Source organism: Mytilus trossulus, unplaced genomic scaffold, assembly GCF_036588685.1.
Source record: "Mytilus trossulus isolate FHL-02 unplaced genomic scaffold, PNRI_Mtr1.1.1.hap1 h1tg000070l__unscaffolded, whole genome shotgun sequence".
Taxonomy (NCBI): Eukaryota; Metazoa; Mollusca; class Bivalvia; order Mytilida; family Mytilidae; genus Mytilus; species Mytilus trossulus.
This window is the reverse complement of record NW_026963294.1, coordinates 5,578,900-5,862,730: the sequence shown is the minus strand read 5'-3', so window position 1 is coordinate 5,862,730 and position 283,831 is coordinate 5,578,900. Positions and strand designations below refer to the sequence as shown.

The following is a 283,831-nucleotide window of genomic DNA, read 5'->3' as shown; positions in this document are numbered from 1 at the left end:
CTATTTTTGACATTTTTACTCTTTGAGTATGTTTGTTTTGTTCATGCATCGTTGACAATGTAATGGAATTTGATGCGACTGTCATACAAGTGAGAGGTTTAGCTAGCTATAAAACCAGGTTAAATCCACCATTTCCTACATTAGAAAATGCCTGTACCAAGTCAGGAATATGACAGTTGTTATCCATTCGTTTGATAAGTTTGGACTTTTGATTTTGCCTTTTGATTTTTGACCTTCCTTTTTGAATTTTCCTCGGAGTTCAGTATTTTTGTGTGTTTACTTTTTATTTCAAATTCTCTCCCCTTATCCTGGTCGACACAATTTGCAATCGACGTTTGATAATTCGTTCTCATCCATAATAAAATTTGCAGTAAGATGTACAACAAACACTGACTGCGCGACACTAGGATTTAAAGATAGAGAGATGGTGACCGTAAAAGAGTTTGAAAAAAGATCCACCGATTTCAGGGGGTGCGCCCCCTCATCCTTAGTAAATTGTTCCCATCTAAATTGGTTTAAATGAGCATTGTTTGACATGATGTTGTATAATCTTGTTTCTTACAACAATAAATTTTGATTTAATTTTATCTTCGTTTCCTGACATACAAATGCACATGCTTTTTAATTACACTGTGATTCATTTCAACATGCACGAGGATCTAAATGGGGTTTACAGAACAAAAAGTAAATGACCAATACAACAGAAAAGGGGAAGAGAAATTCGGTATAATTGAGAAAATCAGGTCAATAAAATAAAGAATGTTAGATAGTGAGCGTTAGTACAAAAAACAAAAACAAATATAAAGAAAAATTACCATAAATTTCAAGATTATAGAAATGAAAGACCTCCCACTCGGATCCCCATGCATGCATCATGCAGGATGCACTCCTCTAATTCAAAAATTAATTGCTGCATATCTGTTCGACAAGTTTCTTGATACATTTCTAACATTTTTCAACCAAATTGGTTTACAACAGAACAAAATGAGGCATTTTTAGCTTGTAATAGCTTCCGGTTTCCGCCTTTTGAAAAGATAACTGCAAACATGCCCGTCTTTAATCATTTTACCAATTTCAAATAGTGACACGTGTTCGTTATAAATATTACACTAAAAATCAGGTTTTAATCATGAAAATAATTAGTTTGTAATATTTCCATTATTTATATAATTATTTTTTTACATCTAATAAATATTTTTCTTTATCTGAAGCAAACAAAAACCTTGACACTCGGACAACAAAGCAGAAAATCGTACCAAACTATACCAATGTCAAGATCCAAAAAAAAAGAACCCCCAAAAATCTTTTTTTTTTCACAATGAGACGTAAGTATTGTTTTAGTACAATAGCATTGCCCTGAAAATTTGATTAAACAGAAAATATTAGGTATATACGTAAAGGGGAAATAACCCAACATAATACTCCCACTCCCCCACAAAATAATAAAAATAAAAAAACATCATCAAACAATCATTCAAAAAACATAAAAATGCATGCTCTTCACGTCCAAGAAGGGCTATGAAAAAACATTTATTTGTCTATCATATCGATAATTGGTTTTATTCAACACTTTTAAAAAATACCGTGTTTTGCCCGCAAAAAAAATATATGGTGGACGGAAGACTGGGCGGACACAGTTCGTCCCTGTTCTTTTCCCATGGACATCGACAATAATCTACAAGTAAAGATGACAGATGACGAGAGGAAATTTTAGGCGCAAGGCTAACATTTATTTCCGTATAAGGATCTGCTATTCGATATGTCAATTTCATTTTAATTCTTTTCATGGACAATGAATTAATAAAAAAAATAATAATTTAGATATAAATTTATATATGAAAAGCAATTTTCCTGTCGGAAATGCACTTAAATTTACCAGTGCGTTTGATAAAACGAATTAATCAATTTGACAAATCTTGCGATCTCAATTTAAAATTAAGGTGAATTTGAACCCTTTTATATACCTTATAATTTTCTGAAATAAATTTATGGAAAAAATTATGCTTTAATTGACTTTATAATGATCGTATCAAATTTAAATTAATTCCGGCTTGTACCTTTCACAAAGCTGAGAATAAGGAGACCATTTTATACAGTTTTACGGATGAAAGGCGAACACACGAGTTCATTCAAGTGAAATGCGAATAAGACTCGATCTATAGTGAGATAGATTGTAATAACAAATTTCATCTTTGAAAGGGACACTATTGTGTTCTCCGTCACCGTTCCTTGTGCTCTTATAGATTCGTATTCAGATTGGCTGGTAGAGTTCAGATTTCTCTGAAAACAGTCTTATATGCTTCTATATGTTCCTTGTAATTAGAAAATGTGCTTTTGGCAGGATTGGATATGCACCTTATTAGAACTATATTTTTATCTGATGCACCGTGTATGGGTATAGAATGCCATATTTCTCTTATATATATATATATTTTAAAAAACGTGACATTTTCATGTCTTAACTATAGGATACCTTATACAATTTCCATCGATGGTCAAGTATCCAATTTACAAAAGTTTACCATGACAAACTGATAAAAACGGTATCGAAATAGCTACGGCTGCCTGATACGACCGGGCAGCCCTTTGTTGGCGACCTGAACTAAACATTATATCAATATGAAGGTTTAGTTGATATTCCTTTTCATAAAATTGTGTATTAGTATTTGCGTCAGTTTATATGTAAGAGTCCACTGTCAAGATGTTATCTAACACGGAAAACTTTTGAAGACAAGTTTTCAAACAAAAACTGATTTAAAGTCAGACTATATCAAGACTTATAATGAAGATCAACTTCATCAAATTTCAAAAGTCTTTTATATGGCTTTTAACTAAGTAATTGGGCCATCCATCATTTTGATGCATTTTAAACTTTTAAAAAGAAAATACTTAAGTTAGGGAAGGTCAGATTTTTAAATTTTGACAGTCAAATTACCAGTGTTATAAAAATGACGAATATGCTTGTCCCGGAAATGTTTGTCATTTCGTTTTAATCATAGTGTCTTGTTACTTGGTTCAAGGTTCGTCAACTTCTTTGTAAAATCAAAATTCGAGAGGTTTCAGTATACGATGCAATCTTTCTGGTTTTTCTTCTTCTTCCCCTAAAACCACATGGTTTGACTGGGGTACAGAAATATTGTTATATTTGGACCTCAATATTCTCCGGCAAAACCATTGCTAAAATAAACGGATTTTACATTTGGCTATGCAGGATCTATAAATACGCAGCCACGTTCAGTTTGAATAGGGATGTTATAGTCAGATGCATCGTGTAATTTAAGTGTCCCGTTCTATGGACGTTAAAGAATCATTGCAAAAGATCTTTAAAGGTTCATGGGTTGCCTTATACAAGGCAAAAGTTTTTTCACATCTAACATGTCCTCGTTTCCGTTCAATTTCAATTTCTAGTCTTTAGTCCCCGTAACATACTTTTAGAATCTACATTATTATACTAATTTTGTTACTAAACAATTTGCTCTCTTATCTGAATATGCATAAAATATGTTACTGCACATTTAAGCAAGGAACATCAATCTATCAATTCTTCTTAAGCAGAAGCACATATTTTCAATTCCACAAATGTGCAGGAGTTGAGATATGCCCACACTTATTTTACTCAGACAAACGTCATTTTCCAATGAATGACAATTCTTTTTTCAAACCAAGGCAGCCAAAAACGAACAAAACAAAATCGGTAATAATGAAAGAGGCATTGGATCTGTTCTGCATGTGCTTTCCTTTAGTTTACGAGTGTTGGGATCCCATTGGTTGACTTGGGTATAAAAATAGGGTAATCTCTGATCTTCTCTCCCCCCCCCCCCCCCCCGCACCCCGGTCGTAAAATCCTTGTTAACTTTAAGTGTCTGTTTGATTGTGCTAGATGTTTAAATACGCAGCCACCTCCGATCAAAATGGGTATGTGATTTCAACGATTTCCCGTCTAGAATGAGTTCGACTGTGTGCCTGTTGCCCTCCTAAATTTCTGCCAATATATATATATCCAATGTAACATGCTCTAGTTTATATTGGTCCTTCACCCCGGTCGACATACTATTTTGTCACCAGACGTTACGGTGGCTCTGAGTATCGTCTAATCCCGTTACGTCAAGTAGCGCTGTAATAAATTCAAGGTCTCTAGGTTGAGCTGGATTCGCATTTTTGGTGGAAACTTTGAAATGAAACTTTTCTCACAACATAAGGTTTCAATCTGTTGAAATCTACCTTTTCAACAATTATATCATTCTAAATTAAAAACAGAATCAAAATGCAAAACATTTAAAAGCAATAGGCTTCCCATAAGCATCGGATGAAAAATGAAGTAAACCACGTAATGTAGACTCATGTTCGTATGTATAAATGTAAAATTGTAAACAGATATTGAAAAGTAATTATGACACAGATGGATATATATATGTTTGCTGTAAACAGATTAAGTTTGTGTGAAAAGTTATCCAGGACTTTTCTCACAGGCAATCCAGTGTAACAGATGCAACAAATACAACCATGTCCGGGTGCCCTCTGCTGCGATCGAAAAAGCCAGATGTACTCCATATGTTCTTAGTCTCGTCTGCTGCAAAGTCGTATGGGTTATGTAAATTATGATTTGCTTCATTAATAATTATGTTTCTAATTTGTTGGAATGTTCAAGGCCTTTGAGGAAAATAAAATTAGTCGGGCCATTGCATATATGATGTAACTATAGGAACAGTAGTATTTGTTTTTAAATGTCGACTTTAATCTCGATATTATCAACTTTAATTTCGTAATTATCGACTTTGAAATGAATAATTATCGACTTTAATGCTGAAAATTGCGATTCTTGATACAGCATTTATTTTTACTCTGATATGTAACCAGAAGTATCGACACAGTGCAGTGATGAGAACAACACGTTAAAAATGTCATGCTTCCGACGTGCTTTTCTGGAAAAAACATAATTAGGAACGCCAAAAGGTCGAATAATTGAAAGTCAAAAACGTATAAGAACCGAAACAGTTGAAGAGCTATATGACGAAGAATTACAAAATTTTAGCCAATTTCATCTACGCACGGTCAACTTTTCCTGAGTGAGTTGAAACCTCATTTTCTTGATGATTACAAAATTTATAAACGTTCAGTATTAGAAAGGTTTTTGTATACATCATGTCAAAGTACCGAATACTGAGCTGATGATACACACAGGGATTGATAGTTCACCAGCATTGGTATCGATCCATTGCATTCGGCAATCCTCGGTTAGATGAGTGTACGGAATCGGCCGAGTTGAGACGAATGCGATCCATTGCTGTTCAAAACGAACACCACGCGTTATAAATTTGTGACGTCCAAAGTGCTTCTCGGGATTTACCTCCATCAGGAACGTTGAAACCCGTAAAACAAAATGCGATTAAAAATAAGTTGTTGGAGACATCAACAAACAATTGAAGACAAAAATAAAGTGCAAAGAAGTTTACACGACAAATGGAGCATTAAACCCTCGTCTGAAATTGTAATTTATTACCATAGGCTAAATACATCAAAATGTCACATCAAAAAGTTGATAGATAGAATACTACTTATACATAGAGATGTGATACTCTTATATGCATCCGTACCACCCACGAGGGTTTAGATTAATAATCTTGTACATTATGATGTAAATATTTGTATAAAGGTTGTATCAATAAAGAGTCTCTGATAAAAATAATAAAATGAACATCTGTTGAAAAAAAGTGCACTCAGGTGATAACAAAAACATAAAGATTGAAACACTTTCCGGGGGCTCTTGTTTTCATTTTTCTATAGCTTGTCTTCAGTTCGCAAGAAATAATTGCTACTTTTTTCCTAATCACGCAACAATCAATTTATCCAGCCCTTTTTTCAAAACGTTCTAACCAAGGATACAAAGGGGATCCAATCATATGTTCCCTTTCAAAAGCGTTGATCGTATAACAAAGGCGATCCCGATCCCCTAGATTCTCTACTGATTTTAATAGTCTTTAGCAGCTACGAGTATCACATCTCTTAACGTACGATTTTATCATAAAGAAGACTTATTGGTTTCACAAGATCAGTTTGTAGGGGTTGTTCTAGTATAGTGAATACCACTGATGATATATGCTTGATGTTCGCTGGCAAATATTATGTGCTTGTCTATTCCCTTGTTTGGACTATACGAACCGATCAAATGTTGCTTGTGTATACTGGTAGCAGAAAAATTTAAAGCAAATAACGAACACTCTATGAACAACTTAAAGACCACACATGTGATAGTATAAAAAAGAAGATGATTGCCAATGAGAAAACTATCCACAAAAGACCAAAATGACAGAGACATTAATAACTATAGGTCACCGTACGGCATTCAATAATGAGTAAAGCAAATTATTCATTTGAAATAGCATGTTTGTAAGATCTTGTAGAAGGGAATTATTTTAAAGCAATACTAACAATATATGTGTAATGTTTTTCAAAGACCGTAAAACTGATTGTCAGTACAATGTTTATTTTTTACATCTCCGTCATTTGTTCTTTGGTGGATAGAGTTGTCCAGTCATGTCTCCTTAATTTTTTTTTATATTATTCACTGCATAAATAAGCAGACTTTTTTTATTGAGTTAAGTCATTCTAATTGATATTTTATAGTGGGTCCTTCTATGTTAGGTTTAACTATTGTTTCAGAAAAGGTTTATGAAATGTTTATAATCCCGCTGCAATTTTTTGCAATTGCAAGAGGAATCTGAGGTTCAGTGGCTGTCGTCTGTTTATGTAGTTCATATTGTTTCTCGTTTTTCGTGTTTACATAGATTAGACCGTTGGCTTTCCTGTTTGACAGGTTTTACACTAGTAATTTTGGGGCCCTTTATAGCTTGTTGTTCGGTGTGACCTTGACCTATAATGGTTTACTTTTATAAATTGTTACTTTGATGGAGGGTTGTCTCATTGGCACTTCTACCACATCTTCCTAAATCTTTTTACCAAAAAGGCTTATGATCGGATACGCCCTAAAAGATATAAATATGTCATATTGTTCAATATTGTTTATTTTTTAGAAAAAGAAAAAAAACGTCAAGAAATATGGACGGACTAATTTATGATTTGAGTTCCAGGTAGAGCAAGAGTGTTTAGAAATAAAACATACTTCAAATAAAACTAGATATAAATATTTACAATAAATTGTTCCGTTTAAGAACTGCTAGACAAAGAATGCATCACCTATGCTCTTTCTTAAAAAGAATTACTTTTTCAATCTTAATAATATTGACAGACGTGGAAACATGAAATAAAAGATACACCAAATAAAAGCGATGTTTGTTTATATTACTATTATATATGAGAGCCATCATCTGGGTTTTTTGCACTTAAAAGCAGCTTAAAATGACTCATTGAACGCACTCTGGAAAACTTCAATTTTAGTTAATATGAATTATATGTCAGTCTTCGTCAAGTTTTTGACAAGAAGGTAGACATAAGAAATTGTTTTATGCAGATCTCTCAATTTAATCATTGTATTGCTAACAAATAAGTAATTTAAAACAATGGAGTTAAAATCTAAGAAATTTGATTGATTGGATGGTGTTTAACGCCATTTCCAACATTATTCGTCTTTTTCGATAGGATCAGTTCTAAATGACGGAGGAAGTCTAAATGTCCGGAGCTTAGAGAGAGAGGCCGGAGAGGACCACCGACCTTCTTTATAAGCGATTTGACCAGATGATACTGATACATGCAGGGTAATCAATGCCATTTAACAACATCTTGGTGTAAATAAATAAATATTTGAAAGGGTGTCATTGTTGCTATCTTTTCTTCTTTTGAAGGCTAATCATTTCCTTTTCTTAATTTTTATCCACTTTGGTCTCGATTCTTAATTTTATCCACTTTACTCTCGATTCTCAATTCAATCCACTTTACTACTCTCGATTTTCAATTTTATACACTTAACTCTCGATTATTAATTTTATATCCATTTTACTTTCGATTCTCAATTTTATACACTTTACTCTTGATTCTTAATTTTATCCATTTTACTCTCGATTCTTAATTTTATCCACTTTACTCTCGATTCTCAATTTAATCCACTTTACTACTCTCGATTCTCAATTTTATCCACTTTACTCTCGATTCTTAATTTTATCCATTTTACTCTCGATTCTTAATTTTATCGACTTTACTCTCGATTCTTAATTTTATCCACTTTACTACTTTCGATTCTCTATTTTATCCACTTTACTCTCGATTCTTAATTTTATCGATATTACTCTCGATTCTTAATTTTATCGACTTTACTCTCGATTCTTACTTTTTATCCATTTTACTCTCAATTCCTATTTTTGTTTTGGCGTCTTTCTCTATTCTTCTTTTCAGTCAAGTATTTTCCTAAAGAAATATAATAAAACCATCAAGATAAATGCACGAATTGAAACACAGTCTAAGAATCATTCAAAAGTAATAAAAATCATGAATAAAATATCTGTCATTGTAATTCTAAATAGATCTTAATGTAGATATCTTGGCTGTTCGGAACTCCTCTCGCACTTCCAGACAATAACTTCAAAAGAATTCCAGTTGCCTTTGCGCCAAAAGCCCGCTGTATTTTTTGGCGCCAAATGAAATGATAGACGTATCATATACCTAATATTTTATGATATATTATAAACTTTGACATTTTATCTGGCGAGGGCTTGCATGGAGTATTTAGTACTCCATCTTTAAAAGAAATTTTAACCATTTTTCAATCTCGAAAATGACATATGTGTTAAGAAGCAATAATATAGTAATTAACCCTCCCCGAAAACAGCTGCAAATAAATTTTATTATACATTATTTAATACCCCTGGAATGATAAGCTGAAGAGATATATAAATGCCAGCTTCAAAACGCATAACTCAGAGAAATATGTGTTATATTTTTATTAATTGTAATTCAACACCCCACTTGGTTAGCCAGCATATAAGGCGAACTGATTTTAAAAGTTATACTGAAATTTTAATATTTCTGAATCAAAATAACATACGTCTAGTAACTTGACAAAAATGTTTTTTACTTTGGTTTTTCTATTCATCAATTTTGTAATTTCTGGAAATGTACGAAATGATTCAATTTGGGTGCCACTGCTTATCCTTATGAAGACAAAATACGTGTCTTTAGTACACAATTATATAAGCTTCCTATTATAGACAGCTAGTATCATGCATTTATTCCGGCAAACCATCTCCAGGGGTTGGACATAAAATATGACATTTTCTGTAGGTTCTTGTGACGACATGTAATAATGACACAAAATAATATTGATAACGACCTGACATGACTATTAACAATCTACAGGAAATGTAAAATTAAATTCTTCTCCCCTTCGAAGATAAATTGAAAAAAAAACTATTTGTATTTCTCTGGTGTCGCTTAGTTCGTCTTCGTCCATTGCAATTAATTATAAATAATAACAATTTAAAAGAGTACAGGATACCCGATTTTTGAAGAAGACTTTATAAGTATGATGCAACTTGAGTGTCATCCGTTTTACACAATAAAGCAAATAAAATTTATCTGAACTAAGCACGATTTTTCCAATATTTAAAATTTTTGTTTAGAATACTAGCATTCTGTTGTATGTTTTATGTATTTAGAAATTTAAGGTTACCAAAATCCCATATTATGCCACATTGAAATTCTGTCAATTCTGTCAATTGTTTTTGCCTTTTCTTAATAATTGTTTTGGATAGTTTGTTTCCTAAAAGCTAGTTATTTTTGGTATCTTAGAAATGTTTCATTTCACTCACATAACTAATTAAAGTGGTCAAAATAACACGTGAACATCTGTTTTGATGAAATATAAACAACACACACCATAAAATCATTAAAAACATTTTCTTACACTTTTCACTAAGACCAACTGTAAAATATTGTCACGCTAACTGGAATGAGAACCCAATTACAAAAAATAGAATACCTCTAAAATCCAACTTGATACAAGATCAGAATATGAATATACTTGCTAAATCGAACAGTTGTTTTATTTATGAACCACGAGTTTTGCGTTATAAATCAAATTAAATAATCCTCAAAACTGATACACTGATACAACCAAAAGCAGGGAAACTGATGTGTGGACGTTTAGCGATTACAGAAAATGTCAACACAATTTAGTTTATACCAGAAAAAAAACCAACAGAATTGAAACGTAAAAATCAGTGGCGGATTCAGCCATTTTAAAAAAAGGGGGGGGGGTCCAACTATATGTCCCCATTCAAATGCATTGATCGGCCAAAAAAAAGGGGGGTTCCAACCCCCAGACTCCCCCCCCCCCCTTTGGATCCGCCACTGAAAATCCATATCTTTTGGAAGCTAAAAATGCAGTGTAGTAGAAGAAAAATCGTGACACCACTCAGTTATAGTAGTCGGAATTAGGACAAAAGGAAGAATGTCCAACTAGCAAACCAAATTATTATAAGATGGCTCCACATGACAGTTTCAAAAGAATAAATTTCTGAACCATATTTATTTTGAGTTTAGATATTATATTCCCATTTTAAACCGTCGCAAAATAAACAGTTAAAAAAGTGATTGTTGCACAAGCAAACAAAGCAAACGATTCGGTTGAGGGTTAATGTGAACGCTCCGAAAGGGTCACACCATATTTTAGAGTATTCCCTGGTATATGGATAACTAATTAAGATGGACGTGCAAGTCGTATCTGAGCTAATCTACTAAATATAATATATAAACGTGGGAAAATTTCTCAAATTCTCGTACAAAAACATATGCATCTTATCTGACTGTGTAGACATTATAATTTTGTTGATTGACAAGTAATAACAACAAAATCGGTCCTGGTAACAAGCAAGGGTAGTGAACAACAAGGTTACGGAATTATAAAAACATTGACCTGTCAGAATTGTTTCGGAGCAGTAACCCTAAACAAGCAATTTGTTTAAATTAATTTAACTTTTTTTGCTAAATTGGTTTTAAGCCGATGTATGTGCGTGCTGACGAAAAAGTCAGAAGTAGCTCATGGTGGCTGAAATGTTGCCAAACTATTAGGGGACAACAATTTAACTACAAAAAGAGGGATATGTTGTTTTTTTGTCTGCGTCAGAATTTTCTAGCTATAAAATATTTTTTTCCACCAAAATATAACTCTTTAAGATATGAGAAAATCTGGATTCAGTATACTTTTTGTATAGCATCTGCTTGACCACAATAACTTTTTGCATCAAATTGGGGATCACTTTTTTTTGGGTAAAAACCATAGCCCCCCCCACCCACCCCCCCCTTTAAGGTTAAATATTCGTTCCCTTAGTCTATTGTATTGTATTCGTGTTTTACTGTGACAATGGTATTTGAAAAACATAAACAAAACAAAAATTTAAACGAAACGTATATAGACCCTAATCCATCGGAATGTTGGTGCTTAGTGTCAACATGATTCAGCGTCAAAATAAAGCGAAAATATCTGTCTTCAAGTTCCCTTACACTGTTTTAATAACCTTGAACAATTTGTCGATAGAACGATAGCACAAATCTGAGAGAGCCCGTGCACTACAACCGGTGTGAAAATACCATTGAAATGAATTAGGACTATTGCTGCTAGTGTCAACATTATTCAGCGTCAACATAAAACGTAAATATCTGTCTTTCCCTTACAGTGTTGTTATAACCTTGAACAATTTGTCGATAGAATGATAGCACAAATCTGAGAGAGCACCGTGCACTACAACCGGTTTGAAAATACAATGGAAATGAATTATTGTGCTCTCTCTCTCTCGCTCTTTGTTGTGGTCTGTGCTATAGAGTTTGCAGTTATGTTTGATAAAAATAATTTCAGTCTACTTTTCTTTATTATATGTGTTCTATTCTAGCTGATGTCTACTTTTTTTTTATAGGGAAACCCGTTTAAAGTTGATTCCCTTTACTTTATTGTCCTCCATCAAATGGTGTTGGTGTAACAATATTGGGTTGAAAAAATAGGAGAATATCATGCAGTGCAATCTTTTTATTTTATTTTACTTGTATATATATAGATATGTGCGTGTTAACTCAGTTATTTTATTGTTGTTGTTACTTTTGTTTATGTCACAAGTATAATGTTACTTATATGACAAATAAAGATTATTATTATTATTTTCATAAGAGATTTCATTGAAAATAACTGTTTATATAGAAAATAATCATGAAAATAGGAATTTATTCAATAGAGTGCTGATTGTCTTGGTAAAAATAACCGAATATCTTTTCTCTGTAGTCATAATGCCGGGCTCGAACCAATGTTCTTTTTATGGAGGTTTATAACGGGAAAACGAAATTTTAAAGTTTTATTAAGACGCAATTTTTCTTGAATTGGGAGGAAGGGGTCTTAATTCCTGGTTTTTTTTTTTATAGTTTTCATGGATTTTTTTTTAATCTTTGAAATAATGCTTATTCTATAAAATTCGCATGAAGTTGATTTCACTGTTAAACATCTTCTTTAAATAGATGCATTTTTATTCTGTACATCGATCATTTCTGTAATCAGTATTGCATTACCGAGTTATTATATTTTCCTGTTATTCTGTATATGTTTTTTTCTCATTTTTCTCTATTCATTATTTATTTGCCATTATTTTCTATTCTACAAACCCAATCCTTACCTATCATGATATGTCAAAAACGTGTTATGTAAGTCTATGATATAAATCAAAAGGTTCGGACAATAAAACAGTTTTACCTGTTATCTTTCAATGTTAAGTTTAAAGATAGTATATCCATAAATAAACTCTCATTGTGTTTTATTTATAGTTGTGATGAAAACTAACCTAAATCTTATCCTGATGATTTAGTGCATGGACAATTTTGTTCACATACGTTTTCAACGCTATCCGGACATGATTCTTCTTTTTATATAACCGTAGAAGTTTGGGTGAAACCCAGTCCCATTCTTTTATGAATTACTTGTTATAATTTTCTTAATTTGTTTTTAAAATTCGAAAAAAGACAAGACACTGTTGTTTTCTTATAATCATTAATGTGAAAAGAGAGACAACTCCCTATAAATTTCAGGAGCTAGTTAAAAGAAAAGAATAAAGTTCTACAAAACCCTGAATATGCGCGAAATATTTGCCACTAAAAGTTAAGCACCCAACAATAAAATGAACCAAACTATAAACTACGCCATTTTTTTAAGATTATGTCTTCAAGAAACTCAGTACGAGATGGCCTACACTATTTACTCAGTCCTCGTTGCATTTTGTATATATGAGCTTAAATATAAACTTTCATATACACTTCAACCAAGGTAAATATAGCAGCTATGAAACTGAGTCAAATTTTCTGACTGCACATTCAATTATCCATCGACAGATATCTTTCAGTTATTTTTCATTTGGGTTGCTGTCTCATAGGCATATGGACGTATACCTCATGTTTCATATTTGATTTATGATTATTCATCATATTTGATGAAACTTTGATCTACACTTAATAACTGACACTTGTCAAATAAAAGTTATACGCATTTCAAAGCGTACAAGTTTTTAATTAAGACATATTCTATTTGAAAAATACCACAAAAAGGATTAGACACAAAGTAAGTCAAACCTAGATCTCCTTCTCTTTAAAGAATTTGAAAAAATGGGAAAATTTGGAAGAAAGTGAATAAAAAAATATGCATGTGTGTGTCTGAATTATTACACACAGGGATATTTTGGTCTTTTCAATATAGTCCAAAATGGTTTCATTTTTCAAAATATTTTTTTTTTTTCAAAGTTAAAAAAAAACCACATTTACCTTTACCAGGAAAATACTTCATCAGTTACGATGCAGCCAGCTTTGAAAACTCCATACCAGTCGGAAGTGTCCCATTTGGCGGGAATAGACAAAGCGTACAGATATCAGAAGATTGATCTCCAGGTAACATTAAAGGGCAACTCGACCAACCAAGACCCCCAAAGTACCCATTTTAGTTTTGTCTCCGGTTTGTGTACAAGAGAAATGTGTAGGAGGGTGAATATCACAGGTGTGATGTACTGAAATGTTCAGCGCCCAGAGTCCAAATCGAACCCGGGACTTGAGTACCATAAACTTTGGTCTGAACAACCTAAACAACGAACCCACACTTTGAGTTTTTAATACCCAAGAAATTCTTACACTATGGCACTAGTGGAGCAAACACTGCTTAGTTTTCTTCAGATGGGTGTTACTATAGTGGAACAAAACCTGCTTATTCTTTCTCCAGATGGGTGGCACTGAATGGAGCAAAAACTGATTATAAACTTATGTCTGTCTCAAGTCAGGGTTCATTAATTCAGTGGTTTCTGTTAAAAAACTTTTTTTTTTAATTTTTATGGTAAAATTTTCATTCTACTTTGTTTCGGAAGTCATAGTTGCATGATCAATGACCTTTCTGTGAATTTCTAAAAATTGGAAAACGAAATTTCCAAATTATTTTATGACGTGTTGTATTATGATATAAAACTCTGACATAATAGATCAAAAGTTGAGATGTTCGGACAATAAAACAGTTTTACCTGTTATCCTTCAATGTTAAGTTTAAAGATATTATATCCGTAAATAAACTCTTATACTGTTTTATTTATAGTTTTGATGAAAGCTAACCTAATTCTAACTCATAGACTATAGCGGTTTTCTTGACACGCATTGTCATCGATTTTAGGGCAAAAATAAGGAGTTTTAATAAAAAAAAAAATCAGACTGATATTATGTAAATATTCACTACAAAAAACTAAGTTAATCTATTAGAAAATGCCTGTACCAAGTCAGGAATATGACAGTTGTTTTCCATTCGTTTGATGTGTTTGGACTTTCCTTTTTGAATTTTCCTCGGAGTTCAGTATTTTTGTGTTTTTACTTTTTAGTAAAATACCGAAAAAGCAAATGATCCCGCTAACATGTTTGACTTTGTCATATTCTGTATGTATGCGCCTGTCCCAAGTCAGGAGCCTGTAATTCAGTGGTTATCATTTGTCTATGTATGCGCCTGTCCCAAGTCAGGAGCCTGTAATTCAGTAGTTTTCATTTGTCTATGTATGTGCCTGTCCCAAGTCAGGAGCCTGTAATTCAGTAGTTTTCATTTGTCTATGTTTGTGCCTGTCCCATGTCAGGAGCCTGTAATTCAGGGGTTGTCATTTGTCTATGTATGCGCCTGTTCCATACCAGGAGCCTGTAATTCAGTGGTTGTCATTTGTCTATGTATGCGCCTGTCCCATGTCAGGAGCCTGTAATTCAGTGGTTGTCATTTGTCTATGTATGCGCCTGTCCCAATCCAGGAGCCTGTAATTCAGTGGTTGTCATTTGTCTATGTATGCGCCTGTCCCATGTCAGGAGCCTGTAATTCAGTGGCTTTCATTTGTCTATGTATGCGCCTGTCCCATGTCAGGAACCTGTAATTCAGTGGTTGTCATTTGTTTATGTATATATGCGCCTGTCACATGTCAGGAGCCTGTAATTCAGTGGTTGTCATTTGTCTATGTATGCGCCTGTCCCAATCCAGGAGCCTGTAATTCAGTGGTTGTCATTTGTCTATGTATGCGCCTGTCCCATGTGAGGAGCCTGTAATTCAGTGGCTTTCATTTGTCTATGTATGCGCCTGTCCCATGTCAGGAGCCTGTAATTCAGTGGTTGTCATTTGTTTATGTATATATGCGCCTGTCACATGTCAGGAGCCTGTAATTCAGTGGTTGTCATTTGTCTATGTATGCGCTTCTCCCATGTCAGGAGCCTGTAATTCAGGGGTTGTCATTTGTCTATGTATGCGCCTGTCCCATGTCAGTAGCCTGTAATTCAGTGGTTGTCATTTGTCTATGTATGTGCCTGTCCCATATCAGGAGCCTGTAATTCAGTGGTTGTCATTTGTCTATGTATGCGCTTGTCCCATGTCAGGAGCCTGTAATTCAGGGGTTGTCATTTGTCTATGTATGCGCATGTCCCATGGCAGTAGCCTGTAATTCAGTGGTTGTCATTTGTCTATGTATGTGCCTGTCCCATGTCAGGATCCTGTAATTCAGTGATTGTCATTTGTCTATGTATGCGCCTGTTTCATGTCAGGAGCCTGTAATTCAGTGGTTGTCATTTGTCTATGTATGCGCCTGTCCCATGTCAGGAGCCTGTAATTCAGTGGTTGTCATTTGTCTATGTATGCGCCTGTCCCAAGTCAGGAGCCTGTAATTCAGTGGTTGTCATTTGTCTATGTATGCGCCTGTCCCATGTCAGGAGCCTGTAATTCAGTGGTTGTCATTTGTTTATGTATATATGCGCCTGTCACATGTCAGGAGCCTGTAATTCAGTGGTTGTCATTTGTCTATGTATGCGCTTCTCCCATGTCAGGAGCCTGTAATTCAGGGGTTGTCATTTGTCTATGTATGCGCATGTCCCATGTCAGTAGCCTGTAATTCAGTGGTTGTCATTTGTCTATGTATGTGCCTGTCCAATGTCAGGAGCCTGTAATTCAGTGGTTTTCATTTGTCTTTGTATGCGCTTGTCCCATGCCAGGAGCCTGTAATTCAGTGGTTTTCATTTGTCTATGTATGCGCCTATCCCATGTCAGGAGCCTGTAATTCAGTGGTTGTCATTTGTCTATGTATGCGCCTGTCCCATGTCAGGAGCCTGTAATTCAGTGGTTGTAATTTGTCTATGGATATATGCGCCTGTCGCATGTCAGGAGCCGGTAATTCAGTGGTTGTCATTTGTCTTTGTATGCGCTTGTCCCATGTCAGGAGCCTGTAATTCAGGGGTTGTCATTTGTCTATGTATGCGCATGTCCCATGGCAGTAGCCTGTAATTCAGTGGTTGTCATTTATCTATGTATGTGCCTGTCCCATGTCAGGAGCCTGTAATTCAGTGATTGTCATTTGTCTATGTATGCGCCTGTTCCATACCAGGAGCCTGTAATTCAGTGGTTGTCATTTGTCTATGTATGCGCCTGTCCCATGTCAGGAGCCTGTAATTTAGTGGTTGTCATTTGTCTATGTATGCGCCTGTCCCATGTCAGGAGCCTGTAATTCAGTGGTGATCATTTGTCTATGTATGTGCCTGTCCGATGTCAGGAGCCTATAATTCAGTGGTTGTCATTTGTCTATGTATGCGCTTGTCCCATGTCAGGAGCCTGTAATTCAGGGGTTGTCATTTGTCTATGTATGCGCCTGTCCCATGGCAGTAGCCTGTAATTCAGTGGTTGTCATTTGTCTATGTATGTGCCTGTCCCATGTCAGGAGCCTGTAATTCAGTGATTGTCATTTGTCTATGTATGCGCCTGTCCCATGTCAGTAGCCTGTAATTCAGTGGTTGTCATTTGTCTATGTATGTGCCTGTCCCATGTCAGGAGCCTGTAATTCAGTGGTTGTCATTTGTCTTTGTATGCGCTTGTCCCATGCCAGGAGCCTGTAATTCAGTGGTTTTCGTTTGTCTATGTATGCGCCTATCCCATGTCAGGAGCCTGTAATTCAGTGGTTGTCATTTGTCTATGTATGCGCCTGTCCCATGTCAGGAGCCTGTAATTCAGTGGTTGTCATTTGTCTATGGATATATGCGCCTGTCACATGTCAGGAGCCTGTAATTCAGTGGTTGTCATTTGTCTTTGTATGCGCTTGTCCCATGTCAGGAGCCTGTAATTCAGGGGTTGTCATTTGTCTATGTATGCGCATGTCCCATGGCAGTAGCCTGTAATTCAGTGGTTGTCATTTGTCTATGTATGTGCCTGTCCCATGTCAGGAGCCTGTAATTCAGTGATTGTCATTTGTCTATGTATGCGCCTGTTCCATACCAGGAGCCTGTAATTCAGTGGTTGTCATTTGTCTATGTATGCGCCTGTCCCATGTCAGGAGCCTGTAATTCAGTGGTTGTCATTTGTCTATGTATGCGCCTGTCCCCCCAAGTCAGGAGCCTGTAATTCAGTGGTTATCATTTGTCTATGTATGTGCCTGTCCGATGTCAGGAGCCTATAATTCAGTGGTTATCATTTGTCTATGTATTTGCCTGTCCCATGTCAGGAGCCTGTAATTCAGTGGTTGTCATTTGTCTATGTATGCGCCTGTCCTAAGTCAGGAGCCAAATTCAGTGGTTGTCATTTGTTGATGTGTTACAAAGTTGAGGAGGGTATAATGTTTTCGACCCTACATTCTGTCCGTTTGTCTTTCCGTCCTTACGTCAGTCCTGTTTTTTTCATCGCATCTCCTCTGAAACCGCTCAACGGAATTTCTTAAATTTTTGTTCCTTATAAGGACATAATATGTAGATGTGCATATCAATTATTTTTTTTCTAGGAGTTATGCCCCTTTGAACTTAGAATGTTGGCCTTATAATGCTACTCCAACAGTTGAAACTCTGTAGAGTTATCAGTCTTTGAACTTAATAGGAATCTGGTGAGATTTTGTTTTTCAAGTGACAATGTGGGGGTGTGGGGTATGTGAGCATGCTCAAAAAGATTCTTTTATTGTTTATATCTTGTTTTGTATAGTAGAGGAGCCTTATCTGTTTTGGTCTGTACATCCCATATCAGTTTACAAATCTTGCTAATGGAAGATAACAGTTATACTATAATGTTGGTATATTTAACAGGCTAAATGTGCAATTTAAATCACAGCAGTACCACAGAACTAGGTTCAATGTGGGTTTTGCTCATTGTTGAAGGCAAGCCGGTGACCTATAATATTTAGTATCTGATAGATAGTTGTCTCATTACAACCATTATATTCTTATATTCGTATTTTACATATTATAAACTTCATCAAACTCTTTCATAACCAAAATATTATTAGTTACATAGTGTGCTAGTGACCTAATACGAAATATATGGGGTCAGTAAATTCCATATGGGGTGAGAGCGAAGCTCGAATCCCCATATGGAATTTACTGACCCCATATATATCGTATTAGGTCACTAGCACACTATGTAACGAATTTATCTTACCGACTATCTTAACATGTGATATTTAGACTAGGGGCCTATAAAAGTGATCACGTCTTCAATACTGATAGTCTTATAAACCAACTTCTATAGGTGTATTCAAAAACAAATACCAACATAAAAACTTGTTAGCTTTAAATGTGTTGTATGGAATTAATTTCAATCGTTCATTATCCATTTAATCGTCTGTTGAAACTTTTAAGATTTTTCTCTCACCACCGTGTTGTTTGTATAAAGGGATAAAAACTCCACTACTAACCTGATATGGATCCTTACTAACCTAATATGGAATATACACGGTCACCACGTGGTTGCTCTTAACCAATCATATTCGTAGAAATGTATAGGAGGTAAGATAATGTAAATTCTTCAATCATATTGAAAGAAGATATTCGTTGTTCTAAGGAGGTTTTGCTGTGTATAGTTCAATTGAACTGTAAGACTAGATTATCATTCTTTTAGAAACTAGCCAGTTTAAAAACCTTTTCAGAAATAATGCAAAAAATTACATAATTAGATGCCCCCGCCATAGTTTACTTTTACCCTTGTTCATCTATCGGTACACCCTTCTGTTCCATAGGTGGTTTGCCTTCTCTAACTTTAGTTTGCCTCGCCCAAATGTTATAAAACTTATACACAATGCTTATTACCACAAAATAAAAATCAACTTTGAATTTTGTGAGGTGTCACTTTTATTGTTCTAAAGTTATGCCCCATTACAAATGGAAAAATTTACGATTTTTTGGTTTCTGTTTTTTTTTTAACTGAAGTTAGCCTCAACCAAATTTTATAAAACATATACACAATGCTTATTACCACAAAATAAAAATCAAGTTTGAATTTTGTAAGGTGTCACTTTTATTGTTCTAAAGTTATGCCCCATTACAAATGGAAAAATTTACGATTTTTTGGTTTCTGTTTTTTTTTTAACTGAAGTTAACCTCAACCAAATTTTATAAAACATATACACAATGCTTATTACCACAAAATACAGATCAAGTTTGAATTTTGTTGGGGTGTCACTTTTTTTGTTCTAGAGTTATGCCCCATTACAAATGGAAACATTTATGATTTTTTTTTTTTTTTTTCTAACTGAAGTTGGCCTCAATCAAATGTAATAAAACTTATACACAATGCTTAATACCACAAAATACAGATCAAATTTTAATTTTGGGGGTATAAATTTTATTGTTCTAGAGTTATGCCCCTTTACCCATAAACAAATTCCTGAATTTTGCATTTCGGTTCTCTAAATTTGTCTCAACCAAATTTTATGAAACTTATACACAAAATTCAGTACCACAAAACTCAGATCAAGTCTAAATTTGGGTAGCGTCACTTTTATCGCTCATAAATTATGTCTCTTAATTATATCACATGATATACAAGTGACATATATACATGGGGCATCATCTGTGTCCCATGGACACATTCCACATTTATTTGGACTCTGAAAGGACAATGAGCTACCATCAACAAAAATTGTAAGTCTACTGAAAAAGTTTACCGGAACTTCAGACATTTTACAAAGCTACGACATTAAGAAATATAATTCATACAAATATATTAACATACTAGTTGTTTGTTATCTTTTGTAGAAATCAGAAGAATCATCAGATAAAAAGAATAACGTAGACAGTTCTAAAAATAAACTCAAAGATAAATCAAAAAGTGAAAGTGAAAGTAGTAAAAAGTCCACCAAAGTGAAAGATATTGATGATAACAGAACAGGAAGGAAAAAGACAGAGTTATGAATTTGTTTGTAAATTTAAAGTTGTCTTCCAAAGAGGAAAAAAAGGATGATTTTTTATTTTTATTTTTGATAGAATTATTAATTCAGCTGGTTTCTGAAAACAAAAGCTGGGTTTTCTTGGGAGAGATCCGTTTGCTGCTGCATGGGTACTTCCCAATTTAATGTATGTAGTAGCTTTTAACTTCTTTTTATTGTCCAAAAACACAAACATTAAAGGATGAAATCCATAAAATAGTTAATATTAGTTCATAATAATAAAAAAAAGTCCATACGCATGGTGGGAACAAAGCTCTGTGTCATCAACATATGTGGCTAAAACATAAAGAGCAAACACTTCTATTTTCTATATTGGCATATCTTTGTTAAGCAAAGCAATACGTTTTATTCTCTCTCTGTACATTGACTATCCAGTGCTGCTTAAGTCATTTAATTCTCTTCAGAAACTCGTCTTTATGGTGAAATATCTCCTAACATGTGATATCTTTTGAGGCAAAAATAAGAATAAAGATATAGTAATCATTAATATTTATGATAGATATATGTACAGGTAAATTTGCGCAAATGAGTTCCGAATATTGGCGCAATTAATACATTTTGAAAATAAAATTTGGCGCAAATGATACCCCTGAAAAACAGTAATTGGCGCAAAAGGACTGCTGCCGTTTTCTGCTTCATTTTTATTTCTTGAGCCACCACATTATACAATATATAAGAAGAAGGATGTTTTATTAGACAAGTATATTAAGTAATAATTCATATTACTTGTCAATTCTGTAGCCATTGATTTTTTTCTAAACGTAAAATCAATAATTTACACAAAAGGCGATTTTTATAGTGCTGAACATTTAAAACAGAATTGATTATAAATCTGTTAAACATTATCTACTTATTAAAATGCAGTAATTTGGGATTTAAAAAAAAAAAGGAAATATGTTCATGTCTGAATGTCCTATAGCATGTTATCCTTAAATGACCCCTGTCAAAATGAGAAGGTTTTTTTTTGTCTTTTAAAAAGAAGGAAATTAGAAACTCCTCTATTTAGCAAATTGAATTTGATCATTTGAAGTCTCTTTTAAAAATAGACATTATGAGTATATCTAAGAAAAAAAGGCAGCAACAAAAAAAAAATAATTCAAATTAGCTGACAATTGCTTATTAATTACATCAAGGATTTGTATAGTTAGTCTAACTATACATAATTATCCTTGATTATATTTATTAAGCCAAAGCATTGGCGGGGTGTTCCGGGTGTTGGAACCTCCACTTTTTTTGGCCGATCAATGCATTTGAATGGGAACCTATAGTTGGAACCTCCCCTTTGTCAGGCCTGGGTTTGGACCCCCTTTTAGCTGTTAATGAGGTTTATATTTTAAACATTCCCGGGGGCACACGAGAAACCCTAATTTTTAGTATAATTCGTGTTGATCTTTAGTGATCTTTAGTGATCTATGTCGAGTTTTGTAAAAATGTGTTGGTCATTTACGTCGTTCTTCGACTTTTACCATGCGGTTTTGATATTTTGGTCGACTATTATGTTTGAATATATACCTTTGAAATTTGCGGCCTGTTTTAATTAGTCAGGGGTACATCGCTGTTCATTAAGTCGATCTGCATTGACTTAACATGCACGAGCGGAAGGTATCATATGAGATACGTGCACATTATACGATAGTGCGGGTGAGTGTACTTACATTGAGACATGATGGGACAATTGACAATTGAGAAGTTAAATTTGGCCTCTAAAGTACAGATTTTGTTTGTCGTCGTCAATCTGTCTCAATATCAACGAGCAGGTCAAGATATGAAGCAAACATTCTAGTTTCTGTAGTATCCTTTATCACAAGTTGACTGGGGAAATGTAAGTACTGACTTACAGATATGTAAGCAAAGGACATCTGAATTTAAATTCAAAGAACTAAGCAAAATGGTTTTCTTTAGGTCGTTGAAAACAGGTTCTGCATTTCAAATTGCAGTGCGATTTAACCATAGATATCCATCTTTGAATAAACTAAAGTCACAATCACCCACGCAATAGAAGCATTGTCGGGTAAATATCATTACACCCAAAATACCTCGATTTACTGTAAGCGGTATAATAAATTAATTATTCTATTTCTGCATTTAAGAAAATAACAATATGTGAGGGATTTAACAACTGAATGTTTGCTTACTTTGAATATTCAAGCCAAGTTTCAACGGACTTTATAGTTTTGTTATCTTTTGGGGGATTTTGTCGGATCCCTATTTCTTAAATAAACAGCTGAAACACTTATTTTGCCTCTTATATAGATAAAATCATATCAACATAACATTAAAAAATAATAATGGACACCACAATCATTCACCAAAACAACTAAACATGAACAGAAATAAGTTATATCATGTCCAAATTTTTACAGGAAAACTATGTATTCAGCCCAATCATGGACGAGACACAACTAACACAACTATCCGGAATGTTCTTAAGTAAATGCTTGAATAGTAGAGGTTGTTGAAAGTTTAAAAAATATCGTTTTAAACAATCTTACCTCATAAAACATGTTTTATTACTGTATAGTAAATACGATATAATCCATTCACCAGCGATATATTGTATGATGTTGGAATCAGGTAAAACACTAAATGTCCCCTTTAACAGTAGTTTCAACCTTCATAATTTGTGAGGCCCCTCATGGGGGGGTCCTAGTAATCACATAATCACCATTTTTTTGCCAATATAATCACATAATCATTAAATATTTGCTTATCTTTAGTAATCAAATAATCATAAACTAAAAATACAGTCCTAGGTAATCAAATAATCATGAAATATTTGGCTTAATAATCAAATAATCATTAAAAAAACGGCCAAGTAATCACATAATCAAAAACCCCATGAGGGCCCTCATTTGTCATCAAAAGGCTTGTAGGATATTATCTTTTTCGCCCAATGCATAGAGCATTATGTCTGGTGTCTAAATAAAACAGAAAAGAAAAATATTCGAGGGCAGCTTCTGAATAAAAAGCAAAACCGCATGCCACTAATGATCTGCATTTAAGGTCAAATTTGCTGACTAAAAGCTTAAATAAAAAAAGCTGCACCATACGACTTGTTGACGACCAATCTTAAATTCAAGTAAAATCATTTTTCCAGGACTGTGCCAATTCTTAGCGGTATACCATTTAGTGAAATTAAACTCTTTTAATAATCGACTTTTTCCTATTCTGTCACCGCACTATTAGGCCGTAGCACATATTTACATTTAGAAATGCATACTGAAGCTATAGGAAATAATTTTTTTTGTCTTTTTTATCATTTCTATACTCAGGTTACATGATACAATAGATATGAGCACAGAAGGACTCTTAGAACTCAACTTTTTTGGCAGACAGTATATTCAGATAAAAACATTTTAAATTTTAGTGAAAAACTTGCATGCACTTTTAGGCGCAATAGGTTTATACTTGAACCACTAGCTATCCTACAGAAGAAAAGAAAGATATTATACGAAATGAAACAGGTACAAAAGACATTATAAAGTGCTTTTTATACAAATTTAGTGAAATCTTTATTATGGACTTTAACTTTTATGTACCAAGCTCCTCACATTTAACTTAATCCAAAAAGGACTGTAGACGAGGGTCATTTATTCAACACATTTTACACAAATTACCTGAGTTAATCATCTTTTCTGTAGATTCAGAGTTCACAAATAAATTATACAACTGGATTAAATTATAGAAATACACAAATATTGACTCATGAAAACCTGTCAGATAGGAAGTCAGAATGCCACTTGTGCATCAAAATTGAAAAGTTTTGAAATGATCATTTTGACCATGTAATGCCAAAATTGGTAATTTTTGCATAATTTCTATCAAATAAAAGTTTAAATCCTTTAGTTTATGCTATTTGGCATATTGAAACCATTTAATCATTCAGGGAAGTTGCCAAAGTACAGATTCTATTTTTCCTGATTCCACCTCTCTAAGGTCCGACCTCTCTAAGGTTCGAGTACACAGTTATATCGTAGTGCGAGGATTTCTTTTAGACAATAAATGGAAATTAAAAAAAAAACACCTGCGCTTTCTCAATAATATTTTTAGTGTTATGTACTACTTTTGGGACAAATTATATCAAAATTACAGAAAACTTCATCAGCTCTAACTCAAAATATGGACAATTTTATGTTAAGGGGGTCTTAAAATCTTTTGACAGCTTCCGAAGTGCTATTTTTTTTAACCTTTTTCAACTGGACCAAATACTTCTTTACTCTAAAATTCATTACCCAATTATTTTTACAATGTCATTTCATCCCTTGACTTACTATATGAGGCATAACACATGGAGAAATACATTTGGAAGGGGTATAAACCAGTGGCGGATCCAGGATTTTTCATAAGTGGGGGCCCACTGACTGACCTAAGAGGGGGCCCGCTCCAGTCACGCTTCAGTGATTCCCTATATAAGCAACCAAATTTTTTCCAAAAAAGGGGGGCCCGGCCCCCCCCCTTCTGTAAACAAAATTGGCAAGTAACATATATTGGCCACACTTCATTCGTGGACAACGAAAATCAAGGGAAGATAACTCTGTACTCTGACCAGTTGATAGATATTATTGATTATATAATTGGTCTAGTCAATGTACAAGGGAGACATTTTAAATATCATTTCTTATTGTATTTCTACATGAACACTGGCCAAGTGGATTTCATACAGAGCTCCAGTTAAAAATTTAACAATTAAGAGTTTTTAATCATCATTTTAAATGTAATTGAGTGAAATATTTCGTCCTTATGCGTTTATAGTTCCAAGTTCAACCCTCAGACAAATGATTTAAAGATTCATATTAGGACTCGGTTCTACCATTTGTTATTTCTTGACCCATATTGTTTCGGTTACATTAACGTTAATGTAAGTTACTAATTGTTACTATTGCTTTTTGTACTCACTTTTAATGACGAAAGTATCTTTCTTAAAATTACAAATATAACAATAAATTAATGAATTACGCCAAAAAATGCATAAGATAGGGTAAATAACTTTCTTGGTAGTGGCTTATAGGGTTGGAAAGGCATAGTTTTAATAAATAATTGGGTTCTCCTTCGAATGAATTGGATTTTAAACACAAAGGAAAATTGAATTGGGTTTTCTTAATAACTGCATGTTTTAATTGCATAATAATGCAAGAAACAAAGCTGATTAGGAGCTCTATAGATAGGTTTATCTTACCGGTAATCACAATAATAATTTGTTTTCATTTATCAGTGGCATTTTCTTCTTAACATTATGATCATTTCAAACTTTTTTTTATAACATATGTCTTTTTTACTTATCAATACAGTATAACAGTGTACTCATCGTGTAACAGGTAGCAACTTGCACTATTTGCATCAGATTTCAAGCATACATGTACATCAGAGCTAAAAATATTCTAAGCATAGTTTTACTAACTATCTAATTTTATTTTATATTCTCAACCAAAACACATGTTTGGCAAACTTAAGGGTGTACTAAGGGGATCTAAGGTCAAATCAAATAAATAAGGGCCGTCATGGGGTTTTTGATTATGTGATTACTTGGCCGTTTTTTAAATGATTATTTGATTATTAAGCCAAATATTTCATGATTATTTGATTACCTAGGACTGTATTTTTAGTTTATGATTATTTGATTACTAAAGATAAGCAAATATTTAATGATTATGTGATTATATTGGCAAAAAAATGGTGATTATGTGATTACTAGGACCCTCCCATGAGGGGCCTCATAAATCAAGAATTCAAAATCTGGAAGAGTATTACATGTAGTTAAGAATCAAAATAGGCTAAAAATATTGATAGGTCATGGAGCTCCTTTTCCAGATATTTGATTTGACTTTTACCTTTTGGTTCAATTGGTATTATTTGGGTTTCAAATCAAAAGAAAGAAAATCAAGAATCTGCTTAAATTTTGTCAAATAACCTTTTTATGATCTATTTATTCTTATTTTGAAAAAAAATAGGTGTTATGGGGCAAAATATTTTACCTAAATCATTGTATTGTATGGGAAAAAACCAACGAGTCTGAACATTTGACACTTATTACAAAACTTCACCTGAGGACATCCTCAAATTAAAGAAAGGAAATCAATGTGAGACTGGCAGGACTGTCAAATTAGGTAACATGCAAAACCTGATGGCTTATTCTCATTTCGCCTTAGCTGTCAAAATCTATATATAAAAATAATCCCAGTTTGCCTTAGTACAAATTTTACAGGTACACAAGAATTAACTAAGGCGAAATGGGAGCTTCTGTAAACAATGTAATTAAGTTATGTTTTGTTTGTATTGCAATTAGTTGATATTTGTTCTTTTGATGTCAAGTTCTACCATGAAATACTTTTTAAAAGAAAGTATTTTTTATAATTTTTGGTGTCCCACTTTTTATAGTTGCTCTTTTTTTTCTGAAAGTGTTTCTTTTTTTACTCATGTGTTATATTTTGTAAATAAAGTCTTATTAGAGATGACACACTGGATAGGAACATTTCATATATTAATGAATAAATGAAGACACATGCTAGGCACTGATATACACATTTGAATGTTCAAGGTTAATTTAGTTTCCAATTTTGAGGATGTAAGATGCTGCATCACCATACTGAATATAGTCAATTGTACCATTGTGTAGGGTTTCCTCCAAAGTGGTGAATCTTTCTTCTATTTATCTATATTTCTTTGCTTTCCCTGTCATCTTGCCACCTCCCGTACACTGTACTTTCTTTGCCTCGTAAACTGATTGCTCTTTCTTGAACACATTCATAATTTAAAAATATGTTTCGATGTGCTGTTTTTGGCTTTCTTTTTGAGCTTGTTATGTCAGCCCCCTAAATGCTTATTTGTCCTGTGTCCCTCTATCTAGTGGTGGTTCAAGGTTGGTTGTGGATATCTGTCCTCTCTTCATATCACAAATATACGTTTACTTGGTGCAGGCATCAATCTGTGGTGCGTTTTCCAAGGTTTGTATTCTTGGTTAAGTATTTGGTAAACGTGATTGCAGTTTTGTCTGGTAGATTGCATATCATGATAAACTAGTCATTGGTAAATTGTTCAAATCTTGAAGAAGTCAAGTCATTGAATACCGTGTATTTTGCTTAATATATACATTTGTATAATTAGCGCAGTTTTGAAGATTTTTCAATATTTTTTTTATTAAAGTTTTTGTTATGTAATTTAAATCAAGTCTGTGGGAAAACATGTGATTTTTTTCTATTCAACTTTTTTGTGTTGCATAATGTAAAGGATAATTGAATTATTTTGATTTTTCCAAGGATTTGTAGATACAAATCATCTACAAATCCTTGATTTTTCTAACTACATGAATAAAAAAAAGTTGCAACTTTTATTAAATATGAAACAAACAATGTTTCAAGAGAAGCAACTTTCCAACTACTTTTTTTTTTATTGTAGATTATTACTGATTTCACAACTTTGAAATCATAAAAATGGTCACTTTTATTAAAAATAATAATTCAAGAGAACAAAATCTCATAATTACATGTTGTTTAAATTGTTATAAAAGCACAGAGGTGTAATTTGTTTATTTAAGATTTTTATCTAAATTCACATTTCGCCTTAGTTCAATTCCCATCTGGCCTTATATATTTTTTACCTTTTTTACCTGGAATTCACTGCTAAGGCGAAATGGGAACACACCAACCTGATCAGTGACACGGGCATGAAACATAGCAGAAACACAATAAATTGTAAATCAGAAACAAAGAAACAACACTTCATCAGCATCTCATAAGGAACATTTTTGACATGTTTAGTTTCATTCCAAGTAGTGGTTCTCTAAAAGAAGAAATTTATATGTATTTCTCGTAGGGTCCTAATTGTTAAACTAAGTCCCCCACTTGTGGCCATCTTGGATAATGGATCAGCTACAAGGTAACAACACTTGGTAAGCACCTCATAGGAATATGTATGCTATGTTTGGTTTCATTCCATTCAGTGCTTCTCTAAAAGTAGACATTTGTATGCATTTCCCATAAGGTTCTATGTTAAACTAAGTCCTCCGCTGGCAGCCATCTTGGATGTTGGATAGACTACAATGTAACAGCACTTGGTCATCACCTCATTGGGAACATTCATGCCATGTTTGGTTCTATTCTATTCAGTGGTTCTCTTAAAGAAGACATTTGTATGTATTTCCTAGTTGAGTCCTATCTTTACCTTAGTCAACTGCTAATGACCATCTTGGATGTTGGATAGACTACAAAGTAACAACACATGATTATCACCACAAAAGGTACATTCATACCATGTTTGGTTCCATTCCATTCAGTGGTTCTCAAGAACGCTGATAATGACGGTCAACTACAATGCCGGATGCTAAGTGATGAGAATAGCTCACTTTGTCGTGTGGGTCAGGTGAGCTTAAAAAGGAATAACTTTTAATCTAAAAGTCACTTAGTCAAAGTAACTAATTGTCTTTTGTGGAAAAAAAATAATATTGATTATTTAGGAAATTCTAAACACATGACTAGAGTAGCCCCCTTGAAGTGCATTCTTTACTGTTCTTATTATTTGGCCACTGATACAACTAATCAGGGGTCCACGGTAAGATACTCACAAACCATGTTTAACATGTTTTTTTTCAATTGAAAGAAGGCATTTTGTAGTTCATGAATATGATCTACAAAACATTCATTCTGTTAAAGGTTTTAATAATATAACTGAAAACTAATTTGTTCAAACATGCTTTTAAATTCATAATTCTTAAAATATTTCTTTCTAATGGTAATTTCTAATTTTTGAATTTATATTTAAACATTTTTAATTAGTACAGTTTATTGTTTAACCCCATTTTTCTAAAACGATCAATGCATTAGAATGGGAACATATGGTTGGAACCCCCCTCCCCTCCGCTTTTGAAAATGGCTGGATCTGCACATGAGTTCACTACAGGTCTAGTTCTTTGCTTAAATCTGTAAATTTTAGCTCATACTCTAGTAATAAATCATTTTCAATCAACATTAAAAAAAAACAATCAACTATATCTGCTGAGAATATAAAAACTACTAAGAAATACAATCTATTTGTTAGTCTTGTATTATCTTAATTTTAGTTTCTTGTGTACAATTTGGAAATTAGCATGGCGTTCATTATCACTGAACTAGTATACATTTGTTTAGGGGCCAGCTGAAGGACTCCTCCGGGTGCAGGAATTTCTTGCTACATTGAAGACCTGTTGGTGACCTTCTGCTGTTGTTTTTTTATTTGGTCGGGTTGTTGTCTCTTTGACACATTCCCCATTTCCATTCTCAATTTTATTGAATACCTTTCTTTTTTCTAAAAGTAAAAAATAAAGCTTACTGAATATCTTTAATAATTTAGGTAATATAAAAAGAAACTATAAGCAAAATAACAATGATACATAAATTAACAAGGGACTACTAGCAGTTACTGACATGTCAGCCCTGGACCTCAATTAAACTGATTGAAAGATTGTATTCATCATATGAAAATAAAGTAGAATCCCTCCCGTTTGAGGTTTATTATCATACACCACAAAATAAAATATATGAGAAGAACATAACAGGAATCATGCCAACAACTGGTTTTAGAATTAATGTGATTATTTCCAATGCCAATGACCTATTTTACTTTCATACTTTTTACTGGAAATATACCACTCAAAGAAAGGTTTGCAACACTTTCATAGAGATAAATGGGGTCAAACTTTGAGGGCGCATATCTTTGAAGAAAATGCTCAAAATCAAATTTTATAATAGTTACTTTCTTGTGTTCATAAAAAATCTACAATCAGATTCAACATCTTGACAATTTTGTGTGTAGAAACTAGGTCATGAGAAAAGAATAGTTAAAATGTGACAGTGTAGCTGTCTTAAAATTTGATCAATTACACAACTGTTGTATTTTTGAATACACAAATGATTGAATAGACCGACTGTGCAAGGGCTGTATAGCCAGTCAAGGTCGTGAAACTTCCATTTGTTGATTGAAGAGGGGGGATAGGACCTTTATCGGGACTCCGGGATCGGGTGTTTTTAAGCTCGGGATTTCGGGATATACCCCTTCGGGATCCGTGAATTCTTTTTTTCGAATTTCGGGATCCGGGATTTTTATTTATTTAAATTCGGGACCTCGGGATTTCGTGTTTTTAAGCCCGGGATTTTGGGATCATGACCCCTCCTATCCCTCATTGAGGATAAAGAGAAAGAAAACACAAACTATGAAGACAAATTGAGATTTTGTTCTACTTTGGTTTCATTCAGAAATTGTGCTGCTAAACCTGTTGTTAGTATTATATATGTATATCAATTACCGTTAAACATATGGCAAAGTCTGTAGCGTCTCTTCTTGTTCCACAACGATCATGAAGATAGAAAAGATTTTCACGTACTTGATATTGATAAGCTGCACACCTGATAAATAAATAATATTTTTATACCATACATCTATTATAAACAATTCTATTTGGTAACACCTTATCATGTGACATGGAACAATTCAGTTATTTTTCATTTGATTGCAAGGAAGACAAATAACCCTTGAAATTTACACCAGTGGTGAATGACCCTATTATTCACTGCCGAATAACCTTTTGAGTTTCTAGATTTGCACTTAGAGTTATCTCCCATGAAAATAACGTCAAAGACGTAAATAAACAAAATAGCAGCGTTCACATTACACTTGCCAGTTATAAGGCAAAAACTCTTACCCTATACAGATGAAAAAAAAACAGGGGTCCAAAACATTTGACAAAAAATCCTAACCTTCACCCAAATTCATCCTGAAATTGTACTTAACACTTTCAGTACCCATTTTTTTAGCACTTTCCTATAGCCAGAGATTTATTAGCACGAGTGGTTTCTACCAGGATTAATTTAACATTTGCACTTAAAAAAAATGCCTCGGAACTTCAAACCACAATTACTGCTATTTGTGTTGATTTTCCTAAAAACATTTTGAGGCTGAGTCGTACCCTATATGTTATGAGTTGTGGTGTGGTTAGAGCAAAATGGAAAGAAAGCAATCTTTCAAATCAATAACATACTATGGTAACATATGCTTGACAGATTTACGTAATTGATCTGATATTAAAACTGACAGTAGTCTTGTGCATTTTTCATTGTCCATGATGCATTCAGGCATCATCACACCATACAGCGATACCAAGCTGATTCCATGAATTGGTTTAAACAACAGAAAGTTATTATTTAAAAAAAGCTAGAAGTGACAAACAAAATAGGATAACCAGTAAACATTTACAGTGGCGTAGCTGGGTCATTTTTACGTGTACGCCCGAACCTTGGCGAGGAATATGAGATGTGCCAAGCGCTCAATATTAAAGCACCTGCTGGTAGTGGGTTCGAAAGGGACGATGCCCCCGAAAGCTATCGATAATGAGATACCGTAATGATTCCTGTCAGTAAAAAAATCATTGATAGCAACATACTTTTGAATCTATATGGTTTATTTGTTTTGGTTAAATTTTGTAATATGTTAACTTATTTATCGTGTTAAACTGGAAGCTAGCCTAATGGAAATTGGTTTAAGAGAAAACGTCCTAACCAATATTACTTTTGAATAAGTTTAAAGGGTACCGTGAGAGAGATTACAATCGACAGTATCACCTTTTAATGAACACGAACAAAAATATTTCTAAAATATGCAATATAAAAAAAATTTGGAACACCTAGGATTTCTTCCCTCAAAAAGTGAATCAATTTATCATTCCTTTAAAGGGATTTTAAAAAAATCAAAAATTTTCTTTTATTATTTTCTCTTGATCTGGAATATTTCACGACAACCTATGAAGGTTTATAAATTGAGCATGTAAAACAATTAATTGCGTAAAGAAGAGTCCGGCTATCTGTCTATCAGAAAAGAACAGAAAAATTAACGTAAACAAATGCTTTCAAAATTTAAGCTTTAGACATTAGTCATAGAAAAAGCTTCTTCGGCATTGCCGCAATTTCATAAAATTCGATGAATGCTCGACAAGTAGTTAATATAATTCAGAAATAACAAAATGTAGGCCCAAACTGCGACCACTTATTAATTGCAGAAAGAAAAACATTTTGTCCTTAAAATGCGGGAAAATTAAAGATATAATTGCATTATTATATTGCTCTGAATATACTCTTTTGATCATAAACAGTTTCTGTCCAACTTTCGTAAAATTTCAAGGAGAGTCATTTTAAAAATAGACTTTATCCACATTCGGAACCTAAATATTGACGCCGCTTTGTCTCGCTTTTGGGATATAAATCGCAGACTCGACAAAAAAACAGACGGCATATCGAATCTTTACAGATAGTGAATTGCTTTAAATATAAGAAGTACGTAAAATACATAGTAGATTCAGACTTTTACAAAAATTCGAACAAATATATTAAATGATCTATTTGAGTAAGTTAAGTCCCTTTTTATTCAAAATTACAATCCATTGAAAAAAAAAAGTACAAGATTGATGTGCTTTTGACCAGTTTTTCTTATTCTATGTCGATTATTTGTTTTATTTTCAAAATTCAAGTGTACGCCCGGGCGTTTTGACGTAAACGTAGCTACGCACATGAATTTATCAGAAAATTTATCATTGGATTTAACACAAATTTTTCAAAATCCAAACTTTTAATGTATACAATAAATTAAGAAAGAAGTAAAGCATTTTATCTTTATGAAGCTTTGTTTACCTTTTTGTTGAAAAAAATCCAATAATTTGAGATCAAAAACAATGTATTTGCACCTATATATCACTTACTGATATGGCTCATTCCACCGTGTGTTACCTCCATAAAAAGCCCACACAAAGAATCGTTCAGGTAATCTGTATGGTAACTTTGGGAAAAAACCTCCCCAATTGTCTAAATCTAAAAATAGGATATTGGTCATTGTTTTTAGGTAGGCAGGATCAATTATACTGCTGTAATCACTAAGAGCCAAATCCATTCTAAATGATGTCTCTGTTTCACCAGAATATTCATTTTTCTTTATTCTTTTGGAATGCTTATTTGATTTATATTCATCTTCAATTTCATTATTTTTGGACTGATTTGTAAACTTGTCATCAGATTTTCGTTTAAAAGACTTTGAATTATTGGAGAGTCCAGGTTTTTCACATGAATAAGAAAGATTGTTAGAAGGTCCAGGGTTTACACATGAATATGCCACTTTATTAGATGCCATAACTTTTTCACATTTCTGCAACTTAGTCATGTTAGTTCTAACATTTTGAAGGTCCAATTCCATTGCTCTGTTTGATGCCTCACTTATTCTAATTTCATCTTCGGTGATATTATCCTGTTCTAACCTAACACAATGACCCAGCACCAAGGCTTTGAATGAGTTACAACCATCAGTTACAATTTTCCCTGCTATTTCTTTATTACAACTATGAAATCCACCATTTATTTTGGGATTTTCCACAGCTGCATGACATGTTGAACATTTGTGAGTATATAAATAACCAGTAAAAATATCCATCTAAAAAATATTAGTTCATTCAATATTATTTAAATAATGAGGGTAATATTACACATTCTGTGAGTGAACCTTATATAAAGCAAAACTGACATAAACTGACATAGATTAAATTTTAATCAAACATTATGTATGAATATTGTTTACTATCAATGTCAACTCTCTAACATTCTAAACAAAGGGTGAAGCCTCCAAATATATATAACAGATATATAGATTCCAACACTGTTACTGTGTATTACGATATTTCTCCACTGGAGACAGTTAAATTTTATTATTTAAAGCGCAAGGCTTGCCGAGCTTTTTAAATAATTAAAATTTAACTGTCGAAATTGGAGAAATATCATAATACACAAGTTATGGTGTTGAAATCTGTTTCTCTGATGAAATTATCAGATTTTTAGAAATTTGTGTTCTTTATATATGCGACGTCATCAAGCAAGGCAACCTTTTTTCATGACGTCACAATTTAGGAAAATTCAGAAGAAAACAAAACATTTTGACGTCATAATCAAATTTCGTTTGACGTCATAATCAAATTTCGACTAATCATTTTCCGAGGACAGATGTTTCACTAGTGAGGATTTTTCTCACACTGGTCAGGAAATGTTAGAGAAATGGAAATCTTCTTTACAAGACGATAAATCAACCACTCTTCCAAAAAGTCTCTAAAATTTCTCGAATTTTTGTAGAAGATTGTAGATCAAGAAATTAACTAATGCTTATCAAAACATTGCTTGGTGGCTCATTATAAGCTGTGTGAAGTGATGCTTTGGTCAAACATTTGTACCTCTATGTATTTGAGGGCCCTCATGGGTTTTTTGATTATGTGATTACTTGGCCTTTTTTTAATGATTATTTGATTATTAAGCCAAATATTTCATGATTATTTGATTACCTAGGACTGTATTTTTAGTTTATGATTATTTGATTACTAAAGATAAGCAAATATTTAATGATTATGTGATTATATTGGCAAAAAAATGGTGATTATGTGATTACTAGGACCCCCCCCCCCCCCATGAGGGGCCTCGTATTTGAATGTTGCATGGCTGAAAGAACTTTAACCATTAGAAATGTTATAACAAATAGTAAAATAAGAAAGCAAAACAACATAGCTCAATGGAAAACCTCCCACTACTTTTTTAATTTTAACTAAGTTTTGAGAATAACATTTGGATAATTTACCAGTGTCATTTCAGTTAGTGCCATAAAACTGTGCCCAAGTCTAGTTTCATCCAAGTGCTGCTGCAGTTCTCTGTGTCCATTAATAGGTATTTCACAATCAAAACAAACTATATGGAAATCAGCCGACATACATTTTTTATAATAATCTTCTACTAATTTCTTTGAAACTGGTATTCCTGTAAGTCTAGTAAACATGCCTTTCATGTCATCTATGAAAGAAAAGAAAATTATTTAAATTTTATAATGTGAAATAACTTTGAATAAACAAATGGTGTCTTGAACCTATGTGAACATTTAATAATAATGTTCACATGTTATAACAACACCTATTATATTTTGTTTGTAGGCATAGGTTGAATATATTTAATAATAATATATCCAACCTATGCCTACAAACAAAATATAATAGGTGTTGTTATAACAATTATTAATTGATAAAAGGTAAAATACAGTATTTGCAAAATTATGTTGTAGTTAAATTTGGAATTGTAAATAAACAAATTCTAAAAAGACAAAAATTGTAAAATAGAACCCTTGATAATAGCAAAATATAGTTGAAATAAATATTAAATTATTATAAAAATAAGATAAGACCAAATTTCTAAAATTAATCACACAATAAAATTGAGAATGGAAATCGGGAATGTGTCAAAGAGACAACAACCCGACCAAATGAAAAAACACAACAGCAGAAGGTCACCAACAGGTCTTCAATGTAGCGAGAAATTCCCGCACACGGAGGCGTCCTTCAGCTGGCCCCTAAACAAATATATATTAGTTCAATGATAATGAACGCCATACTTATTTCCAAATTGTACACAAGAAACTAAAATTAAAATAATACAAGACTAACAAAGGCCAGAGGGTCCTGACTTGGGACAGGCGCAAAAATGCGGCGGGGTTAAACATGTTTGTGAGATCTCAACCCTCCCCCTATAACTCTAACCAATGTAGAAAAGTAAACGCATAACAATACGCACATTAAAATTCATTTCAAGAGAAGTCCGAGTCTGATGTCAACAATACTTGAGAAAAAGAGACAAAAACAAGAATGTGTCCTCAGTACACGAATGTCCCACTCGCATTTTGATTTTCTATGTTCAGTGGACCGTGACATTGGGATAAAAACTCTAATTTGGCATTAAAATTAGAAATATCATATCATAGGGAACATGTGTACTAAGTTTGAAGTTGATTGGACTTCAACTTCATCAAAAACTACCTTGACCAAAAACTTTAACCTGAAGCGGGACAGACGGACAGACGAACGGACGAACAGACGAACGGACGCACAGACCAGAAAACATAATGCCCCTCTACTATCGTAGGTGGGGCATAAAAATGTTTCAATTAATTGAGAAAAAAGAGACAAAAAATGTTTCAATTGTGCAATTTTTTAAAATTTTAATTTTTCATTATTTTGTTGTATTAAATATGAAACATACTTTAACAAGCAAGAAAATATACAAATATAACATACTTCAACAGAAACTTTTTTTTAAATCAAATTAATTTTGCAATATAAAATTTGAAATAAATTAGATTTTTTGGTTCATTTATAGGCAGCAACTTTCGAGTTGGACACTGAACTATTTATTTACTTTGTTTTACAGGTAGTTTTAGAAAATTCAAGTACTCTGTGTTTGATTTTATTCATTATATATGGAGTTGTGAGCTTCTGTCCAAGTTTGGTACAAATCCAGGATAGTATAAGAAAGTTGTTAAAATTTTAAAAACTTTAACAATGGAGTGAATTTATTGCATCCTGGCAGAAAAACTAAGTCCTTTTATAAGTAAAATTCAGTAAAAAATGGATTTTTTGTTTTACAAAATTTACTTCTGGATACTATCTAACGATCATAAACAAGCTTCTGTTCAAGTTTGGTACAAATCCAAGATATTTGAAGAAAGTTATTCATTTTTAAATCTCAGTTTAACCATAGAGCGAATGTTATGTTTCCCGATAAAAATCGCTCATAGATTTACTTAATAATAGTTTTTTCGAAAAATATCGATTTTAGTTGAAATGATAGGAAATTTTTTTGAGTGGGAACTCACTTTTGTCCTATGACTGTATAATGATAATACATATTAATAAGTTCTTAATGAGCTCTTTTAACTGGAATACAACATCCTCTTATAAACGCTTTGTCGATAACCACTGTGCCTGAAGTGAAATATTTATAAATAGATATCATAACGCGGACGTGATAGAAAGCCTAAATTAGAACATTGTCTAGTCTAAAAAAAGCCAGGAAGGAAATAAGATGAGTAAAAAGTATACGTAAGTTCGCCAGTTCTTATAGGAACAACATCCCCTCTTTACTTTTAAGTATAGATCAGTATACTTAGCGCAGTAGCGCGTCTCAGTGTATCTGACATAATCTGAAAATAATATCCATTTCGTTTCAAATTTATCAAACGAAGAAAGACTTAGTGTGGTTCCAATATTAAGATTCGTCTTCGTCTTTTCACATTTGCAGCATCTTTATACTACAGTAGAGAATAATGAACGCTGCGTCATCTTAGATATGGTTTAATTCATATTCACGGACAATTTCAAACTACGAGCGATATACGACTGTATATATAGCATTGGAGTATAAAGTTATGCCAGGATTTACGTAATATTCACGATTATTAATTACGACGGCTTTGTGAAACGGCTGTAAAACCTACGATTTATTTACGATGGTTGTAGTTATAGATCTAATGACACGTAGACTTAGGAAGGCTTTGTAAAACGGTGGCCAGGTTTATGAACAAAAGATGACACTGCTTCCTTTACTAATTAAAAACGTTTAGAATTATGTGGATATCGGAATATTGTCGATTAAAATTATGAGCTTGCTTTTTCAATCGACTAACAAACTAAGTCGATTTGGCGTTTACACGATCCGATTCCAGTCAAAACGTTGAATGGAAATAGCGCACGTTTCGATTTCAAAACGACGTTTCGACTTGACATTCGACTTCAGATTTTAGTGTTCATACGGTACGATTTTAGTCAAAAGCAGGTGCACAGGTAAAAATCGAATGGAAATCGAATGGAAAATCGTATCGTGTGAATGCACATTTAAAGACGGGCGTATAAAAATCATAAAGTCCTTTCCCTACCCATTATTTCATTATACTAATTTTAAACTTATTCCTTTGTGAAATAGAGATCCTCAACACAAACAATTACCTATATTTTCACTAGTACTTGTAAAAGAAATTGTGTATTGAGTAAACATTAACACTAGGTTTAAACTGGTTGTAGATTGATAAGCCCCTAATTAATTTATGTTTTTCTAACACTTAATCTGTAACAAATTATTCAACCTATGCCAACATTTTTTCACACAATTTTATACCTAAATTTCAAAATATTGGCATAGGTTGAACGACCCAAACAAAAGTCATGTTTCCTATCTAATAGACAGTCTGGAGGCTTGTCATATGTTTTGTTTCGAAGGATTTCATTTGCCTTTCAAATCTAAAAAAATTATTTCAATGACAGTTGTTATCCGATTCAGATGCTCTTACCTTTATGTTGCTTCTTTTATTTTTCAATAGACCACTTTCGAGTTCATCCGTCACCTGAAAAACTCGTCAATTATACACGCCTAAAGTTATGACGTCATTTACCAAATAGAGGGGGTCGCCTGTATCCCTGCACTATTTACGCTCATCAAGTGTCTTAGTGATCGTCATTGTGCAGGATAAACTAGAAATAATGGTTGTTCTGTAGGTACTTAATGACAATTTCCTAATGACAGCAATGCTGATTGTCAATTTTGAGAATTCAATTTGCCAAATAATTCGTACAATATAAAATTATAGTATTCCAACCACTCGCTTAACATTGGAATGGAAGTGACAACGCCCCTAAACGCACAAATGACATTCACTAAAACCAGAGTTTTTGACGGAAATGCATCGAACTCGAAAGTTGTCTATTGTGCCTGCAAATGGCCACGGCAAACATTTATTCAGTCCTAAAAAGAAGACTGCATGCAAATCTTTATTTGAGTTTTGTTTTTTAATTTTATTCTATAAATAAATTGATTTTTGACTATAGTTGACCAATAAAAATGGGGATTCCTTTTCGTACATTGTAATATCATGTGAGATGATTACTGAGATGTCATGTGCTTGCAGTCAAAGTAATGTGCACGTCATGTCATGTGCTTGCAGTAAAAGTAATGTGCACGTCCATTTAGTGGGATTAATTTTCTGATCCTTAGGAGCTTATCCTCACAACAAAGTGGTGATAGAAACTGACAGGTAAAGGGAAAAAAGCATTCTTTAATCTGCAATTCAATTTTTTGGTTTGAAACTAGGACTATTAATTTTGTAAACATACATATCAAGACTATAAACTGAAGAAAACATTCCATATTTACCAGAAAATGGAAAAGCTGTAGAGTTATGATTGAGAGTAGTTATGTGAGATACACATTCTTCATCTGTAGGGAACAACATGAGGCATGACCGACAGAGGTATCCATGTACTGGTAGGGGAGTCAGTGGATAAACATGCTTCTTATCTTTTATATGGTGTAAACAGGCTTCTCTTTGCTGAAATGAAATGTAATTTTTTTTCTATAGCCAGTCATAAACTGTACTCAGTATTAGGAGTACAAAATTGTGAACAACAAGAATGTGCCCATACTACATTGATGCCCCACTTTCCCTATCATTTTCTATGTTCAGTGGACCATGAAATAGAGTCAAAACTCTAATTTGGCATTAAAATTAGACAGATCAAATCATATGGAACATGTGTACTAAGTTTCAAGTTGATTGGACTACAACTTCATCCAAAACTAACTCGACTAAAAACTTTTACCTGAAATGAGATAGACTGACCAACGAATAGATGCACTCACATCCATTATGTCCTTATATGGGTGTGTAAAAAAATTCAAATCCAGTATTTTGATAGGTTGATTCCTGAGTCTAAGTATGGTTATCAAAACTTTTATGTCTGTACTCCTTTATAATTTCTACAATGTTTTTTTCACATCCACAGTATGGTTTTTACCAAAATTTTATGTTTTGGGTCTGAATAAACTTTAACAAGAGGCTCTCAAGAGCCTGAATCGCTCACCTTCATTTTTTTGGTTAAATCTCTCATCAATGATTATTTTGGCTTTTCAATTTATTTAAATGTTCTTTGAATTGTCTTATTTTCTTCAAAAGCAAAAAAAAAATCATTTTTTCCTATGTTCTATTTCAGCCATAGGAGCTATGTTTCTTGACATACAAGGAAATGAAATATAAAATTTATACTAGATACTCTGAAACTCATTAAGCCTAAGTTTGGCTGAAATTGATCTAAATGCTTTCGTTTTTGAGATATAAGCCAAAAACTGCATTTGACCCCTATGTTCTATTTTAAGTAACGGCGGCCATGTTTTTTGACGGATCCAAAATCGAAGCACACACTTTGTGCAGGATAATCTAAGGAACAATCATGCTAAGTTTCATCCAAATCCATTCAGTAGTTTCAGAGGAGAAGATTTTTTAAAGTTAGCAAATATGATGAACAAATTGTGAAAAATTGTCATTAAAGGACAATAACCCCTTAAGGGGTCAATTGACAATTTTGGTCATATTAACTTATTTGTAGATCTTAATTTTCTGATAATTTTTGCTGTTTACAGTTTATCTTTATCTATAATAATATTCAAGATAATGACCAAAAACTGCAAAATTTCCTTAAAATTACCAATTAAGTGGCAGCAACCCAACAATGGGTTGTTTGATTCATTTGAAAATTTCAGGGCTGATAGATTTTGACCTAATGAACATTTTTACTGCTGTCAGATTTGTTCTAAATGCTTTCGTTTTTGAGATATAAGCAAAAAATTTGTAAGGGTTCCGCGGAACCCAGCGTCTCGCCTATTTTTGCTGTAAATCGCAGGCTCAACAACAATGAGGAAAAAAATCAATAAAAATATTCCTCTTGTTACTATTTTATGATTGTAAGCAAATGTAAGTCCAATTAAAAGTAAATTACAGAAAAAAACGGAGTAATCTTTTTACAAACTTTACTTCTGGATACAATCTTATGATCATAAATAAGCTTCTGTCCAAGTTTTGTACAAACTCAGGATAGTTTAAGAAAGTTATTAAAATTTTAAAAACTTTAACCACAGAGTGAATGTAATGGTTCCCCGCAGAAAAACTAAGTCCATTTAAAAGTAAAATATGGAAAAAATGGATTTATTTATTTACAAAATTTACTTCTGGATACTATCTAATGATCATAAACAAGCTTCTGTCCAAATTTGGTACAAACCCAGGATAGTTTAAGAAAGTTATTAAAATTCTAAAAACTTTAACCACAGAGTGAATGTAATGTTTCCCTGCAGAAAAATCTAAGTCCATTTATAAGTAAAATACGGAAAAAATAAAATTTTATTTTTACAAAATTTACTTCTGGATATTATCTTATGATCATAAACCAGCTTCTGTCCAAGTTTGGTACAAACCCAGGATAGTTGGAGAACGTTATTAAAATTCTAAAAACTTTAACCACAGAGTGAATGTTTTGTTTCCCCGCAGAAAAAACTAAGTCCATTTATAGTAAAATACGGAAAAAATGGAATTTTATTTTTACAAAATTTACTTCTGGATACTATCTTATGATCATAAACAAGCTTCTGTCAAAGTTTGGTAGAAATCCAGTATAGTTTAAGAAAGTTATTAAAATTTCAAAAACTTTAACCACAGAGTGAATATTTGTTGACGACGCCGACGACGCCGACGGAATGTAGGATCGCTTAGTCTCGCTTTTTCGACTAAAGTCGAAGGCTCGACAAAAACTGCATTTGACCCCTATGTTCTATTTAAAGTAACGGCGGCCATGTTTTTTAACGAATCAAAAATCGAAGCACACACTTTGTGCAGGATAATCTAAGGAACAATCATGCTAAGTTTCATCCAAATCCATTCAGTAGTTTCAGAGGAGAAGATTTTTTAAAGTTAGCAAATATGATGAACAAATTGTGAAAAATTGTCATTAAAGGACAATAACCCCTTAAGGGGTCAATTGACAATTTTGGTCATTTAACTTATTTGTAGATCTTACTTTGCTGATCATTTTTGCTGTTTACAGTTTATCTTTATCTATAATAATATTCAAGATAATGACCAAAAACTGCAAAATTTCCTTAAAATTACCAATTAAGTGGCAGCAACCCAACAATGGTTTGTTTGATTCATCTGAAAATGTCAGGGCTGATAGATCTTGACCTTATGAACATTTTTACCCCATGTCAGATTTGCTCTAAATGCTTTCATTTTTGAGATATAAGCCAAAAACTGCATTTGACCCATATGTTCTATTTAAAGTAACGGCGGCCATGTTTTTTGACGAATCAAAAATCGAAGCACACACTTTGTGCAGGATATACTAAGTAACAATTATATTAAGTTTCAATCAAATCCATTCAGTAGTTTCAGAGGAGAAGATGTTTGAAAAATTGTTAACGACGACGATGTCGACGACGGACGCCAACTGATGAGAAAAGCTCACATGGCCTTTTAGGCCAGGTGAGCTAAAAATGAAGGGTGGACATTTTTTATTATTGGTGTGACTGTAAAGCAAAATTCATTAATAAAAATAAGAAAAATTAGTATGATTGTGAATGAGACAACTCTGTATCAGAGACCATATGACGTACAAGTATACAACTATAGGCCACTGCATTGCCATCAGATACTTCAGTGACTATGTTTTTTTCTTCTCAATTTAGTAACTCTATAGTGTTTTATACTGACAAATTTTAATGAAAAGGAAGAGGTATGAGAAAAGTCTTTATTTTACCTCTAAAAAGTGTTTCTTCACATGTTTAAAACTCTTGTTAATTCCATTGTCTTATGTTAATCATTTACCTCAAATACTTTTCCACATTCAGGACACATCACAATGTCACTTGAGATATCTTTATTTTCACTGTGTTCACCCCATGGATCCATTGGAGAATGTTCAAAGTTATTCATGTGTCTATCAAACAATTCTGTGGAATCAAATATACCATTACAATTCAGAACAGGACACCTGACATGATCTTTTGGCCTCACTGATTGGTCAATGGTATTTGATGCATCATTTGAATTATCAGTTGAAGACAAATCATGGTCACTAATATGTAGAACACTGTTTTCTTCATCTGAAATCTCAACTACAGAAACGTTTGATCTATTTGGTTGAATGTTCCTCAAATTATTTTCTTTTTTTTCAGAATTTTTTCCAGAGTTAACATTTTGTTCTTCTCCTCCCAATGCAGAGACTGGAATAAAATCTGCTGCACTAGATGTTGTATAAGATGGTTTTGAATTCTTTGACTGCTGGTAAACATTAATATAAGGTTCATGACATCTCCACGTTGTTTCCAACTTTGAAATAAGTGTTTTTATTTTCATACCTAGTAATACAAAATATATATTTACTACAAAAATTAGTAATCAAAAGTAAAAAAAATCACATCATTTTGACAAATCTTCTTTACAAAACCCTACACAATACAAATATATTTGAACAAAAAATATTATTCAAAGCATTACAAGCATTTTAATTGGTTAACAATATGTGAAATAATAGATATTTAACCAATGTCATATTATACCATAAATTTAATATTATGTTTAATGTGCAAAAAATGTAGTTATCAAAAAAACAGTCTTCTTGCTAATGAATAAGGAATTTGCTCCTATAAACCAGATATAGTCATTATGAAAATTATATAAACTGCTGCATGCATATAAGAGTTGATGAACTTTTTCCAATGAATCATGAATCTTAACAGTCAAGGCAAGGCACAGCTTTATACGACAGCAGAGGTTGAACCCTGAATGGTTGGGGCAAGTATGGACACAACATTCAAGCTGGATTCAGCTCTTAATTTGGATATTGATTAAATAGTTGACACAGCATAGGTTTCTGACACAGAATGAATGTGGTCTAATGAACTTAAAATTTTTGTTTTGCCTTTGAGCAATTCACTATGCTGTTGAATACTAATCCTCTCAAAAAAATGTTTGAAGAAATTTTCTCTTTATTTATGAAATTTCATATGAGAACCAGATGCTCCGCAGGGCGTAGCTTTATACGACCGCAGAGGTTGAACCCTGAACGGTTTGGGCAAGTATGGACACAACATTCAAGCTGGATTCAGCTCTAAATTTGGATAGTGATTAAATAGTTGACACAGCATAGGTTTCTGACACAGAATGAATGTGTTCTAATGAACTTATTTTTTTTATTTTCTCTTAGAGCAATTCACTATGCTGTTGAATATTAATCCTCTCAAAAAAAGAAATTTTCTTTTTATTTATGAAATTTCAAATGAGAAAAATTGAACCCATTTTTTTTAATCACATCCCCCTTTCCCTTATTCCAAAACTAATCTCAATTAAAATTTCTAATGGAGTTTGCAACAATAACTACTCATTTAAATACATCATAAAATGTAAAAAAAAAACTGCTTGTTATCACTGAATGGTAAAGATTATTTTAATTAATCAGTTGGTAGTAAAAAGTGAATATACATTGTATATTGTATATAACAAAGATTTAAGTTGATTCTGGACAAAGAAAGATAACTCCAATTAAAAAAAAACTTGCTATTGCACAATATTGTGCAATTAGATATTTCTTGCTTACTATTCTGGACAAAGAAAGATAACTCTAATTAAAAAAAAATTGCTATTTCACAATATTGTGCAATTAGATATTTCTTGACATTGCGCAATACTGTGCAATTGAAAAGACTTGCTATTGCACAATACTTAATATAATAATTTTAGATCCTGATTTGGACCAACTTGAAAACTGGGCCCATAATCAAAAATCTAAGTTCATGTTTGGATTCAGCATATCAAAGAACCCCAAGATTTCAATTTTTGTTAAAATCAAACCTTATTCTGTTGGGACCAAAACTCCCAAAATCAATACCAACCTTCCTTTTATGGTCATAAACCTTGTGTTTAAATTTCATAGATTTCTATTTCCTTATACTAACGTTATGGTGCGAAAACCAAGAAAAATGCTTATTTGGGTCCCTTTTTGGCCCCTAATTCCTTAACTGATGAAACCAAAACTCCCAAAATCAATCCCAACCTTTCTTTTGTGGTCATAAACCTTGTGTAAAAATTTCATAGATTTCTATTAACTTAAAGTAAAGTTATAGTGCGAAAACCAGGAAAATGCTTATTTGGGCCCTTTTTGGCCCCTAATTCCTAAAATGTTGGGACCAAAACTCCCAAAATCAATACCAACCTTCATTTTGTGGTCATAAACCTTGTATTAAAATTTCAAAGATTTCTATTCACTTTTACTAAAGTTAGAGTGCGATAACTAAAAGTATTCGGACGACGACGACAACGCAGACGACGACGCCAACGTGATAGCAATATCCGACGAAATTTTTCAAATTTTGCGGTCGTATAAAAATTGAACCCAATTTTTTAATCACATCCCCCTTTCCCTTATTCCAAAACTAATCTCAATTAAAATATTCTAATGGAGTTTGCAACAATAACTACTCATTTAAATACATCATAAAATATTTGGTCGAATGGAATATTGCTTGCTCAATCATCTGTATATTACTACAATGCGGATTTATAAATGTTTGTATGTGATGTGGTGTAATTACTAGTAATATTTATAAATGCAATAAATATCCTTAAAGTATTTAGCAAGGAAAGTGGACACTGTAGTTAACTATATATAGATATTTAGAATATTTAAAGTTTAACAAATTGCCGTTGAAGGAGAGTTTTGTCTTATTGAAACCGGAAATGACTAGTTCTACTTATTTCAAAAGATCGAAAGGTTTTCGGACTGACATGGCATGGTGGATATTTCAGATCTGCTCAGCGTATCAATATTTTATTATATTACAGACTAATAATACTCGTACATTTATACTGTAACATACATTATAGTTATCCTGTTATGGTAATATTATAGTTTATCACATTGTTATTGGTGCTGTTGAAATATGTTCAATGATGCTTTTTTGAAAAAGCAAATACAAACGAAAATGATATCTATGACATCTATCCCTCACACAAAAGCTGTTGAGATAATTTCACTCACGCTTTTTTGAAAAGCAAACACAAAGGATAATTGATATCAATTTCTGACACAAAATCAGTTCATGAACATCAAAAAACAAATGAACAAATGAACAGTGCATTTATTGCTGTTCTTCATCTTAAAGTCACAGTGAGACAACCAACAGGGAGTTAAAAAAACTCGTCTCATTGCAAGTTAAGGACGCCCCTTCTTTTCAAAATGATTCGACGGAGTCGATTTAGAGCTTGGCATGTAATATTTACTCTTGTTTATACTTAAAGTTGGTTTTTATTAGCGACATTAATTGCCGAAATATGTCTAACACGGTCGATGGTTGAAGGATTTTTGTTGAAGTTCGAATGTTGACAACAATTAAGTTACCTTTTTTTAATTTTTGGTTTTTGGTTTGTTGCTGCTTCATGTTTAATTGCTTGTTTTCCTCTTCCAACGACCCGCGAACAGTTAATGCAAAAGGTAGGTTCTGTAAAGGTGTCGACAGGGATGCAGTTGGAACATTTGGACTGGCACTGTAAAACAATAGTATGTTGGTTAGGGACATACATTTTACTTTTCAACAGGCAAACATCGAACCACTCAAAAGAGTTTTTGTAAATAATTCTAAATGTATACGTGGCAGAGAGCGATGCGTATATATGATACAAGAATATAAGACATGTAAGAGAATGTATACAGAAACATGTATGTAAAATAAAACATTGAAAAGTAGTAAAAGATGTAAAAAAAACTGCTTGTTATCACTGAATGGTAAAGATTATTTAAATTTATCAGTTGGTAGTAAAAAGTGAATATACATTGTATATTGTATATAACAAAGATTTAAGTTGATTCTGGACAAAGAAAGATAACTCCAATTAAAAAAAATTCTTGCAATAAGATATTTCTTGCTTACTATTTTGGACAAAGAAAGATAACTCTAATAAAAAAAAATCTATTTCACAATATTGTGAAATTAGATATTTCTTGCCATTGCACAATACTGTGCAATTGAAAAGACTTGCTATTGCACAATACTTAATATAATAATTTTAGATCCTGATTTGGACCAACTTGAAAACTGGGCCCATAATCAAAAATCTAAGTACATGTTTAGATTCAGCATATCAAAGAGGCCCTAGAATTTATTTTTTGTTAAAATCAAACTTAGTTTAATTTTGGACCCTTTGGACCTTAATGTAGGCCAATTTGAAAACAGGACCAAAAATGAAGAATCTACATACACAGTTAAATTTGGCATATCAAAGAACCCCATTTATTCAATTTTTGATGAAATCAAAAAAGTTAAATTTTGGACCCAGATTTGGACCAACTTGAAAACTTGGCCAATAATCAAGAATCTAAGTACATTTTTAGATTCAACATATCAAAGAACCCAACCGATTAATTTTTTGTCAAAATCAAACTAAGTTTCATTTTGGACCCTTTGGACCTTAATGTAGACCAATTTGAAAACATGACCAAAAGTTAAGAATCTACATACACAGTTACATTCAGCATAGCAAAGAACCCCATTTATTCAATTTTGATGAAATCAAACAAAGTTTAATTTTGGACCCTTTGGGCTCCTCTTTCCTAAACTGTTGGGACCAAACCTCCCAAAATCAATACCAACCTTCCTTTTATGGTCATTAACCTTGTGTTTAAATTTCACAGATTTCTATTAACTTATACTAACGTTATGGTGCGAAAACCAAGAAAATGCTTATTTGGGTCCTTTTTTGGCCCCTAATTCCTAAACTGTTGGGACCTAAACTCCCAAAATCAATACCTATCTTCCTTTTGTGGTCATAAACATTGTGTTTAAATTTCATTGATTTCTATTTACTTAAACTTAAGTTATTGTGCAAAAACCAAGAATAATGCTTATTTGGGCCCTTTTTGGCCCCTACTTCCTAATCTGTTGAAACCAAAACTCCCAAAATCAATCCCAACCTTTCTTTAGTGGTCATCAACCTTGTGTCAAAATTTCATAGATTTCTATTAACTTAAACTAAAGTTATGGTGCGAAAACTAAAAGTATTTGGACGACGACGACGACGACGACGACGCAGACGACGACGCCAACGTGATAGCAATATACGACGAAATTTTTTTCAAAATTTGTGGTCGTATAAAAATTTACCCCCCCCCCCCCCCATTTTTTTCACATCCCCCTTTCTTTATTCCAAAACCGATCTCAATTCAAATTTCTAATGGAGTTTGCAACAATAATTACTCATTTAAATACATCATTAAATATTAAAATGTAAAAAAGTGCCTGTTATCACTGAATGGTAAAGATTGTTTTAATTTATCAGTTGATAGTAAAAGTGAAAATACATTGTATATTGTATAAAACAATGATTTAAGTTGATTCAACTACTATTCTGGATAAAGAAAGACAACTCTAATTGAAATTTCTTGCTATTGCACAATATTGTGCAATTAGATATTTTTGCTATTGCACAATACTGTGCAATTGAAAATACTTGCTATTGCACAATACTGTGCAATTGAAGATTTCTTGCTATTGCGCAATACTGTGCAATTGAAAATTTCTTGCTATTGCACAATACTTAATATAATAATTTTGGATGCTGATTTGGACCAACTTGAAAACTGGGCCCATAATCAAAAATCTAAGTACCGGTACATGTTTGGATTCAGCATATCAAAGAACCCCAAGATTTCAATTTTTGTTAAAATCAAACTAAGTTTAATTTTGGACACTTTGGACTTTAATGTAGACCAATTTGAAAACAGGACCAAAAATTAAGAATCTACATACACAGTTAGATTTAGCAAATCAAAGAACCCCATTTATTCATTTTTTTATGAAATCAAACAAAGTTTAATTTTGGACCCTTTGGGCCCCTTATTCCTAAACTGTTGGGATCAAAACTCCCAAAATCAATACCAACCTTCCTTTTATGGTCATAAACCTGGTGTTTAAATTTCATAGATTTTTATTTACTTATACTAAGGTCATGGTGCAAAAAACAAGAAAAATGCTTATTTGGGCCCCCTTTTGGGACCCTTATTCCTAAACTGTTCGGACCTCAACTCCCACGATCAATACAAACCTTCCTTTTGTGGTTATAAACCTTGTGTTTAAATTTCATTGATTTCTATTTACTTAAACTAAAGTTATTGTGCAAAGAAACCAAAAAATGCTTATTTGGGCCCTTTTTTGGCCCCTAATATTCCTAAACTGTTTGAACCAAAACTCCCAAAATCAATCCCAACCTTCCTTTTATGGTCATTAACCTTGTGTCAAAATTCCATAGATTTCTATTTACTTAAACTAAAGTTATTGTGCGAAAACCAAGAAAAAACTTATTTGGGCCCTTTTTGGCCCCTTATTCCTAAAATGTTGGGATAAAAACTCCCAAAATCAATCCCAACCTACCTTTTATGGTCATAAACTTTGTGTTAAAATTTCATAGATTTTTATTAACTTTTACATAAGTTAGAGTGCGAAAACTAAAAGTATTTTCGGACGACGACGACGCAGACGACGACGACGCCAACGTGATAGCAATATACGACGAAATTTTTTTCAATTTTTGCGGTCGTAAAAAATGAGGCAAATGTGTGACATGGGGGGTCCAATTTCAAACTCATTATTTTTTATTTTTTTTTGTCTTACCCTTTTACCAATACTTAAAATTTTAGAATTCCAAAGGTTCAGGCCGAATGAAACAGACATTCTCAATTTTAGGTTGAATAATTTTAAATCTTAATAGCATTCATCTCAAAAATTTGAACAGAAACCATACTACTTATAAACAAGTTTGGTAATACAACAGTCGAGAAAACTTTGCTCTAACCTCTTTCAAATGAAACTCAATATAGAAAGAAAAATGTTTATACCAAAATTTCCATATTTTCTGCTTAATCATATAATAACAATAAAATTGAATAGCTTAATTTGAAAAAAAATAATAACTAGTGATTGAATATAAAAAAGAAGATGTGGTATGGATGCCAATGAGACAACTGTCCACAAGAGACCAAAATGACACAGACATTAACAACTATAGGTCACCGTTGAAGTTTTTGCCAATAAAAAGAATCTTAATATATTTAAAATAGTTAAAATAGTAATCTTTGAAAGCCCTGAGTTTTTATGATCATTCACCAAAAAAAATGTCATTTCATTGTACCGTTTTTATGTAATTGTATGTAGAAAAAGCCTTCTATTTTTAGTATTTTGTCACACTCCTGACATATTTTACAAAGATTGAAAAATGCTTTAAACTTACACAATAATTTACTTAACACATTGCTATATCATTGATTTCAATTACTGATATCTTTTATAATAAAACAGGACTTTCTTTGTACAATGTTTTAGGGCCTTTTAAAATCAAAGAGCTGAAAGCTCTGTGAAAAAATGACGCCACTGTCTCTAATATTAGGATATTTTTCATGCAAGTCTTGATTTTCACATACATGTACCGTTATTAGTTTAATATTGCAACATGTCTTGTTAGCATATAATTGATATTCGTATATATATGTGTGTGTGAAGTGAAGATGACAACTGACTGTTTTTTTAGTACAAATGAATAGGTCAAGACTACCTGAATGATCTTACAGTATGCAATGACTACTGACTGGTTTTTTTTTCGTACAGATAAACAGATCAAGACTACTGGAATGATCTACAATATCCAATGACTATTAGCTGTTCTTTTGTACTAATAAATAGGTCAAGACTATTTAAATGATCTACAATATCCAATGACAACTGGCTGTTCTTTTGTACATATAAATAAGGACTACCTGAATGATCTAAAGTATTCTAGGTTATGAGATTTTTTTCTTGCAATTACATTTTTCTAAATCAAGAATACAGACCTGTATCCTTTTCATACCAAATGATTATGAAGAGCCTGTTGTAACATGCTCTTATACCCAACTAGTGAGGCCCCTCATGGGGGGTGGGGGGGGGGGGGTCCTAGTAATCACATAATCACCATTTTTTTTGCCAATATAATCACATAATCATTAAATATTTGCTATCTTTAGTAATCAAATAATCATAAACTAAAAATACAGTCCTAGGTAATCAAATAATCATGAAATATTTGGCTTAATAATCAAATAATCATTAAAAAAGCGGCCAAATAATCACATAATCAAAAACCCCATGAGGGCCCTCACTAGTCCTATAACATATATGACTTCACTTCTTATTCAATTTTTAACATTTTAATACCGAAATTTTCATTTTTTTTTTTAATTTTAATGCGAAGTGTGGCACATTGATTGTAAAAACAATTATCAGAACAGTAAATAGAAATAGTAAATAATGCCCTTGAAGTCATATGTTATAGGACTATATCCCACATACTCATTAAATAAGTTACGAGTGACGTAGTTATTTCTGCTATAACTTGAAGCACATTCTCTTTCTGTAGATTTACACAATAGCATAATATTGTTATACTAGTTTTATTTTACCTTGAAGATTAGACAAAAAGGAATACTCCTTTGATTTTTTATTTCATGTTAGTCAGGTAGCTTTATATGAAACTTGAAACCACTTCTTTGCCATATTGATATTTTATAACAACTCTGCCCTTGACCCATATAATTGATATTTATCCTGCAATTGGGTGTCCTACTATACATATACAGCCCTATCGATATCGCTATGCTGTATCTGTATACTATACAGATATCGCTTTAAAGCTCCGCCCACTGCCGGACTGAGTATTGTTTGAACCTGTGTGACCTCAGAATGTGTATTCCAGTTGCATTCCAATGACGATGACAATTGTCGATTTCAAAACTTGAATGAGTATATGCTTGTGTTTATACAAAATCAAGACAACCATGTCAATTTCAGAATGCCTGTTTAGTGAATGTCAAGTCAAGGACAACTCGTACACTTCTGTTTCAAATTTGACAATGTTATGTTATTTGTTTTTACTGTTGGAATTAGTTGTTATGTTGAAAGAGATAATTATTCACCTTGAGCAATGTATTATTGTTGACTATTCGAGAGTCTTTTTTTGCGAACCCGTCTTTAGCGTAATGTGCGATTTTGATATTACTATGCGGGCCTCAAGGTTTTACAAATCGAAGATAAATGCTAAATATGTTAGTTTTTGTGTCTTTCAAAACACAAACAATATATACAGAACTAATTGCAGAATAAAGACAATAACTGTTCAGTGTCTTTAAATATCAGCTGTATTTGTACTTGGCTGGAAACAGGTGTAGTAGCTCGTTAAAAGCTCGCATACACCTTGTTTCCTAGCCTCGTACAAATACAGCTGATATTTAAAGACACTAAACAGTTATCGTCTATTTATTCTTTAACCATATATATCATCATAATCATATAGTGAGCTAGTTTTTGATTAAGCACTAACCCACCATCTTTCATGTCAAATTTCTGTCTCCATTTGAGTTGATGCCATTGAACCAACATGGTGTTCAAGTGGTAATGTTATTTGAAATTTGAAAATATTTGAAGTTCAGATTGACAAGTAATGCAGAAAAGATCGTCAAATTAATGTGTACCAAGCACAGGCACTTGTCTCAGAATTTTTTCACCCTATATACCTTTATAACACAAGGTACTGAACTCGAGATTTATAAAAATGTCAGGCGCTGACGAAATTCCGTCATATGCCGATTTCTCGGCTGTCAACCCCATTAAACTCTTCCGAAATAGTATAAATGAAGCTAAATTTGGCACAGAAAATGTTGCTCGTCACAGAGAATTTTCTCTAAATTTCTCGCGATTCCTACACATGCAATGGCCAACAATCATTTCTCGCTATTTCAATTTCGATTTCAAATTACAAGGGCAGCAGAAAATAAATTTACTTCTACCTATTATCTTGGATCAAGGATTTGTATAGTTAGTAACTATACAAATCCTATTTAAATAAAAAAAAAATGGCAGTTGTCAATTAACATAAATAAAACTAAAGTGATAGTATTTCAACAAAAAAGGCATACCATACACTAAAGCAGAGTTTACTTTGGATGGTTATAAATTAGAAAAAGTATTAAAATATAAATATTTAGGTAATATTATAGAGGCTTCTGGTAAATTCCATACATCACATATGGAACTGTCAAAACAAGGCACAAAAGTTATTCAGTTTGTTTAAATATATGAATAATATAGAAAATATACCTATAAATATACATAAAAAAACTATTTGAATCTTTAATAAAACCAATTTTAATGTATAACTCAGAAATTTGGTCTTTGGACTATTATGAAAAGTACTGAGGTCTCAGAGTAGAGCAGTAAGTTATTCAGTTTGTTTAAATATATGAATAATATAGAAAATATACCTATAAATATACATAAAAAAACTATTTGAATCTTTAATAAAACCAATTTTAATGTATAACTCAGAAATTTGGTCTTTGGACTATTATGAAAAGTACTGAGGTCTCAGAGTAGAGCAGTAAGTTATTCAGTTTGTTTAAATATATGAATAATATAGAAAATATACCTATAAATATACATAAAAAAACTATTTGAATCTTTAATAAAACCAATTTTAATGTATAACTCAGAAATTTGGTCTTTGGACTATTATGAAAAGTACTGAGGTCTCAGAGTAGAGCAGTAAATAATGATAAAGATTTTGATTTACTAACATCAATTGATAATAGCTTTATTGAAAAGGTGAATTTAAAATTTTGCAAATTGATTCTAGGTTTAAGTAAAAAGGCAGTTAACATTGCATCAAGGGCAGAGTTAGGACAATATCCATTAGATGTATATGTAAAGGTTCAAGAACTAAAATATATAGCACGAGTATCCAACACAGAAATTAATCCATTGTTATATGATGCATACTGCACAACTAAACTGTTGGATGAAACAGGAACCTATTCTTGGTATACTTTTGTAAAAAAATATCTCATGAAAATAATTTAAATATATCTGATATACAAAATATTGACTTCATAAAAGAAAAATATAAAATGAATAAACACATGAAAGATATTATGCAAGAAAACTATAAAAAGCTGTTCTTTAAAAAATTAAATTCACAGAAAATAATAAATTATTTATCTATAGTAAAATCAAAAAGAAATATCATGAAACTCAGCCTTATTTACTTAAAGAGAATAACTTTGAAATAAGGAAAAAAATTGCTAAATTAAGGGTAAGTGACCATATTTTGGAAATTGAAAGGGGGAGATACAAAAATATAAAAAGGGAAGAGCGTTTCTGTCAACATTGTTGTCTAAATAAAATAGATGATGAAGAACATTTTTTATTTACATGTATTAAAAATAAAGATTTGAGACTTGAATTTTTGCAGAAAGTTAGAAATATCTATTCTGATATAGATAATATGGATAATGTGGATAAATTGGTTTTAAGTCTTTCGTGTCCGTCAATTATGCAGTATACGGCTCCATTTGTTAAAAAGTCATGGTCACTGAGGAGGGTGGACTCAAAAACTGCATGATAGATACTTATATGTATATAATGTTTTGTTCTTTTGTTGATATTTTTGTATGATGTATTGTGTTGACTTATATATGCCTTCAACCCCATTGGGGTATAAATGTGCATTTATTCAATAAACTATGTAAATAAATGAATCCAGGGGAATATAAGTAAGGAGAGGGAAACCAATGCTAATATGTTACGAAGTTAGTTCAGTTTCTTGTATATTCCTCCATTAATTTTGGAGCACTACCCAAAGGGTATAGTTTTAGCAATTATGTACACCTTTAATCATAAGGAAACAATTAATTATATACAGATGACTGAATTTGGTTATAATAATTGTAAATATGATTAAATTTTCTTTGGACTTTCATGCGCAACACACAGTGACAGAATAATCAGACAGTTGATTGCGGCCGCTTAACTGAAAGAAGAAGAGAACAAAACTAATACGGATAAAAGGTGAAAAACTTGTATTTACACTTTTCAGATCATACTGCCATAAGATTAAAACACTGATAAGATTTAAAATTCAAAAAAATGGATAAAACTTGTAATTTGTAAATAGCCAAGAGAAATCTTTCTGTGTTGCCCGACACTGCGTAAAGTTTTCGCGCAACACATTAACATTCAGTAATGAATCCGGTTCCTTACCTGGAAGAAGAAGAAGAAGAAAACTTAAAATTAATAAGTTTAAAAAAAGTCCACTTGTTAAAAGATTTATTTATGTCAGTGATAAAGAGTTAACATCAAACGAGGTTCCTCATTAGATGTTTCAATAAAATCTAAAAAAAAAAAAAAAGCTCATTAATTCATTTTGTTAATTTATTTTAACATGTATTATTACTTGTGTTAAAAAAAGAACATTGAGGGTCATTTTACAAATATTAAACTTATCATATAGCAACAGGTTTAATTTTCAATCATCAAGTGTTTGAGTCTGATATGGTGAATTTTTCTGACTGGGTCAAGGCTTTTGCAGTTCACAAGAAAATGTTTATAGTCTTCTGTTTCTTCCATACATAGTTTGCACTCTGCAGATTTTGTTGAATCAAAGCGACTGTTTATACTTTGAGTTTTATACGTTCCAGTAAGTATTCTGGATTTAATTATGCCTTTAGCAACATCTCTCTTGTTGTCTCTGACACTGCTCCAATAGTTATTAGGACTTCTGAAATTCAATTTGCTTATTTCTATATGATTTAATGTTGATTTTGTTTCAGCTAGCCTATCTCAGACCAATTTGTTTTCCATGATGAATCTATCGTATCATGGGTCAATCTTTTCCAGTTTTTCTTTGGATTTAAAACTATCTCATGTGGAGAGGGCAATCCATATGACTTGAGAATATGATCCACTTTGATATACCAGCTGTTGGAGTTCTCATCTTTTGTCCCTAATTGTCTGATTCATATTTTGTACTCAATTGAATTTGTAACTTTTGAAATTCTAAGGAGTATAGAAATCCGTGTCGTTCAGTTGTTCAATGGATTCTACTCCAAGCAAGATACACATTGCAGCGTCTGCAGTTCTTTGGGGGTAGAGATCGCAGATGTTTAAATGTCTTTTTCTGGAAATTCTCCAATTTCAAAATATCAGTCTTAGTAAAATTCAGAATTTCAAAGCCGTATAGCATTCTTGGTATGACAAATGTTCTCCACAGTTTTAATAAATATAAAATCAACGGATTTACTCCATTTATTCCATGCAAGCCTGGTCCCATGAGAGAATACATGGTAGCTCTAGCAGTGGATATTCTGTTGACTACATTTGGGGTATTTCGGTCTTGTCTTTCAATACCCAGATGCTTTATGGTCTGTTCTTCACTAATCTACTCCTTGAAAAGTTCAAAGTTTGATTCTTTGTTCTTTTTGTTGACCATACTGTTTCGTTTTTTTTATAGTAATTATTTTAACTCTATCATTTTTTGTACAGCTTTCAATGATACGGAGTTGAGTTGATGCATCCTGTTCAGAAGTTGCACTTAGCATAATATCATCTGCACACGTTGGACAACCTAAGTAATTGGTTCCAATCTTAAATCCAATATGTGTTGCTTCAAGTGTATCTAGGATATTCGTATTGTATGCTTAATAGTAGTTGGCAGATAATATACTTCCCTGCTTTACTCCTTGCTCATTTGTGAAAGCTTGCGAGATACATCCTTGAGATTTTACTTGGGTTGATGTATTTTTATATGTGATAAAAATCAATTTTGTATTATTATCCTTTGCTTCATTTATTACTGAAGTGATTAAAAGAGCAATGTTTATTGAGGAAGCACCTTTTGTGAAACCTTTCTGTAGTCCATTTTGATGCTTATTCATGGTACCTTCTAGCTCCTAAGCAAAGTTCTAAAACTTTGCATATGATAGAGATGACAGTTATTCCCCTTTAATTCGATGGAATTGTTGGATCCTTGTCTTTTTTATGAACAGGAGTTAAAAGTCCCCTTTTTTTTTATAGCAGCAGGTACATGATTTGTGTAGAATATGTTATTGCCCAGAGTTGTCTGGCAGTCAACTAGAGCTATACCTCCGTATATAAGATGTTCTGATGTTAGACCGTCTACATCTACAGATTTCCGCTTTTTTAATTGCGAGATAAGTTTTGTAATTTTCAGAAGACTTCTGAAATTACAAAACTTTTCGCACAATTAAAAAAGCGGAAATCTGGAGAAGAAGTAACCGGTTGAACAGTTATGTCTTCATTTTCGCATAATTTTACAATTGCTTCTGTGTCTAATTTGACCAAATCGGATTCTCATTTGTTTTCGCTAAGTTTGCAAAATGTTCTTTAAAGAGTTCGTTTATATCATCCGGTGTAGAAGCTTCTTTATCTGGAGTTTGCAGCGTATGAGTGAATTGGGATGAGGAGGATCTTTGGGTTTTTATTAACCTAAAGAATAGTTCATTGTCTCATTTAGCTAATTTCTTTTGTCAACACTTTGTTGTCTTTTTATTGATCTTACTATCCGTTTAGAATAAAGCCTGTGTATGTTATAGATGTTATCTTTAGAAGGAGGAGATCCTGTTTTTTTCCAGAGGAATAATGCCTTTTTGGATTTCCTGACGACATTGGCAAGTTTTGGTGTCCAACTTATCTTTTTCCTTCTATTAAATTTTGATTTTCTCCGAGGAGAGCATGTATCCAAAGCGTTATTTAAACCAGTAAGTAATTGGTTTTCTAATGTTAAGGTATTTTCTATCTCTTAGTTCTTCCTGAACTTTAAGAGCATAGTTATCCTTATTCACTTTTTCCTAGTTAATTTTGGTACGGATAACTTCTTTGTGCTGTTTCTGACTGGCACTTAGTTCTATACAGAGATCGGCAGACACAGGATAATGGTCAGAGGTGTTGTGACCTTCACGTAGGATTTTAACCTGAATAAGTTCTTTAAATCGTATATTGTTCTCAATAAATTTTACAAATATGTAGTCAATCTGTGATCTAGATGTTTCGTGAAAATATGTGTGATCAGTTGGGTATTTTACTGGAAGTTCCAATCCATTCTCTTTATAAAATTGGTTGAAGAGTTCATCTTAGGAGTCCTTGTAATGTCTAATAAATGAGGCGTTAAAGTCCCCTGCTATATTAATTGAGTGTGTTTCTTGGTACTTGAGGATAAGTTCTTTAAGAGTATCTGAGGCTGCTCTATAAGCATCGTGTCCACTATCAGCACCTCTAGAAGAAAGATATACATTAATAAGGCATGTAGGATTTCCAGTTGTAGATATTTCATTCAATAGCTTGAACTCTGTTGTTTCCGTCTGGAAGTTGAGAAAACATTGAAGACATGTATTTTCTGTAGAAATTGCGATACCATCATGTCCTCTCGGTCGACCAATTGGGGATATTGGTTCATCATCATCAATATGTCTTGAGAAGGTGAGAAAGTCTGAATGATGTTGTTTCATTTGTTCTTTTTCATAATTAACAAGCCAGTGTTCTTGCAAAAGTATGATGTCATGTATATCTAGAAGTTCATTAAAGTAATTTTTGTTAGAGTTGAAGCCTTTAATGTTGAATGAGACGATACGTAGTGGACTTGCTTTTTCCAGGGTTACTTCATTCGATTCACAGGGGGCGCTATATCTGGATCTGGATGAAGGCCGTACAGTGACCTATAGTTGTTAATATCTGTGTCATTTTGGTCTTTTATGGATAGTTGTCTTATTGGTAATCATACCATATCTTCTTTTTTATACTAGGAGAATGATTTGTCCTTTGTCTAAAAAAGAAGTTTCATTTTTTAGCGCACTGTGAACAGAATGATTTCGATGCGATTGAACAGCTTTGGGATAATTGTCTGAATTCTTTGTTTCCTTCATATTTTTAACAGCAAATCAGTGTTTACTATTAGAAGTAGCAGATGAGTCGTTTGATGGGATGAACTTTATGTTTTGATGAGAATCGTGCGGCAAGTTTGAAACTGTAGAGTGACTATTTGGTGCTTTCTCCGTAACATTTTCTATGCAGACAGCAAAACTGTTTTTACTATCTTTGTCCAATGTGTTATATTTATCTTCATGAACATTAATTTTCAAGTCTTCTCTGACAGCAAAACTGTTTTTACTATCATTGCTAAGTGTGCTTCTTTCATCTTCAGTAACTTTAAATTTCATGTTTGATTCAATATTGCCTTTTCCTTGATTTCTGTATGATTGGTTAAACAAAATTTGTTGAGACGATGTTTGGTCGACAGCAAAACAGTTATTACTATCAGAGGTCTGTACATTAGTAGCAATTTCACTTGGTAGAGGATTGAACATGTTGAACTTGCTGATTAATATTAGGTCTCTGAGCTAATTTTATGTTTGATTCAACATTGCCTTTTCCTTGATTCATGTGTGATTGGTTAAACAAAATGTGTTGAGACGATGTTTGGTCGACAGCAATACAGTTAATATTATCAGAGGTTGGTAACTGAATTACAAATTCACTTGGTAAAGGACTGAACAATTGAGCCTGACGAACTTGCTGATTAATATTAGGTCTCTGAACTTGTCTTAAGGCTTCTGGTATTCTATCAGATTGTCTACACATATACGGTGGAGGAGCAGGTACACCAAGATGGAAAAATGGGTGAGGTTGCACTTGTTGCATCCATTGATTTGGTGTTGCTGTCTGAGTAGTATGTAACTTTTCGTGTATTATAAAAAAAAAAATAAAAAGAAACATAATGGGACAATGATTAATGGACAACAACGGATAAGGAAACCCGGAAATTAGAATATAATCTTTATTTTTATGTAGAAAATAATTAAATTGGCAAAATCACTCACTATACAAACCGTTATCACCCGATTACAATATTGAAGTACGCTGTTTGGTATTAACGTTGGAAAAGCAAATATGCATCTCCTAGAATTTAAAACTAATAAATACGCATTCATGATTGATGTGACACACGCGGCGGAAAACAAGAAGTCTACATGGATATACGATTTGCACAGTTTTCTTACCAAGATATTCATAATCATGTCCTGGGCCTTTCAAATTCAAAATGTCTACGCTCAGTCTGTAAGGTACTAATTATTTATTTTCAAACTATAAGAATAAGAATAAAAATATTTTATTTCCAATTAAAGGGCCCTATAAAGAGCTTTCATGACATTACAAAAAAGTACGTAAAATTAGACATAAATTAGAGACATATAATAAAAGAAAACAACCTTGTTTAATACTATTAAAAATGCTATTAAAGGCCAGGACAAAACCAGATAATACATTTTACATCTTTAAAATATACCATTTAAAATCATATACCACTCAAAATATGTATATTTGTGGTTAATTTGCATTTATTATTTTTGAACTTCTCCTTATCTCTAGATTTATAGACAAATACTTTCCTAAACTATATTTATGATATTCAAAAACATAAAATTTGTAAATGATTTGTTTATTGAAAATATTACATGTATAGTCCAAGTCTTTATGTACCATTCAATCAGAATTAATCACCATCCTCTGCAGAAATTAAGCTTTTATTTTTCCCACTGCACATACATGTATTGCATACATACTTAGTATTAAAGTTTGGTTGTAACTAGCCTCTTTTAAAAGTATTGGCAAACATATTTTTTTGGAGCCACTGAAGGCCCAAGAAGCTATAGAACAAATGATGCATAATCCTGCTCTTTTAAAAGGTGTTTCCCAGACCCTTTCTTAATCTGAAAATACAAGTTTTGTTTTAATAATTTTTTTTCAATGTTTTGATCTCAAAGCAAAATGTATAAATTCAGTGTAAGACTTAGTTTCTAGGGACAACATCAAAAGACCCATGTGCATGATAACACACATAAAGGGCTGCGATTTAGCGCATGATACGTCCGTTGCTCTTTTAACTGTTACATTAATATTTTCACCAATGTTTCACCAAAGTTGCATAAAATCCCCCTTTTTTAAGTATAAAAATTCATAACTTAAGAAAACGTAAAATCTAAAATTTATAAAAATGGAAAGGGAGCTTATGTCAATAGATATAAACAATTAATCAAAGTTGCATAACATTTTGTGAAAGTGTTAGTTATTGTCCCAAAATTGGTAAATCCCCCTTGTTTTAAGCATAAAAATTCATAACACGGAAATGTAAAATCTGAAATTTATAAAAATTGAAAGGGAGCTTACATCAATAGATATAAACAGTTCACCAAAGTTTCATGGACATTTGTGAAAGCCTTTTTGAGTTATTGTCCTAAGTGTTAAAAATCCCCCTTTTTTATGAATAAAGCCCCATAAATCCAAAACTTAAAATCTGAAATTAAAAAAAAAACGAAAGGGATCTTACGTCAATAGATATAAACAATTCACTTAAGTTTCATGGAAATTGGTGAAAGTGTTTTTGAGTTATTGTCCGAAGTGTGGACGACAGACCCCCTTTTTTTTTTTATGAATAAAGCCCCATAAATCCAAAACTTAAAATCTGAAATTAAAAAAAAACGAAAGGGAGCTTACGTCAATAGATATAAACAATTCACTTAAGTTTCATGGAAATTGGTGAAAGTGTTTTTGAGTTATTGTCCGAAGTGTGGACGACGGACGGACAGACGGACGGGCGAACGGACGGACAGATGGACGGACAACGGTATACCATAATACGTCCCGTCTAAAGGACGACGGGCGTATAAAAATGGAAGTCACATAGTTAAGTCTGTGGCTGCTGTCTTTTTAGCTCACCTGGCCCGAAGGGCCAAGTGAGCTTTTCCCATCACTTTGCGTCCGGCGTCCGTCGTCCGTCGTCGTTGTTAACTTTTACAAAAATCTTCTCCTCTGAAACTACTGGGCCAAATTGAACCAAACTTGGCCACAAACATCATTGGGGTATCTAGTTTTAAAAATGTGTGGCGTGACCCGGTCAACCAACCAAGATGGCCGCCACGGCTAAAAATATAACATAGGGGTAAAATGCAGTTTTTGGCTTATAACTCAAAAACCAAAGGATTTAGAGGAAATCTGACATGGGGTAAAAATGTTTATCAGGTCAAGATCTATCTGCTCTGAAATTTTCAGATGAATCGGTCAACCTGTTGTTGGGTTGCTGCCCCTGAATTGGTAATTTTGTGGAAATTTTGCAGTTTTTGGTTATTATCTTGAATATTATTATAGATAGAGGTAAACTGTAAACAGCAATAATTTTCAGCAAAGTTAGATATACAAATAAGTCATCATGACCGAAATGGTCAGTTGACCCGTTAAGGAGTTATTGTCCTTTATAGTCAATTTTTAACAATTTTCTTAAATTAAAGTAATCTTTTACAAAAATCTTCTCCTCTGAATCTACTGGGCCAAATTCAATCAAACTTGGCCACAATTGTTATTGGGGTATCTAGTTAAAAAAAAAGTGTCCGGTGACCCGGTCCACCAAACAAAATGGCCGCCATGGCCAAAAATAGAACATAGGGGTAAAATACTGTTTTTGGCTTATAACTCAAAAATCAAAGCATTTAGAGCTAATTTGACATGGGGTACAATTGATTATCAGATCAAGATCTATCTGCCCTGAAATTTCCATACGAATTAGACAACCCTTTGTTGGGTTGCTGCCCCTGAATTGGTAATTTAAAGGAAATCTTGCTGTTTTTTGGTTATTATCTTGAATATTATTATAGATAGAGATAAACTGTAAACAGCAATAATGTTTAGCAAAGTAGGATTTACAAATAAGTCAACATGACCAAAATGGTCAGTTGACCCCTTTAGGAGTTATTGCCCTTATAGTCAATTTTTAACCATTTTTCGTAAATCTTAGTTATCTTTTACAAAAATCTTCTCCTATGAAACTACTAGGCCAAATTAATCCAGACTTGGCAACAATCATCTTTGGGGTATCTAGTTTTAAAAATGTGTCCGGTGACCCGACTATCAAATCAAGATGGCCGCCACAGCTAAAAATAGAACACAGGGGTAAAATGCAGTTTTTGGCTTATAACTCAAAAACCAAAGCATTTAGAGCAAATCCGACATGGGGTAAAATTGTTTATCAGATGAAGATCTATCTGCTTTATAATTTTCAGATAAATCTGACAACCCATTGTTGGGTTGCTGCCCCTTTTAAGGTAATTTTAAGGAAATTTTGCTGTTTTTGGTTATTATCTTGAATATTATTATAGAAAGAGATAAACTGTAAACAGCAATTATGTTCAGCAAAGTAAGATCTACAATTAAGTCAACATGACCGAAATGGTCAATTGACCCCCTAAGAAGTTATTGTCCTTTATAGTCAATTTTTAACAATTTTCATAAAATTTGTAAATTTTTATTAACATTTTCCACTGAAACTACTGGGCCAAGTTCATTATAGATAGAGATAAATGTTAGCAGCAAGACTGTTTAGTAAAGTAAGATTTACAAACACATAACCATCACCAAAACACAATTTTGTCATGAATCCATCTGCTTCCTTTGTTTAATATTCACATAGACCAAGGTGAGCGACACAGGCTCTTTGGAGCCTCTAGTTTTTTAAACTCATGATCAAGTTCATAACAAAATACTAGATTACAAAAGGAATACAACACTAACAGAATACAGAAGGGCAATCAATGAACAAAAGATAAATAAATAAGAAAAATTAATCCCGAAAAATCAGGCCTACGTCTGAGGGAAAACAGAACTTGCAAGGCACTCGCCTTGAACACAATTTGATATGGAGACAAGAGTTTGGTCTGAAATTACCTACATTTTACATGAGGTTATTACTAGAAAAAAATGGGAAGTGTTTCCCGATTTTTTTTTTGGGGGGGGGAGATGAATTTATGAAGAATCTGGTGCCATTTCAGACTTTCGATTATATACCAATCAATGGATTAGAATAATTTTGACAATGACTTTAAATGTTCTATCGAGGGCACACACAATAAAATTAATATAACATGGTGGCGTTGAAGGTTAATACTTACCTGGTGGTTTGATAACTTCGCCTTGGGCTTAAATCTTCATAAAACATGACCAAGTATTGTCTAACCTATAATTTTGATACTGTATGGAGAATTGGATTAATGTATAAATTGTATAATATAGGGATATCAGGTAAAATGTGGTCAGTTATAAATGACTGTCATATTAGTACCATGAGTTCTGTAGTTGTAAATCAATGTCGTTCTGATTTCCCCCTGTATTACAATGTGTAAGGCAGGGAGTATTGTCTGGGTTATTATATTTAATATTCATAAACGCATTGTTGGTTGAACTTGAAAAATATAACCAGAAAACAGGTGTATATCATATAGCCAGTTGCTCTCCTGCTCTCGCTGACGACATTGCATGTATTCACAGCCCCGACAGGTTTACAGCGAATGTTAGATACATGTGCTGACAATTCACATAGATGGCGATTTTGCTTCAATGCAAATAAATCTTGCGTAATGCAATTCTCCATAAAACCACGAGAATTTCGGTTACAATATGATTTGCATCAAGAGAAATCATAAACGCATACTTTTAAATCAAAATTACTAACTGACATCCCTAATAACACGGAAAGCACTTACAAGCTATGCGACAGACATTTTCTAGTCGTAATATATACGTACATGCGTACATGCGTGTAGTATAAAGAATCAAATGAAAAAGACAAGATCCTATGAAAATACGGCACTCGACAGCCAGTCACTCCACAACATTAAAACAGTCTGCTTTGCTACTATAACTTGTGACTTGAAGTTAGCTATTTTATAGAAATAATCACTCCGTTAAAAAGGGAATTTGATTTTTAGTTTCATTTACACCCAGTGACAAATGGTTCATACATGTTCAGAACGAAAATAGATTACAAACAAGCATGTGTCCATAGTACACGGATGCCCCACTCCCATTATCATTTTCTATGTTCATTGGACCGTGAAATTGGATAAAAATATAATTTGGCATTTAAATTAGAAAGATAATAACCTAAGGAACATCTGTACAAAGGTTCAAGTTGATTGGACTACAACTAAATCAAAAACTACCTTGACCAAAATTTTAACCTGAAACTTGCACTAACATTCTATGTTCATTATCAATGCCCCTCTACTATCGTAGGTGGGGCATAAAAAAATACGGTAAGTAGTTCCTGTATGTAGGTCAGCAACCAGATTAAAGGGGCGAAATTTTTTACTGTTTTTTTTTTCAAGGAAAATGTGATAAAAATAGGGGGCAAGGGGTTCCAACAGTTATGCTGTTATGGGGCAACAATTTAATTCTTTGTTATCTGTTATTTTGAAAATATACATGCTGTTAGCTGTTATTGTCTTATTCTTTGTTAGCTGTTATAGGGCTTTTAGTTTTTTTGTTATCTGTTATTGTGATAATGTATTTCCTGTTAACTGTTATTGAAAATTGGAATGTTAGCATTTTTTGACTGTTAATATTCGGTATAAATTGAAGATTATTGGACATTGGGGTCTGACACTACTAATATGTTTGTCCCGTATTCAGAGAAGGATTCCATTAACATATACCCATCACAGAAGTGAGGTCCAGGACAATTCAAGTATATCTTTTGATTTTCCTTTGTAATAAATTCCAATTTTTTATGAATGTGTATTTAGAATTATCTTTGTATGATAATTGTTCCTTGTTTTCCGTACGAACATATTAAATTAAAAAGATTCTTAATATGACAAAAAGGAAAACATATGGCCAGGAATATCTGACAAGGATCTCAATTAAGGACTAGGTCCTAACAACCACTTAACCTTTTATATAATATGGTGCATAGACTCAGCTCTGTGATTCTTTTCAGAGCAGAACCAAATGCATTGTACAATGAAAGTTCCAACCATGTACTTGGGTCCGAAGCTGCACATAACTCATTACAAACAAAGATTTTTTTCGTTTCAAGCCATTGTTTCCCTACTAAACGATGTATTCAACTTACAGTACACTTGGTACAATCAAAAACCTTAGCTGATAAAAAATTGTTCAAATAAGGCCTTTGAAAATAGTGGAATAAATTGCTTTTGGAGTGTCAAAATACATTCAAAGTACTTGATAAATTACATGCTTATAATTGGTGCTTTTGATTTTTCTACCCTATATACCACTTTGCCTCAGTCTTATTAAGAAAAATTCACACACCCCATTAAATGGTCATTTAGAAATATTCAAACTCTTTTAGGTCATTTTTTTTATTAGCAACTAAGGGAGCTTCAGTCAATATATATAAACCATACACCAACGTTTCATGAGAACTGCTGAGAGCATTTTTGAGTCATTTTGGAAAACTAGAAAATACCATCCTTCTCTAATGAATAAAATCCCTTAAATGAGAACTGCTGAAAAAAAAATTGTGTTCATGTTTGAAAACTGGAAAATCCCCCCTTTTTAATTAAAACCTGTTTAATCGGAAATGTAAAATCTAAAAGTTATAAAAATTGAAAGTGACCTCATGTAAATAGATATAAATAATTCACCAAAATTTCTTGCTTTTTGAAAGCTTTTTTGAGATAATATCAGAAAACTGAAAAAACACCAATTTTATTGAATGAAAACCCATTACCCAGAAACTTAAAATCTACAATTTATATATAAAAAAAGGAGGGGTGGGGGGCTCACGTCAATAGATATAAACAATTTCCAAAATTTTAATGCAAATTGGTTTCAGAGCTTTTGAGTTAATGTCCGACATGTTGACAACAGACGGACACCAGTATACCATAATACGTTCCGTAAACAAACGTGTAATTTTTTTTATAATTTATTGAGTAGTAAATTAAACACATTCTAGATACATAAATTAATACTAAAAGCATAGTCATAGAAAATGGAATGCATTACAAAGGATTATATCCGTAATAAGAAATACTGATTTTTCAAAGACATAATTATTTTAATATTTCATTTACTGTTATCTGTTTTTGTCCATTTTAATTCCTTGTTATCTGTTATGAGCAAAATCAATTTGCTGTTTTGCTGTTATTGGGACACCCCTCACAAAAACAGGTTATAAGTACTTTGTTCATCAGATTCAGCAATTTTTCAATTTAAATAATAAATAAATGATAATTTTCTGTTTAGAAAAACGCTCCACCACAGTCCTGCAGATATCATAAGAAATAAATGGGTGTTATCTAAAAAATAAGAACTATCTTTAAAAAAGATATCCGACGTATTTAAATTTGAGTATATGTTTAAAACTATCTTTTCGATAACCTTCAGAAGCACAATGCCTTAAGGTCCTCGTATCTTTCTGTTTACATTCACCAAAACCCCGCGGAAATCTCACATGCGTAGGTGCGTTCTAAAAGTCATGAACGTTCGTACAGCAAAGTTTACATTAAAAATTATATAATTGTCCCGAATAATCAGCTGTCATGGATGCAAAGAGCTATTGGAGAAACAATTATTTTAATAAAAATATAAATCTTTGTAAGATCTAGCTCAAATATTTATAGTTTTTCACTTGCTTTCCATCACGATATAATTAACGAGACGTTTTTTCAAACACAACCAAATCACCCACCATGACAGCATTTTGTCCAATCACAGAAAGGATTTTCGAGCATGCGTATTCTGTTGCCATAGTTAAGCGTCCTTAAGTTCAAAGGGCACAAACCGAAACTATACCGACTACGTCGGAAAAACTGTCTCAACAACAGAGCCAGGAGTCATAATCTTTTAAATTGTATTGCAAGCTACCTTTTTTTAACAATCATTAGTATTACGTACAGTGACTGACTAAAGCATATAAGATTAAGAAATCTTACAGAATTAACAATCAGAAAAATTCAATATAAACCCACATATTGTAAGCCTTTCATATTTTTATGACTGTTCTTCAGTTTTCACTGAAATAATTTCATATTCGATTTCGTAATGCATATAAGATATATATTGTAAAAATTCCATGGAATTCAGTATAAATAACATGATTACTATCTATAAAAGTGCCCGTTTAACGGGAACATCAACGTATACCCGTTAGTTATCAGGTTTAACGGAACACTTAACGGAGATGTTAACGGGTGTGTTAATTAACGGAGGCTTTGTGAATACGAATTATATAATAGTTCTTGAAAAACTGGTCATTATCGTGATATATGGACTGCCCACAGGACAGTGGTATTGACTAAGACAGTGATAATGACTGAGCCGAAGGCGAGGTCATTATCGCTGTCGCAGTCAATACCACTGTCCTACGGGCAGTCCATGTATCACGATAATGACCAGTTTTTCAAGAACTATTATGTTTATTTCATTGAGAAACCATGTTTTGGAAAATTCTCATAAATTTAAAAAGCCTAAAGCGAACTCGAGTAGTTTTTCTATAGCAGAGTGTGAAGACCAGTCGTAGTATTACTGCCATTCAATTTAGTGCAACTTTTCAGTATATATATATTCTTAATTAAGTTCACTTTAATTATGCAATTAACGAAAAATATAAAAAATTCAACAACTTAAATGTAATATTTAAAACAGGAACATGTTTTATAAAAGGTACAACTTTCTAAACAGAAAAACCACGCCCCACCGGTCATTAACAGAGAAACCATGCCCCAACAGTCATTATCAAACGGAGACCACGCCCCAACGGTCATTATCAGATGTAAACCACGCCCCACCGGTCCATATCATGTAAAAGTTCATTAACGACCGGTTTTCTGGTCCGTTTTGTTCTGTTAATGACCGATGGAATTTATTACTGAAGATAAATGAATGTCATGTGACCCCTTTTTATCTAATAAGAGAATCTTATTCTCAACCGATATGAAATAATTAAATTTAGCGGAAACTTAACGGAGAAACTAACGGGTCCGTTAGCTAACGGATGCTTTGTGAATAAGCTCCCAGATTGGCAATTTATGGGTTCAACTAGCTGTTTATCTGAATATCGTTAAACAAGTGATTTATTCTGATTTATGAAAAAAACAAATAAATGAGTTCGTTCAAATTCAAATTGTCAACTTAGTAATTGAAGGATAGACAACTCAAAAGATATAGTTTTTATTAAAAAGAAATGATAGAGAAATTGTCATTTTTTTTTGTATTTAAACAAGAAAACAAGGTCTGTCAGTTATTCATCATTTTAAAAACTTTCAACCCATTTATCATTTTTAGTTTTCAAGGTTAAAACAAGTATGAGCTAGAGTGTGCTGGTGTTTCATGAACATACATTTTATAATTTTTTTATTTTTTTTTTGTAAAAAGTTACTGGTCAAAGTTCATAAAATAAACTAGTTTAATTGATTTTGCCATGTTTATTATTTGTAGCCATGGCAACCATGTTGGTAACTAGGCAGGGTGTCAAGACACATTTTTAATCTTTACATTCAAAACATGTGTTGTCAAATTTGGCACAATTGTTTAAAAAGAAAAAAATATTTTTGTAAAAGGACAACTGGTGACAAGTGAAAAGAAAGGCTCACTTGACCTTTCAAGATAGGAGAGCTAAAAAAGATGTGTTAGATTGCCAATGAGACAAATCCTTGCAAGAAACCAAATGGTTTAAACATATTTATTTATAGTGGATTGGGAAACAAGTTTTACAACTTATATTAATCCCTTTCCACTTTGCGGGTGCGAGTGCTGCCTTGTAGCGGCATTAGCCTACTCTTTTTCGAAATCTACAAGGGTGTCTTTAACGTGCAAGAGATATGGCTCTCTCTTAACACGGGTCAGCCATTTATCGTCCCCGTCCGACGGACTATCATCGTTTCCTTAAGACCATACTCGCAAATGGTGTCAAGGGAGAGCCGAAAATTGAGTTCCTGAAATTTTCATCCCAAACGGGAATCGAACCAGGAACCTTTGTGTTAGTAGTCCGATGCGCTTACCACGACACCACGGCTCTCTATCAAGAAACCAAATGACAAACTATAGGACTGAACAGCATTCATCATTGATTTGATTTTTTTGATTTTTTTTGTGTTTTAACACCAATATTAAACTCCACATTTAGGCTATGTCGTGGCAGTCAGTTTTTATTGGTGGCATATAATGGAAATTTACCAAATTGACATTTACTTAAACTTAGCCTTATGATAAAAGAATCACATGAAACACATGTCAATATCAAACAATAAAATACAATACATAAATTAAAAAAACCTGACGTGTCTATATCAGATTTAACTCAACTTAACAAGTAATACCATTGCCTCTTTATTCATAATAATGTTCTGAACATACACAAAATATTTGCCACTGGACTTAACCGGGGTTAGACCTACCAGTGGCTGATCCATGAATTTTCTTAAAGGGGGGGGGGCTACTTAAGAGGGTTTGGCAGGGCTGGGACCCCCAAGCTTTACCCATAATCCACTTCTGCCTAGGGGAGTTGACTCTTGAAATATCAGCTGAAAGTTTTTATTGCATACTTATAGTAGAGAACTAATTGTGTGGATCAATGAATATTCTTGAATAATTCTTATATTTGGCAACAAGTCAAAATTTTATGGAAATTAAATGAGCCAAATCCATTGTAGTCAAAATTGTTGGGTACCCTGCATAAAGAAAAAGCCTCAAGCACACCCAAATCATCTTTCATGGTAGTTAATTATTTGACTGATCTTCACATACATTGAAATTAGCTGTGAATCCAGACCTATGACACCGTTGGCAACTTAAGCACGTTTAATTCGTATCAATAATAATTAATTAGATACAAGATCTTTGTAATCGAGTCGGCCATTTTATATTTTCTGACATTAGGATGTTTACGTTTATTGGATCATTTATCACTCATCAAGTATGTATTCGCGTCTAGGGGTGATTTCTTAAAGCATAAACAAAGATTGACATCGACAGCAGTATAAAATTCACAGGAAAAGTTGAAATACATAATTATACTCTATAATCTCAGGGATTTGTACTCTAGATTATGATATTTTTACCCACTCATAATTGTACTAAATTTAAATGATGGGTCTTTTTATAAACTGTGTAACTATTTCATTGTCAATTCAATATTTGTATTTGCCATCATTTAAATTCTATTTTTTTTTTCTTCAAACTCAAAAAACCCGTCTGACTTACTCAATATTTCTCGAATTAAGGGAAAGAGTTATAGTTGACATGCGTGACAAAATCATTTCATTATCCAATCAAATTAGCGAATCTAAGCAACGTAAATATGCCCCGGGTGTATATCTTTACGGTTGAGTACCCTTACCCGAGTAATCCAGTCGTTACAGTATTACGATCACTTCGATCACTCCATTAACCTCTGGAGGACAATGACCGAAAGGAGGCGCTGTTATTATTCGAGTTAGAGTATCCCCGAAACTTAAGGAGTTTAAAAAGCAATGAACTACATTTTAAAGTGTGATTTTTTTTTATAAAATTCCAGATTTTCATTGAAAAATTGTACATTGATTGGTGATGACACCACTGTGCACGAGAACAAGAAAACAAGGAGCGGAAACAAGAGTCAATTTACAAACACGAAACAAAAATAGCGAAAACATAAAAAAAAATATTATATAGATAATTTTTTACCTGATTAATTCCAATATGTAATAAAAAAAAATGTACCTTCATGTGCTACTTTTTTAGTAAAATGAGGTCGAAATTAAGTATGTTAACTACAAAAATTTCCGGAGAATTTAAGAAAAAAGTCATATATAGGTACATGGAGACAGGACCATATTTGTAATCCCTCTCTTTTTATTTCAAGGTCCGTTATTATTTTGTTTTCTGTTACATTCCATTATTTTCGCGTATGTATAAATATAAAAGTGTATTTAATTTTCTATTAACTAGTAATTTAATAAAGTTTCTTCTCCATGGCGATCACTGCTATATCATAATAAGAGTCTCTCTATATTAAAGTAGTATCAGGGGCTGTGTATCCATTTTAGGATATGGGGGCTCATACTTAAAATTTCGCCGAGCGGAGCGAGGCGAAAAATGTTTTGAGGTATGATTATCGAAATTATTGAAATATTCTTCCATAGACTCAGAGGGTGCAATGTAGATATCGGTATCCGGTGGGTCGTTCGTCCGATCCGGCCCCAAAGCAAAGCGTAGCAAGAAATATTTAGTGGTAAAATGACTCAACACACCTGAGCACAATAGCTCACCTGACCAATGATAAAAAATTCTACTTTTGCCAGCGATATTTAATTGTCTTTTCATAAACAAAATTATTTATCATTTTTTTGTGTTTTCGGAAGTCGTGCATAAACCTTTTATATATGTTGTGTACATTTTATTATTTTGTATAGGTTATAACTTGTACAAAAACTTTGTACGAATAATTAATTGTATGATGCTATCATACAAGTCATTACTATTACAAATATAATTGTACTAGTAATTACTTGTGCAGTTTATGTTGAGAAAAAGATAATAAATTGTACAACACATTATCTTTGAGTTATTAGATATAGGAAGCTGTGGTATGAGTGCCAATGAGACAATGAGAGTTATGTTTGTTTCTACTTTTGCTTTATATGTTTTATCAGAAACTTCCTTTCTTTGGGTTTGTGCGTTTAAGACTTCTTCCTCGAGTGTCAGGTATTATTTTTTCTTTTACCATTTTCTCTTATCTTTTTATTTGTTTGTTTATATTGCATAGTAGATATTATTCAGTACATGCATTTTTGAATTGTATATTGTGTTTATTCCCTTCCCCTTTTTAAGTGTGTATTATTTTTTTTTATGATATTAGAAGATTATAGACAAACGACGGACGACATAAGATAACATGCCACCTTGTGCAAACTCAGCTAAACAGCTTGTTGCCACTCAATTTCGGACTACTGGTTACAAAGTCATTAAAAGCAAATGATAAATAAAACCCTTCTACCATTCCTTTCAAAACATAAATCATGATAAAAAGTTGCATATGTTATATAATATATTGGAAACAAAAGTAAAGCCTAATAGAGCAAATTTACTATTTATTTGCACAAGACAAGTAAGCATGACAGCTGGAATTTCACAATAAGCTTTTGCATGTTACTGGTTCTCTGTTAAAGCGCCCAACGTCAGAGTAAAAAATGATAAAATATAAATTGCAGCATAACTTGCAAATAGCGAACATGGAGCATCCTCAAAGCAGTGGCGGATCCAGAAAATTTCATTAGTGGGGGCCCACTGGCTGCCTTAGAGGGCCCCCCGATTTCGTGACACTTCAGTGATTCCCTATATAAGCAACCAAATCTTTTTTCTCCATAGGGGAGGGGCAAGCCCTCCTGTCCCCTAAATCCGCCTCATTTAACGTCATTTTTTTTCCTTTGACGTCGTGATTTTCCATCCCAAAATTTTTGAAATAATGTTATTTACGATATAAAAAAGAAGATGTGGTATGATTGCCAATGAGACAACTATCCACAAAAGACCAAAATGACACAGACCGTTAACAACTATAGGCCACCGTACGGTCTTCAACAATGAGCAAAGCCCATACCGCATAGTCAGCTATAAAAGGCCCCGATAATATGTTTATTTTTCCATTTTAATTCACGTTAACTTTAATTTACGTATAATTCACCACTGAATCCTTCCCTTTTTTTTTATTATTATCATCTAGGGGGGATACCTTTTTGTGTTAACCTGTTATGGCCCTTTTCAAGGTGTTGTTAAGTGTTATCCGAGATCAATTTAAGCTGTTAACTGTTTTCAACCCTATTTGTTATAACTGTTTTCAACCCTGTTTGTTAACCATGTTAAATGTTATCAGCATTTTTGAATTTTGTAACTATTTTTGCCAAAATCGAGGTGTTGTTAACATGTTAACGGACCCCCTTCATCTAGTTTAGAAATATGTGTTACCATGACCTATCTATCATTGATGTGGTCATACTAGTATCACATTGGTGTTTTATTAATCTGCTGTTTCCATTTCAATATGCACAAGCATGGCATATAAGGCATCCATTCCCTGCTTTGGATTGTTTGAATAACAAATTTCTTTTTAATTGAAGCCGAAAGACAACCATAGCTTGTACTTTTGATTGGTTACTTCCTTTGGTAACCAATAATCCGTTAATACTTTTGGTTCTTTGATAATGAGAAATTTATATTTCTTTTTACAAATGAAAATATGGTATTTTATGCTGCCAAAATCTGCTATGAAATTTCAATAAAGCGAAAATGTATTTTATATTCATGATAGTTGACTTAAGTTGTATTTGTATTATATTGTAAGAAAAATTGTTTTATAGTCTCTCATAACTCTTTATAGAGTGGCTCTTGTTGTTAATTTGTGTTTTAAAAAGCTTTATATTTTATATGTAACAAGTAGTGAGACTTTAATAAAGTATTTGCCTTGTCTTGTCTTGGAAATTAAAAAAAAAAACAAATTAGGAGAATGACGAGACTTGTCTATATCTCATCCAAGGATTAAACAAATCACGTATTTGATAATGTTTATATACGTGTGGTACATTTTCTGTACAAATTATTATATGCCTCTGGTTTTATAGATATTTGAAAAAGGTGGGGTTAAACCCATGCAGTCCCGGTCTCTTTTGTTTTATTTTTTTTATCAGTTTATCATTTTCTTTTTAAATTTTGAAAAAAGAGACAAGAAAATATTATATTTTATAATAAAACTTTGTTTTTGTTTTATGTGTTATAATTGTCACAAGTTATTCTTAACTGTTATGGTAATACTTGTACTAATATACAAAATTAAGAAAATTCAATGTTTTACTCTAATTTTTGTTTTTGCCTTAATTTGCAAATAAATTACAATGTATATAAACTTCAATGTGAAGAGGGAAAACTAACTTTTAATATGACGAACCAGCTGATCAAGTTCAATGGAATTTAAAAGTGCTCTCCGGTCAGAATAAACAACACCTCAAGCAAGTATTCCACACACATCATTAGTAATACAAATTTGGCAATCGTCCTATGCATGAAAAAATCACACGAGTTACGGTGAAACACATGTTTCATGAAAATCATATAACAAAATTAAGATCGCTGGAGACCAGCTTCGGAAAACCAATAGCAGTCCAAATATCCTTAACCAACTGTGTTGTATCAATTTGATTTCAGCGTCCTGAAGTTGATAGAAAAAAGTAAAAACACAAAAATACTGAACTCCGAGGAAAATTCAAAAAGGAAAGTCCAAAATCAAAAGTCCAAATACATCAAACGAAATGATAACAACTGTCATATTCCTGACTTGGTACAGGCATTTTATTATGTAGAAACTGGTGAATTGAACCTGGTTTTATAGCTAGCTAAACATCTCACTTGTATGACAGTCGCATCAAATTCCATTACATTGTCAACGATGCGTGAACAAAACAAACATACTCAATAAGTAAAAGTGTCAAAAATAGGGGTACAGCAGTCAACATTGTGTTATCATCTTAATCACTATATAAAAACAACAAATGTAACGAAGAAGCACAAAAAGGCATACATCAAATTTAACATCCTCATTTAAGAAATATTTGCTAATGGATGCTAACATTGAAGTAGACGCCAATTAATAAATCATCTTAATAGTTATAATTGTAACATGTATGCAATCACGAAATTTATATGTTCATTTTTAGCTCACTTGGCGTCCGTCGTCCGTCGTTAACTTTTACAAAAATCTTCTCCTCTGAAACTACTGGGCCAAATCAAACCAAACTTGGCCACAATCATCATTGTGGTATCTAGTTTAAAAAATGTGTGGCGTGACCCGGTCAACCAACCAAGATGGCCGCCACGGCTAAAAATAGAACATAGGGGTAAAATGCAGTTTTTGGCTTATAACTCAAAAACCAAAGCATTTAGAGCAAATCTGACATGGGGTAAAAATGTTTATCAGGTCAAGATCTATCTGCCCTGAATTTTTCAGATGAATCGGTCAATCGGTTGTTGGGTTGCTGCCCCTGAATTGGTAATTTTGAGGAAATTTTGCTGTTTTTGGTTATTATCTTGAATATTATTATAGATAGAGATAAACTGTAAGCAGCAATAATGTTCAGCAAAGTAAGATCTACAAATAAGTCAACATGACCAAAATGGTCAGTTGACCCGTTAAGGAGTTATTGCCCTTTATAGTCAATTTTTAACCATTTTTCGTAAATTAAAGTAATCTTTTACAAAAATCTTCTCCTCTGAAACTACTTGGCCAAATTAATCCAAACTTGGCCACAATCATCTTTGGGGTATCTAGTTTAAAAAATGTGTGGCGTGACCTGGTCAACCAACCAAGATGGCCGCCACGGCTAAAAATAGAACATAGGGGTAAAATGCAGTTTTTGGCTTATAACTCAAAAACCAAAGCATTTTGAGGAAATCTGACATGGGGTAAAAATGTTTATCAGGTCAAGATCTATCTGCCCTAAAATTTTCAGATGAATCGGTCAATCGGTTGTTGGGTTGCTGCCCCTGAATTGGTAATTTTGAAGAAATTTTGCTGTTTTTGGTTATTATCTTGAATATTATTATAGTTAGAGATAAACTGTAAACAGCAATAATGTTCAGCAAAGTAAGATCTACAAATAAGTCAACATGACCAAAATGGTCAGTTGACCCGTTAAGGAGTTATTGTCCTTTATAGTCAATTTTTAACCATTTTTCGTTAATTAAAGTAATCTTTTACAAAAATCTTCTCCTCTGAAACTACTTGGCCAAATTAATCCAAACTTTGCCACAATCATCTTTGGGGTATCTAGTTTAAAAAATGTGTGGCGTGACCTGGTCAACCAACCAAGATGGCCGCCACGGCTAAAAATAGAACATAGGGGTAAAATGCAGTTTTTGGCTTATAACTCAAAAACCAAAGCATTTTGAGGAAATGTGACATGGGATAAAAATGTTTATCAGGTCAAGATCTATCTGCCCTAAAATTTTCAGATGAATCGGTCAATCGGTTGTTGGGTTGCTGCCCCTGAATTGGTAATTTTGAGGAAATTTTGCTGTTTTTGGTTATTATCTTGAATATTATTATAGATAGAGATAAACTGTAAGCAGCAATAATGTTCAGCAAAGTAAGATCTACAAATAAGTCAACATGACCAAAATGGTCAGTTGACCCGTTAAGGAGTTATTGCCCTTTATAGTCAATTTTTAACCATTTTTCGTAAATTAAAGTAATCTTTTACAAAAATCTTCTCCTCTGAAACTACTTGACCAAATTAATCCAAACTTGGCCACAATCATCTTTGGGGTATCTAGTTTAAAAAATGTGTGGCGTGACCTGGTCAACCAACCAAGATGGCCGCCACGGCTAAAAATGGAACATAGGGGTAAAATGCAGTTTTTGGCGTAAACTCAAAAACCAAAGCATTTTGAGGAAATCTGACATGGGATAAAAATGTTTATATCAGGTCAAGAACTATCTGCCCTGAAATTTTCAGATGAATCGGTCAATCGGTTGTTGGGTTGCTGCCCCTGAATTGGTAATTTTGAGGAAATTTTGCTGTTTTTGGTTATTATCTTGAATATTATTATAGATAGAGATAAATTGTAAACAGCAATAATGTTCAGCAAAGTAAGATCTACAAATAAGTCAACATGACCAAAATGGTCAGTTGACCCCTTTAGGAGTTATTGCCCTTTATAGTCAATCTTTAACCATTTTTCATAAATCTAAGTAATCTTTTACAAAATCTCCACTGAAACTACTAGGCCACAATCATCTTTGGGGTATCTAGTTTGAAAAATGTGTCTGATGACCTGGCCATTCAACCAAGATGGCCGCCACGGCTAAAAATAGAACATAGGGGTAAAATGCAGTTTTTTGCTTATAACTATGAAACCAAAGCATCTAGAGCAAATCTGACAAGAAGTTATATTGTTAATTAAGTCAATATCTATCTGCCCTGAATTTTTCAGATGAATTGGACACCTGGTTGTTGGGTTGCTGCCCTCCAATTGGTAATTTTTAAAGAAATTTTGCCGTTTTTGGTTATCTTGAATACTATTATAGATAGCGATAAACTGTAAACAGCAATAATGTTCAGCAAAGTAAGATCTACAAATAAGTCAACATGACCTAAATGGTCAATTGACCCCTTAAGGAGTTATTGCCCTTTATAGTCAATTTTTAACTATTTTCATTAATTTGGTAAATTTATGTAAATTTTTACCAAATATAGTTCTCTGTTACTAATGGGCAAAGTTCATGATAGATATAATTGTAAGAAGCAAAATCGTTCAGTAAAGTAAGAACTTCAAACACATCACCATCACCAAAATACAATTTTGTCATGAATCCATTTGTGTCCTTTGTTTAATATGCACATAGACCAAGGTGAGCGACACAGGCTCTTTAGAGCCTCTAGTTGATAAAAGGGACAAGACCTTAAAAATGATTTATTCACCTCTCATCATAAGAGATGAATATATCAGACAGGACAACTATGATATTCTAACAAGAGTGTATACGCTAGAAATGTCTCGCCTTCTTTACTAAAATATGATGTTGATAGTCCTAAGTATAAGGCTTGCAACTATCACATTAACTTAATATGATCCAAGACAATGAAGTCAAGGTCATACAAACAAAATGAGAAATACACCTTACAATCATTCAATACACTAAATATAGAAACAGCCTGAACCAAGAAAACTAAATATAGAAACAGCCTGAACCATGAAAACTAAATATTGACCAATGAACCATGAAAATGAGGTCAAGGTCAGATGAACCATATAAAAAAGAAGATATGGTATGATTGCCAATGAGACAACTATCCACAAAAGACCAAAATGACACAAACATTAACAACTATAGGTCACCGTACGGCCTTCAACAATGAGCAAAGCCCATACCACATAGTCAACTATAGAAGGCCCTGATAAGACAATGTAAAACAATTCAAACGAGAAAACTATAAGACGCCAATTAATAAATTATCTTAAAAGTTATAATTGTAAAATGTATGCAATCACGAAATTTATATGTTCATTTTTGATAAAAGGGACAAGACCTTAAAAATTCAGAAAAACATGCCAGGCAGACATGTACAGCTAACAATCCTTCCATAAAACAAATATATATTACTAATAATTATAAATTAAACATACAATAAAATGCTTCACTGAGTGCAGCCTGATACAACGGCAGAGGTTGAACCCTGAATAGTGGCAAATTTGTACACAATATTCAAGCTTGATTCTGTCTAAATTTGGATTGTGATCAAATTTTTGACATAGTATAGATTTCTGACACAAAATAAATGTCAAGATCTTACAAATCTATTGCACAATACTATTAAAGATCTTTCTTGAAAATTAAAAATTTTGAAAAAAAAAAATGTGAACCCCCCAAACTTTTTGAATCTCCCATTGGAGCAATTACCCCCTCACTCAATCCCAGCCTTTCCATTGTAGTACTATTTAAAAGAGATCTATATTCTTAAACATGAGTCATTGTCTGGAAACTAGAAAAATGCTATTTTTGCCCTTTTTTGGCTCCTTATTCCCTCATGAATACGGAAATGACTTCCAAACTCAATCCCAGCTTTTGATCCTTTTGTAATCTGGAACATTGTGGTACAATGTAAGAGATATCCATACACTTACACACGAGTTATTGTCCAGAAACTACAAAAATGCTAGTTTTTGGTCCTTATACCTAAACTGTTGGCACCATAATCCCTAAAATAAATCCAGGCCTTCTACTTGTGGTATTAAACATCGTGGTATAATTTCAGAGCAATTGAAATACTTAAACACAAGTTAATATCCTGAAAATAGAAAAATGCTTGTTTTGGGCCCCTAATTCCAAAACTATTGGGACCATCATCCCTTAAATTTATCCCAACCTTCCTTTGGTGGTATTGAACCTTCTTATAAAATTTCATAGATATCTATAAACTTAAACTAAAGTTATTGTCAGGACACCAAATGTGTCTTCAAACAACGCAGATGACAACATCATACCATTATATGATCCCAAAAATATTTTTGTGGTCGTATAAAAACTCAACACTGAGCAATGAACTGTGAAAATGAGGTCAACGTCAAGTAAAACCTGCGAGACTGACACGAACATGATCATCGTAAAACATTTCCATACAGTGAATAAACTAGACTTATTACTTATAGTATCTGAGATGTGGACTTGACCACCAAAACTTAACCTTGTTCACTGATTCATGAAATGAGGTTGAGGTCAAGTGAAAACTGTCCTACAGGCATGAGGACCTTGCAAGGTAAGCACATACCAAATATAGCCATCCTCTTACTCATAATAAGAGAGAAATTTTCATTACAATAAATCTTGACCTTTTTTCAAGTAGTCACTAAACCATGAAATACTCATTCAGTTGCATTATTTAACGCTTTCTGATTTTTTTTGTATTCTTCTGTGCAAATTTATTGTTTAATACACATAGTATAGGATAAATTTATTTGCAACTTTTACAAGGAAAGATTTAATACTTGACATTCTGTTCAAAGTTGAAGCCCTTTTTTATCTTTAGGGTTGTTGTCTCATCAAAATATACTCCTCAACACCTTTTATTCATCTAAAATCATGAGAATGTTGAAAATTTCCAACAGTGGTTGAGTGAGAAAGAGTTTTTTCGTTCCAAAAAAAATCTTTGTTTGAATGTTTTTTTTTGTGTGTGTTTAATACCACTTCAATCACACTTGGCAAATCATGGCTGCCAGTTTATATTACTTGAGAATGTAATTAAGGTGTTAAACCTTGGTTCAGAGAGATAACTCTTTAAATCAGTTATGTGTTTGTAAAAGACAAGTTTCATCAACGCATTTTAAGCATTTACCTGAAACAGATTGAAAATAATCTATGTAACATAGAAGCTTAGAATATATTTATGAAAATGGTTTATATTTTAGTGTAAATACAAGTTTTTACCTTTTATCCTTATTATTTTGTTTTACTAAAACTAAGTTACATATTAAATCTAACAATTTTAATATTTTATAAATAACTACGCATTTTTAAAAATTTACCTAAAACTAGGATATTTTTAATGCGGTGACCCTGCAAATAGGGTGGACTTCCGAAGAAGAAGAAGAAGAAACGTACTGATGATTTTAAGAGTTATTTCCCTTAACCTAGATCTACCTCCTTAAATTCAGAGAGAATCACAACCTTTGGCTGGAAAAGTTGTTATAACTTTAGATAAACAAATTACACCACCCATCCATCAGGTTCTTAAGGAATGATAATATCCTAGAACAGTGAACTATAATTAATGAGGGTGCCAATTTTTGTAGATTGAGAAAAAATGAGCTTTTGTGGATATTGATTACCTGGTTTTAACTATGGGCTTTGCTCATTGTTGAAGGCTGCACAGTGACCTATAGTTGTTAATGTTTGTGTCTTTTTGGTCTTTTGTGGATAGTTGTCTCATTTGCAATCATACCACATCTTCTTTTTTTATATTTGAACACTGTGCATATAATCCTGGCACTTTGTTGAACATTACAATTCCTGGTTTATCTGTACTCACAAATTCAACGAAAACTGATATCCCAAGAATATTAATGAATCCACATTTACAATTTTTCACTGATTTTGTAGGTATAAGTTAAAATGATTAACGTTACAAGTTTTACATAGGCTTATTTTCAGACTTTGGCAAAACCACAAAATCAAGCATCCACGAAAATATGTTTTTTTGCCTCAATCCATTAAAAAAAAAATGAATTCACAGTAATCTCTACTTCAGACATATATAAAGCATGGAAAATAAAGATAACAAAGACAAACTCAAGGATAGTCAAAGCTTTTTATTATGAATATTTCTCTAACATAAGACCATCCCAGATGTATCACACAAAATAAGGACATTTAAATAGGTGTTGCGACAGGCCTGCCAAAACACACATTATACGATGACATAAATGATCACAATTGGTAAAATGGACTTCATTTAATAACATTTCTCCATCGAAAAGAAAATAGATAAGAACATTACAAATTGTCTATTGCACAAATTTTCAAATTTATCAAATATTTTTTAAATTAGGAAATAATAAAGAAGACCATTGACAAGCTATTTACAAGAAAGTGCCTAGGGCAAAAGTTCTTCTAATAAAATACATTAGATTAAATAAGTTAATTCCTTTAAAAGGATATCATTTTTAATAAATATTGATTAACGAAACTCTAGCAATGAATCTTAGTGCTTACTCGTACCAGCTACAGTGTCATATAAATAAATAAATAGAAGTTTGCAATAAATATTCAATGCTAGAAAAAGATTCTAAAGTCGTAATAAATTGTCTTTATCCCCAATTCTGTCTTTAATAGCCGTTCCAAGGAATCTATGGGAAATGAATATATCTGAAATAAAGAAAAAACACTGGTTGAAGAATACATGAATGTCTAAAATGTTTAATATTTTAAATCTTATCTTGACATACAAAGGGGAATAACTCTAAGTATTTTGTAAATCATTGGTGAATTTTACCATTCAACCAATTAATATTTAATTTTAAAATTGTAGACTGTAATGGTGTCAATGAATATTATTTCATTATTCTAATTAATTGCTTTTCTGAATTCTTTTCCTTGTCAATTGTGTTAGGCTTTTCTTTAAACTGTGCAAGAGCCAGTTTTCAAATAACATTTAAGATAGATCTACGATACTGTGCATGCTCTGTATAATTGATTGTAAATTGTTTTTTTTTATGTAAAGAAGAATCACCTTAAAAAAAGAGAAAAAAAAAGTCTTCAAGAATTTGAAGACTAAACAAATCAGGAAACAATTGGAAGATACAAAAGACACATATTTCAACCACATTTTTTTTTTAATAAAATAATGAAAATTTAAAACCTCTCACCTTTGACCCTAGGCTGAGGTCATGGACATAACAATTATTTCTACTCCTCTTCTTCTCCTCCTTCCTCCCCATCCTCAGCACCTGACGTGCCACCTTTCCCGTGTCGGATGATTTCTGGTGGGGGTTTGGGTTTTGAGAATTCTTCAAACAGTTGCATTCTGTCCCCATAACTTCTATTATCTGTATGTCTTTCATATTTACTACAGATCTGTATTTTTGGCTGTGAAATAAAATTATGCATTAAATATTTATTAAGAGGTTATTCATCAACCAAATCAATAGTTACAACATTTTAATATGACATCTATAAGAGCTGAAAATGTTTTATATGAAATTTATTTTGGTGCATTCTATAGAAATTATAAGTAGTAATGGTTACTGTAAATTCAGAAATTGTTGAGAGAAATTTTTAATGCATTACAATTTTCTTCTAGCATTTGTGCTATGCGGAGACCAAAGTGCTAACAAAGAGGCCTCGCAGTAAAGATTACTGCATAATTGATTATATCTGTGAAATAGTGTACAGGAAGAAAATAATTCAATAGCAGTAAACTTATGAAGATTTTGATAATGTAAAGAATTTTCTTTTATAAGAAAGTTCACATACACTTATTTTATATTGAAACAATTCAAGAATATAAAACAATTCTTTTTTTAATTTGAGTTTTTATATTACTTTTAACTTTACTTACTGGAGCATTTATAAATTTATCTGCAAGTCTGTCAAATCTACAAAATAATAAATAAACTTTAAGTTTAATGCATAATGTATGATAAAACCTCTGGAATAAGTCAGCAAAATACATCATATAATTAATTTCCCCACTTTTCAATTTTTGGAATGAAGACGGCCACTTTCTATTAACAAACAATAAATATATGTTTTGTTATCCTATCATTGCAGAAAGAAACTTGATTAATGGCAGATAATAGCAGCATTCTTTATACATGTATTTCTATCTGCAGAATTGGTAGATACTTTGCATAATGTGCGATAATTTTTTTTGAGTTTTATTAATGGTTTGTTTCTTTTTCCCTTAGAGGTGTAATATCAAAATTAGCAAAATGCACCATATAATTATTTCCCTCATGTTTCAATAACCGGTAATGAAATGAATAAGGCTGTTTTCTGAACAAAAAAGTGGTTGTTGTTTGTTTATGTGTTACATAATTGTTCTTTTTTTTTATATAAATAAGGCTGTCAGTTTTCTTGTTGGAATTGTTTTACATTGTCATATCAGGGCCTTTTATGGCTGACTATGCGGTAATGGCTTTGCTCATTGTTGAAGGCCGTACAGTGACCTGACTGTGACCTATAGGTGTTAATGTCTGTGTCATTTGTTCTCTTGTGGACAGTTGTCTCATTGGCAATCATACCACATCTTCTTTTTTATAAACATTCTGAGATTGTTTTGTAGTTCTATTATTTGTTACATGCCAGATTATAAGCAGGGGAATCTATATCTGCAAAAAATAGTAATGAAAAGGATGGTGATCCTTCAGTTTCTGTAATAAAGCACAAATCTTGTCACCGTTTAAAATGTTTTAAATCTTAGTAAAAACTTACGATTCATCTATCTTAACTCCCATAGTACTTCTATTTCCTCTGAAAAGCAAACACATGAAACCATGAAGAAAAGAACTTTAACAATCTAAATCATATATTTGTTACACGCCCAGTCTACATTAGGATAGAAATCCCTTAAAAAAAGAGTTCTCAATTCTCTTCAATTTCTATTACTTTGACATATGTATTTATAGTTCACATCATAGTGAAAATGTGTAGTAAGTTTTATGTTGACTTGACCACAAATTAACTTTTACCTAAATCAGGATGGGCAGACATAAGAATGGAAAAATGAACTGACAGAAAAAAAAATATATGCTTGAAGTCTCTTATCCTACATTGAACTTTTGATATTGTCCCTATGGAAGTTGCAAAAAAAATATATTTTGCAGCAAGAGTTATTTCCCCTTTGCTACTTACCTTCCTTTGTTCATTGATCTAGCTCTCTCAGTTAATTCTATCATCTGAAAAAAAATATTGTTATATAAAATAGCCTATTCTTCAGATTTAAGGTTGAAGTAGTAACATTATTTTACTGTCAACATTTTTTTTTATTTTTTTTTAAAGTTCTTCATATACTTCATCTATAGAAGAAATTATATACATGTCACTTATTTGCTGAACTGTAATGACTGTTGATGTAAATGAGTCTTGTAAAAAATATACAGCCACATCCACTCTGTATAATTATCAAATGTATATCTTTTTGTATCAATCTGCTGAGTTAAGCCTTCAACAACTGATTTTTTTACAGTCAGTCCTCATGTTGTACAATTACCCCACTATCCTAGGTTGGGGAGTGTTGAGATCCCGTTAACATGTTTAACCCACATTCTGTATGTTTGTGCCTGTCCGAAGTCAGAGCCTGTTATTCAGTGATTGATGTTTGTTGCTGTGTAACATTTTTATTTTTTGTTCATATTTTTATGTCAATTAGGCTGTTTGAAATGTTTAACATTTACGATTTCAGGGACTTTCATAGCTGACTATGCGACATGGGCTTTGCTCATTGTTGAAGACCATAGTGACTTATAGCTGTAAATTTATTTTATTTGGTCTCTTTTGAAGAGTTTTCTTATTGGCAATCATACCACATCTTCCTACTATAGGGAAAAAAATTGAAAAATAAAATGGTTTTCTACAAAAGTTACCCACTAAAAATAATAAATCCCCAGTAAAAGGTATCCACCAATATTCATTCTCAGTGACTGTCTGAGGTAAACCAGACCCTTGCAGTCTACACAATTTTTTTTTCAAACTACTAGTTTAAAGACCAATATTCAGACATTATCATTATGAGTCTAAACTAAGGTTTAAAAAGAATCTGCTACTGTGGATTCATTTATTTCATGGGTATCAATTATTCATGGATTGAGGAAAACTTATATTTTTGTTGATATTTGATTTCCTGGTTTTTGCCAATGTCAGTGTACAAGGCTTTTAAATTTGTGAAACAGTTTTATTTGTGCTCCACCTGTTTGACGAATAAAAATCACTCCACAGTAGTCTGAATAAAACTTGACTAGTCTAGGTCATCGGACTAACAATGCAAACTGCCCTTGTCAAGTAAATGACACAAAATTAAAATATACCTCTGCACAGACTTCTGTAAATCAACAATTTAGAACATAAAGCACTGAGACTCCAGAAGACTGTACTTATAACTTACATCATATTGTTGACGTTTGAATTTATCTTCTAAGTCGTATTGTTCACCCATTAATTTGTGAAGTTTTTCATGAAGGTCTTTAGCTTTTTGAATCAAGCCATCAGATTTGAGTCCATCAAGTTTTAATTCCTGAATTCTTTGAGCTAAAATGGCCCGTTTTTCTTCTTCTAACTGTTCCTTAGATTTCTGTAAGTCTTCAGCCTTCTGTTCAGCCTGCAAACAAACATAAGTTCTCAATGATAAAAAAAACTGTAAAATATTGTGACCTGATACCAGTCTGACTGATAAAAAACAGGAAAATATTGTGACCTGATACCAGTCTGACTGATAAAAAACAGGAAAATATTGTGACCTGATACCAGTCTGACTGATAAAAAACAGGAAAATATTGTGACCTGATACCAGTATGACTGATAAAAAACAGTAAAAAACTCATGACTGGGAACCAGTCTAACTGGTAAGAAAATGTTCCTCACTTCAAAATGCAAAATTAACAAAATTCAAACTGCTTAAAATGAAATAAACATTATAGAATATTTTAAAGATGTACCTGCAAAATAGGATTATTAACATATGTGTTACATATTCATGATGTAGGTAATTGACAGATTTGTATGAGAAGTATATTGATGTTCAGACTTGGTAGAAGAATATAAAGTATATTTCAGAAAAACAACAAACTTTATTGGGTAAGGCCAGATAAAATTAGTTCTTGAATTTTCATTTACACCTCCCCTTCCAATAAGGCCATGTCACATGGCATGTAGCAAAATTTTGTGAACAATTAAACAATATTAGTGTACATCTTGGATCATAAATTTTTACTTTGCTATAAGACCATGTTAACAGAATAAGTTTAGTTTTTCCATTTATTGTAATTTAAACATGTAAAAGAAACACTTGATCAGAACAAAAAGCATAGAACAAGAGGCTATTTCAAAAATGAATGTGTAGTCCTGCTAATTCAGAAAGCTCAAAAGATTTTTTTCAAAGGGTTCTTTAGAAAAAGTTCTAAAAGTTTCATGGACTATTTTAATTGAAAATATTGAAATTTCCTTAATTTTAAATTTCAAATTTTGATGAGACTAAAAATATTAAATACATTTTGTACAATGATAATGTAAATCATAAAAAAATACATTCATTGCACCAAATTGAGTTTCACTAGAAATGAAATATTATCCCATGGAAAGACTTTGTTGCTATTTCATAATTCAGAAATTACAAATATATTTGAACAATTTATTTCTCTTGTCGCCATCAGAAGTGACATAAATGTTGTCAATAAGAAAATACATGAAAAAGAGAAAGCCACTTAACCTAAAATCATCATTTTTGAAATAACCCTGACTAGCCTTTTTTACTTCTACTGTAAAGTCAATATTCAAATTTTAGAAAATTGTTTCACAAATGCAAGAAAACTTCATATAGAAAGCTCTGGTTAATAATTTATTCTTTACAATTCTAATTTAAGGGACACATTTTACTCTTCCTTTTAAGATTACTATTCAACTGCAAGTACTTTCCTCACATTACACCTCATTTGTTTATTCTACTGACATGGTGAAAGATAATTTAAGAAATATCCACTTGAAAATACTCTTTAGAGTAGTGTGTGGTTGTCAGATTTGTCTACCATATTGGGTAGAGTATGGCAGGAAATTATCAGATTAAATTTACAAAGAAAAAGGCCAATTTTGAAACAGAAATGTAATTAATTTTAGACTTTATCAGACGATCATACTTATTATTATTTTGACTTTTTTTGAAAAGACTGAAAAGGTTTGATGGATTCCACATTTTTTTGAAAACTATTTGTATAAGGGGAGCTAGCTCAGATAATTTACTTTATAAAACATAAGAAAAATATGGTGACCCAATTTTTGATTTCTTAAACCATGTTAACCATTTTAGAAGTGTAATTAAATGAGATGTGGTAAAAATGAAAATGAGACAACTCTAAATTCAATTAAAAGACCTATTTCATTTCAACTCATTGCTTAAAATATAAATCATAGATCATTTTTCATATTCCCTTCAAAAAGATTTTTCCTTGTAAATATTTAAAAAAAAACCACCTAAAGCTTGTTAACTAACAAGATAAGTAGATGCATCAACTGAAGCTAATCTTGTATGAATTATTGAAGCTCTTTATACTACACTATTTTTAAAAACCCATTTGTTGATTTAATGATTGTTTTTTGTTTAAAACCTCCACACAAAAAGGTCATATTGTAGCCATGTGTTGGTTGTCAGCCAATCAAAATGATTGAATCAGTTTGAAACATCTATGCAATGAAATTGCTTATCAAAGGCAATTGTATGATTGGTTTTTGCTTAATGCCATCTCAGCACAAAAAGGCTTTTTTTTTTGCTGCCATGTGATTGTTGTCAGCCAATCAAAAATGATTGAATCTGTTTGAAACATCTATGCAATGAAATTACCTATTAATGAAGGTAGTTGCATGATGAAAGAAGACGAAATAAAATAATGTGACTTTACTTTTAAGAGTGCAGAAAGAGCAAAAGACAAGAATAAAACTAGGATCAAATTTCCCAAAGCACAGCTGTTGGCATGTATGGAAGAATATGATTGGTTGGGAAATAGCCAATGAAAACTGATAGCAAATACCAAGGGTTGAAGATTCATGGCACACAGGAGTGCATTTATTTCAGACAGAAGTGCGTATTTGACTTGGATAAAACCTAGGTGCATTTGTAGTGCATTTTTTTACCTAAGATATTTGGATGAAATAAGTTTATATCATTTCAATTTGTTCAGATATTTGTAAACTGGAATTTCTGCAATATTCATTTCAATACTTTTGTAGAGCTCAAAAGCTACAATTGAGCTATGGTTGCTATTTTTTTTCTAATTTAATCAAAGTATTAATATTTCAAAAGTAATTTTGTTGACTAATAGATGACCATTTTAATGGCAAAATTTGGTTCCATTTTGTTTAATTCCAATTTACAATCATTTGATATGAAATATCTTTAAAACTGTAAACTGCAGACTGAAAAATATCAGATGAAAATAAATAAATTTTGTCATATTATTCTTATCATTAAAATTTTTTCTTGAAATAATTCATTTTTAGTCACAGGTTTCTATAAACTGATATATATACAATGATGTTTTTGCTAGACTAAGATGTTTTTAGAGACTAACTCTATAGAGCATCTTAATATTAATTTATACAATAGCATGAAATGTAAACAATCATATGAAAAAGCCAAAAAATTACAATTTATTTATTTTAACCTTATTAAGGCCATGCAAAAATCATTTCATTTCTTATGCTTTTTGTAATGGTTGCTATATTTCTTTTAAAAACCAATGTATATTGAAAAAAAAAATCAAGACATATATGTCTATTGCTTGTCAGCAACTGTGAGTTATACTTTCTTGTGCGTTTGAATTGATAGGCAATTTTTTTGTTTGAAAGATGACAATAATTCTAAAAATAAAACTTGTCTATAAATTTACAATAGAAAACAATAGGCATGAGAAATGAAATTTTTCTTGAACAGCCTGATGCAAAAAAAATTAATGAATGAACTTCTGTTTTTTCTGTGAGGATTAAAAACTTGCAAACAATGGGAATAGGGCAACTGGAATTTCAAAATTTGCAAAGCGGAAACCATACCTTTTTTCTTCTCTGAAAATCAATAGATAATGAACATGTGTTTATTTACAGAACAAGGTACAAACACTAATCTACAATAACAATGTGCTATGACTTGAAATAATAATTTAAATAATTGATGGTCTATAAAGCTACATAAATATACATGCATCAATATGTGTAGACATGATGTTTTGTCAAGAACATGTACATGTAGGTTTGATGCATTAGAACCCTGTGAAATTTTATGTTCTGTTAGAGCTCAGTCTTCATGCTTAAAACTTGAATCAACAAGACCAAAATTCAATTTTATCAAATTTTGAATTGGGTTCTGTTGGCTTGTAAAGAAAAATTTCACAAGCCAGACGCCAGTTTTACAAGCCTTGGCTGTCAGACTTGTGGTTAAGCGTGAAGACAGAGTTTTCATTACTTTTCATTTGTTGTCTTTTAAAGATACTTAAGCATGTCTTAATTTAATTTTGTAATAATTTCCCATCATGCATCTCAATATTATCCCACAATTTATCTATGTTATTAATTCCCATCATACATCTGCACCATTGAGCTATCCCAAGATTTACATGTTTGTCCAATAATGCAATTCATTTTTATCCCACAATTCATCTGTATGCAATAGTTTCCGATCATACATCTGTACCCCAATCTCAAAATTTATCAGTATGTTAGAATTTCCCAGCATGCCTCTTATATTTATCCCATAATTCATCTGTATGTAATAATTTCCCATCATGCATTTTTACCCTATCCCACAACTCATCTGTTTGTAATTGTTTCCCATTATACATCTGTACCCAATCCCTCAGTTCATTTTTATGTTACAATTTCCCATCATGCCTTTCATTATTCTCCAACAATTCATCTGTATGTAATAATTTCCCATCATACATCTGCACCCTATCCCACAATTCATCTGTTTTTAATAATTTCCCATCATGCAACTCATTACTATCCCACAATGCATCTTTCTTTAATAATATCCAATCATACCTCTTCTTCTCCACCATCAGCTTTCTTTGTGATAACAAAATTTGGCCTTCTACATAATTTCAATCTGTCTTCTTGTTCTTTCCTTCTTCTTTCTCGCTCTTCTTTTCTTTTCTGTTCTTCTTCCAACTTCCTTGCTTGTCTTTCTCTCTAAAATGGAAAATATAATAAAGAGTGGACTCAAACAATAATACCAAAAATGTTTCAAAATATTTTGCCTTGTAGTTTTTCTCAAACTAATTTAACAGAAAAATATCAATGAAAATTGATAATTTCAAAGACACTGCATTTTGACCCAAAGGGCAGGGCCTTGAAATATTTGTCAAACTGATATTAATGCAATTTTAATTATATATTTTAAATATCAATCATCTTTCACAACTGTTTCTTGTCAAACTAACTATAATTTCCACAGCATTATCAGAAAAGCAGCAACATAAAAATCACATTGTTTAGTTAAGGAGGCTCGAGGGTACAAAAAATTTCAGACATTATAAACAAATGTTTTACACTTTCAATTGTTACTTTATGGAATAGTACAAAAATCAAACCCCAAATATTGATTTGTTTTGGCCCTAGATTACTTTCAAAATGTTTACATCATTGAAAAAGCTAACCAGATGCTCCGCAGGGCGTAGCTTTATACGACCGCAGAGGTTGAACCCTGAACGGTTGGGGCAAGTATGGACACAACATTCAAGCTGGATTCCGCTCTAAATTTGGATTGTGATTAAATAGTTGACACAGCATAGGTTTCTGACACAGAATGAATGTATTCAAATGAACTTAAAATTTTTGTTTTCTCTTAGAGCAATTCACTATGCTGTTGAATATTAATCCTCTCAAAAAAATGTTTAAAGAAATTTTCTTTTTATTTATGAAATTTCAAATGAGAAAAATTTAACCCAATTTTTTATTCACATCCCCCTTTCCCTTATTCCAAAACTAATTTCAATTAAAATATTCTAATGGAGTTTGCAACAATTACTACTCATTTAAATACATGATGTAAAAAAACTGCTTGTTATCACTGAATGGTAAAGATTATTTAAATTTATCAGTTGGTAGTAAAAAGTGAATATACATTGTATATTGTATATAACAAAGATTTAAGTTGATTCTGGACAAAGAAAGATAACTCCAATTAAAAAAAATTCTTGCAGATATTTCTTGCTTACTATACTGGACAAAGAAAGATAACTCTTAATTAAAAAAAAAATTTGCTATTTCACAATATTGTGAAATTAGATATTTCTTGCCATTGCACAATACTGTGCAATTGAAAAGACTTGCTATTGCACAATACTTAATATAATAATTTTAGATCCTGATTTGGAACAACTTGAAAACTGGGCCCATAATTAAAAATCTAAGTACATGTTTAGATTCAGCATATCAAAGAGGCCCAATAATTTATTTTTTGTTAAAATCAAACTTAGTTTAATTTTGGACCCTTTGCACTTTAATTTAGACCAATTTTAAAACTGGACCAAAAATTAAGAATCTACATACACAGTTAGATTTGGCATATCAAAGAACCCCAATTATTCAATTTTTGATGAAATCAAACAATGTTTAATTTTGGACCCCGATTTGGGCCAACTTGAAAACTGGGCCAATAATCAAAAATCTAAGTACATTTTTAGATTCAGCATATCAAAGAACCCCAAGGTTTCAATTTTTGTTAAAATCAAACTAAGTTTAATTTTGGACCCTTTGGACCTTAATGTAGACCAATTTGAAAAAGGGACCAAAAATTAAGAATCTATATACACAATTAGATTCGGCATATTAAAGAACCCCAATTATTCAATTTTGATGAAATCAAACAAAGTTTAATTTTGGACCCTTTGGGCCCCTTTTTCCTTAACTGTTGGGACCAAAACTTCCAAAATCAATACCAACCTTCCTTTTATAGTCATAAACCTTGTGTTTAAATTTCATAGATTTCTATTCACTTATACTAACGCTATGGTGCGAAAACCAAGAAAAATGCTTATTTGGGTCCCTTTTTGGCCCCTAATTCCTAAACTGTTGGGACCAAAACTCCCAAAATCAATACCAACCTTCCTTTTGTGGTCATAAACATTGTGTTTAAATTTCATTGATTTCTATTTACTTTAACTAAAGTTATTGTGCGAAAACCAAGAATAATGCTTATTTGGGCCCTTTTTTGGCCCCTAATTCCTAAACTGTTGAAAATAAAACTCCCAAAATCAATCCCAACCTTTATTTTGTGGTTATAAACCTTGTGTCAAAATTTCATAGATTTCTATTAACTTAAACTAAAGTTATAGTGCGAAAACCAAGAAAATGCTTATTTGGGCCCTTTTTGGCCCCTAATTCCTAAAATGTTGGGACCAAAACTCCCAAAATCAATACCAGCCTTTCTTTTATGGTCATAAACCTTGTGTTAAAATTTCATAGATTTCTATTCACTTTTACTAAAGTTAGAGTGAGAAAACTAAAAGTATTCGGACGACGACGACGACGACGACGACGACGACGACGACGACGCCAACGTGATAGCAATATACGACGAAATTTTTTTCAAAATTTGCAGTCGTATAAAAATTATCTCCCATTGGTGCCATTTATTTGCATTAAAATTAAATATCTTTTTAAAGTCATAAGAAACCTCAAATCAAAAAAAAATAATGCATATGTTTTTTATAACTCAATGGATAGTTTTCATTGTAAAACTTATGTACATATACTTTTTTCTGAAGAGAATTCTTTAATTTATTCATATTTAGAAGAAGTTTACTGGATTTGAATTGCTTCCTTCCAGCAAGCAATTCCCCCCCGATATATTTACCGTATGCAAGGTGACCTCAGTGTGACCCATCTCGTAAAAATCCGGTGACCACAAATACGCATGGATGTCTTTAAAATAAACTATTATCTGAATTTACATGTTAAACACGTGCTCAAATTCCATGCTTTTTTGTTTATTTTTCGTCAATTGTTGACAAACAGGTGACATTTGTTAAACTTCGGCTTCAAAACACGAACTTTAATTACCTGCCATATTTTCACAACAACACTGACCGATAGAAAAAAAATTGACGATTATACGAAATTTACATGAAAAAAATTATAAATTCGAGCACAGAAGACTAAGTTTATGATGTTTGTATGCATTGGTTTAAGAATTGGAAGAACATTATTTTTCACCGGTCACTCGTTTCTTATGACTTTAAACTCATATGTGACTTATATTTCTTATTTTTATTTTCCAAAAATCTGCACTTAAACTTAACAAGAGTAAAAGTTATTTATTTTGTGGTGCATATATATCTACTCTGACAATTAAAATCATTGCATCAGGAGTAAAAACAGTCGATATGGTCTATTGATATTTTGTTAAAAAGGTCTTTCAACGTTAGATTGCCCAAGTTCAATCAGAAAGCTAAAGGATTACAATTTAGACATAGAATTGGGTACTACATACATGACAAATGAAATTTGGATTTTTAATAATTTAATTTTGAAAGATTTATACAGCTCAAATGGACTTCACCTTATATTCACAAAAAAAAAAACGGAAGAAAAGAAGAGAAAAAGACTTACTTCATCCTGTCTCCTTCTAATATCTTCTTCTGCTCTTAGTTTAGTTAATCTTTCTTCTTCTTCTGCTCGCTCTACTTTTCTTTGTTCCTAAAATAAAGAAACATAGTACTATCCATTATGAACACGCATTTATAATAAGAACACATCGAAAGAAAACTAAAGCAAATATATTGGTATCGATATAGACTGACAACGGCTTCCTTTGACATATCTATTAAGTTCTAGTTCTGGTTTTTGTGTAAAAAGTTCATACAAGAAGTTACATATAAAGACTGAGTATATCTATACTTGTTTCGTTAACAAAATATTCTATGTTAAATGGGTATTTTAAAAATTTATCATTAAAGTGGGTCTCATTGGGATGTTAGCATGATGCAGAATTTGACGATTTTTTGTAAAAAGAGATGTGAAAAGTAAGTCATGAGTGTCACAAGAAATTACAAACTCTATTATTATAATGATAAGCAGAAAACAGGATTCTGACAAACAATAAGCAGGATCCTGGATCAGACTCCACTCCGAACGAGACCTCCATCAAACAGGAATTAAATGATGTCCAGATCAGTAAAATCACTTTCAAGGTGTAAAGTTCAAGACATCAAATTATTCCATAAAACATAAGCTGTGTATTATGTCACCAAAGCTTAATATGGACAATTATGAATCAAATGATTTATAAAGAGCTATCTACCCTTCTTTCACGTAATTGTTGTAATTCTTCCTCTTCCTTTGCTTTTTCTTCTTTTCTTTGTTCTTCAAATTCAGCGATTTCCTGTTGTATTCTTTCAGCTTTCCTGACCTTTGCTTCCTGTAATTAAATGTACCAGTATTGATATTTCTTAAATGTTTGCAACCTTATCATATGATGAGTTGGTTGGTTTTTATACCACACCGAATAAAACAACATGGGTAAAATTGTCTTTCAAAAAATAATCCTGCAATTTCAGGTGATGTGATTGGTAACATAATTCATAAGATAATCGCATTATCGGGGGCATTGATGGTTTTAGTATCATTTTTGTTTTATCTGGAATTTTAGTTCTGATGTTCTGTGGTTGTTGAGGTTCATAAGTACTTCTAATTTCTTATATAGATTTGTTTTTCCCGTTTGAATTTTTTTAAACTAGTTATTTTTGGGGCCCTTTATTATTTGCTGTTCTGTGTGAGACAAGGATCTGTGTTGAAGGCTGAGCATGACCTATAATGGTTTACTTTTATAAATTGTGACATGAATGAAAAGTTGTCTCATTGGCACTCATACCACATCTTCTTATTTATATTTAGTGTTATGATGCTGTCACAACTTACCTCCATAGCTAGCTTAGCTTCATTTTCAGGTCTGTAAAAAAGTCAAGCATAAAATTATTTCAAAATACAAAATTCTGAACTCTGACATAAAAGTTTTATGTATGAAGAAAGAAAAAAAATGTAAAAAAAATACTTAATAATAATATTTTGTCATGTATGTAAGAAATGATAACAAAATGCTAGTAAAACTATAAATAAGCTAAGAGTGTTTCTAAGCAACTGTCTATTTAACTGTCAAAGCAATTATTTGCTACAGTTTTGCCTATTAATTATTACAAATTTCTAGCAACTATTGTTTAGCTAATAATAAGCAAACAGAAAGTGATATTACACATAAGCTTCCTTTTTGCTAATTTCAGTCAATAAAAAGTGAATCTTGACAACAGCATAATTAATTACAAAAAAAAACGTATAGCAAAATGCGAATCATTATTTATGCATATAGCATGTATGATTGAACAAATGCAAATATCACATAAAAGCAACAAATGCATGCAGCTTTAAAGAAAGATTAAGAAGAATATATATATACAATAAAATGTAATGAATAATTTAGATATTTTTTAACTTTTTCTCTTCTTCAAATTTTCTATATGATTAGGAAATGTGAAGGCTTTTGAAAAAATAATCAGTAGTGTGTAAGTCATTGATGGAAAAAAAATAGTCTTAAACTTAAAACTAGAGGCTCCAAAGAGCCTGTGTCGCTCACCTTGGTCTATGTGAATATTAAACAAAGGAAGCAGATGGATTCATGACAAAATTGTGTTTTGGTGATGGTGATGTGTTTGTAAATCTTACTTTACTAGTCTTGCTGCTTACATTTATCTCTATCTATAATGAACTTGGCCCAGTAGTTTCAGTGGAAAATGTTAATAAAAATTTACAAATTTTATGAAAATTGTTAAAAATTGACTATAAAGGACAATAACTCCTTAGGGGGTCAATTGACAATTTCGGTCATGTTGACTTATTTGTAAATCTTACTTTGCTGAACATAATTGCTGTTTACAGTTTATCTCTATCTATAATAAAATTTAAGATAATAACCAAAAACAGCAAAATTTCCTTAAAATTACCAATTCAGGGGCAGCAACCCAACAATGGGTTGTCAGATTCATCTGAAAATTATAGGGCAGATAGATCTTGATCTGATTAATAATTTTACCCCGTGTTGGATTTGCTCTAAATGCTTTGGTTTTTGAGTTATAAGCCAAAAACTGCATTTTACCCCTATGTTCTATTTTTAGCTGTGGCGGCCATCTTGATTTGATAGTCGGGTCACGCCACACATTTTTAAAACAAGATACCCCAAAGATGATGATTGCCAAGTCTGGATTAATTTGGCCCAGTAGTTTCAGAGGAGAAGATTTTTGTAAAAGATAACTAAGATTTACGAAAAATGGTTAAAAATTGACTATAAAGGGCAATAACTCCTAAACTGGTCAACTGACCATTTCGGTCATGTTGACTTATTTGTAAATCCTACTTTACTAAACATTATTGCTGTTTACAGTTTATCTCTATCTATAATAATATTCAAGATAATAACCAAAAACTGCAAAATTTCCACAAAATTACCAATTCAGGGGCAGCAACCCAACAACAGGTCGACCGATTCATCTGAAAATTTCAGGGCAGATAGATCTTGACCTGATAAACATTTTTACCCATGTCAGATTTGCTCTAAATGCTTTGGTTTTTGAGTTATAAGCCAAAAACTGCATTTTACCCCTATGTTCAATTTTTTGCCGTGGCGGCCATTTTGGTTGGATGACCGGGTCACGCCACACATTTTTTAAACTAGATACCCCAATGATGATTGTGGCCAAGTTTGGTTCAATTTGGCCCAGTAGTTTCAGAGGAGAAGATTTTTGTAAAAGATAACTAAGATTTACGAAAAATGGTTAAAAATTGACTATAAAGGGCAATAACTCCTAAACTGGTCAACTGACCATTTCGGTCATGTTGACTTATTTGTAAATCCTACTTTACTAAACATTATTGCTGTTTACAGTTTATCTCTATCTATAATAATATTCAAGATAATAACCAAAAACTGCAAAATTTCCACAAAATTACCAATTCAGGGGCAGCAACCCAACAACGGGTTGACCGATTCATCTGAAAATTTCAGGGCAGATAGATCTTGACCTGATAAACATTTTTACCTAATGTCAGATTTCCTCTAAATGCTTTGGTTTTTGAGTTATAAGCCAAAAACTGCAGTTTACCCCTATGTTCTATTTTTAGCCGTGGCGGCCATCTTGGTTGGTTGACCAGGTCACGCCACACATTTTTCAAACTAGATACCCCAATGATGATTGTGGCCAAGTTTGGTTCAATTTGGCCCAGTAGTTTCAGAGGAGAAGATTTTTGTAAAAGATAACTAAGATTTACGAAAAATGGTTAAAAATTGACTATAAAGGGCAATAACTCCTAAACGGGTCAACTGACCATTTCGGTCATGTTGACTTATTTGTAAATCCTACTTTACTAAACATTATTGCTGTTTACAGTTTATCTCTATCTATAATAATATTCAAGATAATAACCAAAAACTGCAAAATTTCCATAAAATTACCAATTCAGGGGCAGCAACCCAACAACGGGTTGACCGATTCATCTGAAAATTTCAGGGCAGATAGATCTTGACCTGATAAACATTTTTACCCCATGTCAGATTTCCTCTAAATGCTTTGGTTTTTGAGTTATAAGCCAAAAACTGCATTTTACCCCTATGTTCTATTTTTAGCCGTGGCGGCCATCTTGGTTGGTTGACCGGGTCACGCCACACATTTTTTAAACTAGATACCCCAATGATGATTGTGGCCAAGTTTGGTTCAATTTGGCCCAGTAGTTTCAGAGGAGAAGATTTTTGTAAAAGTTAACAACGACGACGGACGCTGGACGCCGGACGCCGGACGCAAAGTGATGGGAAAAGCTCACTTGGCCCTTCGGGCCAGGTGAGCTAAAAAAAGAAGGTTGTTCATTAAGAACTGAAAAAAAAGTTAGGGTAGGTAGGTAGGGATTTTTTTTTATTTTATGTTTTTTTTACATTGAATCTATGGGAGCAACATTCTGACTTTAACAGTGCTTTATGAAAAACGACAATAATTTTTTTAGGGTAGGCTATTTTTAAGTCGAAAAAGTAGGGACGGTAGGGTTACTGGAACCACACATATATTTTTATTTGGCCTTAGGAAATATATATTAACTATTGAACAGAGCAGTAGATCTCAAACAGTTATTACCTCCTTTAACACAGAGACACACATTTTTTTCGCTTCATGTCATGCTTTTCAAAAAACTTTTCAACCAATACGCAGTAAACAATATATGCATTTATATTAAGCAAAAAGCGTGTGTATACCTCTGAAGCCACCCAAAATTCTCAACAAATTTTTCTCTCACAAAAGTCCAAAAAAAATACTATGAAAAATTATGATCCTCTCTGTAAATTCAGCAGAAAAAGTTAGACAAAGTGTCCAGATTTGAAATAGTGTCTATGATAGGAACAAATCAGATATACTTCTGTTTCTGGAATGTTCACTCAGATTTATTCAAGTCAATCTTTTTAAAGAGGTTGAGAATTAAGGCTGGCCTCACAAATTATTCAAACTTATCCCAACATTCTTATCAATATAAACACTTCAATTTCTACCTACTTCAATACACAAGCGATTAATTCATGGCCTGACCCTTCTCTGTTTCACAAATCAGATGCATGAATATAAAATTCAAAATCTGTCAAAACTTTGAGACACTAATTAAGTTAAAATTCTTGTATTTATATATGGAGCTCTTAAATATTTCAGGACCTCCATAATTTGATTTCAGGATCTCTTAATCAAAATTAAGTATATCCTGAATTATTTTAGGCTTCCACAATTCAATTTCAATATATCATGAAATCATTTTCAAAATATTCATAAATTGAATAATGGAGGTTATAAATATCTCAGGATATCTTAATTTGTAGCATGGAAGTCCTCACAGACTTATGGACATCCTAAATTCAAAATATAAAGGTCGTGAAATATCTAAAGAGGTCAGTAAATACAATAATCTTAACTAAATTTGTGCCTCATACAAAACTGCATAATGCATTTCAGATATAGCATTTCAAACTTTTAAATGCTAAAATAAAATACTATTGGCAAACCGCTCTTGTTTCATGATTTGACTCAGGAGAGAAAATAATACATGTATAAATATCAAACTTTATGAAAAATGGCACTAATTAAAATATTGGATTATTAGGCCATATTGAATATGTAAATCTGTAGAAGTTTGGTCCAATTTAAAGATTCTATGTTAAAGAACAGGAAAGCCCTTCAATATCTAAATAGAAAGTATATAGGATAGCAGATCAAAATATTAACCTTGTTTGACATGTTTTTAAAATTAAAAGAAGGGACAACAGAAATTTATTTTTCGGTTGCACCATATAATTATTGAATCAAAACTAAACACATCTATTATCCTTTAAATAACCATTATTGTAAGAAAGAGTTTTGGAACAGTTTGCCAACAATATTTGATGATATTTGTCCACTCTTTAGACTTACGGGGCTCTGCGAGTCTCACTAAAAGTTAGTACATTACATTTATTAGTATATACCTAGCAAAATATTGTACTACATCTAAAGCTTAACTAAAATGACTAAGAGTTATTTCCACTTTGACTATCCAAACACAATTTTTCTATTATATATACTTAGCAAAATATTGTACTACATTTAAAGCTAAACTAAAATCTCTCAGAGTTTTCTCCACTTTGACCAACACAACACAATTATTCTCTATAATGTATTAATAAAATAGTTCAAGTAAATATCATATATCTAGAAAATATATTTTGAGTTTAGTCAAATGAAAATGTAATGAATGAAAGTGTGAGTTACCAATTTACTCATTTATAAAACTTAAAAAGTGTCAGCACTATCATAAAACAATAGAAATATATGTATCATGAGTTTCTTCAAAGTGCCTGGTCCAGAATAAGACTGATTTTAGGGTTTATGTCAAACTGTTTACCAAGTGAATAGACCAGTAACCAGTTTATTGTTGTGACCTAATACTTTTGCAGCAAGCTCTGAATCTACAACAACCAAGCAGTGTTCTAGAATTGACTGGTTTATCTGGTAACCTACAACACTCAAACAGTATTCAAGAAACTACTGAAATGGAAGGTAAACCGTAATTTAAGAATAAGGTTTGACTCAGAAGAAATATTAAGCTTTAAAATGAGTAAGGGAAGAGTAATTCATGATATTGAAATGAATAAAGGAAAGAGATATCTTTACCATTTTAGGAATAATAGGCTCAGCTTCAATAGAAATTTCTGGTTTTCGAAATAGGTAAAAGATAGATTCAATGAATATGATAGGAAAAGCATCAATAATGAGTTTTGGCTTAAAAAAAGATAAAGGATAGATTCAATGCATGACCAGAAGATGGATAAATGATAAAGGATAGATTCAATGCATGGTCAGAAGATGGATAAAGGATAAAGGATAGATTCAATGCATAATCAGAAGATGAATAAAGGAAAAGATGTCTAAATAAGAAGATTTTGGAGCACACTGGTGTTTCGTCACTTACACTTCTTGAGTTTCTTCACTGTACAAGGAAAACACGAAAAAGGAGGATTATATATATTATACATACATGATACACATAAATGCAAAAGAAAAACATCTAATATAAATATATATTAATATATGCATGTTGAATAACAGTTAAACAAGTAAAATAAAATTTTAAGCAATTCCAGCATTTATTGAAAATCGGACCTTGAAGATTGTTTTTCAAGTAGGAAGAAATAATTTATTGTTTTTTTTATCTCCCCTTAGTTCAAAGATTTGTTAACTTGCATGTATACATTTCACAAAATGCTCTGTACATTCTGTATAAGAATATATTATTTTTTTCTCAATTTATTATTTTAGAAAATAGTCCTTTTTAATCATGTTAATGATCATTTAAAAAAGATTTCTTAAAGCAGACAAACAATGTACATTTCATTCTCATAAATTCCTGCAAATTGAACTTTTCCCATTCTTAACTGTGAAAAAGTACTCCCAGTGAATATAAAAATTTATTTTAGAACAGTACTTACTGTGTGGGGGCTTCTTCTGTGTCAGACATTGTGATGGTTTAATGTACAAGCCTAAAAATAAACAATAGAACAAATTAATAAATAACATCAACTCTATGGAGAGGACAATCTTAGATGCAAAAATTGTGCCAGATCCTTACTGTCAATGTTTTTTTCTACAATCAATTATGTTTAAACAAAGCTAACTCTTCTCTGTGTATGTGACCATGGAATGTATTCCTCTGCAGCAGTGTGCCCGATATTAATTCGCATATACTTTATTGTTCTGTTTTTGGCAAACCATTTACTGAACTATTTTAGAACATTATATTCGTTTCTGTATCTTTTTTTTAAATTCATTCCACAGGTTGAGTAATTAGAAGAGATTGGTGCTTTAAAAATCTTCCACATATCTATATGCCTATCCCAAGTCAGTATCATTAAATCTTGTCATTTATTGTCTTTACATCCATCTTAGATTTTATTTATTGAGGAATTTCCATGTTGATGACAGTTTATTTTATAGTCTCTAATCAACCATGCTTTAATTAATATACTATATTTTACTAGATCATTCAGAATCTAATGTATTCTAAGTAATATTTTTATAAGCATACACCAAAACGTTCTAAACAATGAAAATTGAGCCAATGATGTAACGTTATTTTCATTTTGGGCATAGAAACAATGAGATTACCTATTGTCCTTTAGATTCCAAAAAGGTGAATTTGGGGATGACTTATTGTGAACTAAAGTATTGACCCATGATTGTCAATATTTTTCAATCTTTTTATTCCATATCCCCTTTTTGTCATGTGTAAGAAAAGTTTATATAGGGTGATTGTTACGACTCATTCATGATACTATCTATTGAATTTTCAGTGGGGGATTGTTGAGTGATTCCATCAATTTCCAACAGTCACCATAAAAAATCACCACCTAAAGAGGTTTTTAACTGAACAACCTTTTAGTGTAATATATTTTTATAATGAATGAAATAATGTAAAAAAGTACACCTCCTCTGCAAGTGATTTATTATAAGATTGTTTCCACAAACTTTTATGCCTCTGTAAAAATGCATTTGTTTTATTTATAGAAGCACAATGTTATTTAAAGAAGAAAGATATATATATATAATGTTGTTATAAGTGTTAATGAGTTTTTGTAAGCCCTGGTTGATTGACAGTAATATATCTTCTTAAGTAATCTGGCAAAAAATGAGGAAAAATCCTGACACATTTTTGTCAAGTCTACATTTTTCAAAAACACTGGCATGTAATACCTTTTAATCATTGTTATTCTACAGAAACACTTCCGACAAGTAATACAATTCTTTAGAGAGTTCCAGTAGTGAAAATGGTTGAAATTACAATGTATTTTGTTGGAGTCCTTAGATGACAAAGGAGTAGGGGCAATAAGGCCCTTATTTGGCCCAAAAATTACTGCACATTTTAAAGTTATCATACATATTCTTTAAATACTGAAAACTTGTCTAAGGTATAAGGTACTTAGAAAAACCATACAGATTTGACCTCGAACAAGTTTCTATGGCAACACATCATAACCTAATTTGAAAGAGCCGTGGTGTAGTGGTTAGTGCATCGAACTACTAACACAAAGGTTCCTGGTTCGATTCACGTTTGGGATGAAAATTTCAGGAACTCAATTTTCGGCTCTCCCTTGACACCATTTGCGAGTATGGTCTTGAGGAAACAATGATAGTCCGTCGGACGGGGACGATAAATGGCTGACCCGTGTTAAGAGAGAGCCATATCTCTTGCACGTTAAAGACACCCTTGTAGATTTGGAAAAAGAGTAGGCTAATGCCGCTACAAGGTAGCACTCGCACCTGCAAAGTGGAAAGGGATTAATATAAATTGCAAAACTTGTTTCCCAATCCACTATAAATAAATATGTTTAAACTAAACCTAATTTGCATATTTTGTTAAATTTTGTGATTTTCCTTGTTTTTTTCATCAAATTTCAAGTACATTTTAGACTGAAAAAGTATGTGTGCACCTAAGAAACAACTTTATATTTGGTGAGATAATGCCAATAGTTATAATAAAGCTTTTGCTAAATTATTTTGTTGTTTCTCGGCTGCGCAGGATGTTTCCACAACGGAATTAAAGTCAGAAAACTGCATAAATTCTGTATTTTTCATCATTTTTGTGAAAACAGTACATATCATGACGTAATTGTGACGTCATCAGATAAAAATCTTAATGTTTTCCATTTATATATTTTTTGACCTCATGCATTTCTAAACATTATGTGCCAATTTGAAAAAGTTATCAAACATTTATTTTTCTTGGGCCAAAACTAGGCCTTAATGCCCCTACTCCTTTCATTTCTTGTTGTATTGTAACATTAACATATCATTGCGTTCTAATTTTTTTGTTTATCTAAAACAATATGTACTATTATTACAACATCTTGATGCATTTCATTCTAAACCCCATCCCTGAACTTGTTTGTCATATTGGAGTCTTCATTAAGCAGTCTTTAGAACTGAGGGAGTCAGACCCATGTCAGACAAGCTCATGATTGTGTTTTATAAATAAATTTATAATTTGAACTCTTAAAATATGTTTTATTATATTGTATTGTATTTCATTGTACTAAAATGTATAATTGTTTGTTTGTATTGTTTGACCCTTATAGGTGTAATTTTGCAATACAGATATATTAATTATAAAGCTTTAGGAAAATATCTGGTGCATTCTATGGAATAATTGCTGACTAGATTTTCGTTATTACATTTGTACTTGGTATCTACATGTATGATACAATCGTGATAATAATCGTTCGCACCTGTTGTTGTTACCAGTAGAGAGTGTTGCATCTTTAACAATTATGTGAGATGATGAGTTAGCTATCCTTGACAGCTGAAGAGAAGCTACTATATGGTATTGCTTATATCCAGGTCATTTGAACTCTGGTGGATAGTACTCCTTATTTAATTTTATGTATTGAGGAAAATTTTAGCATGGTATTTCTCCTTCCTAGTTTTACAGTTAAGATATAAGATTACTAAAATATTCATTTTAGTTTAATAATTTTTTTTATTTTTTTTTTTGGGGGGGGGTCCAATATTGATCACATTCTAGACATATGATACATAACTTCATGTTCTAATGATATCTTCATTTTGACTATCAACTTTTACTGAAACATTCAACTGACTATCTAGTTTCTCAAGATTTTACAATCGCTATCGTGGGATCGAGATGTCAAGTAACAAACTACACACACAATAGACAATACAATAGCAATAATATTCATTACAAAAAAATACTGATGAAACAGACTTCACTATTGGCTTCTTATTTAATTTCACATGATATATAATATATTCTTTGTTTATAAAACCTGAAGGAATGTCTTTAAAACACTTTATGAATCATCATCTTGGCTTGAATCACTGGTGAAATTTTAAGTGCGATCAAGGATTCGTATAGTGTATTGTATACTTATTCTTAGTGCAATTCAATTATTGCTAAGTGAAAGATGTTAAATTTTGACAAACAGCAAAAAATATGAAGACTTAAACATTTTCACAGCCTCAATAACTGTATAAAGGCACATCAAAGTTTTGATAGATTTTTTCTTATATTGTTTCTTATTTGAATGTGGCTTTTCCCATTAGCTTTACTGCCTTCACCCTCCCCTTTTGACTTATGTAATAAAAAGTTACATTCAAACAAATATTTATGAATTATTGTCATTTTGTTAATTTTCTATGACATCAGACTCTGACTTCTCTTGAACTGGATTTTATAAATGTGCGTATTGTCAATGGAGGTATAGGGGAAGGGTTGAGATCTCATAAACAAGTTTAACCCGCCACATTTTTGCGCCTGTCCCAAGTCAGGGACCTCTGGTCTTTGCTAGTCTTGTATTATTTTAATTTTCGTTTCTTGTGTACAATTTGGAAATTAGTATGGCATCCATTATCACTAAACTAGTATATATATTTGTTTAGGGGCCAGCTGAAGGATGCCTCGGGGTGTGGGAATTTCTCACTACATTAAAGACCTGTTGGTGACCTTCTGCTGTTGTTTTTTCTATGGTCGGGTTGTTGTCTCTTTGACACATTCCCCATTTCCATTCTCAATTTTATAGTATTGTAATCAAAATAATACTGTCATTAAAAGACTTCTCATCAATATTGTATAACAATAAAAAGCAAAATAATGAAAATATCAATTTTCCAGAGTAGACACGATCCCAATAATCAAGTCTCCATATCTTATTAGTAAACTTTAAATCTTCCACTGAAACAACAGCAACAAACCAAGAATATGCAAATGCTTGGAAATCCTAAACCTTCGTTAATTTCTTTTCCACTTGATGAAAGAAAGTGTAATAGACCTTCCTCCTACACTAAGATATATAAATAAACAATTGAACATTCTTGTTAGTATGATGCTAATTAACTAACTGTCAAACTGCTGATCTCCACAGTGAACACATATTATGTAATATGTGTATAATAAGGTATCATTTTTCTTTGAATTATCTTTAATTAATTTGTGATATGGATGGGGGTCTACATATATGATTCATTTAGGTTAATTTTTATCCTATTGTTTTAATTATTTGGGTAAAATTATCTATTTTCGTTATATTTCAGCATCAAAGCATTTTTTCATAATTTTTTGGTCAATTTTTCTATATTTTCATTTCTTATATATTAGAAGATGTGGTATTAGTGCCAATGAGACAATTCTCCATTAGTCATAGTTGTAAATTAAACCATAAAGTCAAAGTTAGCCGGTTTTTGCTCTATTCTCTTAACACCATATGCATCAAAGGGAAAATATCTTGATTGATTCAAATAAAATAGGAACAACATTATTCTGTACCATATGAACTGGCAAACTAGTATAGGAATTCCTTTACCAATTCAAACTACTGTTGAATCATCTATATTAACAGATGTCAATTGTTTTGCTATTATGAGGGATGTCTTATTAAATGGTCTAATCATTTGCTCAAAACCAAGCAAACAAGAATGTGTCCAAAGTACACGGATGCCCCACTTGCACTATCCTTTTCCATGTTCCATGGACCGTGAAATTGGGTAATAATCTCATTTGGCATTAGAATTAGAAAGATTATACTATTGGGAACATGTGTACTAAGTTTCAAGTTGATCGGACTTCACTACCTTGACCAAAAACTTTAACCCAAACGGAGCCACAGACCAGAAAACATAATGCCCCTCTACTATCGTAGGTGGGGCATAAAAATCCTGTTTAAGAGATTTAAATTTTCAGTGGGGGATTGTTGAGTGATTCCATCAATTTCCAACAGTCACCATAAAAAATCACCACCTAAAGAGGTTTTTAACTGAACAACCTTTTAGTGTAATATATTTTTATAATGAATGAAATAATGTAAAAAAGTACACCTCCTCTGCAAGTGATTTATTATAAGATTGTTTCCACAAACTTTTATGCCTCTGTAAAAATGCATTTGTTTTATTTATAGAAGCACAATGTTATTTAAAGAAGAAAGATATATATATATAATGTTGTTATAAGTGTTAATGAGTTTTTGTAAGCCCTGGTTGATTGACAGTAATATATCTTCTTAAGTAATCTGGCAAAAAATGAGGAAAAATCCTGACACATTTTTGTCAAGTCTACATTTTTCAAAAACACTGGCATGTAATACCTTTTAATCATTGTTATTCTACAGAAACACTTCCGACAAGTATGACAATTCTTTAGAGAGTTCCAGTAGTGAAAATGGTTGAAATTGCAATGTATTTTGTTGGAGTCCTTAGATGACAAAGGAGTAGGGGCAATAAGGCCCTTATTTGGCCCAAAAATTACTGCACATTTTAAAGTTATCATACATATTCTTTAAATACTGAAAACTTGTCTAAGGTATAAGGTACTTAGAAAAACCATACAGATTTGACCTCGAACAAGTTTCTATGGCAACACATCATAACCTAATTTGAAAGAGCCGTGGTGTAGTGGTTAGTGCATCGAACTACTAACACAAAGGTTCCTGGTTCGATTCCCGTTTGGGATGAAAATTTCAGGAACTCAATTTTCGGCTCTCCCTTGACACCATTTGCGAGTATGGTCTTGAGGAAACAATGATAGTCCGTCGGACGGGGACGATAAATGGCTGACCCGTGTTAAGAGAGAGCCATATCTCTTGCACGTTAAAGACACCCTTGTAGATTTGGAAAAAGAGTAGGCTAATGCCGCTACAAGGTAGCACTCGCACCTGCAAAGTGGAAAGGGATTAATATAAATTGCAAAACTTGTTTCCCAATCCACTATAAATAAATATGTTTAAACTAAACCTAATTTGCATATTTTGTTAAATTTTGTGATTTTCCTTGTTTTTTTTCATCAAATTTCAAGTACATTTTAGACTGAAAAAGTATGTGTGCACCTAAGAAACAACTTTATATTTGGTGAGATAATGCCAATAGTTATAATAAAGCTTTTGCTAAATTATTTTGTTGTTTCTCGGCTGCGCAGGATGTTTCCACAACGGAATTAAAGTCAGAAAACTGCATAAATTCTGTATTTTTCATCATTTTTGTGAAAACAGTACATATCATGACGTAATTGTGACGTCATCAGATAAAAATCTTAATGTTTTCCATTTATATATTTTTTGACCTCATGCATTTCTAAACATTATGTGCCAATTTGAAAAAGTTATCAAACATTTATTTTTCTTGGGCCAAAACTAGGCCTTAATGCCCCTACTCCTTTCATTTCTTGTTGTATTGTAACATTAACATATCATTGCGTTCTAATTTTTTTGTTTATCTAAAACAATATGTACTATTATTACAACATCTTGATGCATTTCATTCTAAACCCCATCCCTGAACTTGTTTGTCATATTGGAGTCTTCATTAAGCAGTCTTTAGAACTGAGGGAGTCAGACCCATGTCAGACAAGCTCATGATTGTGTTTTATAAATAAATTTATAATTTGAACTCTTAAAATATGTTTTATTATATTGTATTGTATTTCATTGTACTAAAATGTATAATTGTTTGTTTGTATTGTTTGACCCTTATAGGTGTAATTTTGCAATACAGATATATTAATTATAAAGCTTTAGGAAAATATCTGGTGCATTCTATGGAATAATTGCTGACTAGATTTTCGTTATTACATTTGTACTTGGTATCTACATGTATGATACAATCGTGATAATAATCGTTCGCACCTGTTGTTGTTACCAGTAGAGAGTGTTGCATCTTTAACAATTATGTGAGATGATGAGTTAGCTATCCTTGACAGCTGAAGAGAAGCTACTATATGGTATTGCTTATATCCAGGTCATTTGAACTCTGGTGGATAGTACTCCTTATTTAATTTTATGTATTGAGGAAAATTTTAGCATGGTATTTCTCCTTCCTAGTTTTACAGTTAAGATATAAGATTACTAAAATATTCATTTTAGTTTAATAATTTTTTTTATTTTTTTTTTTGGGGGGGGGTCCAATATTGATCACATTCTAGACATATGATACATAACTTCATGTTCTAATGATATCTTCATTTTGACTATCAACTTTTACTGAAACATTCAACTGACTATCTAGTTTCTCAAGATTTTACAATCGCTATCGTGGGATCGAGATGTCAAGTAACAAACTACACACACAATAGACAATACAATAGCAATAATATTCATTACAAAAAAATACTGATGAAACAGACTTCACTATTGGCTTCTTATTTAATTTCACATGATATATAATATATTCTTTGTTTATAAAACCTGAAGGAATGTCTTTAAAACACTTTATGAATCATCATCTTGGCTTGAATCACTGGTGAAATTTTAAGTGCGATCAAGGATTCGTATAGTGTATTGTATACTTATTCTTAGTGCAATTCAATTATTGCTAAGTGAAAGATGTTAAATTTTGACAAACAGCAAAAAATATGAAGACTTAAACATTTTCACAGCCTCAATAACTGTATAAAGGCACATCAAAGTTTTGATAGATTTTTTCTTATATTGTTTCTTATTTGAATGTGGCTTTTCCCATTAGCTTTACTGCCTTCACCCTCCCCTTTTGACTTATGTAATAAAAAGTTACATTCAAACAAATATTTATGAATTATTGTCATTTTGTTAATTTTCTATGACATCAGACTCTGACTTCTCTTGAACTGGATTTTATAAATGTGCGTATTGTCAATGGAGGTATAGGGGAAGGGTTGAGATCTCATAAACAAGTTTAACCCGCCACATTTTTGCGCCTGTCCCAAGTCAGGGACCTCTGGTCTTTGCTAGTCTTGTATTATTTTAATTTTCGTTTCTTGTGTACAATTTGGAAATTAGTATGGCATCCATTATCACTAAACTAGTATATATATTTGTTTAGGGGCCAGCTGAAGGATGCCTCGGGGTGTGGGAATTTCTCACTACATTAAAGACCTGTTGGTGACCTTCTGCTGTTGTTTTTTCTATGGTCGGGTTGTTGTCTCTTTGACACATTCCCCATTTCCATTCTCAATTTTATAGTATTGTAATCAAAATAATACTGTCATTAAAAGACTTCTCATCAATATTGTATAACAATAAAAAGCAAAATAATGAAAATATCAATTTTCCAGAGTAGACACGATCCCAATAATCAAGTCTCCATATCTTATTAGTAAACTTTAAATCTTCCACTGAAACAACAGCAACAAACCAAGAATATGCAAATGCTTGGAAATCCTAAACCTTCGTTAATTTCTTTTCCACTTGATGAAAGAAAGTGTAATAGACCAGTCCCTTGCAGAAATAAATCCTGACATTTTTTTTAATCAGGATATCTCAAGATTATCCTGGGATATCCTGAAAATATCCTGTAAAGCATTTAGCCCTTTTTCTAGGGAAAAAAATAATGGGAGAATTTCAGGAAATGTCAGGACTTTCAAATCAAGCAGCTTTAAACTAGGGGAATTCTCAGGATATCTCAAGACTTTAAAAAATAAATATAATATAGACCAGGATATGTCAGGACTTTTCCTTCAACATTCATCCAACTTTCAGATACTTTACAAATTCTTTCTGAATGCAAAAAAAAAATAAAGTCCTGGATGATTCCTGGTATTGAGACTTAAAAATAATATAATCTATATCACAAATTCAACTAAATAAGAAAGAAAATCTTTGGGATTAACATTATCTGTTGTTTGTTAAAAAAAGTAAATACATATATTCACATGAAAATAGTGTTTTAGCCAGGATTTGTGTAGGGTTAGAGAATAGTCATTAGTGGGAAGAAACTAAAACTATTTTGTCAAACATTTTTGAAATACACAAGTTATTAATGGCATAGTGCAAAGATTATTGGTGTTAATTAAAGATATTAAACATATTTTGACAGTTAACTTATTTACACAGTTACTGATATTCTTCCTGTTCATGGACGCATAACGAGGACAGTATTCCAAAGTAATAGATTTTTGCAATAAAAACAGCAGGGTGTCCGAGAAACTCCAGAGCTTGTCTATCATAACAGCCAATTTACTTCAGAGTAATCATTGGTCTATTAGCCTAAGCAGGTTAAGATTATAATTTAAATGACACATCAATAATAAATCACGTTCCGAACTATTTTGGAAGTGTTGAAAAACACATAATTTAGTCATTGCCGTATAGATCTATATGCAAAGTGTTTGGTTTTATTTACAATACCGGTGGTACATTTTATTGTTTTAAAACTGGTAACACTGCGTGTGGGACTGTCACTGCCGTTACTGGTTTGCTGCAAGAAGTTTTTTTTACTCTTCCTTTCCCTAAAGATGTAAATTCTGATTTTCTCCAAGTTCACATATGTGCCTTTCTATTAATTGTCGTCCGGCATATACATAACTTAGAAAAATATCAGATCAATGATAGATAGGCCCAACGACAGACGTTTCTCAATGTATGTACAATGTAAACAAACCTTGACCTCGTGGTTTTAATCGTACTGAACAGTTCGACCCTAAAAATACCTTCCAAGTGAGTCCACTTGTTTATTCACATGCACCATGTGCCGTTTAAACTAAAGATTATTTATTTATTATACTTAATAAAACTGCATATTAATAAATATTTGTTTGCGACACCCTTGATTTATTTTCATACTTCCGTTACGGCACAGATCAACTTCTGGCCGATATTATCTGGGGCGAGATTGTCACAGTCTCAACGTCAGCGTAAGTGCACTCTTGGGTAATACGTCACCAAAATGGAGATTACGCTGATGGAAACACGGAAAAGACATTTCCAGACAGAAAGATTTCAGATAAGTGCATTACAAATTTAATTTAACATGACAGACATATGTATATTATTATAAAATATAATTTGTTGAGGAACTATGATTTTTGTTATGGTTTCTTTGCAACATCAGAAAGTCTGAAAGCATATTTGAAACAAAATGAATAATTGTTTCCACATATGATTATTGGTAGTTACCTAAAATTTATAGTTTTTGAATTGTTTGAACTGTTCTTTTGTGAAAATAATAAGTAGCCAGTTTTTTTAATCTTCAGGGAATAAAAAGGGGGAGGGTTTTGAAATGAATTTGATTCCTCAAGAGCTTCCGATGTAGTGTATAAACAGGCAACAACATTTCAATTGAATTTTATTGCTTTAAAACATCTAGAACAATTGATTCTTTGTGGATTTTTTTTATACTTTTAGGGGATTGCCAGTTTTGATAGTATAGTAAAACAGATTCCGTGGAGATTTCAGTTACATTTATTCAGCAATTCTACTTGGAAGAACAGAGACAACAAAATATTACAGAAAGAAGCAGAAACTTTACATGTATCCTTTTATATTATTATATCTGACGCATAGTTACTTTAGTTTTAATATTGGGTGGGTACTGCAGCAGATCCAGCCATTTTAAATGGCTGGATCTGTCCTTGATTAGAATAAGTAAATATGGATTTAAAATAATTTAAGAAAATATTTGCAATAGAAAAATGTGCATTTAAAAATGATACCAGGGCAAACACCTACCTTATCAGTTGTGTATTCAGGGGAGGGTTCTGGGTTTTTTTTTGTGGACAATCTATACATTTGAATAGGGACATATAGTTGAACCCCCTTTTATTATCCAGGGTTGGGAACACCCCTTTTTGAAATGACTGGATCTGCCCTTGTTTAAAATAAGGAATATGGATTCAAACTAATTTAAGAAAATATTTGCAATAGAAGAAAAATGTGCATTAAAAAAGGATTTTACTCAAATTTTGTAATTTCTTATAAATAGAATTCATGCAAGACATTTATTGGTCCTGAAGTAAGGACATTCTCAGAATATTCACAGGATATTCTCAGGATATACCAGGACCAACTAAATGCAAGCAAATCTAATCCTGACAAACTGAGGACATTGTCAGGATATTCACAGGATATACCAGGATTATCCCAGGGCTTACTCAATGCAAGCAAATCTGTAAATCCTGACATCAGGATAATTTCCTGAGACCAGGACCTGAGGAATCCTGAGCACAGGATTATCACAGGATTTTCTACTAGGATATTTATGGTCTGGACTGTCTCTGGATATCCCTGGAATATCCTTGTTCCAATACCGTCCCATGTTTAACCCTATCTCAGGATCAGGATATCTCAAGATTGCCCTGTGATTTTTCTCAAGATTATCCTGAGATATCCTGGGGATATCTTGTGATATCCTGCACCATTTTCGCAAGGGCTTCCTCCTACACTAAGATATATAAATAAACAATTGAACATTCTTGTTAGTATGATGCTAATTAACTAACTGTCAAACTGCTGATCTCCACAGTGAACACATATTATGTAATATGTGTATAATAAGGTATCATTTTTCTTTGAATTATCTTTAATTAATTTGTGATATGGATGGGGGTCTACATATATGATTCATTTAGGTTAATTTTTATCCTATTGTTTTAATTATTTGGGTAAAATTATCTATTTTCGTTATATTTCAGCATCAAAGCATTTTTTCATAATTTTTTGGTCAATTTTTCTATATTTTCATTTCTTATATATTAGAAGATGTGGTATTAGTGCCAATGAGACAATTCTCCATTAGTCATAGTTGTAAATTAAACCATAAAGTCAAAGTTAGCCGGTTTTTGCTCTATTCTCTTAACACCATATGCATCAAAGGGAAAATATCTTGATTGATTCAAATAAAATAGGAACAACATTATTCTGTACCATATGAACTGGCAAACTAGTATAGGAATTCCTTTACCAATTCAAACTACTGTTGAATCATCTATATTAACAGATGTCAATTGTTTTGCTATTATGAGGGATGTCTTATTAAATGGTCTAATCATTTGCTCAAAACCAAGAAAACAAGAATGTGTCCAAAGTACACGGATGCCCCACTTGCACTATCCTTTTCCATGTTCCATGGACCGTGAAATTGGGTAATAATCTCATTTGGCATTAGAATTAGAAAGATTATACTATTGGGAACATGTGTACTAAGTTTCAAGTTGATCGGACTTCACTACCTTGACCAAAAACTTTAACCCAAACGGAGCCACAGACCAGAAAACATAATGCCCCTCTACTATCGTAGGTGGGGCATAAAAATCCTGTTTAAGAGATTTAAATTGATTATGAAAATGGGGAACGTGTCAAAGAGACAACAACCTGTCACCACAGAGCAGACAATAGCTGAAGGACACCAATGGGTCTTCAATGCAGCGAGAAACTCCCTCACCAGGAGGCGTGCTTCAGCTGGTCCCTAAACAAATATGTCAATGTATGTATACTAGTTAAGTGATAATGGACATCATACTAAACTTCAAAATATGATTAAAACCTGCTTTCCAAGTAATCTTCAAAACTAATTTAAATAACAATGAACCTGCGGTATTTCAATTACGTTTATTTCTGATTAACCAAAACTTAGTATATGTATATCAACTTTAAATACTACTTTATCAGCTCAAATAATATCCATAATTCAACATGAAAATGTATCTACATGTAAATTACACTGTAACCAGTCACCAGTACCACGATGAGAAGAGTTGTGACAGGTGTAGTGGTTAGCACATCAGACTTCTAGCACAAAGGTACTTAATTTTCAGCTCTCCCTAGACACATTTGCAAGTATTGTCTTGAGAAATGATAAAAGTCCCTTGGAAAGGGACAATAAATGACTGACCCATGTGAGTGAGCCATATTTCTTGCATGACATATTTAAGACACCCTGGTAGATTTTGAAAAAGAGTATGAAAATACAAGGCAGCACTCGCATCTGCAAAGTGGAAAGGAATTAATAAGTTGCAATTACTTGTTTCCCAATCTACTATGAATAATTAGTTATCAAAATTACCAGGATTATAATTTTAAACGCCAGACGCGCCTTTTGTCTACATAAGACTCAACAGTGACGCTCAGATCAAAATAGTTTAAAAGCCAAACAAATACAAAGTTGAAGAGCATTGAGGACCCAAAATTCCAAAAAGTTGTGCCAAATACGGCTAAGGTAATCTACTCCTGGGGTAAGAAAATCCTTAGTTTTTTCGAAAAATTCAAAGTTTTGTAAACGTAAAATTTATAAAATGACCATATAATTGATATTCATGTCAACACAGAAGTGCTGACTACTGGGCTGGTGATACCCTCTGGCGCAATAAATGTGTTTAAACTAACACAATGAAAGTTATCCAGACTGCACTGTAACCAGTAAAACAAGGAAAGTTATCCAGATTGCACTGTAACCAGCTACATGAGAAAAGTTATGCAGACTACACTGTAACCAGCTTCATGAGAAAAGTTATCCAGATTACACTGTAACCAATTGAACTAGAAGAATTATCTAGATTGCACTGTAACCAATAAATCTAGACTGCACAAAAAGGTATTGGCATCAGCTACACATGTATCAAATATATAGAGAAAGACAGCTAATTAATAACATACCATAAGACTTGATACATGTCTAGAATCCTTCAAGTACTAAGTACTGTGTAAAATATTACAGAAATTCAGCCAAGTACAATACTATTAATAATGTGTAATTGTTTTAGAAAGACTAGTATTTATCAAATTAAGTCTCAAAGTACTTATTTTGCAATTAATCATCCCTTCAATTTCACTAAAACAAAGAAAATAGTCAACACAGTTTAAAATAATAAGGCCATAATAAATAATAGGTTTGTTTGTCCAAAAAAAGCTGCCTACTCAAATTCTTTTATTCTCCTGATTTGAAGAAGTTTTTTTTTAATCAAACAGGCATGAAGACTTATAAACATCTAATACTTAAATTTCTTTTTTTGAAAAAAAAAGAAAGAAAATGTCTACCTACCTACCCAGTGTCTCAACCTTTGGGTAGGGTTTGGGCAAACCAAAATATTTGTAAGTATGGCCTAATCAACCATGTCAGATTTTAAAAGAAATTTAGTGTAACTAGAGGTTTTTTATAAATATATACATGTATGGGCAAGTAATTTCAATTGAAGTCAAATATTTGCCATTTAATTCCAGTATCCTATTGGTGCCCCTTATTTGTGTCAAGACTGTCCTCAATTAGTGCATAATTTTCAAAATATATCATCCGACATCGTCTCATTTTCATTTTTTAACATGCTTTTAAATATGACCTCTCCAGCATATGAAAAATAGTTCAAAGCCTGAAAAAGCTTCTGAAATAAATGTTTTAAATTTCAACCTTTCATTCTTTTTAAAACCTTTATGCATACTTTTTTTTCTCTTTAATTATAAAAATTACTGTTAAACTTTTGATTTCACAACACATATTATACATATAAATATTAATAACTCACCCAAATAGCAACTGAGATGAAATTGTGTGGAAGGAAAATCGAAAAATGGACAGATAAGCAGATTAGACCCCCAAAGTGTCTAACATCTGGTTCCCGTTTACTGGTGAGATAATGGATTAGCATGGGGTAACAGATTGGTAAACAATAGCAAAATCATCACTCCATAATCTGTCTACAGTGTTTGATGAAGATTTTAAGCAATTTATTCATATTTTCTTAATTATTAACAAATTTTTCAAATGCATGTTTGTTCCTAATTAAGTTATTAGAGGGTAAATTAAAAAAAGGTTGGATATTTATGTATCAATGAGACATCTGGTTTTAATCCAATGACAAAAATAATTCAAAGACATCTTGGATCTTTGTACATGCAATGCAGTAAAGTTTTATTTTAAATAAAATATTATGGCAATATTTCTGGGTCAAAAACATATATATCTTGGGCATTTTAAAGCACCATTCTTTTTTTAATTTGGGGTTTCTATAGAATTTTTAGAAACTTGAGGTTACATGGTTTCTAAAGCTTGTACACAGGATAAACAAAAGTGCAAAAGATAAGTTAACTTCCAGTTGTGATAATTATTTGCAATAAAATGTTGTGTGAAATTTTGACTGTTGTACTGAACAGGATAAAACTTAATCATGCCAAATATTTCTTATCAAAATATAAATTTTGCTCAATTTATCCAAGACTGAAATTTAACAAATACTTAAGGGGGAAAACAACCAAAAACTGTTGAGAGTGAACTGAGGTATTGAAATATGCAGGCAACAAGCAATTTCAAAGACGCTATTGTTTTTTGCCGATTTAGAACGACTAATACTAAGTTGCCGACTGAAACAGGAAGATGGCAAAACGTGATCAGAGAAAACCGCTTTTGCAGTCTATGTAACAATCGACAAATAGGTGACCAATATCATTTTATATTTGAATGCAATTTTTTCCATCAAAAACGAAAAGAGTTTTGAACTGCATATTTTACAAAACGGCAAAATACAGTTAAATTCTCTGAACTTATGTCAAGTACAAGAAAACCAGTTCCGAAGAAGCTTTGTTCTTTTATAAAAAATATAAATACTAGTGTTGTACTCCTGGCTTGTAACTTTTGTAACCTCTCTCGCTTGTTTTGTACATATTGTAAATATTTATTGTTGTATTTGTTATCTCTGTACCGATGTAATGCATTGGCTTTATGAGAATAAAGATATATACCTGATTATATTGATTTTAATTACTAACAAATAGGTATTGTATATTTTGATTATGTTAAACATACAATTCCTTGAGGTACATAAATAGCTTTAGGTTAAATTCAAATTAAACCGACCAGTTTAATGAAAATAAAACATTATATATATGTACCATGTTATAAAATGAGGATAATTTTGTTTATACTGTACTCTTTTCATCCCTTAATATGAGTATTCATTTTTTTCGTTGGTAACAATTTCCTTGGATTTAGGAAAGCTTGCATTTTCATGGATATTTGATTTCCAGTGTGCTATTCAACTTGGTAGCCAAGAGAAGTAACACAAGCTGAGTTAACTCATAGTTAAAGGATACAACCTCACCCTGCATTACTAATTTTCTATCAGTACACTACAGTAAGCAAATTCAATTATCTCCCTTTAAAATCTTGAAATGGGACTATATTGTGCAAAGTTGCCTGAATACAGGTCTAGCTTTTGCACAAGTTTACAAGACACATGGACAGACAAACTTGCTCTTTATATTTAATTTTAATTTTTGGAAATAGGTGTACTAAGGATTTTCTACACAAGGAATACGTTGTAATTGACAAAACTTTTTTGAATTTAGGATCCTCATTACTGTTTAAAGTCTCTACTTTATTTGGCCTTTTTAACTTTTGGATTCGGAGGTCATGCACTGAGTCTTTTCCAGACGAAACATGTGTCTGGCGTAAAAAAATTTGAATCCTGGTATCAATGGAAAAAATAGGAACCTACACATGTCTTTATTGGAAGATTCTTGTGATTTTTCTTAAAAAGTTAACCCCTCTGGCTAATCGACAAATATTTGTTATATATCAAGTTTCCGCTAGAAAGTCAAGTAACTAATGTAAGTTTTGGTTTACTTGAAAATCAGAGCATGATATACTACATGTGGGATTTCTTTATAGATTATTGTGTGTATTCTTTTAAGGAGGCTTGCAGGTACAAAAATTTCATCAAAATATTAAGCAATTGTTTTTTCATAACAAGTTTTATTTATTACACTATTAGTTATTACTTTATTATAGGATACAAAAATAAACCAAAAAAATTGTTTCGGTCTGGCCCCAGATAATTTTTAAAATGTTTAATATATTGGAAAAGCTCCAAATTATCTCCCTTTCATGCTTTGGTGCAAATGATCGTTGAACCCTTCTTTCTTATTTCATTTTTAAACTAGTACAAGATAAAGTTTATTTATAGAAAAAATTTGCGAAATATTATATTAAATTAAAAAAAATTATCTAGACCTGCAAGCCCCTTAAATATAACTTGTGTGATTTATTTTTTTTAGAAAATATGATGTTAAATTGCAAATTTTAAAACTTGTTTTCTTGTTCATATTTCAAATGTGTCAAGACTAATAATTACTATTTATAATCTTGTTTTAAATTATTTCATATCTTGGTTTGTGAACTTAAATTAAGCTGCCACCCAACTTCAAGTGACCCAAGTCTGGTGAAAGCCTGAAGTGATGTATAAGGTTTATATGTAATGTAGGATTTCAAGGGTCTGGTCAGCACCGCTCATAGCAGAAATCTTATTGATCCCCCAATTAATTAAGATGTTTGACCAGTCTGTGCCAAGAAGTGATATGTAAATTAATTGATAACAGACACATGTTTTTCATGTGCGATTCACTGTTATGCAAAATAAATTGATTTTTTAAGACTTGGCCATAATAAATAATAGGTTTGTTTGCCCAAAGAAGAAGTTTTTTTTTTAATCAAATAGGCACGAAGACTAATAAACATCTGATACTTCAATTTCTTTTTTTTGAAAAAAAAAAGAAAATGCCTTCCTACCCTACCCACTGTCTCAACCTTTGGGTATGGTTTGGGCAAACCAAAATATTTTTAAGTTTGACCCTATCCATGCATATAGGCTGACCGTGCAAGGGCTGTATAGCCAGTCAAGGTCACAAAAACTTCTATTAATTGTCCATTCATAATGTCATGACAGACAGGTCCAACACCACTGAACAGGAACATTTATCTCTGTATGACCTTGCTCTGATGTCTAACAACTTTATTTTAGGACCTGCATGGGTCGGACCATTAGATATCGTCAAAAAGATGCCATCTATAGCATGTATAGAAAACACAGAAATTGTGCCATAGTTCGATTCAGTGCCCAAAATAGTAGTCAAAATTCAGAAAATTTTTGCATGTTGTCTTTGAGTTCTGTATAAAAACTGTAACCAATGCTATAACTCTGTATTGTATTTGACTTTCTAAATATCATGTAATGCTATGAGTTCAGATGCAAATCATCAAAGATTTTAAAACAGGGAGAGACCCCTGGGAAGCCATTGACTTTTACAGTGATACCGGTCTGTTCAACTTATAAACATTATCATATATGAAGCATCATCAAAAGGGGGGGGGGGGAGATCTGAAACCCTATATCTGTTTCTGGCGTTTAAGAATAGACCCTATTTGAACTCAAGTGGACAGGTTTTTACTCTTAAATGTAATGGAGACATATTTTAAGATAGTGATTTATTTACACAAATTATGTCTTTTCACTTTTATAGGCTACTCAGATTTGTATGTTAAGCGGTTAAAGATAAAAGACAGACATTTTGAGGGAAAAGCATAAAATGATCATGATAATGACCATATCTTTCAGGATGATGTCTCCTAATCATCCAGTAGAAGTGATATAAAGGGGAGGATAGTAATTTGTTTCATAGTATAATGTTACACTCCCCCTCCCCCTTCTAAGACATCAATGTTTTACAGAAACTCATGGCAAAACCAGGAAAATCACACAGGAAATGGTATTAGTATACATATGTGGGCACAAGAATGGGATAGGATAAAAACTGTCACAAAACTTTGGAAATTTTTGAAGTTTCCATCATGTAAAATGTAAACAAAGTTTTAGCCTACCTACTAGTCTCGAAAACAAAATGGCTGCCAGGAAAATCACTTCTGTGAAAAGCTGGAATGTTCAAGAAGAGGAGTTGCCTTGTAAACACAGAACAGCAGAAGATTTGATACATCACAGAAGTGTCTATTTATACTTTCACCAATTTAAGGGGGTTTCAGATTTCCATAGAAACAAACATATTAAAAATCAATTTATAAAACTGTACAAAAATTAATAACTTAATCTTTTTCTTCAAACAAAATTATACAATAATTTTCAAAAACTTAAGAAGTATATTAAAGAAACTACAGAATAAGTTATAAATTTGATAAGTTTACCTTGCACGTATATCCACCACCCTGCAACTGAAATGGAATGTTCCAACACATGCATAGGTATCTTCTGATGGGGCATTCCATATAAAGATCTGGATGAAACATGAGAGGGGTTATCACAGCTGGTCTTACTACAAACAGATAGAGATCAAGCTAATCATCTGCATAATCTAATAATCATACATTATTCAGGAATTAATTATTGTCTAATCATTTATATAAATATTACTTTATGAACATCTTAATTCATTTTTTAAATTAAAGATTTACAAGTAATAAATATTGGTGAACATTGTTTAAGTAGAAAATAGTAATTTAAAAAATTAAAAATGATATTCCAATTTTAACAAATTTGTCATATATTGTTTATTTTTTATTGTTTCAATTGTAATGTTATATTATACAAATATAGCCTTTGTGTGAGGTCGATACAAGCATATATTGACCTCATACAAAGGCTATATTTGTTATATTATCAATTTCAGATCATTATCAATATGCATATTTGAATCAAAATCGTCATTTGATTTTGTTTGAAAGATATCATATTGTCTCCTTGACAATAACAACATACATTAGTTGTTATTTATTTTTATTTTTTTGTTTGTTTGACCTCTTATGTATTTGAAGATTGTTTTTGTCAAATAATCGATCACAGATCATTTGTTTCAAAACGTTTAACGATATCCTGAAATTCATTACATGACGTCACAAGATAAATCGGTTTTTAAAATATTTTAAAAATAACGGTGCAATATGCTCTGTGCAATATGCTTTTTGCTATCCGCCGTTTTCTCTCTACCTTCGAAAATATAGTTTAACATGTGACTATCCTTAAACGAATCAAATTTGTTTAAATATAGGAATTAATAATATTATACAAATATAGCCTTTGTATAAGGTCGATACAAGGATAAATTGACCTGAAAGAAGTATATTGACTGAGGACGAAGTCCGAGGTCGATATACTTCTTTGGGTCGATATATCCCGTATTGATCTCATACAAAGGCTATATTTGTTATATTATTAATTTCCGACCATATTTGTATCAAAATCGTCATTTAGGTTTGTTGGAATTTTATAGATATTATATTGTCACCTTGACAATAACAACATATTAGTTGATATTTCATTTTCTTTTTTTTTTGGACATCTTATGTATTTGAAGATTTTTTACGTCAAATAATCGATCACAGCTATCATGTGTTTTAAAACGTTAAACAATATACTGAAATTCATTACATGACGTCACAAAGTATATGGACCATAATTTGGTATTCGGCCTTTGGTTTCTTTTTGTATCCTTTTTTATAAGTTCTAAAATTTTAACTTTTATTTTGTGGGTTGTGTTGGTGTTAGAATAGTATGAATGGAACAATTGAGTTTTTTGAGAAAAAATTAATACATCTTGATTCACCGTTTACGTGACATGAAACCAAACAGGAAACCAATCTTTATTTTCTTTATTTTGCACAATATAATTCAAAAGGCATAAATACACACCATTACTAGTGTTACTTGCTTCATGTTAATATTTATAATCTATTTTCAATGTTATATTAAAGTTTTTTTTAAACCTGACAGGAAACCATAAGAAACCGAAAGCATTTTTTTAGTTTTATTTTATTGCAAAATCTGCTTAAAATAATCTGAACAGTATACTTTTTCTTAAAATCCATCTTAAATGTAACAGAATTATAAAACTCCTAAATATGTGCTTGTTTTGAAAACAATTAGTACAATTTATTCAGAATTTTCCATATTTTCTTCATTGATACAGGCTACCATAATCGTTGTATCTTGATGTTTAAGCCAAAAAAAATGTATTTATATTTGGTTTTGATATTCCAGTTATATACAATTTATTCCAAATCATTGGCAATGTAACATTCTTTAAATCCAGTAAAGAAAAAAACTATTAACTTGGAATTAAAATCTTTAAAATAGGCACAATGTGATACTTGTGACCTGTACACCATCTACATGGTTTCCACATTTTAACCTCCTTTAGTGGGCTAAAATCAATAAAGTACTTCCTTTCAAGTCATGCATGGTAAAAGTTTACTTCTCCTTTGACAAGTTTATTGCGTTTCTGATAAGTGTTTGCAGAACATGAATAAAAAATATTAATTTAAAACTGTGACAAAGATTCCAACTTTGTACATTCTAAGTGTAACATGTATTTGTTATTAAATTATATTTATTCACCTAAAATATCCAGTAATATTTACTGCTGAAGTTAAATCAATCCAACGAGCATTGGTACAATGATAAGAGACGTAAATTTCGATTGATTTTTCCAAGGACTCTTCACGTCATTATCGGGAAACGAAGTGTGTTCTAACGTCTGTCAAATATGAAATCGATTTTGTCAAGTCATCAATTGGGCATTTATTTTCACACAGGATCGTATGTAACATTATGCACATAGGAAAAATAACAGACCACCGGCGCAATCTCTTTGACAATTGTATTTTCCTCTTTTAAACAAGACGAAACAAGTCTACAGATTATGTTTGCTAACATCCCGTTGGAAACAAAAACAATGTTTAGACCTAGTGTTTCGTACATCCGGCCGTAATGGCCTTATCACATGTTAGTCACATGTTTCACGTATGAAAGGAAATGGTTAGAACTTAAGGACAAAAACAATTTTAATAAATAACTGGACTTCTGTTTCGTGTGAAATGTAATGCATAACGACAACGTAATTTTCTTACTTAATTATAACGAAGATCAAAACAAAAATGTAAATCATCTCGGATTTACCTGTTTAAACATCTCGCGAGAGTTCATATTTGCATATTGTTTTTAAGAATTCTATTACAACAAAGCAGATTACATCATCTAAAAATTGCGTTACGAAATCGGACACAAAAATCACGCCACTGTTCTTACATCTGCTACATAAATACTTATAGTTCTCGGCATTTTCTTCTCACTATTCTTATTGGTCGATGTTCTTTGTTATTTGAAAGCAAAAGTTACGAATTGGCCGGTGACGATTATCTATAAATCAGTCAGAGTTATGCTCTTTGGAAGCAAAAAGTAACGCGAGAAACGACACAAAAATACGGTTGTAGAATCTTTGAAATTCGTATATTTTTTTTTTTTTCTAGGGAAGAGTAGCATACACTTGTTTGATAAAAATAATGGCATCTTTAGATGTAGTTGCAACTTTTCTTACAGTAATTCACATTTTATCACTTTTCTATAGTTATAGGAAACGGAGCCCAATAGCAAATTATGGTCCATATCGGTTTTTAGATATTCTAAAAATAACCATGCGATATGCTTTTTGCTATCCGCCGTTTTCTCTCTACCTTCAAAAATATAGTTTAACATGTGACTATCCCTAAACGAATCAAATGTGTTAAAATATATGAATTAATAATATATAAGTGCCTATAAATAGCAGCACATGACATACAAATCTATGGGAGTATATATATATCTATATCAGACATGGATCAAGGATTTTGACCATACAACTTTAGGAGTGTGAGGTGTTAAAAGTCTATGGAAATACCATTTTATTATGTAACCATTATAAATTGTAGCTTCTTACAGGGTATTTTTTCTCTTAAATTGGTCCAAATTGTAACATTCTTAAAAATTCTATATATATCAATGACTTATGTCAATCATTTATATTTTCTAAAGTACCAATTTTCATGGATTTAGAAAAACTTAAATCATCATGGATATTCCATTTCATGGTTTTGTAAGATGTCTGAATATATATTCCATACAGAACATTTCTAATTTGATGAACTGTACCAAATAAGTCCATGATAATTGTTATTTAACTACTATTTATGAATATACATATGTTTTTTAGCCTCTGTATTATTAAAACCCTTAAAATTAAAGAAATGTTAATGGATTTATAGAATTTCATACCATTATGACATAACTTTATTTACATTGGACATATATATTAAATTACAGAATAAGCATGAAAAGTTATAAAAAACCTAACAAGAACAGGATTTTATTTACCCAGAGGTACAAGTGAAAATGAGACTTTACAGCAAGCATATGTACTTTAATAAATTTGTTCTGATAAAAAAAATAACTGCTAATGGGAGATAACTCAAATATTTAATTCCATATATCATAGAGTAAAATCTAAGATTGTCATTAAATTTACTTTTTGGTCTGTTATGTAGCAGCAAAACTTTGTTTTGTTTTTCTCCTAATTAATCTAATATTTTAGTCCACCATTTAACATTCTCTGGAAGTTTTTAATGACCTTGACTGGCTATACAGCCCTAAACTGGTCCGCCGTTCTATCTATAGCTTCGCACCGAAGGAACAGGTTGGCATTAATTGGAAGAATCTTACAAATTCAACGATTTGCTTATAAAATTGGCCAATTTTAGATGTGATAGGAAATTGACCTCAAATGTTAATACTACGATGCCGCAAAATGAACAAGTATATGTTAATTAACCCCACGGTAGTAGCAAAGATAAATGACCAACGAGCGTGTTAACATGTTCTTGACAAACTGAGCCGGTATCTTTTATTCCCTTAAGAACTCAGTTGGGTAATAAATGTGCTAATTTTTCTTTGTTTTGCTATCATACATAATTAAATACAGTCCATGATTTACTAGTCTCGTCGAATTATTAAATCCTGTGGTCAGAATTCTGACCACGGGATTTAGGCCATACCTGTTGTCAGTGTAGCGATAAGTGAACTCAACAGGGGTCCAGTTTAATACAGCCCTTGCATGGACGTTTTTTTAACCTTCTTATAAATAATAACATGTAATGTATACAAAAAACTTCCAATTCACAGTAGGTGACAGATTGGAAGGGGTTTATAAAATAAAGAAGAATGGACACTAAATATACAGAAACGAAGGATCCGCTACCCAAATCCTCATAGGTACTTTCTTGGGTAAACGGAAAGAAAGTGGATTTAGTCACAAATTTAATAGGACAAAAAGTCACAAATAATTTTTTGACAATTGTTTAAATATATTTTGAAATATTTTCTTTTTACAACATATTCATTTTTAAGTTAAGGAAATTGCTCAGAAACCTTGATAAATTATAGAATGTTTTTTTATTTTAATCATATAGTAGTTGGCAAAATGAAGCCTTTTAAGTACCAAGCCACTTTGACATTTTGTGTTCATAGCAATTATTAGATTATTATTGATATTTAGGGCAGAATGAATTTGCGCCAATTGCAGTTTTGAAAAGGTATTAAATGCGCCACTATCTTTTATTTGGTTGGTATTAATTGCGCCAATAAATGAAATGAAATTGCGCCACATTTACCTGTAAATATTTTTACCTATAACATACCTGAACATGTTTTACCTATATCATACATGTACTGTAGTTAACCTTTTCACTTAAGATTTAACCGAAATTTAAGAAAACTCACCAAAAAATAAATTGTTTAGTTAAATAATATTTTTTCACAAGTCAAAATGTCTGGGAAAAAAACGAATGTTGCCAGAGCGACCTTCAAAAATGATAAATTCAGAGCTCTTCAAAATTGAAGAAGAAAATTGAGAAAAGAAAGATTTAAAATGTGAGCGTCAGTCAAAGTATAGAGAGAGCGAAGAAACTGTATCCGGCTCAGCTTAAAAATCAAGCAGAATTTCACAGAATATTGGATAAGAAAGCGAGATAATTTTATTAGGATGCGAGGTTGATTTACAATTGTATAATTAATATCAGATGATTTTTTTTGCTGATGGAACCTATAAATGTTGTCCAAAATACTTCAAACAACTTTATACAAGACATTGCTTTAAGAATGGACATTATATTCCCTTAGTATTTTGTCTGTTGCCGTCAAAATCAGAAGCTTGTTACAAGAAAATGTTTTCAGACATTTGTGTCATTTTCAGCTTTTGTGGATAGTTGTCTCATTGGCAATCATACCACATCTTCTCTTTTATATTTGGTGAAAGTTGCAAGAACTGCAAGTCCCATGCCTGTATAAAGGAAGAGGGAAGTCAACCATTTATTATAAGTTGTTACACGTATGTATAAATAAAAATGAATAAAATTGGAGAAATTAGATGATCATTTTATTGGCGCAAATGATACCTATAGTTTTAAAAATTAGGTGGCACAAAAGAAGTATTGGCGCAATTAAGTTGTGGCGCAAAAGAGTTCGTTTTTGGCGCAAAAAGATATCGCCCGATATCTATTGGATAAATTTTAAGTACAAAGCTGCTTCATATATAAGACTTCAAGAATAATACCAAAAAAAATAATTTCAAAATAAGTGTTTTCTTGTTCAAAGATAAATAATCTCAAAACAGAATTGTGACTTTTTGTCCTGTGACTTTCTGTCCTACATTCAAATTTTAGGATGGGAAATGAGGCAGAAAACAGAAATTCAACTTTTTGTTATTGCCTTTTAAATACATGACATCATTTTTTAAGTGAGTGCACTTGTCAGCAGGTTTTTGTACCCTAGTTTATCCCAGGATTATAAAGACATTTATAATCTTATTTAATGATACATTTATGATTTATATGGTATAATTTAGCAGTATACACCAATTAATTTTCAAACAACAGACACACCACTAATAAACCCACATGCCACACATTTGTGAATATAACCTAATGGTAATGACATATACCCAGGTATTGTACCCAGGTATTATTCATGCTGGGTCCTTTAATAAAAAAAATCTCTTTTCATGGTAATAAAGTTGATCTCTGTTATAATGTTGTAAATGCTTCACATATGAATCTATCTAATTTCAAAAGTCAATGAACCAGGTACAGTCATAGAAGAGAAATCAATATTTCATATTTAACATATTTTTAGGTAAGTTGTTGAATTTAATATAATTATAACAAATCTTACTAGATCTACTATAAAATAGATATTTTGTCAACTTAAGTTAAAATGTAAGAATTGAATTTTTAGTAATGCAACACTTTTTAACGATCAATGCATTTGAACAGGGACATAAAGTTGGAACCCTCCATACTTGTAAAAAGGGCTGGATCCATAAAATGATAGAAAGTGCAGTCTGGCTTTTTTATTTTCCCTGCTGAAATTTTTTTTGTGACTTTGTAAACTTTTTTGTCAGAAGGCAAAGCTGCACCTTCATTCTTTGTTGATTCAGAAAAAAAAAGGTTTTATTCGTTAGAGTGTTATATCATTAATAATAAGAATCAAATTTATCTTTTAAAAACATTTATTCTGGATGGTGTTTACAGGTAAGAGAATATTAAATCTCAAGAGCCTGTGTCACTCACCTCAGTCTATGTGCATATCAAACAAAGGACATCACCAACATTATTTGTAGACGAGAATAGACCATGACAAAAATCGGTATTTTTTAAAATCTTGTATAAATTATTTTTTTAATTTAGTCTGTTTAATTTCTTTGAATTTTAAATGGATCTTGCCTTGAGGATCATTTTTGTGATTGAGAATGTGTATCATAATGAATCATAACAGAAAAAAGATTCTCTCTAAAATATCATAGTTTTCATGATAAAAGGCAAAAATGAACAAATAAAATTTGTCATTTATGGGCAACAACTCTTGTAAGAATTTGTCTAACAGTATCAACGTATGTGGACAATTGGTAGAGCTCATTATTCTGAACATATTTTTACTTTTCAGATTTTCTTTATTAATAATGGTTCAAAAAAATAAAAAAACAAAACTTGCTTTTTACCCCTATGTCCAATTTAAGGGATGTCAGCCATGTTGGTTGGTAGGGAAAAATTTGGTTGATTATATAGGGAATCATTGAAGCATGTCTGAAGCGGAGCCCCCCCTTAGCTCAGTCAGCAGGCCCCCCTTAGGAAAAGTTCTCGATCCGCCACTGCTAACATTTGTTTTTTAACTAGACACCTTAATGATGAGTGTGGCCAAGTTATGTTAAACATGTCTCAATATATAGTTTCAGAATATTTTTTTTCAAAGGTTACAAAAAAATTGTGAAAAATTTACTATGAAGGGCAATTACTCCTAAAGGGGTCAGTCAATTGACCATTGTGGTCATGTTGACTTATTTGTAGATCTTAATTGCTGAACATTTATCTTTATCTAATGTAGTAGTTGTGTGTGTCTATGGAAGACCATCCTGAACCAGAGACCTGACCCGACCAGTGACGAATCCTGGAAGACCCATTCTCTCCAGCATGGATTATTATTGATATTAATAAAATATGAAACTTTATATTATTCAGATATTTTATTTCATAACTAAGCATAATATATAAATACAAGTATACGTTTTTCTTTTCTGTAACGTGTTTTGATCCGACGGTTAATAGTGGACGCCAAACCTTACACTTTATAGATCCTTTAAATCCCTTTTCTTTGTGACCCTGTGTTCTCTGGTGGCCGACTCTAACACCAGGGAGGCGGCGTTACAAAATTTCAATATTCAAGATAACCAAACACTGCAAAATTTCCTTAAAAATACCAATTCAGACAAGTTGTCTGATAATTTCAGGGCAGAAAGATTTTGACCTGATATTAAACCCACTTAACTCCCTCCCCCCATCTGATTTGCTCTAAATGCATTAGTTTCCGAGCTACTGGCCAAAAACTGCCATGGTGGCCATCTTGGTTGATGGAAGAGTTATATAATATATAGGATACATCATTTTTAAACTAAATGATGTTTAAGGTCAAGATTGGTTTCATTTGGCCTAGTATTTTCTCAGAAGGAATTTTGTAAAAGTTAACGGACAACAACCACAAATAGCGAGAAAAGTTCACTTGGCCCTGGCTTTGGGCCAGGTTAGCTTAAAAAAAAAAGGGGAAATGACTAAAAAATAAGAACAGAGGAACAAAAGACTTGGGGGGGCTAGGATGAAAAATTTTGTCCTGCATTTATTTTTAGTTGTAATCTCTGTCCTGCCTTTTTATTTTTCACTCCATCCGGTCCTTTTTCTTTTTATCTAGTTTATCCTGACTTTTTTTACATAAATTGTCATTCTGACTTTTTTTTTTCTCAAAACACCTGCACATGTCCTGCTAGTCCAAATAATTATGACGTCTTGAAAGGCTATTATAATTTTTTTCTTTGACGCCTTAGTAAAGCGTCAAAGAAAAAAATTATAATAGCCTTTCAAGACGTCATAATTATTTGGACTAATGTCCTGCCTATTTTTTTCAAATTTTATCCTAGCCCCCCCCCCTAAAAATAAAATGTTAGCTCCCTTAACAAGTTTAATAGAGAAAAGAGAATGTTCAACATAAATAGAAAAAAATGACCATAAATAATAACATTAAAGAATTTAATGGATGAAGGACCCGGATCCAGACCAAATACCCATTTAGGCGTTTGCTGAATTTCTGACCTTTTTTCATTTCTACTCTTCTTTTTATAAAGTATGCGGGCTTACAACAAAATTTTGATTAATTTGTTGGTGTCTTTAGTTGCTTTATTTCACCAGTATTTAGTTAACTGTACCATGGTACAGCAGAGGGGTGGGTAAAGATTTCAGTTTTCGTAATCAAAAGTTGCAGCTGTTGAAAGATGGCGGGAATATCGGACATACTTTCCATTTTCATACGCGATATTTGTTTGACTTTTAATTTCTATTTTCATATTTATCAATTATAAGTATAACTTGTTTTCAAATATATATTTAAAGTGCTAGTTAGTTATTTAATCTGACCTTACCAAAACGAAAAACGGATAAGTTTTTTAGGAATTATTTTCGGATCGTAGCTATTTCCATGATAATTTGTGATGCGACCAAAAGAAAAACAACATGCAACATTTTATAGTAAGATTTGGGAAATGTTCTTATCTCATGACTGTTAAATATATTAAACTTATTTTAATAGAAAACAAATCTTTAGAAAAGCATTTGAATGAACAGTGTTTGCAAAGAATTATGTGGTTACGCACAAGTGTCACATTTTGTAAAAGTAAAACTGTTGTAATAAAAAAAATATTCAAGAAACATGAGGGGGACCTGTTTAGCTTAGTTCAAATAAATATGACGTCTTGCAATTCTATTTTTTCTGAGACGTCCTCCTGAGGGTGTTAATGGGGCTACCATCAAGATGAATTGCACTAAAAATTCTTATCAAATCAATAATATTTAGGCCTATACCATATGCACTTTCTTTTAGACAGTCAAGTTAATTTTTTTTCCAAAAAAAGAGAACGTGAATGATAATATTTTGAAACCTCTGACGATTCATGAGAAGAATATTTTGACTAATCTCGGTGAATAACTTTTAATCAATTTGACGCTAACAAAAGCAGAAAATTACATAGTTTGACGCCTGACAGTAGGTAGGAAGGCTTTACAGAAAAAAATTACAATTTGCCTTGAAAGAGATCATAATTATATGGCCTAGGGGTACCTGTACCAATTAAGGGGCTATTAATAGGTGGTTCTTAATAAATTTGTACTTTGATTTTGTTTAATATAAAATAAGATAATTTTATAAACCAATCATGGTGCCCTAATTTTGAGCTATACAATCAAATATCAATAGAAGTAAAGTAAAACATGTGACATGCATTTCTTGTTTATGATAAGATTAGCTGCGATTCTTTTCTATTGAAAATTTAAAACTCGACTCGGGCTCGGGGGTCACCAGACATCCAGACATTCATCTCGTTGAAATGCAAATGGTCTAAGACCCACCACGCAAGTACTAATTAAGTCATTCAATATGGTGCTCTTTTTAAAATAAACTATTTACATGTTTAGAAACTTTAAAATGGCGTATTTTTTCATTTCCTGTTTGCTTACTTAAGTTTGCCTCAACCAAATACTATGAAACTTATACATGATGCTTATAATTACAAAATGGTATTAATGAACCATGCATAGATATATGTAAAAAATGTATGTGGAAGTTACAAATGTATCACATGCATAATATTTATACCCCCGCTTTAAATAAGGGGGGGTATACTGTTTTACCTCTGTCTGTCCATCCGTCCATCCATCCGTCCGTCTGTCCGTCAGTCAGTCCGTCCCATGAATATTTTTGTCGCATTTTTCTCAGGATATATATATACAAGGATTTCTGGTATTTGGTTTCAGGGTTTATCTAAGTCAGCTATACCGTGTGATGCGTTTTCAGATTGATCACTTGACAACTTCCTGATTACCGAACACTTGTATGATTTTACACATGATAGCCAAGTTGAAAATTTTCGTCACACTTTTCTCAGGAACTACAATACAAGGATTTCTGAAATTTGGTTTCAGGGTTTATCTAAGTCAGCTATATCGTGTGATACGTTTTCAGATTCATCACTCGACAACTTCCAGTTTACCGAACACTTGCATATTTTTACACTATTTATTTTTTCGTCACATTTTTCTCAGGAACTACAATACAAGGATTTCTGAAATTTGGCTTCAGGGTTTATCTAAGTCAGCTATACAGTGTGATGCCTTTTCAGATTGATCACTTGACAACTTCCTGTTTACTGAACACTTGTATGATTTTACACATGAAAGCCAAGTTGAAAATTTTCGTCACACTTTTCTCAGGAACTACAATATAAGGATTTCTGAAATTTGGTTTCAGGATTTATATAAGTCAGCTATACCGTGTGATGCGTTTCAGATTCATCACTCGACAACTTCCTGTTTACCGAACACTTGCATATTTTTACACTATTTATATTATCCACTTGCGGCGCGGTATCATCAGTGAGCAGTAGCTCGCAGTTTCACTTGTTACTTTTGTATTGGGGAATCGATGGCCCATTTACGCATCCTACATTTATTTTTCAACTTTACTGGAGAAAGTCTTCAAGATTTCTTACAATATTAGGGAAAATGATATTCTTTGTATATTTAGTGAATAAACTTTTATGCTATTATTGAAACACCAAATTATTTATAGTCTTGTTATATTTTTATCTTTAAAGGAACTGCAAGAATAATCTTCTATTTTCAGATCACAACATTGGTGAAACATTAAATTGTACCAATAACCTAAATGAATCCCAACATTTACTCAGTTAGGCCAGGATATGGACAAGGTGTTTTTATGCCTGGATTTAATCCATCATCGATGCAGCAACCTCCACCAGGTAGTGGTCGGTTTGTCTACCAATCACCCCAAGCCATGCCATTTCAGTTTCAGGGACAAAGCATGCAATATCAGCAACAATTGAACACACAGTATCAGCAACCAACAAGTACACAGTTTCAACAACAAACAAGTTCACAGTTTCAACAACAAACAAGTACGCAGTTCCAGCAACCAATGAATACGCAGTTTCAGACCCCAATCAGTGAGTTCAATGCACAAGAGTTCCTAATCAACATTAAAAATAACATTATTCATGAGATACCAATGTTATAAGCGTTTATGGCATGTATTTTTACATGTATGGTATACCGTTGTCTGTCAGTCTGTCTGTCAGTCGTAAACATTAACTCAAAAACACTTTTTAACCAATTTGAATAAAACTTTTGGGAATTATTCATATCTATTGATGTGTGCTCCCTTTCATTCTTTATAAATTTGAGATTTAACGTTTCTGAGTTATGGGGTTTTATTCATTAAAAAAAGGGGGAAGTTCCAGTTTTCAGACATTAACTCAAAAATGCTTTCTTCAATTTGCAAACAAATTTGGTGAATTGTTTATATCTATTGACATGAGCTCCCTTTCAATTTTTATAAATTTTATAAATTTGATTGTATGTAAATATTAAATTAAAAAAAAAGGAGGTGATTTTCAAGTTTTAAAATGCTTTCTGCAGTTCTCATAAAACGTTGGTGAATTGTTTATATCTATTGACGTAAGCTCCTTTTCGATTTTTATAAATTTTACCTTTTAACATTTTCTAGTAATGGATTTTTATTTATTAAAAAAGGGGTATTTTCCAGTTTTTGGACAATAACTTGGGAAATGATAAAAAACATGTGTATTGTTTGAAGTAACTTGGTCCAAATATTTTTTATAATAATGAAAACGTTGAAGAAATATCTAAACTTCCATTGTACAAAATGTACATGCTGTATTACTGCAAATTGAAATCATAAATTTATTCAAAGAAAATGTCTGTTTTCAGTGTCTGGAGCAGGTTATCAGAGGTCATCTCCACTACAGCCTGGTCAGATTATTAAACCAAATTGTCCACCTGTCAGGTAAGTTGATGAATGGTCATCTAGAGAAACATTAACAGTGTTCCTTCTCTATTTTGATATACAGTGAAACCTGACTAAACTAAATCCTGTATAAACCAAAAAAACTGTTTAAACTAAACATGTTCGTAAGCACTGTGACGGTCAGATAAAATTATGTGCGTTGTGAACCTGATAAAACCTAACATCAGCCAAAACCAAACAAAGTCTTAAGTCCTGAAGAGGTTTGGTTTAAACAGGTTTCACTGTATTATGTATGCGATTATAATTTATCGAAAAAAAATTATCAAATTATTAAAAAAAGATCAATAAGTTAGTTATATCTTTTTTAAACTAATACAGGTAAAAAATATTTATGAAATATTTGTTAATTGTATCCCAGTGAATGTAAGACATGTCTTAAAACAGCCATTGAATTTTATTTATAATTTCAGTCAGCAACTAAGATCACCAGTCATGGTTGTCAGCAGCCAAGCACGCACGTTGCCAGAGTTCCGGCCAGTGTCACCAATGTCCCAACTTGTTGGTCTCCAGCAGAGAATGACCTCACCGCTGAACCGATCTCTGACCTCTCCTCTGGACACATCTTTATCATCACCTGACACAGGCAAGCTGTCTCCTTCCATTCCTAACGGTTTTGTTGCAGCTTACAAAGACGATCAGATTTTCTTTAAACTTGGTAATGGGTGTCAGTTTTCTAAGTGTTAGCACTAGAATCTACTGTAATTCTATATTTGGTCACAAATTCCGAAAAATACTATAAAAAAATTGCTTATTTGTTGTTCAAGCTATAAAGCCACTAAAATTCAGTTGATTTTATACTCCTGTTAGAAATGGATTTATCTTGCTATACTATTTTGTGTGTAGAGTTCTGAAACAGAGAATTTGTGGGTGGAAATAGTAATTTCTTGCTGTTTGTGCAGTAGCTCAATTAGAGTGGACAATTTAAGGAAATACAATATGTTCACTTATTATACCCCCGCTTTAAAAAAGGGGGGGTATTCTGTTTAACCTCTGTCTGTCCTTCCGTCAGTCAGTCCGTCCGTCCCATGAATATTTTTTCGCCCCCGCTTTAAAAAAGGGGGGTATACTGTTTTACCTCTGTCTGTCCTTCCGTCAGTCGGTCCGTCCGTCCCATGAATATATTTCGTCGCATTTTTCTCAGGAACTGCAATACAAGGATTTCTGAAATTTGGTTTCAGGGTTTATCTAAGTCAGCTATACTGTGTGATGCGTTTTCTGATTGATCACTCGACAACTTCCTGTTTACCGAACACTTGTATGATTTTACACATGATAGCCAAGTTGAAAATATTCGTCACATTTTTCTCAGGAACTACAATACAAGGATTTCTGAAATTTGTTTTCAGGATTTATATAAGTCAGCTAAACTGTGTGATGTGTTTTCAGATTCATCACTCGACAACTTCCTGTTTACCAAACACTTGCATATTTTTACACTATTAATATTATCCACTTGCGGCGGGGGTATCATCAGTGAGCAGTAGCTCGCAGTTTCACTTGTTAGAAATATTTTAAACTCACTATCAATTTTGCAAATTATTATTAAGTATTCCAATCTTAAACATGTTAAATTGATAAGAAGTAAAAATGTTTGTTTTCAATATTGGGTCCCTCAATACTCTTTAACTTCATACTTAAATTTAGTTGATCAAATATAAAAAAAAAACAATATTCTCAATTATAGATTGCAAGGCTTTTGCAAGGAGAGAAAAAAAATGATTGTAGATTAGGACATCTTTACTGAAATTTCTTTATTTCATATGCCACTTAAAAGTTTACAAAGTTTACATTAAGGTTCAGTTTAATTTTGTGAACCCCTGAACCATCTAGTGCTAACAGCCTAACACGTTGATACCACTGAATTTTCTAGTGCTAACACATTGATATTCATGCATGTTTTACTGTTTTAGAAAATTGTCTTTGTTGATGTTATGTGGTGTCGGTCTGTGTTTTAGTTTATTGTTTGTTTCTGTAAGTTCATTTAATTTCATAGTTACAAGTATATGTACATATGTCCATTTTAGGAAAAAAAAAATATTTTCATGGATTTTTAATTTTACAATTTCTCCAAAGTCTGCATACAAGTCTACAGAAAATTTGTACTTTTGTTGAACTTTCTACCGTTTTACGAAAAATAAATCCATGAAAATTGATATCCCATAAATAAAATAAAAGAGGGACGAAAGATACCAAAGGGACAGTCAAACTCATAAATCTAAAACAAACTGACAAGGCCATGGCTAAATATGAAAAGGACAAACAGAAAAACAATAGTACACATGTCACAACATAGAAAACTAAAGAATAAACAACACGAACCCCACCAAAAACTAAAAAATGTCAGTCAATAACTATGTTTACAGCTTGCAGTAATATTGATAATAATTGTTCTTGGTTATTGTATGAACTGCTACATTTAAACATACATGGCACTTTTAAAAAAATGTGGTAAAATTTCTGTTTCTTTGTACAAAAACACTCTGCACTTGGTGAATTTCAAAATGCCTCCACTGGGTCCTATGAATGGTTTTACAGTGCCCTGAGTGATTCAGTCAAATTAGTTGATTTTGGAGAGATTACATTCATTTTATTTCTGTTCGGCTAAAAATATAATCTAGAGTGAATCACCAGGTCACCCCCAAAATTTCCTAACATTCACTGAAAAATCACCATCTAGACTTTGAACTGACATAAATAGGTAGACATAAAGGTTAAGGGACCTAACTCCTTGAATTTGAATCAGTGACCTTCAGGTACTTTTTTTTGTCAACCAGTATCATTTCTTTATTCTAAGGTTCTTTTAGTTAGGTATTCAGCTTGTTGTGATGTGTAATCTATAAGTGCTAAAAAGGAGCATTTATAGAACTGGCTTATACAAACAAACAGTCAGAGCCCAGAGATAAGTATGTCTGCTTTTGACTAAAGAGGTCTGAAGATGTAGTAACTTCTTCATGTCTAATATATATGTTTCCCCCATTGTTGATAGAGATGTTAATTTTTCTTATTCATTTTGCAGGCCAAATAGATCAGTCTACAAAAGCTCAGACACCAGAAGAAATATTTAAAGCTAAAGCATCTCATTATGGTATCAACATTGTAACAAAATCTGACAAAATCAATCAAACTACTGCAAAAATATTTAGGAAAGTTGAAGAAGAAAAGAACAGGAAAGAAATGGCTGAGGACCCTAATACTCAAACTTTTATGCAGAAAGCTTCAAAATATGGCATTAAAATCGAGAATCCTAAGAAGCGAATGCACTCAGAATCTGAAAGTTCTGAAACATCATCCGTAGTAGATATGAAAACCTCGAACAGATCTTCAAAGGTTGGCCTTGGCGATTCATTGGGCAAGGGAGACTACAATCAAAACTTTCCTGTTTTATCAGCCGATAGATGGAAAAAAACATGGTGCAGTAAAGAAAAGATGAATTTAGAATTAGGATCTTCTAATGAAAAGATTGCTGTAGATAGTGAGGTTAATGGTATAGAAAACAGTCATATTTTATACGAATTAGAATCCAAAAAGAAAAGCAATTACGAACAAATGTTAACTGCACTTAGGAGAACAAATTATGCTCCGGATGTTGGTGATTATGATGATTTATCTACGCCAGAGTTGCAGTCACCAAGAGATGCAGCCGCACCAGAAGATTGGGAGCATTTCAAAGATGGCATTATTAAAACTCCTGTCGTTGAGACAACAAGAAGACTAAGTCAAGACACTGATTCACTGTATATGTCTGATACTCCTCAAGACGAAGACGGGAAGGACAGGACTGTTACAGAAGATGAAAAACTCTTTGAGATTGCTAATAAACTTGTACAAAAGGCAATTGCTTCTGCATTACAAGAGTTAAGAGCAGAAGATACAATCGACAGAGTAAGAGAAAGAAGACGCAAGAAGGCAATGGATTCGTTGACATCATCTGGTAGCGATCAACTTGAAAGGTTCGGTGTGAACTATGCTTCAGAGAGTAGTGGAAGTAGAAGTCAGACACCTCAGAGTGACTTAGAGGGTTATCTGGCTGCCTCCATACCAGTTACTGAACATGAACAAAATAAACAATGTGCTAGCAGCCATTTTGAAATCAATGCGACAGACAGTTGGAGTTGCATTGATGATTCCGAAAATTCAGATGATAAACGTCCATTACATATAGAATTGAAAAACGTAGAAAATGAAACGATAGAACTGAATCCACAATCACCAGAGTTTAAACCCAGTGGTTTTAAATATGCTAATAACTTGCAGCAACCAGGTTCTTCGACATCTTTGAAAGCTGACGTGCCTGAATTTATTCCCTCTGTGATTCCAATGTACGTGCCAAAGACGGGACATAGCAAAAGTAATGTAAATATTGAACAAAATCTTTACCAGGAGTCTATTGATTTTAAAGATTATTACAAACTTGAGTATTCAACTGGTCAGTCTACAGAAACTCAGACGGACTCCGCTGAGGTCAATGATGCCATGACAAATACAAAACATTCAAAAGTTTGTGATAAATCTGTAGAGACAAAAACCTGTGATGTAAGAGAAATTGTTGTAAACACTGTTGAATCCATGTTTGATCAGCAAAGTGTTTTTTTCATCGATGAAAATACAGATGAAGTTGATCATGGTCATTTGGATGTTTGTGTTCAGACTGATGAAAATGAAAATTCACTGAAACAAAAATTGATAGAAGCACAGGTAGGAAAGGCATTAATTATGTTGAATAACCAATTTTTATACGACCGCAAATTTTGAAAAAATTTTCGTCGTAGATTGCTATCACGTTGGCGTCGTCGTCATGGTCGTCGTCGTCCGAATACTTTTAGTTTTCGCACTCTAACTTTAGTAAAAGTGAATATAAATCTATAAAATTTTATCACAAGGTTTATGACCACAAAAGGAAGGTTGGTATTGATTTTGGGAGTTTTGGTCCCAACATTTTAGGAATTAGGGGCCAAAAAGGGCCCAAATAAGCATTTTCTTGGTTTTCGCACTATAACTTTAGTTTAAGTGAATAGAAATCTATGAAATTTTGACACAAGGTTTATGACCACAAAAGAAGTTGGGAATGATTTTGGGAGTTTTGGTCCCAACAGTTTAGGAATAAGGGGCCCAAAGGGTCCAAAATTAAACTTTGTTTGATTTTGACAAAAAATTAATCGGTTGGGTTCTTTGATATGCTGAATCTAAAAATGTACTTAGATTCTTGATTATCGGCCCAGTTTTCAAGTTGGTCCAAATCGGGGTCCAAAATTAAACTTTGTTTGATTTCATCAAAAATTGAATAAATGGGGTTCTTTGATATGCCAAATCTAACTGTGTATGTAGATTCCTCATTTTTGGTCTTGTTTTCAAATTGGTCTACATTAAAGTCCAAAGGGTCCAAAATTAAACTTAGTTTGATTTTAACAAAAATTGAAATCTTGGGGTTCTTTGATATGCTGAATCCAAACATGTACTTAGATTTTTGATTATGGGCCCAGTTTTCAAGTTGGCCCAAATCAGGATCTAAAATTATTATATTAAGTTTTGTGCAATAGCAAGTCTTTTCAATTGCACAGTATTGCACAATGGCAAGAAATATCTTATTGCAAAATATTGTGAAATAGCAATTTTGTTTTTAATTAGAGTTATCTTTCTTTGTCCAGAATAGTAAGCAAGAAATATCTAATTGTAAGAATTTTTTTTATTTGGAGTTATCTTTCTTTGTCCAGAATCAGCTTAAATCTTTGTTATATATACAATATACAATGTATATTCACTTTTTACTACCAACTGATAAATTAAAATAATCTTTACCATTCAGTGATAACAAGCAGTTTTTTTACATCTTAATATTTTATGATGTATTTAAATGAGTAGTAATTGTTGCAAACTCCATTAGAAATTTTAATTGAGATTAGTTTTGGAATAAGGGAAAGGGGGATGTGATTTAAAAAATTGGGTTCAATTTTCTCATTTGAAATTTCATAATTAAAAAGAAAATTTCTTCAAACATTTTTTTGAGAGGAATAATATTCAACAGCATAGTGAATTGCTCTAAGAGAAAACAAAAATTTTAATTTCATTAGAACACATTCATTCTGTGTAAGAAACCTATGCTGTGTCAACTATTTAATCACAATCCAAATTTAGAGCTGAATCCAGCTTGAATGTTGTGTCCATACTTGCCCCAACCGTTCAGGGTTCAACCTCTGCGGTCGTATAAAGCTACGCCCTGCGGAGCATCTGGTTAAGAATTAGGATAAGAAAAAATCGCTTAAGATCATCAAACATTCCAATTCTTCTTTTTTGAGGACTGTTTTCTGCTGTAATTAGTTATCAAAGGTATTCTGCAAGCTTAAGGTTTGAAATGACGAATATGTAGTGTCCATGGATCAGGAAAAAATCTTTGAGGAGGTGTAGATTTTTTAAAAATTGATTTTTTATAAAAATGACTCAAATAGCCAACAACAGAGTTTATAAACTGTCCAGATAAATATTCAATGCAAAATTATGTACTCTAATCAAACTATATGTTTTATTCTTTTACACCCAACAGACTACATGTTAGTTGAGAGTATTAATATCAAAGTTTTTTCATTTATAAGAAAAATAGCATCACAACAGTTTTGAGTATAAAAAAAAGTAAAATGACAAAAATACCAAACTCTGATGAAAGTTCTTAACTGAAAGTCCTTAAACAAATGGCAAATCAAAAGCTCAAACATCATGAACATACATGTATCAAACAAATGGATAACATTGTTCTATCATATTCCTGACTTGGTACAGACATTTTCGTATATATATATATATAGTGAATAGTTTGTTTAACTTTGTGTAAAATTGAGAAGTATGATTTTGTATTATTTATTTCTTGATTTCAGAGGGAGTTATTGAAGACGAGGTACTTTGTCTGTTATCAACAGCTAGAACACAACTGTGTACTATACTTAGCTAAATATGATATTTCTTTCTTTATTTCAGAGGGAGCTATTAAAGACAAGGTACTATGTTTGCTATCAACAGCTAGAACAAGAGATACAGCATATCAGGAGTTCTAAGTACCAGATTTACTCAGTTTTCTCCCATCTGTAAGTAGGGTCAGGTATTTTAAAAATTATAAATAAGAAGATTTGGTATGTCTATGATTGCCAATGAGTAAACTCTCCATTAGGGACCAAATGACTCATAAATTAACAACTGTATCACTGTTCTCTGTATGGCCATCAACAATGAGCAAAGCCTATACTGCATAATCAGCTTTAAAAGGCCCAGAAATGACAAAGTAAATCAATCCAAAAGAGAAAACTAAAAAGTGCACATAACACATAAACAGAAAGTTTGAGAACCCAATGAGGTAAAAACGTTTTGCACATTTTATTTTTAAGGAGAATTTGATAAGAGTTTTTGCCATTTTGTACTTTTTTCTGTGTCCGTATGTTTTAAAGTCATAAGAAACGAGTGACCGGTAAAAATAATGTGCTTCCAATTCTTAAACAAATGCATACAAATATCATAAACTTAGTCTTCTATGCTCAAATGTTTCATTTTTTGTGTGTAAATTTCGTATAATCGTCAATTTTTTTTTCAATCGGTCAGTGTTGTTGTGAAAATATGGCAGGTAATTAAAGTTCGTGTGTTGAAGCCGAAGTTTAACGATTGTCACCTGTTTGTCAGCAATTGACGAAAAATAAACAAAAAAGCATGGAAATTGAGCACGTGTTTAACATGTAAATTCAGATAATAGTTTATTTTAAGGACATCCATGTGTATTGTGGTCACCGGATTTTTACGAGATGGGTCACACTGAGGTCACCTTGCATACGGAAAATATGTCGGGGGAATTGCTTGCTGGAAGGAAGCAATTCAAATAAAGTAAACTTCTTCTAAATATGAATAAATTAAAGAATTTTCTTCAGAAAAAGGTATATGTACATAAGTTTTACAATGAAAACTATCCATTGAGTTATAAAAAACATATGCATTATATATTTTTGATTTGAGGTTTCTTATGACTTTAATATTTGTTCAGTGTAGACCATTCTTCATTGTTTAAGAAACATTTAGCACAACCAGACATATTGAGCCTTTGCTAATTTACAGAATGAATGTATCAGTTGATAAATACTGATGTTATAGTACAGTTATGAATTTTTCTTCATTTGGACTATCTTTGAATCATTGGAATTATTTTTTCATAGTTTTGTGTACATGATTGTAATATTCCTTACCTGTAGGTTAAAATTTGGTTTGAACAGATAATATTTATTGGGGCATAAACTTTATTAAAATGTCTATGAAAATTTCTCGATTTACATAGATAGAGGAAGATGTGGTATGATTGCCAATGAGACAATTCTCTATCCAAAAAAGATTTATAAAAGTAAACCATTATAGGTCAATGTACGGCCTTCAACAAGGAGCCTTGGCTCACAGCGAACAACAGATATAAAGGGCCCCAAAATTACTAGTGTAAAACCATTCAAATGGGAAAACCAATGGTCTTATATTATATAAAAAATGAGAAACGAGAAACATGTATTAATTACATAAACAACAACAACAACTGTACATCAGATTCCTGACTTAGGACAGGAGCAAACATTTGCAGCGAGATTAAACGTTTAAATGGTACCAAACCTTCTCCTTTTTTCTGAAACAATAGTATAACATCACAACATAGAAAAAAAACACAATAAATTATCAATTGGAAGGCTTAACTCAATCAAGAAACGTAAGTTAACACACTGTGAACCATATATTTGATCTGTGATACAGTATATTCAGTCTGCACCAAAAACCTTTTCAACTACTAGTCCGAAGACCAATATTCTGACATTTTTCTTATTGGACCAAACAGAGTTTTGCAAAATCTTACTAGTCTGAAAGAAATTTTACTAGTCTTAGGCATCGGACTAGTGGCTAACCGTGCAGACTGTATATTTGTCATGCTTTGTTAAACAGCAACACATCAATCAAGTCTTTTCAATTGTAGTGGTGAGTTTTTTCAATTGTAGTAGTGAGTTTTTGTCGAGCCTTCGACTTAAGTCGAAAAAGCGAGACTAAGCGATCCTACATTCCGTCGGCGTCGTCGGCGGCGTCAACAAATATTCACTCTGTGGTTAAAGTTTTTGAAATTTTAATAACTTTCTTAAACTATACTGGATTTCTACCAAACTTTGACAGAAATTTGTTTATGATCATAAGATAGTATCCAGAAGTAAATTTTGTAAAAATAAAATTCCATTTTTTCCGTATTTTATTATAAATGCACTTAGTTTTTTCTGCCGGGAAACAAAACATTCACTCTGTGGTTAAAGTTTTTGAAATTTTAATAACTTTCTCCAACTATCCTGGGTTTGTACCAAACTTGGACAGAAGCTTGTTTATGATCATAAGATAGTATCCAGAAGTAAATTTTGTAAAAATAAAATTCTATTTTTTCCGTATTTTATTATAAATGGACTTAGTTTTTTTCTGCGGGGAAACAAAACATTCACTCTGTGGTTAAAGTTTTTAGAATTTTTATAACTTTCTTTAAACTATCCTGGGTTTGTACCAAACTTGGACAGAAGCTTGTTTATGATCATAAGATAGTATCCAGAAGTAAATTTTGTAAATAAATAAATCCATTTTTTCCATATTTTACTTTTAAATGGACTTAGTTTTTCTGCAGGGAACCATTACATTCACTCTGTGGTTAAAGTTTTTAAAATTTTAATAACTTTCTTAAACTATCCTGGGTTTGTACCAAACATGGACAGAAGCTTATTTATGATCATAAGATTGTATCCAGAAGTAAAGTTTGTAAAAAAATTACTAATTTTTTTCTGTAATTTACTTTTAAATGGACTTAGATTTTCTAACAATCATAAAATAGTAACAAGAGGAATATTTTTATTGATTTTTTTCCTCATTGTTGTTGAACCTGCGATTTACAGCAAAAATAGGCGAGACACTGGGTTCCGCGGAACCCTTACAAATTTTTTCAATTGCAGTGGTGAGTCTTTTCAATTGTAGTGGTGACCGGTCCAAAGTAGCTGATGTTGTGGAGACTAGAATATTGTACATAAAAGGAGAGATACAGAGGTTAAAGGTAATATAGAAATAAGAAGATGATGTATGATTGCCAATGAGACAACTCTCCACCTGAGACCAAATGACATAGAAGTATGCAACTATGGCCTTCAACAATGAAAAAAACAAAAACTGCAAAGCAAGCTACGAAAAGCTAAATGACAACAATCCAAGCAAGAAAACTAACAGCCTGATTCATGTTCAAAACAATAAACAGAAAACATTGTGATAGATAGCAACAAACAACAGCTCATGTAGATTTTAGTCCTATATACATGTACCTGTCTGCTGTCAAATCATAGATACTGTAAATTCAGAAATTATTGCGTGGATTTATTATTGCGATTTTGTCATTTTGGACCACAATGCGATTTAAATTTTTGCGATATTGAAAACAATCTTGTTTCATTCATATAAACTTTTTCAAAATGTGAGTTTAAATTATTGCGATTATTACCCTGTCGCATTTTTCGCAATAATAAATAGCTTGTAATAATTTCTGAATTTACAGTATATTCTTAAATAGAGAATTCCAAAGCTAAATAATATTTTTTATGTAAAGACTAAAGTAGTTTGAATTCTGATTATTATGCATGAAGAGAAATTGCTAGTCCTGGTTTGAAGCGTTTTCACTGGAGACTTGTACAAATTTTACACACTCTGTGTTGGGGAAAGGGGGGATGGGTGTTGGTAGAAGGGGTCCTGATCCCGCAACCGGGGCTTAAAAACACAAAATCCTGTGGTCCAGATTTAAATAAATTGAAACCCGACATCCAGAAAAACACCCAATCCCGCAGTCCCAATAAAGGTCCTATCCCCCCTCTGTGTTGATTTTCACTATGGATGGCTTGAAGTGAGAAAATCCACTTTAGTCTTAGTGTGTGTGGTATTAAACTGCTTAGATACCATAACCATATAAAATATGGAGTCATTAGGCAATTTTTAGGAAGTTGGCTTGTCATGTTTTGACAATTTTGTCAGATTTTCAGAATCCTCTGGTTTTATCCATTTGAATGCCTTAAAAAAATGCCCATTAACCTCCATTTTTCTTTTAATAAATCTTTTACATGTACATGTATAATTATAAGCCATCTGTAACATCTTATAAAATGGTTGTTATTTTTTAATAGTTTTTGAAAACTTTAACTTATCAGTCATAAACATATGCATGTATGATTAAGCTATAAAAAATCAAGAGAACATTTTCCTACAAAATTTCAATGGCTTATATCTGGAAAACAAGTACATTGATCTATATTTTATTTTTGCTCTTTTGGTTCCTATATATATCCCCTATCAGTATATACTAGTGTTGTGAAAAGCTTGGTATTTTGAAACTGAGAAGCGAACTTCCTTAATTGTACATCTGTACAACTTTTAAACAAAGACAGAGGATGAAGAGAATGTAAGGCCTTTAACCATGAACAAAAACAAAATTTTAAAATTAAGTTTATCTACATTCCTTATATACCTAGCAGTGCTCACTGAGGTTGTGAGTTCTTATGAGTAATTAATTGCACTGAACTACCTACGTTTAATGAAGTATTTAGAGTGGAAATCGCAAATAGGTTTAAACCTTTAAGCAACTAACTGCTTGCACCTGAATGGTGGCGTCAGTTTTGTTTGTATTGATCTTGCAAACAATAAAGCTTCTCAAAATTGGTATGACTGAGACAAAAAGAATTTCAATGTTTTTACTCTTGTCAATTGTTTGTTTAGAATTTTTAACAAATTCAGACATCTGAGAATACATAGTAACTTTTGGAATTGTGTTGTAGAATAAACTTGCTCAGTTTGAGAAGGTATTAGATGAGAAGATCCTGTTTGAACAAGTACCTGACTTTGGTGTTACATTGGATATGGACTCTATGATATCATCTGTGGTATGTAGTATATATACGTATAGCGGGTTATTCGCTGGTGTAAAATTTCTCTATTTTCATTTAATATATTTTTGCTGTTATTATTTTTGGCAGATTCAAAAAAATTATCAAAACCTTTGCATGTACACGAAAATTTACACCTTGCGAAAAAAATAAGCTATACAGTTGTTTGTTTGATCCATGGCTGGGTTAACCAAGAACTTTCAAAAAAATAGTATTTACCGGTATTACTTTATTGCAAATTGCACATTGATCAAAGGCGGTTTGACTTGGAATGAAAATGATATTACGGGAAGGATAACTATGTCCACTGTTACCTGATAGTAACAGTTAGATGACATTCAGCAACAACATATCATGATAACAATTCTTTGCATCAAAGTGATTAACAAAAAAGTTTTGAGTTTGAACACAACACAAGACAATTGGGTTCAATTTTGATGTTACAGCACATTTCAGTCAGTATGTAGCTAATGGTAATATCTTTGGTTAGCTTGCTTGTTAGCTGAACCGTGAAGTAATTGTTAGGTAAGGTAAACTTCCCTCCTTTAATAGTAGACTAGCCCAACAGATAAAAAATCTATCTCTCTGTAGGACTAAGCTACTTTAAAAGGAGGGAAGTTTTCCTTACCTAACAATGACTTCACGGTTCAGCTAACAAGCAAGCTAACCAAAGATATTACCATTAGCTACATACTGACTGAAATCTGCTGTAATTGACTAGGATAGCCAGTTTTGGTTGGTTGTTCTTTCTTGGCACTCTGTCTTTCTCAACCAATTAAAATATGCAAAACCAAAAGGACAATCCATTCATCTATTTTCGTTTCTGGCCTCGTTGGCTTAATGGTCTAAAAGTTACTTCTGTAATCACTAGCCAGTCAATACTGCGGTTGTGAGTTCAAACCCCGCATGTGCGGGTGCATTTGATTCCAATCTTAATTGACTAGGATTGTCAGTTTTTCTAATGAAGGTCTGTGGTTTTCTACGTCCACTCTGGCTTCCTCCACCAATAAAACCTGGCCACCACAAAAAGCCTTAATGTGGTGCTTAAAAGTGGCGTTAAAATACCAAAAATAAAATAAAATCCATCTAAATTTCACCATGTTTAAAAAATGTGAAAAAATCAACAATTTTTTATTAGATCTGCTAATATCATAATTTTATAACAAACAAAAAAAAAAACATTCTTAGAAAAAGTTCCAGACTGGGAACAGTTATTTAAGCAACTTGAACCACAGGGCATAACAAATGTTGAGAGCTTGAGTAATTGTCAATGATCATGATTGCACATCTTCAATTTTTGCATAACTAAAAGACAGAAGTTAAGGACAACTTGTTGAAATGTTTGTAAACTATGATAAGAATTTATGTACTGTAAACCAACTAATATTCAAGATTATGCCATTTATTTTTGGGATTATCGTGACAGGAATGAAAATCATCAAAAACTAGTAAAAATTGAATACATCAAGAAAATTTGAAAATCCTGCAATTTATCAGCTCTGACTTGGTCTAAAAAGGACTCAATGGGAAACAAAATATCTGCAAAAATAAGTTGGTTCACAGTACTTCATTTAGTAATATAAGGAAGTGGCAATAACAAAGAATTTTTGTGAATGTCTCTATCATATGTATTGCAGGTCAAAACAGATTCAAAAGAAGTGCAGACTGAGAAAATGTTGTCAAAAGAGAGCCCATCTATAAATGAACATCAAACACGATTTCTCTCGGAGGCAATAAAAAAGCTTTTACACAAGTTAGATGGTAGTGATGAAGCCACTAAATATCTGATGACTGTGTTCAAGGATATGCTCAGTACAATGAAACTATTGTCTGACTGTGTACAAGAACATACTGCTATTGGTAAAGACAACATGTTAGAAACTTTGAATGTCATGAAGGAAGTTGTCAGGGAAGTTTCATCTACCGTTAGAAAAGCCGAATCTGAAATTAAAAATTTGAATAGTTCTAGTCATACCACATTAGTAACAGAGGCTTTGAAAGATAGCAATGCAGTCAACACGTTACCTGAAAATTCTGTTGAGATTTTAGAGGATAAAGGTGTTTCTAGAGATAATTCTGAAGAAAGGAAAGAAAATATAGATGTCAAGGACAAAGCAAAGAGTAAGAAAGGAAAGAAAAGTAAGAAAAAGAAGTTGGAGAAAGAAAGCACAGAATCAAATATAGTTATAGAGGGAAAGACAGATCAAAGTATTGAGAAATTTTACAATGGAGAAATAAGTTCTGAAAGAACACCAGCATCTGTCAAATTGTCAGGGACATTAGTGAAAGCATCGGCTTCTTTAGAGAAACTTGAGGCTAACTTGAAACTTGATGAAAAGTTGGAATTTGATGAAGAAAATACCTTGTTGAAAGAACAGAATGAAAGTGAAATGTCTGTAAAACCAAGCTCAGGTGAGGTAAAAACAGTGAAACATGAAATCAAGTTGTCTACAGTAAAAACAGATAATGAGATTTCTACTGTGAAAAACAATGGCATTGCATCTACAGTGGAAAACAGTGACAATACAGTAAAAAATGAAAATCTAGACAAGGCCATTGCACAGAGTACAGACATTAAAGGTTCTTTAGAAGATATTGACGATGATGAATTGGATTTCGATGTAGAGATGAGTAAGTCCTATCACTCAGCAAGTAGTGAGTATGTGTCTGCAGCCTCACAGCAGACGTCACAGTGCCATACTCCCGTTTTACTCTCAGCTTCCGAGGAAAATCAGTTCTTCATCTCAAATAAAAGTTCTAGTCAAGAATCTGTGGAGAAACAATCTGAACAATTAACTGATAATGATTCCACATCTACAATGAATTCTAGCAGTGCTCAGCAGGAAACCAGTGCAATTATTGATTCTAGTCATAAAAACAATGAACAGTTAATGGAAGGGGAAAGTCAAGTGCCGTATTTGAACACAAATGTAATTGGAGTTTCTACTAGTGCTAATGCTACAATTATACCTCAGGAAGAAAGTGCAATGTCAACACTGTGTCAAAGTCATCTTGAGTCAAATGTTCAGCCAGATCTGTCTTGTCAAAATCAAAGTGGACTTTTGTCTCAAGTGACAAATAACTCATTGTACGAGGCTGTTGTTCAGCAGTTAAAGCAAGTGTACCCACATTTAGCCAGTAATCCAGTCATGTTGAATATGATAGCTCTTCAGCAGACGTCAGTTTTACATAATTATCTTGGAAAGTCAGATGGGCCTGGAATGGCCAATCAGATGCAGGCTTTTGGAATGGAAACTGCTGGAACAACAAATGCAACAAGTGCTATGGAAATGACGGGTGAAGCAATGCCCAGTCAGATTAATAGACCAGACAAGCCAAATCCTATGACAAATCAGACAAATATTCAGCCAACAAATCTGAATTTTTCTAGTCAAGTTGAACACAGCAAAAGTGATGTTGCTCTTGGCAACCAAAACAAACCAATGAAAACCTCTGTTACAAGTTCTGATCATAATCTGCCTATCAAAACATCTGTTGCAAGTTCTAATTATGATCTGTCAATGAAATATATTGTTAACGGTTCAGGTGACCAATCTCTTCCAATGAAACCATTAACACCTTCTGAAAATAATATGAAAACAATATTACAAGGGGATGGCTCTGAAATTTTGAAAAAGCCGGCAGACATTATTAAATATGGCAACAAATCAACAAGTAATGTTAACAACTGTAATTCACTGGAACTGAAGATGGACAAATACTTGTGTTCACCAGAGAAAGTAACCATGGTTACCAAATCCAGTAAATCATTGAGCTCCTCGATAATTGATGATGCTACTCTTTCACCAAAATCTACGGTCAGACCACCTGGTTTTGGTGGCAAGAATGATTTTTCTGTTGAAACTTCTTCAGACACTATTCCTGCAAGTGGGCCCCCAATGGTAATACCACCTAATAGCTCTAACTTCAATGGATGTACAGAAAGTGTTAAAGACTTTAGGAAAACAAAAATCAGCCCTAATCGTGCTAATATTTTAAGCGGTTTCAATAAAGAATCAACTATCCAAAAACCCCTGGAAGTTACTGGTTCAGGTTTCACCTTCAGTAAGACTTTATCCTATAATCTACCTCAATCAAAAACTAATAAATCAGCAACCTCAAATGTAGCTGTGGAACAGGGTAAGAAAGTGCCACTTCTGCAGGCACCAGAAAAGAAGCCACCACTTTTGTCATTGCCCGTCATGGAGAAGACTAGACATCTATCTCAGCCAAACACAGGAAGGAAAGATATAGTTCATGGAAAATTATCAGGATTTGATAGCAATTCACCTAGTCCAACAGAGGCAGAGAAGAAATGGCAGTTCTCATCTGGTCTACCAAATTTACCGCCAAGACTGCAGAAGAAAAGACGTAGTTTTGAGAACACCAAAGTGAATCATCCACCAGTTTTATCTGAACCAAGCTGGGATGATGAAGTTGATGATTATGCTGAACCATTTGTTCCAAATTTTGACCCCAGGAGGCCTTTAGAATCTCACATAGGTAAACAATGTAAGTCTTGAGAAGATAAAGATCCAAAAGGTGTTTTAGAATTAATTATATGGGGGTTGGAAGGCACTAATGAAATTGAGAATGGAAATGGGGAATGTGTCAAAAAGACGAACACCACAAACATAGAGCAGAAAACAGCTCAAGGCTACAAATGCATAGTGGGATGAATTCTCCACAAGAGACCAAATGACACCAAAAAAAATATTTATAGGTTACTGTATGGCCTTCAACAATGAGAAAATCCCATATGGCATAGTCAGTTTTCAAAATTTTGTTATTTTATTATACAAAAGAAAAATATTAAGCACTTGAATATAATTTAAAAAAAAGAAGTTTACATTGATATATACATGTAGCTTAATTTGAGTGGAAAAGTGGAAGGTAGGTATGCACAAAAACTGAAAGAATCAAAGTATTAGTTTGATATTCTAAATATTTAACTGTCATATGGAAATATCTTCGTCTTTTCTCAATAGCTGTTGACACTTTAGAAGAAATAACATTACCAGAGAAAAGAAAAACAGAAGATGTGAAAGTAGATGGAGAGAAAGAAAAACAGGAAGAGGATGAAGACTGGTGTCAGGTAAGAACTGCTTCCCTGTTTAAACAAAACACTATTTATTGATTTTTGTGTTTCAATGTTTTTTGTGTTAGATAATGTCCAGTGGCAAATATTTCATAAATGTTTGGGAATTGAGCAAATTAATCAATAAATGTAGTTTCTACATCCTTTTTGTGGAATGAGTGGGATATATAAGACAGACTAGAAAGGGTATCTTTTGGGTTGTGACAACAGAACCATCGATACCATCTTTTGATTGTCAGAAGCTTCTGTCAAAGTAAGGTAAAAATCCCAGGGAGTTGAAGTATCTTAAAAATGTTTTAAAAACTTTAACTGCAAACTGTAGGTAATGTTAACTGGAAGAAAAACTAATTAAGTCCATTTACTAGTAAAATACCGGAAAGATAGATATTTTTTTACAAATTTACTTCTGGATACTATCTTATGATAAGAAACATGCTTCTGTCCAAGTTTGGTACAAATCCAGGATAGTTTAAGAAAGTTATCAAAATTTTAAAAACTTTAACCACAAAGTGAATAATGTTTTATGGCAGAAAAACTAAGTCCATTTATAAGTAAAATACAGAAAAATTGGAATTTTATTTTTCAAAATTTACTTCTGGATACTATCTTATGAACATAAATAAGCTTCTGTCCAAGTTTGGTAGAAATCCAAAATAGCTCAAGTAAGATATTAAAATTTCAAAAAACTTTAACCACAGAGTGAATATTTGTGGACGACGCCAACAACGCTGACAGAATGTAGGATTGCTATGTCTCGCTTTTTTGCCTAAAGTCGAAGGCTCGACAAGGCTATTGTTATTGTGATTTCATTACCAGAAAAAAAAACCCAGAAAATTTAATTTCATTGTTGTTTCACACACTCAGGACTATTCCATTAAAATATATGTGGGAGGTTAGGACAGGACTTTAAAAATTATCCTTACAACCAAGAATAATTTATTATATAATTTCGCATAATGGTAATAGACACATACTGAAAAAAGACCCATGACCCTGGATTGACCCATATTCAATATTTAAACTTCCCTTCCTACCCTACCACAAACATTTTAATGGAATAACCCTCAGGTGCAGGTGCTGTTATATTCACACAGCTGTGAAGTAATGGAATTTGTTTTCTTATTTATATTTTATTTGACTTTATAGCAAGACTTGAGATATAGGTGAGTTTTGAGTGTCGCTTGCTTTGCAGTTTAGATTTGTAGCTAGTTCATAAACATGGATCATCTTTCAATCATTGAAATCTTAACATATTTCTTTGCCTTTTTTGACATGCATTTTATAGGTACCACAAGAATATTAAAAAATAATTCCATGTTATATAGAATTATTTCTACAAAAGTTCCAGCTTTTACATTTCAATTGTAAAAATTGTACTGAGTGGAATAATTGTCTATGCTTATTTTGTATTCCTGGAAAAAACTCTAAAACTGCAATTTAAACTTGTAGGACTTTCATGTTTCTCTTATTTTATTTTTTTACAAAATTGAAATGAGAAATGAAGATATAAGGCAGGGGTGTGGAAATGCTATGCCTGACTCGCCCGACTCGTACATTTGAACAACCGGACAAGTAATTATTTTTGTCTTGGTTGCCCGTGGACAAGTAAAAAAATATACAAGACAAAGTTCAAATCCAACAAAAACATCAAATTAATTTCAAAACGTATAAAGATGTTTAATTTATGTAAAAGAAACCAATGTTCAGCAAGTAAATCCATGTTCATGACGATAAATATTACATGATACAGGAAATATATCAATTACCAAAATAAATAAAAAATAAGTATGCGAACCCGAGTCGCGTAACATTGCATTGGCTTTGTCCATTGACCTGGGATCGTCGATTAGGTTTTATCCATCATTTACCGGAAGTGTCATTTTTAAAGCAATTGCTTTCATGCCGTCGTGTATGGCCATCTTTGTGACCCAGATCAGAGACTCCGCCCAGATCAAGCCATAGTATTTTGTTAAACAGGCTCCTGGTCTGTCATTCTTAAACACCTATGTATGTTTTCTAATGCAATACATAGCTTGAAACTTTTGAAAAACGTTAGTGGATTTAAGAAGTTTCAGCATACGTTCTTGTAGATGTATTTTTGTATTTAGGGGGACAACCGTTTGACTATCAAAAAACATAGACGTCCGAGTGAAAAAAAATGCATTTTTATACCTGCGATTCCGTTTTCCGTTCGTACGATGTTTCTACAAAATATGGAATCATTTCAGTTGTTGATTTAGTATTGAAAATTTGACTGAATTATCTTTTATAATATACGGTTTTATATGTTTAATTGGTGTGTTTTTAAGAAAGAGGTCAGGTGCTCTTGTACATTCATAAAATTGTCGTTCATTCATAAATTTATCGTAAAATCAAAATCACTACACAGGTTATCAGGTTATACGTAGTGTCAAATGATTACCTGTAATCTAAAAATAGACAAAGTTAACTGACCTATTTTGTTGATTTGTTTGCGCAAATAATTTAGAGGAACGAAACCCTTGTTAAAAACACATAACAATAAGTTTGTTTTCCTTTTTTGTCATAACTCCGTAAGATTTATCGATCACCGTACTAATGAAATGGACCCGTCCAAACGTGATAGATACCAAGAGATATTTACAATTTGGAATTTTCTAGTTTCATAGATTAAAAAAAGTACATCCTTTTTGGATATCATATTCAAAACTGGGTATGCATGACAAATAATGAAACCATTATCCTCGTCTTTCCAATGGACGAGTCTACTACGTTTGTTAACCCTCGACGGTCCACCGTGTTTGCAATTTTATTTCACATGTTTTCGAAATATTGAAGATCATTTTCACAATGTTTCCTGAAAATTGGATAAATATCAAAGCAACTTAGAGCTGTTTGTTCTTGTTCGTATAATGACGATTTAATGTCATGTTTGTCTGTGATGGCCCCTCTTTTCGGGATTGCACGAGAATTATAGTTATCTCGTACCGCATGAGGATGACACATATCAACTGAGCAATAATGTTTGGGACTTAGTTTTTAAGAAATGATGACAAAGTAACATTATGAAACTATTTTTAGTCAGCTGAAATATATATAATTTTATTTTTTACATGTTTATGTCTTGTAAAATATTTTGTTTCTTTCCCGCTTTTCAACATTTGCGTCTGGAAAGTTGAAATGTTTTAACTGAAGTGTTAAATTTAAATTAATTATGAAAATTAAATCAATAAAGGAAATTATTGCCCAGTTACAAACACTACTAGGGGATAATCCATAATAATTTCTCTTGGAGTTATATGTTTCAGCACATGTATATTTGACCCCAACTTTAGCCTGGTAAACGTGTTGTCTCCTTGTGAAATATAAAACATATTAAAAATGACTTTCTGCTAAAGTCTTTAATTGATATAAAGTTAAAACCTTCTTAATTCTCACTAGACAACACTCCTGTCCTGTTTAATTCTTAAATATATGTGGATGAAAAAAAAGTCCCCAAAACATAAACATGGCAGCAATTGCTTTTACAGCCTTTCAGGCTTTGATTTAAATTTTGTATCGAGATTCAGATTGACAAAATAAAAAGGTGGGCAAACAAGACAAAATGAGTCATGAGTTGAGTAGAAAACCTTAAATGCAAATGGAGGACACAGAGTATTTAATAAAAAAAACAAAAGCGAGAATTTCGGACATCATGGATATCAGATTGCCCCTGGCTATCTAAGGAAATTCGGAAAATAAATTAATTTTTTGTCTTATTTATTGATGAAGTCTTATTTATTGATGAAGTCTTATTTATAGATGAAAAGTCAACATTATTTGTTGTCAAAGTGAAAAATAAAAGGGACACTTTAATTGCCCATCAAGACAATAATAAATAATCAAGAAAAAAACAAGTGTGTCAGTTGAGAGAAACACCACAAAATCAATAGTTTATCTATTATTTAGTTTACATTTCTTCAATCACTGACTGTCCTCAAATTTAGTACCTACTGGCTACAATTTTTATTAAAAAAACTGCTGCAAAATTGTCCTCACATGTCATTTCAGATCATTTATTGAAATCAACCTAGCTGTATAAATAATATAAAAAACTGATCATGTCATCATGTTTATTTTTTCATCACATTTTATCAAGTTGTATTGAACATTATTATCACACTTGACTTTTTATGCTAATGTATGTATGCAATGTACTAGTATATGTTTGTGTTTTGTTTGATTTTTCATTACGAGGGCCTCAGGGAAGATTAGTTATATAGCTAACTGTGTAACCCTCTTAAAATAAAGTATTGTTGTTGTTGTTGTTGTTATTTCATTGGTTGGTTTGCTGTTAGGTTTCTGTCCCATTGATGTTAACCCATTTTCAAATGATTTCCTACTTTCCTAATTATTTACACATATAAACAAATATATTTCATTTGTTTGTGATGCACAACAGTGCTAAGTAAGAATTATATATTAGCTAACAAGAAGTACTTCGAATATTTATTGGGATCATCAGGACAAGTAATTTTTTTTCCGGACAAGTAAAATTTTAGGTTTCACTTGCCCGGGGACAAGTGCTCACAACAAATATTTCCACACCCCTGTATAAGGGAGATAACACCATCACATTTCTACATTTTTGCACCCTTTATGCATTCCATCCTGTCTGCTTGCTGTTGTAGAGATTATTGTGTACCCAAGTAAACTTGCTTTCTTATAATTATCTTGTATGAACTATACTTCAAACAATCTAAACACTGTAATATTGTTCTGATAACCTGGATGTTGTCTTTGTACATTTTATGTATCTAATATAAAATTTAAGTTTTATTATTCATACTATTATTTTATTTTATTAATACATCTATCATTCTGTGTCAATTCCGAGATTAGACTTGAATTATTCTATGACACTCTGTATCCATCACACTATGTTTTATGTCATTTTTGTAGTATTGTTTGCTGTAATAACACTTTGTTTTATCCTCATTTTCTCATTGACAAACATTGACAGGATGAAGGATATAAATAACTGTTCCTAAAAGGCAACAAAAATAAATGTTGGTACAGACAAGAACAATATATCCAATTTTACTACTATGTTAAGCTGATAACCTTTAAAAATAAGCTGGTTCAGAGGATCAGTAAGTTAACAAGGAATGATCTAGAATAAATGAAACAAAGAATATATAAAAAAGAAGATGTGGTATTATTGCCAAGGAGACAACTATCCACAAAAGATCAAAATGACACAAACATTAACAACTATAGGTAACCGTACAGCCTTCAACAATGAGCAAAGCCCATACCGCATAGTCAGTTATAAGACTTTACTACAAATTTGAAGATGTACCTATTTAAATTAGTAAACATAAAAAACTGTATATAAATATAGAAACAAGGAGTAGTGAAATGATTGTCAATGAGGCAACTATCCACTGGTGTATACTGTTTAGATGCAAATAGATATAAGAAGATGTGGTATAAGTGTCAATGGCTAGAAAAAGTTTTAAATCTCTTTATAATACATGTACTTTAATCAAATTTGAATTTTTAGGTGACCAAAAAGAAAAGGAAAGAAACCAAACCATCGGATGTTAAGAAACCAGCAGCAAGTAGGATACGACACAAATCTGCAGCAGATAAGACAACCAAGAGCAATAACTTTGACAGACTAGTTCAGATGTTAATGGAAGTCTATACTGGACTTACAAGGTATTGTAAAATGGAAGCTTTGGCAGAACAGAAATTGTGCATCTCCCGTTTCTAACTGTGTATTGCTTTTCTTGCAAAATTGAATGAGCAGTTTGATCAAGAGAACAAAAAATAATATGGAAAATTGAACTGAAACAAAAAGGCAAGATAACTAAAGGTTGGGGGCAAAAAGTACATTTCAGTTTTTCTTGGTAATGCTTAGAATTTTAATTGATTATTTACTATAAATGCTCATGCAATCTTTTTTATAAATTCACCAATTATGAATTTTTTGTAAAAGAAAATATAAACTAGTTGTGTTTAAGCTACACGAATGGCCTCGTCCCATAAAGTTGAAAAATCTGCAATTTCAACATAAACACATGTGGACACAAACTTGATGGTAGTTGCACATATCAAAAATCAGCTCAAAATCTAGAGGCATTTAGAAAAAAAATCTGTATAAATGTGATTTTCTATAATTTATCAAAAGCCTGTAATTTCAGCAAAAATTAGCGAATTGGAACAAAACTTTCACTTGATCTGTAACTCATCATGGTTAACTCACATAGCAAAATTCAGCCCAATATCCGAAGGCGTTTAGAAAAAAAGAGCGTATAACTGTGATTTTCAACAATTTCTAAAAGTCCAAAGGCCCTTAATTTTGGCAAAAATTAGTGGAGTGGAACGAAACTTAAATTTGATCTGTAACTCATCATGGTTAACTCACATACCAAAAATCAGCCCAATATCTGAAGGCATTTAGATAAAATGTGCGTATAACTGTGATTTTCAACAATTTCTCAAATGTCCAAAGTCTGTAATTTCGGCAAAAATTAGTGGAGTGGAAAGAAACTTAAACTTTATCTGTAACTCATCATGGTTATTAAACTCACATACAAAAAATTAGCCCAATATCTGAAGGTGTTTAGAAAAAACTCCATATAGTGGTTTGTTGAGGAATGATGAAATGACGGAATTTCGGACAAGGGTAAAACTATATGGCACGTACAACTTCGTTGCGGGGTAATAAAAAGTAGATGTGCATTGATAGCCAATAAGACAACTCTCCACACAATACCAAAATGACACTTAAATTTAACAATTATAGGCCACCGTATTGCCTGCAAGAGGCTGTTTCTCTGTCTAGGTGTAATACCACCATTGGTTTTTCCCTATTAGTCTTTGTTAAATTGGCATTTTTGAAAAAAATGTACAGTATTTACCTTTATTTTAACCAAAGAAATACTTTGCATGAATAAAGTTTAATCCTTTCGAGTAAACAACCCAATTTTTACACTGTTATTTACTGGTTACCTGCTTTGGTAACTATGTAACCTTAACTTTCCAAAATATTTTATAAGACCATCAAATAAAAAAAGAATGATGCTTTCAGACACCCAACATACACGTTTATGACTCAGAAAAAAATAAGTACATTGAAATGCAGGGTTAGTTTTCTACAACTGTCAAAGTCAAGGGAATATTTTATTAGACCTACTTTCGTATACAACTGGATGTGACGTACCATGATTTGGTAGTATTTTATACAATAGATCTTCACAAATATCGCCAAATTATGAATAACATTTGTGAATAAATTAAAGATCAGACTGTCATCACCATGGATGGATGAAAAATATCAAATCCAAATTTATGTATATATAGAAATAAATATGAAAATTTATCATGCCACATGCATACCAAAACAAACTTATTCAGTGCAAAATATATTAAAAAAGGAGACCATATAAACAGAAGTATATTAGATATCTTGTCTCCTTTGTATAATATGTATATCTTGATTACAGGTCACAGGTTATGGATGTTATTCAAGAGGTACGAGTGGTCAGGGGTGGACTCAGTGGTCTGACCGTTAAAGAAATCATGGAGATAGCCAGGACGGTTATAATAAAAAAATATGAACACAAAATGACAAATAATCAGGTATGTGGAAGTAATTATGAACAAATGATATAAATTAAAGGAAATACGGTATATATAAATAAGACAACAACCAAATGGCACAAATAAAGAAAAAATACCATAAACCTACTTTTTGCCCTAACAATAGATTAGTAGAATATGAAAATATCATAAACCTACCTTTTTCCCTCACAATAGATTAGTAGAATATGACAATACCATAAACCTACCTTTTTCCCTCACAATAGATTAGTAGAATATGACAATATCATAAACCTACCTTTTTCCCTCACAATAGATTAGTAGAATATGAAAATACCATAAATCTACCTTTTCCCTCACAATAGATTAGTAGAATATGAAAATACCATAAATCTACCTTTGCCCTCAACCTACCTTTTGCCCTCACAATAGATTAGTAGAATATGACAATACCATAAACCTACCTTTTGCCCTCACAATAGATTAGTTGAATATGAAAATACCATAAATCTACCTTTTCCCTCACAATAGATTAGTAGAATATGAAAATACCATAAATCTACCTTTTCCCTCACAATAGATTAGTAGAATATGAAAATACCATAAATCTACCTTTGCCCTCAACCTACCTTTTGCCCTCACAATAGATTAGTAGAATATGAAAATACCATAAACCTACCTTTTGCCCTCACAATAGATTAGTAGAATATGAAAATACCATAAATCTACCTTTTCCCTCACAATAGATTAGTAGAATATGAAAATACCAGAAACCTACCTTTTGCCCTCACAATAGATTAGTTGAATATGAAAATACCAGAAACCTACCTTTTGCCCTCACAATAGATTAGTAGAATATGACAATACCATAAATCTACCTTTTCCCTCACAATAGATTAGTAGAATATGAAAATACCAGAAACCTACCTTTTGCCCTCACAATAGATTAGTAGAATATGACAATACCATAAACCTACCTTTTGCCCTTCACAATAGATTAGTAGAATATGAAAATACCATAAACCTACCTTTTGCCCTCACTATAGATAAGTAGAATATGACAATACCATAAACCTACCTTTTGCCCTTCACAATAGATTAGTAGAATATGAAAATACCATAAACCTACCTTTTGCCCTCACTATAGATAAGTAGAATATGACAACACCATAAACCTACCTTTTGCCCTTCACAATAGATTATACGTGTTTCTCGTTTCTTGTTTTGTTTATATAGATTAGACCGTTGGTTTTCCCGTTTGAATGGTTTTACACTAGTAATTTTGGGGCCCTTTATAGCTTGTTGTTCGGTGTGAGCCAAGGCTCTGTGTTGAAGGCCGTACTTTAACCTATTATGGTTTATTTTTTAAATTGTTATTTGGACGGAGAGTTGTCTCATTAACAATCACACCATATCTTCCTATATCTATATAGTAGACAATCACTTAATTCTAAGGCATGGACCCTGAAAAGTTAGAAATTGTGGTGACCATAATTGTATTTCTTTTGATTTTAAATCCTGCATACAAATAGGAAAATACACTTTGATTTGGGTTCACAAAACTTTATAACAGTAAATAGTAGGATCTTGAGAGCTTTTTACCTGATAAATTTACATATGCATAACACTAAAACAGATAGTATGCAAATAAAATATACAAGCAGTATATCTATATGACAACACACAGGTATCTTTAAATACAAATGTACATGCAAAGCTCTACTTACCTCCACATTTTAAGATTCTAAAAAATATATTGCAGCATTGAATGAATAAAATTGGTTGTTATTACATAATAGGACATATATAAAACATTTTGGTTCTCCGATACTGTACACAATTTGGAAGACATTGACAATGTTTTTTTCCACAGTCAGAAGTTGGCTCTATCCAAGCCTATTTGTGAAGGGAAAAAAATTGATTCAATATTGATGTCATTTTTTATCTTAATTGAAAGTTTTTAGGTTTATTTTTAATATATGTTGGTATGTTATAATGAGTTAAATGATTGTTCTTACTGTATTTATAAACAGAGACCTATGCAGGCATCAGATGTCAAAGGCAAGACATCAACAATGACTGGCAGGAGGAAGGCGGAGCTTCAAAATATTGCCACTGGTCATCCCTCCAATCAGGTCACCATGGAAACAGTTGAAGAGAGAGCCAATCAGATAAAAGTATACAATGCCATGAAGGCCAAGCAAGCTTTACACACATCAGAAAAAATGATTGTAAGTGCTGTCTGACTTATTGCATTCAGTTGCATTGTAGGAAGTTAAAGACTCCTTATCAATTACTAGCCTACTTAAAGTTAGCCACCATCAACCTTTATTAATAGGAGTATTTGTAAGTTTGTTTTTTATACGAATATGCATCCATCTTATGAATCAATTCTTTGACGACTGTTCATAGATAAAAAGAAGATGAGGTATGAGTGTAAATGAAACAACTCTCCATCCAAGTCACAATGGGAAAAAATTACAGGTTAAAGAAGGGCCTTCAACACCGAGCTTTGGCTATTAAACACCGAACAGCAAGCTATAAAAGGCCCAAAAATGACTAGTTTAAAACCGTTCAAACAGGAAAACCAACAGTCTTATCTATGTAAAAAATTAGAAACATTTATGAACCACACAAACGACAACCAATGTATGAGTTGCAAAACAATGCAGCAGGTTTTAAACGATTCAATAGGTGCCAACCTTCACCCTAACCTAAAAAATTATGTTAAATCACAATATAGAAAGACACACTATGAAAATATCAATTGAAATGGCTTAACTCAATCAAAAGACACACTTACAATTACAAGCAAACATATTGTAAATGTGATATTACACACATTTAGGTAGTGTAAATTCAGAAATTATTGCGAGGATTTTATTATTACGATAAATGTTTAATGCAATAATTTAAACTCGCATTTTAAAATGTTTTTTTATGAATAAAACAGGATTTTTCTAAAAATTGTAAAAATTAAAATTGCATTTAGGTCTAAAATGACAAAATCACACAAACAGACATGATAAATGCACGCAATAATTTCTGAATTTACAGTACCATAGGTTATTTTAAACATACATCATTGTTCCTTCAAATGCTGGAGATTTGTGTGTTGATCAAACTACAGACGTCGGACAGACTTCCTTCACCAAGAGTTCATATCTTGGGTTCTTAATAACAAACCAAATTCATTTTGAACTGCTTAATTGAACCCCAGTTCAGGATATAACAGGGTTGATACCCCGTCAGAACAAAACCATGAGACTGGAAAATATTAAATGTATATTTGGTAATATGGTGTAATATGAATTATTTATTACCTCAAAAGAGAGGCAAAAGATACAAGATCAGTGGGACATCAAGAGATCAACATAGAGCTCTAATCAGTGGGACATCAAGAGATCAACATAGAGCTCTAATCAGTGGGACATCAAGAGATCAACATACGAGCTCTAATCAATGGGACATCAAGATACCAACATACAAGCTCTAATCAATGGGACATCAAGAGATCAACATACGAGCTCTAATCAATGGGACATCAAGAGATCAACATACGAGCTCTAATCAATGGGACATCAAAAGATCAACATACGAGCTCTAATCAATGGGACATCAAGATACCAACATACATGGTTTTTATGAAACATGATTGTCTATAAATATGTCAAGCTCCAATAATTCAGTCTGGGGAAGATAAACATTGAATAAAAAATAATGTATTTTTGTGTAATTGTAGGATGATGAAGATGATATATGTGTGATTTGCCATGATGAGTTGTCGTATGGAGAGACTAAGATGTTAGACTGTAAACATGAGTTTCATACTGAGGTTAGTGTAAAATACATGTACCGGTAATCACTTTATGGGCTAACATGGTTGATTCTCAAATTCTTATATCTAAAAGAAAGAAGCACACAGACCTGTCTAGTTTTCCTTTATTTTGATGTATTGTACATATATGGGTTAATCCTGATGTATTGTTTGTCACTGGACATGGTCATCCATCTATTTTCAGCCAATGTGTGAAATTTTTGTTGCATTTTTGTCGAGCCTGCAACTTTTGGTGTAGGAAGCTCGACATAGGGATAGTGATCTGGCTACGGCGGCGTTAGCGAACTTTTAAAAAGCTTTATATTTTAGAAGTTGGAAGACCTGGATGCTTCATACTTTGTATATAGATGCCTCAACTAATCCTGTGATCAACTAATCCTATATCTGTTTGTCTTGTTTATAGCCTATTGAATTTAGAGATTAAATACTTGAAATTCAAACGAACAGGACGAGGAAGAATTTTTAAAACTTGTTAGAATTTGTAACTTCCCAGGGATGATTCTTCTATATAGTTTAATTCCTCCAGCGGCCCCAAAAAAATGTGTGAAAATAAATTCCCAATTCAGAAAAAAAAAAAAAAATCAAAAAAAAATCGATATTTTCGGAAATGTTTCCGTCACCGATTTAGGCAATTACATTTTTCGGCATTTATCTACAAAGTGTTTTAAAATCCGAATACGAATAATGTAAATGGAAGATTGCTAAGATAAGGTATGTAATCATAATTTATATTGTGTGGTTATTAGAGACGTTTCTCAATACCTTTGTTCTCGCAAAAGCAGACCTTTAAATAAAATTGAAGAAAATGCTATGGGTGTATTTGATCTCGTAAAAGCATATCGCCCAGCAGGTCGATAATAGATGCGTTTTGTCAAAATGGGTCTCGTAAAAGCAGACCTCGACAGGGAGTAAAACTTATAAATTTTGATAAATTTAATGGGTGCCGATCTCGGAAAAGCAGATCGCCCAACAGAACCGGTTATATAATATGTTTATATAAAATATAAATCAATATTTCTGCCTGGCTCTCAAATCAAAAGTCCGACTGTCTGAGCATTTTTGAAAAATACATGTTGATAGATCATTCATGAAATAGGATGTCCACACATTATGGAACAGGTAACACTTGATACAATTTCCGTTTTTACAGGAAAATAATGTTATTTCATCATAGATTTTATGCGGAAAAAAATTCCCAATTAGGTGAAAATTCCTAATTTTGATGGTCAAAGGACCCATTTGAAAACACCTGGAATCATCCCTGCTTCCAATGGACTGGTTATATAAACTTGTTGTATTTTTGTAGTACATCAATGAATTAAAGTTCTTTTGGTAGGTAAAGACTTTTTAATTGTATTTTTAAACTGATTGTATATTTTGTAGTGCATCAGTAAGTGGGTATATGAAAGAGAAAGAACCTGCCCAACATGTCGGGGGCATGCCTTGTTTGAAGATGACTTTCCCAAGCTGGGAAACTAAAAATAGCGTATGTTCTGCAGAAAAAGATCAGAGGTGAAAGGTCAAGCTATGAATCCAGACCTGTGGAGAAAGTTCGTGCAATATGTTGTTTCTGAAGACGGTGGCCAAGATAGGTTGTCATATTAATGTTTCAAAAAGTTAACCATGGTCTGTCAGTTTATAGAATTATGTAGAATGTTATGGGGTAAAGGTTTAAACAGTTTTCAAACTGATAAAGAATCGTGCATGATGCTGAGAGTAAAAGTTTGAAAGATCTCTCATCCACTGATATATAATTATGCAGAAATAATGTCAAAACAATTTATAAAAGATTGTAAAGCCTCTCTCTCTCTTTCTTCTATTATGTATAAATAATGTTGATATAATTTTAAATTTTAAAGATTCTTTCTCTCTCCACTGATATATAATTATGTAGAAATAATGTCAATGAAATGTTAAAGATTTTCTCTCTTTCTCTTTTCCACTGGTTGAAAATTATGGGAATTGTAATTTTCAACAATAAAGTTTAGAAGTTCTCTTTACAACTCTTTAAGAATTATTGGGGATGTTGAGGATGAATTTGAAAGTTAATATTGTTTTAGTTTATTTGATCTGTGGATGATGGTACAAGTAAAAAGATAAAGGGAGAAGTATATTTTGACTATAATTTGTATGGAAGTAGGTTAATTGGTCCCTTACTTACTTGTTTTGATTATTTTTGTCAAAATACCAACCATTTTGTGTTCACAACTATATTATCTTTTTGTTTACATATCAGATTATTTGTAAGAAGTGTGTTACCTCTAACTCTTTGTAAAGTTGATGACTATGTGACATATCTGTTGTAATTGGTGACAAATAATCTTTTACAATTCAAGTTCATGATTAAGTTAACAAATATTTCATGGCCCATTGCAATGTATTATATATAGATCTGATAAGTTGGTACTGAGGATAAATATATGACTTGTGTTGCTTCTATGGAGAAAATGATATCCACTGTTTTTGTATATGTAATAATTTTGCACACTTTATCTGGTTTGATTTAAAAAAAGTGTAAATGTGTATAAAAAAGTGTTTACATCTTTGACAAAGTATGTGGTATATGTTTTCTATTGAAGTAATAGTTGTTTATTGCCTGACTTTTTAGCATTTTGTTAAGTTGGAATTCTGATATTTTATTTTGTACTCATGGTTTTTTTTTTGTCTTCGTGATGTTAATAGACACATACACTTTGCTTTCTAGTGCTAGTCAAAACCTCTCTTAGTTTTAATACCACTTTTGAAGGATATTATAACTATCTTATTGCTTTAAAACATATAATTAAAAAAAACTTTGACCAATAGACATATAATGTAAAATCTCTAAAGCTATAATTAATGGCAAACAAAGTTTTTTCATAACAGTTTCTTGTGTATAATTCGGAGTTTAGTATGAGTCTATGACGTCCATTATCACTGTACAGGTATACATATTTTTTAAGGGGCCAGCTGAAGGACGCCTATGGGTGCGGGAGTTTCTCACTTCATTGAAGACCCATTGGCGGCCTTCAACCGTTGTCTGCTCTATGGTCAGGTTGTTGTCCCTTTGACACATACCCCATTTCCTTTCTCAAATTGATGTTCTTCTTTTTTTAGGTTAAGACTTTTATCTAACATATCTAGTCCTTGCATATATTAAATTATTGTATTGAGATAAGATTGTTGTGTTATACGTTTCATTTTGTGAATCATTAAATAAGGTAATCATCTAAAAATGATAATGAGAAAATGTTTGAGCCAGCTTTTATTGAAAGACATCAGAAAAAAACTTTCATGAAAAGAAAATCTCTCATTAAATTATTCTATTAAACATATTACCATTATTAATCATGTTAACTTGATATCATTTTTCAGAATTTGTTTGTTTTTCATATTTATTTTGTCGCTGGGCTCTGTTCAGACTTTTCTGTAAATATCAATCTATTTAAAATTAGGAAAGAATGAATTAAGAAGACATACAGATTAGAAAACAATGAAATCTGACAATTGTTAAATTGCACAGAGGCGAGGCATATTTCTGTGTCAATTGTTTATGAATACAAGGCTCAATATTTGACCATAAGAGAAATTGATTCATTATTTTATACTGTATTTTCAGAATTTTTTGCGAGATTTTTATTATTACAAAAAAATGTGACACAGTACTAATAATAAAGCACTTTTTACAATCCAGATTATGATAATGAATAATGTCACATTGATAATTTACCATGCCATATTGTAGAATATTTACATGTTTTACAATTTATTTATGTCACAATAATGAACCATCTGAAATGTGCGAGGGAAAATATTTGTATAAAAAAATTTGTTTTAAAAAGTGGCATTGTTTGTTTTTTATGTTTCTACATCAAGGAGATGAGTTTTATTATGTTAAAGTTTGAACCAGTGACTTTTTTTTGGCAAGTTTTTGCCTTGTGCCAGTGTTCTCAAATTGATTTTTTTTTTTACATTTTTTGTGTGGCTTAATTACAATGTTAAGTATATTTCAAAGTAAGCTTAAATTTATGGATAAAAATGTGTTGGGTCTAACAGCTATCTGTCTGTCTGTACAAGAGATGGGACAAATCACTTCACTGCCATTAATTGGTTCTTTTATTGATTGAAATTAACTTAAACCTAGTCCCTCAAAAAATAGTAATATACGGTTATTGCATGAATATTGAGGAATATTGTCCCCGAGTAGAATTTTATTTTGCACGAGCTTGTGAGTGCAATATATGTTCTACGAGGGACAATATTCCCCAATATTCATGCAATAACTCTTTTATTGTATAGCAATATAATATTTGAAAGTAAAAATTGGTTTAAACTGAAGTTTTGTCGTTGATGACGTCATGAATTTTGAAGATTTATTGCACGCTAACTTTAGGTTACTTTCTGTGGGAAATATTAAATTGCTATACAATAATATGATTTTCATTATTAAATTGATAATTGGACTCTATTTTATTTCTTTGTGTCATCATATGAATAAATTTTCTGAATTTATTTTAGTAAACTTTTTAAGATGGGACATAAAAGGACAAATATCTCTTCAAGAACCTTAGATTTCTTATTTCTGATTTTTATTCAATAATTATTTTACAATGTCATTTTTAAGATTTGATAAAAAAAAAAGCAGGAGGACTTAAAATTCTTGAAGTGGTAGATCTTAAACATTTTAACCAGTCTTAATCTAAATATTCAATGACAACAAAAGTCATGAAAGTGGGAACTGATTAGATAACCAAGGCACTTTGAGATTTGATACTTTCAATTGGACTAGACAAAAATTAATAGTTTGCACAAGCTAAATAAAATAAGTAAATTAAGTTTAGCATTCCTATCATGTTAATGATTAAAAAAAAATAGATGATTAGTTCTTATTTAACAGGGTGATTTGTAAAGACAGGTTTTAGTGTTAAAATAGCTAGAGAGGTTATTTTTTCTTTGCGTTACTATCAAAATTAAAGAAGGGGTATTATATAAAAATATCTAAATAAAAGCTGACAAGGTATTTCTGCCTCTTATTAATAATATTGAATGACAGGTGATCTTAAGTGTAAAAAACATGATGTTAATGTGGCCAAAATGATGTATATTTGTTATTATTGTTACACATGTTAATAAACTTTATATAGAAAACTATAATTTATTTCTTCATTTGGCTGACAAATCCATAAGAACTATCACCTTAAAGATGACAGCTAATTATAGTCTTTTAAATTGTTGACAAAGGAGCAAGTCTAGTAAGTGCTATATTTGGCCCAAGATTATGAAATTGAATGGTACAAGACAAAATATGTTTTAAGTTGTCCTGAAAACGCGTGAGAAAGTGAATTAGAACTACTTGTGTCAAAGTTTTATTCTCATGCGTTGATTTCGACAATATTGGCATGATTTCAACCAAATTTAGGACCAGGAAACATAGATTGCAGGTGTTGACAAACTAAATAGTCAAGTCAAACATGCAAAATGTCATAACAAACCTTGTGTTTAAAGATTTTTTTTGTTGACATACATGTATGCACTCTATGTTTCCTGTCCAATAATCAATGCAAAATTTACCAATTTTTTATTGATTTTTTGTGGAATATAAAAATGACTACTGTTTGTGACGTCATCAGCAGAATGCAGGAACATAATTTTACAACAAAAAGGCTCATTTCTGATCTAGTCAATGTATAATCTATGATTCATTGTGAAATTGGTCCATAAATCCTTATTTGAAATTTAAGGTAAAAAATAAGGCCAATTTAGGGTGTTATCCAAACCTACTCCTTTGAGAATAATTCTTTGAATCTTTCTTTTAGGCTTTAAAGACTTATAAATAACTAGACTGTATTTCAGTAATTGACTGATTATAAAAAAGAAGATGTGGTATGATTGCCAATGAGACATCTTACCACAAGAGACAAAATGACACAGAAATTAACAACCATATGGACTTCATTGTGTAATCATACGTTTTTTGATTGAGTTAAGTCTGCTAATTGATATTTTATCGTATGTTTTTATATGTTGTGATGTTATGCTATTGTTTCAGAAAAAGGGAGAAGGTTTGGGCCCATTAAAACGTTTAATCCCGCTGCAAATGTTTGCACCTGTCCTAAGTCAGGAATCTGATGTACAGTAGTTGTCGTTTGTTTATGTAATATATACGTGTTTCTCGTTTCTCGTTTTGTTTATATAGATTAGACCGTTGGTTTTCCCGTTTGAATGGTTTTACACTAGTAATTTTGGGGCCCTTTATAGCTTGTTGTTCGGTGTGAGCCAAGGCTCCGTGTTGAAGGCCGTACTTTAACCTATAATGGTTTAATTTTTAAATTGTTATTTGGATGGAGAGTTGTCTCATTGGCACTCACACCACATCTTCCTATATCTATTCAACAATGAGCAAAGCCCTCAGAGTCAGTTATAAAAAAGGCCATGAAATGATGTGTGAATCAATTCAAACAAGAAAACTAACAGCCCAATTTATGTACAATAAAAGAAACGAAAAACAAATATGTAATACATCAACAAACGACAACCACTGAATTACAGGCTCCTGACTTGAGACAGGCACTTACATGCAGAATTAAGGTATTTTTGTATCAAACTGTGCCAGGAATTTAATACACCAGGCGCGTGTTTCGTCTACATAAGACTCATCAGTGACACTCATATCAAAACAGTTGAAAAGCCAAATTAGTACAAAGTTGAAGAGCATTGTAGATCAAAAATTCCAAAAAGTTTAAATCACCTGCAGTACAATAGCAGCAATGTTTTTATTATATTTGAGTGTCTCTGGCTTGAGAGGCAATGCAGCAACCACACAAGCAATGTGTATGCAGATGCATATAGTATTGTGCATAACATTGAAACATTTTCACATTTGAGTTCAATCCAATCTACTGAAGAGGGAGCACTTAAGAATAGGCAATAAACAAGTATTAAAAGTAGAAACTAATAAGATCCTTACAAAGAAATATGTAACAAATTAAAACACTCCAAGAAGCTCAGAACTGTAGCTATGAAACCATTTTTTGATGGTTCATTAGTTTGTTGGTGTTTAATATAAAAAAAGAAGATGTGGTATGATTGCCAATGAGACAACTATCCACAAAAGACCAAAATGACACAAACATTAACAATTATAGGTCACCGTACGGCCTTCAACAATGGGCAAAGCCCATACCGCATATAGTCAGCTATAAAAGGCCCCAATAAGACAACGTAAAACAATTCAAGCGAGAAAACTAACGGCCTTATTTATGTAAAAAAATGAACGAAAAACAAATATGTAACACACCACTTTCTGATACCTTGTCTATATTGTGGCAGACAGTTTTCGTCGGCAGAGGACACCGGAGTGCCCGAAAAAAACCACCGACCTCAACAGAACAACTGACAATCCTGGTCAATAAAGAGTGGTTCCAACCATTATCATACATGATACATGTATATATGCTGTATTGTTCTTTGTTGAAGTGATATTACTAGTCATGTATTGAACAAATATGTTTGTCATCTTGATGTCAACAACTCCAAAATGTGCCAGTAACGAAAACATTCTCTTAATTAAAGCATATTGCTATGCATAATTAAGTATTTATGGTTAATTTCTGCGGTATTACAAAAATGTAATAGAATTAGAAAGCTTAGATACTATTACCTTTATCTATAACCATGTACTATGCCATTAATAAAAAAGTAATGTCACAAGAAATTTAAATATTATTCCTTAGACAGCCATATTTTCCATAGATAAGGTCAATCTCCTTTATTCTGATAAGATAAACCTTTGCCATGTCCGTGTGTTTGTGCTTGTCACCGTTGTTTGTGCTTGTCACCGTCTTAAGTACAGATTAATTACTTTTGACCGATATACCACATAAGCCTTGTAAACAATTCCGTGAAATGTCACATTTTTGGAGCACTCTCACTGTGAAATCCACTTTTTGTCTTCTTTACGACTAAGTTGTTTTGTCCATGTCTTTGTTATTCAGTATGATAAACTTCTATATCTAAAACTTTGGTTTGTTATAGAAGAGACTGAATGCGGTATGGGTTTTGCTCATTATTGAAGGCCGTACAATGACCGGTAGTTGGTAATCTTCTTCGTTATTTGATCTCTAGTGGAGAGTTGTCTCATTAACAATCATACCACATCTTCTTATCTTATATTACCATTGATATATACATGTGTATCAGTATGATGTAAAATGAATGTTTATAGCTGACTATAGCTGACTATGGGTTTTATAGCTGACTATGCGGCATGGGCTTTGCTCATTGTTGAAGGCCGTACGGTGACCTATAGTTGTTAATGTCTGTGTCATTTTGGTCTCTTGTGGATAGTTGTCTTATTGGCAATCATACCACATCTTCTTTTTTTTATATGTTATATATCAATTTATTCTGATATTACAAAAACAAAATTCTTGAATGTAATACAAATTTAAAACCGAATCACACTTGTATAATTCAAAAAAATCAAAAATTTCCAAGTTCACGCAAATTTAGTATTTACAAAAGAGGATGCTTCTTTATGTATCCCAATATCCCAAATAAAAAAAAATTGTAGCTGGGATGGTAATAACTGCGCGATTTGAACTTCACCTTTTCAATCCCATTTGGTGCCAACGTTTTTTTTTTCAGTGATCCAAAACGGAAGAGGTTTATATTGATCAATAGAAAATAACATTCACCTGTAATTTACCTTACACAATCGGCGCAAATGAAAGATCGAAACTTTTTGAAATCGGCGCAATTGTCATACGCCCATTTAAACTAGTTAAAATATATTCATGTTTTTTTTTCAATAAATATATTCATTTTGGGGGCGTATGACATTTACGCCGATTTGATTCTTTCATTTGCAAAAAAAAACATGAATATATTTTAACTAGTTAAATTCCAGTACATGTATTTGAATAATTGATTTATTTTTAACAATTATCAGTATACTCATAATAGATACTAATAAAAACGAATGGTATACTATTAACAAGTACTAATCCACTAAATATATAAAACATTTACATACTTTCAACAAGTATCAATTTACTTATAAAAATATTGATATACTTTTAACCAGCATCAGTAGAATATAGACTGGAAACGAGCAATGAGTCAATGAGACAACAACCCGACAAAAGTGCATTATGCCACCAATTGGTTTCGCAGCAGCAGCGAGAAATTCCCTCACCCCGCAGGCGGGCTTCGTCTTGTTCGTAAACAATTATGAATATTAGTTACGCGAACTTGACGCCACACTAAACTCCGAAACACACTACCTAACAAATGATAGAAGTTCCTGACTTGGAACAAGCGCAAAAATAACCCTCGCATAGTCAAAGTGAAATAGATAAACACACAATAATACGTACAGTAAAACTTAGCTTAGAAAAAGTCCGAAAAAGTCCGAGTCCGATGTTAGAGTAACCTTTTACAGCGATATACTTTCAACATCAGAATACTACTAACACATATCAAGATTTTAATGTCAACCATCTGCAAACTGTTTGCAAGTATCCTATATTGTGGCTAGCATTCGTATACATATATAAAAACATCGTTATACTTTTAACAAATACCAGTTAACTTATAAAATGCATCCGTGCACTTTTTAACACATATCAAGTATCAGTTTACTTCCTTCAAGCATCGATATACTTGTAAATATTCTTATCAAAAGCATAATTCTGATTTTAGACTTACTTTAACAGATGTGAGATTCAATGATACACGTTACAAGGAAGTTTGCTAGAACTGTCCAATGAGATTGTAGAAAACCATTTCCGAATTCTGTGTCAACAAAACGACCTCTATATATATATACGCAAAGTTTCGATAAGATCTTGTTCGTTCTTTTGACAAGCGGAGACAAAACTAACATGAGGTTCAGTATCGCTCTATTTGTGTTTGTAGTCGTCATTTCAACGACTAGGGCCTTTTTAGAAAAGGTCTGTGTTTGTATAAATGATAACGGTAGGTGTTTTTTTTTTACATTTTATCCTTATAAAGAGCTTAACTCGAAAATAGTCACAACTTGAATCATACTAAAGTAAGAACTACTACTACGATCTTGTTAACGTCCTGAAATACCAATGCAGGTCTCGTAAGGACGGCTCGATGACTTTTTTGGTCATTTTTGTGAACATTCTTGTATATTGTATGGTAATTAAGCGTATGCTTTTGGAACAGTTGGTTGCCTAATACATGTAGCTGTTAAAAGGGGGGGGGGGGGGGGGTGAAGTTAAGTTAACGTTTGGTATATTGGTACCAAAGAACACCAACCATGCATCTATTCATCATATTCTAGAAATTGTTTTTACAGCAGTCGAAACAAGTAGGTTTTTTTTTTATCAATTTTAAGGGGAAAAAATGTGTAAGGGTTCCGCGGAACCCAGTGTCTCGCCTACTTTTGCTGTAAATCGCAGGCTCAACAAAAATGAGGAAAAAACTCAATAAAAATATTCCTTTTCATACAATCTTCTGATTGTAAGAAGCTTCTGTCAAAGTTTGGTTAAAATCCATGATAGTTTATGAATCTAGTAAATGTTTTAAAAACAACTGCAGACTGTACATGTATGTATGGTTAACTGGAAGAAAATGTAAGTCCATTTAAAAGTAAAATACGGAAAAAATGGATTTATTTTTTTACAAAATATACTTCTGGATACTATTTTATGATCATTATTAAGCTTCTGTCCTAGTTTGGTACAAACCTAGGATAGTTTAAGAAAGTTATTAAAATTTCAAAAACTTTAACCACAGAGTGAATATTTGTGGACGCCGCCGCCGACGACGACGACGGAATGTAGGATCGCTTAGTCTCGCTTTTTCGACTAAAGTCGAAGGCTCGACAAAAAGAAAAAAATATTCTTTGTCTTAACTCGTAAACTAGTAATAATAATCTATATCAAAACATCTAACTACCGAATAATGAATCAACACGATCACAGTTTGTTTAAAAACTAAATTCTTTTCATTGACTTAATTTTGCAACCTTGAAACCTAATTCCTATCTTTCACCTGGTTTATCCCAAACTTTAACTTCGACTGTTATCTAGATCAAAAGCATTGACAAAACAACACGATCGTAAAAATGACCTAGATACAATAGTTTTACCTCGAGACTAAACGGTTTAAACACTTTATCGAACATGCAGTTCTCTGAGGAGGCAAATCATGAACTGAGAGTAACGTCAAGTTCCATTCTAAATAGCATTTTTTTTTCTGTCAAAATTGTTCGCGATCTGATTGACAGCTTGCGCAAGTATCTGCTATTCGATCAACAGCACATCCTGTCACATGTGGGGCATTATCTGCATACCTTTCCGGATCACCTGAGATCAACCCCGTTTTAGAAAGCAATATCTCTTGCACGTTAAAGACACCCTTGTAGATTTCGAAAAAGAGAAGGCTAATGCCGCTACGAGGCAGCACTCGCACCCGCAAAGTGGAAAAGGATTAATATAAGTTGCAAAACTTGTTTCCCAATCCATTATAAATAAATATGATTAAACTAAGCCCCGTTTTAATAAATGGGAAGGGGGGGGGGGGGGTTGCTCTGCCTTTATAGTTTTCCAATTGTATTTTGTAGACTGTGTTTGTCTGTAATTTGGTTGTTTTTTTTTTTAGCATAGCGTTGCCAGTTTCTTTTCAGTTCAACTGTCCACCATGACTGTACGGCAAACTCTTCCCCTTTTTCACAATTTATACCTCATTTTTTTATCTTTAAAAGGTTTTTTTTCTTAGTTCTTTTGAAAGAATGAGGAACGATACGATTAGAACCCTTGTGTAAATGTCAAACACAAAACATTTCTGAATCATTGTTAATATTTTTATACACGTAATGACATTTTATTCATAATGGAAAGGATGCTATACACTGGACAATTTAATTGAGTCAATCCATGCTTTTACGTTGTAAATACAAATAAAATTTAGAATGGAAATGAGGAATGTGTCAAAGAGACAACAACCCGACCAAATAATATAACAACAGCATGCAGAAGGTCACCAACAGGTCTTCAATGTTCATATAGTGTCCTACGTGATTGTCTCACAGTTTTAAGAGTATATTGTAAAGAAAAAAATAGTCAGGTTACTTTGTATTTGTTACTCACAGGATTAAAATGGTGAAATTGGTAGATAATATAGCTTCAATATAAAGAAAGCCTGAATAATAAGTGTTCAGAACTGTATATTGGTGTTCTGAAACGACTTTGCTTATTGCATATGTTTAATCGAAGGATATCCTCAACTTGTTCAGTTTTAATTTGCACATTGTCCTATAGGGACTCCTTGCCCTCTTATGAATAACAATTTGTGTTCAGTTGCATTCTTTATGCTTGACTGCCGGCTCCTTTCCTTTTCAAAATTCATTGATCTGCCACTTATCTTTTTTTGAATGAGGTTAGACATACGGAAAATATAGAAATTTACTCTGCCTTTACTGAGTAAGTTTATACCGTATATTCATAAGAAATCGGAACTTGTTAAACGGATCTATTTCTTGTCCTAATTTGTTTTAAATTTGCCGAATTTTACAAATATTGCGTTAATAGATTTAACACTTTCCCTTGCAGAAAATATTAAAGGGGAGTGCAAAAAAATGTTATTAAATGCTTTTCTTAAATGCAAGACTTTCTCTCTTTGTTGAAGATTCATTGGTGACCTTGGGCTGTTTTCTGGACTCACTTTGGTTGGGCTGTTGTTTCTTTGACGCATTCCCTGTTTAATCCATTCTCAATTTTATTGTATTATATTTTTTAATTATTGCATCAATTAATTATTTTACTCTGTTTTTTTTAGACTATGGAGCCACCTGTTACATGTATGGAGGTTTTGTACTAAGGAACAATGTTTTAATTGCTGTTTTAAAGGATGAATCGGTAAGAATTTCTCATTTTCGTAATACTTGATTTGCCATGCCGTCTTTAATTTTATTTGAAATGAAGATCACACATATGAAAAAGCACACAATGTTATGAGTGAACGAATATAATAGATTACTGTCTAACATACTTCATACCGTTATTTGAAATTCTAGTTTTCTTAATTATTCAATTCATTGTCCACAAACGATATTTGTCCAGTTTGTTTTTATATAAAGCTGACAAAGGCAACATATTCTTCCATGTTGGCAACTTGCGCTTTGCTAGATGTGCTGTATTTGTTCTATTCTATTGTTAATGTCTGTGTTGTCTCTATGGGTTATGGTCTTTTCTATCCTTTGTCTATAACAAAATTGTGTTTCAATTTCAAACATGTACTGGAGTTAGAGTGTATACATGTGCCGAAGGTTTTTGCGTGTCGAATTTAGCAGATATTCGTTATGTCATAATGTTTTATTGTCATAGAAAAAAAATATGAAAATACCATACGCCGAACAACGACACAAAAAACCACTATCTAAAGTAAAAAGAAGAAAGACAGGCATAAATCACCAAACTCTATTCCCAGAATGCTAGCTTCAGCAGCACTAACCCCAACAAAAAACTAGGGAATGCTATTCCAGAAGGGCCAGCAGTGCCTGCTCCTCTACCGACACCCGTTGTGTAACTCCTTAAATTGGATAACAAGACCATCATGTCAATATTTCGCTTACGTATCATGACAACACTATATATCATTAGACATGGATTGATAAATCCTGTGCACTAAACAAGTCAAAAGAGATGCAAATAAGCTCATCATTTAGATACCAAGATTGAAATTTTATATTTGCGCCAGACGCGCGTTTCGTCTACAAAAGACTCATCAATGACGCTCGAATCAAAAAATATTAAAAAGGCCAAATAAAGTACGAAGTTGAAGAGCATTGAGGACCAAAAATTACAAAAAGTTTTGCCAAATACAGGTAAGGTAACCAAGTATACATAAATAAGACATCAATTTAAAGACAGAAAAAAACCCAAAACATCTTGGTTTCAAACAGTTTCCAACAATAGAAAAAATACTTTACATTACATGTACATTGTATGTCTAATATGAAGCTCTAAATCGTCCCAGTCTAGGAAAATTGTCAATAAATTAATATAACTATCAACGAGAAAACATTAGAACAAGCATATCATCATTCGTCATATATATTATTGTGTGGTTCGGCGATGTTGAGACAATATCATAAACAGATTGTGCTGGCCTGCAAAAAGACATTTTCTTTATTAAAATCAATTTCATTCCAAATATTTCCAAATAACTTTCTTACTTTAATAGATCATAGCAATTCCTTTGTCAAGTTCAAAGGTCAAGGCAGGTGGTAACTGTGTTGGTGCTATACGCACGATTCGTCCATCAAAAGGTATGCCCTTTCTGGTTTGTCTTTTTGTCATGAAATTGTACAGCCGCAGATTAGTTCGATACTAATATGAACAAGTATTGGCTATTTCACATTCAAAACTGCAAAACAAAGTTATATAACTTTGTGCGAACTCATCATTTCTCATTTCGAGATAATATCAAACCGTTGAAATTGTTTTTGAAGCATAACCTTAACAATTTCGTTAGTGACAAAACGATTCATGAAAAACTGAACTCAATTCTCTTCTTGAGTGTAACATTTGAACTTAGTAATAAAAAAGAAAATTATAATCGTTAGATAAATCAAACTACATCTTTTTGACCATTAACGGCATTTTTTATAGCTTTTAGAAATGTAAGGGAGCTACCATTTGATTTTTATGGGGGGGGGGGGGGGGGGGGGGTGAAAAAGTTTGTCCTGCCTTTTTTTAGCTGTTATCTCTGTCCTGCCTTTTTGTTTTTCACTCTGTTCGGTCCTGCCTTTTTTTTAATTTATCCTCACTTTTTTTTACCTAAATTGTCGTCCTGACTTTTTTTTTTGCAAGTGTCTCATCCTGCCTTTTTTTTTTTTACTAAATACTCCTGTCCTGCCTATTTTTTTCAAATTTCATCCTAGCTCCCCCATAAAAATCAAATGGTAGCTCCCTAAGTATTATCTACATACTACATAAAAAAACTATGACACTGATGTTTTTCACCATGCATTTTGGATAGCATACAAAGCAGTCGAAAATTATGAATATTATATATTCACCAATGATACAACAACATAACGACTCAAATAAACAAGAAACCTCTAAAAGTCGACATTCAGTCAAGATGAGATATCAAGATCTATATTCCATCGATTCGGAAAAAAAGTTGTGAGTAACAGATACGATCGAAGAAATAAAATTTTGAATAAAAGACGGTCATGATGTTTTCATTTCTGTATTTTAAATTTTTTGTTTTGTCAGTCTTTTCATTATTTGCACATTATTCTGTATTATTTATATTTTAGCATTCAATCATTTTTTATATTTTTGGTCTTTTTTTCTATTCTCTAGTTTTTATCCATTTTCTGTAGTATTATCCTATTATTCTCTATTCTGTATTCACACTCATAAATGCAAACATTGAATATATAACCATTATTATGATGGATATATAGATTCTTACATTGTTACCAGTGGATTATCGGATTTATCCAATCGAGATAGTTAAATTATCAATTTTAAAGTCCGAGCCGCCTCGGCGAGGACTTTAAAATTTATAATTTAACTATCGAGATTGGATAAATCCGATAATTCACGAGTAACTATGTAAGAATCTGTTTCTCTAATGATTAAAAAGACATTTTCTTTTTTTGTTAACCGAAAATCCCCCTCGAGTGCCTTTCATATTGCACGAAGTTGTCAATTTCATTAACACCTGTATTTTGATTCATCCAGTTAGCTAAAAAGGTCATGACCCTTAAAATCATCCAATGATATTCTGAGATCACCGGCAACCACACGTTGATTAAATTTTTTTATACAATGGGTTCGGAAAGCAATAAATTTCTTTAGAATTAGAGAAACTAGTATATAACTAAATTAAAAGCAAAACTTCTATTTTGGGCAAACAAGCATCCTTAAAAACTATTAAATGCTTATTATAATTTATAATTATTGAAAATACAAACGAACAATTTTTCGATTGATGACATTTTAGATAAAAGATTTATAATACCACATTTGATAGACATTGATATTGGAAAGGGTGGAATCAAAGTCGACACTGCAGTCGGTGGTGTTGGTGTAGGAAAGGATGGCCTTAATGTCGACACATTAGCCGGTGGTGTAGGGATAGGTAAAGACGGTGTCAAGGCCAAATTGGACACTCCCCTTGGTGGATTTAATGTCTCGGCTGGTAAGGGAGGTGTCAGTGCTGGTGGAAAAGTTGACGTTCCTGCTGTTGGTAGTCTAGGTGGTGCCGTGAATGTCGACAATAGTGGTAAAGTTAGTGGCGGTGGAGAAGCTTCTGTCAATTTCTTAGGTGTTGGCGAAGTTGGAGGTCACGTTAACGTAGATAAAAACGGAAAAGTCAGTGGCGGTGGTGAAGTTGGGCTAGAACTTGGTCCTCTAGCTCACGCTGGAGTTCATGTTGATGTGGATAAAAATGGTAAGGTCAGCACTGGAGTTGATGCAAATGCAAATTTAGGTCCACTTGGCAGCGTGGAAGCTCATGTCGATGTTGACCAAAATGGCAAAGTATCTACCGGTGTGAATGGACAGGCCAGTTTAGGCAAATTTGGAAGCGTAAGTGGGCATGTGGATGTTGATCAAAACGGGAAAGTAAGCGGTGGTGGGAATGGACAAGCTCAACTGGGTTCTCTTGGAAGTGTTGGCGGCAATATAAATGTAGGCAAAAATGGACAGGTGTCAGGCGGTGTTCAGGGAACTGCAAATCTTGGAAATGCAAGTTTGAGCGGCAATGTCAACATAGCAAATGGACAAGTAAGTGGCGGGGCACAAGGTCATGCAAATCTAGGTAATTTAGGAAGCGTCGGTGGCAATATAAACGTGGCAAATGGTCAGGTTTCTGGTGGGGTACAAGGGCAGGCTAATAATGGATCTCTTGGTAGTGTTAGCGGAAGTTTGACAAGTGGTTCAGGTGGCCAAACTGGTGGTGTAAACCATAATCTTGTAGGTCAAGGGTCTCAAACTGGGTCTACTTCTGGTTCCGGTTCAGGATCAGCAAGTTCGGGTGGAGGAAGCTCTTCAACTAATAAACTTACACAGACAATGAACGGAATGTTTGGAAATTTCATGAGTGGGTCTAATTTTGGTCTCAATGCAATGATGGCAAATGGAGGATTCAGTAATATGTTTGGTGGAAGCGGTGGTGGCAGTGGAAGCAGTAAGTAGCTATAGGAAGATAGATGTGATACCTCAATAAATACTCTTTAATATTGCAATAATGGGATACGGGATGGTAAATTAAAAGAGGCATATCAATTCAATTAGAGAATATTATAGAGTTCAAGTTTGTCACAATTTTTATTTAATTTATTCTGATGAAACATAGTTCAAATATTTTTTGGCTACACCATACTAATTAAAGCAAAATAGTCTCTCAAATTACAGCACATTATGGTGAAATATGAATGTAATATATACAATTGTTTTATATAAGAAATGTACGGTTGGTTTCACACAAATAAAGAGTTGCGGTATTTTAAAGTCAAGCGCTGGAGATGTGAAAACAAGGTGCTACAATGCTTGTTTTGCGGCACTGAAATCAAGCATAAAAGAAATACGCCAAAATAAAATGTTAAATCACAATCTTATTGAAATAAGTTCTCATCACTTGCTCCTGACGGTACGCACAGTATTGGTGAACCCTACTAGTTCCGCGTTTTTTCTTCCTAATTTGAGCATGTCTTTTAGAATAAATGAAAACTGGTATGATATGTAATGTCTAAAAGACTATAGTTTTATAGTAATATCTTTGAAATAATAAAATTATAACATAAAATTAAATCAAATAACCCTAAAGGGGAAAAAACGTCAAAAAATATGAGCGTAACTTGTAACATGGAAATTGAGTTTTTTTAGTAATTTGAATCAGAATATCTTATTTTTGCACGCAAATTAGTGGGAAATGCTATGCGAAATTTTTGCACAATTCGCTACGACGTCGCATCCGATGTTTTGGGCATTTTTTTCAAATATGCGAGTAAGAAGATGCATTGAAATGATCAAAAGATTCATGTAAAAAGACATATGAAATAGGGGATAAAAATTACAATGGATGCTACGGTAAGAAATTTTATAGAATGCCATTATATGTAAACGAAAAAAAAACATTTATTCTTAATGTGCTTTTAATACCATTTACAAATAGTACAAAAATATGGTTTGGAAGTGGAATTTTCTAATCGAATTTTAACTTTTTGCTTGTCTAGTCCATTTTGTTACCGTGTGCTAATTGCACAAATTATGTACGTTTCCGTAAAGATGTTGTACATTCGAACTTAAATTTAAATCAATTGTGTATCTTATTCTTTAATTTATGTATTGTTTTCGTAATGTGTTTTTAGAAGTCTTTCTTATATAAAAAGAATTTTGAATAAATAATGAAAGACAAAAAAATAATAAGAAAATCGAAATGTCTAGTCTGATTTGTTACCGTGCAATCTTGTAACGTTTTTCCGTGATTTTCAACGTAACGTTTATTTTGTCATCTTAATTTTTTTTGCATAAACTACGTTCTTGTAGGCCAAAACAAATTTAACCACCACTGAAAGAATTAGATTATATAAAGAAAGAAAGGAAAAATGAAGAAGAGAACAAAAAGCGGGATGCTAAGATTTAGATGTAAACGTTAACACAGGCTTCAATAACGTTCTCTCAACGTTCCGTCGACATTTCTGACGTTACAAACGTAGCACCAATACTGTGCGTAACGTCATTATATATATATCTATGTTTTTTTATCACACGGCAACATATAAAAAATCGAGGAACAAGTGATGAGAAGTTATTTTAATAAGATTGGTTAAATCACAGATTCAGAGAAATAACCCTTTCTCTGACTGTGTATCCAAAGTATTCTGTAATTACCTTTTTTGAAAAAAAAATATCCAGAAAGTAAAGCGTATTTGTCTTATGTTTATTTCAGGGCAGCAATACAAGCATTGTAGCACCTTATTTTTTACTTTGATAGCTAGTGGTTTGGTGTTGGAAATATATACATAATACTTATATATAGATGAGAAATTTCAGTTCAGTAAGATATACCTTTTTGAATGATAAGGTTATCGACCGAATATACAGGAGTTAAAAGATAAAAACACAAAAATACTGAACTCCGAGGAAAATTCAAAAAGGAAAGTCCAAAATCAAAAGGCAAAATCAAAAGTCCAAGCACATCAAACGAATGGATAACAACTGTCATATTCCTGACTTGGTACAGGCATTTTCTAATGTAGAAAATGGTGGATTGAACCTGGTTTTACAGCTAGCTAAACCTCTCACTTGTATGACAGTCACATCAAATTCCATTACACTGTCAACGATGCATGAACAAAACAAACTCAAAGAGTAACAATGTCAAAAATAGGGGTACAGCAGTCAATATTGTGTTACCATCTTAATATCACTATAAAAACAATAAATGTAACGAAGAAGCACAAAAAGGCATACATCAAATTTAACATACTCATTTTGCTTTTCTTATACGACTTAATTTATCTATGTAAAGTCTACCCGTAAAGAAATAAGGTTTTCAGTACTCGTGTAAAATTGCGCGTTTGAAATTCGCACAGGTAGATGATAAAAAATAATGTTGTCGTTCAAAGTATGACGACATACATACATGCAGAGTCACGTAAAGTAGATATAACAAAAAATAGACTTAACAGTAAAAGTAATAATAATAAATAAAATAATAAATATCTACTTTTTGTTGTCCTTTTAGCATCATATTGGCTTTATTCTTTTGGATGTGCTACACTTGCTTTTGAAATCAATTTATGCAGTCTTTTGTAATTTGTATCTGCAATCTGTGTCACAAGTACATGTAAACACTGTCAACTATAAGTCTGTGTGTTCTTCTTTCCAGATCCAAATGGTTTCAGTCCACAAACACTAAATCAGCAAGGTTTGTACTCAAGTTCAAATTTTTTTTTGTGAAAAATATATTCCTTTGTACCACGTTTCTTGGCCGGATCTATATTGATATGAATTTTATAGCAGTATTCTTCACCCTTTTCTTCCTCTTTATGCATGAAATAATTGACATTGTATGTTAAACAAACATGAGTCAATCATTTTATTTTGTATAATTGTTAGTGTAATACATCGTTATGTTTATCTTGAAAACCTTAAACTGTCAGATGTCTTGCAAATTCACCTTTGATATATACATTTACAATTTATATTTTCCCGAAAGACGAATCTCCTAACCATTATTTTTTTATAGTATCAACATGTTTTTTTCCAAATAATATACATTGAACCTTGAAGAATCTTCATAAAAATGAAAACAACACGTGATAAATTGCATGCGTCCGAAGCGCTTTTTTGGATTTACCTTCATCAGGAACGCAAAAAGCCGAATATTCGAAGGCCTATGATAAATATAAGAACCATTCCAGTTGAAGAGCTATATAGCAAATAAAAGGACCTTTAAACATTAGTTTCTATATAATTTCAAAATTTATAAACGGACAAAGTTTGTTTTGAATCATGTCAGTACATAAGTATTGACTACTGAGCTGATGATGCCTCGGGGACTGATAGTCCACCAGCAGAGGTATCAACCCAGTGATGTAAAAATATGAAAACAACACGTTCTATTGTCTTCATCATTGTAGTCTGTTCTCTACCTAATTAATATGCACTGGAAATTCAGTAACTAACGTTGAATCCATAAATCAATAATTCAGTTTGTGGGGTATATGAGTTCCAAGCTTGTTAGTGGATGGCTACCAACGTTTGATACTAAACTTAATGGTAACAGTATTCTATGAATATGTCGAAATATATTCGTTCAGCCTTTTTATTATCGACGTTGTCGATAACATGTCACCTGTTATTTTTTTATTTTCAATTCAAGTTGGTGTACAACAGTTCCTGCAGAAAATGCAGCAAGGGAGAAGGCGACGATTAAATCTGTAACTACGTGCACAGTGGTAAATACCTATATTAATCTCTAATAAATTGTTTTTAAGGATATACTATGGGGAGGTTTAGGAATTTGTTTCAGATGTTCGGACTCTTTGGTTTTTTTTCAATCAATACAGGGTAAAATATTTTACCCTTTTTTCTTTTTCATATAAGACTTCAATAGCTCATAAAAGGTAATTTACCAAAATTTAAGCAGATTGCTGATTTCTTATCTCTCAATTTGAGACCAACATAATACCAATGCAAATATAAGGTAAAAGTCCGAGTCAGCCTTTTCCCGCCATTTAAAAAAAATCAAATATCTAGAAAAGGGCCTCCATAACCTTAGTCCTATTAATATTTTTAACATGTTTTGTTACTTAACTAATGCACTTCTGACTTATAGTATCAATTTTAGATTCTTATTTTTTTTAAAATTTCTCCTAAGTACATCCTAAAGTGAAAAAAAAACCCACGAAAAGCCTTGTAAATGTTATCACGTTTCATAATACAAAATATGCTTGGAAATTTTTACACGCATATAGAACGTGTAACTTGCAAGCTGTAATGCAGAAAATGACGATAATCATTTTTCAAATATTATTATTTTAACTTGTTAAGCTTATCAATATTTTAGTGCAATAATTTAATAACTGAAATCTACTATCATTTAATTTGTGTTAACTGGTTATAAATGTTACCAATTCAGAAAAATCTAAATCCCCTCAGTTTGCTTCGTTTTTAAACTTTTGTTAAAATTCTTCTTTTCTATTTGTTTCAGAGCTTCAGATGAATTATGTACAACATTACGGGCGTGCAGTTATTTTTTAATTGTTATTTAATATATAAAAGGGATTCTTTAAAGAACCTGTGATTTCATGGTCTCCAGCCTACAACGTAATTTAAAACATACGGTTGTTAATATGAAATTAGTTAATAAGATTTTACTAAAAACTAATTTCGACATTTCTACCTTTTATGTCTGATTGGTTTGTTCGCACATCGTTGTCAATATAATGGAATTATTTGTTACTGAAATACAAGTGACAGGTTTAGCTAGCTATAAAACCAGGTTTAATCCACCATTTTCTACATAGGAAAATGTATGTACCAAGTCAGGAATATGGCAGTTGTTAACCATTAGTTGATGTGTTTGAGCTTTTGATTTTGCCATTATTTGCTTAGAGACTTTCCGTTTAGAATTTTCCTCGTCCTTTCATGTAGGGCTGCAGGAGATATTATATATTAAGGTCTTTTCACTTTTCGTGGAAAGACCGTTTGGTTTTCTTCTTCTGATGATTATTATTTTTTCTTCTTCTGCCGTCTGAGATGCTTTTTTGTTTTACAACATACCGAATGGTTTTTTGGCCAATGATGTTGTACAGTAATGGGGGTTTCAAAACTCATCCTGTGTGACCGAAAACTTATTCTTATAGAGTTATCTCCCTGCGTCCCCTTTTTCTTATATCGCTATATCTTGATGTTATAGATTTTGACCTTTGCTAAAAGTTCTTTCTTGTTCATTATAAAACAATTAAGTCTTCTGCATATACCTATTAATCTTATTGTTTTATATCAGTTTGAGATACCAAATTATATCAACAAGGAGTGAAATTTTCTAACATTGTTTTTAAACTTCATTCTTATTATCGAGGTGGAAAGACCTTCAATTGTTCTCTGAAGAATTGGTTTTTAATTTCAATTATAGATGTTATCAGAAGTCAAAGGTTAAGAAACAATAACCTACTTAATAGTTATCAAAAGTACCAGGATTATAATTTTATACGCCAGACGCGCGTTTCGTCTACATAAGACTCATCAGTGACGCTCAGATCAATATAGTTAAAAAGCCAAACAAATACAAAGTTGAAGAGCATTGAGGACCCAAAGTTTCAAAAAGTTGTGCCAAATACGGCTAAGATAATCTACTCCTGGGGTAAGAAAATCCTTAGTTTTTAAGACTGTTACACGAACTCTGACATTAAAATTAGTGACAGGTACAGGCAATTTTTTTTTTTTGGGGGGGGGGGGGGGGGGGTTCCTTATTTTAAGAGTTTATTTTTTTCTCAAAATTTCTCTAATGTCAAATTTTTGAAAAGTTTGAAGAAGAAATCTTTAATTGCACAGTATTGTGCAATAGATTTGTAACACCTTGACATTTTTGTTTGTGTCAGAAACCTATTTTATTTAAAAAAAAATTGATCACGATCCAAATTCAGAGCTGTATGAAGCTTGAATGTTGTGTCCATACTTGCACCAACTGTTCAGGATTCGACCTCTGCGGTCGTTTAAAGCTGGGCCATGCGGAGCACCTGGGGTTTCCCTTGAGGTCATATCAGGTCTTGTATTTATAAGACTGTCTGTCTGATTCGGTTCCGAATAAAAAAAATGTTTGTCAAGTGACAAAAGTTACAGAATTCATGACATAGGAATTACTATCCTGCAGTGCCGTAAACTATTTTTTAAAGCTTATATTTCTGAAAGTAAAAGATTTTGATGGTTCATACCTTGTTACAAGATTCCTTATGTCAAGAAGTTACCGTCTATTATGAGTCCATTATCCTAGAACTCTTTTTGATAGTAAGACGACTTCTTGAAAAGCAAATTTAGTAGTTTCTTTATCATCAATAAAACAACGCGGAATGCATTTTCATCTCCTATATCATAAATTTTAATGTAAAGTTTTTTTTGTTCAACTTATATAAAAAAATAATTGCTGAATATATCATGAAAATATAAAGTCAATTATCTTGCTATTAATTTATGCAGTATATATTTATTAGGAAACCATGGATTATTACATATACACAAATATGTCAGCATGGTAACGTTCAGTGTTATTGCTTATTTAGATATAATTGAGACTGATCTTCTCTGTATATGTCTGTCTTCATGACTTCGATATGTGTGCATTGTATTCAGTCAAAAGAGAAACAATATGCTTTAAGACAGTATAGATATGCAGATAGTTCTCATCATCAACCTCATCCATTAAAACAATCTTATAAAAGTTGCGTTCTTCTTCAAATGATTTCAAATTTACTAAAGATACATCAAGAGGAGATTTTCCATCTTTATCTTCTATAGTACTATCTGCCTGTCCGTCTACTAATATCTTAGTTACTTGCTCGTGGCGAAATTTGCACGCTAAATACAATGGTGTCTCACCTCTTTTATTGCGTAGATTGAGGTCTGATTTATTCGATGAAAGTATTGTTTTTACCAGTTCATAATCTCCATACCGACATGCCTTGTGTAAAGGCGTTTCTTCTTCATTGTCACGTGCATTCACATCTGCACCATAACCAACAAGTGATTTGACTATCGACTTGCAATTCGAAGATATTTCAAGGAGAAACATATTAAAACGTTTAGTATCTTGTCGAAAGTACATCGAGTTTTGGAATCTCTCGCAAATTACATGAAGGGGGGTTTTACCGGCGATATCACACAATTCAAAGCTTGCTTTATTTTTTAGCAATACTTCAATGATGTCGATATTTGGTTCAATCCTATCGCAGGCGAAATGTAAAGGTGATTTGTTTTGATAGTCTTGCATGTTTACATTTGCTTTGAAACTTATAAGAAATTCACATAAAGAAAACGAACCACTTTGACAGGCGAAATGTAAAGGTGACTTGCTTTGATAGTCTTGCATATTAACATTCGCATTGTTACTTATAAGAAACTCACAAACAGAAAGTAAACAATTTCGACAGGCTAAATGTAAAGGTGATAATCCATCATTGTCAGGTTTGGAGATGTCTAACTTATTTTGAATCAACAGGCTGATAACAGATTTGTGACCTTCATTTTCAGAGGAAGGCTCACAAGTTGCATGAAGCAATGATCGGCCAGTTTCGGAGTATTGACATATATTGATACCTTCAGATAGGAAATATTTAACTGTCTCGATTTTTCCTCCTGCACATGCTAGATACATAGAGTTATTCATCACACTATCAGCTTCTTCAACTAAAAGGAAATCTGTGTTTTTCATGAATTCTTTCACAATATCTGTGCAACCATGAAACGAAGCCTTATACATAGAAAAGCATCTGTCAAAACAACAAATTTCGTCGCTACATCCTTGTAGTAGTAACTGCATAATATCAACTTGGTTACTTGCGCAAGCAGCAATCAAGGGTAAATGTGGTCTTCCATCCCATTCATATATACCTGGATAAACATCGTTATTGCTGTCCAGTAACATTTTCACAATTCCAATATTTTCATTTTGACAAGCTATAAACAGAGGAGATTTGCTGGGTATTGTTTCAAAAATCTCAGCTTTGTTTTCCAGTAACACTCTAACTATATCAGCAAAACTTCCCTCGCATGCCAGACTCAAAGGAGTGTCATTAAATACAGACACGCTGTTTACATCTGCATCGTTTTCAAGCAATAGTTTCACTACATTTAAATGGCCAGCGTCACATGCCATCTGGAGAGGACAATGATTCATCCAAATATCGTACATATTAACGTTAGCTTCATTCTGGAGTAGTAGTCTCACTATATCTATGTTCCCTTGCTCACATGATATGCGTAACGGTGATATATTGTCTTGGTCAAGTTCACAGACATCAACATTATTAGCAAGAAGCAATTGCACAATACTAGTTTTTCCTGCTCTACATGCCATATGTAATGGCGATGATTCGTCTTCATGACACAAAGAAGGGTCAGCGCCATGAATTAATAAAATTTCTACAACATCGTGGAATCCGCCTTCACAAGCTCTATATAAGGCTGATCTACCAAAGCTGTCTAAATGATTGACATTGCATTTCATTTTTATTAGGAATTCAACAATATCAAGGTACCCCTCGGTAGCTGCTTCTATCAACGGGAACGTGATGTCTTCAACTCTATATTCACCACTCGAATCGTCAATATCTGATTCATCCCAAAAATGAACCTCTCCTGGCACCAATTTTAATCCATTGTTATCAATTTGCTTGAAAACATCTTTTAAATCGTCGACATTGTTGTTAAGGAATCTTAGAAGTTTTTCTCGAAACGGTTCGTGAACTAACAGTTTATTATGTAGGGTGCTGTAGATATCCTGTTGTTTCAAATCGTCTACCAGTCTTTTAAGATACTCTTCTTCCATTTCTTCCGAAAGCACAATAACGTCATCGGTGGGATTTGATTCAATCGATTTGAATAGATATCTATCACCAATAAATCTTCCGTTAGCATATCTAATAAAACATTCCTCATATGCATGTCCGCATACAACTGATACAATATCGTATATTTTGTCATGAATAATGCTATAGTTTGTTCCAATTTTCTTCAGAAACGTTCCCAATAATGCCGAAAATGCATTTTCTAAAGATCGTCTTGCACAATCTCGACCTAAATCAATGTTACAATGAAAAGTTATTTCAGTCAGTTTTTTTCTTAATATTATTGGTACCGTTTTCGATCTACATTTACTCCATTCCTCTTTAAATCCTTCTTCAAACAAAATACATAAAATTAAGGCACATAATTGATAGTTTTTATCCGATTCTATCATATATTCAATGTCTTCTTCTATTGTTTCAATCGGTGATGTGAAGAGCAGTTTTAGTTTTTCAAACGACAGGTTTTTGGACATTTTGCAGAGTAGTGGGAAGAAGTCAAAATCACATAAATGATCTATTACATGATTAATTTTTTCGCTTGTTAAATATTTCTTGATCACTAATAATCTTTCGTCTGGAAGAAGACAAAGCGGTTCAGTTTGAAGACCAAAAGCATTTTCTGTAAAAAGTTTTAAGCATTTGAACTGTGAGTCATTAAACACTTGAAGCCTACAGGAAATTAGAAGTTTGGCACTTATGGTTTCTTCTGTTTCGACAGAATTTAATTGGAAGACAGATTTTAACTTTTCAGTGAGGTCTTTCCATATATTTACACAATGTACATCAATTGTTCTTTTACCACATATATCATCAATAACAAAAACCTGATTTCTAATTTTACTCTTATAATGAATTAAATCCGAAGGCGCCGTTACAAATGATAAAGGTATTATATCAAAACACTTCTGACGATGTAACTCTAAAGCAATATGGTGGATGAGAAAGGATTTTCCGGTCCCTGAACTCCCTGTTACAACAGCTATATTACATTTTGAAAGCCACGACATAACATGTTCTGATGCTCTTGTTTCTACAAATGTCTCATCATCTTTTTGCCAGTCTCGAATGACATCTTCATGATCATCTAAAAATTAAATAAAAACGAAACACAGATTAGAATAATGTATATTATGGCTTGTGTGTCTGGCAGTCAATTGGTGTTCCATGTATAAATGTGTTGGACCTTTTTTCGTTAATCTCTGTTTAAAGTAGCAGGTGTTCTGATATTAACACAATTCTTATCATATGTTTTGTTTAATTTAAAGTTCCTGCAATTATACAATCATTTACTACAGTAATTGTTTCTAAAAAATAAATAAAAAAAAGTATGATTTACATAAAAAAAAAAATCGAAAAGCAAACACTATACACAGTTTGAATGTTTAAAAACCGAAGAAGAATATTCAAAAACATCCATCGAATTTACCCCAAAAAAATCAATCTATTGATTAATTACTTGAAATTTTGGTCATGAATCATGGATCATTATAGATTGGAAGTAAATAATCTCCAGGGAACTTATGTTAAATATTGCTGGTGTTCAGTAATAACTTGTGACAAGAATGATAAAACTCAAAACTCTGATGGTATTTATAACCTGATATTTAAGAGTGAATCCCTTACCAAAACCTGTATAACATGTAAAAACTTTAACACACAAGATTGTTTTGTTTGTGAACCTCTAAACCAAGCATTTAGTTTATCAAATTATCAACCAGTGCATTTTAAGCCGAATCTCTTTAATACCCGATCGATTTGAATGCGTGGGGCCTCGGTGGACAAGTGGTCTGGGTAGTTCTACTAGTGTAATCACTAGCAAGTCAATACTGAGAAGGTAAGTTCGAACCCCATTCATGCAGGTTCATTCGACTCCAATCTTAATTTACTAGGATTGCCAGTTTTCCTATCGAAGATCGATGGTTTTCTCCGGGCAATCTGGCTTCCTCCAACAAAATAATCTGACCGTCACTAAAAAGCCAATAATTGGCACTTTTAAGTGGCGTTAAAACACCAACAATCCATTAATTAATTAATCGATCATTTGTATGTGTATGTATGATTGATTTACATTAGACAATAAATTAATTGGAAGCTCTAGATACAAAAGGTGACGTTTGTTTAGATTTATCTTTTACATTTTTCGACAATGAGTTTCATAAGTTACCGTTATGTTATCAAAGTTCACCACACATTCAAATCAAAACACACACAAAATAGGTTCGCATAAAATGTTCATCCAAATCTCTTGTAATTTTTAATAATAAGTGTATAATTTTGGTTCTTCCATTTGGTGTGTTTGTGTTAGGAAATGCTATTGTCAGTTGTATTTAGACTTAATGATGTTTGAGTACTCCCCTGTATTTTTCTGCTGTGTCTTTATTTCTGTAATATTCTGTAATATTCTACTCTTGGTAAGTATTGTTTAACTTTGAAGGTTATTTTCAATTTCTCAGTGTGTGCTGCACCAATAAAAACTGACAGCCAAGAAAAAGGTCAATAGTGCTAAAAGTGGTGTATATCACCTATCATTCAATCAAATTAAATATAAAAATAAAGCTTAATTTCTCATTTTTGCCCATTACATTTCACTGTCTACATTTCAAGGTTACAACATTAAATCACAGTATAATACTGGAACCTTTGATTATTAATCTATATGTTTGTAGTTCAAACCGACATCTAAGTCATTTTTGCTTGAATTTAAAAAGTTACAACTTGACTTAAAAGAGTAAACGTCTTACATTCCAACACTAAAACTCATCTTCTTAAGTTTTTTTAATATCATAACAGAGCAATATGTCCTCTTTGACATATGTATTCAAAACTTGCCAATGTTCAAAAACTGTCTTTCTCTTAGTACGTTTCAAACACACCTTTCAATCTTATGAGATCTAAATTCTACAACTTCTAGTTTTAACAGCATGGATTGGGATAAAACAACATGAACACTATGTCGCATCATAACGCAACAACCTGGCCTCCCAGTAACAACCAACGAGCAATGTGAAACAATTCCCTAACATCGTCTCACTATATTTACCATGTTTTTGCTACTAATTGTTACCCTTAAAGTCGAATGTAGCAGACACACAATATCTGAAAGTGTTGGAATAAGAATTTAATGTTTTTACCCGGTAATTCGTGTATTACCATATTATTATGCGACAAAAAGTGTTTCTTCAGTTTTCTCCATCTTTAATGCGCAACAACATAAGGTGTGAAAGCTAAATAAATAAAATGCTTCACAGTAACAATACCGAAAGAGGCCTAAATGTTCTATGTTATCAAATGTACTTTAACTGATAGGACTAGCACATCCAAACATGACTTCTGTGAATGGACATTCCAAAGTAAAACACTGCCCTCTTAGTTTGTGTCTTTAAACATCATGTATTCACTTATAAGAATAACACTTAATTTTTGAATGCGTTCGTAGTAGTTTTCTCGAAATACCTTCAGCAAGAACATTTAAATCTTAACATTTGAAAGTGTTCCAAAGAACACTTATCCTAATGTTTACCTCTAACATTCCTTGGTATGCCATCCTGCTGAGAAAGTTCAATATCTTTTTTCATACTACTTAATGACTGTTTTAGTTCTCTGATTTCATCCTTCGAACTTTTGATTTTCAGCATTATTTCGTGGATTGTTTGATCAAGAGTTTTGTTTTTTAAATTATCACATTCTAACTGAAATTGATGTCCTCCTACACGACAAATCGCCTGGAATAGATATATAAGAAGATTAAAAGATTAACAAGTAAAGATTTCAATTAAGTTAAACTGTGTATGCACAAAGTCAATTGTAAAGGTTCTACTGAAACAAGTTTAAATAGTTCAGATTTCTAGAATATCCAAGTGAAGAAATGGAATTGAAAACTGATCAATCAGATCTTTCATTCTTAACATCAATTTAAAAGGAGAGAAAAGTGAACTATTAATAATACTTGTCAAAATTGTAAGTTTATATTTTTTCAGTGAGCGATAAGAAAAACGAAAGTTAACGCTATTATTATTGTAATATTAAGTAACTTTCAATCTATATTGACATAGAAAGTAAAACAATTAAACATAACTCAGCGTGTAGCATTCATAAGTATTAGCATAAAAGAGGGACGAAAGATACCAAAGGGACAGTCAAACTCATAAATCTAAAACAAACTGACAACGCCATGGCTAAAAATGAAAAAGACAAACAGAAAAACAATAGTTCAAATAACACAACATAGAAAACTAAAGAATAAACAACACGAACCCCAACAAAAACTAGGGGTGATCTCAGGTGCTCTGGAAGGGTAAGCAGATCCTGCTCCACATGTGGCACCCGTCGTGTTGCTTATGTGATAATAAATCCGGTAAATAGTCTTATTCGGTAGGTTACATTCATGAAAGGGAAGTGGATTGTAGTTCCGACGTAAGGAACATATACGATATCATTTGTGAAACGGTTATTCCATAACGGTCAACCAACTCATAAATGTTTCATGAAAATCTTTTGCAATTTATTGCGACTGTCATACAACTGAGAGGTTTAGCTTGCTATTAAACCAGGTTCTATCCACCATTCTCTACATAAGAAAATGCCTGCACCAAGTCAGGAATATGACAGTTCTTGATGCTTTTATTTGTTTTTGAGAAGGTTATGTCTGAAATCTGCAAAAACAGCCTTGGTAGTAGTTGAATTATCAACAAATTCAACAAATACGTGTTGTCTATCAAATAAAAAGTACTTTTAATAAAATTAGTAATCTATATTTACGATTACCGTTCAAATGAATAAAAGTATCATTTTAATGCAAAGAGCTAGTTTATTAAAATTTTTAACACTAACATATCCATGCAGATAAGTTGTCACACATATTGAAAGATTTCTTTATAATAAACGTTTGAAATACTTTATCGATCAATTTTGAATTTCAATATTAGAAAAAGAGATCGATGATGTTTCCATGGAATTAGTCAATAAATCTACCTTTATCATATGCATTATTTTTTAATTGCTTATTTGCTAAAGCTTTTAAATCAATTGGAAACATTGTATTTCTACCTTTTTATAGTAGGCTAGATGCTTGCAGGAAACTGTATCGCACAATGAAAAATTTTAACTATGGGATCGATAGTCAAGCCTTTTAAATTGCAGGCATATCTATCATTATTTTCAAAATAAACACCATAATCATTAATAATAGTTCTGCTAAGTGCTGCATATACTGTCTCAGTAGTTTCCTATGTGGTTATTTTTGGTAACTCTTTTGTATTTCTCGTTATTGATAGGTTTATCACATACGACTTAATAAATTGTTATCATGCAATAGATTCGAGATATGAAATTATATATTATGTTTTCAAACGCTTTATAAATAAACTCATTATAGATACCATTACTAAATTTTGTATATACGCCAGACGCGCGTTTCGTCTACAAAAGACTAATTACTGACGCTCGAATCCAACTAGTTGAATGGCCAAATAAAGTACGAAGTTGAAGAGCATTGAGGACCAAAATTCCTAAAAGTTTTTGCCAAATACAGCTAAGGTAATCCATGCCTGAGGTAGAACAGCCTTAGTATTTCAAAAAAATCAAATTTTGGAGACAGTTAATTTATAAATATAACCAAATCAATGATAATGCATGTCAGCACTAAAAGGTGCAGACTACTTGGCCTGTGATACCCTTGGGGAAATAAATCTCCACCAGCAGTGGAATCAACCAATTGGTTGTAAATAAACTTATCATAGATATCAGGATTAAAAAAAATTATATACGCGAGACACGCGTTTCGTCTGCAAAAGATAATGCGTTTTGTTTGTCTGTATGCAGTTAGGACTTCTTGTCCATTTTCTTAACGGCTCTACCATGCTTCTCGTTTTTATATAGATTAGACCGTTGGTTTTCCCCTTTGAATTGTTTTACACTAGTAATTTTTGGAGCCCTTTATACCTTAGCCTATAATGGCTTACTTCTATAAATTGTTACTTCGATGGATAGTGTCTCATTGGCAATCATACATGATCCCATATGTATCGACACATATGTCATCTCTGCAATCGATAACTAAAATTGTCATTTGAGCTTTATCGACCAGCAATAGATAGTAATTTAGGTTGGATTGCTCGGTCCGACATCTCTGCTTGATCAGGATCGTTACTATCAGAATCCCTCTGCCTGTACATCACCCCAACCACCACTCCCATGTGTTCTAGTAGACTTTAGTGGCATGACTATCAGAAATAGAAGGAATTGAACTGTATTGATATTGTACCCGATGTTAACGTTTTACTGAGAACGTAGTAAGATCGCGGTATGAACCATTTGTGAACGTAGTATAATCGTGGTAGGAACGTGCTATAATTGCAGTCGAAGCGTGGTAAGACCGTGTTGCGGGATCGTTGTAGAAGCACAATGAGGACGTAGTAGCATCGTGAAAGCAATGAAAATTAACAACATTTTCTTGCCGCTGATACCATGACCTCACCACGATCTGAATTTATTTTAGATCGCGGTGAGCGTGGTACGATCGTAGACAAGTGGGAGTGGGGCTTACGGCATTCGATGGAATTTAAATAAAGTTAACAAAGGACAGAAGACAGATGCCTAGTGATGATATATAAGTACTCTCTGGTTTACCTATACACTTGATGTTTATTATTTTCATATAACATGTATACAAGAAGAGCAATACATACACTAGTGACATCATTCCAGTCAGCAATGAAGGACGCGTGGTCTATTTTGGCATCATCCAGATGAGCTAGTCGATTTCTGTAAAACTTTATTTTAGCCAAATCAGCCCCAAGTGTCGTCTCTGTATATTTTGGTAATCGGTCATATCCACCAGCAGGAGGAGTCATGGAAGTTAGGTGTCGAAGTAATATTATCATCAAAGTGACGTCAAACCTTTTTGAATCAGGAACACCTAAAAATATAAAATTACGTATTAAATAATACAGGATCTATCAGAACCGTTTTTAATCTGATCATTGTATGAAGTTATTATGTGAAGTAAAATGAAAATTCTTCATAAACTGTTTTGTGAATTTTGAGATGCTGATTCCTAAGCGTTGATAAGTAAACGTTTTTGCTAGCAGATATTTGATTATATCTGTATCAATCCTCAAATTGTTTCAGACTTGGGGTATATCATTTATGCAGATCATATATTCGTAAGAGTTCATTAACCAGAACAAATTGTTCGCATTTCAGTGTCACACACAGTGTTTTCTTTTACACATGCATTTCACGCCTTTTTTATTTTTATATTTTCTACGAACATATTAGCAGAGAAAACAAAAGTTCCCGGACTAAGTTATCTTTTTGTTTTGAATCAATTAAACATGGATACGAACGTTTCATCGGTAGTAGTGGATAAATTAATACATACATCCTTCATAGTGGCTATAAGCATTATGTTTAATTATAAATTGTACCAAACATGTCAGTGCTTACCTTGAGATGGAGGAAATAGAAGATCCCATTGTGTCTGATTGATTCTATGGTTTTTTTTTCAGCTTATCTAGATTATAGTATTCCTTCTTCAATGAAGAATATAGACATTCCGGAGCAAATTCATGATCAAACAGGACTCTAACTGCACGTGGAGAAATTCCAGTCAGAAGCAGACTCATTCGCAAATAATTTTCTTCCTCTAGTGACGGTAATGCAGACGCCATTTTGTCCCACTATCTAAATGAAGGATTCCAGTTTTGTCTTGTATAAAGTTACAGATACAGGGCTCTCCTATATACAGAGGATCATCAAAGTCTCTTGCAATACAATTACATCAACTCACTATTACCTAGTTCGGTTATTTTTCTCAGCTCGCTCACACAACTGGTTTAAGAATGATCTTTGTTATGTCTATTGCTATATTTAAATCATGGTATTGACTTTTTCGTTAAATAGTTGAAATGGATATAGTTCTAATTTTATAATTAATGATAATCAATAGAATGAATGTCGTCTCTTTTGCGGTCACTATGATTTTTGCTTTCATGTGAAACATTGCCCATACCATGATAGGAGCCTTTATTTTGCATTTTTGTTTGAGGAATGAAAATTAAATTGGTACCGTATTTAGATTAGATAGTAGGAATTTAAAAAAAAGATAAAATAATATAGGATTGTAATTACTGAAAAAGATAAGAAATCCGCCTACCGTTTGGTTTTGAAATATTTGTACAGAAAAATATGACGTGTCAACAATATAATTTACAGTTAAACAGAACGTCAAATTTTACTAGAAAAAAAACCCGCACGTAATAAATGAGGCAAAATCCCCAGTTTCTGTATAAATGGTTATTTGTTTCACTTAGTTTACTCTTTAGCTTCAAAAATACTTGAATATTGCGAAATAGAAATAGAGAGTAATACTAAAATATATTAGCAAATAATCAGGAATTAAACAACCTAAACAAATCAGTTTTTTTTTAGTGTTAGAAAGTTTAAGAAGGCAATTTATGTTTATGTTATTAGTACCACTGTGTCGATGCCTCTGCAAGTGGACTGATAGTCGTCTCTGAGTGTATCACCAGCCTAGAACCCAGTATTTCGGTCCTTGCATGAAAATATGGATTTTGTGTTATTAAAATTTGCTGTTACAAATTTTGGAAACTATTTAAAACTAAGGAATGTATCTCCCTCATGCAAAGCTTCGATTCCGTGCCCAGCTTTGTTTATACTTTTTTCTTCTTTCTGGTTTATAACTCTTCATGTTTTTAAAAAGCTTTGAATTTTCAAATATTTTGGCCTCGAGCATCACTGTAGAGACATTGATTGTCGACATGCGCATGTGGAACAGAAAAATTGGGACCGTTTATGTTATAACTACCACTGGGTCGTTGCCTCTGCTTGTGGACTGATAGTCCCTAAAGGTATCACCAGCCCAGTAGCCAGTTCTTTGGTACTGGCATGAGCATACGGATTCTGTGTTATTAAAACATGTGATGTTACAAAATTTTGGAAATTATTTTATATTAAGGAATTTATCTCCTTCATGCAAAGCTCTGATTCCTTGTCCAGCTTTAGTAATATTTTTTTTGTTCTTTCCGTTTTATAGCTCATGTTTTTAATAAGCTTAGGATTTCCAAATATTTTGGCCTCGAGCATCACTGTAGAGACATTTGTTGTCGAAATGCGCATCTGGTGCAGAAATATTGGTACCGTTTATGTTATTACTACCTCATTAAAATTTGCTGTTACAAATTTTAGGAAATCATTTAAAATTAAGGAATGTTTCTCCCGCATTCACAATTCTGATTCCTTGCCCAGTTTTGGTCAACTTTTTTTGTTCTTTTTGGTGTATAGCTCTTCATTTTGTTAATAAGCTTTGGATATTCAAATATTTTGGCCTCGAGCATCACTGAAGAGACATTGATTGTCGAAATGCGAATCTGGTGCAGAACAATTTGTACCGTTTATGTGATTACTACCACTGGGTCGATGCCTCTGCTGGTGGACTGATAGTCCGCGAGGGTATTACCAGCCCAGTAGCCAGTATTTTGGGACTTGCATGACAATACGGATTTTGTGTTATTAAAATTTGCTGTTACAAAATTTTAGAAATTATTTAAAATTAGGAACGTATCTACCAAAATACAAAAGGTCTGATCCCTTGTCCAGCTTTGGTCATACTTTTTTTGGTTCTGTTTGGTTTATAGCACTTTATGTGTTTAATAAGCATTGGATTTTCCCCGAACATCCCTGAAGAGACATTGATTGTCGAAATGCGCATCTGGTACAGAAAAATTGATACCGTAAATGTTATTCATCGCACAATATAAAAAAACTCTATTTTTGTTGAATTTTTATATATGTCATGATCTGTTTGTAAAAGCACCTTCCTAAATAATCTGATAAGTTTGCCTTGCTGATTTCGACACCAGTCCATTTCATTCTTATGTATCGCTTCTCACACTGGTGTTTCCACATGCAAATCAAAAAACGTAATTTCACCCAATTCACCCTAGATGCTTGTTTTTCCGGTTAAGAAAAGGCTATAACCCTACTTGTATGACTTTTACACTGTGTCTTTCTAGATAAGCAATCTATCCTACTGTTGTCTGCATTGGGTCGGTCGTACTTACTTGAGTTCGATTCCAACTGACGTGAAATAAATATTACAAAAGTGAAAGATACGCTTAAGATAATTTCAGATGTGAACACAAATCAATCAATTTGCCATTTCAAACTTAATTATATAAAGAAAACAACGAGAATACTTGAAAATAACTAAATTTATTTCAGCGACCAGTGCATGCTGTTTGAGAATTTTTGATGCAATAAAATAAACGCCACGCATAGTTACACTGTTGTTACAAAAATTACTTAAAAATATATGAGATGTCGAATTATTTCGAACAAAAAAAACAACACCAAAAAACCATACCAATTCAAAAACACCATTCATGAATATATATATGTATATTTAAACAAGTCAACATTGAAAACTACGTTCAAACCTATGATTGTGTTGGAAAAAAACCGCAATATATATATAAGAAGTACCCGATGATCATGTCTGGACTTTAATCTACGTGCGATTCAAAATCAGTGAATAAAATAATGAGCACATACCACTCAACAACGTCGATCATCTGTATGACCTCCGCGGAAAAGCAGAGAACACCTTATTGACATATAAGATTTAAGACTGATTTCTGTACTCGACGCTGTTAACATTAACGGTACCTTATTTCCAGCACCAGATGTACATTTTGATAATTAATGTCTCTTCGGTAATTTTAAAATCCTCTACCTACATTTTGGCTTCATGAAGACATGAAATATCAATTTGTCGAAATGCGCATCAGGTGCAGTAAAATTGGTATGAACGACAGCGGACGCCAAGTGGACGTGGAAAAGAGAGCTGAAAACTAGGTTTAATCTATCCTTCTTTACATAAGGAAATGCCTGTCCCAATTCAGGAATATGATAGTTGTTTTTCTTTCGATTGATGTGCTTGAGTTTTGGATTTTGCCATTTGATAAAGGGACTAAACTACAGAGTAAAATGTAAAATAAACAAGAAAATACCTAACTCCAAGGAAAATTCATTTTCAAATCGAAAAGTCCCTTTATGCAATGGCAAAGTCCAAAACTCAAGCACATCAAACGAATGAAAAACAGCTGTCATATACTTGAATTGGGACAGGCATTTCCTAATGTAAAGAATGATAGATTAAACCTGGTTTTTAGCTCACTGTTCAGTGAGCTTTTGCCATCACTTGGCGTCCGCTGTCGTACTTCTTCCAGTGTTAACTAGTGCACATTTTTGTTTAGGATCCAACTGAAGCCCGACTCCAGGTGCAGATTTTTTCGCTGTGATGAAGACCCATTGTTGGTATTGCGCTGTTTTCTGTTATTTGGTAATGTTGTTGAATCTTTGACACATTCCCCATTTCTATTCTCAGTTTTATCTTAGTTTTAAATAATAGTCATCAAAAATATATTTCATTCAATAAATTCACGAATCTATTCATGAACATATAAATATTTCGATCTAAACATATAACCAGATGCTCCGCAGGGCGCAGCTTTATACGACCGCAGAGGTGAACCCTGAACGGTTGGGGCAAGTATGGACACAACACTCAAGCTGGATTCAGCTCTAAATTGTGATTGTGATTAAATAGTTGACACAGCATAGGTTTCTGACACAGAATGAATGTAGTCTAATGAACTTAAAATATTTTTTTTGCCTTTGAGCAATTTACTATGCTGTTGAATATTAATCCTCTCAAAAAAATGTTTGAAGAAATTTTCTTTTTATTCATGAAAGCTGAAATGAGAAAAATTTGACCCCCCGTTTTTTTCACATCTTCCTTTCCCTTTTTACAAAACTGATCTCAATTCAAATTTCTAATGGAGTTTGCAACAATAACTACTCATTTAAATACATCATAAAATATTAAAATGTAAAATAAAGTGCTTGTTATCACTGAATGGTAAAGATTGTTTTAATTTATTAGTTGGTAGTAAAAGTGAATATACATTGTATATTGTATAAAACAATGATTTAAGTTGATTCAACTACTATTCTGAACAAAGAAAGATAACTCCAATTGAAAATTTCTTGCTATTGCACAATATTGTGCAATTAGATATTTCTTGTAATTGTGCAATACTGTGCAATTGAAAATATTTGCTATTGCACAATACTGTGCAATTGAAGAATTTTTGCTATTGTGCAATACTGTGCAATTGAAAATTTCTTGCTATTGGACAATACTGTGCAATTGAAGATTTCTTGCTATTGCTGAATACTGTGCAATTGAAAATTTCTTGCTATTGCACAATACCTAATATAATAATTTTGGATCCTGATTTGAACCAACTTGAAAACTGGGCCCATTATCAAAAATCTAAGTACATGTTTAGATTCAGCATATCAAAAAAAGCCCAAGAATTCAATTTTTGTTAAAATCAAACTTCAGTTTGAAATTTGAAAACAGGACCAAAAAAATAAGAATCTACATACACAGTTAGATTTGGCATATCAAAGAAAACCAATTAATCAATTTTTGATGAAATCAAACAAAGTTTAATTTTTGACCCCGATTTGGACCAACTTGAAAACTGGGCAAATAATAAAAAATCTAGGTACATTTTTAGATTCAGCATATCAAAGAACCCCAAGGATTCATTTTTTGTTAAAATCAAACTAAGTTTAATTTTGGACCCTTTGGACTTTAATGTAGACCAATTTGAAAACGGGACCAAACATTAAGAATCTTCATTCACAGTAAGGTTCGGCATATCAAAGAATCCCAATAATTTAATTTTTGATGAAATCAAACAAATTTTAATTTTGGACCCTTTGGGCCCCAACATTGTTAATAAAACTTCTCTACGAAACGTGTTATCGAAAGGTCCGAAATATCGTGAGCCTAAAGTCATCAATTGGAAATACAACTTTAAAATTTTGATGGATTCAGTCGAGGATTATGCCAGGCAATGGGCTTACCGCGAGAAGGAAGACGTAGACACTCTATCCGAATGGATAAAGGCAGTGAGGTCCTTATTACAAATCAGAATTAAGAAACTGAATGGGCCATCAATGCCCATGCTACGTCAATCTTTAAAGACCCAAATGTTGCTAAACACCTATCCGACCTCCATGATAAATATGTTGTTGTCCCCGCAGACAAAGCCCCAAATAACATCGTTTTTGTCTGTAAAAGTCATTACATTAATTGCTTGATAAACGAATTAGGTATAGACAATTCACTTGGAAACTCAACATATACCCTCACGACACTTACCAAAGAGGAAATCCTGGATAATCATAGGTCTGTTCTTTGTTCCTTTGGTATTTCAACCAAAGATGAAGAACTGGATCTTCCATCACTGTATTGGATACCTAAACTACATAAGTGTCCTTACAAACAGCGGTATATTGCTGGGTCTTCCAAGTGCTCCACAAAACCTCTTTCTAAATTATTAACATCCATTTTATTAGCAATCAGAGACGGGCTTCAAAGTTATTGCGAAACTGCCTATTCTAGAGGTGGCGTGAATCAGATGTGGATACTTAAAAATTACAAAGATCTTTTAGAGTACATACAATCTAACTCTCTTTCATCTTGTAACAGTATTTAAACATTTGACTTCTCTACTCTTTACACAAGTATTCCACATTCCAAACTTAAAGACAAATTAAAAGAGTTGGTATTACTTTGCTTCATAAAAAATAATGGCCAACGTAGATAAAAGTATCTTGTCTTAGGGAGGGATACATCCTACTTTGTAAAGAATCACTCTGATTCAAACAAAAAATTCTCTGAAACCGATATTATCAAGATGCTTGATTTCTTGATTGACAACATATTTGTTACGTTCGGAGGACGTGTTTTTCAACAGACTGTCGGCATCCCAATGGGAACAAACTGTGCCCCTCTACTTGCTGACTTGTTTCTTTATTATTATGAGGCTGACTTCATGCAGGAACTTCTTAGGAAGAAAGATAAGAAGTTAGCAATATCCTTTAACTCTACTTTCCGCTATATAGATGACGTTCTTTCACTAAACAATTCAAAATTTGGTGACTGTGGAATGCATCTATCCCATCGAATTGGAGATAAAGGATACTACAGACACAGTTAAGTCAGCTTCATATCTTGACTTACATCTAGAAATTGACAATGAGGGTCGGTTGAAGACAAAACTTTACGACAAAAGAGATGATTTCAGCTTTCCAATTGTGAACTTTCCATTTCTAAGTAGCAACATTCCAGCAGCACCTGCATACGGGGTATATATCTCTCAATTGATACGATATTCCCGTGCTTGCATTTCCTATCATGATTTTCTTCATAGAGGGTTACTGCTCACAAGGAAGCTATTAAATCAAGAGTTCCAAATGGTGAAGTTGAAATCATCCCTTCGTAAATTTTACGGACGCCATCACGAGTTGGTTGACCGTTATGGAATAACCATTCACAAATGATATCGGATATGTTCCTTACGTCGTAACTACAATCCCCTTCCCTTTCATGAATTTGACCTACCGAATTAGACTATTTACCGGATTTGTAATCACATAAGCAACACGACGGGTGCCGCATGTGGAGCAGGATCTGCTTACCCTTTTGGAGCACCTGAGATCATCCCTAGTTTTTGGTGGGGTTCGTGTTGTTTATTCTTTAGTTTTCTATGTTGTGTCATGTGTACTATTGTTTTTCTGTTTGTCTTTTTCATTTTTAGCCATGGCGTTGTCAGTTTGTTTTAGATTTATGAGTTTGACTGTCCCTTTGGTATCTTTTGTCCCTCTTTTATTCATAAACTGTTGGGACCAAAACTCCCAAAATCAAACCCAACCTTCCTTTTTATGGTCATAAACCTTGTGTTTAAATTTCATAGATTTCTATATACTTATACTACAGTTATGGTGTGAAAACCAAGAATAATGCTTATTTGGGCCCCGTGTTAACCCCTAATTCCTAAACTGTTGTGACCTCAACTCCCAAAATCAATCCAAACCTTCCTTTTGTGGTCATAAACCTTGTGTTTAAATTTCATTGATTCCTATTTACTTATACAAAAGTTATGGTGTGAAAACCAAGAATAATGCTTATTTGAGCCCCTTTTTTTGCCCCTTATTCCTAAACTGTTGGGACCTCAACTCCCAAAATCAATCCCAACCTTCCTTTTGTGGTCATAAACCTTGTGTTTAAATTTCATTGATTTTTATTTACTTATACTAAAGTTATTGTGTGAAAACCAAGAATAATGCTTATTTTGGCCCTTTTTTGGACCCTAATTCCTAAACTGTTGGAACCAAAACACCCACCATCAATCCCAACCTTTCTTTTGTGGGTCAAAATTTCTATTTACTTTCACTAAAGTTATAGTACGAAAACCCAGAAAATGCTTATTTGGGCCTTTTTTGGCCCCTAATTCCTAAAATGTTGGGACCAAAAATACCAAAATCAATCTCAACCTTCCTTTTGTGGTCATAAACCTTGTGTTAAAATTTCATAGGTTTCTATTCACCTTTACTAACGTTAGAGTGCGAAAACTAAAAGTATTCGGACAACGACGACGACGCCAACGTGATACCAATATACGTCCAAATTTTTTTTAATTTTTGCGGTTGTATAAAAACAACTTCGTTTTCAACCGGTATCTGAAATAAAACATGGAAGAACGTGTAGGGCGCGAATGTGTAAGGTGCAAATATATGTTGGGAGTGAACGACCCGAAACCTATACACTGCTTTTTGTGATAGGTTGGACTGTCTGGTTCACCGTGTCTATAGTGCTTTGATTTTTTGGCCAAACCAATAAGATCAAGATCATTTATTTATAGTTATTTTACATAAGGGCGATAGAACTCATCAACAATTTATACAATTTATACATATATATATATATACAACCAGAAAACACTACTTTTAAAAATAGTGCTAGAATAACCACATAAAAAACAACACAATCACAATGGTATTATGACATGTTAAATTTGTAAATCTGAATTTTTCTAGATATATATGACGTCACTAAATCTGGATAAGAACTTCTACATACACGTTTGGGATGATTGAATACAAGAAGAGACATATTACGCATGAAATCAGATTATCAAAGTAGTTACAAAACCTTATCTGACAATATTGTAGAATGTATCAACATTCACATGTTCACATGTTACCAATAGAAATAGCTGAGAAATGAATAAACAAATAAGTTGAAGAAAATGAATAACTATACAAATATTGATATTGGTGATGAAATGAAAATTACATTTTTAGAACTGACAATTAGTAATGATATTTTAATTTACTAATTCGATTCCTCTAAACTAACAAAAAAAAAACCATGCAACACAGAAAAAACAACTATTAGAAGATTCAGGACATATCATTGTACACGCCATTGTGTGTTTCATTCACAAAAGAATAATCAGTGACACTTGATTTAAAACTTATAAAGGCCATATCAGGCTCACTTTTTAAGAAAATTTAGGTAAAGCACCAACAAACAAATTAAGAAATAATTCCTTCATGTCATGATTTACGCTCATTTTACGCTAACGCAAAGTGGAAAAGGATTAATATAAGTTGCAAAACTTGTTTCTCAATCCACTATAAATAAATATGTTTAAACTAAACTAACAGCGAGGTGTAAAATATGGTCAAATATAATGTCTACCCATGTTAAAATGAACATAGAGCATGACATGAAGAAATTATTTCGATTCTAATAGCACAAGTACAGTCTTTTTATAGGTCGAAGCGTACGAATAAACTCATCATAGATACCAGGATTGAAATTTCATATTTACACCAGACGCACGTTTCGTCTACAAAAGACTCATCAGTGACGCTCGAATAAAAAAATATTAAAAAGACCAAATAAAGTTCGAAGTTGAAGAGCATTGAGGACCAAAAATTCCTAAAAGTTTTGCCAAATACAGCTAAGGTAATCTATTCCTGAGGTAGTAAAGCCTTAGTATTTTAACAATGAGGGTCGGTTGAAGACGAAACTTTACGACAAAAGAGATGATTTCAGCTTTCCAAACGGAACTTTTCATTTCTAAGTAGCAACATTCCAGCAGCACCTACATACGAAGAATATATCTCCCAATTGATACGATATTCCCGTGCTTGCATTTCCTATCATAATTTTTTTGATAGAGGGTTACTACTCACAAGGAAGCTATTAAACCAAGAGTTCCAAATGGTGAAGTTGAAATCATCCCTTCGTAAATTTTACGGACGCAATCACGAGTTGGTTGACCGTTATGGAATAACCGTTTCACAAATGATATCGGATATGTTCCTTACGTCGTAACTACAATCCCCTTCCCTTTCATGAATTTGACCTACCGAATTAGACTATTTAAAATTGAGAATGGAAATTGGGAATGTGTCAAAGAGACAACAACCCGACCAAATAAAAAAACCAACAACAGAAGGTCACCAACAGGTCTTCAATGTAGCGAGAAAATCCCGCACCCGGAGGCGTCCTTCAGCTTGCCCCTAAACAAATATATACTAGTTCAGTGATAATGAACGCCATACTAATTTCCAAATTGTACACAAGAAACTAAAATTAAAATAATACAAGACTAACAAAGGCCAGAGGCTTTACCTGATTTGTAATCACATAAGCAACACGACGGGTGTCGCATGTGGAGCAGGATCTGTTTACCCTTCCGGAGCACATGAGATCACTCCTAGTTTTTGGTTCGTGTTGTTTATTCTTTAGTTTTCTATGTTGTGTCATGTGTACTTTTGTTTTTATGTTTGTCTTTTTCATTTTTAGCCATGGCGTTGTCAGTTTGTTTTAAATGTACGAGTTTGACTGTCCCTTTGGTATTTTTCGACACTCTTTTTTTAATCTATATTTATGAACATATCAATGATAACTCAAGTCAACTAAAAAGTACTGACTACTGGGCTGGACAAAAATATATTAAAAATGTTTGACTGTTCCCGTTTTCTCCCCGTGGAGTCTGTTAATTAAGTTTTAAACTGAAGGCAGGGCAAATATATGTTGTTTGATAAAAAATATATAATAAAATTTTATGTTAGCTGCTAAAATGCATAAATTTCATTTGGATAATAATGAAAATAACGAGAATATTAACAGTAAGTTTCTGCACATGTGTCAAACATATTTTGTGTTAATTAGAACACGGCTCTGCTTACAAAGCGTAATAAGGATGTCACATAATAATGGTGTAGAGGCATTTGCTTGGGTAGCTGAGGTCTCCAAATGTTTTCAAATATTTGAAAAATATAATATCATCAATCAATTATCACTGATCTGTTTAGATTTAAAATCCTGTTTTTCTGATGGATGATAGAGAACAGATGCATTATGTCAAAATTCATAGTAAATATCATGTCATGTAGCAACAACTATATCATGTATATTTCAGAATATCGTTGCATTTTTTTTTCTTTTCAAATATATATATATTTATGGAGATACTTTTTTTTATTTACAAATGAACATTGAAAAGTAGTTGTGTGATTAACGCCATATACAACAAACCACTATCAAAAAATAAAATTCAGAAACAACACAACGACAAGATTCGGTCTCTGAATTAGCTATTTTAAATGTGTATACTTTTTTATTTATTAGACTTGAAATTCAGACCTAAATTGAATATCATGGTAGAATTTAACGCTTTTAAGATCGACATAATTAAATAATTTTAAAAGCACAGGTTGATCTCTTCCTGACTTCTAAATGATGTTTTTTAATTATATAAATGAAGGTCATCTTATTGGTAATTGATTTCTGAGAGCAGTTGATTAACAAATATGCACACTTCTGGCATAACACATTATAAATTAGGTATTGTAACAAGTTTTTTTTTACAATTACAGTGTGAATGCCACTATTGGCGAATGTTTTGATCCCAGGATTATCACCAGCTCAGGATTTCTGTGTTGTCTTGAAATATCATTTTTGAAAATTGTCTGTATACAAAATTTTGAAATAGCAAAAACACTAAGGTTTAAACCCTCGGTCAAAGGTGGCCTGAATAAACTGGTAATTACGTTTACTTCAAATAGACTTACTAAAATACACTAAATTTATTTCTTTATCCAAAATATGTCATGACTCTTCCAAATTATCATATCTGTTAGGGAATGAACACTTGTGAAGATTTGAACATGTTTTAGTTTTTTTTTCTTGCCATGACAATCATATGTTGAATATATGAGAATGTTATAACTAGTATAGTGTGATTCATTCACTTTGATTACTTAAGTGACCAAACTTTTGAGTAATGGTAATACCTCCTTCTTTTGCTTGTTTACAGGCGTTTGATCTTGCTCTCTTTAACTTGTTGTGTATAGGTTTTTTTTTCTGAAAGAAATATTATTATAAATTCTATTTACAGCACTTTTTAAGGATTTCTATATCTCTACTCGTAACTGCTGTGTTTTCAATTTGATCTGCTAAATCTCTGTAAATTGAGTCTTTTCTTAAAGCTTTAAGAAATTCAATAAATCCTCGTTCATTTTTACGCAAAAGCATGTCCATTAAATTCCTGTTCTTTTCCTGTGGGGTTTTACCAGATTCTATCTTCTTCCCGTCATCAACTGACATTACCTCTCTTGATATTAGATGATCTACTATGCTCTCATGAGTTATATCAGTAATAACCTTGAGATAATTCTTCTGTAGACGAACTTTATACAATGGAACATTCTTGACTGATAAGCCTACAAAATATAAAAAGATTTGTTTCTCAAAAGTGACTAAAAATAAAAATAATAACCAGGCTTTGTAAATATTACAAAAACATAGTTGATAGACATGTCTTTACAACAATGTCTAGCTAATAATTTGATTTTTCACAGGGAATGTTAGGTAATCAAATTGTACAAATAAAATTAACTTATATTAATGAATTAGAATTATTAAACACACAGACAAAAAGATGAAGAGAGGTTGAGAGCATACAGATACCCATTTTATGATGGGTTGTTGATTTGGGTATTTCTAATCTAAAAACTATTAGAAAATAACTAAACCAGTGTATTTGCGCCATTAATGTTCAAGACTCCTTCTGTATTCATAATGAATGGATGATTCTGTAATTACCTTTTAACAGTAACACCAAAATTGAATAGAAATCTAAGACAATACAATTGTGTTTGCCCAGTATAGCCATATTCATGATATTCGAATCCCGTCTTTGAAGGAAGATGCCACATGGGAAATGAAAACTTTTGCCAAGGTAATAAAATCATCATTGGTACCAGGATTAAAATTGTGTATGCCAAACACACATTTTGTCTTAAATAAACTGTCGAAAGTAAAATAACAATACTTTAACATGTTACATAAGTAATAAAAATATTCAAAGTCAATGAACCATGACTGAGGTACATGGCTAAACAATCTTCATATAAATGAGATGTGTCAATGCTAATACAACTGCATACCAGATACCTTTGACTTATTATAAGTTGTTCCCTTTAAACAAACCTAAAAACAAACATTAACTAAGTCAATGTTCCATGAAGAAGGGGTGGGCCAATATAATCTCCATGGAATGGATTTTTGCAAATGTCAATAAATTTACAAGCCAAATATCATTGACTTAACATAAGTAGTTTATCTTAAACTGATTTAATCTCAAACTAATACATGTAAACTAAGCAAAAATTTTAAAGCCGATAGACCATGACTGAGGGGGCGGGGCCAAATATTCTCCATGGAAATGAGATGTGCTAATGCGTATACAACTTAAAACCAATTAACATAGGCCTACCACTAATGATTCCCCTTGAACTGACCTAATCACAAACTAAAACATGTTAACTTAGCAAAATGTTCGAAGTCAATATACCATGACTAAGGGGTCGGAGCCAAATATTCTCCATGGAAATGAGATATGCCAATGCGTATACAACTGCAAACCAAATATCATTGACCTACCATTAGTTGTTCCCCAAAAACTGAACTTATCACAAACTAATACATGTAAAATAAGCAAAAGTTGCAAAGTCAATAGACCATGACTGTGGGAGCAGGGCCAAATCATATCCATGGAAATGAGATGTGCCAATGCTAATGCAACTGCATACCATATATGATTGACCTATCACTTGTGGTTCACCATAAACTAGAGCTAATCACAAACTTATACATTGTTGACGTTGCCACCGTTGCCACCACCGCCGAAAACAGCATACCTATGTCTCCCTTTTTGACTCCGTCAAGGCGAGACAACAAGGGCAAATAAATTACGAAGTGGACAAACATTGACGGCCTTAAATTCCGAGCTATAGACAACAATATGATCAGCAGACAATAGAAAAAAGTAAATAAATTACCTGCGCAATACCATCTGCTTCAAAAATTGTGTAAGTGATTAGAAATGCATTATAAGTTTACTAGCAACCTGTCCGCTGAAAATCTGGTCATACAATGCATTTATTATGTCGCAAAGAAGAACACAATTTTAGCTTCATACAACAGATAGAACATATTAAAGGCCTTTTTTCAACTTGGATATTCCTTTGTATTCAACGTTTTTTTTTGTAAAATAACATTTTTTTGTGAAGGACAATGTGCTTAAGTGTGTCTTGAATGAGGTCAAACAAAATTACATTTTAGGTCTTCTGAATTCTATTAAAACAAATGCTCACAATTTACACAAAAAACTCTGTCAACTTTTTAAATACAGTTGGAAGCAGTTGACTATAATTATTTTCCTAAATGTTTCTTTATTCTAAAAAAAGCAGGTTTCTTTATTCTTAAAAAAGCAAGTATAATGTCATGAAATATTCGAAAGTTTTGAATGTTTTCTATTAACACGGAGACATGGTGGTTAGTTAGTAGAAGCATTCTGATTATATTGAAACATGTTGTCCTCATGTGTGATGACTTAATATACCTCAATGTGAACCCATAAATACCAACATTTATTGCTCACCAATGCAGTAAACCTGGCCACAGACCACAATTAATATCTCTATTAGTTCTTTATAACTTTTTGTCTCATTAAAAAAATTGCACCTAATATTTTTGTCAAATGTTTTGTGTGTGTAATGTAAAGTACTAGTCCAAAAACATATCCAAAATTCAGAAAGATTGCTCTGATGTAACTTACAAATTTAGCCAATACACATCCATACCCCTATGGACAAGTCAAGAGATGTTCCGAAAACTGTAAATATTACCCTTTTGCACTTGACCTAAGCTCTCTTTCCATATTAAAATCAGTTAAAATACCTTCAACAAAAAGTTATTTCACCTCTCTTCTTTCATTTCCACCCCATAAAAACTAACAAATGAATGAAAAAGGCAAAGAAAAAAAATTAAGAAAAAATACACTATAATTAAGGGGAACTATATTCGTGAGCAACGAAAAGCGGGGTCATTAATTGTGGTCTTGGGCCACCTACTTGGCCTATGTATGCAAACATTATCAAGATAGAGTATACCTTCATTATCAGCGGGTACTAGTGCTGCACATGGGCTTATTTCTTGTGAATCACATTTCAAATCATTTGCGAGCTCTTCATATCCATAGGTATATAATCCGTCAACAAATACACCATACGCAGGTTCTCTTCTTTTAATCACAATATCCAGCAATGCTCTGTTCTGGTCATCTTGTCCGGCATGTTGTTCAATACGGCGTCTGTCATCTACTGATATCACCAATTGTGTCATCATATGATCCAAAATCTGGCTGGTTTGTATTTCTTGTATTATTCTGTCTGCATTATCTCTGATTCTATCTGTAATCATACAGATTGAACATTCATAAGATCATTAATGTATGACTATTTTACATATGGTACGTTATGTCAAAGTATACGTAAATAAGGATATTAATATTGTCTACGTGTATTTAAATTTGAATATGAAACTAACGGAAAATTAAAACCTTGGTAATGAATTCTAAGATGCCAAAAAGAGGAATTTAAACTGTGATTCAAGAACGGTTAGGTTTCAAATGTATTTTATGTTTTCAGACAGCCATTGAACAATCAAAATGAGGTCAATAAAAATAGACATATGCAAGACAGTAACATCCTAACATACGGCATCTGCATATAAGGTGTAACATTGTAAGCATCTAAGTCTTCTACCTTCTTAAAAAACAAAGCTTTATACAAATAGTTTACGTTGCCACTACGCATAGAAATCCATGTGATTTTTATTCTGTAACTGTCATCGATTGCAGCGAAACAACAATTAGTTACTGAATGTTTTGTTGTTATTTGAAAAGTACTGTTTTAGATACAATGTTATTTGTCGTATACAACTTCAGTAAGAAATCGTACATCTACCTTCCATATCAAGAGAATTAAACTGTAAAATACCAATAAAACCAAAGGAAAACGAAATAAAAATGAAAACAACGTTCTCCCTATATTTGTGTTGTATGTTTTCATAAGACATGATTTTCGATTGGCTCGTTGTAACTGTTTTGTTAATAGAAATAAATCATCTATGGCAAAAATAACTTAAATCAAGTTTAAATGGCTGTCTTTGGACATTTTCCAGGTGTTGGCATAAATGATCAATGCAAATAAGAAAAGCGAACATGTCTGACTATTTACAAATTAGCTGGATCAAAGCAACTACTATGCTTTAATTTGCCATTAAAAGTATATGTATGCTTTTCCTTTTTATCTTAATCATTTTAAAAGCTAAAGACAAAATCGAATCAAATCATGAAAATCAGCATATTTAAGGGCATTTAATCATATGAGTTTGGCAGTTTTGGTCAAAACAAAGAGTATGTATATATATTGATTTTGAACATTGTTATTCAAATCAGAACATTTTTTTTTAATCTATACTGGTTTACAAGAAACTAGACTTACATGTATTCTACTGAGTCTCTTTTTTTTTTTTTTTTTTTTTTTTTTAAGTTTTTAGCCAACATGGCTTGCAGGTAGCAATTTATATTGATGAGTATCATAACGTTAACTTTCAATTGCTATAGATGTTTCAAAGAAGCAGATTTTATACCATATATATATCATGCTTACAAGGGGTATTTGCCAGGTTGAGAGGTACAAATTTCCAGAGCTGTTAGGCGGGGGAAAATTGATTACCTCGACACCAGTATTTTGGACAAAGACCTCTTGTAAGCATGATATAACTGTTTAATTCCACCGAATGTTCTTTGTATCCATCTTGAGTATGATCTTGACCTCAGAAAGTTTATTGTAATGAGGTATCATATGGAGTTTCTACTTGAATGTATAATTTTTGTATATATACTACAGCTGTGTTATTTGCGCAATCAAATTACATTGGTCGTATAATCATTTCTGATCATTTATGATGTACAGTCACTGACCATATATATATATATCTCCCTGTTTATGATAAGCTAGTTCTCGGCTGACTACTACACTTTGTTCATCAGCTTGAGTGAAGCGTAATACAAGCGAATTTCAGTGTATGTTCATGACCGGTTGACAATGTGTTTACGTTGAGTTTCATTTTATGACTTCATTAAAAGTACAGTTTCGCGGAATTTTTACGTCATTTGCTCCAAATTCAATAATGGTGTTTTTTTATCCTAAATATTTCGTTTGGAATTGTATATAAAGAATGACCATAAATTGTTCCTATTAGAATAGAAATAATCTATTGGGCTATTTTTAGACATGGTATTCTCAATCTGCCATTGTATTTGCTAGCATATACCCCGGCACATGGAATTCCCTAATGACAAATACCCCGGCAGAGAAAAGAAAATCTCAATACATAGAAATTGGTGAAAAATACCGTGTCTCTCATTCAATCAAAATACAGCAATATTACATAAGGTGGAATTAATGCTAAAATAAACTTACGATAGAGAAAAAAGTACGTGAAAACCTTTCTGACATGGTTGAATGGTTGATCTGATAAAGAAGAGGCTCATACGAGCCTGAATTGCATGGATTTTAAAAATATGCCGTTTTGATTTGTGATTTTAATATTTCATTCACTTATCTTTCCATATTTATAGGATCATTTAGTGGCAATTGTTTGCAACTTGAATTGAGGATAATGTTAACTGTTTATTCCTTTTTATTACACTTTATAGCTTTGGAGATGAGTTGTAAAAAGTCAGAAATTAGGTAAGAATCATTATTTAATGTTCATTACTGCTTAAAGAATCCTCAGATGAGTTTGGTCATATTGATATATTTGTATTGCTAATCATGTATGCTGTTTACAGTTTCTAACTATCTTTCATAGTTTTCAAGGTGAAAGGCAAAAACACGAAAAAGAGTCAAAAGCCATCTTCTAAGGGCACCAGCTCCTGTGAAGTATCATCAAAAGGTTTTCTGACCAATTACTTGGATGGAGAGTTGTCTCATTGGCACTCATACCACAACTTTTTATATCTACATCTTTAAATATTGTATATTGTATATTATAAAACAAATAAGAAAACTATTAAAACACAAGGCCAATAACTCTTTAAGGAGTCATCTTATAATGATTAATAGGAAGTAAGTCTATTGACATTCATGGCAGATTTTCTCTACCCATTGAGGATTATAATGTCTGTAAGAGCAAAATTCATTTGTTTTTTTGTATACATTAATAATGTATACAAAAAAAAAACAAATGAATTTTACTCTTACAATCTATTCGAATAACAAGTAATGTCCGTCTGATTGACAAGATTAAATTTTTTTATAGATTCGCTATAAATCATTCAGCCAAAGTTTTGTTGAATTTGGTCTTGTAAACAGCATTTAAATATTAAAGGTACATGTATTCGATTGATTATTAAATTCAAATGTTTTGCTTTTGTTGTAGGTTTAATTGTGCAAAAAACAAACGTTTTTTAATCTTTTGATTTTGTCTTCATAGTTAAAAATAACTTAAACATATTTTTCAATGCAAGTTCAGAAAATATTCTATATTTTAATTGATCCTATATTGTATCTTCTTCAATTAGCCTTTTCAGAATCTAAAGCATCATGGGTAATTTCATTGTTCGTACCCCAAAGTGAAAACAACGTTACGTCATTGGTTGAATTTCCATTGTTTATAACGTTTTAAACCAATCAACACGCTTTGGTGAACGCTTTCGCAAATATTACCCAGGATGCATTAGATTCTGAAACGGCCAATTGACTACCAGACATTGACAATGTTGATCCACTTTGAAGAAGAAGAATTACCTGTAACGGTTTCTACAGCTCTCAGTGTTTTAGGTTCAACATTCTTTACAATCTCCTCTAAACATCTTGCACCTTTTCTACTATTTACCAAAGCTTGTTCAAGGACACGTATTGTAGGTTTTACTGATCTGTCTCTCCTCCACCTAAATAACACTTCTTTACTCTGGGCGGTCAAGTCACAATTACATTTGTCTATGTTTTCCAAGTCTGCTATGGACAATCCAAGTTCTGTTCCTAGTTGAAAGACCATTTTACCAATATGTGGTGATATGTTATCTAATATTTCATCAGTAGGAATCGAATCTAAGATATCGTCTGGAATACCTTTATGAGAAAAACATGAATTATGCTTTCAAAAGTAGAAATTAGGTAAACATTTGGTTAAATAATTTCTAAACAATATTTATGAATACTGGTACTTTGAAAACTACATTTTGTTTATTTTGTTTTTGTTACGTAATTTATGCTGATGACCTATTCACTACAACTACCTATAACTCTTAAGAATTTAGAAATGTCATGAAGTCAACAATAAGCTTTCAAATTTATTAACAATGCTAAAAAATATAAAAATGTTTTACCATCTTACCAATTACCTTTTCACAAAGTTGGGTCCAAAATTGACAATAAGTTTCAAAGAAAACATGACTTCTCACAGGGTGGCAAGGTAACATTATGACCCTCTAGCCAACATAATTATGCTAATATCTTAACTTCACAAATGACTGATATGTTGGTATTCATGACACGCTTCTCATTAATAAGACTCTACTGAGGCAGTCTAATCAAAGCGATTAAAAAGACAGAGAAAGTTAAAAAAAAATAAAAGATCATTGGGTTTAAATAGTTCTATAAAACTGATTTAGAATAAAAGGTTTATTGTTTGGTATGCCAGACACACGTTTGACTGTATACAGGAAGCACATGGAAAGGGTTATATTATTAAAGTTCGAAGACTAAAGTAAATTCAAAATTGTAGTGTATTGAAGTACCATTCCAATGCATTGATATTATAACACTTTAATAATATATAGTAATAAGATTTGCATTCCTCTTGAAATAAATACTAAGGAGAGTGAATGTAAAATAATGCAATAAAAAAAGGAAATTAATACCACATTAAGTGTTCAAAATCAGGTTAATAGAACATGTAGAATATCTTGATTAAAAGATATTGTATCTATTCAAACGTAGACATTCTTCATTTTGCATATTGCATCAAATGACAATAGAACTATGATTTCGCTACCAAACGGACAAAGTGCTTAATATGTTTTTGTTTTTTAAATATGCTAGGTGAGGGGATAACAAATGCACTAATAATCATGACAAGTAGATAACTTAAAGGCCCTAGGTATGCCAATTGTAAGTATATGTATAGTTCTAATAAGTACTTACTAGATACCATTTGTTTTCTTCTCCTCATCTGAAAAGGAATAATATCAGATATATAAATAGTTGCAGTGACTGAGCATTAGAAGCTTTTGCACATGTATAAAAATGCTTATATGACAATGATGAGCAGATCAGCTTTACATAAACAAATTTAAACTTGATACATCTGAACATTACTAGTTTCAGACATGACTAATTCTGATATCCTTTCTCCATTTCCCTATGCTACATTGTACACAAGAAAGATACTTTAACAAATTCTGAGCAAACATAAAAAAGTATAATGTGCCATTGTTTAAAAAAGGTTTCGAAATGAATATATTGATGTATTTAGAACATCAGCCATGGATCTAAAATGTAAACTCGTACCCGGCCACTTTCACTCTGTGTAATATTTATGTTTGTATCCATCTGATGAGTTAAACCTTTTTCAACTGATTTTTATAGTTCGTTCTTATGTTGTACTGTTACACCAATGTCCCAGGTTAGGGGAGGGTTAGGATCCCGCTAACATGTTTAACCCCGCCACATTCTGTATGTATGTGCCTGATCCAAGTCAGGAGCCTGTAATTCAGTGGTTGTCATTTGTTGATGTGTAACATATTTGTTTTTCGTTCATTTTTTGTACATAAATAAGGCCGTTAGTTTTCATATTTAAATTGTTTTACATTGTCTTATCGTGGCCAATATAGCTGGCTATGCTGTATGGGCTTTGCTCATTGTTGAAGACCGTACAGTGACCTATAGTTGTTAATGTCTGTGTCTTGTTGGTCTTTTGTTTATAGTTGTCTCATTGGCAATCATACCACTTCTTCTTTTTTATATTGTAAACCATATGACAACAACCCAGAATAGTAGTTACAAAATTTCAGTGAATATTTTTAAAAACATATCTTAACACACAATGTGACTTGTGGTTCCAAAAATTCAGTATAGCTCAACTGCTATCATTTTTTTTTATCCAAGCACATTAGACAAAAAGAGACAGAAGATATCAAAGAGACATTTCAAACTCATCAGTCGATGATAAACTGACAAAATCATGGCAAAAACGAAACATGACGAACAGACAAACAAATATACAAAACATTTTATTAAAAATTAAAGACTTAAAAAAAGGGAACCTCACTTTAAACAATGGTTTATAGCATGTGCTTCTGAAGAAGCGTTTTCAGATGCTCCATAAGTAATAGACGCCATGTTACTCCTGTAGAGTATGTCAACAAATTATATCAAGGGATGAAGAGTTAGACATTAATTGATCTTCGGTTTTAATATTTGTTCTTGGATTTTAATTAGTTGTTATCGACTTTGAAGTCTGTACGGTTGCCTATAATTGCTTAGATCAACTTTATTTTAACTTTGGTGAATAGTTGTCTTATAAGCAATCATACCACATCTCCTTAATTTCATATTAAGGCATAACACAATAGGGAAATGGTAACTGACTATTCCATCATCAAATTTAGAAACTATTGGTCATGTTAATTTTCTAATTCCGAAACCTGACCGAAAAAGATTTTTTTAAAGTAAAAATGTTTGTTTCATGTCATTGAAACGAGGTTGAATACAGTTTAATTTTATAGTATTCTCATTATATCTATCATTACTTACTATACATTTACAATAAATATATAAGCTTTAAAAAGGCATAAAACAAATAATATCAATTGCCTTTGTATTATACTTTTATGCTTTATTTACATGATTTGCATGAACAAATGATGCACACTGGAAATAAACCGGATAAAAGGATTTTGACGGCCTAGTGTTATATTAATCGATGAACCTATTTGAGAGATTTAGTATAATCATCCTTTATTATTTATTTAAATGCTTTTGCAACGGACATTTCATTCATAAAAATTGTAAAAAAAAATAAGCCTAACCATGAAAACATTACTTTGGTCGATGAACATTGACAATGAGGTACAGTTGAACTAAACATTGTCAGACTGATATGTATACATACAATTATTCCATACACTTACTTTAGTTGACCTATTGTGAATACATCATAGAAGGCTTGCAGACCATACAACAAAAAGTGTATTTTCGGCAATAAACAATGAACATGAGGTAAAGAGTCAGATCAACCTGTGAGACATATATCAACACCTTACAAGCATTCCATACACTAAATAAATTATTTTTTTGCTTATAGTTTCAGACAAAAGTAAATGCATAAAAACTTGAAAATGAACCATGAAAATGATGACAAGGGCATCGACCTACTGGAATAGAATGTTCAACTTTATAATCATTCCATACACCAATTAAAGTTGACCTCTTCCCTTTTGATATCTCAGAAACATCTATATACAAGGTTTGAAGCACCTTCTGAAATATTAATCTTTATATACGTAGTTTACACCATCGATTAAGGATCCCTATGCATAGCATTTTTTTTTCGCAGGCAAGACAATACAAGAAAACTCCTATTGAAGAAGAATAACTCTTGTAGTGCGTCGCTCCTTATAGAAGTTAACTTGGTGTTAGTTTTGATGTTAAATAATACAGTTTAAGCTTTTTTTTTAAAATACTTATAAAACAAAAATGTTGAGTTACAGTAGTAAATTAATGTCTTAAAACTATTAAATTGTCTGTTTTTTCGAACAAAGATTATCCATGGAAAGGATATAACTCAAAACTATTTTATTTAAGAACATATATCCAATCTAAAATCAGGGGAAAATTCAAATACATTTGACTTGAGGTGTAATTTATGCAAAATATGTCCTTCTTTTTTTCCTTTAGGACATAAAGATTGCTAGAAATGGCTTTATCCAAATGCTAAGAAATACACAAGGTGTTACCCTTTTTTGAACCAAAACAAGATCTTTCTTTGCAAGTCAAGAAACCATTTATAAAAAATTTCATCCGTAAAATAACAAGAACAATCAGGTAGATAAACTGACTTGAACTGTACTGGAATGAATAAAAACTGTCATTTTTTTTCCATGACAACATCTGTAAATTTCTGCAATTAAGTTTATTGACAGGTTGTTGGCATTCCTATTTACATTTCCTGTATCCTTCGAGTTGCAGACTTTGTCCTGTGTTGTAATGAATAACAGTGTATGGATAAACTCAGTAACTCTGTCTGAATTTCATTTTTTTTTTAAATTACCTATTCCTTGATGACATATTTCCACAAATCATCAAATGTCAAATTTTACTACAAAAAATTTAAATTTACCTGAGGGAACTAATTTACAAATTACAATGATTGTTCCTTTTTTTTCATTTTCATATTCAAGTTTCGCATGGATATACCTATATATATATGTAAGATGTTATTATATTTCGTACAAACATTAACATAAATATATGCATCGGTTGTGATGGTGCAAAAACAAATTCCACCAAAACAGCTATTGAATAAAAAACAATGATTTTGATGTGGGCCGTGTGGATATTCTATTGTTTCAAAACACACAAAATTATTGCCATGGATACAAATTTACTCTAATTGTAAATTGTGCTTCAAACTGGCATTGAAAATATAATTACATTCAGAATTATAACTTTGTACCAAATATTTATTTTTAATCATAAGTTATACTTATCAAATAATAATGTATATAAGTTATTTGAAAGATAAAACACAAAGAGCGAATATGACGCAATTCTCCAGAATCTTCTGGGTGAAGGTGGACGGTAAGAAAAGCAGGAGAAAAACACGTAGAAAAGAAGTAATTTGTCATTATCGTACATAGCTTACCATACATAAGGTATGTGTTGTTAACTTCATTTGGATTAAGCCTTGGGCCAAATCTCCAAAACGTATTCCATTGTTTTCTCTCAAACCAATAAGTGTTAAAAACTTGACCATCTGTGTATTTCTTGGGTAATTCTCTACCATATCATTCCATTCTGTTTCTTCCATTTCAAGATGAAGAGCTAAATCATGTATCATGCGTGTCTCACAATTAACAGACAAACGAAGCAACTCTGTGTTACTTGGGATCTGAGATAATGCATCTTCGCTCAAACCTTAAATTAATATATAACAAATATATATGACAAATCTTTACACACTACATAACCATACAGGTTTAACAACATATGACATATTAATACAATAATCTAAGAAAATGGTTTAACCTGTTCTTATAGTAAGATAAACCTCCCATTTAATTGACAGTTGTTAACATCCGCATTATATTGACAAAATTTAGATAATTGGTAAACTTGATAATAATTTGTCATCAGTGTATCCAGCGGTCAAAGGATTTTCTCAGTATACCACTAATTTACTTATTTTATTCAAAACATAAATGTGTCCATAGTACACTGATGCCCCACCTGCACTATCATTTTCTTTGTTCAGTGGACCGTGAAATTGAGGTAAAAACTCTTAATTTGGCATTAAAATTAGAAAGATCATATCATAGGGAACTAATGTACCAAGTTTCAAGTGCATTGGACTTCAACTTCATCAAAACTACCTCAACCAAAAACTTTAACCTGAAGCGGGACAGATGGACAGATGGACGAACGAACTGACGAGCTGATGCACAGACCAGAAAACATAATGCCTATAAATGAGGCATAATAAAAACTGAGTATTGATATAAAATGAAAGTAGATGAAAATATTATACTTATACTGAAAAACGCAACTTTTCACAAATTGTAATAAAACACTGTATATATAGCCCCCTCCACATGATATTCAAAGAAACATCTCTCTGACATTCCTGGTACTATTCTTTCTTAACTAGTACAATAAGGTTAAAAAATTACAAGTTTAAGTCACCAATACAAATTGGTTGATATGCATGATGTGTCTGTGATACAAAAAAAATCCAAGAAAACTTGTTTTCATGGAATTACATATTAAGATACAAAATGTCTTCTGAACTGAAATTTACTGATAGCTTCGTATTTAATTGTGAAATTTAAACCATGTTAACTGAATGCACATTTGATTGGTGGATTATGTACGCACAGTAGGTAATGCTTTCTTTTTTGACATCTGGTATCATTCCGCTTTGAGTGCCAGAGATTTTGTTCCAAAAATTTAACACCAGTAATCAGCAATTGTCTCTTATTTAAAGCAGATATGTAGTTCCTATATAGGACTGTTTTAAACTAGAAAACAAACTTCATTCAATTTTCCGCTAAAGTATTATGCATAAATATGTATGCATTAATTGTAATGATAGTCCACACTGTCAAAATGTCACATTTGGTTAAATGATACATTTGGTGACTATTTTGGTATGTATATAATATGAAATAAATCAATGTTACAAAATTATTCTCTTTTTGTCTTTGAAAATGTTCTATGAATTATATATCATATATTTACAATAAAAGATTGGCCAGTATTGTTGGATACGACCGATGCATATACAGACGACCGATTGTCTGTTCAAATATAGGTATTATTGATTCCTTCCCATATCTAGCCTCTGAGGGCATAGTTTCAATGTATATATTCAGTTTATTTCTTTTTAAGATCATATGAGCAGTTTGATGTCATCTTCAAAGTTCTTTTTGGTTAGGATCATAGCAGGTAGATTTCACAAATTCGATTTTGTATGACCAAAAACAAGAAATTTGTTACAAATATCATTCCTATTTTTGTAAAACAAAATCATTGTTTAATGAAAATATGTAGCTGACCAATGAATGGGGATTTGAATTTGGTATGAATCAGTGTCTAATAAAATCAACAAATAAAATTTTTAATATGTTGTATCATATAAAACTAAGGTATGCATGGGGGTTAACACCTTAGTGCTCTGATTAGTTAAGTTAGATGGTCCGAGTACACAGTTATTTCGTAGTGCATTTCTTTTAGACAATAAATGAAAATTAAAAAAATCCCACCTGCGCATTCTCAATAATATTTTTACAGTGTGTTGTACTACTTTTGGGACAAATTATATCAAAATTATAGAAAACTTCATCAGCTCTAACTCAAAATATGGACAATTTTATGTTAAGGGGGTCTTTAAATCTTTTGACAGCTTCCGAGGTGCTATTTTTTTTTATCTTTTTCAGCTGGACCTTATCACTACTTTACATTAATATTTATGACCCAAATTTTTTTACAGTGTCAATTCACCCCCTAATTTGCTATATGAGGCATAAAACATGGAGAAATAAATTTGGAAGGTGTATAACAAAAACTGACAAGTAACACACTGTCCACACTAAGGACTATATTCGTGGACAACAAAAATCAATGGACGATAACTGTGTACTCGGACCAGATAGGGATGTATCACTGATATATCATGTTAATGCATTATCATCTTCTTTAGGTATTATTCTATCAATAACAAAACACGAAGTTAAACACAAAACACATAACTATACCTGTACAATCCGGATCACACTGCTTTTGTTTCTATTAAAGGAAAACAATATTTAATTGATTATTCAATATCCACAATAAACTGCACGGACACATATTATAACAGCATATACTAAACACAACAATTTGAACTTTTAACAGTAACTATGACCCGAATATGTCTGTAAATAGCTTATTAGCTAACTGCTTACTGGAAAGCTGAAATGAAATACAATCTGGTAATCCCCCTACCCATGCAATGTAAGTTATGTCTTGAAATGATTTGACGAATTGTACACATACTAGTATATTTAAATCGATAAAACGTTTCCTGATGTAAAAGCCAGAAATTTACAAAATGTATTAATTTGACCTGAAGAAACATGTTAAGTTAATCGCATTTTTGTTTTACTTCAATTGTTTGCTTTCAAAAAAACAAATGTTTTTCTTTTCTGTTTTTGTCCTCGTCACATGCTATAATAAGATAATAAGAGTGTGTCCATGGTACACATATGATTCACTTGCATTATCATTGTATGTGTTTAGTGGACCATAAAATTGGGGTCAAAACTCTAAATTCAGATTAGAAATATTATAGGGAACTTGTTTACTAAGTTTTATGTTGATTGGACTTCAGCTACATCAGTGTATTATGGTAAGGGAAATTAAGTGATTACATAATAACTTACATATTCAATGTTAATATACAAACCTGTTCCTGGTTCCAAACCTTCCAGTTGAGTTTAATGTTGTCGCCATGGTTACAAATGCACTCATCAATTTTTAAAGCAATCCTTTCTTCTGGAATGTAACAGATAAATCTAGAGCAGGAATACTCAGTGTGGAATGGGAGTTGACCGCTAACTTTTTCGTGGACAGTGGATTGATAAAATTCTGAAATCCTCTCCAATGTTACATGCAAACATTCTCTGATACTAGTGGCTATCTCGGGTACTATCAGGCCCTTTGAGCGCTTGTGGACTAGGTACAGTAAGATCTTATTTCCTTCTACACAGACAACGATATCATGCTCTTTATCAAATGATAACCCAACAAACCCAGAAAATATAAGTTTCCTTCCACGGTATTGCTTCAATGTCCACATACTGAGACATGCGCATATGAGACGATTCGGTAAAGCTGGAGGTATAATGGTTCCGTTAAAAACAAAAGCCAAACTAACAGTCCTCTCTGGTGTACATTCTTGTAACAAGAAATCTGTATCATTTCTTTGGGTAAGCATACAGGGTACAAAGAATTGTTCCACTGGTAGCCGACTTCCTGTTTTTGTATCATATCTACGCTGTTCAGATACGATATCAAGATGTATCAGCATATCGAATATGTACTCTTTAAATGGTAAAATTCGACAAAATTCTTCTTGCTCCCAAATCTGATAGAGGTTTAATTTTTGAATCATTCCATTTTCAGACATCTTTTGGAAGGTTTTTCTTGTTTTAACTTCTTTTGGCCAGAATTCAACATCTATGAAAATGAAAAAAAAGAGATCAATCTTATGACTTGAAATCAAAGTAAAAAATATACTTGTATTTTAAAAAAGGTACTACTTATCTATGAAAGGTATATGGCTCACCTAGGTCACGAACGGGAAAACAAACTTATCTTAATACTTCAATAAAATGTCCTATCTTAGGAGTAATTAACTTTCCTTATGACAGGCATTTGATGATCAAAATAGTATCCTTTCTCATTTGGAAGAACGTTATCCCATTAAACATATTAATATTCTTTATTTAGAAACCATGAAATTCTAAAGTTATACCTATACCTTTTATGATTATGAAATATCTGTTTCAGTTTTAACTAAAAAAAATAATTTTTTTTTCAAAGTTTGCAATTATCTGATTATGTTTTTAGAAAACATAAGTTAAAACAGCCATTTTCTCCAAAGTTTCAAAAACATAATAAAACAATTACCTATAATTTAACAAGAAGGCCGCTGTGAATAAAAAAAAAAGATTAATTTGACTAATTGCTTAATAAAAGGTTCTTACAAACCAACACAAAGATAAGTGAAGGGCACCAGTTAACAGTCCCCAGTGCTCTAAATGGTAAACAATATTTTAGTTAGTTGTTTTTTTACCAGGAATATAATTACTACTCAATGAAAATATATACAAACCAGTAATGAAGGATCTCATAACTTCAACCATAAGAAGGGGACTTATGATAACGTTATCTCTCAGTTGTGGTGTGTCAAAATACACAATCTTCCCTAGAGAATGCTGAAAATGTAGGAAATCGGTCAGCTGTTCAGCAGACAGGACAGACACCTCGCTGATTGCATTTAATTCTTTAATTTCAGCCAATGACATAATTTGTTTCCCTTCTGCCACCAGTTCAGCGATCTCAAGCTCTAGTGGAACACAAGCATTGGGCATTCTTTCACCCCAACATGGGTGGTTGAATGTAAGTTCTGTAATTGTTTTCTTCAGAACTTCTATTTCAGGGTCAGCTTGATCTTTGGCATTGACAAATATTAGAGGCCTAAGGACCAGATGATGTTGTCCTTCATGGTCTTTAAACAACTCCTCAATTCCACTATAAAGCTCTTCACGTCGTGTATCAACATTCTCCTGTAAACATAAAAAGTTGACAGATAAATACACTACCGGTAAATACACAGTTAAGATCCTGTATGCATACCATGATGTATAAATAAATACACTAACTGTTAATACACAGTTAAGATCCTGTATCGCATTCCATGATGTATATGCATCTTCAATGGCGGCATATTCCAACTACAATATAATCAGATTTATCTCAAATTTTCAAATTACATACAGCTACTCTTACAGGTCAATTTTATACTTTCAACCTAGATCTCATACTTTTAAAGAACAATACATGTATTTTCAAAGATGTTAGAGGAAAATATATTTGAAAGTCAAAACGTAATACATATGTTAATTAAGAGTTGGTGAAATCAAAAAAGATATATTGTCAAATCTGGACAACGAATGCATTCAGGGGAGTTAGTCGAGAAGTGCAGAGCTTCTTATTGACAAAACATTTGTTAAAATGAAACTGACTTAAAAACAAACTTGAATATTTTAACTGAGCAATTGTTTTAAGTCATTAGACCATGATTGAGAGTGGCAGGGCCAATAATATCCATGGAAATGAGATGTATCAAGTTGAATATGGAATATTTTTATCTGTTAGTGGTTTTTCATAATTATCTTCTACTCTGTTTAAAGGCCTTGTAATCTCATCTTTTGTGTATTACCCACAGTCAAAAGGGATCTTGTTCTTTTAATCGTGTAGTTTCATACAAAATGGTTTAAGACAAATGAATGATATCATCATGTAAGTACACAAGCTCTTATGAGACAGTTTTTACACTTTGTCAAGTGTTTCAAATGGCAATAACTAATACAACCATATAGCTGATATTAGATCACTCACCCTTGGTACTTTGTCCTTGTGAGTGGCAACAAACAAGATCTTTGGAATGCCTGCATATACAACCTTGCAGTAGGTCAGGATGGAATTTACCCAATATTGCAAGAATACTGAAAAAAAAAATCAAAATCTGTAATAAAAGAAGTTTAAAGAGGGGCAAAAGATACCAGAGGGACAGTTAAACTCATTAATCAAAAATAAAATGACAATGTCATGGCTAAATAAACTAGAGGCTCTCAAGAGCCTGTATCGCTCACCTGACTCTACTTGGGTTTTTGAAATCATATAAAAAAAGATCAAATTTGGCTACAAATTAACAACACTTGGCCAGCACCTGATTAGGAAAGGAGCATTCATGCTATGTTTGGTTTCATTTAATTCAGTGATTCTCTAATAGAAGTCATTTGTATGCATTTCCCGTAGGGTATTATGTTAAACCAAGTCACCCCACTGGCGGCCATCTCGGATGTTGGATAGGCGACACAAAGTAACAACACTTAGTGAGCATCTCATAAGGAACATTCATGCTATGTTTAATTTCATTCCATTCAGTGGTTCTCTAAAAGAATACATTTTAGCCCTGGTATCTATGATGAGTTTATTTACAACCACTGGGTCTGGTGGCGATTTATTTCCCTGAGGGTATCACAAGCCCAGTAGTCAGCACTTTTTGTGCTGACATGAATTGTCATTGATATGGTTATATTTATAAATTAACTGTTTACAAATTTTTGAATTTTTTTAAATACTAAGGCTTTTCTACCTCAGGCATAGATTAGCTTAACTGTATTTGGCAAAACTTTTAGGAATTTTGGTCCTCAATGCTCTTCAACTTCGTTCTTTATTTGGCCTTTTTAACTTTTTTGGATTCGAGCGTCACTGATGAGTCTTTTTAGATGAAATGCGCGTCTGGCGTATATACTAAATTTAGTCCTGGTATCTATGATGAGTTTATTTACAACCACTGTGTCAATGCCACTGCTGGTGGAGTTTTCTTTCCCCGAGGGTATCACAAGCCCAGTAGTCAACACTTTTTGTGCTGACATGAGTTGTCATTGATATGGTTATATTTATAAATTTACTGTTTACAAATTTTTGATTTTTTTGAAATACTAAGGCTTTTCTACCTCAGGCATAGATTAGCTTAGCTGTATTTGGCAAAACTTTTAGGAATTTTGGTCCTCAATCCTTTTTCAACTTTGTTCTTTATTTGGCCTTTTTAACTTTTTTGGATTCGAGCGTCACTGATGAGTCTTTTGTAGACGAAACATGCTGCTGGCGTATATACTAAATTTAGTCCTGGTATCTATGATGAGTTTATTTACAACCACTGGGTCAATGCACTGCTGGTGGAGATTTATTTCCCCGAGGGTATCACAAGCCCAGTAGTCAGCACTTTATGTTAAACTAAGTCCCCCACTGGCGCCCATCTTGGATGATGGATCGGCTACAAAGTAACAACACTTGGTCAGCACCTCATAAGAACATTCATACTATGTTTGGTTTCATTTCATTCAGTGGTTTTCTAAAAGAAGTCATTTGTATGCATTTCCCACAGGGTCCTATGTTAAACTAAGTCCCCTGCTGGCAGCCATCTTGGATGATGGATCTGCTACAAAGTAACAACACTTGGTCAGCACCTCATAAGAAACATTCATAATATGTTTGGTTTCATTTCATTCAGTGGTTTTCTAAAAGAAGTCATTTGTATGCATTTCCCACAGGGTCCTTTGTTAAACTACGTCCCCCGCTGGTGGCCATCTTGAATGATGGATCGGCTACAAAGTAACAACTCTGGATCAGCACCTCTAAGGAACATTCATGCCATGTTTGGTTTCATTCCATTCAGTGGTTCTCTAGAAGAAGTTCAAAATGTAAAAAGTTTATGCAGACGCTGACGGACGACGGACGCCAAGTGATGAGAAAAGCTCACTTGGCCCTTCGGGCCAGGTGAGCTAAAAAAAAAGACAAACAATAGTACACAAAATACAACATAGAAAAACAAAGACTAAGCAGCAGGAACCCCACCAAAAACGGGAAGTGATGCCATGTGCTCCAAAAGGGTAAGCAGATCCTGATCCACATGACGCATCCATCATGATGCTCATGTTAGTAATAAGCTGGTAATAAGTCTAATTTGGTAGGTCACATTCATGAAAAGCGAACAGAATTGTGTAGCTACAACATAAGGAAACTATCCCCTATCGTCTGTGAAACGGATATTCGATAATTGTCAACTAATTCGTAATGGCGTCCGTAAAATGTACGAAGGAATGATTTTAACTTCACCATTTGGAACTTTTGGGTTTATAGCTTCCTTGTGAGCAGCAACTCGCTATCAATGAAATCATGATAGGAAATACAAGCCCTGGAATATCCAATTGGGATATATAACTATGTAAGCAGGACTGCAGAAATGTTGCTACATAGAAATAGAAACTTCACTATTTCAAAGCTGAAATCATTTCTTTTGTCATAAAGTTGTGTTTTTAACCGACTCTAATTTTCACTTTCTAGATGCAAGTCAGATATGAATCAGATTTAACTGTATCTGTTGTATCCTTAATTTCTTGTTTGATGGGATTATATAAGCGTTCAACATAGTCAACAATTTTTTAAATTATTTAGTGAGAGGATATCATCTATAAAGCGGAAAGTAAAATTGAAGGATGTTGCTAACTTCTTTTCTATCTTCTTAAGAAGTCCCTGTATAAAATCTGACTAAAAGAATAAAGGAACAAGTCAGCAAGAAGAAAGAAACAGTTGTTTACAATGAGAATGCCGACAAGTTATTTGTATCTACGTTGGTCATTCTCAAAATGATGACAATGAAATGGAGTTTTCTTTTATCAACTCTTGTTCAGCGAAAATGTTTGAGTATTTGTACATTTGAAGAAAAAAACTAGATGGTGTCAAAGCGACACGAATGGCCCTGTCTCAAAAAGTTGAAAAATCTGCAATTTCAATAACACATGTGGACACAAACATGATGGTAGTCTCACATATCAAAAATTAGCTCAAAATCTGAAGGTGTATAGAAAAAAAGTTTGTATAACTATGATTTTCAACAATTTTCAAAGTTGTAAACCCTTAATTTTGGCAAAAATTAGCGGAACAGAATGAAACTTAAACTTGATCTGTAACTCATCTTGGTTAACTCACATGCCAAAAATCATCCCCATATCTGAAAGTGTTCAGAAAAATAGTCTGTATAACTGTGATTTCAAAAATTTATCAAAGTCCAAAGCCTGTAATTTCGACCAAAAACTAGCGGAGCAGAATGAAACTAAAACTTGATCTGTAACTCATCATGGTTAACTCACATACCAAAAATCAGCCCAATATCTGAAAGATTTTATAAAAAAAAGTCTGTATAACTATGATTTTCAACAATTTATCAAAGTCCAAAGCCCGTAATTTCGGCAAAAATTAGCGTAGCAGACCGAAACTTTAACTTGATCTGTAACTCATCATGGTTATCTCACATACCAAAAATCAGCCCAATATCTGAAGATGTTTAGAAAAAAACTCCTTATAATGATTTGTTGCGGAATGACGGAATGACTGAATTTTGGAATTACGGAATCTCCAAAGCCTGTAATTTCATCAAAAATTATTGGAGCAGATTGAAACTTAAACTTGATCTGAAATTCATCATGATTAACTAACATACAAAAAATCAGACCAATATCTGAAGCCGTTTAGAAAAAAACCTGTATAATGGTTTGTTTTGGAATTTTGGAATTGCAGATTACGGAATTTCGGAAAGACGGACAAGGGTAAAACTATACGTCACCGACAACTTTGTTGCAGGGCCATAAAAATTTGTATTGAACAGAGTTCCATAACTCTTGAAAGATAATATTAACCAGATGCTCTGCAGGGCGCAGCTTTAAACAACCACAGAGGTCGAACCCTGAACGGTTGGGGCTAGTATGGACACAACATTCAAACTGGTTACAGCTTTGAATTTGGATTGTGATTAAATAGTTGACACAGCATAGGTTTATGACACAGAATGAATGTGGTCTAATGAACTTAAAATGTTTTTTTTTGCTTTTGAGCAATTCACTATGCTTTGAATATTAATCCTTTGATATTTGAAGAAATTTTCTTTTTCATTTCTGAAATCTGAAATAAGAAAAATTAAACCCCACCATTTTTTTTACCTCCCCCTTTCCCTTATTCCAAAAATGATCTCAATTAAAATTTCTTATGGAGTTTTCAACAATAACTACTCATTTAAATGCATCATAAAATATAAAATGTCATACAGTCATGATTTAAGTTGATTTGACTACTATTCTGGACAAAGAAAGGTTACTCCAATGCAACATTTTATATTGGCAAATTTCCAATAAAGTTCATTTAACTAAAGTTTTTGGCAAATTTTCAATGGAATTTATAAATAACAAAGTTTTGGGCAAATTTATAATATATATTATTTAAGTGCAGTTTAGGTAAGATATTAAAATGAGTTTCAATTACCAACCTTACACTGCTTTTAAATTATGTTTTGTTCTTAAGTAATTGTCCATTAACCCCTTTTTGCACCTTATTCCTTAACGGTTTGAGCCATAACTCCCAAAGGCAATTCTTACCATCCCTTTGTGGTATTCCAATATCCAAAATCTAAATACATGGTTAGATGCATCATATCAAAGAACCCCAAGAATTCAATTTTTGATGAAAACAAATAAAGTTCAATTTTGGACCCTTTAGACCTCAATGTGGACCAATTTGATAACCAGTCCTAAATATTAAAATTCTAAATAAATGGTTAGATTCAGCATATTGAAGAACCCCATATATTGAATTTTTGTTGAAATCAGACAAAATTTAATTTTGGACTCCGATTTGGACCAACTTGAAAACTGGGCCCATAATAAAAAAACTAAGTACATGTTTAGATTCAGCATATCAAAATACCCCAAGAATTAAATTTTTGTTAAAATCAAACTAAGTTTATTTTGGACCCTTTGGACCTTAATGCAGACAAATTTGAAATTGAGACCAAAAATTAAGAATCTAAATACACGGTATTATATGGTAATTTTTATCAATTTTCTGTTTTCAAAACTTTGAATTTTTCGAAAAACTAAGGATTTTCTTACCCCAGGAATAGATAACCTTAGCCGTATTTGGCACAACTTTTTGGAATTTTGGATCCTCAATGCTCTTCAACTTTGTATTTATTCGGCTTTTTAACTATTTAGATCTGAGCGTCACTGATGAGTCTTTATGGAGCGAAACGCGCGTCTGGCGTATAAAATTATAATCCTGGTACTTTTGATAACTATTTACACCACTGGGTCGATGCCACTGCTGGTGGACGTTTCGTCCCCGAGGGTATCACCAGCCCAGTAGTCAGCACTTCGGTGTTGACATGAATATCAATTATATGGTCATTTTTATAAATTTTCTGTTTACAAAACTTTGAATTTTTCGAAAAACTAAGGATTTTCTTACCCCAGGAGTAGATAACCTTAGCCGTATTTGGCACAACTTTTTGGAATTTTGGATCCTCAATGCTCTTCAACTTTGTATTTATTCGGCTTTTTAACTATTTAGATCTGAGCGTCACTGATGAGTCTTTATGTAGACGAAACGCGCGTCTGGCGTATAAAATTATAATCCTGGTACTTTTGATAACTAATTAGATTCGGTATATCAATTAAAGAACCCCAATTTTTGATGAAATTAAACAAAGTTTAATTTTGGACCCTTTTGGACCCTAGTTCGTTGGGACCAAAACTCCCAAAATCAATCCAAACCTTCCTTTTATGGTCATAAACCTTGTGGTAAAAATTTCATAGATTTCTATTTACTTATACTAAAGTTATTATGCAAAAACGAAGAAAAATGCTTATTATGGGACCTGTTTTTCGCTCCTAATTCCTAAACTGTTGGGACTTAAACTCCCAAAATCAATCCCAACCTTCCTTTTGTGGTCATAGACTTTATGTTAAAATTTCATAGATTTCTGTTTACTAATTCTAAAGTTATTGTGCCAAAACCAAGAAAAATGCTTATTTGGGCCCTTTTTGGCACCTAATTCCTAAACTGTTGGGACCAAAACAACCAAAATCAATCCCAACCTTCCTTTTATGGTGATAAACTTTGTGTTTAAATTTCATAGATTTTACTAAAGTTAGAGTGCAAAAACCAAATGTCTTCGGACGACGACAATGACAGACGTTGACGATGACGACGACACCAACGTGATACCAATATACGACCACAAAATTTTCAATTTTTGTAGTCGTATAAAAATCATATATTTCAAAATGGAGCTTTATTCTTTTAATCAAAACGTGAATAAAATGAGAACGTATTAAAGTAATTTTAATTTTTGAAGAAAATGTTGATGGAATATGCGGTATTCTCTCTAATACAGTTTAAAAACGTGCTCAGTTGAGTATGCTGACATTCTGACAGTAACAAATGGCTATCAAGAGCCAGAATCACACACCTGTTATTGTTTTGCTTAAATTTGTTCATCAATGATTATTTTTGCTTAAATCTTTCATCAATGATTATTTTTGCTTAAATCTTTCATCAAGGTTTTATTTTGCTTTCCAATATATATTAATGAGTGGCTAAAATATGGCATGTAATTGTTCCTGGTATCTGTCATATTTTCTTCAAACGCAAATAAATGCATTTTACCTATATGTTCCATTTTTGCCATAGTGTCTATGTTTCTTGACGTACAAGTAAAAAAAATTACCAAATTAAAACTAGATTTATTTGAGAATATTTTTAAAGTTAAAAAACACTAGCAACTTGTGAAAAATTGACCTCAAAGGGCAATAACTCCTTAAGGTGTCAATGACAATTTTGACAATTAGAACTTTTTTGTAGATCTTACTCTGATGAACATTTTTGCCGTTTACATTTTATTTTTATCTTCAATAATATGCAAGATAATAACCAAAACTGCAAAATTTCCTTAATAAAGACAAAATGTTTAGTGGATGCAACCCAACAATGGCTTGTTCGGTTTGTCTGAAAATTTTAGGGTTGATAGATGTTGACCTTCAGAACATGTTTACCCCAATTTGCTCTGAAAGCTTTAGTTATGAGATATAAGCCAAAAACTGTATTTGACCCCTATTTTTTATTTTTAGCCATGGCGGCTATGTTTGTCAATGGATCAAAACTTCGGATACAATTTATAAACTAGAAACCATAAAAAAACATCACTTAAAGTTGAAAGGTATTTGGCCCAGTAGTTTCAGAGGAGATTTTAAAATGTTAGCAAACTTGAAAAAAAAAGCAAACTTGATGAACAAAATGTGTTAAATAACTTTAAAGGGCTATAACTTCTTAAAGGGTCAATTGATAATTTTGATCATAAAACGTTTGTCACAGTGCTGAACATTATTGCTGTTTACACTATATATATCTATCTATAATATTAGGCTGGCGTTACTTGTAATCAATTACTTTTTTTTTATTCTTACATGTTCCAATGTTCAAAAAGAAACGGAAATACTGTAACCTTTCCGATGCTGGTTTTGTTGTTACTTATAGTCTCATGACAAACGAGACGGGAAGTAAGAAAGAAAGAGATTTCTGGGCAAATGCAGGAAAATGAAAAAAAAAGGAAAAAAATTAACAATTTTGAGTTCATCAGTACATTTGAAATCATATATATATATATATATATATATATACGAGTCTAAATTGAAAACTACGTTCAAACCTATGACTGCGTTGGATAAAAACCGCAATTTTTATACGTGTGCATGTCAAACAAATTTCGTTGTAGAAGGGTCTCAAAACAGCACAAACAACATTTTCCAAAAGACCAAAAGAGTGAAAAAGTATATTTAAACAAAACGCATTTGACTAACAGGTCGAACAACTGATGTTCTTTAACCCTGCTGACTGCCATTGGCGATTGCCAAATAAAATTGATCACAGGTTGTAACAAAATGGATCTTATTATAAATTTAAAACGTCACAGAAAAAAAATTTGTTAACTTGTGGACAGGATGTTGTGCCACAAACATTCGGTGTCAATATTTCTTTAGTACACCATATCCGGATTTCGACAATAAATGTCTCTTCAGTGATGTTAGGGATCGAAACGGTATTTGGAAGGCCATATAAAAAGCACCCTCATTTTTAGAGAAAGTACCCTCATTTTTAGATTAACTCTTGAATTTTAAGAGTCAATATATAGGATGAACGGATCATATAAACCGGAGGGAAAATATGATACATGCCCAAACAAAAAATATAAACGAGTCTAAATTGAAAACTACGTTCAAACCTATGACTGCGTTGGATAAAAACCGCAATTTTTATACGTGTGCATGTCAAACAAATTTCGTTGTAGAAGGGTCTCAAAACAGCACAAACAACATTTTCCAAAAGACCAAAAGAGTGAAAAAGTATATTTAAACAAAACGCATTTGACTAACAGGTCGAACAACTGATGTTCTTTAACCCTGCTGACTGCCATTGGCGATTGCCAAATAAAATTGATCACAGGTTGTAACAAAATGGATCTTATTATAAATTTAATACGTCACAGAAAAAAAATCTGTTAACTTGTGGACAGGATGTTGTGCCACAAACATTCGGTGTCAATATTTCTTTAGTACACCATATCCGGATTTCGACAATAAATGTCTCTTCAGTGATGTTAGGGATCGAAACGGTATTTGGAAGGCCATATAAAAAGCACCCTCATTTTTAGAGAAAGTGCCCTCATTTTTAGATTAACTCTTGAATTTTAAGAGTCAATATATAGGATGAACGGATCATATAAACCGGAGGGAAAATATGATACATGCCCAAACAAAAAATATAAACGAGTCTAAATTGAAAACTACGTTCAAACCTATGACTGCGTTGGATAAAAGCCGCAATTTTTATACGTGTGCATGTCAAACAAATTTCGTTGTAGAAGGGTCTCAAAACAGCACAAACAACATTTTCCAAAAGACCAAAAGAGTGAAAAAGTATATTTAAACAAAACGCATTTGACTAACAGGTCGAACAACTGATGTTCTTTAACCCTGCTGACTGCCATTGGCGATTGCCAAATAAAATTGATCACAGGTTGTAACAAAATGGATCTTATTATAAATTTAATACGTCACAGAAAAAAAATTTGTTAACTTGTGGACAGGATGTTGTGCCACAAACATTCGGTGTCAATATTTCTTTAGTACACCATATCCGGATTTCGACAATAAATGTCTCTTCAGTGATGTTAGGGATCGAAACGGTATTTGGAAGGCCATATAAAAAGCACCCTCATTTTTAGAGAAAGTACCCTCATTTTTAGATTAACTCTTGAATTTTAAGAGTCAATATATAGGATGAACGGATCATATAAACCGGAGGGAAAATATGATATATATATATACTACTGTTATCGGGGATTTCGACCCTTAATAATATTCAAGATAATAACAAAAACACTGCAAAATTTTCCTAAAAATACCAATGTAGTGGGGGCAACCAAACTATGGGTTGTTCGATTCATGTGGTTATTTCAGGGCTGATATATCTTGACAAATTGAACAATTTTACTTCATGTCAGATTTGCTCTGACAGGTTTAGGTTTTGAGATATACTTGATATAAGCCAATCACTGTGTTTGACCCCTATGTTATTTTTGGCCATGGCAGCTATGTTTGTGGATGAACCAAAACTTTGAAAACAAATTATAAACTACATACCCTTAGGAACATTCAGTTGGAGTTTGAAAGTATTTTACCCAGTAGTTTCAGAGAATATTTTTGAAATACTTTACGACAACAGACGACGACGACGAGGGACGACGATGGACACTCAGTGATGACATAAGCTCACAGGGGGCCCTCTGGCCCTGAATAGCTAAAAATTGCACACTGTATTCTTATGATTAACATGTTTAAAGTCTTAAGTACTTTAAAATCCTCAGAAATGTTTTCAGAGAATTAAACACAGTTTCAAAATTTAAAGAAATTTACAAGAAAGGACAACACAGTTGTCTAGTGTTCAAAATTTTAAGCCTCGTGTTAAGACTGGTATCTTTGATAAATTTTGAATGCAATATTATTGTCTGAAATAACACCAATGCAGCAAAATATGAGAAACATGAAGGGTGACTGATATAGTGGTGTGGGACAAACTATAAGTGACAAGTTAAGAGTAAATGTTTAGGTTTGTTAAGATATTTTTAAAAGGACAAATTTCTATATCTTTTAATAATTGCCTTGCTGTTACATAAATATACTAGATCTGTAAATATCATGTATTTGTATTACCTGCTGGAGTTGGTGTCATGTGCTGCCCTGGAAAACACATCACATCAGGGACCTGTTCGTGTAAATCTTTGCTCCCATCAAATACTACAAGAAACAATGCCCGGAACGTCATGAAGGTCTGATGTGTTGTTAAATAAACATATTGTCCACCGAAATCCCAGAAGATAAGACGGCCAACTTTCATCTTATACTTCCCACTTTTGAGGACTTTTTCCATTTTCCGTCTTATCTCTTCTTTTGTCATTCTGGTTCTTGTTTTCATTTGCATCTGTACTACCGTTGGAGGCACATTGGAGGATTTCCGAAGTGGTAGAGACAGTGCTGCTTTAGACGCTTCTAGGGGCAAAGAGGAAATGCTGGCAGTTGGGCTTGTACCTGAAGCCTGGTCTAACTTTTTTGTTGGTTCACTTTCCTCTTCTTCAAGAGAAGTCATCAACACCTTATTATACACAACATCCAGAGCGTTATAAGCTTCTGAAATTAAATTTAATACATCAGGAAATTAAAATCCCAAACAGCTGCAGGCTGTCAAAACCAAATGAAGATTAAAATAAAAATCAAAATTAAGATAAAAATCATATCTTATCAGGTGTAACATTCAGATAATGCTATTAACATAATATAAAGAGAGTCATCTTCTAACTGATTGATTGATGACATTATTGATTATAGAAAAAAAATGTAATTTATTGCACAATTGAAACATTTAAATTTATTGCATAATTGAAACATTTAAATTTATTGCATAATTGAAACATTTAAATTCAATTTCAAAATATAAAAACCTTAACATCCTCATAATAAGTTTAATATTAATGTTAAGATTTAAATACAAATATGAGATGTAATATTGAATTAATTTGGTGCCTGAATAGAAGTCACAAAACATATGGCTACAATGTGATTTGATTAAAATCAGTGCTATAACATGTCTGCTGATAGTGAGGTCCACACAACAACATGTGGTAAGATGTTTCTACTTGTGTATTTTCTCACCTGGATCAACAAGAATCCAATCTTTCGTCTCAAGATCGAGGCCACAGCGACCTTCAATAAGTGAAATGCCGTCAGTCGGATGTCGCCCATCTGGTATGACATCCCCAGCTAACAGCTTCACAAGAGTCGATTTCCCAACAGAAAACTGGCCAGTTACCATGCATCTCATATCAAATGATTCATAGCTGCCCTTCCCAAATAAACGATTTAACATGGCAGACTGTTGCCCTTTTCCGATGGGATCTGAAAAAAAATTAAAGTTTGAAAGTTTAAATTTCATCATGTTTGTGAAAAAAATGTATGCATACACACACTCAAAGATAATTTCTCGACTTTTGTCTCTGACATTGGACAATGTTAAAGATAAATTTTCTTCATTGTCAATGTAATAATGTACAAGTCTTGTAATATGTTGATGTTAGTGTGTCAATGTACAAGTATTATTGTGTTGATCTGTCAGTGTCAATATATCAATGTGTTTATGTATGAGTCTGGTAATATGTGGATCTATCAGTGTGTCGATGTACGAGTGTAAATGTTGATGTGTCAGTGTGTCGATATATCAATGCATTGAGTTTTGAGTCTGTTAATGTATAGATCTGTCAATGTGTCAATATTTCAATGTAGAGATCTGTTAATGTATAGATCTGTTAATGTGTCAATATATCAATGTGTTTATGTATGAGTCTGGTTATATGTGGATCTATTAGTGTGTCGATGTATTAGTGTAAATGTTGATGTGTCAGTGTGTCGATATATCAATGCATTGAGTTTTGAGTCTGTTAATGTATAGATCTGTCAATGTGTCAATATTTCAATGTGTTTATGTATGAGACTCACTATGAGTCTGGTAATATGTGGATCTATCAGTGTGTCGATGTATGAGTGTAAATGTTGACTTGTCAGTGTGTCGATGTGTCAATGTGTTGATGTTTGAGTCTGTAAATGTGTCTATATGTCAATGTGTGAATGGTTGAGTCTGTTAATGTGTTGATCTGTTCGTGTGTCGATACGTCATGTGTTGATGTATGAATCTGTTATTGTGTTGATCTGTCAGTGTGTTGACATGTCAACTTGTTGATGTTTGAGTCAGTTAATGTGTTGATTTGTCAGTGTGTCAATATGTTAATGTGTTGATGTAGGAGTCGGTTAATATGTTTATCTGTCAGTGTTTCTATATGTCAATAAGTTGAATCTGTTTGAGTGTCTATATGTCTATGTGTCGATGTATGAGACTGTTAATCTGTCATTGTTATGATGTATAAGTCTGTTAATGTGTTGAAATTTCAGTTTGCCGATATGTCTATGTGATGATGAAATCCATCTGTTAATGTGTTGATATGTCAATGTGTTGATGTATGAGCCTGTTTATGTGTGTATCTGTCAGTGTGTTGATATGTCAATGTGTTGATGTATAAGTCTGTTAATGTGTTGCCTTTTACAAGTGATTTTTATAGTTAGTTCTTATGTTGTACTGTAACACAACTGTCCCAGGTTAGGGGGAGGTTTGGGATCCCACTTACATGTTTAACCCCGCCATATTCTGTATGTATGTGCCTTTCCCAAGTCCGGATCCTGTAATTCAGTGGTTGTCCTTTCTTGATGTGTTACATATTTGTTTTTCGTTCATTTTTTGTTTACATAAGGAGTATGTTCGACAAGGTCCTTAAATGGCCCCCTTTTTAAGTGTAAATTTCAAATTTGGATTTATTGATCAATGTCACGATAAATTATAGACAATACATTGAATAGATAGTATATAAGCCATTTTGTTGAAAAGTTTATGTTTCTGCGTTTCATTATGACGTCACAAGTTGTACTCATATTGATTTTTTACGAAAAAATCAATGAAAATGGGTAAATTTCCTTAGATTATTGGACAGGAAACATAGAGCGCAAACGTCTACAACAAAGATCTTTATAAATAATGTTTGTGCAGAAATTTCACATGTCTTATTTGAATATTTAGCTTGTCGACGAATGCGCTCTATGTTTCCTGGTCCTTTATTTGGTTGAAATTTAGCTGATTTTGTTAAATTTCACCATAATCTCTTATTTTGACCTGTTTGGGATGTGAAAATCATCGTGTTAAGAATTAAACTTTGACAAAAAAAGTTCTGTTCAACTTTCTCTCATGTCTTTAAGGCAACTTAAAACATTTATTGTCTTGTAACTATGAACTTTATAATTGGGGCCAAATATTGCCCTTACCGAACATACTCCTTTAGGCTGTTAAGTTTTCTCGTTTGAATTGAATTACATTTGTCACTTCGGGGCCTTTTATAGCTGACTTTGCGGTATGGGCTTTGCTCATTGTTGAAGGCTGTACAGTGACCTATAGTTGTTAATTTCTGTGTCATTTGGTCTCTTATGAAGAGTTGTATCATTGGCAATCAAACCACATCTTGTTTTTTATATGATCTGTCAGTGTGTCAACATGGCAATGTATCAATGTATGAGTCTGCTTTTGTGTTGATCTGTCAATTTGTCGATATGTCAATGTGTAGATCTCTCAATGTGTCAATGTGTAAAAAGCTTTAGAATTGTCAACGTATTAATATGCCAAATTGTCAATTTATTAACTGGTCATTGTGTCAATATGTCTATGCGTCAATATTTGAATTTGATTCTCTTTTGATTCCTCAATTTTGATAGGTTGATCTGCCAATTGATTAATATGTCGATTTGTTAATAGGTCAACTGGTCATTGTGTCTATCCTTCTATATGTCAACTGGTCAAGGTGTCTATCCTTCTTTAGGTCAACTGGTCAATGTGTCTATCTGTCTATAGGTCAATGTATTAATATGCCAAAAACTACTTATTCTGTAAAATCCAGTTGAGGTGATGGCTGGATTTGGTTGCCAACTGAACAGGTTGAGAGTGAATTTAAGTTTAATGTGATCCGTAATCAACAGGTTGAGAAAAGAATAAATCGGATGAGAATAAAAGATGTTTATTTTAAGGTTAATATGATCTGTAATCAATCAATCTTCATCAATAGCCTACTTTACTTTTCCTATTATTTTTTTTTATTTTTTATTTTAACATTATAGGCAGATATCAAGGTTTCCATACACTAGAAATAAGTAACTATAATCATTCCGGTTTTCATATATTAGAAACAAGTAATTATTATTTCAGCCAGTATCTGAATAATTAACATTAGATGATTACTTTCAACTACTGGTGCTGCAGGATCCGGTGATTGGGCGTCAGGGGTTACTTCTGGGGATGTCTTTGACATGACGGTCTACAAAAGAAAAACATGCAATAAACTATCATGCCTCATGTGAAAACGTGTCAAATAGCTTCATTGAAGGACGTAGAGTGACCTATCGTTGTTAAATTCTGTGTAATTTGGCGATTGGGATCATCAATCTGTAATAAACTATCATGCCTCATGTGAAAATTTGTCAAATAGCTTCATTGAAGGCCGTAATATGACCTATCCTTTATAATTTCTCTTGTAAAGAGTTGTCTTATTGGCAATCAATACCACATCTTTTTTTTTTATCATACATTTATCTTAAAGGCCCTTTATTGCCACTGAAAATAAAGATTGTAAGAACAATTTCAAATTTGACTATTAAGTTTGCACATAATGTTTAGTAATGCTTACAAGATGAAGAAATGCACATGTCAGACACATTATTCTGACAACCAGTCTTTGTGGAGAAGCAAGGCATACATATTTTCAAGATGTTGGTTTGACCAAGCAGGTGAGACAACCCACACTTCCTGCCCCTTGATGCAGGTACCTTACTAAAAGACCACATACATGTTTGTGTTACGGTGATTGGGGTCATAAATCTGAATAACCAAAATTAGGGACAAACAAAATTTTACTAAATTTTTGTAATGTTCTGACCTTTTTCAGATAATTTATATATATATATTTTTTTTTTATTTCTTTCAGGAGCAGCTATTGCCAAGTTCAACCAGATGCTCCGCAGGGCGTAGCTTTATACGACCGCAGAGGTTGAACCCTGAACAGTTGGGGCAAGTATGGACACAACATTCAAGCTGGATTCCGCTCTAAATTTGGATTGTGATTAAATAGTTGACACAGCATAGGTTTCTGGCACAGAATGAATGTGTTCTAATGAACTTAAAATTTTTGTTTTCTCTTAGAGTAATTCACTATGCTGTTGAATAGTAATCCTCTCAAAAAAATGTTTGAAGAAATTTTCTTTTTATTTATGAAATTTCAAATGAAAAAAATTGAACCCAATTTTTCAATCACATCCCCCTCTCCCTTATTCCAAAACTAATCTCAATTAAAATTTTCTAATGGAGTTTGCAACAATAACTACTCATTTAAATACATCATAAAATATTAAGATGTAAAAAAACTGCTTGTTATCACTGAATGGTAAAGATTATTTAAATTTATCAGTTGGTAGTAAAAAGTGAATATACATTGTATATTGTATATAACAAAGATTTAAGTTGATTCTGGACAAAGAAAGATAACTCCAATTAAAAAAAATTCTTGCAATAAGATAGTTCTTGCTTACAAAGATTACATTGTATATTCAAGGGCCTTGGGGTACAATCAAAACCACGTGATGGATATACACACACCGGAAGGTAAGTAGTCGTATTTACTTGTTTATATCAATAAAATTTAATAAATAAGGTAGTGCACTGAATGTCGGATACTATCTAGTTTTGAAATACACAATTATCCCCACTGGAAAGCGTGCAGTTAATGCTAACACTTCGACACAGTTTAAAAATTTCACTAGATAACTGTGTCGAAGTGTTTGCAATAACTGCACACTGTCTAGCAAAAATAATTGTGTATTTTAAATACTACATACTATCCAGCATTCGGTGTGCCAACTCATTAATCAAAATTTAATTGATATAAACAAGAAAATGCAACTACTAACCTTTCTAGCGGTGAGTTCGACTGTAACTTCCGGTGTGTGTATATCCATCACGTGATTTTGATTGTACCCCTTGATATTGTATATAACAAAGATTTAAGTTGATTCTGAACAAAGAAAGATAACTCTAATTAAAAAAAAAATTTGCTATTTCACAATATTGTGAAATTAGATATTTCTTGCCATTGCACAATACTGTGCAATTGAAAAGACTTGCTATTGCACAATACTTAATATAATAATTTTAGATCCTGATTTGGACCAACTTGAAAACTGAGCCCATAATCAAAAATCTAAGTACATGTTTATATTCAGCATATCAAAGAGGCCCAAGAATTTAATTTTTGTTAAAATCAAACTTAGTTTAATTATGGACCCTTTAGACCTTAATGTAGGCCAATTTGAAAACGGGACCAAAAATGAAGAATCTACATACACAGTTAGATTTGGCATATCAAAGAACCCTACTTATTCAATTTTTGATGAAATCAAATAAAGTTTAATTTTGGACCCAGATTTGGACCAAATTGAAAACTGGGCCAATAATCAAGAATCTAAGTACATTTTTAGATTCAACATATCAAAGAACCCAACAGATTCATTTTTTGTCAAAATCAAACTAAGTTTAATTTTGGATCCTTTGGACCTTAATGTAGACCAATTTGAAAACATGACCAAAAGTTAAGAATCTACATACACAGTTAGATTCGGCATATCAAAGAACCCCAATTATTCAATTTTGATGAAATCAAACAAAGTTTAATTTGGACCCTTTGGGCCCCTTATTCCTAAACTGTTGGGACCAAAACTCCCAAAATCAATACCAACATTTCTTTTATGGTCATAAACCTTGTGTTTAAATTTCATAGATTTCTATTAACGTTATGTTGCGAAAACCAAGAAAAATGCTTATTTGGGTCCCTTTTTGGCCCCTAATTCCTAAACTGTTGAAACCAAAACTCCCAAAATCAATCCCAACCTTTCTGTTGTGGTCATAAACCTTGTGTCAAAATTTCATTGAGTTCTATTTACTTTAACTAAAGTTATTGTGCGATGACCAAGAATAATGCTTATTTGGGCCCTTATTTGGCCCCTAATTCCTAAACTGTTGGGACCTAAACTCCCAAAATCAATACCAACCTTCCTTTAATGGTCATATACCTTGTGTTTAAATTTCATAGATTTCTATTCACTTTTACTAAAGTTAGAGTGCGAAAACTAAAAGTATTCGGACGCCGCCGCCGACGACGACGACGCAGACGACGACGCCAACGTGATAGCAATATACGACGAAAATTTTTTCAAAATTTGCGGTCGTATAAAAACAGTAGTGTTATCAACCATAATCATAATGGAGAAAATGCATAATTTCTTAAAGTATGTGTTACTATATTTGTTTTTATTTCTCCCATTGTTTAATTGCAAATAAAAGCACAAATTCTGGTTATAATTCTGTTTTCTTATTTTTGTGATTCCATGTTTATTGCTTTAAAGGTGTCAGATGTATATGAGGGCCTCAGGGAAGATTAGTGATTGTAACTAACTGTGTTTACCCTCTTTAAATAAAGAATTTATTATTATTATTATTATTATTATTATTAGACCACCAATTCAAAATCCCGATCTATTCCAACAATTTTTTTCAATTTTTACAGCTTACTAAATTTTTTACATAAGCATAACTTCACAAAAAGGTGTATAATGAATCATACATGTATTATCTTTCTACCTGCCAATTCTAATTCATGCTTAATGTCTTGTAGTAAAAAGTAAAATCACAAAAATACTGAAAATCAATTCGGAATGTCCATAATCACATGGCAAAATCAAATAACAAAACGCATCAAAAACGAATGGACAAGAACTTTCATATTCCTGACTTGGTACAGGCATTTTCAAATGTAGAAAATGGTGGTTTAAGGTAGCACAATACAAAGATTTTTTTTACCTCCAATCACTAATCTTTGAAATGCTGTAACTTTCTTATGAATACATAAAAAATAATAAGAGAGGTATATATAGATAGATAAAAGATTAATCTTTTAAATGAATGCAATATTTGTATTATGCAATCATTATGTAATCAATTATTATGTAATTAGTGGCAAAATCTGGGTCAGTTCACTTGAATGAATTTAGCTCTATCATCTCTTTAACTATACAGAAAATTTAAACGAAATCTTAATCAACACATCATAGGCTTCAAAAGGGTGTCTCAGATTGTCTCTATGGTATTCCATTCTCTTATAAATCTCTAATTAGTGTAAACATCCTAACCACATAAAAGAAGATAATGTTTAATTAGGTGTAAAATTTGTTCTATACATTCTATCTGAAATCTGAGACATGCTTTTGTAGATTATGGCCATAGGAACAACATATATTAAAATCAACCCTCAAGGGATACCTATGCAGAAGCTTATTTCATTTGAAAGTGGAAATTTGGTGAAAAATATTTTAGACAGTTAACATTATAATTGGTTACATAATTGTTGCATAATACTAACATTGCATTAATTTGAAAGAGTAATCTGTAAGCTATCCAAAACTACCACTTTTATCAATTTTCAAGCATTATTGAGAAAGTAACAGCATCTTAAAACATGGCATTTGGAGTTATAAAATCTTTGTATTGTGCTACCTTAAACCTGGTTTTATAGCGCTAACCCTCTCACTTTGATGACAGTCTCGTCAATTTCCGTTATATTTACATTGATGCGTTAACTAAACAGACACAATAAATAAAATAATCAGAATATGGGTACATCAGTCATCATCGTATAACAATTTTAAAAGGAACAATTTAACAGAACACATAAACATCTATCTACAAACACATTCATTGATTTGTGTGTCTGACGTCAGAAAATTTTATACGTCACATAGATTTTTCGTTTAATGTGCATACAAACAATTTTAAAATTTACCTAGGCAATATTGTTAGCATACAGGGTTAAAAAATCAAAAGTATGTAAGAATAAATTTCAGAAATAGACCAAGATTTAAACTAGTCCAAAAGTTATATATAGAATTTATAAGAACCCACAAATAGTTAATTCCACTACGCGATTCAATGATTTTGATGTTTGTGGTTCAACGTATATTGTAATTCATAATAGAAAAATATTTTTATGACATAAAATAGAACAATATCATACTGACGGGATCTTTTAGAGTACAGAGTCACGTTATAAGAACCAAAGAAATACAAAAAGTCGCATATACAAAACACACCACCAAAAAATGAAAGACAATACAAACACATTGACGAGATGTATAAGTACCAAGCCACATCAAACGAATATCACATAAAGCCATTCAACAGTAAAAGTAATATTGATAATAGAACAAAGACAAATGAAAGAACTATAAAACACGTTGTTAAGATGATAAACAACATCAGTACGCAGAATCTATACATCATTATTAGACCATCGTGTATTATTTGTGAAGTTGATACGGAATATTTATCAACACTGTCTTGGTACCTTCCGATGAACTTTTTTAGAAAAAGGAAGAGACGTTCTTTGACACACTCCTGGTTCATCAACTTTCTACTCAGACACTGATGACATTTTACAAAGTCTGAGTAGGAGCTGCAAGCTCTGGAATATCGAATAAGTTGGGAAATATATATCCCATATGCAGGTGAAGTTGGTATATTGCCACTAAAGTGGGGGAAATTTATTATTTCAAAATTAAAATGGTCTCGTTTGTCATAGATTCTGGTACTGAGATGACTGTGTAAGTCAAATTCGAGATATAAGTCTAAAAATGAAGCGGAGGAAGCCGTGTCTGTTGCTTCTTTAATCTCTAGTTCTGGGGAATATATTAATGGAACCCAATCAGAAAAGTTCGGATTGTTTATGGAAAAAATACCAACGGCCGAAGGTAACTACTAAACATAGCCCCTGTTTTTTTCTGGAAATCTTAAATAAATATATTATGGAGCACATTAATCCTCAATCTTTAATGCAAACTCATAAGCAAGTAAATTATGTCTAACAAAAGGCTGTCACAATGACAGCAAACCGGATTTATTAACTGGAAATAGCACAAAAAACCATAACTGATGAACGGTGAAAGTGAAAATCGTAAATATCAAATTTGATCTCCATTTTGCCATCAGTACCACATGTACCAACATATCAAAATTTGAAAAGCTAAGGTTGAATGTGACATGAGTAAATGCAACAACATGAATGGAAACGCCATTTTTCAAGAACCATAACTCCTGAATAGTAAAAGTCAAAATCAACATTATTGAACTTGACCTCCATTTTTGTCATCAGTAACAACATATAAAAATTTGAAAAGCTTTGGTGGAACAGTTCACGAGTAAATGCACGGACACGACTGGAAACGCCATTTTTCAATCTTTCAAGAACCATAACTCCTGAACGGTTAAAGTCAAAATCATCATTATTGAACTTGACCTCCATTTTGTCATCAGTAACAACATATTAAAATTTGAAAAGCTTTGGTGGAACAGTTCACGAGTAAATGCACGGACACGACTGGAAACGCCATTTTTCAATCTTTCAAGAACCATAACTCCTGAACGGTTAAAGTCAAAATCATCATTATTGAACTTGACCTCCATTTTGTCATCAGTAACAACATATTAAAATTTGAAAAGGTTTGGTGGAACAGTTCATGAGTATATGCACGGACAAGACTGGAAACGCCATTTTTCAATCTTTCAAGAACCATTACTCCTGAACGGTAAAAGTCAAAATCATCATTATTGAACTTGACCTCCATTTTGTCATCAGTAACAACATATTAAAATTTGAAAAGCTTTGGTGGAACAGTTCATGAGTAAATGCACGGACACAACTGGAAACACAATTTTTCGCCTGGACACACCTGGAAACACCATTTTTCAATCTTTCAAGAACCATTACTCCTGAATAGTAAAAGTCAAAATCGTCATTATTGCACTTGACCTCCATTTCGTCATCAGTAACAACATATTAAAATTTGGAAAGCTTTGGTTGAACAGTTCATGCGTAAATGCACTGACACGACTGGAAACGCCATTTTTCAATCTTTCAAGAACCATAACTCCTGAACGGTAGAAGTCAAAATCGTCATTATTGAACTTGACCTTCATTTTGTGGTCAGTAACAACATATTAAAATTTGAAAAGCTTTGGTCAAACGGTTCATGAGTAAATGCACGGACAACATTTGGTTGCCGCCCCCCAGACTGCCCGACCGCCCGACTGCCCGACCGCCCGACTGCCCGACCGCCCGACTGCCGTACATCCCAAAATCAATAACCGACATTTTTGTCACAAAAATCCGGTTAAAAATGGTTTAAATATATTTCTCTATTAACTAAACTTTTATTTCTGCAAATTGTTTGGTTAGTTTAAGTAAACAATAATATCAAGAGCACTATATATTTTTTAGAGAAGGACTACTTTAATATACTGTGAAAGTACTTTAATTCGTGGGTATCAATTTTTGTGGTTTCAGCAATATTTACATGTTCATGGGTTTTTTAATTCGTGGATTTTAGTTGTCTAATAATAATAAAATTGAAAAATTAAAGTAATTTGAAATGAAGGTTACAAATTGTCTAGATTGAAGGAAATTGCAAAGTAAACATTGACCGTGTAAATCGTAGTGATCACTCATTAGCCCAAGATAGAGTGATCAAAAGATTATAGACCATCAAAGGTGTTAATCAGGCCATAAACATGTCACAAAAGGAAAACAGTTACATAAACAAATGCTATAAATGTATCTTGAATTTTAAAATAGTTCTTATCAAAAGCAAGCCCAGCATGAAATTATTATTTCCCATATATACGAGAATTATGAGATATAAAATGAACACTTTATCATAGCATATTAATACCGGAAATCTGACTTTCATCAATCAAAAATATTTTTTTATGAGAATTAAAAGATCAAAATTTGTACAGTTTAGGTTTTTAAAGATTAAATGGAAATACTCCTGCCGACAGTTGCAGTTCATAGTGCGTTTGCCCAGTGACTACTATTATAGATCATTATAGTATTCTCAGATTTGGCGATATTCAATTTATTCTCTAGATCATACTAGTAGTCAAACCTACATGGGGATCTTTCATTGTCTTGATTTGGATAACAGTTATTTATTTAATTCTATACATACACAGGTTGACAGCATACTAATCATTTTGTTAAGATGTGCTTTTTGTTTTAGTAAATGATTATTACATATTTGCATAAACATGCAAATCAACTTTTCCGCACAAAGACACACATTATGTATACATAAAAGGAGATGATGTGATGTATATACCTAGGAGATAGCAAGCTGACAACACAAAAAAATAAGAAACATCCAACAGATGAGACACTGATTTCAAACATTTGTCTTTCCCATATGCCAACATCTGTATTAGGCAACAAGCTTGGAATTGTCAACTTACCGGGTACATTGTTAACTAACAACAAATACTACAATGACATTGAAAGTAACAGGCAACTGTTTTATTGTAACTTCAATGTACCAAGTATGTTGTGTCTCTAACAATCTGTCAACACATTTTTAAATATCTCTTATTAACTAAGATAGAATATTTACCTTTAGGAAGTCCATCACTTCTTTCTTCTTTCTTTTTTTCTCTTCAGATTCAAAGCAGTTTATTGTTACCATATCATAAACAGTCCTACCCTGAAAGACAATCAAAAACTCTTTTATCAATCATACAAATATACATCTTCTATAAATAATAGGCAATTGTTGTACTAATTTTACCTATATAATACTTGACATAAAACCAGTCAACCTAACCAAACAACAAATATGAAGTGACATAATAAGACCCACTTTATATAATTCTGTCAAGTATTTGTTATTTTTAAAAGATGTTTTACGTTAGATCTGTAGAATTAACATTATCTGACTAAAGATGTTAACACAATTCTTTTTTATCAACTGATCATCAAAATTAAATGTAAACAAAATAATTTTTCGTCAGGAAACAAAATAAAACTTTTACTATCTGATTCGGTTTTGTGTTAAGAATAAAATGAGACCCCACTTTATATAATTCTAACAAATATGTGTTGTCCATTAAACCTGTCTGATTAACAACATGATTTTGTGTAGATTCTGTATAAAGTGATGTTTGGTCAGAGTAAGGTGATTATATCTATCATTACCCTGCGGTCTGTAGTCTCTAACTGACTGCCGTGAGTGACAAGGTACATCACTACCTCCAGGTGTCCTCCCATAGCGGCCCACATTAATGGTGTCATTCCACCCTGTAATATCAACATATAACAGACATCAAAACTTGTGTCATAAACTGGACAATGTTGTGTAATAATATAAACAAAATATATATCACATGAATCAGTGGTCAAACCTGAATAAAATGACCAGTCACACTTGTATTTATATTCTACATAAACAACAAATAAACAACATGTTTTATTGTGAGATGTCAGAACTTACATCAAAACTGTCAGGTTTAAAAAAACTTTTTTTCAAGAAACATAAACAATATTTATATCAATGGACTCAGCTGGACAAGACAATTAAAATAAGACCCCACTTTATATAATTCTATCAAATATTTGTTGTCCATTAAACCTGTCTGATTAACAATGATTAAGTAGAATGATCAAAGTAAAAAAAACTTTTTTCAAGAAATAAAAAAAACAAGTTATATTTTCTGATTCAGTACGAAGAGACAAGAAAAATAAGACCCCACTTTATATAATTCTGTCAAATATTTGTTATTATTAAAAGATGTTTTACATTAGATCTGTAGAATTAACATTATCTGACTAAAGATGTTTACACAACTTGTTCTCATCAACTTCTCATTAAATTCAAATGTTTACAAAATAATTTTTCGTCAGGAAACAAAATAAAACCTTTACTATCTGATTCAGTTCTGTGTTACGAATAAAATGAGACCCCACTTTATATAATTCTAACAAATATTTGTTGTCCATTAAACCTGTCTGATTAACAACATGATTTTGTGTAGATTCTGTATAAAGTTTTGTTTGGTCAGAGTAAGGTGATTATATCTATCATTACCTGGTCTGTGGCCTCTAACTGACTGCCGTGACTGACGAGGTACGTCACCACCTCCAGGTGTCCTACCGCAGCGGCCAACATTAATGGTGTCCTTTCATACTGTAATATCAACATATAACAGACATCAAAACTTGTGTCATAAACTGGACAATGTTGTGTAATAAATATAAACAAAATATATATCACATGAATCAGTGGTCAAAACTTAATAAAATGACCAGTCACACTTGTATTTATATTCTACATAAACAACAAATAAACAACATGTTTTATTGTGAGATGTCAGAACTTCCATCAGAACTGTCAGGTTAAAAAAAACTTTTTTTCAAGAAACATTAAAACGAGTTATATTTTCTGATTCAGTACGAAGAGACAAGAAAAATAAGACCCCACTTAATATAATTCTGTCAAGTATTTGTTATTTTTAAAAGATGTTTTACATTAGATCTGTAAAATTAACATTATCTGACTAAAGATGTTTTAAAACAACTCTTTCTTATCAACTTATCAATTCATTAAAATCAGATGTTTTCAAAATAATTTTTTGTCAGGAAACAAAATAAAACCTTTACTATCTGATTCTGTTCTGTGTTACGAATAAAATGAGACCCCACTTTATATAATTCTAACAAATATTTGTTGTCCATTAAATCTGTCTGATTAACAACATGATTTTGTGTAGATTCTGTATAAAGTTGTGTTTAGTCAGAGTAAGGTGATTATATCTATCATTACACTTGTTGTGGCCTCTAACTGACTGCCCTGACTGACCAGGTAAGTCACTACCTCCAGGTGTCCTCCCCAAGCCGCCCACATTAATGGTGTCCTTCCAGTCTGTAATATCAACATATAACAGACGTCAAAACTTGTGTCATAAACTGGACAATGTTGTGTAATAAATATAAACAAAATATATATCACATGAATCAGTGGTCAAAACTGAATAAAATGACCAGTCACACTTGTATTTATATTCTACATAAACAACAAATTAAACAACATGTTTTATCATAGATGGGGCATAAAAAAAAACTTTTTTCTAGAAACGTAAACAACATTTATATCAATGGACTCAGCTGGACAAAACAATTAAAATGAGACCCAACTTTATATAATTCTATCAAATATTTGTTGTCCATTAAACCCGTCTGATTAACAATGATTAAGTAGAATGATTAAAGTTAAAAAAAAAAACTTTTTGCAAGAAACAATAAACGAGGAATATTTTCTGATTCAGTACGAAGAGACAAGAAAAATAAGACCCCACTTTATATAATTCTGTCAAGTATTTGTTATCATTAAAAGATGTTTTACATTAGATCTGTAGAATTAACATTATCTGACTAAAGATGTTAACACAACTTGTTCTCATCAACTTCTCATTAAAATCAAATGTTTACAAAATAATTTTTTGTCAAGAAACAAAATAAAACCTTAACTATCTGATTCAGTTCTGTGTTACAAATAAAATGAGATCCCAATTTATATAATTCTAATAAATATTTGTTGTTCATGACAACTGTCTGATTAAGGGCATACGATACAGTTTTGATCCCATATTTAAAGTTCGATGAAAATTTCCATATAGGCTATTTTTGGCCTGATAAAATAAAATATTTTATTAAAAATATAACTTCATGTGCTACTTTTTGAGTTAAATGAGGTTGAAGTTTTGTATATTTGCTCAAAATTCAGATTTGTGGCTGTATTTTCCCTTTCGAAAAAAAAACATAATTTTTTTGTTTTAAAAGCTAAACACAAATTGTTTTTTGTTAAATAATTTGTAATTTATGTATTTTATAACTTTAACACCAACACATTTATGCATTTTTTATTCAGAAATAACTCATATTTATTTTTTTATTCAGAAATAACTCATATTTATTTTTTTATTCAGACATAACTCATATTTATTTTTTTAATTCAGAAATAACTCATATTTATCAAATGGTCATTAATTGAGAAAAAAAACGTAATTTTTTCCTGTATATTTATCAAAATTAAAAAAATTGCACTATTTACAGTTTTATAAAATTTGGTCCTCTTAATCTCCCTACAAAATGAAACAAAATGTTGTTTTAAAAAATAGGGGTCCATGCACTCGTTTTCAAATTAAATCAGTTTGAATGATAACCAGATGCTCCGCAGGGCGTAGCTTTATACGACCGCAGAGGTTGAACCCGGAACGGTTGGGGCAAGTATGGACACAACATTCAAGCTGGATTCCGCTCTAAATTTGGATTGTGATTAAATAGTTGACACAGCATAGGTTTCTGACACAGAATGAATGTATTCAAATGAACTTAAAATTTTTGTTTTCTCTTAGAGCAATTCACTATGCTGTTGAATATTAATCCTCTCAAAAAAATGTTTGAAGAAATTTTCTTTTTATTTATGAAATTTCAAATGAGAAAAATTGAACCCAATTTTTTAATCACATCCCCCTCTCCCTTATTCCAAAACTAATTTCAATTAAAATATTCTAATGGAGTTTGCAACAATTACTACTCATTTAAATACATCATAAAATATTAAGATGTAAAAAAACTGCTTGTTATCACTGAATGGTAAAGATTATTTAAATTTATCAGTTGGTAGTAAAAAGTGAATATACATTATATATTGTATATAACAAAGATTTAAGTTGATTCTGGACAAAGAAAGATAACTCCAATTAAAAAAAATTCTTGCAGATATTTCTTGCTTACTATACTGGACAAAGAAAGATAACTCTTAATTAAAAAAAAATTGCTATTTCACAATATTGTGAAATTAGATATTTCTTGCCATTGCACAATACTGTGCAATTGAAAAGACTTGTATTGCACAATACTTAATATAATAATTTTAGATCCTGATTTGGACCAACTTGAAAACTGGGCCCATAATCAAAAATCTAAGTACATGTTTAGATTCAGCATATCAAAGAGGCCCAATAATTTAATTTTTGTTAAAATCAAACTTAGTTTAATTTTGGACCCTTTGCACTTTAATTTAGACTAATTTTAAAACTGGACCAAAAATTAAGAATCTACATACACAGTTAGATTTGGCATATCAAAGAACCCCAATTATTCAATTTTTGATGAAATCAAACAATGTTTAATTTTGGACCTCGATTTGGGCCAACTTGAAAACTGGGCCAATAATCAAAAATCTAAGTACATTTTTAGATTCAGCATATCAAAGAACCCCAAGGTTTCAATTTTTGTTAAAATCAAACTAAGTTTAATTTTGGACCCTTTGGACTTTAATGTAGACCAATTTGAAAACGGGACCAAAAATTAAGAATCTACATACACAGTTAGATTCGACATTTCAAAGAACCCCAATTATTCAATTTTGATGAAATCAAACAAAGTTTAATTTTGGACCCTTTGGGCCCCTTTTTCCTTAACTGTTGAGACCAAAACTCCCAAAATCAATACCAACCTTCCTTTTATAGTCATAAACCTTGTGTTTAAATTTCATAGATTTCTATTTACTTATACTAACGCTATGGTGCGAAAACCAAGAAAAATGCTTATTTGGGTCCCTTTTTGGCCCCTAATTCCTAAACTGTTGGGACCGAAACTCCCAAAATCAATACCAACCTTCCTTTTGTGTTCATAAACATTGTGTTTAAATTTCATTGATTTCTATTTACTTTAACTAAAGTTATTGTGCGAAAACCAAGAATAATGCTTATTTGGGCCCTTTTTTGGCCCCTTATTCCTAAACTGTTGAAACAAAAACTCCAAAAATCAATCCCAACCTTTCTTTTGTGGTCATAAACCTTGTGTCAAAATTTCATAGATTTCTATAAACTTGAACTAAAGTTATAGTGCGAAAACCAAGAACATGCTTATTTGGGCCCTTTTTGGCCCCTAATTCCTAAAATGTTGGGACCAAAACTCCCAAAATCAATACCAGCCTTCCTTTTATGGTCATAAACCTTGTGTTAAAATTTCATAGATTTCTATTCACTTTTACTAAAGTTAGAGTGCAAAAACTAAAAGTATTCGGACGACGACGACGACGACGACGACGACGACGACGCCAACGTGATAGCAATATACGACGAAAATTTTTTCAAAATTTGCGGTCGTATAAAAATCAGTGGAAAAATGCATCTTTTCCCGATATGTCACAGTTTGACGTCGTGAAAATAACAGTTTACGTTAGCAACATCATTACCTCCCCTGCAACTGTATCGTATGCCCTTAACAGTATTTTGTCTTGATTCAGAATAATGATCAAAGCTTAAAAAGTATTCAGTGGTATTTCCATGTAAAATGTTTGTGTGGTGTATAACAGCTGCTTCATATCATATGTGTTGTTGTGTATAAGGGTAATATAGCAATGGAGTATGTTTGTGTGGTGTATAATAGTGTCATTGCTATGTCATATGTTGGTGTTGAGTATAAGAGTGTCATTGTTATGTCACATGTTAGAGTTGAGTATAACAATGTCATTGCTATGTCAGGTTGGTGTTGAGTATAAGAATGTTTTTGCAATGTCACATGTTGGTGTAAGTATGTCATTGCTATGTCACATGTTGGTGTTGATTATAAGAGTGTCATTGCTATGTCATATGTTGCTGTTGAGTATAAAATTGCTATTGTTATGTCACAAATTTGTGTTGAGTATCAGAGTTTTATTCCTTTGTCACATGTTGGTGTTGAGTATAATAGTATCAATACTATGTCACATGCTTGTGTTGAGTATGATAGTGTAATTTCTGTCAGATATTGGCGTCAAGATAAGCATATGCATGCCATGGCTATGTCACATATTCGTGTTGAGTTTAAGAGTGTAAAAGCTATGACACCTGTTTGTTGAGTGTCATGGCTTAGTCAAATGAATTATGTATGATCGGGTGTCCCATGTCATGTTCAGTACAGGAGTGGTAAATGCATGTTGTATGATCAGGTGTTACAAGTCATGTTCAGTACAGGTGTGGTAAATGCATGTTGTATGATCAGGTGTCACATGACATGTTCAGTACAGGAGTGGTAAATGCATGTTGTATGATCAGGTGTCACATGTCATGTTCAGTACAGGAGTGGTAAATGCATGTTGTATGATCAGGTGTTACAAGTCATGTTCAGTACAGGTGTGGTAAATGCATGTTGTATGATCAGGTGTCACATGACATGTTAAGTACAGGAGTGGTAATTACATGTTCTACGATCCGGTGTCACATGTCATATTCAGTATAGGAGTGGTAAATGCATGTTGTATGATCAGGTGTTACAAATCATGTTCAGTACAGGTGTGGTAAATGCATGTATTATGATCTGGAGTCGCATGTCTTGTTCAGTCCTGGAGTGACAAATGCATGTTGTATGATCTGGTGTTAAATTACATGTTCGGTATAGAAGAAGTAAATGCATGTTGTATGATCAGGTGTCACATGACATGTTCAGTACAGAAGTGGTAAATGTATGTTGTATGATCATGTGTCGCATGCCATGTTCAGTACAGGAGTGGTAAATGAATGTTGTATGATCAGGTGTCACATGTTATGTTCAGTACAGGAGTGGTAATTACATGTTATATGACCTGGTGTCATCTGTCATGTTCAGTATATGAGTGACAGATGCATGTATTCTGATCTGGTGATGTGTGTCTTGTTCAGTACTGGAGTGGTAAATGCATGTTGTATGATAAGGTGTCACATGTCATGTTTAGTACAGGAATGGTAAATGAATGTTGTATGATCAGGTGTCACATGTCATGATAAGTACAGGAGTGGTAAATGAATGGTGTATGATCATGTGTCACATGTCATGTTCAGTACAGGAGTGGTAAATTCATTTTGTATGATAAGGTGTCACATGTCATGTTCAGTACAGGAGTGGTAATTACATGTTCTACGATCCGGTGTCACATGTCATGTTCAGTACAGGAGTGGTAAATCAGTATTAATTTTTATTATTGAGGGTCAAATGTTTTGTGGTTAGTATGACAAAGTTGTTAGTAAAGTGTTTATATGTTAAGAACATAATTGGTATACATAAGTATTGTATAAGGAAGAACTGATATATCCCATGTCATGTGTTATGATGTATTGTATACGGAAGAACTGATATATCCCATGTCATGTGTTATGATGTTTGCCATATTTTTGAGAACCCAGTGATTTTTTTGTGTGCAGTATACAGGAAAAGTGTATGTTACGTATAATGAAATGAATCACAATATTCCCGTTGTATCTAGTTATGAAGTTATGAGACCGCAACCCACTGACATAAAAGTGTAATGACATATTTCATGTTTGTTGGTTTAATTAGTGTTTTAGGGACTGTTGTTTGTCTTTTTAGTATTTCTGTTTCTGCCAAGTTATTCTCCTTCCACTTATGTTTTTTTATTGCCTCCATGGTATTTTATCCACTATTTCCTCTGGTTAATAGGTGTGGTATACATCAATGATTTGTTATTAAATTTCTAAATAATGTTTTGGGTAAAAACAGGAGATAAGTAAATTGTATTAATTCACCATTTTTTACATAAGAAAATGGCTGTATCAAGTCAGGTATATCACGGTTGTAATCCATTCGTTTGATGTGTTCTGAACTTTTGATTTTGCCATTTGATAATGGAGTTTTCGTTTTGAATTTTCAAACAAGGGTGACTTTTATATGATTCACCTTGTTGTGTGTACTGTAAGTAAATATCTTTATATGTTTTAAATATTTCTACTTCACTTACAAAACCAATATATTCCAAATTAGCTCCATTTTCTAAAGATAATTCCACATCTTTAAGATTTCCCTCCTCAGCAGCTTTACAAAGTTTCTGTAAGTAAAACAAAGCTTAAGCATTTCTCTCCTGCACACAATTATGTATTACAGATGTAATAATTCAAATCAACAAACGACTTTTTATAGTTTGAGTTATTCTTCTTATGATGTCCACTTTTACCAGTTTGTTTTTCAAATGCAGTGACAACAACTGACCAAGACAGTGAAATTTCTGTTTGTAATTTCTGAGTTTTTTGAGAGAAGAAAAAACTTTGGATGATTATATAATGTATCAGGCCTTGCGGTCATAAAACTTTCGAGTCAGTTTTTCGTACTCGTACTGGAAAATCAACCAATCAAAATGCTGGATTTCATGTTTCAAGCATTATTTTTGTGCTCCAAGCACTGAGCAAAGTTTTATGACTTCAATCCCAGGTTTACACCTTTAAATTTTGTCCATTTGAATTTGTATAACTCTTGTCATTTTGATTCTCTTTTATTTTCCCTCTATGAAGACAATGAACTACACACATGTACCTTTCTCTACAGTTTGAAGACAAAAATAGGTCACAAGACAATTGAACTTTAACAAAATCTTACCTCATCCCAATTTGCCCAATTTGCCATTATCTCCTGTATAAAGAAAAGAAAGCATTTAAAATACACGAGTTTTAATTCTATGACTTATAATTTGAACATTGATTTAGGTATGATGCCTTACTATGATTTGTTCCTTTTTCTCCACTGCATGTGTACATTTTAATGATATCCATCATCTGTTAAGCAGGAAAAGGCTGACAAGGTACACAGACATAATGACAGTATACTTAAGAAAGTTGATTTGATTATCTCCCCTTTAACATGTAAGACCACCAGACACAACATCTGTCCAGCTGTAACACAGACAAGGCGAACATATAGACAGTATACTGAAGAAAGTTGATTTGATTATCTCCCCTTTAACATGTAAGACCACTAGACACAACATCTGTCCAGCTGTTACACAGACAAGGCACATGGACGTATACAGTATACTGAAGAAAGTTGATTTGATTATCTCCCCTTTAACATGGTATATCACCAGACACAACATCTGTCCAGCTGTTACAAAGACAAGGCACATGGACATATTGACAGTATACTGAAGAAAGTTGATTTGATTATCTCCCCTTTAACATGGTATACCACCAGACACAACATCTGTCCAGCTGTTACACAGACAAGGCACATGGACATATAGACAGTATACTGAAGAAGGTTGATTTGATTATCTCCCCTTTAACATGTAAGACCACCAGACACAACATCTGTCCAGCTGTTACAGACAAGGCACATGGACATATAGACAGTATATTGAAGAAAGTTGATTTGATTATCTCCCCTTTAACATGTAAGACCACCAGACACAACATCTGTCCAGCTGTTACAGACAAGGCACATGGACATATAGACAGTATACTGAAGAAGGTTGATTTGATTATCTCCCCTTTAACATGTAAGACCACCAGACACAACATCTGTCCAGCTGTAACACAGACAAGGCATATGGACATATAGACAGTATACTGAAGAAGGGTGATTTGATTATCTCCCCTTTAACATGTAAGACCATCAGACACAGCATCACAGACAAGGCACATGGACATATAGACAGTATCCTGAAGAAAGTTAATTTGATTATCTCCCCTTTAACATGTAAGACCACCAGACACAACATCACAGACAAGGCACATGGACATATAGACAGTATACTGAAGAAAGTTGATTTGATTATCTCCCCTTAAACATGTAAGACCACCAGACACAACATCTGTCCAGGTGTTACACAGACAAGACACATGGACATACGGACAGTATACTGAAGAAAGTTGATTTGATTATCTCCCCTATAACATGTTAGACCACCAGACACAACATCTGTCCAGCTGTTACACAGACAAGGCAAATGGACATATAGACAGTATACTGAAGAAAGTTGATTTGATTATCTCCCCTTAAACATGTAAGACCACCAGACACAACATCTGTCGAGCTGTTACACTGACAAGGTACATGGACATATAGACAGTATACTGAAGAAAGTTGATTTGATTATCTCCCCTTTAACACGTAAGACCACCAGACACACCATCTGTCCAGCTGTTACACAAACAAGGCACATGGACATATAGACAGTATACTGAAGAAAGTTGATTTGATTATCACCCCTTTAACATGTAAGACCACCAGACACACCATCTGTCCAGCTGTTACACAGACAAGGCACATGGACATATAGACAGTATACTGAAGAAAGTTGATTTGATTATCTCCCCTTTAACATGTAAGACCACCAGACACAATATCTCTCCAGCTGTTACACAGACAAGGCACATGGACATATAGACAGTATACCGAAGAAATTTGATTTGATTATCTCCCCTTTAACATGTTGGACCATCAGACACAACATCTGTCCAGCTGTTACATAGACAAGGCGAACATATAGACAGTATAATGAAGAAAGTTGATTTGATTATCTCCCCTTAAACATGTAAGACCACCAGACACAACATCTGTCCAGCTGTTACAGACAAGGCACATGGACATATAGACAGTATATTGAAGAAAGTTGATTTGATTATCTCCCCCTTTAACATGTAAGACCACCAAACACAACATCTGTCTAGCTGTTAAACAGACAAGGCACATGGACATATAGACAGTATACTGAAGAAAGTTGATTTGATTATCTCCCCTTTAACATGTAAGACCACCAGACACAACATCTGTCCAGCTGTTAAACCGACAAGGCATATAGACATATAGACAGTATACTGAAGAAAGTTGATTTGATTATCTCCCCTTTAACATGTAAGACCACCAGACACAACATCTGTCCAGCTGTTACACAGACAAGGCACATGGACATATAGACAGTATACTGAAGAAAGTTGATTTGATTATCTCCCCTTTAACATGTAAGACCAGCAGACACAATATCTCTCCAGCTGTAACACAGACAAGGCACATGGACATATAGACAGTATACCGAAGAAATTTGATTTGATTATCTCCCCTTTAACATGTTGGACCACTAGACACAACATCTGTCCAGCTGTTACATAGACAAGGCGAACATATAGACAGTATACTGAAGAAAGTTGATTTGATTATCTCCCCTTAAACATGTAAGACCACCAGACACAACATCTGTCCAGCTGTTACAGACAAGGCACATGGACATATAGACAGTATACTGAAGAAAGTTGATTTGATTATCTCCCCTTTAACATGTAAGACCACCAGACACAACATCTGTCCAGCTGTTAAACCGACAAGGCACATAGACATATAGACAGTATACTGAAGAAAGTTGATTTGATTATCTCCCCTTTAACATGTAAGACCACCAGACACAACATCTGTCCAGCTGTTACACAGACAAGGCACATGGACATATAGACAGTATACTGAAGAAAGTTGATTTGATTATCTCCCCTTTAACAAGTAAGACCACCAGACACAACATCTGTCCAGCTGTTACAGACAAGGCACATGGACATATAGGCAGTATACTGAAGAAAGTTAATTTGATTATCTCCCCTATAACATGTTGGACCACCAGACACAACATCTGTCCAGCTGTAACACAGACAAGGCACATGGACATATAGACAGTATACTGAAGAAAGTTAATTTGATTATCTCCCCTATAACATGTTGGACCACCAGACACAACATCTGTCCAGCTGTAACACAGACAAGGCACATGGACATATAGACAGTATACTGAAGAAAGTTGATTTGATTATCTCCCCTTTAACATGTTGGACCACCAGACACAACATCTGTCCAGCTGTAACACAGACAAGGCACATGGACATATAGACAGTATACTGAAGAAAGTTGATTTGATTATCTCCCCTTTAACATGTAAGACCACCAGACACAACATCTGTCCAGCTGTTACACAGACAAGGCATATGGACATATAGACAGTATACTGAAGAAAGTTAATTTGATTATCTCCCCTTTAACATGTTGGACCACCAGACACAACATCTGTCCAGCTGTAACACAGACAAGGCACATGGACATATAGACAGTATACTGAAGAAAGTTAATTTGATTATCTCCCTTTTAACATGTTGGACCACCAGACACAACATCTGTCCAGCTGTAACACAGACAAGGCACATGGACATATAGACAGTATACTGAAGAAAGTTAATTTGATTATCTCCCCTTTAACATTTTGGACCACCAGACACAACATCTGTCCAGCTGTAACACAGACAAGGCACATGGACATTTAGACAGTGTATTGAAGAAAGTTGATTTGATTATCTCCCCTTTAACATGTAAGACCACCAGACACAACATCTGTCCAGCTGTTACACAGACAAGGCACATGGACATACAGACAGTATATAGCAGTAATATTAGTTAATTTGATTATCTCCCCTTTTACATGTTAAACCACCAGAAATAACATATGTGCAGCTGTTACACTGAAGATGCACATGGACATACGGACAGTATATAGTAGTAAGTTAATTTGATTATCTCCCCTTTATCATGATAAACATGGTATGCATTGAAAAAAGCATGTGTACTTATAGTGGGTATATATTTGGTTGTCTCCCTTTTAACATCAGTCAGAGCTTAGACATTAACAAGTACTTGTTTTTTTTATTTCTGACATACAGAAGTTGAAATATGTTTTATGATAAAATGTGTTTACAATTTTGGACCTAACTTGGTAAGGTCAAGGTTTTATGTTGTAATTGGCTTTGAACTAGCTTTCAGTAACTGCAAGTACTCTTATTATGGTGCTTTTCATCTATTGTTTTAATGTTAGTTATTTTTGTGCCTCATAAAGATCTTTTGAGTTAAGCCCATTGCAACTAATTTTTACAATGTGTTCTTATGTTGCGCTGTAACACCACTGTCCATGGTTAGGGGAGGGTTGAGCCCTCACCAAGATGTTTAACCCCGCCACATTCTATACGTGCCTGTCCCAAGTCAGGAACTTGTAGTTTAGTGGTTGTCGTTTGTTCGTGTCTATCATATTTAGTTTTTGTAAATTGTTTTGTTATAATTCATTGTAAATCAGGCTGTCAGTTTTCTCAAGTAAATTGTTTCACATTGTTCATGTCAGGGACTTTTAAAGGCAACCGTTCAGTATGGGTTTCTTTCATAGTTGAAAGCAGTACAGTTGCCTATAATTGCTTACATCCACTTCATTTTAAGCATTGGTGGATAGTTGTCTCACTGGCACTCATACTACATCTCCTTATTTTTATATCTAGAAGTAACGATTTGACCCATTTTTTTCCTCACATCAGAATTGTTTTCTCATTTATAAGCGGTATGATCAATAGTTGCATTAGAAAAAAAGAATTAGAAAGTGAATAAACATGGTCTCTGGTTTTTTTAAACTGTTACTCATTTTTTCTTCTTCAGAAGACAAAGTGTTGCCTAACAAAGGCTAGTAATGTTGTCACAATTTGGTGTTATGCTTGATCTTTCTTTATTTGTACATGCATGGGTCTTGAGTTGGCCAAATTTGGTAGATTATCGACAGGAAGAAGTTAATATTTGCAACATTTTGATTTTGGAACAACTTTTTTTCCTGCTTAACAATAGTTTACTTGTTATATTTCATCATTCTGTCATAGTTCTATATTATTCAAGTAACACAGCTGATTCTGAAATGTTTTTAGTTCTTGACACATGCCATCAATGCTTATAACACAGAGATATTTCATGATTCTGATATGTTTTTAGTTCTACATGTTCTTAGCACATGCCATATATAAAGCTAACAAGACAGAGGTTTTTCATGATTGTGCAATATTTTTAGTTCTAAGCACATGCCATCAATGCTTATAACACAGAGATATTCCATGATTGTGCAATGTTTTAGTTCTACATGTTCTAAGCACATGCCATTAAAGCTTATAACACAGAGATATTTCATAATTGTGCAATGTTTTTAGTTCTAAGCACATGCCATCAATTCTTATAAGATATTTCATAATTGTGCAATGTTTTTAGTTCTAGGCACATGCCATCAATGCTAATAAGATATTTCATGATTGTGCAATGCTTTTAGTTCTAAGCACATGCCATTAAAGCTTATAAGACAGAGGTTTTTCATGATTGTGAAATGTTTTTAGTTCTAAGCACATGCCATTAAAGCTTATAAGACAGAGGTTTTTCATGATTGTGAAATGTTTTTAGTTCTAAGCACATGCCATTAAAGCTAATAAGACAGAGGTTTTTCGTGATTCCTCAATGTTTTATTTCTAAGCACATGCCATTAAAGCTTATAAGACAGAGGTTTTTTCACAATTCTTATAAAAAGACTTGATGTAGTTGATGTCCTAAAAGAGACACTTACAACTTTAAATCAGAATTATATAATCAACATATTTAACAATGATACCCAAACTAAAAGCTGTTGGTTCTAGTTATAAAGCTGTCCTTCATCAAACTTCAATAGCAACTTCTTTAAACCATGTCTTCATGACCTTAATACCAACTGCCACAGGTCAATAATAATCTGCAAATAAAGTTTAACATAAAATTTAAACCATGTAAAAATAATAGATTTGAGATGAACAAGAGGTGCACGCTGAAATGTCACAGCTGCTTTTGAAGAATTCAATTTCTTTCAAATTCAAAAAAAGTTTACTTTTGGACCTCAATGTGGACCAATTAAAAAACAGGACAGCATTTTGCAGGGGAAAGTTTTGAATTCTTTAAGGTTCATGTGGACCCTTTGGCTAAAATGGCCGTATTTTCACCTCAAAATTTACTCTGAGTACAGACAAACCTGCGCATCTGTAAAAAAATTCAGGCATAGCATGCCCTAGATAAATGAATTTTAAGTATGTTTTTTGTTTCAGAAAAATAAAAATTTACCAGAATTTTGCCGTGCACTTTTTTTCATTCCTCCAGAAGGTGCCACAATAAACTAAGTTGGGAAACAGGTTTGAGAATGTAAATATGTAAATATGAACCAATCAAATAATAAAAAAGATATATGCATCCAAACGTTTTCCTTAGAATGGTGGAGTGCCGAGTAAAACCACAAAACTGTCACAAAACAGCGATAAACAAGAATGTGTCCATAGTACACGGATGCCCCACTCGCACTATCATTTTCTATTTTAGTGGATCATGAAATTGGGGTCAAACTTTAATTTGGAATTAAAATTTAAAAAATCATATCATAGGGAACATGTGTACTAAGTTTCAAGTTGATGTAACTTTAACTTCATCAAAAACTACCTTGACCAAAAACTTTAACCTGAACTTTGCACTATCATTTTCTATGTTCAGTGAACCATGAAATTGGGGTCAAAACTATAATTTGGCATTAAAATTAGAAAGATCATATCATGGGGAACATGTGTATCAAGTTTCAAGTTGATTGGACTTCAGCTTCATCAAAAACTACCTCGACCAAAAACTTTAACCTGAAGCGAACGGACGCACAGACAGACGCACAGACGGACGAACGAACGAACGAACGGAGGCACAGACCAGAAAACATAATGCCTCTCTACTATCGTAGGTGGGTCATAAAAATGTCAAATAAACATTGAAAAACCAATCTTTGCTACCAGAATTTTCAGTTGTACCTTTTCTGATATATAGTTTTACCTGTCTGAAAGTTTCAAAGCCATTGTCCCAGTAGAAATCCAAATATATTCATTTTCTCCATGTACTGTTTTGTATTGATTGTATAAAAAACTTCCTTTGTGAAATTTTCTTAATATAAATATTTTTCGAATTAATTTCATAAATTACTGTTAAAATTTTTTCATAAAATATCTATTGAACATTTTTACTGACATTGAACTGAAAATATTTTACGTTTATTTACCGTCATAACTTTGATAACCATTTCAATGCAACATATATGTGAACAGAGTATATATATATTATTTTGTAAAGTCATTGTCTATTTCTCGATTTGAGGAGAATTTCGTTTGAACTTTACCTTGCAGCAATGTAGCCTCATGGAAGCGTACACAGGTGTGTATGTTGTAATTTGGAATGATTTAACAGAAAGAGTATAGCGTGTTTAATACACCAAGATGAAATATCCTATGAAAATCACAGGCAGTTGTCTCAAAAAAAATATTCTAATGTACCTGTTATATTAAGGTATATAGGAAAAAAAATTCTGAGACAAGTGCCTGCGATGACAATTGAGAAAGAATAATTAAATTGTATAAATTAATTGAAAATAAACATTCATTTTAATTCTGAAGTGTATATAATATTACAGTGGAACAATTTTTGATTACGTTCTATGCAATTAGCATGAAATTAAAATGTGAAATTAAAAGAATAGTACTTTTAATCTTAATAAACAGCTGCGCCATGAGCGCATGATACGCCCGACGTCTTGTGTGGAAGTTTTATGCAATAATCATAAATAGTTTCTCAGAAAGTTTTAAGCAATAACCATATATTGTTTTTGAGACACGGCAGGACATGTGAAACCCCCAACCCTGTTTTTTTTTTTTACAAAAAACTAAATTTCACTAAAATAAAATTTTGAAAAGTATACAGATCTTAAGATTAATATAACAAAGAACTTGTGTGTAAAGTTTTAAGCAATAATCCTAAATTATTTTTGAGATACGGCGCGGCATGTAAAAAAAACCTCCCCTGTTTAACAAAATACTCAATAACTCCAAAATAAAGTTTTGAATCGTCACCAAAAATATACAGATCTTTAGATTACTATAACAAAGAAGTGTGTAAAGTTTTAAGTAATAATCATAAATTGTTTTTGAGATACGGCACAACATGTAAAAAAAACCTTCTCCCTTTTTTACAAAATTCTCAATAACTCAAAAATGAAATTTTGAATCACCACCAAAAAGTATACAGATCTTTAGATTGATATAACAAAGACATGTGTAAAGTTTTAAGCAATAATCATAAATCGTTTTTGAGATATGGTGCGACATGTAAAAAAACCCTCTCCCTTTTTTTCAAAATACTCAATAACTCAAAAATAAAATTTTGAATCATCACCAAAAAGTATACAGATATTAAGATTAATATAACTAAGAAGTGTTTAAAGTTTTAAGCCATAATCAAGAATCGTATTTGAGATACGGTGCGACATGTGAAAAAAACACACCACTGTTTTAGTTACAAAGTGCCGTAACTCAAAAAGTTTTAATCTTATTTTCACCAAAAAGTATACAGATCATTTGACCATCATAAGAAACAACTATATTAAGTTTCATGAAATTTGGATAAGTCGTTCTCAAGTTACGGTGCGACATGTTTACGCCGGACAGACAGACGGACGGACGGACACCGGACATTTGTATACCATAATACGTCCCGTCAAAATTTTGACGGGCGTATACAAATTAAATGTTTCATTTCCCAATAAATAATAAATGCATATCTGTTTAATTTACTTTACAGGAATTTTTTAACTTGTATTTAAATCTGCCAATGTTAAAATTTATTTCATTAATGGATATACATGTACATACATTATAAATCTAAGCTAATACATTGTTTTGCTTGAGGATTTTTTATAACAAGTTTTTTTTATATTCTATGATAATTTTGTGCAATGCTGAACAGGAAAACTGTCATTATAAAAGGCATACATGTATCTTAGTAATGTATAACTGATATTGACGATTTTAGAACAATTCTTCCCATGCAACCTGGATGTTCCTGAAACAATTTTTACTAGTAGACTTGTAAGTTTCCTAACGTATAAGCGCCATTGAGAATGAGCGCCAGAGGTTCTTTCCAATAGACAAAGCGGACAAGTTGCGTTTCGTTAGTTTGTTTGCTGGGACAGGAGAGTCCAACCACTGGTACAGATAAACAGAATCACCATACAAGCTTATGTTGTCAATACTATCAGTAAAGAGTTCCATCGTCGGATGGGTAATATGAAGGCCAAGAATATGCAAGTGACAGGTCTGATTCTGAAGTTAGTAATCGGCCTTAACAATGATCTGAAGACATCGACCGCTTGTTCTTGATATTTGAAACTGCATGCATATATATATATACGTTTATGAGAGTGATTATTTATCTTGTGTCTGACAAAAACTAAATGCCTGCATGGTTATGTCTTGCCATTTTGTATTGGTTTGGTGGGTGTTCACTCAAAATTGTAATTCAAATATTGTGTTTGTGAGATGTAGATTCACTTCAATACCCAATTTCGTCTATATATTTCACAAGTGTATACCACTGAGAAGCTCTAAAGGTATATTACTCCCATTTTGTTTGGGTGTGAACCATCGGCATTGATGTTTACAGAAATATCTAATGAATAAGGTGATAATGGTAGAAAAATTAAGTATGAGCGTCATGTGGCAAATATTACATAAATGTCGGACCATGCGTTATCTATCAATCTGTATGAAAAGATTTCCAATACAACCACATTGAGTACTCGAGTCGTAGTTAAGTATTACAGGCTTCTCATGTCTTTTGAATCAGACACGCATCTTTTACTTTAAGATGTACATGATGTATGAAGGTTCTAAATATAATTATATTAAATGTAATAATAATCAAACGCCTACAGGCAATAACTAAATGGGTATGCAGTTTTAATACAGATTAATTCTTATTTACATAATCATTAACAAACTAAATAAATTGAACAAAGAAACACCTTAATGACACTACGATATAACAAATGGGATACTTAATTATTTGTTACCATGCTATGCAGAAACTTAACACATCAAGTTAGCGCTCGTGAATATCAATTAGGAACACAATGTGTGATTTTGTATAACTAAAAATATCAAAACCAGCAATAACTTTGTCAAGTAATCATTTTGTTGTCACTATGCCTCTCTTTATCTCCGCTCCTTTACAATAACTATTTCCTTTTTCGTCGACCATTTTCTATTTTGTTCTCTTTTCGGTTATTTTTTTTCACTATGCCACTATAATTCTGCTCCTTTACAATGACTATTTCCCCTGTCGTCCTAATCCTTATAAAGATAGGGACATTAGAAATAGAAGGGGCTCTCTTATCTTTTGTAAATTAATATTGATGTTTGCCAATCGACAAAAGTGTGTATTTGTGTAAAGACATTTTTTCAAAAGAAGGGTCCAGAATCCTGACAAAACAGTATTAATTTCACAAATTTTTTTATAGGTCATGTTTATAAAATTTAAAACTTGTTATCAGCCAAAATAGTGGATAATATTATTATCAGAACATCATTCACTTAAGAATTAAATGCTCTTTTTTGTAAATTTATTGGGGTGTAATTTAAGCGTTGATCGACGTACATTTTGTATGAAGCGCGGAAGTGCTTCATAATAAAAATGTGTGCACGGTCAACGCTTTTACAACCCTATAAAGTTAAAAAAAAAAAAAAGCAATCAATACTTGTAATTACATTTTTACCTATAGGATCAGGAAAACACGCCTTTTATCAAGTTTTTATTTCATTTACCTGTGCACTTTATTGTGGGACCTCGTATCATCATGAATGAAAAGTTGCATTGTGTAATAGTTACATTAGATGAATGTTTCATTATAATACTTTATTTTGATTGGCTAACTGCACATCACGTGTTATTTCGTAAGCAATTGCATCACTCAATAAAACTTTTCATTCATGATAACACGTGGTCCCACAATAAAGTGCACAGGTGAATAAAATACAAAAATTATAAAATTCGTGTTTTCATGATCATAGCTAAACAAATGTTATTATACGTTTTGAATGCTTCTTTTTGTAACTTTATAGGGTTGTAAAAGCGTTGACCGTGCGCACATTTTTAGTATGAAGCGCTTCCACGCTTCATACAAAATGTACATCACTTCGGCCAACGCTTTTACACCCCAATAAAGTTACAAAAAGAAGCATTCAATTCTTAAATGCAATTGATTAAGGAATATCACGAGATTGCTAGTTAGCCTATCAGAATAATGTATTATAATGAAACATACATTTAATGTAATTATTACCAGGTTAAATTATAATTTCAAACACGCACAAGGTTAAGAACGTCGAACACAAATACATCTGGTTCAATAAATGTTACATGTGCACACCGGGTACCTCAATAAAGAGGCCATGCATGAACCTGTATTATATAATACTTTCTGTCCGTTAACCTTATATAATTTCAACCAGATGCTCCGCAGGGCGAAGCTTTATACGGCCGCAGAGGTTGAACCCTGAACGGTTGGGGCAAGTATGGACACAACATTCAAGCTGGATTCAGCTCTAAATTTGGATTGGGATTAAATAGTTGACAAGGCATACTTTTCTGACACAGAATAAATGTGTTCTAATGAACTTAAAATATTTTTTTTTGCCTTTGAGCAATTCACTATGTTGTTGAATATTAATCCTCTCAAAAAAAGTTTGAAGAGTTTTTCTTTTTATTTATGAAATCTGAAATGAGAAAAATTTAACCCCCCCCCCCTTTCACATCCCCCTTTCCCTTTTTCCAAAACTGATCTCAATTCAAATTTATAATAGAGTTTGTAACAATAACTTCTCATTTAAGTATATCATAAAATATTAAAATGTAAAACAAAGTGCTTGTTATCACTGAATGGTAAAGATTGTTTTAATTTATCAGTTGGTAGTAAAAGTGAATTAAAAATGATTTAAGTTGATTCAACTACTATTCTGGACAAAGAAAGATAACTCCAATTGAAAATTTCTTGCTATTGCACAATATTGTACAATTAGATATTTCTTGCTATTGCGCAATACTGTGCAATTGAAAATTTCTTGCTATTGCACAATACTTAATGTAATAATTTTGGATCCTGATTTGAACCAACTTGAAAAAAAAAACTGGGCCCATAATCCCAAAGTACATGTTTAGGTTCAGCAAACCAAAAAGCCCAAGAATTCAATTTTTGTTAAAATCAAACTTAGTTTAATTTTGGACCCTTTGGACTTTAATGTAGACCAATTTGAAAACGGGACCAAACATTAAGAATCTACATACACAGTTAAATTTGGCATATCAAAGAACCCCTATTATTCAATGTTTGATGAAATCAAACAAAGTTTAATTTTGGACCCCGATTAACATATGACATGACAATTTTATCTCCGTTCAGCTTTCTCCTGTGAAACACAGCTTTTAACAACAATGAACGATTTGTTCCAACTTCATAACAAAGGCCTGCAGACTGATATAGTAATACTAGATTTTCTCTAAAGCCTTCGATACGGTCCCACACAAGAGACTGTTAGCCAAACTTGAAAGTTATGGTACTGATGGTTGAATACTAGATTGGCTCAACATGTTCCTGACACAACGATCTATGAGAGTCTTGGTAGATAGCGAAAATTCTGACTCGGTAGGTGTAGCATCAGGAGTAACTCAAGACACGGTATTAGGACCGCTGCTGTTCCTATGCCACATTAATTTTTTTTTTTCAATTTAAATATTTATTGTCATATAAACTCTGAACAATAAGTTTGTAACAAATAATATAAACATACACAAAATACATTTAACAAACAAAACCATAAAAACCAAAAAAGCAAAAAAGCAAAACAATCTATCTATATGATATATAAATACATTTTATAAATAAATCAAGAGCCCCCTACCCTCAGTTCTAATGCCTGTTTAAAATAGGACCCTAAGCTTTCCCCTTCTTTTGAGGTTGATGGACAAAGAAGATATTTATTTTTTTCATTTTCTTGCCAGGACATAAAATCTGGCATATGTTTAATTACATTACCTATAAAGTTATCTCATAGTTTAGCATTTTTTTTGCAGTATAAAATAAAATGGGCTTTATCCTCAATTGTATTACAGGATTTGTATAGTCTTTTTTCTCTAGGTATTTTTAAATGTCTTCCTTTTTTATAATTAAATTATAATCACTAATTCTCATGTTTGTTATGTTACTTCTCTTTTCAAAAGATTTACAGTTTAAGTAGATTTCCATTTCTAAATTTTGCTTTAAACTTTTATATAGATACAGTTTACTTTTTTGATCTATTTTTTCAAATTTTTGTTCAAATATATTTGTGTAGAAATTTAAGAATTGATGTTTTAAGGTTTTTTTAATAACTTTGAGTAATTTTTCTTTTGTTTCCCTCAAGAATGGATACATCCATGCTTACCTCTTTCAAAATATTTTAACATATGTAAACAAGGTATAGCGACATGAATTATCTAAACTTTAGAAAGTAAAAAGGATTCGTATAATTGATTATAATGGATTAATTTCAGAATTTAGTAATCTTGACAAGTAAAGTATACTTTGAGTTGTTATATGCATCTCTAGTGGGTATCTCCTTATCTCTGTTCACAGCTATGTTTGATGAAAAGTTTCTTGTTCCGAGGATATATTTACAGAAAAACGAATGTAATTCTTTTTAAACTTGATTTATCAGTAAAATTAAGGGGGTCTATATTTGTTTTTGAAATATTTGCACGTTTTTCTGCTATAAATTTTGAAACATAAGTATCCATTTTAGTTATTTCTGAATAATAAGTGGCTATTTATTTAACTATAGAATCAAAAAGACTGCAAGCTACTTTAACTGGCAGATTATTTAAGGAACAAGTATAAGTTTTAATGGCAAACATGACTTTCCTTGCTTTATTTACAAGCTCTTCGGATCTATGCAATAAGTTTCCATTTGATTTTACAAGAATTCCAAGAAATGAATACTCAGAGACATTTGACAAATTTTCATTTTTATATTCTGTAAAAGATGTTTTACGTTCTTATTATTTTGCTGCAGAATCATGTTTTAGTTTTTTTAATATTTTAAGTCAATTGCCACTTTTCACAATACTTTTCTAAGTTGTTCAGACTATTCTTGTAGGCCTTCTTTACTTTCAGATAATATTAAAAGGTCATCAGCAAATTGTAAAAGATCCTTCTTTAGTATCAATTAGTTCTAAAGGACAGCTATTTTCATTTGAAAACTCTACACCTAAATCATTAATAAATAAATTAAATAAAGTATGACTCAATGAATCCCCTTGTTTAACCACTTGTTTGACCTCAAAATATTATGAATGCCACTCTTGATGCTTGAAGGCAGATTTTGTTTCCTCGTTCTGTCCATTAATAATTTTAAATACGTTTTTCCTTGCTCCTGCCTTATACAAGACTTTTTTCAAGAAAGAATCAAAAGCCTTTTTTAAATTTTCAAAGCAGGCATATATTCTATTTTTATTTTTGTGTAAGTATTTGTTTATTAAATACTTAAGCACAAATATACAATCAGAGGTTCTGTGATTTTTTTCTAAAGCCAAATTGAGTATTACTCATAGTATTTTCCATCAGTTTAATCAATCTTTCATTTAATACAGCATTAAACAATTTTGGTAAGCAACTTATCAGAGATATTACCCCTGTAATTATTGGGATCAGGTGTTACTCCTGATTTAGGCAATAAAATTAAATATGAGTATTTCCATTTTGATTGGTAAATACCTGTATTAAAAATTAGTTTAAACAGTTTTACAATACTTTTGGTAGATACATTTTTACTAAATTTTACTATTTCATTTATAATGGTATCTGGCCCAGACACTTTTTCTTTTTTTAGCTTTCTAATAACATTTTTTTATTTCAGAGTATTTTATTGGATCATCTGTTTCTCTATTAGATATTATGTTCTTATCAATATTAACAAGTTGTTTTTCTATTTCCTCTTTCCATTTTATATTTACAAATGTGGGTTTTCCTTGGTCCTGAATATGCTTCGTAAATATTTCTTCATCTTTTAAAATTTCCGGCACTTCATTACCAGTATTTAAAATGTTTTTCATTCCTTTAAGTATTTCCCAATAATCTTAAGGTTTCTTATCAAAACTATCTGTTAATGAGTTAATATTTTCTATCTGTATTGTGCATTTTTAGATTTCACCATTTTTTTTAAACTTTTAACCAATTCAAAATATTTCTGTTTAAGTTGATTATTCGGACATTTTTTAAGTTTATTTCCAACCCGTTTATTTCTTTTTTTGTCTCATATACACAATTGTCTGACTATACCTGTCTATATTTTTTTCTCTTACTTTAACCTTTTTTTGTAATTTTACAAGTAATATCAGAGATATTTTCAAAAATGATAGTTAATTTTTCAGTTGCACCATCAACCCCTTTTTGATTTTCCTGATACTCATTAAATTCAAACTTCATTATCATTTTTTATATGCTCTGACGTAAGAGCTTTTACTAGCAAGTTATGTGAATTTTCAGTCCATTTATATCTTTTCAAATATTTCCATTTTTTTCTATATGACTTTTAAGGTCAAAAATTTGTTTTATATTAAAATTTAATGTTTACTGAATCTGTACATGATCTGACAAGTAAGTAAAATCATCAGTTTTAAAGTATTTCACTGAGGATAGGAGACTTTCACTTATTAAAGCATAATCTACAGCACTGTATCCATTTATTTACATAAAGTACAGTAGCCTAGGCTGTCCCCTATAAATCTGCCATTTAATATGCGTAACATTGAGGCAATACATAGTTCTAATAAGGATTTACCTTGTACATTTTTTACATTATCTTGATTGTTTCTAGAAATTTCTGTGTCAACTTCATATTAATTTGGTATTAGATTTTCAGCATCAAAATTGTTTTTTTGACAAGAATCTCCTGAAACAAAATCAGGACATTTACCCGTCCTTGCATTCATGTCCCCTATTAAAATATGTTTTCCTTGTCTAGCAAAAGTACTGATCTCATTTTCTAAGAAGCTATAATCATTTCCAAAATAGTTTGAATTTATAGGGGGAATGTATAATGCACATAAATATAAATCTTCTTTGAAACCAAAGAATTCCTTCTCAAGTTTTAGCCCTATCTATTTTGTGATTTTGTACCATTAATATTGGTTATACCTTTTGCTATTTTTCTTTTGTAATAGACCATTATTCCTCCACTATGTCGACGTGCTTTTCTTTTCTTTTATCGTATTTTTGAGAAAGTATTATAATTTGATATTTTATCTTTACGCTCCCCTGTCCAGGTTTCAAGTAATATATTTATGTCACTTTGAATTTTATCCATAAAAAAATCATCTTGAATTTTGTTCCCAAGTCAGACTATTCGCAGATGATTGCCTACTATCTAGGGAAGTCCAAACACAACAGGACCACCGACTACTACAAAACGACATTGTATCGTTGGAAGAATGGGCCGAAAAATGGGGTATGAGAATTAATGCCGAAAATTGTTCCATGATGATCGTCAACAACAAATCATCTCATGTTTATAAACTGGACAATCATATCCTGCAAAAGGTACAACAAAATCCGTATCTGAAATGATCTGAGGTGTGGCGCCCACATCGCAAAAATCGAGAAGAAAGCCAATTCCACTCTAAGCTTCTTGTGACGAAACCTCCGCCACTGTCCTAAGGATTGCAGGAAACAGGCGTATGTAGGACTTATCCGGTCACTTCTAGAATATGCGTCCATAGTCTTTGACCCTTACTTAACAAGGACAATAATGCACTTGAACGAGTACAGAGATCAGCAGTGCGTTTCATCAGTGGGGATTATACAAGCAGAGAGGAAGGTAGTATAAGGAGACTTATGAATGAACTAAAACTTCCAACACTGGAAAACAGACGTCGTCACAGTAGACTAACTTTTGTAAACAAGGTGGTCGGGGAGTTGGTACCAGCTATACCACAAGACTCGGTATTATTCAAAGAGATACCAAAACGACAAATTAAATCAAAACAATTTAGTGACTATAAAACAACAAACATTGTAGACAAATTTGTTCAAAACAACAGCCGGTGCTTCAAAATTCCACCTAACAAATCCGATCAATACAAAGTCATCCTTTGTAAGAACCATACCCGAATAGAATAGACTACTAGACAATCTCGTGTGTGCTAAGACAATTGAGAGCTTGAAAACTTCGGTTGCTCTCACAACGTTGGACTTATTTTCCAGCGCCTCTCTCCCGTTGCCACTGATGCCATATACTGGCCCTGCAACGTATTTATTCAGATTCAGATTAAGATTTTATATGGAATGATTGTATGTTTAACTGATGATGCCATTGATGGTACACTGTGATTGTAATCAAAGAAAGTTTTAAACCTTCTGATGTTTTTTTTTTCTTTTAAAAGGGAACTGTACGTACTGTCTCAGCATTTTAACAAACTCTTTATTTTCTTCTATGTTTTCTTCATGCTCTCTTTAGCAAAACTCAATAGTATATTTTAGTGAATTTATTGACATTGATACTGTTATACATGTGTAGCTTCGGTATCATCAGCATTGGTATCGGTTATCTCTTCTTCAGATGGCATTTCTGTAACCCCCACTTCCTATATTGATATTTAGGTATTCAGTCTGTTGACTTTCTAATACATGTAGTAGTATTTGAGTATTTGTATCAGTAGATTTATCTGCTACAACTTGTATTGCCCATGGTTCTGAATCACCTGCTTTAACTGCTCTTAACGTTTACATGTATGTAGACAAACTAGTTGATTTGAATACAATCAGGTTTCTCTATGAAGCTACTTTTTTTTTTTATGTTAAATGGATATTGATATCTTTTATTGAGAAAGATTAATAAGAAAATAAAGACCAACATATGCATATGATCTAAGTTCATATATACATGTATCAAAATATCTGTAAAAAATAAACGATGGCATACATGTAAATGCTGAATTTACAGTGTTATAGTGTAATAATTTGCTAGAATTTATTAAAATTAAAATAACTCAGATATTCTATCAATAAAATATAGAAATATGTTAAAGTTATTATCCATTATTTATATAACTAACAGTTGTTTGAATAATATGAGTTAATTACAATAATCTTTAGTTTATTATTTTTAAATGGATGTTAATTTATTTAACAATTAACCTCTACAATCTTTTTGAGTTCATTTAATCTCCCTTGGACCTTCAATGTCTAATTTTGATTTAAATTCACTTTTCATTATACACCAATATAGTCAACAATACAACTACAATACTGGTATATCAGTAATGTACCAGTATTGTTGTTTCTTAAAAACAAGTTACAATACTGGTACAAAACGTTTATACCAGTATTGTGGACAATAAAACTGGTATACCAGTATTGCGATCACCAACTATAGGAGATCCAATTTCGTTGAACAGATAGGGATTTTTAATTGGTGGTCTGACACCTTTAGCAACCCCCACCCGGAAATATGTCCATCGACCATCAATGACAAAGCTAAGTTTTCGTCTTCAGCATCTCTTGATGACATCAACGGTTTTCTAATGATTTTACGTATAAAATTATGACCCCGTAACAAGGAAGCCAGCAGCCTCTTTGTTACATATAACACAGTATACACAAATGTGAACACATAAACACAAAAAATAAAAAAAGGAAAGTACTGCACACTTAATTCACATTGTTAATTAGAAATGAGAAAATGTTTTGCAAAACTTGTAAACATATGGTCCGAGACCACACTCGTCCTAGTGTTGACAGTGGGTTACTTGCCATTAATTTTTATACCCCTTCCAAATTTATTTATCCATGTTTAATGCCTTAAATTGCTAGTCGGGGGATGAAATTACACTGTAAAAAAATTTGGGTCCAGAATTTTAAAGGAAAGTAGTGATTTGGTCCAGCTGAAAAAGGTTAAAAATCAGCACTTCGGAAGCTGTCAAAAGATTTCAAGACCCCCTACACATAGAATTGTCCATATTTTGAGTTTGAGCCGATGCAGTTTTCTATAATTTTGATATAACTTGTCCCAAAAATAGTACAACACACTGTAAAAATTTCTTTGAGAAAGCGCAGGTGGGATTTTTGTTATTTTCATCTATATTCTAAAAGAAATGCACTACGAAATAATTGTGGTCTCGGACCTATATGTGACGTATAAAAAGAGAAAACGTTTTACTCTGCTTACAATCTAGTTCGAATTCGGTTTCGCATGACAGTAAAATATAACAGAATTCTTCACCAGCTAATGAACCAAGAAAGACACTTAAAGTTATTGGGTTTATGCATAGTAACTCGCACCAGAATTCATCCCGGCGAATATCGGATAAATAGTTACACGACGAAATTGCGTGAATACACGGGTCGGTGGATATATATATGTGATAAGGTTTAAACATGAAACATCAGTAATGTTAAGTATTCTATTGAAATTTGATAAAAAATAAGATAAAATAAAAATAGCAAGTTCTTTGTTTTGCACGAAGACAATGATTCTTTCTATATTTAGTATTAGTCATTATTTTTTTTCCATAAACATGACAAAAGAGGGTCAAAGAGATTTTAATATTTTTTATTCAACTCATTTTAACAAGACTAATATATTTGTTTATTTATCCATACCAGGGATGGGGTAATCGTAATCTGTAATCGTAATCGATTGTAATTGATTACATTTTTTCAAGTAATCGACAGTAATCTGTAATCGAAGATATTTTCGATTACATGTAATCGTAATTTAATCGATTACAGCAAAAATTTGGATGTAATCATCGATTACTTTTCGATTACATTTCGATTACTTTAGTAAAATAGTTTGATGAAAATTAACCTATTTCAGAGGAAAATATGTATGTTATCACTTTGTAGTACAGATAAAAAAATATGCATCAACAATACTTGAGAGTTAAGCAACTGCCTTATTTCTATCTATTGTCTCAAGCTGCATTATGAGTAACCAGATCCCCTACCTAAATTTACATTTATATCTAGTGTTTGAAACAAATGGATGTATGTGCTTGTCAATAATTCAAGAGCTTTAATATTTAAATAAGAAAATAGATTTGAAATAATAAAATAGATCTTAAATAAGAAATGTGTCTGTCTTTGGTTAAGTTCTGTACTACATTTTTAAAAGTAGTAAGCTTATTTGTATTATATTTCCTGATAACATCATTTTCAATCAGAGTTGAAATTAAAGCTTAGAATAGATAAACATTTGATTTCTTAAATGTTATGATATACATGTACATTTGTATATAAATTAAATTAAAAAAGAACACAAATCCTTTTAGCAATGAACCAATGGCAATGCATAGCAATTCTTTTCAGAAATAGATACATGTATCCCTTTGACACTATGAATATATATTTAGTATATAATTTGATTGAAGAAACTACAAATCTAAACAAAATTGCCTTTATTAATGAGATGATCAATGTCTTATAATAAATAACAAACATACTTTGTTTTTATTTCAATTATCTTATGTCTAATTAAGAAGGAAATTTACAATATTTGGCCCCAGGTTATAAATTGTACTCCAGTGGCAGTTAAATAATCTGTAATTAGTGTTGTTATCCAAACAAAAGGTTTGAATCATGCATTTCATTATAAAAAATAAATTTTGATCTTAAAAATTAGCTGAACTAATTAATTATGCTTATTTTTTATATTTCCATTAAACACTATAATTAACTATGCTAAAATTGTTTTTTTAGAAAGAGTAAAAACAAAAAAGCTAAAGTAAGTCAGTAAGATAGTTTAATTTTTGAAAAAAAAATATTTATGAATAAGCGATTATTGCAATGCGATGACATCTTTCATTTATGTTGAATGTCAAAATTTCAAGATTTTTTAAATATTTCTAATTTTCATCAAGAGATTTGATCTTAAAAGCAGCTATTAACTTATAATTTAGAAACATGCAATGCTTTGAATGATGCACTTTGTAAAGATCTTAATTAATTTCCACTTTACAAATGTTGAGCAATATAATTGTGTTTTACTCATGTTATTTTTTGTTGAAATGTTATAAAGTATGTAATCGACAGTAATCGAAAAGTAATGTAATTACTTTTGATGAAGTAATCGATTGTAATCGATTACAAACTAAAATTTGAGTAATCGATTATTAATCGATTGCACAAAAATCCTTCATGTAATCGATTATTAATCGATTACATTTGCCAGTAATCGTGCCCATCCCTGATCCATACTATGTCAATCATTTTTCTATGTTAGGAATTTGACTGGGTTATACTTAAAATTTCGTGGATTCAAGTGAAAAGTTGAAACTTGGACTTCTTATCAATTATGGCTGCAGATCAAGTTTTTTGCAATTTTCGTTTGATATATATGTTTTCTTTTTTATATCATATTATTTGCCATAAATAAAGACAACAGTAGTATACCGCTGTTCAAAACTCATAAATCCATGGACAAAAAACAAAATCGGGGTAACAAACTAAAACCGAGGGAAACGCATTAAATATAAGAGGAGAGCAACGACACAACACCGAAACGCAACACACACAGAAACGGACCAAGCATCAGACAAAATACCACGAGAATAACAAATATAACATCAAACCCAAATACATATCATTGACTTTCCGAATCAAGTTCTTGATTTTGACCGGGCGTTTTATGTTTTTATGAATTTTAGTTCACAGTGGAAAACTTTACTATATCATTTATATATGTGTGACTTTCGGTCAACTTTTAACCTTTTTTATACGACCGGAAAATTGCCCAGTTTTCAAGCTGGTCCAAATCGGGGTCCAAAATTAAACTTTGTTTGATTTCATCAAAAATTGAATAATTGGGGTTCTTTGATATGCTGAATCTAAACATGTACTTAGATTTTTTATTATGGGCCCAGTTTTCAAGTTGGTTCAAATCAGGATCCAAAATTATTATATTAAGTATTGTGCAATAGCAAGAAATTTTCAATTGCACAGTATTCAGCAATATAGCAAAAAATCTTCAATTGCACAGTTTTGTGCAACAGTAAGAAATTTTCAATTGCACAGTATTGCGCAATAGCAAGAAATCTTCAATTGCACAGTATTGTGCAATAGCAAATATTTTCAATTGCACAGTATTGCACAATAACAAGAAATATCTAATTGCACAATGTTGTGCAATAGCAAGACATTTTAAATTAGAGTTATCTTTCTTAATAATAGAATAATAGTTGAATCAACTTAAATCTTTGTTTTATACAATATACAATGTATATCCACTTTTACTACCAACTGATAAATTAAACAACCTTTGCCATTTAGTGATAACAATTTTAATATTTTATGATGTATTTAAATGAGTAATTATTCAACCTCTGCGACCGTATAAAGCTGCGCCCTGCGGAGCATCTGGTTAAGTAATGTATTTATATATGTCTTTCTACCATATTATTTGTCATTAAATTGGCTTTCAGAATCATTGATTTTGACCGGGCTCTTTATATTTTTGTGAATTAAGTTCAAAGTTAAAAATTTATATACAAGGGTGACTTCCGGTCAACTTTTTATCCTTTACACGTAATGAATTTAGATTTTTCTTTACATCATATAATTTGTCAATAAATTGTATTTAACAATCAATTTACAGGTTTTAACCGGGTTATATGCTTTTTCGTAAATTTAAGTTTAAATGTTCAGAAATGTGTTGCCAGAGTCACGCTAAGAAAGACTTCTGGTCAACTTTTGGGTAAAAAAGCATATTTAAATATATTGTGTTTTAATTTTATCTGATAGTCTATTATATAAGCTTTCAAAATCAGTTTTATTTATCAATCTAGCTTTAGAGGTTCCAGAGATATTTATAGTTAAAATACACCAAATTTTTACTTCCGCGTTTTCCACTTCCGCGTTCTAGACCTTCCCACCTGTTGCTGCGTTCAAAATTGAGCTTAAAATGAGTATGTAATTTTTGTACATGAGTCATATATAACAGAAATATGTTAAACTTACCCTTAAAAGCCATTCACATTACGTCTTCTTGGCTAAACAGAATTGTTTGTAGAATGTCAATAGCAAGGTGCAAGCTAGAAGTGATCCCACTCAATGCACGGAAAAATTGCGTGTCCGTTTTTATTAAAATATTATAATTACCGATTAACACTAAAAATAAAGCTAAAGTCGGTAGAAATTTCCGGCAAGCAGTGACTGAAACTTTTTAAAGTATTTATACCGGAAAGTTTTTATTATATCTATATCTTTGTACACACAAGTAATATAATATTTACAATCAATATAAAGAGCTTGACTCTTCCTATATCGGCTCTTTTTTTTTTTCTGTCCGGAAGTGGGTCAAGAACGATTCAGGATATTAGATGTTTCCGGTTTTAAGAAATATTCGAATTTCTGGCAAGAAAAATAGTCAAACTTAGCAAATATTTCTTGCAAACAGTTAAAATTATTGTCTTTGAATATGTTCCAGCCCAAAAGTTTACATTTTTAACATATTTTAATTCAAATTCAGTATTATTTGATTATTTTAATGGTCTTTTTTATTTAATTTACAATTTTTCTAATTAATACATTTATAAACATCTTTGATACAAAATATAATTTGCCATGCTCTTTACTGACACTACTGAAATAAGAAAGTCAGGAAATATCGACCAATATTTTTCGTATATCTTTCACTTTTCATTCCCGATCAAATGACAGTTTATTATAAAATTGATTGCGGGTACGTGTACCATATGAAGGGGAAAAAAACCCAAAACATACACTGCCTTAATATTAAGACTTAAATTGATTTACTTATACTCTATACATCTTTTAAAGTTTAAAAGTTAAAAAAACCCTTCTAGCATGGAGTTAGAGAACGTGGGTAATTTGCTCTGTCCCATGATATAGCCCCTGTACAATACTGTTGAATTTCATTATATAGCTAGGAACTATTCTTTCTCCCTATCTTTTTATTTATGTTCTTGCAATTTGATAGTCAGTATAAAAAAACAACAACATAATAGCTGGGTGACAACTATGACATTTTTCATGTTAATTGGCAAGGAACGACTCTTGACCATTAATGGGTCGCTATATATGAACTACACTGAACTTATACCCAAAGCTTAACAAGGTAAGTTCCCGCTAAAATGTGCTTTCTGAAATACAGTTGAACGGATAAATAAAGGCAACAGTAGTATACCGCTGTTCAAAACTCACAAATCCATGGACAAAAAACAAAATCGGGGTAACAAACTAAAACCGAGGGAAACGCATCACATATAAGAGAAGAACAACGACACAACACCGAAACGCATCACACACAGAAACGGAAAAGCAAAAGACAAAACACCACGAGAATAGCAAATATAACATCAAAACCGAATACATAAATTTTGGATAGACAAGTACCGTGCCACGTCTTATCTCAATATCTCAAAAATAACAGAAAACACAAACGACTCAACGTTAAAATGTAACACACACAGGATAATTCCGACGCTAAAACAGTAAAATTAGCTCTAATGTCGGCGCTTAAATGTCGCCTAGTAGTTTAAATGTTTTCGTCAAAATGTCCTGCGCCTTTTAACACAATCTTATTAAAAATTAGATTACCGTTAACAATGTATCGACAAGAAATATAACTTTTGTATCGTATATGAATGCTTTTTTAAATTGTAAACTCGCCCTGATTATGCATGAAATAATTGCAACTGAAGTAAAGCCACCAGCTATACCTAGCAATGAATTATTTTATCATCAATTACACATTTAACGTATTTAGATAATGTAACCAGACTAACAATGAACAAAGAAAATGTAATAAGTAAAAACTATAAATTGTAAACTTTATTTTGTTTTGTGCATATTGTCATTATAACTTCAAAAATACATTATCAGATTTGTTTATTTATTCTTAAATAAGTTGCATATATATTTTCTTATCAATATCTGATTATTTTTGGAACGTGTCTTATTGTTGATAGTTTACTATCTACATTGGAAATTATCCGTATCCACTGGACTTTATAAGTAAAAACAATGTACAAAAAAATGTTTATACACCCAAGTTATCATATTTATTGATAATGTGTTGAGACTACAGTAACATATTGATGTCCAGTATAATAGTTTATTATATACAAATATGCTGGTGGATTATTAGTCCCCGAGGGTATCACCAGCCCAGTATTAAAATTTGCTGTTACAAAATATTACAAATTATTATAAATTAAGGAATGTATCTCCCTCATGCAAAGCTCTGATTTCTTTCACGGATTTGGCTATATTGTCGAAATGTGCATCTGGTGCAAGAAAACTTCAATGTTTGACTGGCTAGTGGTTCCAGTAGTAATTAATTAGACCACTCGGCAACCGAGGCCCCCTTTCCCAAAGGAACAAATATTTTTTAAACCCTGACCACATGCTCACCATTAATATATGTACCAACAGCCAGCACAGTGTAAACTTACTTGATTGCAAACTGTAGGAGGAGTTATAATTAACTATATGCCCATAAGAGAACGGAAGGACGGACAGGGATAAATAATACCACCCAAACTTTTACGTCATTAGGCATGAAAATTAGTTATTACATTTTACCCTGGCAGTTTCGGATAATACAATAGTTTCTGCGATAGAGTTGAACCAATATCAAATACCAGCTGAAATAAACTGAAACTTATTATGGTTAAAATGAAATTGTTTGCAGAAACGAAATTACCAAACACTTACAGACTTAATAGTAAATGATATGTTCTTTTACATATGATTCAGATCTTTATTATTAATTAATATGTGACCAAACATTTCAACACCTTAACATTGATTTATTTACTTTCAAACACTGTAAAACAAAACTGTTTTTGTTCGTTTAAATACTCCAAGGAATAGCAATATAAGTCTTACGTTTTCATGGAATACATGATAACCAAAACCGAAGGTATCGTTCTCTCTTTTTTGAACTCTGTTTGGTGTTTTCAGAAATTCGTGGTGTCTTCCATGTTCTTCTTCATTGCTTTTAAAGAAAAAATTCTAATTAAGTATATCTTCTGTAATCCGATTCCCGCAACATTTATAAAATGTACCATGTTTCTTTTTAAGTATAAATATTCAGAAACATTTTTTGCGGTCTCTTCAAGTTCGTACTACCAAACATAACACCTTTTCTAAAAAAGGAGAAACAAATTTGTTAATAATATTTTCACATTTTTGGTCAACGATTAAGCTTTAACACAGACATCAGCAACCGCGGTCGCCAAGTCCTAGCTTACGAATTTGAATAACATCTCACTTTACA

The 283,831-nt window shown here is 32.3% G+C and overlaps 6 protein-coding genes and 2 long non-coding RNA genes across 25 annotated transcripts; 2 read left to right on the top strand and 6 right to left on the bottom strand.

Moving 5' to 3' along the window:
- Positions 1 to 27,309: 27,309 nt before the first annotated feature.
- Positions 27,310 to 71,290, bottom strand: LOC134699560 (E3 SUMO-protein ligase ZNF451-like). Its single transcript, XM_063561148.1, has 8 exons — positions 71,267 to 71,290; positions 46,744 to 46,889; positions 43,173 to 43,705; positions 39,674 to 39,848; positions 35,286 to 35,494; positions 33,379 to 34,100; positions 30,937 to 31,036; positions 27,310 to 27,393 (listed from the first exon to the last, which is right to left on the bottom strand). The coding sequence occupies exons 2-8, from the start codon at positions 46,781 to 46,783 to the stop codon at positions 27,310 to 27,312; spliced, it is 1,863 nt and encodes a 620-aa protein (XP_063417218.1). The 5' UTR covers positions 46,784 to 46,889; positions 71,267 to 71,290.
- A 10,588-nt stretch (positions 71,291 to 81,878) lies between these two features.
- Positions 81,879 to 121,098, bottom strand: LOC134699486 (troponin T, skeletal muscle-like). Of its 16 annotated transcripts, none has more exons than XM_063561079.1 (15): positions 121,046 to 121,083; positions 101,827 to 101,877; positions 101,310 to 101,327; positions 100,274 to 100,291; positions 95,706 to 95,736; positions 95,089 to 95,205; positions 94,398 to 94,484; positions 90,828 to 90,974; positions 89,841 to 89,852; positions 86,191 to 86,403; positions 84,942 to 84,985; positions 84,522 to 84,560; positions 83,647 to 83,683; positions 82,955 to 83,174; positions 81,879 to 82,454 (listed from the first exon to the last, which is right to left on the bottom strand). In XM_063561079.1, the coding sequence occupies exons 2-14, from the start codon at positions 101,853 to 101,855 to the stop codon at positions 82,995 to 82,997; spliced, it is 972 nt and encodes a 323-aa protein (XP_063417149.1). In that variant the 5' UTR covers positions 101,856 to 101,877; positions 121,046 to 121,083; the 3' UTR covers positions 81,879 to 82,454; positions 82,955 to 82,994. The 16 variants fall into 16 exon arrangements, with proteins under 16 accessions (XP_063417149.1, XP_063417152.1, XP_063417148.1 ...); XM_063561082.1 differs by lacking the exon at positions 100,274 to 100,291 and adding an exon at positions 120,728 to 120,779 and having other exon boundaries at positions 121,046 to 121,060; XM_063561078.1 differs by lacking the exon at positions 121,046 to 121,083 and adding an exon at positions 120,728 to 120,824.
- A 9,615-nt stretch (positions 121,099 to 130,713) lies between these two features.
- On the top strand, positions 130,714 to 165,159 carry LOC134699485 (uncharacterized). 3 transcript variants are annotated; one of them, XM_063561074.1, is made up of 15 exons: positions 130,714 to 130,792; positions 132,942 to 133,281; positions 134,066 to 134,141; positions 134,573 to 134,745; positions 137,179 to 138,857; positions 141,129 to 141,235; positions 144,165 to 144,240; positions 146,000 to 146,104; positions 147,745 to 150,619; positions 151,096 to 151,202; positions 156,730 to 156,887; positions 158,678 to 158,813; positions 160,808 to 161,005; positions 162,517 to 162,609; positions 163,996 to 165,159. In XM_063561074.1, the coding sequence occupies exons 2-15, from the start codon at positions 132,984 to 132,986 to the stop codon at positions 164,089 to 164,091; spliced, it is 6,177 nt and encodes a 2,058-aa protein (XP_063417144.1). In that variant the 5' UTR covers positions 130,714 to 130,792; positions 132,942 to 132,983; the 3' UTR covers positions 164,092 to 165,159. The 3 variants fall into 3 exon arrangements, with proteins under 3 accessions (XP_063417144.1, XP_063417143.1, XP_063417145.1); XM_063561073.1 differs by having other exon boundaries at positions 134,573 to 134,817; XM_063561075.1 differs by lacking the exons at positions 158,678 to 158,813; positions 160,808 to 161,005; positions 162,517 to 162,609; positions 163,996 to 165,159 and adding an exon at positions 152,352 to 152,368 and having other exon boundaries at positions 134,573 to 134,817; positions 156,730 to 156,856.
- A 7,273-nt stretch (positions 165,160 to 172,432) lies between these two features.
- On the top strand, positions 172,433 to 184,414 carry LOC134699483 (uncharacterized transmembrane protein DDB_G0289901-like). The gene is made up of 7 exons (XM_063561072.1): positions 172,433 to 172,569; positions 175,402 to 175,481; positions 176,809 to 176,893; positions 178,585 to 179,772; positions 182,479 to 182,517; positions 183,475 to 183,550; positions 184,306 to 184,414. The coding sequence occupies exons 1-6, from the start codon at positions 172,476 to 172,478 to the stop codon at positions 183,534 to 183,536; spliced, it is 1,548 nt and encodes a 515-aa protein (XP_063417142.1). The 5' UTR covers positions 172,433 to 172,475; the 3' UTR covers positions 183,537 to 183,550; positions 184,306 to 184,414.
- Positions 184,415 to 186,414: 2,000 nt separating this feature from the next.
- Positions 186,415 to 192,234, bottom strand: LOC134699559 (ankyrin repeat domain-containing protein 50-like). Its single transcript, XM_063561147.1, has 2 exons — positions 192,180 to 192,234; positions 186,415 to 189,743 (listed from the first exon to the last, which is right to left on the bottom strand). The coding sequence occupies exons 1-2, from the start codon at positions 192,232 to 192,234 to the stop codon at positions 186,415 to 186,417; spliced, it is 3,384 nt and encodes a 1,127-aa protein (XP_063417217.1).
- A 25-nt stretch (positions 192,235 to 192,259) lies between these two features.
- Positions 192,260 to 196,516, bottom strand: LOC134699482 (uncharacterized). Its single transcript, XR_010103610.1, has 3 exons — positions 196,106 to 196,516; positions 195,346 to 195,575; positions 192,260 to 192,381 (listed from the first exon to the last, which is right to left on the bottom strand). It is a non-coding gene; the product is annotated as an uncharacterized LOC134699482 (long non-coding RNA).
- A 10,571-nt stretch (positions 196,517 to 207,087) lies between these two features.
- Positions 207,088 to 248,743, bottom strand: LOC134699481 (uncharacterized). The gene is made up of 13 exons (XM_063561071.1): positions 248,659 to 248,743; positions 240,359 to 240,434; positions 237,184 to 237,426; positions 236,188 to 236,661; positions 225,920 to 226,026; positions 224,631 to 225,084; positions 223,200 to 223,972; positions 222,511 to 222,541; positions 219,903 to 220,174; positions 216,182 to 216,209; positions 214,784 to 215,107; positions 211,076 to 211,375; positions 207,088 to 208,342 (listed from the first exon to the last, which is right to left on the bottom strand). The coding sequence occupies exons 1-13, from the start codon at positions 248,728 to 248,730 to the stop codon at positions 208,008 to 208,010; spliced, it is 3,489 nt and encodes a 1,162-aa protein (XP_063417141.1). The 5' UTR covers positions 248,731 to 248,743; the 3' UTR covers positions 207,088 to 208,007.
- Positions 248,744 to 256,821: 8,078 nt separating this feature from the next.
- Positions 256,822 to 280,666, bottom strand: LOC134699480 (uncharacterized). Its single transcript, XR_010103609.1, has 4 exons — positions 280,546 to 280,666; positions 263,287 to 263,403; positions 257,454 to 257,486; positions 256,822 to 256,908 (listed from the first exon to the last, which is right to left on the bottom strand). It is a non-coding gene; the product is annotated as an uncharacterized LOC134699480 (long non-coding RNA).
- Between the last annotated feature and the right edge of the window lie 3,165 nt (positions 280,667 to 283,831).

Bases quoted from the DNA above. Each gene is read 5' to 3' on its own strand.
- LOC134699560 (XM_063561148.1), bottom strand. From the start codon at position 46,783: ATGAAGCAGCAACAAACCAAAAACCAAAAATTAAAAAAAG. The intron at 39,849-43,172 runs GTAAATGATTAA...ATTTCATTTCAG, and splicing joins AATGTGGAAAAGTATTTGAG to CAAAGAGAAGCCTGTTTACA. The intron at 34,101-35,285 runs GTAAATTATCCA...AATATTTTTTAG, and splicing joins CACTAACTGAAATGACACTG to ATGGATATTTTTACTGGTTA.
- LOC134699486 (XM_063561079.1), bottom strand. From the start codon at position 101,855: ATGTCTGACACAGAAGAAGCCCCCACACA. The intron at 90,975-94,397 runs GTAAGTCTTTTT...TTTCCATTTTAG, and splicing joins TTAGAAGGAGACAGGATGAA to AGAGAAAGACAAGCAAGGAA. The intron at 83,175-83,646 runs GTAAGTAAAGTT...TTTATTTCACAG, and splicing joins ATAAATTTATAAATGCTCCA to CCAAAAATACAGATCTGTAG.
- LOC134699485 (XM_063561073.1), top strand. From the start codon at position 132,984: ATGAATCCCAACATTTACTCAGTTAGGCCAGGATATGGACAAGGTGTT. The intron at 144,241-145,999 runs GTAATATAGAAA...ATTGTGTTGTAG, and splicing joins GAGAGATACAGAGGTTAAAG to AATAAACTTGCTCAGTTTGA. The intron at 156,888-158,677 runs GTATTGTAAAAT...TCTTGATTACAG, and splicing joins GTCTATACTGGACTTACAAG to GTCACAGGTTATGGATGTTA.
- LOC134699483 (XM_063561072.1), top strand. From the start codon at position 172,476: ATGAGGTTCAGTATCGCTCTATTTGTGTTTGTAGTCGTCATTTCAACG. The intron at 175,482-176,808 runs GTAAGAATTTCT...TTACTTTAATAG, and splicing joins CTGTTTTAAAGGATGAATCG to ATCATAGCAATTCCTTTGTC. The intron at 182,518-183,474 runs GTTTGTACTCAA...TTTCAATTCAAG, and splicing joins ACAAACACTAAATCAGCAAG to TTGGTGTACAACAGTTCCTG.
- LOC134699559 (XM_063561147.1), bottom strand. From the start codon at position 192,234: ATGAAAAAAGATATTGAACTTTCTCAGCAGGATGGCATACCAAGGAAT. The intron at 189,744-192,179 runs GTAAACATTAGG...TTTAATTTTTAG, and splicing joins CATACCAAGGAATGTTAGAG to ATGATCATGAAGATGTCATT.
- LOC134699481 (XM_063561071.1), bottom strand. From the start codon at position 248,730: ATGGTAACAATAAACTGCTTTGAATCTGAAGAGAAAAAAAGAAAGAAG. The intron at 240,435-248,658 runs GTAAATATTCTA...TTTCTTTTGTAG, and splicing joins AAGTGATGGACTTCCTAAAG to ACCGTCATGTCAAAGACATC. The intron at 208,343-211,075 runs GTATACTCTATC...TATATTTTGTAG, and splicing joins AGTACCCGCTGATAATGAAG to GCTTATCAGTCAAGAATGTT.